The sequence below is a fragment of the Lethenteron reissneri genome, chromosome 7, assembly GCF_015708825.2.
Source record: "Lethenteron reissneri isolate LAM-NWPU_2019-01 chromosome 7, ASM1570882v1, whole genome shotgun sequence".
Taxonomy (NCBI): Eukaryota; Metazoa; Chordata; class Hyperoartia; order Petromyzontiformes; family Petromyzontidae; genus Lethenteron; species Lethenteron reissneri.
Window position 1 is genome coordinate 9,585,306 of NC_083785.1, and position 288,358 is coordinate 9,873,663.

Sequence of the window (288,358 nt, forward strand, 5' to 3'; positions counted from 1 at the left end):
ATATAAGCACACGTGTGCTTGCTCCTAAGGGGCGTGCTTATATCCAGCTTATTGTAGACCTTTCCTGTGTATTTATTTGTAAGGAAATAAACGCGCATTGGACGGTGTAACACTCGAGTCTTCTTTTGGCAGCCGTGTAAGACACGTGATGAATGAAAGGCAGAGCAAGAAAATCAAAACCCACCGATTCAATAAGAAACACAGCTCTCATAAATGATTCACCTAATGAGATATCAATATACGGCCGCACGAGACGCACGTCGAAGTTATAACTAAGGAAGGGTTGGCGTTCTTTTCTTGGCCCGTCCTCGACTTTAACGCACACGATGACTAGCGGAGAGCGGCGGTGCGGTGGTCAGACCCCGAGTTACGGTCGCCTGACCACGGGTACCATCGGTGGCGAGCGATAGCCAGGTCGTGAGCATTATGGTTACATTTTTTTTATTTAAAAAAATATAAATATGATCACACAGCTCCCGTGGCCGACAACAGAGTGGGCGGCCTTCAATTCAGCAGTGCATATTTATTTAATATATATAGAAACGAAATGTTAATATGATATATTCGAACACAAATTTGGTACGTGTAAGTAGAAACGTGCACGGGTGCATGGAGTGATACGGGGGGTGGTGGGGGGGGGCGGTACACGCGTGGACAGCCCACGTGGCTTGCCTGATTACAGCTCGCCAGAGGCTTTATATGGACACGCGGGCGAGTAAACACGTGAAATATTTAGGAACCCGCCCAAATCCAATACCCAACCGCAGAGAGCAAACGTGCACGCGTGTAATCTTATATGTTAAAAAAAAACATATCACTCAGCCATTTTCAATCCACTGCTGGATGAAGGACTCACCACTTCACGTCGGCCATGCGGCTGTTTCTTTTTAACCATCCATCACCTTGCATGTGTATAAGTTTCGTAGGGGGGTTTCATTTTTGCTTTGCGTGAATTCAGTGGCAAGTGATATCTGCGCCGGTCTCGAGAATCACCTTCGCCAACCAACACGCGCACACAAGTGTGGTCAAGCCAACGCACGTGACCATCTCACGGCGCGGGGAGGCGCCTTCATCCGGCAGAGGAATTACTTTATAAATCGGACGATTTAATATTCCGAATGTATGCGACTTACACCCCCTCTCGCATAGCAGCCACGTATTGCCTCGCGGCAGTTTCGTGGATGGGGGCGACAACGATAGCCTGAACAGAGAGACACATTAGCCGACACTGTGTTGGCCTACGATGAGCATATGCTACTTGCATAGTGTAAACAGACATGTCTGCACATCGCTCATTAATGCACAGTACACGGGGGTAGGGGCTGGTCCCTCTTGGGATTTATTGCGAAATAAACAAACTAGTAACACGGTAAGACGTGGTGATAAGCGCTGTTTCCCCCCTTCACCACCACCACCACCGTCCACCCCATCCCCTCCCCCTCCATCTCGCTCTCTCTCTCGCTCTCTGGGATAATTTCTCTTGTTGCGTCGTCAAGTGCGTGTCACCTGGCAGAACTCGCGCTGTGTGGCCGAGGGGTCCTTCCTCCTCGTGATGACGCCGCAATGCGACCTTTCAAAATAAACGGCTGCCCTCCGCCTAAAGGATCAGATTATTTATTTATTCTGGAGGAATCCGATGAGCTATGAAGCTCTTTTTTTTCTACAGATGTCCAGTAGGGGGCACGGGGTCAGAACGGTTACAACACACAGTACAAAGACACGAAAGGAGTGCAAAGGATAGGGAAGGTAAGCATATCACACAAAAAAAACAACTAAATATTAAAAATGTTTTACCAGGTAACGCCCAGAGCCATCGCCTTCTTTTTCAGAAGAGACCTGGCCACAAATCATAGCTCAACGAAGTGGCTTATCACGTGTGGAAATGTAAAGCGACCAAATAATGGAAATAATTAATCTAACACGGCACGGGCACACCTTATTTTGCAGGGTGACTGATTGCTTTGCGCGAGCTCAGAGGCGCTGCTGCTGCTGCTGCTGAGACTCAACATGGTCGAAATCGGTCCAGAGGTTTTTGCCGATTGATGATGTTGGTTTGGAAAGGCATAATGGTGATGGATGCAAATAATATATAAATATGGTTTGTCTGTATACACGGAGAGAGACAGATTAATTACATGCGGTGCTGCCTATATTTGCAGTTACCCGCATGGCTTCACGACCGCGCAGAACGAGTTTGTGTGCGGTGCTGCTTATCGCGTTAAATGTGTTTCCCGTGTGTTTTTTTTTTACGGGATGCTCTTTCCAGTAACATCTGTACATCCGTCAGCATATTTTTTTCTTAATAAACCTGCTGATGGGACCCAGAGGGTCAAAACCAGTCAACCCCGAGCTATAAATGCTCCGATACGTGCATAGTTCTTGTACCGTTTCGCCTTTTGGCTTTCTCTGGTCTGACACTGGTGAGACTGGGCCCTAAAGAAGGCTGTCACTGCCCATTCAGTTTTAAAGACAACGCAAATATCATCAGAGCATGTTTGTGTGCATTTTCACCACAGGTACGTGTGGCTAATGCAGAATTGATTCCTTGCAAAAGGTATCTCTATCTGGTGTTTGAACATCTTAACACCTGTTTTAGTGCCAGAAAGGGTACAATCTATTCTTATTTGTCATAAGTCCGGAGTTTGTTTGCTTAAACATATACTGCACGGTAACGTTTGGCCTGGAAATCCTATCGCTTGATCGACTAAAACACCCCGTGCTGTATTTAAACGTGGAGAGAAAGTACATAGTTCTGTTTTATATTTGCTTTGAGCTGTATAGATATTGATTGTTTATTTGTAAAAAAGAAAAAGCGTGTTTGCACATATGATTAGCACGGTTGGCTAGGTACGGTGCGAAAGAAGATCTATATATGTGTGTGTACATCTCATTTCATCAGTTCACTGCCAGCCTACGCGCTCTAGATTGTTTAATAAGCAGCAGGTCGGTGAGTCGGTGAGGGATAGTTCACCATACTTCACCCGGCTTGTCAGTGCGAGTTGGTTGAAGGTGGCCGGGGAGGAGGGGGGGGGGGGGTGCTGAAAAGGAAAGCCATGTTGCCAAGCTGCCCTCTGCTGCCCATAACCCCTACGGCGCCTGTGCTTTGTGCGCGATGCTGGTCACCCATCACAGCACTATATCCAGGCTTGGCCGTGGTCAGTTTATGAGATCTGACTGCCATCGTCAAATGTGATTTACTTTTATGTGTAACGCCTCTGACGACGATGTAATAACAGGCACTTTATTGGGACGCAGCCACAATAAAGGACCCTAGGCTTCGTGTCTTGTATTCCAGCTCGTAACTTCCTCCCGAAATTATTCTTTGGTTCTTTCGGTAAAGTCACGTTACCGAAAGAACCAAATAATAATTCCTGCAGTCACGAAAGCTCCAAAATTAAGATTCCTCCCGAAAGCATCCACTCCCCATGCTCTCTCCCCTTTTATATTCCTCGAGCCCCCTTTCTCGAACCTTCTTGTCCTTGTTTTTTTTTTCCTTCAGCCAATCTCTGTCCTTCCCCACTAACGGATACTCTCTCTGTTGTCCGATTTATTTCGTTCAAACCTTATGCCTCCAATCCCTTTAAAAGTCTGCCTCTCGACCAATCGCCGTGGAGGCTTCTTTCTACCAATCGGAGACCTTTATTTATTTTCAAATAGCCGTTCGGCTGCATATTAGCTTATGGTCATTTTCGTTAATTACACGTGTAATGTATTATTGGTAGTGTATAAAGCAAGAGAGACAAAGATCGCCCGTGCAGTATTAACAGACTGTTGGGAGCTGTCGAACTTGGGTCGCCAGGTTCGTAGGGCAACGCGCTAACCACGACACCACCACTGCCCCGAGGTGTATAGAACACACACACACACGTGTGTGGAGAGGTGGATCATTGCTACAGCGCATTACTCTACGAGCCCGGCGAGCTGAGTTCGATTCCCGGCCACGGCTGACATCAGTGGCGAGTGATGTCAGAACCGGTGCTGGTTCACAGTTCACCAACACTCACTGTCGAGCGTGGCGAGGCATCGTCAAACAAATCCCACACTGGACATTCCGTTGGAGGGAGACCTCCCCCATCCAGCACTTGATCGACAAAGTGGGGACAAATGATAGTGAAGGAATTCATTCCGAAAACATGCGTTACTTCTGTATTATTACAATTGCCCTGTCCTAAAATGTGCGCATTAAAATGTTCCATGAGCACAGCAGATGCCCAAATAGGTATGTGGGTGGATCCCGACCTTGGGGTTGTGCCTTTTAATTAAATGCCACATCCATAAATGGGGAGGAGAGGGGGCGGATGTGTCGGTCACATATGACAGACGTCAAGATTTGATTTTCACATGCACACACACCCACTGGAGCGAGTGGAAATTAGCATACGAGTGTAAACAAACGGCAGCCCACGGCCACTGCAGAAATGTAACCGAGGCAATCAGTCTGAAGCCTTCTTCAGATCAGCACGCGCATTACGCTCTCAAATCGCCGAGAAAGAAATCGGGACAAACAGTGGCACAATGCCACAACACGCAGGGATAAAAAAAAACGTAATACGTAAAATTATAACTATAATGGTAATTCTAATATAAAAAAAAATACACAATGCAAATCACCAACATCTGGCTACCCTCACACAATTCTCCCTGCGGAATTCTTATCCGTGACGAATTGCTGTCGAAATGGAAAAAAAAATGCTCCCCTGGCCATCCAGCGGAAACAAATAAATAAATAAACGTGCGTGTGTGCGACCAAGCCACGGGGAAATGGCTCGTAATAGATGCAGATGCTTACACGCTTACCCTGCATTGATGCGCATGTGACTGACAGACAGCCGCCTAATTCCAATGTTCACGCCTTCCCCTACGTTTTGACCGTAACGATGGGTTTTCATCGCATTTAGGCTGCGGCGCTTCCTTCAAACCATTGCGCGCAAAGGCTGCGTCGCAATGCCCAATAACGACCACGCGTCGCACGCTCATTATTGTTACCGATGCTCATCGCCGTCGTTTTCACGAGACGTGGTCAATCTGCTGCGGCGCGATGGGCTTCTTCGGCCGCCACACCGTCTCTCGCGATGAAATGCCCCCGAAGATGTCTCCGTCGCCCGCACCTGCGCGCGAGCTCACCACTCCAGAGAGCCCCATCTCATCGGGCGGAAGATCGCTCCAGGGGCACGTCCCAATTCCTGGCTGCCGCTGTCATTTATTTTGTTTTTGTACCTCCCATCGGCCATCAGTCACCATCGTCATCATCCCTTATAGCGACGTATCCTGCCAAAGCCCCCCCCCCCCCCATGTTTATTATTCTTTGCCGTCCGAATTGCGTCTTCAAACTACGCCTCTGAATCCGCGTGTTTCTGTCTGTCAACGTAATTCCAAGCGTGCGTCTCTCCCACGCTTCGTTGACGAGTCGTGCGTCTTAACCCTGCGATACTATGGGGGGAAGTGGGATCAGTGGTAGGGTGGATCGCACACTGCGCTTTAATTCCGGCCACCTGAATCATCTCGTTCCCTATCGCGGCTCGCATCAGTTGCAGCCCCCCACCACCCCCCCTCCAATTCACCAACCCGTAATGTCCATCGTGGTGGTGAGGTATAGTCACACAACACTCATGGCTGAAGAAGCCATATAGCAGTGGATTGCCAAACGGCCGTGACGAGTGATCAACAATGATAATTTATCACGTCCTATGCGCACAAAGGTCGTTCAGTGTGCGCGCACAATTTTAGAAGCTGCGTCTAATTTCTGGCACGAAAATCGGATTTCTGCATCATCGGCTGCGGGTTTCAACGCAAACAATTACTCATTTGAAGACTGGGGGGAAATGATCGGTGACGTAATTATTAGCGCACGAGGCTATGAACCCGGCGACCTGAGTTCCATTCCCGGCCACAATTAACATGAGTTGGCAATTGGTATCAGAACCGACCCACACCGACCAGAATGACGACTTTTGTTATTTTTCCTAAACGTCACCTATAAGATACGTTTCCCTTTTAGGACAGTTTTGTGCACTTTTGTATTTTGGCCAAGCAAGCCATACGACCAACACGACGTGGCGAGGCCATCGTTCCAGCAGTAGATTGACAACGTTCCGTAAATTATTATTATTATTTAACTGAGCACATGAGCGAGAAAACGCTCGGAGCTCTGGGTTTAACCACGGACAATGAGATGCATGCACACCCTTGAGTCGGCTATATCCATTTGAAAATCGAGGCGAATTGAACTAACGTGAACGTTGACAGCGATCGATTTGCCTTCAGTGGCCGGATTTCACGGGGTTGGCTCTGCCGAGAGGAGAGCACACATGCTGGGTGCACGGGGGGGGGGGGGGGGTTACACGCGTGGGAGAGTTCACCCTGAAAATGACATTGCGCTGAGCTCGGCAGGTTCGCTATAATAAGGGCGGTGGCTTTCAAAGGCAAACCCTGTGACCCGTTCTCCAAACATCAATGAGGTCAGCGTACAGAGTGGGCATGTGTAACCTGTGCATAAATATCATTTTCAAATCCAATGTGTCCTCACGCACCAACGGAGGGTAAACACGTAACCGCATTCCTCGCAGCCGGCCTTCGTACATCTTTTTAAAGGTTTACCAGCTGTAATGACGATGACGTCCAAGGCACTTTGTCAAGTTTCAAGTTTCAAGTTCATTCATTAGGTATAGCCCTGTGAGCCATTCGGCTCTTGAATCGGGTGCAACCGCAACAAACAAAAAAACATGAACAAGAAAACATCTTAAAGTGACTATGTGCAAACAGAAAATCCAAGAAAAGACAGCAAAAAATTGCAGAAAAAGCACCGTACACCAACACTGTGTGCAAAAATCCCAGTGGGATTCAAGTCAAACAACAACAACCACAAGACAACTTAGATTACGGCCATCAGTCTAACTCTGTACTACAACAAACAAACATGGCCAAACCAAAAACTTTTCGAAAATCACCAAAATAAAGCCATAAGCAATGAAACAGTGATCATAGGAACTGTGACCGAATTTTCACAATAAACGACGTAAACAACATGTATTAGGTATTACCAAACTCTGCATGCAGCCATAGCTGGCTGCATGAGTCACTCCACAACAGCAGTCTACTGATAGATCAAGGTATCCTCGTGCTTTGTCGGTCACGGGGGGGGGGGGGGGGGGGGGTTCTGTTTGACCATACTTCACCACCCTGGCCAAACGCCAGGATGTTGAATGTCGCAGCCCGGCACCGGCAGGGGAATCAAATTTCGTGGGCCACTCGTGGTGGCTGCGACTTGGCCGCACATCTCAGTTGATCCTCCCAGAAAACCGTGGCTTCATCTTCGCCCGCCACATCGCCAAGCAGGGAAGTCGCGCGGAAGCTTCAGGTCCGCTTGGCAGTGAGCTAAAAACCCCGGCGTTTGCCAGCCAACGAAAACTCGACGTAGCCTCCCCGGAGAACCGGTCTGGCTCTAGCCCAGCAGCACGAGTTGATGCACGAAACTTAGCCTATTGTTCTCCAATCATTTAATCAACTGCTCGCCTAATCCGCTTTAAGGAAACCCGCGGCGTTTGCTGCTGAGTCCACCGGCACAACATTTTTAAATCCTTTATATTAAGTTCACTTGCTTGCTTGCTTGCGCGCTTACGACCGTGCAAATCTTTCGGTCGTTTTTTAACCCACTTCCTGTGATCCAATCGAGCTGACATTTTGCACACAGACTCGTTGTGCGTGACAATTTATTTTCGTGAAATTTTTTTTTCCAAAATGTTACACTTTTTAGGAAAAAATAAATTATATTTAATTACCAATTGCTTAATGGTGGCAGGCAATCATCTGACCCATAGGTGGCAGTCATTTCAAGCCAGAGGACGAGAGGACTCTAGCCGCCACGCATATAAAGGATTTATAGTGAAAAACTTTGTTTTTACGGGTTAATTTTTTTAACGGACAGAGAAGAGTGTGTTGCGGGTGAGATGTGTGTGATGTATTTACTGCACTGATGATTCCTAATCTCGATGAAACCACGAAGAAGCTGTCCCATTGCCCTGCTGCTGCCTACAATATGGTCACAAAATGTAGTCTCGGTGATATAAATCCAAGGTTGTTGTGATGAATTACACATGCTCTCCGGTGATGTGTGACATGCAAGGCATGCTGAGAGGACCGATCCAATGGTCACACAAGCACGTTTGGGTTTTTCGTTTCATCCATTATAGTATATCGGTATTTCGTTTCCCTCATTATCGTCTAAAGGCATTTTGTTTAGCCCAATAAAGCCGACGGGCATTCCGTTTTCTCCAAAACCCTACAGACTGCGGACATTCTTTTTTCTGAGACATCCCCCCCACCTTCCCCCCCCCCACCTTCCCCCCGCCCCCCCACACCTTCCCCCGCCCCCCCCCCACCTTCCCCCCGCCCCCCCCCCACCTTCCCCCGCCCCCCCCCCACCTTCCCCCCCGCCCCCCCCTCCTTCCCCCGCCCCCCCCACCTTCCCCCGCCCCCCCACCTTCCCCCCGCCCCCCCACCTTCCCCCCCCCCCACCTTCCTTCCCCCCCCGCCCCCCCCCCACCTTCCCCCCCCGCCCCCCCCACCTTCTCCCCGCCCCCCCCTCCCCACCTCCACCTTCCCCCCTTCCCCCGCCCCACCCCCACCCCCCCCCCACCCCCCCCACCTTCCCCCCCCCCCCCCACCTTCCCCCCGCCCCCCCCCCTACCTTCTCCCCCCCCCCCACCTTCCCCCCGCCCGCCACCTTCCCCCCCCCCCCCCCCACCTTCCCCCCCCGCCCCCCCCCCCACCTTCCCCGCGCCCCCCCCCCCACCTTCCCCCCGCCCCCCCCCACCTTCCCCCGCCCCCCCCCCCCACCTTCCCCCCGCCCCCCCCCCCCCTTCCCCCCGCCCCCCCCCCACCTTCCCCCCCCCACCCCCCCACCTTCCCCCCGCCCCCCCCCCCTTCCCCCCGCCCCCCCCCACCTTCCCCCGCCCCCCCCACCTTCCCCCGCCCCCCCCACCTTCCCCCCGCCCCCCCCACCTTCCCCCCCGCCCCCCCCCCCTTCCCCCCGCCCCACCCCCACCCTCGCCCCGCACCCCCCCCCACCTTCCCCCCGCCCCCCCCCCACCTTCCCCCCCCCCCCCCCCTACCTTCTCCCCGCCCCCCCCACCTTCCCCCCGCCCGCCACCTTCCCCCCCGCCCCCCCCCCCCCTTCCCCCCCCGCCCCCCCCCACCTTCCCCGCGCCCCCCCCCCCACCTTCCCCCGCCCCCCCCACCTTCCCCCCGCCCCCCCCCCACCTTCCCCCCCCCCCCCCCACCTTCCCCCCGCCCCCCCCCCACTTCCCCCCCCCCCCCTTCCCCCCGCCCCCCCCCCACCTTCCCCCCGCCCCCCCCCCCACTTCCCCCCGCCCCCCCCCCACCTCCCCCCGCCCCCCCCACCTTCCCCCGCCCCCCCCACCTTCCCCCGCCCCCCCACCTTTCCCCCGCCCCCCCACCTTCCCCCCCGCCCCCCCACTTCCCCCCCCCCCCCCCCCCCCACCTTCCCCCCCCGCCCCCCCCCCCCTTCCCCCCCCCCGCCCCCCCCCCACCTTCCCCCCGCCCCCCCCCCACCTTCCCCCCCGCCCCCCCCCCCCTTCCCCCGCCACCCCCACCTTCCCCACCTTCCCCCCACCGCCCCCAACTTCCCCCCGCCCCCCACCGCCCCCACCTTCCCCCACCTTCCCCCCCGCCCCCACCTTCCCCGCCGCCCCCACCTTCCCCCCACCTTCCCTCCCGCCCCCCACCTTCCCACCGCCCCCCACCGCCCCCCATCTCCCCCCCACCGCCCCCCACCTTCCCCCCACCCCCCCACCTTCACCCCACCTTCCCCCGCCCCCCTTCAGCTATCTCGGGGCATTCATGTTCACCTCCCTGCTTGTATCTTTGCTTCGCTCGACAGAATCCTCGTTGGCATCGTGCGACAGAGGATTCTCCGAGATGGTCTCTCTCCCCGGGCACGCGTCCCCGATTCCGCATCGGTCTGAAGGGGTTGGGAGGGGGGTGTGGAGTAGGGGGGGGGGCAGGGGATTTTCATCGTAAAGACCCCCCCACCCCCACCCGCTTATTGTCTTCCGAGCGCGGCGCACATTAGCATAAGGAAGGGTGTATGTGCGCATCAGCGAGCACATTATGTCTGCCGTGTTGAGGGAATATGGGAGACATTCCGAGTGGAGCCATTTAAAGCCACGCAATTGGCCTAATCAGCGCTTGAACGAATACTGATTATTAAAAGCGTATTATTCCCATTGAGGAGTGATCAGCGGTCGTCCGATGTAGAGACTCGCCTCTCCTGCCACAGGGATGTGGAATTGCCTGCAAACCGGCTCAGGTATGTAGAGAGCAGATGGGCACCGTCTCAATGTTCAGTTGAGGAAAAAAACAATGTTTTGACTTCAAAACAATAATACTCACTTTTCGATTTAAAGCTTTCGTGACTGCAGGGATTCATCTTGTTGGTTTTTTCGGTAAAGTCACGTAGAAGGGAAGTAATAAAATAATTAAAACAAAACATAATAAAATAATTCTCACGACGTTTCGGCCACAACGCAAGCAGCCGTCCTCAGGTGAAGACCAGGTCTGTCGAGAAGACAGCGTCTGAAAAAAAAAAAGACCTGGTCTTCACCTGAGGACGGCTGCTTGCGTTGTGGCCGAAACGTCGTGAGAATTATTTTATGTTTTATTTTTATTATTTTATTACTTCCCTTCTACGTGACTTTACCGAAAGAACCAAGAAGAAGGCAACCATTCTTGAAGTGAAGCTTTCGTGACTGCAGGAATCCATACTCTTTGGTTCTTTCGGTAAAGTCACGTGGGTAGAAAATTAATGGATCACGACGTTTCGATCGCAACACAAGCAACCGTCATCAGGTGAAAGAAAGCATTTCTCCTGCTGTGTTTGTCTCACCTGATGACGGTTGCTTGTGTTGCGATCGAAACGTCGTGATCTATTAATTTTCTATCGACGTGACTTTACCGAAAGAACCAAGGAGTAAGGCACCCGTTGGTTGCCTTATTTGACATACATCATCAGCATTAGTTGCTGAAGCTTTTGTAAATGTAGTGACCCGTTTCGTGCGTTCTCCACCTCGTTAAATAACCTTAAACAGCTTGAAACGCGCGGGCAGAATTTTAGACAGATGTAATTCGCCCCCCCCCCCAGGCTGCCCCCCGAACCGTCGGACTTGGTTGGGAATCTAACTTGGATCTGCGGGGCTCTGACCGCTCGCCTCGTTGTTATCACTTCTCCAGCAGCACCTGGCAAGGCTTTCACTGTGTCTACCTGCCTCGTGGAGACATTTAGAAGTGTCCGTAAGCCGTAAGGGTGATGGGCAATGCAGTTCACAGGGGCCGTCCATAAATGACGTCACGCACCTGGGGGGGGGGGTCAGACATTTGTGACGATGTGTGACGAGGGGGGGGGTGAGAAATGTGACGTCACGAAAAAATGCGCAACTTTAAATAAATATAGACAACACGTTCTACTTAATTAAATATACTTTTTAATGTTTTCTCCTACAACATCAGAGTGCAGCGTCACATTAAATACGCACTACAATGACAATAGTTTAAAGCGATTTGAAGCATGGTTTTTTTTTTGGGGGGGGGCAGAGCTTTGTGACGTCATATTTGAGGGGGGGTCTGACTTTTTGTGACGCCGCGTGACGAAGGGGGGGAGGTCAAAAATCTTCAAAAAAATCGCGTGACGTCATTTATGGACGGCCCTACACAGACACACGGCGGGTTTGGGTAGCGAGCCGCGTACACAAACTCCATGCTTCTTCCAAACACAAACTAAGGCGCTACACGCGCCTGATGGTTGGTAAACACGTCGTACGTCACGTGGAGAGCGTCGATTACAATTTAGCAGGAATTTATTTTGAACCAGAGCTCTCTGCCACGTGTCACAACAATGAACTATTGGGACAAGTGCTGTTAGCACCTTTTAAAGCCCTGCAAGGCACACATACACAGCACCGCGCCCGGCCGCCTTTGTCTCCCCATTTATAATGCACACGCACTGCACCAGGTACTCATTTGAGGCTTAGTTGACCTAGGGGAGCGCCCAGGACCGGTCCAGGTATTCGTCATTCATAGTAACAGTAACACGTACACGCAATAGACCCCAAAACATTTTATCTTAATTATAATCAGTGCTTCCCCCAACGTCACGTGAGAGGCACAGATCTCTTATCTCAGTTTGATGCGGTGCTCTTGTAAGTAGCCTGTGACACACGCGCACACACAGACAACGATCTCTATCTTAATTTGAATCATCGTTCTCTCCCCTACGTCACTTGTGACACACATACAAAGACAACGATCCCACCTACACCCCCCCCCCCCCCCCGTGTAGCCTCAACAGACTGTTGGGTACAGGTGCTGTTTGCGAGCACCTATGAAGGCCGGCACGGCTTTCGCACGACGAGGAGGTAACACGTGTACGTCCATACACGTGTCCTGTGTTACGCAATTCGAATCAGCAAAACTCTCGCTCTCTACGCAGACGTGGGGGACATGTTTGCCAATCATCAGGCGCGTGTGTCGCGCGTAAGCACTTCATCTCTATTTGACACGAGACTGTTGACAATGCGTGGACAACAAGGTGGACATCGCGTGGTGTTGTTGTTGGGTCGCAAGGACGGCAGTTGGGGAAACGCTGCAATGAAGGTAGCTGTAGTCTTGGGATGGCTATGAAGGTAGCTGTAGTCGGGGGATGGCTATGAAGGTAGCTGTAGTCGGGGGATGGCTATGAAGGTAGCTGTAGTCGGGGGATGGCTATGAAGGTAGCTGTAGTCGGGGGATGGCTATGAAGGTAGCTGTAGTCGGGGGATGGCTATGAAGGTAGCTGTAGTCGGGGGATGGCTATGAAGGTAGCTGTAGTCTTGGGATGGCTATGAAGGTAGCTGTAGTCGGGGGATGGCTATGAAGGTAGCTGCAGTCGAGGGTTGGCTACGAAGGTAGCTGTAGTCGGGGGTTGGCTATGAAGGTAGCTGCAGTCGGGGGATGGCTATGAAGGTAGCTGCAGTCGGGGGATGGCTATGAAGGTAGCTGTAGTCGGGGGATGGCTATGAAGGTAGCTGCAGTCGAGGGTTGGCTATGAAGGTAGCTGCAGTCGGGGGATGGCTATGAAGGTAGCTGTAGTCGGGGGATGGCTATGAAGGTAGCTGCAGTCGGGGGATGGCTATGAAGGTAGCTGCAGTCGAGGGATGGCTATGAAGGTAGCTCTAATCGAGGGATGGCTATGAAGGTAGCTGCAGTCGGGGGATGGCTATGAAGGTAGCTGCAGTCGGGGGATGGCTATGAAGGTAGCTCTAATCGAGGGATGGCTATGAAGGTAGCTCTAATCGAGGGATGGCTTTGCCGCATGCCTCTGATGGAAGGAAGAGCTTGGGGACATGGAGGGTGGGAAGCGGCGTTTGGGGGGCAGGTGGGGGGCATTGTCAGCAGAGTATTGTGCTGACCCGCGCCCCTACACACACACAAAGACAAAGCCCCTCCGTGTAGCCTCAACAGACTGTTGGGACAAGTGCTGTTAGCGAGTAGCGGGGGGGGGGGGGGTGGATGGCCAGCACCACGCCCGATCGCCTTTGTCTCCCCCCAGTGGCGATGTTTACACAACGCAACCAGAAATTCATTTGAGGCCGAGTCCACCTAGGGGGAGGCCCAGGGCGGGTTCAGATAATTATAGTCGCTGGTGATGGCCGTGAGCGGGAATCGAACTCGGGTCGTTGACCGGCCCCCACACACAACAACCGCCATTCGACCCTAAGTGGCGGTGACGTCACAACGACGCTTGTGCCAGGCTAGGTGCACGTTGAGGCCACGTTAAGTGTCGAACGCCCGCTGGTAGGAGGTCACGGGGCAGACCCAGGTGGTGCCACGGGTCGACTGACTGAGATGACCGAGATGAGTGGCCGATGCACCACCTGTGCCCCCTACTATTCCAACTTGCTGTGCTTTAGCCACCCGGGGCTCCGCTCGTTGTTGTGAGCGTCGCTCCTCCGCCCTCCGTTGTTGTTGGAGGGCGACTGCCTCCAACTGCCCAGTAGCAGCGTCCTTCACGAGCCTCCTCCTCCACAGAGGTCGATCTTGACACCGCTGGTACCAGTCATCGGCAAGTCCACTCAGCTCCACGTCCTCATGTACCACATCACTCCATCTCTTCTCTAGCCCGTGCCGCACACACACACATCGCCTCCCACACACACCGCTTCTCACACTGCTTCTCACACACACACTGCTTCTCACACACACACCGCCTCTCACACACACACTGCTTCTCACACACACACCGCTTCTCACACACACACCACCTCTCACACACACACCACCTCTCACACACACACCGCCTCTCACACACACACTGCTTCTCCCACACACACCGCTTCTCACACACACACCACCTCTCACACACACACCACCTCTCACACACACACCGCCTCTCACACACACACTGCTTCTCCCATACACACCGCTTCTCACACACACACCGCCTCTCACACACACACTGCTTCTCCCACACACACCGCTTCTCACACACACACCGCTTCTCACACACACACTGCTTCTCACACACACCGCTGCTCACACTGCTTCTCACACACACACCGCCTCTCACACACACACCGCTTCTCACACACACACCGCTTTCTCACACACACACCGCCTCTCACACACACACTGCTTCTCACACACACCGCTTCTCACACACACACCGCTTCTCACACACACACCGCTTCTCACACACACACTGCTTCTCCCACACACACCACCTCTCACACACACACTGCTTCTCACACACACACCGCTTCTCACACACACACCGCTTCTCACACACACACTGCTTCTCCCACACACACCACCTCTCACACACACACTGCTTCTCACACACACACCGCTTCTCACACACACACCACCTCTCACACACACACCGCTTCTCACACTGCTTCTCACACACACACTGCCTCTCACACACACACCGCTTCTCACACACACACTGCTTCTCACACACACACTGCTTCTCACACACACACCGCTTCTCACACACACACCGCTTCTCACACACACACCGCTTCTCACACACACACCTGCTTCTCACACACACACCGCTGCTCACACTGCTTCTCACACACACACACGCAGGCTGCAACGCTGAGCTTCTCAGTAACCGCACGGCGCCAGTGTTCAATCACTGTAGCCGAGCCCGGTGCTGAACGGATTGAACCGTGTGGGCTGGGGCTCTGCTGTATGTAAGCGAGCAAGTCTCCACATTAACCCTTATCACCTGTCGGCTATTTTTAGTCCATTCAATGAATGCTGTTCAATACTCAAACGATTGCCATATTTGTGGCATGCGCATTTGTGCAATCAATTCGTCTCTTAAGTGATTTAGCCATTCAATTGCTTTGCAAGCTGGTGAATTGCAGATAGGCCTCCCTTTTTCAAAATCTATATTCGGGGGCAGTGTGAAGTTATATGGTCCATGGATCTCTAATAGTCGCTCTCCATTGACTATATGAGATCATAATCATTATTCAATCAATTCATTTTCAAATTACGCCACCTTTGTCAATCATTATCTGAATTAAGGCCTTCCCAGTGTCAGTCGCGGGGATTCTTTGACCAAACATCGCCGGCGAGTGTGGGTTGGTGAAAGATGGAGAGGGGGGGGGTGAAGTGAAGGCCAGGGCCGGTTTGGTAATCACTTAGCACTGATGACAGCCGTGGCTCACGATCAAACTCAGAGCGTGCAGTGAGCGAACTGCTGCTAACGCCCCCACCCCTCCACGCGCCATGCACGACGTTGTTGAGCTACGCCTGGAACTTCGTGCTGCGTCTTCTTTCGGATGGATTCATTGCAGCTGGTGGTTAAAGATGTAATTTTAGATTTGTTATCCACTCAATTGTCTTTTCAGAAGCAGAGTGGATCTCGGGATTCGAGGCCGCACCACTCCAAGGGCCGCTGAACCTTTGACGGTCGCATCGTCTACATGGTCGACCATTCACGCCTACTGCTGGGCAAACTTCATTTCAACAAAGACCCCCCCCTTCCACCCCAATGATCCCATCGAAATCCCCAATTTCGATCGGATCATTGGGGTTTATTAGTAATAAATCGGCATTTTGCGACACCCACTGCCACTGTGTAGCATATTATTACGTGCCAGGGACTCTATGAAATGATAGGACAGCATTCTGAGTCCATAATTGGCAATAAGTAACAGCAAAACAGTTCTAATTGACAGAATTGTGCGCAGTTGCGTGTACAGTCCACGACGTCCCTGAAGGCAAACACCTTCAGCGAGCGCGATGCCGATCACACAACGCGGTTCGAATTCGACTCTCGATCGACGGCTGCGCCATCGCCGCACACGCGTCGAATAAAAAGCAAGGCACAAGTCCTTACTTACTAACAACTCCTCTATCATTTTTCATTGCTGGAGGGGTTACCCCCCCCCCCTCCTACCTGAACATCCTGGCTCCGCCATTGCACCCACCCACTCCCTATTCCATATCTACCACGCACGCTCGTTATTGACGAAGAACGTATCAGAAAAGTAATGAGCAGCAAGAAAGAAGACTGCAATTGCCCGATAGTCAACTTAAAGACCGACGACGCAAATGTTTTCAACCGTTATGACTTTCACGCAATGTGTAAATATTGTTTTTTTTTTAAACCCAACTGATTGTTAAATACAGCTGAAGTCACCCTCGTTTAAATTTACCGTTTTAAGTGGCGGGACACGAATCCACATCACGCGTACGTCGAATGGCACATGAACACGCGAAATGTCACGGACGCGTGCCAAGAGTGGCTGAGGTGCATGGAGGACAAATTGTGCCCGGATTTATGCACGGTTGACACCACACGGAATCACTTCCTCCCACACGCCTGATTATTTTCAGCATGATTGTGTGGTGGGGTTCTGTGTTAAAATTTCAAACGCAGATTTAAAAAAAAATTAGGGGGGAGGTGTGACTTAATGAAAGTCTCAATGCGCAACGTGTTCCAAATGTATCCCTTATTCATAGGCTAGTTAACGTGTCGTCGGAAAAGCGGTTCGCGTTGACGACAATGAACGGTTGAACGGGGTTTGAACATGAATGAATGATACATTGGTAACTTAGCAAACGAGCATAAATTAAAGCCAGTTATTGTTATTTTGACAAGCTGGATGTATGGAGCATCTCATACGCAGTTGCGCCTGAAGACGTACAGAAAGTGGAAATGTGCAACGTGGAGAATCAAGAAAACATAAGATCATGACATGAATTTCTATATTAGAGGGGTCTTTCATCGGTCTGTAGTCCACATTAACACTGCTGACAGCTTCAATCAATCACTGGCAGAATTTCAGATATTTACGTGGCTACTCCTGATGCCATCCACTGGCTCACGCCACGAACATATTCATGTTGCTGATTAACCGCCCACCATATGAAATAACTCACGCGTACAAAAGTAGTCTTCGTTGAGCTTAGATTTGAATAAAAGGCAGGGAGTTGGTAGCGCAGATGTCTAAAGGTGCATTTTGTGTGGCCAAATTCAACTTTACCATTGTGTACCGAATTCTCTGGATTATTATAAGACGCTCCAGAAAGGAAGCCGCACCCGAAAATTGTATCCAGTGTCAATCTTTAAATCAGTCTGGTCACACACACAAATCTACCAGATTATAATACGCACCCTCATATGTTGCTTATAAAACAAACAAGGAGAAAATGTATTCATATTCTTGGTTCTTTCGGTAAAGTCACGTAGAAGGGAAATAATAAAAATATTAAACAATAAAAATTCTAACTTTTCGACTGCAACACAAGCAATCATTATCAAGTGTGAAATCCACAGCAAGAAAATTTGGAAAAAGTGGATTTCACACCTGATGATGATTGCTTGTGTTGCAGTCGAAAAGTCGTGAGAATTTTGATTGTTTAATATTTTTATTATTTTATTATTTCCCTTCTACGTGACTTTACCGAAAGAACCAAGAATATGAATACCTGCAGTCACGAAAGCTTTAAATACACATTTAAGGGGAAAAGGTGTTTAATAATCCGAAGATTGCGGTATTATTCTGTTGCTTAACGTACACCGTAATATTATCTGAATTCCAGTTTTGTATTCTTGTCAAAAGCACAGGACTGCATTCTGATCTCTATTCAAGTGCTGCTAAAATTGCACTACTCAGCATTTTGGCCCACTAACCCAGTTACAATAAACAATGGACGGTGGAAAAAAGCAGCAGACGAGGCACTATTTTAGAGAATCGCTGCACATAAAAACAAAGGTCTGCATACGCCAAGTGCAATTTGTTGTCGTGGCAGCAGGGAAATCACTTTGTGCTTTTGAAAAAATCTGGCGGCTGATTTTTTTTATTTGTAAGTTTCCTAATGAAATATAAAACCGGAGCAAAAATTATTCAGTTGATCACAGCTGATTGTTATTAAAAGGTCAACGCGCCGCAGGTATTCGCCATGTGTATTATTTTTTTACTGCAATGTCACAGATGGGTTTGCATTGATTACTAATTACTTACAAGTGTTTGGCAAAAGGTCTCAAGAGAAAGATAATAAACATTTAAGTCAATGTAAACTACCAAAATGTAAGATGACAAAATATGTATGGATACTAGATCACTTTCATTCAACAATAGTGTACCTGTGTATTGTAATGCATTTGATCGTCACATAAGACGATGAAAAACATTGGTTTTTTTTTCATTTTTATTCTTGGTTCTTTCGGTAAAGTCAAGTAGAAGGGAAATAAATGCTATTTTATTATTTCCCTTCTACGTGACTTTACCGAAAGAACCAAGAAGATGAATCATTGCAGTAACGAAAGCTTCAAATCGAAAAATTGGGTTGTGTTGTTCAAGACAGACCTTAGCATATCATACTCCTATATAATAAGAAAAAAAACTATCCCTCGAGTTTCCTGGCTCGCTGCTGGGTGGGGTCCTTTCTACCCCAACAATAACTCTGCGGTTCGTGACACATAAACACGGAAGTTAATTGAAACGGCTGAAGAAGTTCGGAAGAAATAACAGCTGGCGAGAGCAAAGAGATGGGAGTAACGAAAGCAGCAGATTGACACGGTTCATTAAACTTGTGTTCCTGTTAATGGCAGAGGTGTGGACTCGAGTCATGTGACTTGGACTCGAGTCAGACTCGAGTCATGAATTTGATGACTTCAGACTCGACTTGGACTTGCATAACAATGACTTTGTCCCACCTCTGAGGTGTGGACTCGAGTCATGTGACTTGGACTCGAGTCAGACTCGAGTCATGAATTTGATGACTTGCAACTCGACTTGGACTTGCATAACAATGACTTTGTCCCACCTCTGAGGTGTGGACTCGAGTCATGTGACTTGGACTCGAGTCAGACTCGAGTCATGAATTTGATGACTTCAGACTCGACTTGGACTTGCATAACAATGACTTTGTCCCACCTCTGAGGTGTGGACTCGAGTCATGTGACTTGGACTCGAGTCAGACTCGAGTCATGAATTTGATGACTTCAGACTCGACTTGGACTTGCATAACAATGACTTTGTCCCACCTCTGGTTAATGGACGTTGAACGTCTTTCGCACCGTGATAATCGGAGGTGCAATTCTTTAAGTATATTTTTGAAATCCCATCGCATAAAAAAACACATCACAATATACATTGTGTTGACATTTTATTATTACAAAATCTATTAGTTTGAGTGTTCCGAGTACAGGACGATTGCGAGAAGAGTATGAAAACAAAAAGCGGTCTCCGTTATTTTCCTTCGCAGAGACAACCGGGTTATAGGAGACCATCTAGAAGGTATTTATACTCTTAGCTTTTTCGGTAAAGTCACGCAGGTAAAACATTTAAATGAATTTGTATTATTTTTATTCATTTTCATTTCAATTTTTTACCTACGTGACTTTACCGAAAAAACTAAGAGTATGAATCCTTGCAGTCACAACAGCTTCAAATCTAGAACATCTAGAAGGTAACTTGGCCAGGCTGGGCAGACGTCTTGGGAAAATGTGGCATGACCCACACTTTACCCCATCACACGTGACCTGCTGGTGCATACTGCTGGGTGGGCACACGGCAGGAGAAATTAAACTGGCGGCTTCTGGCATTGCAATGCCAGCGTGCTAATCATTATAACCAGGGCGTCATCCACAAGTAGGGAAACACATTTGTCACGTTTTTACTTGAGTCACTTTTACATATGCTTCATATTTTTTTTATCTTAGGAAAGAACGCGGCAGCGTGCAACACACCGCAGCCAGGTCCATTGCTTGGCCTTTGGAAGTTCTGAGCAAACAAATAAATCACATTAACCCTTGATTTACTTATTGATAAAACATAAATGAGCAATCTATCCTAATAAGCCGGTATCCAATGTGGCAATTTTCGAGATAGCAAAGGCATGATTGACTACAAATGTAAATACCCAGTAGAATTCTCATTGTAAAACATTTTATCTTTGAGAGCCAGGTGCATTTCTAGTGTACAACAAAATGGTTTGCAGAACGTGTCCTGTACATAATGTGCTATTGACTATTTTTTATTCAGTTTCTTATTGTGGGTTTACACATCCAGATTCACATTAGCAATTAAACTCGGTGATAATGGAATTTCGTGCATGCACACAAGGTCTATATGCAATAGAGTGAATGGACGTACAGTAATGGTGATCATGTTAATGTGGATCTTCGATGGCAATACTCGAAGCCGCTTAATAAAAGGCCGACCTTTTTTCTGCAGCACGAGCCATCGGTGACCTTACGTGGACACAATCAATAATGATATTATAGAAAACCCACGTGTACTGGCTTTCATAGTCAATATAATAATATCGAACACCACACTCCATTGTATAATTAGCCATTGATGAACCGAGGCATTACTGCAGTGGACCAGCGGAATAAAATGCGGGTGCTGTGAGAATTGAATAATTACAGGAAATAATTTTTGTAATCAAGAGAGCAATGTACATTAACAATTTAACACGCAGAAAATGAATACCCCCCTACGCCATACTATGTCCGAGCAATGCATGTCAATTTTATGGACACATTATATTGCAGTCGAGGGAGCCATCAACACAGGCACAATAGCACAACGTCGTGACAGGATGAGTCTACGGAATTGACCCGAGGACTAGGGTGTCCAGATGGTTTCTGCGAATTATAAATCTTATTTGCATTTAGCTTTTCATCTCCACTCGTCTCTCAAAAGCTGTCAACACCTCACCAACTGACAACGAAATGTCGTGCGGGACATTGTGCACACAAAAGGTAATACAGAAGCATTCTCCATTGTACGCTGTGAACAAAAAAACACTTCCAGCACAAGGGTAAACGGGACGAAAGATTCAGCTGTTATATTGCTATCATTTTGTCATCGGTTTTGAATCGTATGGAAGAGGTAAAAAAAAAAAGGAGGCGAGGTGCATGTCAAGAGCGAAAAGGGTCAGTTTACAAGCTCAAGAGACGACGATCTTCAACTCGAACACCCACTCTCTTGGCAATTTCCCTCCAGCACGACCAGATTACCTCATTTGCTGTTATGCCGTATGGTCAGAAGGGTCCGTCGTGTCACGCGATAGTGATGTTGTTGCAAAGCAAGGACATGTTTAAGAATTATTTATTATGGTAACATGTGGAGAAGGGAGGGAGGGGGGGGGAAACACAGACGTCACAGGGTAATGTGAAAGAGTTAGGCCCGCAATCGGTACACGCCACCCCCCCCCCACCCCTTTTCACGAGGATATTCACAACAAATGTCAACCATCATCCCTAAAAACTTCCGAATGCATTCGGATATCAAAGAACATGACAAAATATTTTACATAAACATGTTATGTGATCACATTTTCAAGCATAACGATGTGACGGTATTACAAAGGCAAACAACTTTTCACAAAAATATTTAAGAATGTTTTCCTAACTGCGGCGATCGCGGTCGTGGGAACTGTCACGTTCTCGATTGCGGGGTCTGCCCTGGTGATCCCGCTCTCGTGACCTCTCTTGATCTCTTGCTTTCCTGCTCAAACGGCTGTCATCATTTTTGCTGCCTCCTTTTGCCTCACCCTTGTCTCTGGTTCTGTCTTGCGACCTCTCCGGGTGTCTCTCTGGAGATCTCTCCTTGCGTCTGTCTGGAGATCTATCCGTGCGTCTGTCTGGAGATTTCTCCCCGCGCCTGTCTGGAGATCTTTCCCTGCGTCTGTCTGGAGATTTCTCCCTGCGTCTGTCTGGAGATTTCTCCCTGCGTCTGTCTGGAGATTTATCCTTGCGTCTCTCTGGAGATCTTTCCCTGCGTCTGTCTGGCGATTTCTCCTTGCGTCTGTCTGGAGATTTCTCCTTGCGTCTCTCTGGAGATTTATCCCTGCGTCTGTCTGGCGATTTCTCCTTGCGTCTGTCTGGCGATTTCTCCTTGCGTCTGTCTGGCGATTTCTCCTTGCGTCTGTCTGGAGATCTCTCCCTGCGTCCGTCTGGAGATCTCTCCCTGCGTCCATCTGGAGATCTCTCCCTGCGTCCGTCTGGAGATTTCTCCCTACGTCTGTCTGCAGATTTATCCCTGCGTCTGTCTGAGGATCTCTCTTGATGTCTATCTGGAAATGTATTCTTATGTTTCTCTTGCGATCCGTCTACGTGTCTTTCTTCCGATTTGTCCCTACGTCGGTCTTGAAATCTGTCCTGGTGTCTGTCCTGAGATCCACTCCTATTTCCCACTGGAGCTCTCTCCCTATGCCTGTCTTGGGATCGGTCTTGAAAGGGTTCTGGGGACATGTTCCTGGCTGTCTCCTGCACCTTCATGTGATTATTTTCTCTGGAATTCTGTTTTTGTCTTCCCCTGTCCATTTCCATGTCACTGGAATGGTCATGCTCCTTTCGTTTGTCAGTTGTCTCTTCAGGTCTGCCAGATCTCTTCCCACTTCCATCTGCCTTGTGATTACTTTTCTTTCCTTCTTCATGCCTTCCACGATCATCATCATCATCATTCCTCTCCTTCTCATCACTAGCTTTCTTACGTCTTCTGCTTCTCTGCATGTCCTCATCCTCATCGCTTGTGTCGTGTCGGGCCCTTTTGCCGTCGCTTTGATTTGATTTCCGTCCGGGTTGTACGTCATCCTTTTCCCGATCATTCTTCTTCTTCCCATGTCTTTTGGACTTCCTTGGTTCTTCATGCTCCTCATCTGCACTCTGATTTGTCTTTCTCCGTCGATCCTTATCGTTGATTTGCGGGCTTGCACTGCTGCCATGTTCTCGACCTCTATGCTTCTGCCCGTCGTCGCTTTTACTCGGCCTGTTGCTGCCCCTATCCTTGCTTTGATCTTTCTTTCCTTTTCGATCGGCACCTTTGACTCGTCCACCATCCTTCCTCGCGACATCCCTCTCCTGGCTCGAGTCTCCGTGTCGTCGTTCATCAGGGCTGGCGCCTCTGCCGCCGCCGCCGCGCTTTGCTTTGGTGCCCGTCTCTCCGCTGTGATCCCTGCGTTTTTCCCGCTTCTCCTCCCTCTCTGCATCACCGCCCCTCTCTCCTCTTTCCAGATTTGTCTCGCTTCTTTGGGCCTCCCTTCGCCTACGATCCCCTCTTTGAGAAGTCTCTTCATCGCCCTCCCTACCTCGCCTACTCGTCTTCTTAGTTTGGCTCGCATCTTTCTTCCGAGCCTTCCCCTTTCCGGAGACTTGCTTGTCTTCCTTTCCGACTTTTCCTTTTCTCTTTTTCCTGGCACTCGCGGCATCTGTCGTGAAACGAAATGACAAGGATCAGAACAAATGAGTCGCAAATAAATCTAAGGTATTATAACATTTGCCATTACACATCCCGTCACACCTTGACAGAAGAGAGTGCGCGCGTATCATAGATTCTCCGACAAAAATATGTGTGTATTACATAGATGCATTAATAGAGACTTAAGAATATTCTGGAAATCTTCTTGGTTCTTTCGGTAAAGTCACGTAGAATGGAAATAATAAAATAATAAAAATAATAAACTAATTCTCACGACGTTTCGGTGACACTGCAAGCAGCCGTCCTCAGGTGGAGAACAGGTCTGTCGAGAAGACTCTGTCTGACTCTGTCTTCTCGACAGACCTGTTCTCCACCTGAGGACGGCTGCTTGCGTTGTGGCCGAAACGTCGTGAGAATTATAAAAAAATAAATTATTTTATTATTTCCACTCTATGTGACTTTACCGAAAGAACCAAGAAAATGAATCCCTGCAGTCACGAAAGCTTTAAATCGAAATTTATTCTGGAAATGTTTAATTTAGTCATGTTAATGACAAATACGCCCCGGGTTGATTAAAGCTAATTGCAGCCATAACTATGCAATTTCTAAATTTAGAAAGCCTCCTGCCGATTCTAATTATTATTGGCATGGGTTCATTTTAGTTGGGCAATCGATCACAACGCAGACTCGCTGTTAAAGGGTCCTGACTTGTGACGCATACCTTCCCTACCAACATCTGTGCGGAAAAGACAATGCCCAATGAACTGGCTTCAATGCCTGCATAATTCGGAGCTTATGATGCATGGCCTGAAAATGTCACCACGGCATATTAAAATAATTCTTAATGACAAAATATGTTCTAATGAGAAGAAATACCATAAAAGGTACCACACACACAGGGCAGTGACATTTAACTACTCAAGCATGGCAGTATGGGTGCAGTTGCATTTTGTCTCCCCTCATATAAGCCAAGACAGACTAAACAGCAGTGTTGCACACGTTCTAAAAATAAACATTCATGCACCATCTTCTTGGTTCTTTCGGTAAAGTCACGTAGAAGGAAAATAATAAAAAAATTAAAATAAAACATAATAAAATAATTCTCACGACGTTTCGGCCACAACACAAGCAGCCGTCTTCAGGTGGAGAACAGGTCTGTCAAGTAGACATATTATTAACATTCCTTCCCTTTATTAATTCTAACCTTCCTCCCTTTGATACTGCTAATCCTGCATAATGCACGGGCATAATGACTTTAAACCCCTCGCCAAACCTCCTACACATTTCACAAGTAGTACTAATCGCATATCTGCATTTCCCATAAATATGCTAAATTCCTCTTGATATGCAAATTATTTTGTCAAAGCGCTCTTTGCCCCTCCATCCCAGCATAAATAGTCGCTCCAAGCCTGGGGCTTGCCATTCAGACTGTCTACTTGACAGACCTGTTCTCCACCTGAAGACGGCTGCTTGCGTTGTGGCCAAAACGTCGTGAGAATTATTTTATAATGTTTTATTTTTATTATTTTCCTTCTACGTGACTTTACCGAAAGAACCAAGAAGATGAATCCCTGCAGTCACGAAAGCTTTAAATCGAAATTCATGCACCATTTGACTCAAAATAACTTAAATCTAACATATACACTTAATGCAAACAAAAAACCTATTCATGGATAGTTTAGTAAATTTCAAATCACCAAGTGAGAGCAACAATATAAATGGCATCCAGAATGGAAAGCTTTAATGTCCCCAAAATGTAATAGCCCCGGGCAAATGCTATATATTGGGCTAGTTGTCAATATAAACTCCGTGCTGCGAAATGATGAAACCGCCTGCTGAAGTATCATTAGGATGCAGTATTGATCCTCTGAAGCCCCAATACGTCAAAAGAGCGATTAGGAGTCCAATTTATGAAAACAAAAAAAATGGCACGGAAAGCAGAAACATAACTATAATATTAACAAGAGGCCAGCAGATATACCAGGTTAGATTTTTACGGCACAATATTTCAGTTTATGTTGACATTTTCTAAATGTACCGAGAAACTCCATAATCTTATTGTATTGCACTCTATATATATTTTTTTACATGAAGTTAAAACATTTTACGAAAATTTGATTTAACCCCAAAATGAAAACTTGCCATTGGCCATTCAGCAACTCTTGAGCCTCTGTCACCAAATTGTGGCAATGTTGAACCGGTTATTGGATTTTCCTGGAGCAGTGTTAAAGTGCCTCAGAAAATTCAGAGGCATTTCATAATGGTCTGCAGAAAAGTTAACTTGATCAATTCACGAACAATGTGTTGTCATGCCGTGGAGGAGGTTACTGCTTATCATGTGGCAATGGCAGAGTTCGTCAAGAAGGCACGTTAACTTCTGAGGCTCTCTCTCCTTTGGGCCATCAGTTGCTTTAGCAGCTGTACATTTTAGGCTTGTCATTAAAAGGAAAACATCAGCAGCAGCCTCAAATTTGACGGCAGCCACTGATTTGGTGCTGCGGTGGCGAGATAATAACTACCTTTGCCTGGCATGCAGGAGGTCGTGGATTCGATGCCGACTCTGACAATGCCTGTATATTTGGAGTTTGCATGTGCTCCCTGTGGTCACGTGGATTTTTTTTCCAGGTTCTCCGGTTTTTCGCTCCACATTTAGAAACATTCGTTTACAATATGTATGCCAAGCTCTTTTCGCACCGTACGTAGCCAACTGTGCTAATTGAAGGTGCGAACAAATATCACGTGCTAGAAATTTTCCACGTGATAAGTCGCTTCGTTGAGCTATCATTTGTGGCCAGGTCGTTTCTGAAAAAATAGATAAATAGCTCATGGGGCGGCTTGCCTGGTTAAAATAAAAAAAAAGTTTTGTTGAGTTTAGATTACAAAATGTATTATGAAAAACAAATGAACTTTGGCGGGACCACGCTGCTGGAGCAGGATGATAACCAATGAACAAAATTAACGGCAAGACAAAAGTCAAGCGGAAGCACGCATGAAAGGACAAACAGAACATGAAGTGAGGAAATTGAGGCACATAAGAGTTAAAGAGTAATTGAAAAAGGGGTGGGGAGCCATTAACACCGAGAGCTTAACATTGCTGCACGTAGGCGGCTGGTGGGGAATTTAAAAACTAAAGATAAGAATGTGCATTTGTAAAAAATCATATTATAATAAGCACACAACTTTATCTGTGATGAACGCTGCACTTTCCGTCGTTTTCATGCAGGGGGCGCTGCAAACCTACGCGCCCCCTGCATGAACAACGGAGGCGCAGGGACAGACGTTCGATCACGTTGGAATCGATCTGCAGACGGCGGTCTTCTCGCACAAACAGCTCTATGTCACCTTATCTCGATCCCGCAATACCAAACAGGTGATAGTCCGCATTGAACCGAACCCCTAGCAAGGCCATCTACTTAACGACGAGAGAAAATTCACACGAAATGTCGTTTTCAATTAAGCCTTTCATATGTAAAATGATATAAGCTTTTAATGAAGAAATACAATTATCTAATTTAAATCATAATACAATTCAAAGATGTTTCATTTTAAAACTTCAAAATAGAGCATCAGGTGCTTGCGTGAATGCGTCGTTCGTGTGCAATTTTTTTCGTGAATTTCCTGGCCGAAGGCCGAAGGCCATAAATGGTTGTTCGGGAGCGCCCCCGAACAACCCCTAGTAATATTATAATGGACTTATTAAAAGGAACAGTTTTTGCTATAAACCATCAAGGTACATTTGAGCTTCAAGAAAGGTTAATGTTTTTGTCGATTTCTTGTTTGGAAGGTCCAGGAATTATTTTCACAGTATGACAACGATATTGGCGCCGGTGGTGCATGCTACGTCAATATGCATGCGCGATTGAAAATACAGCCAACACAATGCAGGTGACACTCTTGGGCTGTTTAAAGGCCGATAATAAAGCAATAATAGTGCATTTCAAATTTGACACGACTAAATGGCCTTGTGAAAAATATATTTACGCTAAATTAAAACTTTGGCTGGCAACAACAAACAAATTTACCACGGAAAAACAACTTCATTTACACAGCCATCATGCTGTCCATTAAAGAAGTCGGTCAAAGCACGAGCAGAGAGGACAGTAAAACAAAATAATACGCATTGTGGGCTCATTAGCAGATGGCACTTAAAACGGCATTAACTGCTTTTTCTAAGTGAAATGGTAACGCAGGCTCTGCGCTTGTGCAAATTCAACGTTTGGGAGGCGGCGGCAGCTTAGAATCGGAATCTTTATCCTGGAGAAATCCGACGAGCAATGAAGCTCTTTTTCACAAATGTCCAAATGTCCTTTTTCACAGATGTCGGCGGAGGCCGAGTGAGTGAAGCGAGCTGCTCAATTTGTACAAGCCACACGCACGTGCGCACCGGGGGCAGTGCAAACCACCGCAGCCCATTAGGATCGGATAAAGGCTGCCGAAGGCCAAACACCTGGTGCTCATTAACTTTCACACATTTCTATGCCAAGGATTATCACAAGGTCAAAGGAAGACGGAAAGTACATTTTCTTAAACGCACCTATTTGTTGGCATTGCACACCACACGCACGGTCTTTATTTCCATTTGGATTAGAGAAATGTTGAATTTAGATTCCTTGTTTGTGGAATTCTATATGCATGACTAATGCAAAAAGCTACCCAACTCTTCGTGACTTATTGCAAAAATGACATCCACCCTGAACTGTTACGGAACTCATTGTTTGAGAAATGGCCCTGCCATTTGGCATTATAAATCCCAGCTGTTCAAAACCAAGGAAGACATTCACTCTGTGATCCTCTTATTTACAAACCGTCAAAGTGTCCCCTATAGTTATTTAACCATTGACACAGATAATACGTGAAATATCTTCAACTTTATTTGCACACCAATGTCGTTTTTCTTGAAGAAAAACGTGAATTCCCCCATTGAACTCACCAAATCACAGCCACTGTATGCATCCTGAAACATTTTGTATTAATGCATTGTGGTATAATTATAACAGGCCTGACAACTGCACATGGTTACATTGCTTAGTTTGTAAGCAAGTAGAATATCTAAATGCAATCCCTTCCAATTTTTATTTTGTATGATTGCATATTTTAGAAACGTATATGTATCAAATATAGTTCCAACATTAATTTGAACGCACAATGCTCAGAATGACGAAATATTAGGTGTATATAATTACTCGATAAATAAAAATCGAAAATGTCAAGGTAAATGTATCAAGCAATTTAAATGACAGCTTACAATCATTTTTGTACCTTCAAATTAAAAGGATGTAATACGAATAATGCAAAATTAATTACACTTTTTTAAAGTAGCAGCATATTCATCATAATGCAATTAGTGTTTTCACACATTCATTACTTAAATAAGCTCGTTAACATTTCGAGGTCAGCGGCTGACGATCAGGGGGGGGGGGACAACGACTCCTTAATATCTGGCCTCAGTATTTTATTAATCATTATCTTTTACGGGGGCTACATGTTTTCCTTGGAGCTGCAACAAGCTATAAAAAATATAATTCTATGCGCTTCAATGCCTTGGAGATGGAACAGTCATTCCATACATGCATTGCTGTAATCCGTGCTAAACCCAGTGAGATAAAATGGGTTGAAGTGTTGTTTTTTTTGTTGGTGAGATTTCGCACGGCTTAAGAGTTCTAAGACGAAGCTTGTGCCGGGCACAACGACGAGCGGAGTTGCTAACATGATAGATGGTTCTGTTCAGAGATCTTTAGTCACTGTCAGAATGCCGTTACAATTATATTCAATCAAGCTCACAGTGTGTGACCTCGCCGTGCAACCATTGGAGGCGATGCAGACAAGGACAACCCAGCAGTCAAAATAATTTGCTTGCCCGCTGGGTTACAAAATTAGGGCATGGGACATGGGACCAAGAATGTAATGGGACAAAGAGAGCCTCGTATTCACTCAGTGTTAGGCTTGCTACACCTCCTCAATTGTCGCGTGATGGGTACAAAATCAATTCCACAGCACCATGCCAGCTTTGTACAGGGACACAGCGTGTATGCTACGTTATTAATAACCAACAACCTTCATATATGGCACTTAAATCACTTAACAAGGAGTGCCTACAGAATGAAATCCAAGACATGAATATGCACGTGTAGGGCTCAGGGGTCTGTGGAGTGGCCAAGTGCCGTGTTTGTCACTGGCCCTCAGTGAGGGGAAAAGGGTCATTCGCTGCTCAATGACTTACGACAGAAAGAGTAAATCTGCTTTGAAGCACCCTGAGGGCAAACTCAGCATTTCCTTTACGAGGACGTAAATATTGTTTGTGCTGCCATTTGATAAACCTATACTGGCTTTTTTTTTTTTTTTAGCTTAGCTGAGCCGTGGCCAACGTTTTCCCCATTCGCACCACCGGAACATCGCCGCTCGCAAAAAAAAACCAGCAACAAGGCTGCAACGCTGTAGGTTTTTTGGCGGGTCGCCGTTCATCAACTGCTGCCGCACTGACAAGCAACGAATAACATTTAACTGTCTCCATCTAAGTTGCGGTCTTCAAACTGTTCTAAAATAAAAGCTTGCTGGCGAGTTCACCCACACTTGAGCGCAAAAGCATAGATATATATTTTTTTACGAAACTAGCCCACTTAAAATTCTATGTAACACATTATTAATATGGTTTTGTATTTGTTTTAATTCAGAATATTGATGTATTCCACATTGTTGAGAATTTGCTTAAAATATGCAGCCAGACTGAAGATTTCAGAAGGGCACACGTAATAAGAGCTTTTGATATAAAGAAGCCAGCACTTTCGATGACTGAATGTAAGGACGCACTGCTTGGCATATGGGACATAAGGAAAAAAAAAGGCTTACACAAAAGTTAGGAGTCATTATTGTCTGTGAAAGTGTTTCTTGCTGTTATTTTTTACGTACAAAACACACCACAACAGCTGCTCCCACTGTTAAAAAGAGCTGCACATCCTACTTAAATTCCATGCAATTTAAAACCCATTCATCATGTGCATTGCGTGTAACTGCTTCCATGTGCAACTAGTAATAGTAAATGGTAGCACCTCTTTCATGATGGCCTAATGCAATGCAACCAATCAAAATGAGTATAGCAAATACTATTAGCCAAGCATTTTTATAGCAATAACAAGAATGTATTCCCTCAAGTCTTTCCTAACGTGGAAATAATTACTAAAACATATTTGTTTTTAAATCTTGACTCAAAGCTTTCATGGCTGCAGGAATTCATATCCTTGGGTCTTTCGGTAAAGTCACGTAGATAGGTTGTAATTAATGCCCTTTTATTTAACACGACGAAAGGCTATTACCAATTTTACCTCGAGGTGGTTATAATCATACATTTTTATTTTTCTCGGTTGCACATTTCACATTTCACTTTCGACACGGATGCAAAAAAAGGCCCGCAATGTCACGCAATCCTCAACGTTTGCTGACGTGTGCTCTGGTAACTTACTGGTGTAGACCGCACTGGACCTATCCCAGCTGCCTTTCACAAATAATGTCCCACGAGAGAACCGCCAATGCGACACTTCACCAAAAACCTTCCCGTGGTGAGGGGGGGGGGGGGGGCACGTGCGGCAGTGAAAGCGCGATGTTTTAACCCTTTCGCGTTGGAACGATGTACGTGTACGTCATCAGTTTTTTTTCTTTCCGATTACGTTCTGATGACGGAACCGAATCCGAGCAGAAATCGGAAGTAAGAGGGCATGCGGGAGGGCGTGGTGGCACAGTTTTGGCGCCAGCCATCGTAGAGTACGGCAGTCGTGTCCGCTACGGTTCTTTGCGGCAAGCGACGTCATTTAACAACAACGGTGCTATCGCGCCTCTATAAATAACATTAACCCTGAACCGCTCGCGTGTTCAGAGATTCAGCTGCGAACGGGACCCACCCACACCCTGCAATTTGCACGACGTCTAGGAACGGGAAGGGGTTAAGCCGTGGCCGGTTCCGCTCTGCACCTGAGTCACTGCTGCTGCTTTCCTCTTCGCTGGAAGAGTCCGCCGAGCCGGTGCTCTCGCTGCTGCCGGAACTGCCCGAGCCGGAAGACGAATCGACGTCGTCATCAGAGGACGAGTCAGAATCGTCGTCCGTATCGTCCGTCTCGTCCGAGGATGAAGAGGACGAAGAGGACGAGGTATCGGACTCGACCTCCTGGCGCTGGGCCATGATCAGCTTGGGGGCGATCTTCAAATGGTCTCGCAGCTCGTCGCTGTAAGAAGAGAAGAAACACATCGAAATAAAACACGACTCGGTGTCTGCGCGGTGAATGAAACACTTCGAAGGCAACACCGATCAATATTCATCCCCAAGAAGAGCATCGCAGAAAATTCTCGCCGTTCTCAATTTTACTCGCCACGCCGAAGCAAACATTCCGCACATAGCGATGTGATCTATTAGGCCAATTTTCTGCCTCCCGACGTGCAGCGCAAGCCAGCTGGATGCACTATATTACTAAATGGGGCCGGGCGCGCGAGGCGGCTTGGCAAGCCTCGCAACCACGCGCGCATCTGGAGGTCAAAGCGGGAGGTGCGAAATTCAAAAGGACCTACGTGAGACCCCCGAGCCCAATGGAGGTGAAGAAATTGATGGCGAATCTGGTGTTGCGTGGGTTGTCCCGTGGAAAGAGCCCTTCAAAGAACGGCTGCAGTGTTCTGTGGGGAAATGAGAGGTCGCAATCCATTAACACAGTTCGGACGAAAGTACAACAAACCAATCCAACACGCGCGCCTAATCAATACGCGCCGATTGTAAAATGCTCCCCCACCCCTTTTGGTTTACCCAAGTGTTGCACCTAAATGAAAACACGTTTTTACATCTTACAGTTTTACATGATACTTGGGTTTTTTTCTTTAAGAGTGCTTGTGTTGTGGTTATTGCAAACATGATGCCTTGTATAAAGGTGTCAGTTTTTGTACCAGTTGAAAGGGTAAAAACCTATTACTACTAGTGTAAAAATTGCCACTGTTTATCGGTTGAATATTAACAAAAAAAATTACCCGTTATATTTATTATGAATATTGCTGTGCAATACAAGCAAGCTGTATATTAGTGTGTCAGATCTATGTTTGTCTTGTGGAGATTTATATATATCTCTAGTAGCTACAAAGAATCAATTAAGTGTACCATCACGCTCAATTTAAATCGACAAGCATCAACAGAAGCAAAGACCGAAATACCCCACGACTTTACAGCACAGATGTACTCACGACTGTAGCTTCGGTTAAATGCACACATTTACCGCGTTAGATTTTCAATCCCATTACAATTGAACACGTGGCAACACTAATTAATATACTGCACAGTATACAGCAAATTTTACAGTGTAAATCGATTGCACATGTGAAGCTGGGAAACCCAAGGCAAAGTACTTGTCACAGCCAAAGTGAACTACGCATCCACTCCATACTCTTTCGGTTCTTTCGGTAAAGTCACGTAGGTATAAAATAAAATAAATTAAATCACGACGTTTCGGGCGCAACACAAGCGTCCGTCATCAGGTGGGACAACCACAGCAAGAAACAATTGCTGAAGTGGGCAAAAGGGCTGCTGTGACAAGAGGCTATGTAGATTAGAGAGGGGGGAGGAGCCAGGGAGGAAAGATAGAGAGGGAGGTGTGGGGTAGGGAGAGTGGGGCGCTGCTAGAGGGATTAAAAAAACTTCAAATCTAGATTATGCATCCACTGTCTATGAACAGGATTTACTGGTCTAGTACTTTCATACTGCAGTTCATATATCTCGCAGTGATCACTCACTCGTCCTTTAAGCGCGTGTTGAGGCGTGGAAGTCCCATGTATTCGCAAAGCTCTTGAAAAAGGATCTTGACAAAAATACGGCTCGAGGATGTGGTGGTGTCTTCACTGAGAACCACAGACTCGAGCACCTGCAGAAAAAAACAGACGAAGAGAAATGGGTTGATAAGCCGCCATCAAAACAAAATGTTACTGGTTTTGTCAACTATCATTATCAACACCATTGGTCTATCCACTGCCGTTGACATTGCCAGCGGTCATTTGGACAGAGCACTTTTACAAGTGTAGGCACGGAGCCTTTACATTGAGGATCGTTTGGCCTACTCTTTACTCGCCAGATATGTTACGTTAGTTTGGATGATTAGCCGATAAAGTCAATGAATATACAAAATTTTTTGATTTTTTCAACTTTTTTTGTGGTCGATTGCCTAGGCGCTGCCAGACAACATCGTGCCTCCTATCAAAACAGCCATGCCCAGCGCGATACAGATGATACTGATAACATCAACAAGACTAGCTCATTACCTCTCATCCAGTGGCACCGTATAGGAACAGAAGTGAGACTTTTCCCCTCCAATTATTTTCCTGTTATCAGATTAGTCGAGTAATTGATAACTTAGGTAATCGGATTTCCCATTCCTAGTGAGAAAATATAATGGTACCAACACTTTTCCCCCCCGCCGCCGCACGCATGTATAATTGTTGAACTTCTTCCGCACCAGGGAAGTACAACAAACTTAACACAAAAGCGGTTATATTATATTATTGGTTCTTTCGGTGAAGTCACGTAGAAGGGAAACAATAACATAATACAAATATAAAACAATAAAATTCTCACGACGTTTCGACAGCAACACAAGCAATCATCATCAGGTGTGAAAAACACAGCAAGAAAATTTGAAAAAAGTGGCGGTTTTTTCTTAACGTTTAGCACCACGGACAGCGATTTTGGCAGTTGTTCAGACGGATAAAATAATTAGTTTTTAAATCTAGATTTAAAAGTGCATGGCGCAGAAAGGCATCTGAAGGCGCATCATATCCGTTTGCTGCTGGTGACAAAACCGAAGAGAGTCGCCCAAATAAACAAAGATCCCCCCAATGATTCAATAACATGGAGGAAAAAACCGGTGGAAAAATCCACGCGACCACAGGAAGAATATGCAAACTCCAAATATACAGGTGCTAAGGTCGGGATCGAACCCACAACCTCCTGTATACCAGGCGAGGGATATAACATCTTGTCACTGCAGTGCCCGAAGGTCACGGGGTCAGACACATTGCTTCTTTTATTCTGATATTTTTTAAAGCAGTTGCAAAGCTTACATCGGACCTCTGATAACTGCTTTTGTAGTATCTCACAATCTGGCTTCAGGTCTTCTTGATTGCAGAACTATGGGAGCCACACTCCAAAACAAGTCTCGGCAATGCACAAGTGATTCAAACTGCTCTTTATGATACCATCTCAATTCTTTTGTGCCATGTCTTATATTTAACTTTCCAGTTGCTTACCACGATTCTTGCCATGACATTTTAAGCATTCCCCCCCTTCATGCACTGTGCTCAAAGGATAAAAGCATTTCCCTCTTGTCGCTTGTTAAATTCACGCATCTCTCCCCCACACAAGAGGAAACCCATTACTCCAAACGCACACATCCATGTCTTATCACTCAAGCCGACATCTCTATTCTTTCAAAAGTTTATATACTACATCAATAACCTGCCCTACTAATATAATATGCCTGTTGATCTCTTTCCCACCACATGCTGTGTTAATGCACGTTACTACCTCAATACAGTCTTCTATTACCATCATATATTTCACTTTCTCCTGACACCTGTGAATAGCCCTGATATGCAATTTTCATATCAGGGCTCTCGGACACATTTGACCACTATTGAGTAGTGACACAGCCAATACGGTGGCATCTAGCAAAGTATCTGCAAGGCTCAATTAACGCAACTCACTACTCTACGGGACTTCTGGCAAAAACATTACCAAGCTGCAGCGTGTACGATATTCTCTGGCGCTTGTCGCGACGGGTACTGCAAGTTGCCAGATAGAAGGGTAAAAAACCAATTATCATTTATTTACTGGCAAATGAGGTTCCCATAGTGTAGATGCTTGCCCCCGAGCTCTCACACTCTGATGGTGCATTGTCTTTGAATTGTGCGCCTTTTGGCGTCATCTGGTCCACTACCATGTGAGACTAGGCTCTAAGGAAAGCTGTCTCGGGTGTGGACCAATCAACTTCAAGGACAGTGCATACATTATCAGAGTTATGTTCTTTTGTTTGTATTATGACTGCAGGTATTGCGGTCTATGCAAACATGCCTCCTTGTAAAAAGGTGTCAGTTTTGTTGCCAGAAAGAAGGGTAAAAAAACAATTATCATATTTTTACTGGCAAATGAGGTTCCCATAGGGTACTGCAAGATTCGACCATGTCCATCCAGTGCTCGCCAAGCTGCATTGGCTTCAAGTTGCCAAATGAATACGTTATAAGGTCGTACTCATGACACAAACAATTCTTGCCACAAATGAATCGCAATATCTTCTTGATCTCGTCAAGGAGCATTAACCATCTCATGAACTCCGGTCATATTCACAGCGGCTTTTGGCCGGCCACTGAACAAAGACGGTCACTGCATCGCGCGCTTTCAGACGCGCTTCTGCGTCCGTCTGGAACGCTCTTTCTTCCGATGTTAGGAAGCCACTGGAGCTATGCGCTTTTAAAATCTAATTTCAATTAGAGCTGTGTTTAGTTTGTTGTCTTTCCCCTGCACCTCCGATGAGCATGGTTGGCTATGTACGGTGCGAAAGAAGTTCAACATACGTACATATAAAGGTACATGAAATCCACCTCGAAACACTGACAACTTTGTTTATGTAAAGCTCACCCACTACATTGTTGAGCCTTAGTAGCTAAATGCCAAAATGTGCAACGCCCCAAAGTCAAGGTCCTAGCTAACAAACCTGTATCGTCTACCTACTCAATCTCTTAGGTGCTAATGATCAATTATGATCCCCGAGTGTTTTGCAACAGTTTCATTAAAAAATAATTGACAATGCTGTCTGCTTGAAAAATATATTACTTATGCTTTGCAGATTGAGGGATTTTATAAAATAAGGGACAAACCACACAACTAGTTCACCAATGATATATTACGTGTAAATTAGTCTCCTGAATAAAATGTTCTCTGTTTTAACAAGCATGTCATGTCTTTTAAGTAGTTCCTCACCGAATATGTTATTTTGCAAGTGACTGTAATGCTCAGCCGATAGCAGGCTGCAGTAATGCCTCGCGTAAAACACGTCAATCGTTTCCATAAACGTCGTGTTAATTGTGAATTGGAATGCCCATGTTCCAAGGCAAACTCATTAATCACCAGGACAAAGTATCAATACCTTTACAAGAGTACGTGAAACACCGCAATTGTTAATGAAAATATGCACCAAAATTGTATCAGCCCCTCTGTCAATCAACTGCTGGATGAAAGCCCCGTGCACATGTCAGGCACATGTCGCCACGTTGGTGAAAGGAGACTAGGAGGGCGAGGCCAGGATCGGTTCAGATATCACTTCGCCACTGATGTTAGCCATGGTCAGGAATCAATCTCAGGTGACCAGGCTATTGTAATTTGAAAGACGTCACTTTATATAAAAAAAAACAGATGACACTAAAAAGGTCCCTTTGGCTGAGACTGCCAACCTGAGCATGGAAAATGATGTCCACCTCTTATCGAACTGCAGATCTCAATCCCTTCTTGTTCTATTAGACCTCACAACTGCTTTTGACAGCACCCACGATAAGCGTTTTGACTACCTTTAAAAGTATGTACGAATTTTCAGAAAATTCCTCCTATTCAGTTCGCTTACACTGTACTTCCTATTCAGGTCCTACTATGTTTCCATGCAAGCCATAGAGTATTTTTTCGCTACAGCATTCCACAAAGTTCCATCCTAAGTCTGTTCCGCCTCTCAATTTACCACCTACAAAGAAAAAAATCACCTCCAACTTCAACGTTCACAAGCAATTTCTATGCTGACGACACTCTTACAACCATAGACCCCATTACAACGTCAACGCTCGCACTTCGGTTTGACATTGCCGAATCTCCCGATTATGGTCGAAACTTACTCTGGCTAAACATTGGCAATACCTAAAGGAGGAGTCCTGATAAGCAAGAGGTCCAAGCTCAATAACGATAAGAGCTGAAGTGTGTGGTTCTCTTAAACTTTGCCATGAAGCTGGCAAAGTCCCTCATCTGTTAGAGGCAAGGACCCCGAGCCATTATTCTCCAACCACATTTCTCCACTCTGCACAACATGTTTATTTTATTTCATTAATTTTATTTTCACCTACGTGACTTTACCAAAAGAACCAAAGAGTATGGATCCTTGCAGTCACAAAAACTTCAAATCTAGAACTACTCTCTTGCCTGCAAAGCACAATACACCTCCTGCATTAAACACTTTCTCGCACCATATTCTGCCGAAACCCATATCGACGCTTTCGTATCTCGACCGGACTAGTGTAATGCTGTGCTGCTTTACGGCCTCCCAAAAAATCCTTCACCTCCAAACTCCAATTGCCCCAGAATGCCTTTGCAAGACTCCTCACCTGCATCAGTAAACAAGGCCACATCCCCTTGATCCTAAGATCCCTTCATTCTAAGAATGCCCTCGCAATGTTCATGCTCCACTGATCCGCCCCCAAACCTACGTATCCCTTCTCATCTGACTCTCTATTAACCTCCACTTTCCTCTCTGCTCCAGCAATCTTCTGCCAAAAAAAAACCCAGTCAACCTTTGGTGATAGGGAGGGGGTCACTTCTTCTCTCATGTTGTCACTGCTGTCTGGAATTTCCTTCCTACTGGTTGTACAAACTGTTGAGATCCTTCACCTGTTCAAGTTAATAGTGAACATCTTCTCTTCATTGAAGAGTTTTCATTGCACCTTTACAATAGACGTGACAACGAATGGTAATAATGGATTGATTTAAATGATTTTTTTTAAGCTCACAACACATGCCATTGAATCGTGCACGAACACATCGATTTATTTTTAAATGTATGTATGTAATTGGTGGATGTAATCCAAGCAGGTGTGAGATATACGACATTTACCATAATGTACAAATATATTGTGGAATTGAACGGTCACCACAGATAATGAATTGTTATGTGCAACACCATCTCACCCAAAAAAAAACCCTATTATGGATGATATTGGTCGCGAAAGCCTACGTGTTAAACTGACCGTTTCCCTTTCCTCCCTTTCCAGTAACCCCTTCTACTCCTCATTCTCTCCCTGTCTAAAAAAAATAAATGGAATACATAAAGAAAAATAACAGCCATTTAAATTACCTCAATGCATATGTCCTCCCCATTTTGTACGGAATTGAAATGCGGCCACATTTATATTCATACAAATATTCAAACGGTCACTCGTATTTTTGAAAGGCGTCGATGATTGGTTTACTCTCGGTGCGCCGTTTGAAGTTCAAGAAAGTTAATGTGCACGGATGCTCACATAGTCGAATATATTTTATGGGGTTCTTTCATCCCTGATACGGTATCAATGTAACAATAACCTGTTTACGTATGCATTACCCTGTATGTAATAATGAAGAAAACTTGTTTTACTAGTAATACTGAATCAAGAAATGTATTTTTTATCTTATTACAAATACTATGAAATATATGGATCGTTTTCTTTTATAAATTTCAACAACTGTCCAATAAAGAAAGGTATATTTACTGCCTATGTATTTCATATATATGTGTCATCTGTAAATGTGTGCTGTGCATGTGTGCTGTGCACATGTGTTTTTCACGTCATCTGCATATATGCAGTTTGCGTGTAATCTGCATGTGTGCCGTTTATCTGTCATCTGCATGTATGATGTGCATGTGTCATGTGCATGTGTCATGTGCATGCGTGCTGTGCATGTCATCTGCATGTGTGCTGTGCATCTGTCATATGCATGTATGCTGTTCACGTGTCATGTGCGTCTGTGCTGTGCGTGTGCCATCTGCACGTGTGGTGTGCACGTGTGGTGTGCACGTTGACTGCACTGTGTTGCTTGCGGCAGCCATGTTGTGAGTGTGTGTGTGTGCGCACACATTGAGTAATGTGACTGTCCTCCGTGTGCTGCAACAAAACATATGATTTATGACCTGCTCATTAAAAGAAATCCCCTCTCAATATTGTTCTGCTTAATTTAACAGGTTAAATATGTAAAAAATCTAAAACTGTTGGATTTAGGTTCAATTGAGTCTCTAAGGAATACCGCAGTCTTTTATCTCAAAAGCAGCCAATGCTCCTAGGTTTATGGTCTCCATTTCACTTCTAATGTATGCCACCGTATTAAGAGCACCCTTTCATGTTTTCCAGCCGTAAATAAATATTTCAATTCGGGCCTTTACAGTAACCCTTTCAGTGAGATAAAAAACAAACCCGTACGTTTACTAACAAGCAATAAACCCCCACAAGTCTATTCGAGTGCCATCACTAATGGAAGGCTAAAATAAATCATCACATGCAACAGCACCTAATTGGAAGGCAGGGCCGTTAAATTAGCGCCGCCAGGAGTGACAAAAGAAGTCAGGGGGTAGCCAGTCACATTTTATGAATGTAAGTCGTAAATGTACCAAGATGCGTGATATTTCAAACGCTGAAAACTGTTCGACACTCATCATAGCTTTTAATATACTGCTATTATCCTTGATAGTAATCCACTTGTCAATAAAAATTAAATTTCATGAATTCTATGCCAGGCCATTTAAAGTTCAATACACGCAACGTATCAATTAGCTAACATGGAACAATTAGCACTTACATTCATAAAATGTTACTGAGTACATACAAAAAAATATCTTAGATTTCTTAAAATCAACATTGACCAAAAACACTCCTTAACACCTCTGCTCTTTAAAACCTGCTCCTCATGCTCAGCCATAGAATTATGGACATTTCAAAGGAGACATTAGGAGAGTAGATATAATAATTTAAATGTAATGGCGAGTAATATAGCAGACAATGAAGCTGTCTTATTTGACGGAAGAAGTTAAGACCCAGTAAATTTAAATAATTACTGAATAACTCTGGTAGAGTTTTGGTGTATTTATAGCCTTTTTTTAATATGGGTTTTACATTCGTAAAGATTGATTTTCTATGCCACCTAACATGATTTTAAAAGAAATAACATTGTTGAAACTTATTTAATTACTAAGCTTTGTCGTTCCTCATTAGGAATTAAATTAAGCAGCTATTTATATCACTGGCTCTTGATTTAGAGCAGTTTATATTGAGTAAATTATTACAGAAGTAAACTAAGCCTGTTATATTAATAAGATTCATCATCAGCGTACTCTGTTGAAATCTGTGAATAACATTAACTAGGATTTGTTTTACACGATGACACTTAAACAAATACTGAATGCAGGCCACATGACGCACTCAAAATGTTGTCCATCCCTAGCAGGCATATATGCATCTCTGTTAACCAGGCTGTTGCTTCCAATGCATTTGAAAATTGTGAAACCCCATACAGCAATAAAGCATTTGCTGATGTTCCAGCGACTGCACTGGCCAGATTGAGTAACAACCTACGCAACAAATCTCACTAAAAAAGTGCTTCTTTTCTTTAACACAATGCGACCTAATATGGGCTTAAGTGTCAGATCTGACTTTAGCCATTGGGACTTTCGTACTCTTGTTTTCAAGTTTTTTTTACTGTGCAACGTAGCCTTTTAAAGTGCAAACTCTATAATGTATAAGCTCGTGAACTCTCCGCCAAAACATTAAGTCTCGGCGCACAATAGCAGATGTTGGCTTGATTACGGAGCACATACCCAATCTGTGTGACAAATAACAAAGTGGCATGGCAATCGCTGCCTGTCCCCGGACTGCTAATAAGTGCGGCAAGGCACTTACGCTCCACGGTATGGAGTCGGTGAACAGCAGGTGGGCAAAGAGCTTGGCCACGTTGCGGAGTTTATTCGTCTCCAGCCGGTGGATCGCCTCGTACTGCTCCCTGAACAGAGCCTCGTAGCTCTCCATGTACTCCTTCTTCAGAAGGGAAAATCTCTGAAACCAAGAAATGCGTGACAATTATGCGAGGGGTAAAGCGCAATCAAAAGAAAAAAGGTAAAACGTCTTTTTTTGAACAAAATATTCGGATTGTATTGAGTTTCACAAAAAAACACAACGGAATTTTTTTTATAATTGTTATGAGGTCGTAAAAGGTTTAAAAATGTGCAGCCCTGCAATCGTTTGCTCATGCCACTGCTGGAAAAAGGGCCTCCACTTAAGGGAACTATGGATAGGCCCTCTAAAGGGTATTTTTGTCGACTCTTACTTGCTGGCCAAACCTCCTGGAAGGGGTGGGAGAGTTCCCACACTTTATCCCACCACACACAACCTGCCGATTGAATGAATGTGGTGTATCTATTTATATTGCTTCGTGGACAGAGGCAGAAAAATTTTAAATACCTGCCCATTGTTTCAACTGGCGTGCCGGGGAGATCAAACCGGTGACCTCTATATTTAAAGTCCAGCATGCTTCCAATTACACCAGCAATTTTTTTTTATTACGACAGATAAAACTCTGTAACTAAATGAGAGCCCATTAAGACAATAAAATAACAACATTTTGCAATGGAAACTGTGCTGTGTGCAATTAAGATAGAACAAAACGAGTGTAGATGTATCCCTTACACCTGCCAGAAGGCCAAAAAACTTTTCGTATGTCCTCTGTTGAGCGCAGCAGTCCAGAATCATGTTGCATAACTCCTTCTGCAGCCACAGATTAAAAGAGTAACAAAAACAACTTTCATCAGCATTCATAGACGTCAAATCGAATTGCCAGCGAATAACCATTTCGAACAGCGTTGTAAACACTGTGCCTTCACAGTGCCATGCTCACATGCACATACCATAGACACGCACCCATTCAAAATGTCAAGTGTAGCACACAAAGTTATTTTCTGCAACAAATTCCTCTTTTTTTTTAAACGCATTTCTCAGAACCACAAATTACATATCCTCCACATGCCCAGAATCAAATACCGTACAGTACAGATTTCTACAATGATATTTCAGAACAACAAAGAACATTTTGTGTGAAAGAAAAGCAACAATAAAAGAAAAATAGATGTTAAAAATAGATGTGCATGCCTCCTTTTATTGCCATTGCCACCTTTTACCGAGAATGGCACACAGCACTGGCCTTCTCATAGGATTAAAATCAACACGGGTAGATAAGCACTGCCTCGGGTGGCTGCCAACCGGATGCATTATCACATCGCCAGCGGATTGGAAATGCAAAAAGAAGCCTTCCTGATCAACTATGCTGGTCATGCCACACGAGTATGTGTATTTTGATATTGCCTGTAGGTCTCCAAGCATTAAAAAAGCATGCGTAAGTGCACAGACGGGAAGGTAAGAGAAATGTTGACTTTTCCAACATTACACAATTCAACATTTAATTTCAGGATTGGTTTAAGTGCTATGTATATCTCAGAAAAATCATACAAAGTGTACAAGAAAAGGATGAATGGCCGATGAGTAAAAAAATATATACAAATTGGTTGGAATTGTAATAAAAATTCGACGTAAATTGGTATGAGAAAGAGTGTCAACATTGCAAGGCCAAACCCTTTAACACTAAACTCATAAAAAACCACCAGTGCAGCACAATAAAGAACAATAATTCAGAGTAAATAACTCGGCACAAAAAGATGCATAACAAAAATGAGTCAATGCAATTATAATCAAAACCCACCACTGAATGAATGTGCACAATTTTAGTCAGTGGAAACAACACCTTAGAAATTACTAAGATTTACCTACGCTTTGAAAATTCTCAAGAAATCAAAAAATGGGCAGACTGCTCTAAAGGCACCATCGAAGGGTGAAAATTGTGGCTTCTAGGACGAAGCAAATCGACAGCATTTCCCAAATTGGACGATTTTAAACTTCATCCACTGAGCCGACTGCAAGTGTTGTTTCCATTTACTGCATTTTCTTTGTGTGGGACAGAAACCACATGTGGATACAGACTATTGAGAGAACAAAATAAGGACATGTGTTTTTGAAGGTCTCTCTAAATATCAGAATGTACAATGCTCTGGCATAGCTTCATTGGTTTTTTAAAAAAATTAGCCACAAGCAATACATAGAAACAACAGAATTATGCATTACCCATTTTCCTGTTAAAAATAACACTTTGAAATGGGGAAATAAAGAAATAATCATTGAGAACATTTTATGTTTTCATTGCTTTTTTTACGTGACATTATTTCCTTCTGTTTCTTTCTAAAACTAGGTTTGTTTTTGTTTGGTAACGAGAACATTTTTTTACAAATATGCATGTGTGAAGTGCTCTGTTATTCTGTTGCTGGATTAGGACCCATCAATAACCATGAGGGTCGAGTTATTTGACCACACTCCAACACGCTGTTAAGTGAAGGTTGAAGGCGGAAAGCATAAATATTAGAGCATAGAGTACAGTACATCAATGGAATTTGCTGCACTGTCCTTTGGTTCCCAACACTTAAGCCCACCAGCAGCCTATAACAACCTGTTGTGTTCACCCAACCAAGCATTATCCAGGCTCAATCCTGCTTCCAATATCTGACCAAGTGCATTGAGGGTGACTTGGTCAAAGGCTTCGGAACATGTAGGTGAATAACGAACAAACATCAAACAAAACCATGTACGACTTTACAAAAAAAATTTGTGTCAAAGCAATTCCCTCCCGTCGAAAAATTTTCCCAAAAAATGCGATAGGAAAAAAAGAATTGGCCGACCTACATCTGACGGACAGTTTTATCATGGCCCAAATGTGTGAAAATATAGGAACATTTTCTATCAAAAAGTAGTCAAACTTTAAGGCACAAAGTTGGGAATGGTTGGAACGAGGCCATCGAGTGCGGATATAGCGTTTCCTGTCCATCTCCTACAAGCCCTCCACATGCCACTGCCAAATGTGCCCGTGTCAGGGTCACTAGCTTTCTCCGTAGATCCATCTTATCTGAAACGGTCTAGCAAATAATGGTGACTACAGACACCCATCGAAATTGCCAACACTTCTATAAAAGTGTTTTTTTTTTTAATCAGTTATGACATTTGCGTTTGATTGCTCAAATTCTACCAAACATGTACATCCTTGCAGAGATTACTTGCGGTGAGAGCAAGTCACAAATTATCTTGCTCAGAAAAAGCTGTCGTGGCTTTGGACCTGACAGGATTTGGCATTTGTCGATGGGAAAGCCATGGGGGGGGCTTTGCTCACGGCTTCACAGTTCAATTGCGGTATATTCCAAGGCTCTGGCATGCCGTGCTTACTGCAAGCAAGACGGACCCCAATCGAATTCAGAGACACAACACGTTCAAGGAACAATTGTCAAAAATGTTTCTTGCCGAAATATTTTACCAAATAAAACCATACGTAGAAGGCACTTCGACACATACACGTCACACACATTAAGCCATAAAGCCAATTTAATTGTGTTCACGAGTTCAAGTAACAATCGCCAGACCGAGGTAAAACATGGGCCTCATATGTAGGAGATTTGTTGGTCATCTGCCAAAACCAATGCCTGTGCAAACGCCATTTTGCACTGAATTCTATCAAGCCTGGCTGAGCTTTTACAGTGGTATTCGGGAAAAAAAATATTTGCTGAGTTAGCCCCTCTCTCATCTTTGCTGCGGAGGACAGCACAGTCAAATAGTTATTTAAAATAGATATTTAAAGGATATCAGGCGAAACCCTGTGATGTCAGTTTCCAGACTATCCCAAATGTGGCCCTTGTACAAGCGCATGGTTAAGTTAATAATCATGTGTAGCAAGCCCAACTCACAAATAACACGTGAGAATAATTAAACATTATTTCAGCCCTATGTCATGAATCCACAGGGCAAGATCAAATATCACTCACCACTGATATTCACGGAAGGCTGGGAATTAAATTCCGGTTGGCAGGTTCAAAGTGAAATGTGCTAACCATCGTGCTACCACACCAGAATAATAACACACCTTAAATGGACATACCGAGTCCAGACATGAGTAGAAAAAAACGCAACAAATTGCAAAACTGCAATCAATAGAATGCGAAATTAATTCCAGATGTGAATATCACTGGATTCATTTTATATATATATATACAGCAGCTGCTTCTAAATGTAAGAGACAACATTTTAACTGGGGAGCGTGGTCAATTATGAAGCACACATTCTATTCAGCTTGCTCATGAATAATAATGAGAGGCTATTGCTAAGAAAGATTAATCCTCGTTTCACACAGCATATGGTATGTGCATGTTAAGTATAATGACTACAGGTGTGTTTTACTATTGACACAGATGGCCTTCTTTACATTTTTAAGTGCTGAGCTTTACAAGAATTCACCGCACAATGTATCTTCAGAGAAAAATAAGAGCATTAATGAAATTATAAACAACGCAGTGCTGGTTGTGCAACTAATGATTTTTCATTAAACCCCTCAGTTATAAAAACCATAATTCTTTATACGTTGCAAAATAATGCTGTATATAGTTTGCAATGTGGCCTGAACGTGAGTAACCATGCCCACTGAAAGTCTAACAATGCAATACCTATTATTAGCGTTCCAATGCACAGCCTGGCTCATATCGTGCACAATACAATTTCTCAACTAATCATGATAATTTCACGCCCCAAAATTGGCAGCCGGATAAAATTAGCTCCATTTATGTTTCGACAAAAGTAAGCGTTTCAAACTTTGGAAGAAGCAACAGTAAATGTGTCGATCGATTGTGGTGAACTAAAGTGTGGATCCTCGTGCCTATGATAAGTCACCTGGTCAGAGTGAAATAATATTCTATGTGGATGGATAGTGAACAGTATGCTGTAACAACTAACCAGACGTGTGAAACTACGCACGGTTTCAGATAGTAGCTGGGTCAAAATGCTATACTTTCTCCAACCAGAAATTCAAATGTATGCCTGTTGGAAACTGATATTCGGCTGATGCAATGGTATTATTTGCACAAGCATGGGAAACGATGAGTTCATTGTTTTTACGAATACAACATTTACCAAAAAATTTATCTGCACACGTGAGCTTGCAACAGCGACTCTGACGATAAAACAGCAACAGCGACGAATCACTGTGCAAAGATCATTATAAGGCAAACATGTTACACAATTTTGATGTAAAGTTTTCGTGACTGCAGGGATTCATATTCTTGGTTCTTGCTGTGGATTTCACACCTGATGATTGCTTGTGTTGCAGTCGAAACGTCGTGAGAATTTTATTGTTTTATATTTTTATAATTTCCCTTCTACGTGACTTTTACAGAAAGAACCAAGAATGTTACAAAATGTTACACGATTCATAATATTTTTTTTAATTTAAAGCCTTCGTGACTGCAGGGAATCATATTCTTGGTTCTTTCGGTAAAGTCACGTAGAAGGGAAATAATAAAAGAATTTTTAAAAAAACTTTATAAAAAAATATACCAATATAATATATATTTATTATTGTATTATTTCCCTTCTACGTGACTTTACCGAAAGAACCAAGCATATGATCCATTAATTGGCAAATATTGCCAATATTTGGCATCGTTGTCACTCCTTGTGGTGCTGCGATGCCACAATCCATGTCCCTCCTGCATATAAACCGATCTCATCAATTCCTCTCTGCGGCGGTCAACCTCTGGGGCATGATCCCTCCCCCCCGGTTGGCAACCTTGATTAACTGTCTTGTCCATCGTCCCATCAACCATTCAAGTGATCTGTCCTGCCCTAGCCCACTTACATTTCCTCACAGTCACTCCGATGTCTTGGATTTGTGTTTGTTCTCTGAACCATGTGTTTCTTTTTCTGTCTCTCGGTGTAATTACATGCACTCGCCTCCCATGCTTCTTCATGTAGTCGGCTACTCTTCTACTTACTATTTTAGTGTTCTCGTTTTTTCACTCCATTTTTCATAATGCATTATATCCATTGCTTTAATGACTTCCTCTTCAGCCACAATATTGTGTTTTTTTATTAGTATGTTACATTTTTCCAAAAGCACTCCAACCTGCACTCGCTTGCCTCTATTTCATCATTGATCTTGGAGTACCACCCCTTTGGTATTTTTCCTAGAAAGAGACATACATACTATGGGAACCTCATTTGCCAGTAAAAATATGATAATTGGTTTTTTACCCTTCTATCTGGCAACAAAATTGACACCTTTTTACAAGGAGTCATGTTTGTATAGACCGCAATACCTGCAGTCATAATACAAACAAAAGAACATAACTCTGATAATGTGCACTGTCCTTGAAGTTGATTGGTCCACACCCGAGACAGCTTTCCTTCGAGCCTAGTCTCACATGGGTTGGACCAGATGACGTCAAAAGGCGCACAACTCAAAGACAATGCACCATCAGAGTATGAGAGCTCGGGGCAAGCATCTACACTATGGGAACCTCATTTGCCAGTAAAAATATGATAATTGTTTTTTTTACCCTTCTATCTGGCAACAAAACTGACACAAAACTGACACCTGTCTCGGGTGTGGACCAATCAACTTCAAGGACAGTGCACATTATCAGAGTTATGTTCTTTTGTTTGTATTATGACTGCAGGTATTGCGGTCTATACAAACATGACTCCTTGTAAAAAGGTGTCAGTTTTGTTGCCAGATAGAAGGGTAAAAAACCAATTATGAGACATACATAGTTTGTGTTCCTCCTAGAACGATTTTTTTTTTACTCTGAAAAGTTATTGTAAACAAATTTCATTTTGCTCATATTTATCATTATCCCAACCAAAGAGAAAAAAATCGGAATACTGGAAATAAAAATCGATGGATTCGTTGCATAGTCAGCAGAGGAGTCGGGCAAGGAGATACGCTGTCATCCAGGATATTCACAGCAAATCCGATTATAGCACGGTTGACTACGCGCGATGCGAAAGAATTTCAATATGCATACATACACATATACACAATCTGATAATTATATTTCAGATTAGAAAGGTGAAATAAATGCATCAAATAAAGCCAAAATTGGCCATCTGATATTCGGTAATATTGGACATTACAAACAATTAACTAAGAAATATTGAATAAACACGATAATAAATTATGATACATTTAAGCATAGTTTATGAGGAGTTAAGTTGATGAAATATTTCTATCGTGGTTTCCTAAACGCAACATCATAGGCATATAGACAAATATATACATACATAAACAAACGTGTAAAAATGTATTCTTATGTTGGACAATGTAGTTTTGCATAATACAGCTTTAATGGATTAAATAGCGTAAATATGTCTCGATTTAAAGCTTTCGTAACTGCAGGGATTCATATTCTTGGTTATTTTGGTAAAGTCACATAGAAGGGAAATAATAAAATAAAACAATAAAAATAAAACAATAAAATTCTCACGTTTCGATTGCAACACAAGCAATCATCATCAGGTGTGAAAACGGCAATACATTTTTCTTGCCGTTGTTTTCACAGCAAGAACATTTTCTTGTTGTTGTTTTCACACCTGATGATGATTGCTTGTGTTTCCCTTCTACGTGACTTTACCGAAAGAACCAAGAATATAATAATGTTGTTATACCCGCCACCACCCGACACAGCCAATAAATAAGGCATGTTCTGTTAATGTGACAAACCTTACTAATTGGCTGTGTCGGGCCGTGGCGGGTTTAACGACACATTTATATTTACGCGATCGAACCCCAAAAAAATGTATTATGGATAATATTGGTCGCGAAAGCCTACGTGTTAAATATAGTTTCGCCACATATTTTATTGAATAATTGGAAATGAGTGGAGAGGAAGCTTGCTCCTTGAAAGAAGCGCATTCTTTACAAAAATAACAAAATTAGGATTCACATTCTCACGTTAAAATACTACTTTGACATTTAATTTTCAACTTCTTAATGATTGCATCAGAGCAAGCACATTTCTCATCACAACTGAGGACCGTCGTAACAAAGATTTGCTGATGCAACCATTTTTAATTCAGCATTGTTACAAAATGGGCTTTTAAAGGATGATTATAACTGATTAGCATACTGTCACAGATGGTGGGGCAGTGGCATTTAAATGTTAATGCTCATCGTGCCTCACACAAAACACCCCATATGTATTCTATGTCTGGTCGGGAAACCAAACATAATTTGCCTATCTTGCTTGTGGAGATATTTATATTGAGGATTTTTTTAGGAGGATCTGAAACGCAAGCAGTTATAATTTGTTAAACAACTCTTACGTTTTCTTTCTAACAAAGGACATTTATTTTGGCCATTAAAAGGGACATGTAACATGGTGTTTCTTTAAGGTGTTTTTTTTCATTTTTTTCATTCAGGCTATACCTTAGTATGAAACAATGTAAAATCTCCACGAAACACCAGGTCATATAATAGTTGGTTTGGTGTATTTGTGTGATGAAAATGATACTGTGTTATTCCATACATTACCACAGCTTTCTAGATATCTTTAGAAATGTTTTTGCAAGTAACATACTTTCCACAATCTAATATGATGCAATACATTACTGTTCACACCAAACTTGCAATGGAAAAACTCAGAAGGTAAATAACAAGTTGCTTTAAGAACGGGTTAACACGTGTTTTGGCGGAGCCCAGCTGCAACCAGACAGCTCAATCCAGAATCAAATTTTCACACTTGTAATGGATTCTGTCACTCACTGAGCGCCAATTTCCAGCTCTATAACGTACCCAAGAAAGCAGGCTGAGGCTTTTCCCCATGCAGATTAATTGCCGGGATGGAGCAGCACTATCCAAACTTAGTTTAGCAGGTCACACGTGATAGCCATACGGGCTGGCCACGTGGCTATTAGCCAACCCAAGATCAAAGCTCATATTAAATGATGGCTTAAAACTCTACAAAATGACAATTTTATTCATTAATGCATGGCACGACTTTTAAATAACTGCTATCCGTACATTTTCAGCTGTATTTCAATCTCTGAAGTCACCCACAAAGACTAATGTACAAAAATTATGATTGTTATATTTTCGTGCCATATTATAGCATCCGTGGCCTTATCAGTTGGATTGTCTGTTTGATATTTATTTTAAATACATTTCTACTTATATAACATTTTTATTAGATCACTTTTATTTGTATGCTTTTCTGTATATATGTATGTATGTACGTTCATCTTCTTTCGCACTGTACGTAGCCAACCGTGCTAATCGGGTGCAGGGGAAGAACAATAAATTACTTTTCAATCTAGATTTAAAAGTGCATAGCTCCAGTGGCTTCCTATTATCGGAAGGAAGAGCGTTCCAGGTGGCCGCAGAAGCGGATGTGGTGACCGTCTGAAAATTGCTGCAGGGTGATTCGACTTAATGGATATAGAGAAAGAACTGCAGGAAATTATTTCATAACTTAATAAAGGTGGAATATTGTGGTTCGAGAACTAAATGAAGTATAAATCGTTATGTATGTAGAACTTCTTTCACACCGTACGCAGACACCCATGCTAATCAGAGGTGCGAGGGAAGGACAACTAGACACGAAAATAAGTTCGTTAAAAGCAGTTCTAAAAGTAGTTTGCTAAGCAAGTGAAAATATAAACTCAAGGGATGCAATTAAAAAAACACATCAGAGTATGTATCGCTAGGGCAGTGGTGAAGGTGGTAGCATGAAGAGGTGCATGCTTAGAATCACACGTAATAAAATATTGGAAAAAAAAAACATTTAAACACCCTACTAATGAAATGTACTGTCCGAGCTGCCCTTCCCCCTGCCCCCTTCCCCCATCGCCCCTCCCCTCCTCCCACATCCCCCGCCCCTGGGCGTGGCTCCCCGAGGCTTGCCGTGACGTAAGGGACCACGTGGTGATTTACAGGCAACGTTAGTTGAGCGTGGACAATTACAGCCGTTAAAAATGATTGTTTAAAAATATAAATTTTTAATGATAGAATATAGTATTGTCATCAGTATGACACACCTATACGAAGTTTGCAGTCGATAAGACGTTGGGAATACGGTTGAAATTAAGTTACAAGATTTTTGGATACGACAAGACACACAGTAAGTTAAATAAAAGCGTGTAAAATTTATAAAAATATATGTTTTGGATTTTTTATGATAGAATATAGTGTTGTCATTAGTATGACATAGCTATTTCAAGTTTGCAGTCGATAGCGCATTGGGACGTGTGTACAAGATTTCTTTTTTGAGGATACAACAGACGAACTGAGTTAAATAAAATCGTGTAAAAAGAAAACACATGCGTCGGAGAACATAAGCAGATTAGAGACATCACCGTAAGAACAATAAGTGGGTTTGGGGCATGAAACTTGTTGGTAGATGAGTTGATGGCAGAGGTCGCAAACGGGTTTTGATTCCTTACCCGTACCCGGCCGCACCAGGGTGGCAAACGGGTACCCGTACCCGGCCGGGTACGGGTAGCCGGGTATTGGGTAGGGTATGGGTATCGGGTAGGATACGGGTATTGGGTACCCGATTGCGACCTCTGGTTGATGGCAGGTGGTGGAGGCTATTGATGGAGTTGCAAAGGAGGGATCATGCCCAAGAGTGTCTACCGTGGAGATGGAGTGATGGAACCCTGCGTGTGTACAGGAGCTAGACGGATTATTGCATCGTGCAATAGCTGAGGCAGGTGTTGAGGACTAATGATGATTTTGATGACGAATATCTTCACACATAAGCAGTCTCCAACTAAATAAGTGGTCACACAATATTAAGATAAATAATATATTAGTTTGATTAATTGGGTAGTACAACGCAGACTGCTGTAAAAAAACACAATCTTAAACTTTTAAAAAAGCTACATAAAAGCATATGTATTGCAGCACAGAATTAAGACCATACAACTAACCCTGCAATAGTTATTGTTTAGAAACAAATTAAACTGTAGATTAACACAGAATAGGACGTCTTTCTCATGAACTTTTAACAAATCAACTTGGTGCACAATTCAGACACTCTTAATTTGTGATAACATTGTGGTGAACATGTTACCCAAATAAGTTCGAGCTCTCTTTACTTTGTGAATCTGTGTATGAGTTGTGTATATGATGTGTATATGCTGTGTATACGTTGTGTATGCTTCGTGTATTTTTGTGTATATTTAATGTATGTTTTGTGGATGTTTTTTGGTATCTTTTCCCACTTTCAAGTGACCGTTTTTTTGTTTCAACTCACGCACTAATTGTGCACTTCTGCCACACGTTCTCCTGCTCGAGAAATATTTCATTGCACGGCAGTCAAGCCAATATTGCCTAATTGCGAACAAATGTGTATAGGCAGGTTAAGTTAAATTTCGATTTAAAGCTTTCGTGACTGCAGGGATTCATCTTCTTGATTCTTTCGGTAAAGTCATGTAGAATGGAAATAATAAAATAATAAAAATAAAACATAATAAAATAATTCTCACGACGTTTCGGCCACAACGCAAGCAGCCGTCCTCAGGTGGAGAACAGGTCTGTCGAGAAGACAGAGTCTGAATGATACACCCCAGGCTTGGAGCGTCTATTTAAGCTGGGATGGAGGTTAAGTTAATACCCAAGTTTAATCTCACGATGTTTTTGTATGCACTCATGTTGCCAACTGGGCTGAGGACCAATAATGATAATGCACTACACTTGCAAATTTGGCTTCATCGCAGGTGCCCATAAATCACAAGTTCCAACCCGGATCTCAGTGGTGCCAACTCGGGACATGTAAATGTTGACACGGGGCAGATCAAGACGACGTATCTCAATTGTACGTGGCGGGAAGAAAATAACCCATCAATATTGGGGTTATCTCTCGCACACAGAAACACGATGGCAATTTTATTGTGGCCTGGATTTAACAAACTAGCATTTTTATCACACGGATAATATCAACTTCATTACCAAAACCATACATACCTAATGCAAACTAATTTTAATGAGAAAATACAATTTTCGCCGCACTTGCCATCAATGTGCTACTTACACCGACGGTGTCAATGTGAAACGAAGGCTTGTTATTTTATCCAATATCAAATGTACACGGGCCAGCCAAAACTATGGGGTTTTTTTCCTCTCTTCCGGCAAACCGTTAATGGTTCTGTGCGTTAAGCAAGAGAAGCATCTCGGTATTGCCCTCCCACACTGACCTCCATTAACCCCAACCCACTCCTTGTCACCGAAACGGATCTAACCCGCACATATCATGGCCAGGCTGCGAGGGCTGCTCAATTAAAGGAGCCCAGAAGCCATTTGCCTCTGCAAATGTTGATGTTTCTTTCCGATACAACACCACTATACATGGATTGTTAGTGATGCGTTTTAATCAGCTTCTGATTGCATGTGCGGCTAAGCTCCTTGTTGCGGGAGTCCTTTGGGGAAGTGAACCAAGCTCTGAAACCCTACAAAATGGAATGCCCATCGAAATGTGTGCAAAATCTATAAGGCGAATTCAATGAGAAAGAATAGGTTTTACCCTTTCTGGCAACAAAACAGGTGTTAAGAATCATGTCTGCATTAACCACATATACTTGTGGTGAACATGCAAACAAAAACATCCTCTGGTAGTATATGCATTGTCTTTGAAACGGATTGGTTCACACCAGACATCTTAACACAACTGTTTTATTGCCAGAAAGGGTAAAACCTATTCTTATATTTTGATACTGGCGAGGGAGGTCCCAAATTCAATGAGTCTGGTGAAAGTATGGCCACACCATTTGCCTGAGTCCGTTTCACCTTGCAACGGCACTCTGCACGGAGACATTGCTTTTAATTGATATCACCCTTACCTTTCTTTATCGTATATTCCTATCTCCCAGAGACATTATTTGAAAAGACTCTCATCATCATCATCATCTGTCATAAACAATCCACGACTGGATGTGGCCCTCCCCAAATTGTTACCATCTCCCAGGGTTCAGCAGCGTAGCAATCCACCCAGCTCCTGCAACCCGAGCAAATTTCGTTGTTTCATCTCCGCAATTTCAATTAAATTATTTTTATTCGTCAAGCTCAACTTTTCAAAAGCAACAATTTAACATGTTCTCATCCACCTCTTTACTTCATAGTTTTGATCTTGGTGTGAGTTTTAGCAACTGTCCAAATGTATGCATATTCTACTCGTTTTCAGCTCTGTCCCTCTGACAGAAATTCTCAGTTGTCTAACTAACTCATACCATAGGGCACCCCGGTGCCTCGCCTGGTATACAGGAGGTCGAGGGTTCGATCCCAAACCTGACGCCCGTATATTTCGAGTTTGCATGTTCTCCCCGTGGTTGAGTCGATTTTTCTCCGAGTCCTCCGTTTTTTCCCTCCACATTTAGAAACGTGCGTTTATAGAGTATTTGGCTGCTATAAATGTGCACGCGATACGCCACTTCGTTGAGCTATCATTTGTGGCCAGATCACTTCTGAAAAAATGTCTATGAAGCTCAGTGGGCCTTACCTGATACACAAAAAAAACTTTAGTTTTAGTCATAGTTCCAATACTTGTTCATATTTATTTTGGGGCTAACTTTGCTGGCATCACAATCAAATTCTTCCTGCGCTTGCTGTAGTTAATTCCGTTGTATGTTGTCAAGGACCGTGCTTGTCAGCAAAATCTGATACGGCGAATGTTTTTCTACATTTATATTTGACGCCTTTTTTTTCTATCCAATTTTATGAAAACATCCTCCAATGTCATCGTAAATAATTTAAACAAATTTGGACACAGCTGGCACGCGTGAGGTGAAAACTTAAGGGGAAAAAACCTGACGGTGGATTTTGCACAAAAAGCTAACTTTATACATGAACATATTTATGGCATCACAAACAAATATGAACATTTTATACAAGTGATTTTTATTTTGCATAATCATAACCAGTGGCCTGAGGCTTGTAGGATGTTGAAAATCAACATGCACAAGTTGATGGTATGCTAATAAATTGCAATTAAAGAAAGATGTCGATAGACGTTTCGTTTTAAGTGGTAATGCAGCAAAGGTTTATATCAGTAAATTATAAAAGTATTGTATTTGGCAAAATTAATTTTTCCTAATTATGTTAGAGACTTAAAGTTGCATATCAGAAGCATGCCTTTGATGTTTTCAGAGCATGCCAAAGGGAAATGAAATTTTAAAACCAAATAGAATGCGCTATCTTACGCTTACAGTTGGCACGTGTGCTATGCGCGTGTGTGTCGGACTGACACAATTAATAAATTCCTCACCAAACAAAAAATCCACAGCAATTGTAACTGCTCTATAATAAAAGTGAAATTGCAGCAGGCAGCATCTCATTTACATCTAATTACATTGTAAGCTGATAATGATGCGATGTGCCAATGCACCCGAGGGGGAGAAGGCATCTGCACTTGCTTACATACATAATTTGAACAAACAAAATAGCTACCTTTGCAAAATGCAAATATTACATTCGTTGTTATCTTTGAATGAAGCACATTTTTTTGCTATTTAGAAAGTTGGTTACTTCTATTCCCAAACAACATGGCACTTTATAAAAGAACATTTTCCACGGATTACTAAATATTGCATGGTGTCGATGGCATGTTTATTTGTGCTATACAGGCTGAAATTCTATAAACGTTGTGCACTGTTAATAAATCAATACTGGCTCTTAAATACCAAATGGCATAACATAATCATTTACAGTTACTTCAAATTGCAAATCTGGAATACACTTTGTGAAAAACATGTCTTGCAGAATTATGTTATCAGCTGCCAAATGGAATAGAAGCAATACTTACGATCACAAGCTCAATCCTGAGCAGTGATTGACACCCTTTCTATGAGAATCAGAATACGTATTTACACTGGAGGAATCCGACAAGAGCTATGAGGCTCTTTTTCACAGATGTCCCGCAATTCGAGACCCACAATTCTAGGCCCCACGAACCATTGTCAACCCTTAATACATCTTGCAGACCACCCATGCACCACCCATGCACCATATATTCTTGGTTCTTTCGGTAAAGTCACGTACCGAAAGAACAAAGAATATGAATCCCTGCAGTCACAAAGCTTTAGATCACCCATGCACTATTAACATATTTTTCTAAATTCAGCACAAATTCAATGGCCCATTTCACGTGTCTTCACAAAACCACCAAAGGTGCCACATAGACCACAGGTTGGAAACTAAGCGAGGTCGAGAGTGCTAGGCATTCTCATCTCAATGCAACCCGCTGACCTCAAACACCTTTAGAAATCAAAATTGTAAGCTCGCGCACCTCAGGTCAATCTGGCCTGTAGAGAAGTCGCATTGCGGCCTGCTACAATATAGCAACAAAGCACGCTGATAAACTGAGAGCCAACTACAAATAAATAGGTTGTGGCCAGAGGCACAATGGCACTGTAGCACTGGCCTGTTTGACGTCAGATTGGAAACATTTTACCTTTCTTCCAGCGCCGTTCTTGGGAAAAGTTGCCTAATTGCTACACTGATTCAACGCAATTTATTTGGTCAATTGCAGTATTGTTTGAAATTGCTTTTGTTAAGCATGAGCGCTATTGGGGTTTAAATAATTATTTCCTCAACTAGTTTTTCCCCATGAATACAAGTCAACTGTAATTGTGTAGCAGCCATTAGGAAATGTGTAGGGTACGTGCAATGACATCTGACGAAACCAGTAAATTACGCGTTGTGAATGTCTTCTTCAGTTCACAATGCTAAGGGTATTATAATCGCCTGGAATAAGTATTATACAGCATGTGTAATGCATATGTAGTTGTTAATATGGAAAAAGTACGCTCTCTTTTTGGGTATACTATATTTGATATTTGTCTAGGGATTCACTATTTATTCCGAGTTAATTCGTTATTAGACAGTATGGCGGGGCACTACAGTTTGAAATAAAAGCCATATTTAAAACATACCTCTTTAAGGAGAAATTTGGCCAATATTTCGAGAGGTGATACATTACAGCAATCACACGCATATTTTCCGTCATTTGTGTTGTCACACAGCACGATGCGCTCAATATTTAAAAATGATTTTCACAGCTTGAGACAGTCTATAAAACTCGCACACATCTGTCTGCGGCGAACAACAGCAGGGCGGAAATAGCATAACAAGGTAGAAAAAAACTGCTTGCTACAAGATGGCCAGATTATTATATAGTCGGTAAAAAACAACACACACTCCTTTGGTTCTTTCGGTAAAGTCACGTAGGTATAAAATAAATCACGACGTTTCGGGCGCAACACAAGCGTCCATCATCGGGTGGAAAAGCATGGTCAGCTGCTGAAGCAGACTGTTTTAAAATGTTTGAAATGGGTGTAGCTCAAGGGTCATAAAGAAGTGGCCGGGACTAGTGATGTTAAATAACTACACAGCCAATACAAATTGTCTATTAGTTAATCAGGCCGGGGACAAATATCAAATTGCGCGTGCAAGCTACATTCCAATGTAACGTTGAGAATAATGGCGTGAACACACAAGTGTACAAACAAGACAAAACATGCAAAACAACACAAACGAAATGGTGAAAAGAGCCAAGCAAAATAATCATTCGTAAAAAAATCTCATTATGACCTCGCATCACACCAACTCATCCAATCACAAGGCAGTGTGGGTCTTCACACCAATGTTATCAGGCATCCTATACTGAAGCAAGGTATGGTTATAATTTTTATCACCTTAGCTGCTGTGGTCGCCTTAACGTATGTCACGCTTCTGAACAATGCCATTATATTTTGCTGCTGAGAATGCTTTTGGCTCGACGGACAGTTTCACACATGCCAATCGAGCATGCACGTCTCCCGGAGACTTCCTCATTGTGGAGAAGTGCGCACCGCATGGGCCAATTACCGCAAACGAGCGAGGGAATTTGTGAGCCGTCGACATCGTAACTCAATCAGCCTTGCTCTCCACGGACTAAAGCTACGGGGGCACGGCCGCAAAACATTGTAAACCCTTACAAGCCCGAGCCAGTAGAAATCAGCAGAAATGAAAAGCGAAAAAAAAAGTAAAATGTATTTCTTGATAAAAATGAGCATTGAAGCGGTGCACGCTCATCTCCCGTTTAAAACCCCGGATACGGAAATGAAAATGTTACATTCCAATGGCAGGGTTGTGTGTATCCATAGGACAACCGCTGTTCACTTCCCCACAAGGTGGTACCCTTTTTATCGGCCCGGGAGAGATGATGGGCTGAGTCAACTGCCGAGCAGGATTTGAACACTCTTGAGCTGTCGATTGCGAGCCGCTCGCTCTGCTGCCGAGCCATCTGGCCCGGTTATTCAATGCACAACGCCGACGCAAGACAGCTTCCTTATACATCGTTGCTCAGATTTTGCAGTAAAATGGTTCTAGTTGGCCCAGTTTGGTGGAGGGCAAAATGTATTTCCTTTTATGTTTAATGAAGTAGGCGCTTCAGTGCACATTATTTCTTATTCCCGACGAAAGTGAGCTTGGTCTACGCGGAGTCTGTACGGATTGACCAACCATGCATTCAATTTGCATTCACAATATAGATGAGAAATCAGAGTATACAAAGGGAGGAGATGTGAGACTTTGATTATAAGCTCCACACAGCACATCAAAGGATTAAGAGAAAAACATGTTTATTCTGATTGGTATGCAAGGAATAAAATCACGTCCAAATATAATGTATGATAAACTAGATGAGCAACAGAAAAAGTTACACACTGGTCCGTCAAAGGAATGACTTTTCTCCGCACAAAAGAGAGAATAGCATGTCGTCTAGAAATCTTGATTCTCACAGAAGTTTATATTTTAAGCATCGTTTGCATTTTCTGGCATTTCGGCAAAAGTACGTAAATCCATTAAGAGTAGAAATGCCTTTTAATAAAAGGAGACTAAACGATGTCGCGCATTTCGATTTAAAGCTTTCGTGACTGCAGGGATTCATCTTCTTGGTTCTTTCGGTAAAATCACGTAGAAGGGAAATAATAAAATAATAAAAATAACACAATTACATCAAATAAAACGATGTTGTATTTTTATTATTTTATTATTTCCCTTCTACGTGACTTTACCGAAAGAACCAAGAAGATGTCGCACATATTTGTTCACATGGATATTATTTGTCAAGTTGCTCGCTCAAGCTTCCACTCTGCCAAGAAAGGGACCGTCTCTTCTCTCTGTACGCTCAACTCCTTTCGTACCGTACGTAGCCAACTGTGCCAATCGGAGGTGCGGGGGCCACCATGCTAATCGGAGGGCATCTTCAACCATATAGTCTCTTAGACTGTCAGTGCCTTACAAAAAATAATATTTAATCCTGAATGTGCACATCCCCCCCCCACCATGTTTCATTTTTAAAATCAGTTGTGGAGAACAGCCACAAAAGGTTAATGTATCATCAACAATAATAAACATGATTTATACCATGCACATACTTCAAGAATTGGGAAATAATATTCAATCGGGCTGCAATGTTCAATTCAATCGAGCAAAGGAACTATTCAAGGTGTTATTGCGAATGTTTCTTAAACGGAGCAGGGTTATCAGAACTTAAAGAGGCAATGTTCTATCGTACAATGTCACAAGCAGCGCACCCCGAATCAAAACTGCAAAAGTAAAAAAAAATCCTGAACGCTTCTCAAGAAATGTGAACAGTTATTGTTGTTGCCGTTGTCAACCCAACAATAGCGTGTGATTGCAAGACGGCACCACATATAACAAGATGATCGTACACCACCCCGAATTGGACAAAGGGAGTGCCGCCAAGCACTGCGTCGATATTTGGCGCAGAGCAGCAGGGGACCCCCACGTGTGAGTGCACATTTAAAAAAAAGGAGCAGACATTACAATAGAACAAACTATGAAAATTCCCTTAAAGAACACTGTGGAAATGTCAAGAGCCTGTGGCGAAAAACTAACAAAAATAACTTTCTAGGCATAAAGTACATTGGTAATGTTCTGCTGGTTGGCAGAACGATCTTATTCTATTTCTACATTTCTTCGAGTTCAGTTTATTTGAATTACCCTGTGGGCCAATAAGTTCTTAAATCGGGTTTCATCAACAATAAAAAAACACAGCCGCTTCTGCGACATAAGCGAGAAGTCGTGGTAAAATAAATAAATAAATAATAAACCAGTAACAGACGAAGTAAATGATAGATAGCTAATCATAATCACAATGTAAACATTGCCTTTTGCTTTAAACATACAAATGTAGTTACATAGAGAATAGTTGGGAAATAGAACGCTTTATCTCGAAAGATAACCCACATGAAAGAAAACACTTATTGGAGATGTTGAAATTCAGCGCCACTAACCAAAGAATAATTGGAATAGTGCACATATTGAGATAGTACAAGCATATTTTTTTTTATGTACCCACAATGCAGTTTTAAATTTGAAATGGGTATTTAGGAACATGCCAACCGATTTACGTTCCTATACTGTGGACCTTGATATAATAAATGGGAAACCACATACACATTTTACGTAATTGAGGCCAAGTGACACACAACTTTATTTAAAATTGTTAAAATGGCCTGTTTATTTCTATTCGTGACAGCGTTTACATTATTTTCCATAACAATAAGTAGGCTTACTAAACAAATGCTCGATAAAATACACAGCAGTGCATGGAAGCTTCCAACATTATGTTGCCTTAAATAGAGATTCCTTAAAGAAAATTTCGATATGGATTACATTGCATATCCAAGTTCACGCCACAATAATTCATCAAAACCATATCAAAACATTACATAACGTACGCTTAGCATTAAATAGTTTAGACAGACACAATAGCGATAGTACTCTTGTTAGATAAAAAAAACAACAATAATAACTTAAAATTATGGTCTCCAAGAGCGGGCCATGTCAAGCGAAAATTAGAATCATAATGACACCTTTTAGAAGCACTTCAGGGGGAAGTGAACACTTGAAAATAATCTAGTGTGCTAATAATAAGGATTAAAAAAGAAAGACCTCCCTATTAGTATGACAACTAAACTGCAAGGCACAACCGCCTTTGAGCGACATACAAGCAGCCAGAGGGCTCGGCTGCAAGGATGCAGCCTTTTTCTACCACGAGGAAAGACAGTTTGATAATTGAGATATGCAGGAATAGAAATGAAAAGGAGCTGACAAGAACAAGATAATTGAGCTGCATGCCTTGCAGCCCGCTTGGATGAGAGGGGAATAAAACAATGTATATTTGGCTGGTAGGCAGCTGCGAAGTATATATCCGATCAGGGCATGGGCCCATTCACCATGTTTTGTGGCCGCGACCGGGCACATGCGTGTGCGCCAGTTCAGTATGCGGTGAGGATTTTAAGAGAGAATAACGTCTTTACTTTAGGAGAACTGGGCCCGATGGCGGAGGTGTTGCGGAGTAGTTGAAATTCATCTTTGGGCGCACTGTTCATTCACCAAAAGGCAGAAGCTCTTTTACACAAATTGGTACCTTCACACGGTCCTCTGTCCTAAGTGTGCTCTCCTAATTTGTCAACGATTGCTTTGAAGAACGAGTGCCACCTCTCTGGATAGCGCGTGTCGTTCATCGATCTCCGAGCCGGAAACGGCAAGCCTTTCATCGCCGACCTGTGCCTCTCGACGGGTGCAAATTGCAGGCCAACAGGGCTCAAAGCCACACGTTACCGTCCAACCAAAAAGCAATTGGCTTCATTTGTGAACGCAAGCAACAGATTATTGCAAGAAAGGACACGCCATTAAAAGTTTCTTGGGTTTCACAATGGAACAGCGTTATCTTCATGGTTAAACATGTAACTTTTCGGAGATTATTACTACTGTTCTCTGTGGTTTAATTGTATTTTCGTACTGGCAACTGAAACCACTGCTACATATAGTACACGGTTTAATAAGCACGTATACATATACCCTCTCCAAATAGTACAAAAATTACACTTAAAAAGCCCTGCTTGGCCCTGACAGTCTGCTTTAGTACATTTTTTATTATGTTTTGTTTTTATTATTTTATTACTTCCCTTCTACGTGACTTTACCGAAAGAACCAAGAAGATGAAGTCCCGTAAAATTGAAGTATGCAAATGTATCTTCCCGCACGACGTGAAAGTAAAAGTTTAGCAAATTGACGCAAGCGATGGGCGGAACGTTGCGTGGTTTATTTCTGGACCAACCGTTCACGTTGATGCGCAAATAACTCAATTTGGAGAATGAAAAGTTTTAGGCGAGTGTTACTCCCCCGTTTTGAGGTTCCTTATGTATAGCAAGACAGGAATGACTCGAAAAATACATCCAAATCTGTCTTCTAAAGCGCTAACAGAGCATCCCACAAGACACCACATGCTGTCTCCAGAGCCATTTTCACAAAGAATCATCGGTAACAACCTCATTACTGCGTTATCGTTAAGCATTTATTCTGCCACGCATTGCACATGGGAGATAAATCGCATCAGTGGCAACCACTAACTTTACACAAAATTAAATTACATTACAGTAAAATTCCATGACGCTGTTGTTTGATTTTGTATAATTTACATCACACCTTCAGGGTGTTACCATCCTGGTCCTCTAGATATAGGAATCTAAGTTGTTTATTATCAAATAAAAAATGTTATTTCCCCCCCCCCCCCCCCCCCCCCCCATAAATGATTGTTATTACATGCGTTCATGTGCATGTTTTGGTGCTTTATTGAAAATATGAAAATCAATATTCCGAGATTAAAATATTTATCCAAAAAAAAGAGGGCATTTAAATTAGCTTGCTGTGGATGTGAACGTGTAATCGCAACAGATTGCAGCCTTTTTTTAAAAGAGCCATGTTGTTTTGTGCATTCATCATTCATGGAATGTCGGTCGATGACAAGATGTTTTCTGTCTTCGGCTCTTGCTAGTATATATCTGACTTTGTTTTCTCAGTCCAAACCTGTAATCTTTTCCAGACCAAAGGTTATGTATTTCTTGTTCCAGACGCAATGTTCTTAATGCACGCAGGTTTCCCAAATGTCCCCAGTGATGTGATCAAGGTGCGAAAATGAAAATATTTGCTACGCTTCACTGAGGAATGTATCTTGGCATCCTGCAGTTAATTCAAACGTGCACGACGACGCACCCATTGCAACAATAAATAATTTGCAGGTCTTTATCCATCCACTGCTGGATGATGCATCGCATGCACGATAACTCATGGGAGTTTTTTTTTACCAGACTGACATTAGCCGTGGCCGGGAATTAAACGGAGGTTGCTGGGTTCTGATTGCATTTGCGCTAACTGCCATGTCATCCAGTCATTATGTTCCTTATGATTCTGTAAAAGTAGTTATTAAATAATGAAAAGTCAACAATTAGGAATTCTAAATAAAATTTTAGTCAGAAATAATTGGATACCAGCTTAAAATGCTGTCCTCGTAATTATAGCTTTTCCAAATTAATTAATCCAACAAATGCACAAGCCTGAAAATCTGTGATTGGAAAAAACAAAAAAAAAACTCTTCTTTAGGACAACATGTTCTTTTGGCCTACGAGCACCCAAGAATATATTAAACATTCCCACGGTAACGTTTAGAATGCAGAGTGCGTCACCGTTTTGTTCCTCTAAACGTATCATCGGCCTGAAGCTTGTATATCTGGAAATAGTTTGAAGAATGATATATACTTCACATTTGTTTGATGTGTCTTATTTTCGTTTGTCGTCATACATTTTTAAATTGCTTTCTCTGAATATTTTACGCTACACGCTTCAAGGTTAATTTCCATTCAAAAATCCCACATGAACAAGCATAACGTCTACAGCAAAGAAATAATGGTTTAACATAATTTACATTGTTATATTTTTTATTGCATAATTCAAGTGTAATGACATTTTTATTTTCTTAAAAACAGATAACGTTATATATTCTTGGTTCTTTCGGTAAAGTCACTTTACCGAAAGAACCAAGAATATTAATCCCTGCAGTCACGAAAGCTTTAAATCGAAAGACAACGTTATATTATTGAAGAGTTAATCGATGACGGAGGGATAAACCAGCCAGAAACGCGATTTGGATAAAAAAACTCTCACCAAAGCAGCGAGTGAAAGCATTAAAAGCAGCGTTTCAATTGCCCAATTACAGCACCCATAACGACACATGGCGACTACACATATACCCGTGTTGCGGTACGACAAGCATCTAAGTCACAGTGTAAAGGTAACAGGGGGAAAGGTGCAGCCCAGAAATGTCTTTCTCAAGCAACTGTTGGCCGAAGGGAGCGCTATAGAGAGCCCCCTCAAGAGGCTTGTTGACCTCCCCTTTCCCGCTGGTCAGACGCCGTGAATGAGACCGAAGTATCCACACTTTAACCACATCAGACGCGACCTGCTCATCGACTGACCGTGGTGTAATCGTTTATGCGGCTGAGTGGACAGGCATTATGGGGGGGGGCGGTTAAAAAACGTGGCCAGAATTTCAACTGCTGCACTGGGAGAACAAATCGAAGCAAGGACTTGAGGATTGCAAGTCTAGTGCGCTCATAGTATTCAGTTTTTTTTATTTTACCAGGTAAGGCCCACTGAGCTATTTCGCTCTTTTTCAGAAGCGGCCTGGCCAGAAATCATAGCCCAATCAAGTGGCTTATCACGTGGAACGTTATAGCAGCCAAATTACTCTAAAATGCATGTGATTCTAAATGTGGAGCGAAAAACCGGAGGACCTGGAGAAAAATACACGCGGCCACAGGGACAACATACAAACTTCAAATATAACAGGCGTCAGGGTTGGGATCGAACCCATGACCTCCTGTATACCAGGCGAGGTAATTAGCATCTCGCCACCTTGGCGCCCCACTTGGCAGTATCCCTAAACCGCAGTGTAGAAGTTTGTAAACGGAAACAATAATCTCACTGGGTCAGGATGCAAAAGGGAAATGTGCTGCGGACTCATTGCGCCGCTGGTAAATATTACAAAGACTATTTGTTTAAAAACATGCGCAGACACTAGCAAGGGACAAGTCTCGTGCGCTCAACGATTTACCAAATTGAACGTGCAGGCTTTTTACCTTCTGGAGAGAAGCAACTGCTGGAAAGCCTCTTAAAAATCAAACAACCCTGGGGGAATGGGAGATCGCACGAAATGGACAACCAAGCTGTGCGGAACTGCCGTAGTTGTAATTGCATTAACCCCTCTCTGTGATTGAAAGGCAGCCAAGGCCAGTTTGGCATTGCGGACTTTAATTCGGCAAAGCTAGAGGATGTAATTATCATCGCGGAGGCGTTGCAGGAAATTGGATACCCCAATACCCGAGCAGTTAAAGTTGTGGAGGGACGAGCAAAAGTCACCGTCTTAAGCAAGCCTTGAATTCTTAATCGGCATTATTTTACAAAAGCAGCTGCTTCTTGATATCCGAACGACTGGATATCCACAAGCTCAATAGCATACCATTACAGCACTTGGCCAAATGTGAGATACATATTTTCTTACGTTGTCAAACTTTTCCCTACAGATGGTATGATGGTTCCTCCTTTGAATCATAGCATATGTAGCATATGCGCAGGATCCTATGGGCAATCACACTTCATAAATATCTGAACACATACAATCTGCACTATTTTACTTGTTGCTGCAGACAAACAAATCAACTGCACTGAAGTGGCCGGTCGATTCGATGTGGCCCTTGAAAGCCTTTAGACAATCACACATGTCCCATGAGACCAACTCCTCTGCGTTTCGTTTCATCTTTTCAAATGGTAGAATGAATTCCCTTGTAGCTTGCCGCATTCTTGAGCCGATTTAAATCTGCTTTGAACAATGCCCTCAATGCTTTGTTCTTGAGCGCATATCAACGCTTGTTGACTTGAACAGCAACAGCCTCAACTCGTGTTAAAATTTACTTGTTCTCATTTTTTGCAGACTTCCTACCATTCAAATAACAAAAATATCCCTAAATTAAAATCATATCATATGAATAGATTTTTTTCTGTCACTTACTTTACAACTCGGTCCTTGACAACTTTCTTTAAAAAAAAAACCGTATCGTCTGTCATATCTCAGAGTAGAATCCTATGACTTGCCATACCCCAAAGTTGGAAGCGGCATCATTGGGTGAATCAATCGACTGATCAAACACTATCCACTTTGCAGCTGACGTTCGATCGCTGCACGAGAGGTCGTTTAGTTTGTTGTAGCTGCCAATGCAAACTAGCTGCGGACCACTCACTGGCTTATAAGCATGTACCTCAAACCCAAAGCCTGTCGAAGATGGACATGTAAGGTAATCCGCAAACTGATGCAACTTCAGAGCAAGATTTTCTCAAACGAATATGAACCTCTTTTTTGTGAAGTTCTATCAAGGGCAGTCCCCCCCCCCCCCGCCAACGTTTAATTGGGGTCACGCAAATAAAGAACGCTCTGCAACAAGTGCAGTCACACATTTATCAGCCGCCATAATAATAATTTCAACCTGTAATGCACCGCACAACAATGAATGACTCAAAAGGCACGAGCATGAACCGGAAAGAAGTGGGAGTAAGGCAGCCAGGTGGTGAGCCGTGCCAAATTTTCTCCCACACCTCCCCCGCGCACCTCCAAGCTCTGCAGTCCTCTATATATATAAATGCAATTTATAGCGCGCGCAAATTTGCGGACGTAACGGCCGCAACTCAGAGGCGCGGAGCCAAGCTCAGAGTCGCTCGAAAGCTCGTGGTTATAGAGGTGAGTTTTTAAGTCTCTCTTGAAGGAGGCGATTGAGGTGATGCTGCGAATGTGCAGAGGAATATCGTTCCAGACTGTTGGGGCTGCCACCGAGAAGCGGCGCATAGCCGTGACCATCCTGGATCTTGGTATCAAGAGGAGGTCGTGAGTCGCCCTGCGCAGGCATCTGCCGTGTGCTGAGCTGCAAGTTGTCTATAATGAAGAAAGGTACGGCGGGCAGGCAGATGTGAAGGGCATTGTGGCAGAGGCAGGCGATCTTGTATATGACGCTACTGGCGATGGGTAGCCAGTTGAGGGCACGGAGACAGGCTAGTGAGTCGAGACGGGGATGAGTGTGGCCAATTATGACGCGTGCCAGGTTGTTTTGTAGTCTTTGAAGTTTTTTTAGGTTGCCAGTAGAGGTCCGGACTAGGACGGAGTTGCAATAGGCAAGGCGTGACCCAACTATGCAGCATGCCAATGTGTTGGCAATTTCAGTGGAGATGAGAGGACGTAGGTGTCGGAGAGCCTTCAGGTGAAAGTTACATGAACCGATGATATGGTTGGTTTGACGGTCGAAGGATAAAGCTGAATCTATATACAAAAATACATTATTGTCAAATTCCCAAGTGTTTTACGTGGTCAATCCACTGCTGGATGGAGGCCCACGCCCTGAAGCCTCCAGCATGTCTCAGGATCCTGCCATGCGATGATCCACATAGCGCCATCGCACAGGAACTGATTTCGTCGCTACCGTTCCCTCGGTGGACTCGCTCTGGGATGCAATTTCACTCCTTGGCTGCGACGCCGTCATTAACTTTTACCATCTGCCACAATTCCCTGCCAGTGATGCATTCTGCCCAAGCCCACTTAATTTTCTCAAACAGTTTGAATTATCTTCTTGGTTCTTTCGGTAAAGTCACGTAGAAGGGAAGTAATAAAATAATACAAATAAAACATAATAAAAAAATTCTCACGACGTTTCGGCCACAACGCAAGCAGCCGTCCTCAGGTGAAGAATGAAAGACCACCAAGCTTGGAGCGTATATTTAAGCTGGGTTGGAGGGGGAAGAAGAGCACCTTGACAAAAAAACATTTATGGGAAATGCGTAGGAGGTGGGCGGGGGGGTTTCAAAGTCATATTATCAGCAGCATCAAAGGGAGGACGGCTGCTTGTATTGTGGCCGAAACGTCGTGAGAATGATTTTATTATGTTTTATTTTTATTATTCTATTACTTCCCTTCTACGTGACTTTACCGAAAGAACCAAGAAGATGAATCCCTGCAGTCACGAAAGCTTTAAATCGAAGTTTGAATTATGTCATGAGGCTGTCTATGTTATATAACACACGTGCGTTTTGTCTTCATGTCTCTCAATACGATTCCAAACGTGCATTTCTCCATGCTTGTGTGTTCTTTTTTAGATTGTTATTTTTTCGTGAATGACACACACATTGCATTGATGTGTTCCCTTTCCATTATCGAGTTCAACCATCCAAAAGCACTCCAACTTGCTCTTATCCATGACTAAAATGAAAAGTAAACTAAACAAGAACCTGGCAATACGGATTACAATGCATGCAAATGCATTCTGAAAGTCACCGACCGTGATAATCCCCAAAATATGAAGTAACACCTGTTATAGAGATTACAAGATACGCAAGGAAATTAACACACCTCAAACATGTGCACGATGTCTATTACAAAGTTATACAAATCTGGTCACGCGCACACACACACACACAAACCCATCAATTTAAAGACTCTGAACTCTTGCTTTATGATGCAGGACAAACAAGCGAGTGATATAATCTGAAGAACACAGTATTATTTACATTACGTTTACATTTGCTTTTACGGTAAAATAGAGGGTGACATATCGTAAAGTGTTTTTCTTTATTTTGCCCCATTAACATAAGCAAACACAAATTGATTCAGGCACGTACACAACTTTTGGCAAAAATTGAAAGACCAAAGTGGGAGAAACCCAGAGTTCAGACTGTGTTATTGACTTGGAAAGCAAGAATCGTACATGTTGATCCCTGACATGGGAAAATGTTAGATGTCATTAAGATAAAGCCCACCAAGCATGTCAAATAAAAGCATTTTTCATCGTATTGTTGGCAAAGCCAACAACACATTGATTCAGTGCTGTCAGTGTAATCACACCATTTGTCGGGCACATAAATGGCCCAGCAACTCAAAGCTCCTGACAACTCAGCTATACCACCAATGCCCGTGCAGTGACTAACTCAGAGACGATAAGACTTGGAGGCACTTCTTTATTAACTGGCACCATCGGGATTAACACACTTAATATTGAGTCCGTCTATTACACTGGTCAACACACTTTTTCTGGCCTAAGGTATTCCAACGGGTTTAAGGTAATAATTTCGGGGGTGCTGATTCCAAATCTGGCATCAGTTTTTGTCGATCACATCAGGTTTTTTTAGATATCAAATATTGCATTTTCAATAAAAACTTCAGAAGGAAAATATTAAATAAATGTGGATATTTACATAAAATTATATTATAAACACACTATCCTAAAAATACAGCACCATATTTTAACACTAAAGCAGTCACCGACTCGCAACAACTTGCAATCATAAGTGACAGAGTTAATTTCGGGTAAAATCAATGAAAATGGGGTACGCCGATAGCATAAAAATTACGTGATAGAGCAAATCTGAGATCAGATTTGGAATCAGCACCCTGAAATTAGTCTAAAACAGCTGCAAAAGTCCAGGCCAGAATTTTTTTTTTTTTGTTGACCAGTGTTACCGGCGACGCTACTCAGCCAGGACAGTTGGTTGGCTGTCTTGACTAGCGGCGCCCCGAGATGGTAGAGACAACGACGCGAAGAATGGTGAAGACGACGTGAAGAATGGCGACGATGGACTTGAGCAGCACGACAGGGTCCCCACTCCAACAACAGCCTCGAGGTCCCCCACAGGGGCCCCTCTTATACCGTCAGCGTGGCCTCGCTCCGTCCCCGGCCACAACCCCTTTCTGGAACCTACCAGCGGGTTCCTGGTGGGCCCCTTCTGTGATCTTTCCCCAAGATCCCCCTCTCGTGTATATCCTGGCCTGCTGACGTCAGGACTGCCACACGCCGCAGATCCCCTTTTCTGCCAGCAGCCAGCGCTATGCCACTACACCCGTATGATGGTTTTAGCTGACGGCAGGACGTGTGGCAAAATGTGTATGTAGCAGTGGCTTGCAAAATGAGTTGCCAGTAGGGCACGATGCTGCCATTGGTTTTCCAAATTATGTAATGAGTGACGAAAATACATCTGATCCGTGGAATGCAAAAGGAAAACATACCTCTTGGCCAGCTGGTAACTCCATCTTTAGTAGCTTGTGGGCACACTCCTCAAAATCCAAGCTGTAAAGATATAAAGGTAACAGCTGAAGACGAGTATTCAAACTTGAATTAGCACTATTATGTGTACATTCATTGTTCACTTTCTCCTTAGTGATACATGTTTTATGTAACCCATTCAAATGCAAAAAGAAAGAGATATACCCAAACTATGCAGGGAATTAGATTTTTGAGACCATAGTCACTTATGCATAGCAAAGACAAAATAATTACACACTTTAATTAGCTGAATGATAATTTTGGTAAGGATTTTTTTTTAAATATTCCTTAGCTTTTATATTTTCCCAACTTTCAAGACCGCTTTATTTCACTTTAATGCGTAATACAGTGGCCTATTTTCCACAAAGCATATTTCAGGCATTATTAAACCTCTGGAGTTACATTTTCTCTCAGCGAGTGCTGAAAAGTGGTTACACCGGGACCACCAAGCGGGTTTCTCTCCATGAAAAAATCATCAAAGCAGGCAGGGCACAAACAAAAGCAAAGATCCCCCGTATAGCCTTAATAGACTGTTGGAGCAAGCGCTGTTCGCGAGCACTTACGAAAGCCGACACCGCACACGAGGGGGTTGGGTTGTTTACACACCACACCAGGTACTCAATTGAGGCCGAGTCGACCTAGGGGAGGCCCAGGACCAGTTTAGGTAATCATCAATGGTGCTGGCCATGAGCGGGAATCGAACTCGGGTCGCCGGGTTCGTAGCACACTACCGCTCCCCACAAAGCAGGCAGGTACACACTCACACACAAACATATTGGGCTCAAACTACCGTTCACTAGGGCAAAGCCAACATCAAACTCTGCACCATATTTCGCCTGTATATTTGAATTAAAAAAACAATCCTAAATGTAACCGTTCACAAAGAGATAGAATTTGGCACAATGCTGCTGGTAATTTCAAAAGAAAACTATATAAATGCGCTACAAATTTAAATTGAACACTACTCAGAAAATTCTAATTTGTACAGAAAATTAAGAGCATTATATTTAATCGTTTAATTAACAGCATGTAGCAGATTGGTTAAAATGGTAAAAAATATTGATGCAGTCGAATTGGCTCACAATTAATACGATTTTACATTCAACCAGACTGTTAAAATACTTAAAACTCTACATTAATTTCTAAACGTAAGTTAACTATGGAAACACCACACAATTTTCAAATGAGCCGAAATGTACAGAGGGGATATTTATGAAGCTCTCTTCATTGAACTGTACAAAAATATTCCTTCGTATTTTTTTTTACTTAGAAACTTAAATCGGACTCGTATACCTGGCAAACGAAGAATGAATGTCATTACGGCACAAAACGATGGCTTTCTGACAAGTATGAACGATGACAAATGACAATATATATCCCATTGCCTTATGTAACAAAATGTTTCAAGCACGTATAGACGATACCAGAATCAAAGTGTTCTTCCCGCGAAGCTCCCCGTCCTTTCAATGCGTTTTACAAAAGTACTCGACACTTGCAAACTGTGCTTGTAGTTTACTGGGCACATCTGAAACAAAGCCAATCTGTGGCTCATGTGCAAAAATAAATGGACCGTTTTGCATGAAAATTGCTGATTTTATTGGGCTGCTTTGCTACGGAGCGAAAAAAAAATTCCCTGCGCAAAAATGTTTTTTTAATTAAAATTATTGCTTGGCTGTTCTTCAAACATCCATTAGGGTTCTATGCGTATCACAGACACCTAGCGTGGCATAAAGAGCATCGACCTGACCTTGAAATATGCAGTTCAGACTATTTTCCGGGTTTGTTCTGGGAAGGACGAAATGGCAGAGCACAAAATGTAAGTGCTGCACAATTAATCGTGGATCCCAGTGAGGGAATTAAAGTACACATTTTCCCATGAGCAATTGAAGTCTTCCATTAGGTCTAATGCACATTTCCATACAATTTAAATGACTGTAGCTCTACACAGTCCCGTTTAATAAAGCTGATTTTGTAACGTAAAAACAATCTTAGATTCAGCACTAATTGGACGGTACCTATTATACGAGGGGAAATTGTATAGGATAACTAGGTATGCCTCATTCAGACATTTGAACATATCTTCCACACAAACATCAGTGTATACTTTTGACTTAAAACGTTCGTGACTGCAGGAATTCATATTCTATGGTTCTTTCGGTAAAGTCAGGTAGAAATTTTTTCTTTATAATAAAATGATAAAAATGAAAATAAAGTGAATGAAAAATAATAAAAATATCACGTTTCGATCGCAACGCCATAGAATATCAGTGTATACCTTATTTGTGTAAAAACATTAGAAATGTTATACGAGTAAAACATCATCCGCACCTAGTTTACACAACAAAGGCTCATTCCTAACATCGTGCTTCAGCTGCACCGAACCTCACAAAAATAATATTCAGGACCTACCTTGGCTCCTCCCACCCTCAACCAGTATATATACAAATACTGTTTCTTGGAATTTCTCTCACTTGATACAGCTATCGTGCTGTGACGGTTCCACCTGAAGACGGAAGCTTGTGTTGCCTCCGAAACGTCGTGATTTTTTTTTGATTTTTATTTTCCTTTTATTAATTAAATTTTTTTACCTACGTGACTTTACCGAAAAAACCTAAGAATATGAATCCTTGCAGTCACGAAAGCTTCAAATCTAGAATATCGAACACCAACGCACTGTGTGTGTTCAACATTAACGAGTTCGATACAAAGATGGAAAATAGAATGTTCCCTTCATTATTCGCGAGGGATACATTCCGGAGATGCCTGTGAATAGTACATTTTGCTGAAAACGATATTGGCCTATGAAAACCTTTTTAATGAATACTCTTAGTTCTTTCGGTAAAGTCACGTAGGTAAAAAAATTTAATTTAAATTAATAAAAATAAAATAATAAAATCACGACGTTTCGGAGGCAACACAAGTCTCCGTCATCACCTGATTTTTTTACCTACGTGACTTTACCGAAAGAACTAAGAGTATGAATCCTTGCAGTCACGAAAGCTTCAAATCTAGAACTTTTTAATGAAATGCATTAAATAAGTAAATAAGCTATTAGATAAGTGAAAATTATCATAATAATATCTCTCATCACATCTCATCTCTTTCTAACATCAGATTCTCCCTCATCACTTTCTTTCTCTCACTCGATGGAGTCATGTAGAGTTCCAGATGCAATTCGTGGAAAGGCAAAGTCGCAGATAGCAAGTTCGTGAATAACGAGGGGCAAATGCATTAAATGGGTTGACCTTTACAAATAAGAATGTTTTTAAAAAAATAAAGCCTTAAAAAATGCTGTAGTCAATTTTTGGGAAATCTGATTTGCTGTTCAATGGCTTGTAAATGCCACAAACATACGAGATCCCTAAAGGCCAGAATAATGTCAAAATAAATGTCTCCATATTATTTTTACTGGTCCCACTGTAATGTCCAACGTTGCAAAAGGTTAAGGTTTCAAGGCTATTGTGTTACAAAATACAGAAAGGTTCAGAGCACTTCCCCAAGCACCAAACATTTGGAATCATTACAAAACCAAAATCTAATCCAGCAGGAAAATTTACTAAAACACAAGTAGCCTTTACGTATCAAGGAAAAGTTAAACTTTTTTTTATCGCAAATTGTGTACACACAATGATCAATGAAGTACAAACCACAGTAGTTTTTGACCTTTACATGTGTAGGTTATACTTTCATGCTTAGGTTTTTGCAATGATTTTACAAACTGCTAGAATATGTCAGGCCGTCAAAATGTAGACGTAATTAGATGAGGGGCACGCAATGAGCTGGATAATATTGGCCTGGTAAGCCGATATGTTGACGGACTATAACGCATTTTACTTTAAAGTGGAGAAGCGGAGATTGTAGACTCCAACATAATTTCCAATATACATTGGTAAAACATACACCAGTCATTCCTTGTGCTCTGCATCCATATGCCTTTAGTTAATTGTAGTTAATGCTTCTTTTCATGAACAATAACACCTTCATTGCATGCATAAACCCCATTATGTGTTGTTGAGCATTTCTACTAGTACCGTGCATAGATCTCCATTCATTTTGCACAAAAATAGAACATATCTGTGAGTCTGTCACACTCGAGGCTTTCCAGGCCAATATTATCCAGCAACATTTTGTATTTGTTTAACATGCCTTACTGTACTGATGAAATCCAAAGGATTAAAATAAGCCAGAGTGTGTTTGTTTAAACAAATACTGAGAGAAAAAAAACATTTTATTTATGTTGAGAAAACGACCATATCAATGTTAATTTCAATCAATTGACAGGATTCATTTCATTCTAGGAACAAAAAGTATATATTGCATGAATAAAAATAACAGCACAGGTTCATCAAACCTCATCAGAGTGCCACATAACCTTCTGAGACCAGATATTTTAAAGACTTCATTACAAAGTTGAGGGAGGGAATGGCACAATAATTTCTGGCCATGCAATTAGTACTTATAGACTTAAAACATGTTCGTGACTTCCTTAGTTTTCCAATACTTTGCACTCCTATCAGTCTTTATATTGTTTGTTATTGTTTTTGGGTATTTGGATGTGATACATTTTCACGTGATAAGCCACTTCGTTGAGCTATCATTTGTGGCCAGACCACTTCCGAGAAAAGAGCTACATAGCTCAGTGGGCCTTACCTGGTTACATAAAATTTCTAAGTAACTTTCTGACCCATCCTGACTGGACATCTGTGAAAAAGAGCTTCCTAGCTCATCGGATTCTTCCAGTCTAAATAAAGACTCTTGCTTCTAATAAAACACTATGCAGCAGAAGGACCAGTGGCCACAACCTGCACAAACCAAGTGACGGATGAGGCCAAACCAGGATGATGCATCCGAGTGAAAGTTGTAAACAGAATATAAGAGGACAAAGGTCAGCTACAGAAGCGATGTTTCCACCTTTGTCTGAAAAGAACACTGACTGTACCAAACGCCACTGCCAAGAGATGGCATTGACCCGACTCTTGATTAATGAGACCTCCAGCGCCACCCTTGGATCTTCAGACCGAGCACGATTAGCACGTGAGTTGTAAGTGGCTGCAAGATTTGTTTTGCTTAGAGCCGTGTGGTTAACTGTAAATGCTAGTCACGGGCCTGTGTGATTAATCGTTAATCTATGTAAAACACAACTTGTGGGTCATACAGGAGGTGAGTCTGCCTAATCTTTCCTGCCACAAAAGAATCCAAAGCTTGTTAATTATACATCACTCACTGTGCAACTGCCAATTTTTAGAATGTTCGATGTTTAGGGAAAATCCCCATGGGAATATACTCAAGAGAGTTTTTCAGAACCATCACAAGGAGATTTCGAGAGCATCATTATGGGTGACCTCACTAATGCTAATCACGTACCCTTTGCAACAGCCTACGCCTGCTGCTAGAGTTACCTTGCGTCTGCCTAAATAGTATTTGATTGCTGCAGCAATCATTGCAGCAGCAATCAAATCATTGCTTAAGTTAGGTATATTCTTTGGAATTCATCGCGACTGTGGAAGGATGGTGGAGTGGTGGCGCAGTGGATAGCGGCGCACTGCCCTATAACCGGAGCGACCAGAGTGTGACCACCGGCCAGGGACTAACATAATTGGCGAGGCGATATCTGAAATGGTTCGGAGCACCCCTCTCTCCTCTGAACCCGTGCTGACCATCCTGGTGAAAGTAAGGTTAATAAACCTCGTAAATTCATGGGGAAGCAGTGCACTTCGACCAGCAGTAGACAGGCAAGGGGCTGCACATTTGTACATTTATTGTGATGTATGAAGTCACGATGCGCAGCAAAGAAAGGGCTCAGTTCGGTGACTGCTGACTGAAATCAGTGATCCCACGTCGGAGAATAACCGTGGAAAATGACCCATCTTTCCTTTCCTCAAAAAACATGATCCAGTGCTTCTTCGTGCTGTGGAGGGTGGTTTGGCGTGGGAAAATATAGCGCGTATCCAAATATAGCTATTGCGGTTGGGCTCGAACGAATTTAGTATTCTGAATCATGCACATGATGTTCTTTTCGTGCAATCATTTGTGATCCAGATTGAGACCATGAACTCACTATACTATAAACTCTGGTTTAATCCCAGTGAAAATGTATGACTTTGCCAACACACACAAAAACTACATAGATGACAGATGTTCACTGCATCTCACACTGATTTGTTTTCTAGATATTGTCCACTTCATAACCCGCAATCACTGTTGCATGTAATGCACTGTTATATTAAGTTCAATTTGGAAATGTGCAATTATAATTTTAACAATTTAACTTATGCCATATTTACAATTAAGGATCCAACCTGGAGGAAAAAAGGCCCAATACATTATCACAGTAGTCTAATATTGATTATACCGAACAACTATCATTAAATTTGTGTTGCATGCAAAATGTATTATATTTGGGTTGGGGCGAAAGCTAAAAGAACATTGTATATATGCAATGAAAAATCACAATTTTACTGGCGAATGAGTGTTTTACAACCACAATTAATATAATAATTAACTACCTTGTAGTCTATGCAATAAATGTGCTTGCAAAGCCATTGTGTCATGATCGGGTCCCCCCCCCCCCAACTCCTAACCCCATACACACATACTCCTCCATCTTCATTCCCCTATATTTAGTTTAATTACAGATTACTTTAAATACTAATATCAATTGTGACCAACGCTGAAATAACTTAATGATGAGTGAAATGTTCCCAATGAGTAATGATCTGAATGAACATTACATTACCCGCGTCTACGGCTTCCTATCCTGCCAACTTTCACAGTTAGCCGAGCGAACAAGACAGCCCTTCATTTAACCTTCACGCCAGCGCTGTGGAAAGCGCAGCTCAACCAATGCGACCGCCGTGGACGACTGTAATGTACGAAACCATTTATAAAAAACCCTCAGAGGAGGGAAACAAGCAAAGCTAACGTACATCTTGTTGCGACGGCCGAAAAACCAGAGATTATTTCACAGTCCGAAGAGGCAATGACAAACTGGATTGTTAAAATACACTCATCTTCTTGGTTCTTTCGGTAAAGTCATTGTAGAAGGGAAGTAATAAAACAATAAAAATAAAACATAATAAAATAAAATATGTTTTATTTTTATTGTTTTATTACTTCCCTTCTACGTGACTTTACCAAAAGAACCAAATAGATGAATCCCTGCAGTCACGAAAGCTTTAAATCGAAAAATACACTCAATTCCTCGTCACCATACAAGGCCGCGCAGCTCCGATTGGCACGGTTGGCCACATGCGGTGCGAAAGAGGTTAAACAAACACGCACATACATAGGAGGCCAACATCTTGCGTGATCCAAGACTTTAGCTGTAAGGGAGTAAGTATAGAAGTGCCTACGACGCTATAAAATGGTCCACTTGTGCGGTGCTTAATGGTCTTGGCACTGAAGCTGATGACTGCACACAATATCCATTGAAAATTGTCGTCTGAACCTCCTTCAGTCATGTTCAACTCTTCGGAGGATGAGCAGCAACTGGTGATTGCTCACATGTTGAGTGCACATTAAGCTCTAGGGAGCCTGAATAAAAAAAAAATTGCCAATTGATCAGGCGGTAGCAAAAGCCTTGATCCATCTGTACTCTTAGACTGTAGCTGGCAAATTACATTAGCACATCTATAAAAAGAACAAAATATAAAAACCATTAATGCGTGGTTCCTGTAAAGCTTTCCAGTAGGCATTTATCCTTGCAAGTATTTATTAAAATAAAATGTCACGTTTCACACCACAAACGGACATGATGTCACATGTAGTGACATCACCGGCAGGGAAGAGGAGGTGCTTGCATGGCATGTGATGTCATAAGATGATGTCGCATGCAATGTCAAAGCAACTTTATGAGTGCTGAATTTTGTCCCTAAATATTGGACGATCTTTTAATCAATGTGGTGGGCTTTCTGTAAGCAAAGCCCCAAAAAGCAATACAAACTTTCTATAAAGTTGCGGTCACATTTGATAATATTTACAATAGTTAAATTTATAGTGCATTTCAGACAGACAAAAAAAGGCCATAGAGATAATATAATAACACTTTCAACCTCAGTTGGCAAGTGTTAAAAAGAAGGTAACAATTTGCTGCAGGTTAATACAACTTTTGGAGACCTGGAAACAGGCATTAACCGTATTTGTGACGTTAATTAAATCCTATATTAAATTAAAGTTCAGAGTACAAGATCTGCATAATAAGTGGAATAGCAATAATAACGGCTAAAATTGAGTCTCTTCAAGTACTCACTGGACGGTTAATGAAAATGAACTTTGGATTTCAAAGGGCATTCACTGCAGGGTACAAAGAAATCTGGTGAGACTTTGTAAAAAAAACAAGTTCCAACAAAAGCTCACCTTCAATACTCTTAGCTGCATAATAGGCAATATTTCACCGTTATACAAGGAAGAACACAATTACATAATCAATAGTATACTTCCGCAGCTATTCACAGTCAAAAAGAATGCCCTCTCAGCTGCCCGATTCATCCTGCACCACTGTATCACTTTAACTCTCCGATGTAATCTCACCGATACGGGCTATAGAAAGCAATGTGCATGGTCTGTGGGCACTATTCAGCCTTCCCGACACTCCTGGTATTGATTCCTAACTCCCCCCACCCCCGCATTAGATTAATATCATTCCGTGTAACCTGAAGACATCAAGCCAGCAAGAACAGAGGACACCTAGACTGGCTTTACACACAAAGTCAATCAAGGTGCAATTTGTTTTTATGAAAAATAAGGTGTGGCCGAGAAGACCAAACAACGTTAAGTAAAACAATTATATCTGCAAATCCATGACCAAGTCTAATTTTAAACCTGATTTTCTGCAACAATTCCATAATTTGCGACAAAAATCTACCGAATTTATTTCGGAATATTTTTTTCACAACAAAACGTTTCGTCTCTTATTCAAGGGCCCATTTAAAAACTGGTCATCGGAAAACATTTAAAACTGCAATTGTCATCAGGCCCCATGGTGTAAAGAGCAGTCTCCAATTCCTCTGTTCTGCAATCTCTTTGATATGGGGCCTTTGCCCAAAATGTCACCCATTATATTTCCTTTTAAGATAGTATTATTGACAAATGTGTTGAGTTTTATATTGGAATTGCAACGCTTATAAATGAAAGGAGCGGTGATAGAGTCGTTAGCACACAGAGCTATGAACCAAGCATCCTGGATGCGATTCCCGGCCACGGCTAATACCAGTGGCGAGTGATATCCAAACTGGCCCTGGGTAATCTTAACCAACCCACAGTAACCAGCTTGAAGTATGGTCAAACAAGCTTCACAACAGACACGGGCCTCGGTAGCCCTTCATCCAGTTGAGCATGTATCATTGTCTTCATTTGTTACATGCATTATAATTGCATACTGCACTTCCCACACCTTTTCCATTTGCAGATCTCCCACGAATTATGACGTATATAGTCTCCATGGGCTCTCACCTGAACATGATGAAGCTGACATTAAAAAGCAATCAAAGCAGCACAGGGTTAACAAGTACGATCATGTTACTACATCTTATGCAAGTTTCTCTCCACATTTCACACATGATTGCTCTTGAGAGCTGCTCACAGCCAGAACAGCAGGACACACTTTAATAGCCCACCACACATCACTGTGCTCACTACGTCTAATTTTCATCATTGTCTCCTTTTTGCAAAGTGCATCGCGGTGTAATATGGGTCCTGCTTAAAATACGTTTTTCAAAAATCCATCGCTCAAACGCACGGCCACGATGTGTGGTGCCAATAATTTTTTTTAAAATTCTATGGTAGAAGGTACGACTTTAAAACGATACACACATCGAACGCTTTTCAGAATCAAAAGTATGTGCTAATGAGACAATAATTTCAAGCTGAGAATGTGTTTATGCGTTTTCCAAAACCTCCCCCCCCAAACCAACCCTGTCCACGCATATAAACATTTTTGTCTCGAGTATTCACGATAAAATACGGACGTTGTTGGACTAACGGGCAGCAGCGGCAGCAGCCGCGTCCGAGTCCTTGCAAAAAAACAACAATGGCATTACACCCTGTGAGGAACGGCTGGGTTTCCACATAAAAATTCCGAATTCAAAGCAGTTTTAACAGTTTACCCTTTCAGTAGGAAATACAAACTCTGCACCAGTGGAATCACTTCGACTTTCTTTTTGTATTTCTGGCAAATACACACCGAAACTGTATCGAATTACATAACTTCACAAGGGGTTTAATGTTTCGTATTTTCGTTCCAAACTTAAGCATTAATATATGGAAGTTATAAAGACTGAATAACCGATGTATATCAATAATTTATGAATCTCAGATGAGATGCGCAGGAATAGTTATTATTATAGTTATTCAAAGTTGAGGGTCGACGGATATTTATGCTCATATTCAAGTATCTACAAAAAGTACTGCAGCATGAGGGTCAGTAGATGACATTTACAGGAGAGAAGTACGTTGTTTTTTTTATAACTCAATCCACATGTCGGTCAACAGCTTTGCATGGGATGGATGAAAGATCTTCAATGGCAAATATATAAGAGATGTAAATGTGCAAAACTGAAGGCAATTTATATATCTGCAGATATATTTAAAAGCAAACCTGAGCAATAACTAAAGTAGATTACATCAATAACACGTTCAAGTTCACACACTCGAAATCTGCTCCGTGCCAAAGAATCAGATATCGGTCACCACTTACGTTAGACCCGGCCGCTAATCAAACCCGGGTCAACGGGTGCATAGCAGTGTCCTAACTACCGCGCCACTGCTCCCCCTTGACTTGTATCCATTTCTGTCTTGATATCACGTTCTGTGAGATCTAAGGGCGTTTTTTTTTTCACGGCAAGGACCCTCAAACCACCATCTCAAGTCCTTGGCCGACCCCTCTGAAGCCATGAACCACATTTTCTTTCACCTTCCACCCCAGTGGGTTTGACTAAATGAGAAGGAAGCACTGGAGAGAGCTCAAACGCAGAGATGAGCAAACGTGACGATGTCCCCCGAGAGGTTGCCATGAGAGGTGGAAACACAGGGAATCACCTTCATCTCTTACTCCCAATGTCAAGGAGATGTCTAAAATGCCACGGGGTGGAACAGATTTCAAGAGTAAGGAGTGGAGTGTGCCAAAGGCTGTAAGGTAAGCCAGAGTTATGTGAACACATTCTTTGGGGTACAAGCGTTGAGGACTCTTTGGTTCTTTCGGTAAAGTCACGTAGATAAAAAATAAAAAAAAATAAAAGGAAAATAACTAAATTAAATCACCACGTTTCGGAGGCAACACAAGCTTCCGTCTTAAAGCTTTCGTGACTGCAGGGATTCATATTCTTGGCTGTCTTTCCAACAGCTCAAGTTTCTTCACCTGAGGACGGCTGCTTGCGTTGTGGCCGAAACGTCGTGAGAATTTTATCATTTTATGTTTTATGTTTATTATTTTATTATTTCCCTTCTACGTGACTTTACCGAAAGAACCAAGAATAAGCGTCCGTCATCAGGTGGAACAGCCACAGCAAAATTACTGTAACGAGTAGTCACTCACTACAGTAATAGTTATTTTAATTTTATTATTATTTTAATATTATTATTTTTCACCTACGTGACTTTACCGAAAGAACCAAAGAGTATGGATCCTTGCAGTCACGAAAACTTAAAATCTAGAATTGTTGACGAGTAGCGTGATGACGTCATGGGGTAGTGGGATGACGTCATGTCACGGGTATTGTAAGGGGGTACTTAAGGGGGAACCCCCCCCCCTCCCGTGACGTGAGCGGCGTCATTGTGGGAGCCCGGGAGTGTGGATCGGCTGTCGTGCTGTGACGGTTCCACCTGAAGACGGAAGCTTGTGTTGCCTCCGAAAACGTGGTGATTTTTATTTTATTTTTATTAATTTAAATTTTTTACCTACGTGACTTTACCGAAAAAACCTAAGAATATGGAAGAGGTCTCGAAGAGATAGCCGAGAGTAGAGCTCGAAGAAGCCTGTGAGAGCCGGCTGATAGTGAGTGAGGTTCTTCTCTCCTGTGAGTTGAGAGTGTTATTATACTGGTAGGAACTTCTGGTTACACCAGTCCACAGCGGATTATTGTGTCCGTCCATCGTGCAGGGAGGGGCTGGGTGGGGAGGGGAGGGTGGGGAAGGGCTGGGTGGCGAGGGTGGGGCTGGGTGGGGGGCCCGTGGTGCCCTTATAAAACTCAACGTTTAACCTACTCACGCCGGCTTGTGCCCACCCTCACAGTCGGGCATATTTGCGGAATACACCACGCCGCCGTTGACCCTGGCCATTGACCGAGCAACCCAACGTTCCTACCAGCTACCTCCGCAGGAATGTTTTAACAGTGTTTAATACAGGGATAAAGCCCTGACATGAAGTTCTGTCTCCGAGTGGTTCTACATCTCAAACACAAGCATAGATGCATGTATGGATTGGAGCAAGACAGTCACACCTGCACATGCATACACATGTGTAAAATACTCATTGGCATTGATGAGAAATGAACATGGCAACACACACAATTGGACTCAAGCATGCTATGCCAAGCTTGAACATTTACAGATGCTTGTGTACACAAAGGCACACGGCACCAATACAAATGTGCTTGACGCACATCAGCTCAGGCAGGGAGTGAACAATTTTTTTTTATCAACAGCATTGTTGGTTGTAGCTTCAGGTTGAAAATGTCCAAGGGGAAAAAACCAGCATTTCCAAAGCCTTTGGTGGTCCTCAAAGCTTTAGTCATGATGCTCTTCACGACAAACGTAATTCTTTATAGAGGTCTCGTCTCACGGTTGACTTACTGGGTACAACAGTAAATATCTTTTAACAACAAGCTGTCTCGGAGAAACATGGCCAGAGATAGTCAGGGGCCTATCTTCACTGACCTCCTGCGCCAGCTGAAGCAATGCCTGCCAAGCCATTGCTGATAAACTGCAAATTACAACAGGCAATTACATGCTGTCACTAGCTATGACCGTGGCCTACCCCCCTTTACTGTAACCAGGATGAATTACATCTCTGGAACCGCCCACTAATGCAGCGAGGCAATCGCTATTAATTACACGTGAGGTAATGTACATCCACAATGCACTGACAAAGAGAAACGCATGCAAAATCGTGAGTGGGTTATTTTAAAGCAACTACAGATACTCAATAGTTTACATCCTGTTGGAGGCTTCAGGGCTGAAGCTGCAACAATAAAAATCTCAGCTGATCAGAGATGTGTATTCCAGGTTTTGGCGATTTGTGTGTGTGTAGATGTATTTGTTTTCACCATTATTTAATTCATGAAGTGTTGACATTGTTTAATGCACAGCGCTCTGTGATCTTTCAATGAAAGGTGCTGTATAAAAGATGAATTATTATTATTAATTACAAGACATGTTTGTGATGAGGTTCAGGTTTAATTTTTTTAATTTTAGTTCTGCTTTCGCATATTTTTGGATTCGAATACATTATATGTTCATCGTCGTCACTGTTTTTTGCACAAACATTTCTTTGCAACATGAAGTACCATTGGTGAAGAAATCGTTTGAACGTAAAACGTTGTGTATAATAATAACTTAAGTAATGTCACATCTTCTTGGTTCTTTTGGTAAAGTCACGTAGAAGGGAAGTAATAAAATATGAAAATTAAAACATAATAAATGAATTCTCACGACGTTTCGGCCACAACGCAAGCAGCCTGAGGACGGCTGCTTGCGTTGTGGCCGAAACGTCGTGAGAATTATTTTATGTTTTATTTTTATTATTTTATTACTTCCCTTCTACGTGACTTTACCGAAAGAACCAAGAAGATGAATCCCTGCAGTCACGAAAGCTTTAAATCGAAATTTAATGTCACATCGTTGAAATGACATCACTTGTTTTGTGGACATAAGTGTAAGACACGACGCCATGGAGAATAATTTTAAATACAGCCAAAATTAATTGAATTTCCGGACCATCTAAAATGTTGCATCTTGGCCAAATAATCAAATGTCTCCTCGATTAAATATAAAAATTGGGAACACATCTCCCCCCCCCCCACCTCTCCTGTGTGTACGTGAAATGTTTCAAATGTTGAGTTAGGAAGCAGAATTTTAAAACAAGGATTAATCCAGTAAAATTCAAGTGGTGATGAAATCATGATTCTAGAGTATTTGGTTGGCAATAAAATCGGAGGGCTCGTTCATCACCCACTGATCAAAGTATAAACGTGTGTGGATGTCTTTGTTCACGTATAATGAACGCAAGTGAATCGCAACGCAAAAATAAGCACTCAGAAACACGTGTATCGTATAAAATAAAATGGCAGCGATAAATATTTTCCCGTACGCAATTAAATGTGGACCTTTTAACTTTCAATAGATTTTGGTTTGTAAAATTAAGCCAATGGTGTACAAACGGATGTATAAACAGCGGGTTACAAGATGCTTCGTGTACCTTTAAAAGAACAGAATGGCAATAACAGCGGCATATTTGTTTGGCGTGCTTTTGGTGTCCTATTGCGTGGGCATGCAACAATTGCTTTTTTAAACCTCAGAATATCATCTACAAAAGGCCAAAAAAAAACAAGGATTGAAATGTCAAACATGTAGGATGGATCAAAGAAAATCAACAGTCTTGTCTCCTTTAACCTTTGAACTGTGATATTGACATTATGATACTTTCCCCCTGAATGGAAAGAACTCAATACTGTGCCATCTTTACTGTTTAACCTGTGAAAATCTTCTTTCATGGCTTTTAAAATAATCAAATAAGTATCACGTTGGATCCCTTGACTTCAGCACAACAAACCTAATTTAACGCAACCATAAACCCCAATTGAGACTTAATGATGTTGTTTAATTCGGCCTTTTTTTCACCCCGATTGCAGCCTGGCGACGCCGTTTGAAGCCTTAAGATAATCTCGACCACATAATAAACGTAGCTAAAATCATATAAAGGACCGCTTTTTTTACCAGAAGCGTTGAGGTTTATTGCGCTATTGATGCGAGTTCTGACGCCGCAAGAGAAGGGTACAGCGCAGTTATTTCTTGCTCACGCCATTGCTGGCCACAAGGGGATTCAACCCACGAATAATTTTTGGCCTACTCTTCCACGCTGGCCAGACGCCCTCACAAGGGGTGGAAGTACCCCACACGATATCATCTGCCGACCTGTGGTGTTTCCCATTTAGCCTGCTGGGTGGACAGAGGCTGGGGGATTTCAGAAACTGTCCCACTTGTTCAACTGCCTGTGGACAGGGGGTTAAATCAATTGCGCTAACCATGAAAAGTAGAACTACAGTATATGTTCCAATCAAAGAATGTAGGCAACTTGGTTTAGGATTAATAATGAAAGAGGAGTGAGAAGTCGTTAGTTGGCTCTAAGGTCAGAGCACTAAGCCTCCACTGCTCAGTTCCTGGATTTGAATCCAGGCAGTCCCCCACAATTAAACTGGGTTGGGTTCTCTAGTGAGTCAAAAGTTGAAGGTTTTCACACCTGGCCATGAATGACTGCTTAAAAACAACCCATAATATTAAGTGTTTTTTTTATTACTGAATTGCACAAAAACTATTTCAAACAATTTCAAACAATCTCCTAGTATAGTGCTGGGTAAAGTGCAGTCCCGACTGTGAAATCAATAGAGGCAACGTGAATGATTCCTCACAAGTCAAGTAAAATCATTTCGACTGTGGACCCTTTTACACTTGCAACGCACCCGTCCTGTGAGCATTCCAAATGGAATTATGGATCTTATGACATGACACTGATCGCAAAATTGGAATAAATCGGGGGTAAACTTGCGAAAGAATGTTTTCAAAAATTAAGGACGGTTTAAACATTGTAAAAATCTGATACTTAAAAGTGCATCATGATAAAAAAAAGTGCTAAAAACGACCATTCAGTTTCTGATTGGTAAAAGTGGGATGAGACAATCACGATCTAAAACAAATATGAATCTTGCACTTGTGCTAAGACTCAAAGGTCAGACCTGGCATCGGAAAACAACAGAGATTAAAGCAGTACAAAAACCAGGTCCATTTTCACACACTTTAGTAAATATAACACTGAAGCCAGTTGTTTCATCTTCAGAAATCCCCCTTTGGTGACAGTGATTCAACAGAGAATGGAAGTAACTTTTTGTGGCACAGACATTCCTGGTCCCCACGCTCCCAAAGCAATTTGAAGCTACGCTTTGCCTTCCTGCAGCAACAAAACTCCCCGTGGAATACGCTCCAGCTGGAAAGAATTAGATTAAAACCTCTCGCAGTGATATATAGCCAACCGGCTTCCCAGCACTGGCTGAGCTTATGACGTCCAATAAAAGCAGAGTGTCTTTGCCGCAATTTCATATAAAGAGATGCAGTAGCAGAACCTCCCCTTAAAAGGAGTATATGTTGAGTTTATAATGGGACCGCCGTTTTAGAGATTTTTCTAGAAACTTGTCATTTTGGCCATGTTCATGAAAAAAGAAACATTTTACCTTAATCCTAAACTGATCAAATTTAGTAAACCTAAAAAAGGGGACATGAAAGCTCCTTTAGACAATTTCCAAATATGTCGATTATCATAAAAAAAGACTCAATCATTACCTTTACGAGTATTTGTGCTCATGCAAATTGTGACCACGTGATCTACACATTAACGACAATTTTCAGACCATTTTAAGGATTGCATTTTATGTTATTCTGTACTAAAAATGCTTTATGCAAATTACACAGCACATTAGTTTCATGTCAATGTTTAGCACCACACTACAGCACGCTATTTTAGCCCCCTTAAGTGGCTGACATGCTTTGCATCCACAGTGCTTCACGAGCATTAAAAGCTCATCACCTGCTTTAAAAACACATTCTGCAATCGCCTACCTGTTCCCACACAATTACGAGAATACAGTGTGCAAAAATGCACCTTCTTTCTCGAACATACCCACCGGGATAATAACCAAATTATAATTTATCTTTCTTTGTCTCCTTCCTCGGTTTTTATCCCGATGGTGCGAACGGATCCGTGTCATGAGATGCAGAATCCATTCCATCTCTCGCACGGCAGCGCAACCCTTCTTCATGTTAGAGAGCAGCTCACGGAAGCGGATATCAAAGAACTACCACTGAAAATTCCTTCAAGCGACCTCTGGTACACAGTAGAGATGAGCACTGTCGTACTCAATGTACCAGTCAAACCGATATGACAGTCAAACCGATATTTTAAATTATCAGAGGTGGAATAAGTCAAATCAAGTGTGCATCCAAATCTAATGTGATGGGGCTTTTTTGCGCAGCGATTGATGACTGGGGCTGAGACCATGAATTCACGAAACCCAAATTTGAACCCTGCATCTCAGCACGTGGATATCTGAGCCACCCAGCCACCATAATTAATATTTATTTTTAAATTACTTTTTCACAAGATTTGTATCACTTTAGAAAAAAAAAATTAGACAATAAGCAAATGTGCATTAACGCAGTTGAATGTAAAATAATCATCAATATTCGACACATTACGTATACTGTGGATTAGTAAAAACATGTTTGGCGCAAACAGGTACATCGGCTTAACCTCACCATGAGCAGCGATTCATTGGTGATGACAAATAAAAGGTGAGCGAACATATGCAAAACAAGAGCGGCAACTTCAGATGTGTTTGCATTTAGACTAAAATAACACAAACTGTATTGTATCCTATAAAGGTATTGGGTGGGGTGGAGTGGCAGTACGATGGCTTAGTGCACTGTGCTATCAGCATGGCTACCTGAGTTTGATACCCAGCCACGGTTTACCATCAGTGATGAGTGACATCTGAACTGGTCCTGGGCAATCCTCATCATCCCACAATGACCATCGTGGTGACCTGATACTAAACAACCACATGAACGCCAATGCAATGGCGAGGCCAACATCTATCAATGGATTGACAAAAGGTTCTAAATAATGATTAACAGAGAAGTTTTATCATGCACATATAATGAACCAGTGGTAAAAGACAATGGCTTCCCACTTATCCAATACTGGGGCAAAGCACCATTGTTAATCTTAATTTCAAATGCATTAAATGCCTTCTTCACTTTCAAGTTAGGGTAGAGCAGTGAACAGTTCAACATAAAATATTCAGGAACCTTTTAAAGTACAAATCTGTGCATCTGCGAGATGCATTCATTGGTTATTTTACTTATTTAAAACATGCAGGTTAGAGTTAAATGATTAATTGTGTGCTATGCATGTTCAAATACAATGCAATCAGAGCATTACTATTAGCACGCACCGTATGGTGCCAAAGAAAATGCCCAAATCTTTAATCCCGTCCGACTAGTTTGTCGGTTGCCCGAGTAGAATAGAATAAAAACGTGACTGCACCAAGAAAAAAAATAACCATTAAAAACAAAGATTTTCACTATAAATCCTTTATATGCGTGGCGGCTAGAGTCCTCTCGTCCTCTGGCTTGAGATGGCACCTATGGGTCAGATGATTGCCTGCCACCATTAAGCAATTGGTAATTAAATATAATTTTATTTTTCCTAAAAAGTGTAAAGTTATGGAAAAAAAATTTCACGAAAATAAATTGTCAAGCACAACGAGTCTGTGTGCAAAATGTCAGCTCGATTGGATCACAGAAAGTGGGTTAAAAAACGACCGAAAGATTTGCACGGTCGTAAGCGCGCAAGCAAGCAAGCAAGTGAACTTAATATAAAGGATTTAAAAAGACTGCACTTCCAAACAATGTAATGTAGTACGGTAATTTAAATTCTCATTGCTCCAAGAATACATGACAGAATGTGCCCTTAAATTATATTTCATATTTTCAAGTGTTCAAAGGTTATGTTAATTTCCAACACAATAACAATGACTGGAAAGCCTCCACATTATTATACTACGGTCTTCAATTATTCCAATATCCATTTATTTTTCACGAAATATTTAATAAAATGTTTAAGTACTGTATTTTATAGCTGTACGAGCACTCCGTCAGGAATCGCACCATTGCGAATTAATTCTACAACCTATCGTAAACTGAGAGACAAGATTTGTAAAATACGAAATCGGAAAGTTAAAGATGTTAGAACGTGTTAGCTATGTACAAAAAACACAAAGTGCTTATGGAGCTCACTGCCAACTCCCTAAAAAAAACACTAAACACAGGGAACAAATATTTTAATTTAAAGTGCTTTGTGCTAAGCTTTTGGGCTAGGTACTTATTATCACGATGTCACAGCAATCATAAAAAATGGCTCAACGTTTTCACAACTCGATGAAGGTACCACGCAAAAATATCTACCGTTTTTAGCTTCAAACACGCGCAATGGAACAGATTATACCAGAAAGGCATAGATGTCAGAAAATCACTACACGCCAAGAGGGAAAGCCAAAAATCAGCAAATGGCATGCTTGTCTAGTAATGCCATGTGTGTGCGCTGGAATTGAGAAACCAACTGTGTTTTACTGGCCGAGTGCTGCTTATTGAACCAACATAAGCAAATTATCGGTCAATGCAACCGAACAAATTAGGAGAACAAAGAGACGTAATGGATTAAAAACCTTTAAAAACGTACCCTAAATGTAGGCTTAAGCACGGGTTAAAGCTGTGCTTTAATGCGACTACAGAGAACAATCAGTATTGAACCAAGTGTGTAACATTTTCCAAGTTGCCAACAAAGTTTATCTTTTTTAAAGGTACTGATGTTTTGCTCAGCATCGATCAATAGATAAAAACGTTAGCGGTTAGAAAGGTCATCTTAATTGTTGCTGTTCTAAATGTTGAGGTCACTTTTATTAGCTTATTTTATTGCCGGTGGGAAAAAACACAAAGTCTTCAAGACTCGAGTGTCCAAATCTCTGAACTATCTTTCACAAGTGAAACAAAAATGTTTCATGAATCAAACTACTCTCTCGAGACTGGTCTCTATTCCCCACCCCCATGCCCAATTTAAAGTAGCACACGCCCAAATGTACTTGAAAATATATATAACGAGATGCAGATTAGTTTTCCATTTACGAAGCCGTTATAATAAAAAAAATGTAATTACACTGAGGGACGGCTGCTTGCCACAAAGCAAGAAGCCGTCCCTCAGGTGAAGAAACAGAGCTGTCGGAAAGACAGCTTTGTTTCTTCACCGGAGAACGGCTGCTTGCGTTGTGGCAGAAACGTCGTGAGAATTTTATTATATTATGTTTTATTTTGTATTATTTCCCTTCTACGTGACTTTACCGAAAGAACCAGGAATATGAATCCCCGCAGTCACGAAAGCTTTAAATCGAAATTCAAGTTTTAAAGTTACAAGTGAAATGTTTCCTGACAAATAAACGTGTACGTTGCCCGTACATTTTTTACCGCAGTAGGAAATAAGCACTGCCACTGCAAAGGGGAGATCACAGCTGAAATGCCATCCAATGAGCTGCACCAGCAACCATCGCAAGCCCTCATGCATATCCAGCGACGTTTCTTTTTTGCTTCCCATTGGGATCATCTTGCAGCGACTCCCATATATGGATGAAGATGCCCTCCGATAACACTGGTCAACACACTTTTTGTGGCATAAGGTATTCCAACGGTTTTAAGGTAATTTTTGGGTGCCGATTCCAAATCTGGCATCAGTTTTTGTCTATCACATCAGGTTTTTGAGATATCAAATATTGCATTTTCAATAAAAACTGCACAAGAAACATTAAATAAATGTGGATATCTACATAAAATGATATTATAAACACACTATCCTAAAAATACAGCACCATATTTTAACACTAAAGCAGTCACTGACTTGCAACAACTTGCAATCATAAGTGACAGAGTTAATTTCGGGTAAAATCAATGAAAATGGGGTATGCCGATAGCATAAAAATGAGATGTGATAGAGCAAATCTGAGATCAGATTTGGAATCAGCACCCTGAAATTAGTCTAAAACAGCTGCAAAAGTCCAGGCCAGAAAAAAATGGGTTTTTTTAAAAATCCTTTACATTAAGTTCACTTGCTTGCGCGCTTACGACCGTGCAAATCTTTCGGTCGTTTTTTAACCCACTTCCCGTGATCCAATCGAGCTGACGTTTTGCACACAGACTCGTTGTGTGTGACAATTTATTTTCATGAAATTTTTTTCCAAAAATTTTCCACTTTTTAGGAAAAAATAAATTTCATATTTAATTTAAAATACCAATGTGATAAAAATGAAACTCTTACTCAAGAAAAACAGAAATGAATAATAAAATAAAACTGATGCTACACATATAAAGGATTTATAGTGTAAAACTTTGTTTTTACGGGTTAATTTTTTGTTGACCAGTGTTAGCACGGTTGGTCCGCGCCTCCGATTCGCACGGTTGGCTACGTACAGCGCGGAAGAAGTTCCAACATACATGTTATACTGAAAAAAATTCCCACAATGCTCCGCAGAAGGTTATTTAATGTGAAAGTAATTATATAAAGGGCAATATTGATTTCAGGTGCAAAAACAAATGCATGTCACACTTTACGAAAAGGTCACGTGGCAAGGCAATTTGAAATTACAAACGGCAGAAAAATTGTATTGTGTAACCAATGCACCAGACCACCCCAATAAAATGGATGTTTTTATTCCTACCAGCCCACCCCCTTAGCATATTTATTATTTCAATTGCTGCTTATTTTCACAATATTATTTCAGCATTGATTGTTCACACGCCAACAAGAGCACCCGTGTTACCGTACCGGCACAGTGCTCCCCCACAATACATGGAGCTAAATATCCTCAATAAACTCAATATGCATGTCCATTCGCAAGATACAGTTCTTTCTCTCTGGCGGTGGTCAAATGCTTGACTGAATGGCCCATCTCTCTGAGAAAACTAATCACCCACCAACTCTGCTTAAAGTCTTAACCCAAAACCCATTATTCTTAGTTGACCTTCATGCTGACCTTTCCAGCACCAATTATCTGACGCATCAGTGAAAGCTTTGTAGTGCAGAAAGACTGAACATTTCCCCAAGCACTAACGCGTTAATGCAACTCAGCCTGGTAAACTGCAGGGTTGAAAGGAAATAAAATCTTGTCACAATAGTTTTGTCCGCACTTATCTATGAAAAACATCAATTCCCCAGGCTAACTAAGAAGTGTGCAGAACAAAATATGTAGGTGTTAATGCACACATGCAGACTCTCATCGAGTCAATATTAAATGCTTAGCAGTAATGGATTGCTTAGAGGTCTTATTTTCAATGCTGCTATAATATTGGCAATAACCAAGTTGGAAGCAAATGGTGCTCACAGCATGTGTTTCTGTGTAAACAAAGCATTGCACCCCGGATAAACAAAATGCTGCAAAAACATTTTTATTTTATAAAAAAAATCCTACCACTTTTGAGCCAAACGTACACGAAATAAATAGCACACACGAGAACACATTTGCAACCACGACGGGAGCTAAGGCATCTTCTGGGCTGAGAATGACGCTCGAAGAAGATTAAACAACTTGCTCTTCCTCTTGTAACATTGATCTATCGGGCTTCAATGGGCCTTTAAGCGCCACCAATAGCTCAGCGTGGAGAACATTTTAAAGACCTCCCCATGGAATACACAACACACATCGCCCGAGCATATTTTGCCTGTAGCATGTAAAAAAAAGTAAACACTAATATCAAAGGCTCAACAGATGCAGAAATACTGTACTCTGAATCTATGAGTAGTTTTTGCATCAATGATAGATTTTTCCCTTGGCTTTTTAATGCAAGGTACTGATACTATGGTGAGAGCTCCAAAGACAAACATTTGTGCAGTCTTTATCAAATTGTGATCGTCTACTCTGTACATTGTGCTTTCGTATCACAAATCTGTAACAATATAGTAAGTGATCAAAGTGACATGACAAAGTGTAAGTATAGCTCCGCATTCAACTTCCCCCCTCCCAAAAGCATTTACTCATGTAAGAAAAAATATATACTTGAAAGAGTAACAACCATGAACAACGTTACATGGCTAATTATGGCAAGACATCAGCATTAACAGCAAAAGTCAAGCTATCTATAATTAACACATCAGCAAAAAACCTTTGTGAAAGCTAATAAGTCATTTAAACCGTGTTTTAACGTCTCTTTTTTTATGACGAGCAAACCTGAACCTTGTATCCAGATATTTTTTGACCATATTCTGTGCAAAAGGCCATACATCTCGTTTTTTAGCACTCGATATCAGAGTAATGGGGACATTCAGCCATCGCATTAACTGTCTATTGTGTACGGTCTACGAGCATAATTCTAAAGCGTATAATATACGATGTACCCCCCTTCCCCCCCCCCACTAACTTTACAGCTTTTAATTTAACACCAAGAATGTAAATAATACAAGAGTTCTCAATATTCTGTTAACAAAAAAGAATGTGCCCGGAAAAATAAATACTTACATTCAATGTGGCATACACGTTTGTGACTGTGCAATTACATCACAGCAGCTCGCGGATCATTTTTAAAAGCCACACATTTTCATTTGCACAGTTCGTAATTTTGCGCACACGCAAAAAAAGGTCACGCTGGATTTTGCACGTCAGTGATATGCCTAACAATGGTCCCAACTACAAGGAATGGCCAATGTTAATGTCACAAGTTTAATGAGATGCTAAAACCTTTCCATGCTTAACATGCAACAAAAAAACAAGCTCATGGAAGAAGGGTGGAATTTAATTGCACTGGTATCTGCATACATTCTTTTGTTCAATGCCTTAAACGAGCGAGGCAGAACAGATGCTGATATGCATGCTGAAAACAGCGCTCTGTTAATTACCTGCAAGCATCAGCCAAAACAATAAGTTGGACCCCCACTGATTAAAAAAAACGCACTCCCATACTCCGCTTGCTTTGCTGAGCACTTTATTTTCATTAGCATAAGCAGCAGGGTTCCATGAGAATGCTGTAAAAAATATCTATGATTTCACAAGAGCCAATAAAGCTTTGCATGTCACCCTGCCACTTTAAGATGTCAATAACACAACCAATCTTGCTTTGGTGGTGTGAAAAATAATTTTACCGTTTCAGTCGCCTTTTTAGTCACCTCAAAGTGAGAACCCAAAAAATCCCGATTGCGAACCGCATTCGCTTTAATTGCATAGCCTTCACTATGTGAGGTTGGCTTGGAAACTACATAGACCCCCCCCTCCCATTCCTGCTGTTTTCTGATCATCGATAATGACCCCCTCCCCACACACAACCCCCACCCCACACACAACACGCCAAACATTCCTTGCTCATCACCCCCCCCCCAACTCTCAGCTGCTTACGAATATTTTACATAAAGACTGATGGATGTGCTTTTGCAGACCATACTTAACTTCATAAAAAAACATATACATATATAACTGAATTGATTACAGTAACTGTATATTCAAAACACATTGCATGCTGTGCTCGATGGTTTTCTCTTGAATTTTTTTTAAGTAGACCAATACACCCCTGCTTAAAGACGCCAGCTTCCAGGACGATTGAGCTACATTCAACAATAAAAAAATTCTTCCGAATAAAATGAAGCAACTTTTTATTATTTATCATTACACGTTCCTCTGAGGAGCTAATTTCCCTCCCAGAATGGCATCCGCGGTGCGAAACCTCTAAGTTATACCAGTGACGCGAAATTGCATATGCCACAATTAGCGTTCCATCAGAGAGACGGCAAGATTCGGCTCACGCAATTTAGTCCCCGCGATTGGAAGGAAGTCGGTGTCTGTTACGTACTAATGAGCAGTTTAGGAACCAATTTTGAATACAGAATGAGAGCAACAATAATTGTTTCACAAATCCTAAAGGTTTCCACCCCCCCCTCCCCTCTTGACAATTTAATTATTTTCCCAGGACACGAGAAATTTGTGAAATTAGAGTATCTTCTACTCTGTAGAATATGTTCACCACCTTTGAGGCATTTCTGCAAATAAGCATACTTAAAAGACATTTCAGCATTCTCGTTTGCGTGTTAACGAGCACAAACATGTGTAATAAAAGGACTCGAACACTTCTTTCTGTCTTCGTGTCTTTATTCAGGTTCACGTCTTTACCCACACGGCACTCTGTTATAACTCCTGTATTTGTAGCCCCCGGCTATTCACTGCTATTATAGCTTCCTCACCCCTCTGACTCTCTGCTTCATCTACTGTAATCTCCTCCCTGCAGACTCGCTGCTACCCCTATGTGCAGACCCTCTGGCTGTCACTGTATGCAGACCCGCTGCCCACTCTCTCTGTGCAGCCCCGCTGCTGACTGCAGCCTCCTTGCTGCTTCGGGTCGGTCACCGCTGGCCAACGGTGCCGATCCTCGCTTCCCCCGTGTTCGTGGCGATCTCGCCACACCCCGCTTCGCCCTACGTGGCCTTCCTCTGTTCCTGGCTCCCAGTCACTCCCCCTGCTCTTCCGGTTCCCCTCCTTCTATACTCAACCCCTCTCCCCCCCACGTGACCTAACTCCTCCCCCCCTGACGGCACCTCAGAAGGGCCGTTTACAACCGCATTACACATGCAAAGAAAAAAAAATCCAACCATTGCAACACGTCTGCCTTACAGATCACAGCTACGTAACCAAGAATGCGATTCAGAGAATAAACAATAGCCAAGCATCTCTACTAAAATAATTGAGACTATTCACAAGCAGAAGCTTTGATCGAGAAAATGACAAATCTCATGGAAACCGCTACAAGTAGGCTTTCGCGACCAATATCATCCATAATAAAGTTTTCTTTGTTAGATCGCTGAAGAGTTTTACACGACAAAAGCAACAAACTGAATGACACCTTGCGTCCACGAAAATGAATTTCAACGTAACCAAAGTAAACGCAAATTTAGTTAATAATAAAGCATGCTGAATACACGAGGCTTTAATCAAGCAATGGATTCACTAAGGATTGTGAATTATATTTTAAAAAGTTCAATTTGTAATGAGTATTTTGAATATTGAGCCATGATTTATCCACTGCTAGACGGAGGCTTGCCTAAGCCATCACCTATTTGTCTCGCAAAGCAAGAATCCATAGAGCTCCTATACCCAAGCTTCTGTTGTCAATCTACCCCCCCCACCCCCCCCGCAGTGGATGTGTTCCCTTCCGTTGGCTGCAAATCCATCATTAGTCTCGACCACCATTTATAGCGAATGCTCCTGCCCAAGCACACTTCTCGAGTATAAATTACATTAATTCTAGATTTGAAGCTTTCGTGACTGCAAGGATTCATATTCTTAGGTTTTTTCGGTAAAGTCACGTAGGTAAAACATTAAAATTAATAAAAGTAAAATAAAATAAAAATCACGACGTTTCGGAAGCTTATGTTGCTTCCGAAACGTCGTTTCGGAAGCTTATGTTGCTTCCGAAACGTCGTGATTTTTATTTTATTTTACTTTTATTAATTTTAATGTTTTACCTACGTGACTTTACCGAAAAAACCTAAGAATATAAATTACATTGTTTACCTGCATATGCTGTCTATCACATATATTGCCGTTTCTGTCTCTGTAATTCCCAAGCGTGCACCTTTGCACTCATCACGTTTTGTTTAATCACAATTGCTTTGTCAATTTCTTTGCACAGAGATAAGAAAAAACATTCCTTCCTCCGTGTAACCTATGCGATAAATCTATGAACTCAGTCTTAGCTAAAGACAATTCACATCACATCAACGTGAATTATGAGAATGATACAATTCATCTTTTGTCTCTGAAGTTATTTTATAGAATGCGATCTGGTTTCCTAATAAATGAAATGGCCTGAAAAACATCGTAAAAAGGATTAAGATTGAGTCACGGTAAAGCATTTTTTTTCTCAAGTCCAACGTTATCACACAGTTAGGCTGAAATACTACCTAGGTTTTGGCAACAAATCTTTACAAGGTAACACTGAGTAGCAGCAGCCTTTGCATAAAATGACCTTGGCTTCAGATGAAGTGCGAAAGCATCACTTGTCGAGTGCAGTGCAAAGCCACTGTGTAAAAATATAATGTGGGTTACCCACACCACAAAGACGACAAATCTCACGGGGAAAAAGGCAAACCTTCGGGCAATTGACCGAATCGCAAACGTTTGGTCCACCATTCCTTATAAGATTCCTCGCAGTCGAAAGCGAGACTATATTAAGCAATGTGCAATATTTTATACTTCGTACACAATGTGGCTCCTCAATGTTAAATAAATCAGTACGGTACAAGCAAAATATGAATCGCCAATTCATCAAACACACGTAGCGATAATCAGTAATTAACATCGATCGGCAGTGGCTAATGAACTGAAAAACATCGAGGAAAATAATTGAATTCAAATCGTGTTTGATATTGCAGAGGGACATCTTAAATGTGAGACACAATAGGGACACACACTCCCATAATAAATAATCTAAATACAAAATACCCAGATGCTGTACAGCCTTCAGGTTGGCTACATAGATGTGAATGCCTCGGATAAAAACTAAATAGTGTACCAATTCTACTTTGTATTCGTTATTTCTGACAAAAGCACCGCTATTTTGTAAGGAACCATTATTATAGTATAAAAAGAGACCGTTGAAATGGACTATCCTTTGTGTTTTATCCAGAAACCAAGAAAGTAATTAAATTTTGAAGTTGTATCACATTATCCATCCTACAATAAAATGTGTTGCGAGAAAATTGCTTTATTCAGGCGTTCTTCACAAACGCCAACAATTACTCTGACATTATTTGCAATGCCATTGCAACCCGAAACATAGCCGAGACAAAGCTTCCACGAATTTTCTGCAGGCAAATGTTTCCCCGGGTGACAAAACCATAAATTGTCAACATAAACTACTTTACCGTAATCTCTCATTGTGCATGCATGGGGCCTGTGCTTGTCACTCTTGGCTTGTGACGGGTTTTTTCCACTGTATTTAAGTTCAATAATTCGAGTTCAGAGTAATTATTAAACGTCAATGTCTATGACAGATGAGCGTTATCCTTTAAACGGAGAAATTGGATTTGATAATTAACACAAAATGTGCTTTCTTGACAGACAAAAAGGTGCTTCCGTGACCATAAACAATGGCGATCTAAAAAGAGGCATCGTGCGTGCAGCAACACCAGACTGCAGGGTCTGGAGAGGCCCACTTCCAGGAGTGGATTGGAAAAATAGGCCTTACATCGTGATGTCATGTGACATGCAAGGCATGATGGGAGGACTGAGCTTTGATCAAAATACATTAGTCAATAACACTGCCACACACATTCCTGCGGAGGGAGCTGGTAGGAACGTTTGGTTGCTCGGTCAATGGCCAGGGTCAACGGCGGCGTGGTGTATTCTGCAAATATGGCCGACTGTGAGGGCGAGCACAAGCCGGCGTGAGTAGGTTAAACGTTGAGTTTTATAAGGGCACCACGGGGTGACCAGCCCCTTCCCACCCAGCCCCACCACTCCCACCCTCCCCTCCCCACCCAGCCCCTCCCCACCCAGCCCCTCCCCTCCCTACCCAGCCCCTCCCCACCCTCCCCACCCAGCCCGACCACTCCCATTTTTAGATACACGACGGACGGACACAATAATCCCCTGTGGGCTGGTGGAACCAGGTGGTTCCTACCAGTAAAAGATATATTAAATAGGTGATGTTAGGGCAATTACCCTTTTTCATAGCACATGACTGTATGTGCTTGAAGGGCGATGGCCGGAATTATCAGCTTTTTTTTCTTCTTTTAAGGCCAAAGTGTTTTTTTATGAAAAAGTTGAACTGTTTTGTTAATTGTGCTTGTGCACCAATGCCAACACAGTGTCGCCAAATAATTTGCTTCATTGTCACAACAATTTCCCATTTGCCATGTCTGGAAATAATCGTGTGTGTGTGTTTTATTAGCATTACTGAGTTACTGGTCATTTACGGAAAGAGTCAAAATTGATTTGTTCACTCCAAGCAACTCTTCAACCAGCTGAATTCAACTGCATGCTTTTCATTTACACTCACTATTGTGCAATGTGTTCATATACGTATTTAACTTACATTAACACAGTATAAAATACATCAAAGTTGACATTCCTAATATATAATGGATATATACAGACAATGGAAAAAACTGTGCAAGGACGACTTTCTGATGAAAGATAAAGAGAACAAATCAAGTCCAAGCTTGCTGATGAAAAATATTGATCTTGAATACCAATCATCTGAAAATATTTCACACTAAAATTTCCAATTTCTTTTACATCTAAATCATGTAGAAATGCTGATATGGCACCACATGCTGTGTACATATGCAGGTTTGGATTATTAACAATTTTCAAAAACAAATAAAAGGTAATGGGTATAATGATAACCCATAAAATTATATACAGTACTACAAACTTAAGTCTCACTGGCAAAAAACTCTAAACACAATGGGTAATGTTTTCTGAGGTAAACTCTGACATCACCATGTGTGTGGAATGCAGCAATTAATTTAAATCATTTAACTAGGTTCGGGCCCGAAAAAATGTACACTTTTTTTCAAGGGAAGACCTTTATAATTGCATTTATATACGAGGGGATACATTAACTTATTCATGATGTAGGTGTATGGACATCGCGGACACCATTTGGATGTGGGTGAGCGCTGACTGACAGTGCTGGATGGCACCACGCTCTTCGTGCAGTGCCAGCCCCTACAGGATAGGGTGTGGGAGTGCCGGCCATGGGGTTACACTAAGGGCCATGGCACTCTGGTTGACCCGAGAGGACACGTGACCGGTAAAGTCTACACAGGGCCCCCCAAGTGGGGGCTTGGGGTGGTCACGTGTCCGGGTCGAGATGCTGCTCGAGGATTCTAGGTGGTCGTGGCTAAGGACGGAGCCAGCCACGCCACAGAGGATATAAGCCGGGTCCCACAGAGGGACCGGCTGCTGTTGCTCATCCTGAAGAAATCTATGTTCTACGTCCTACAGAGTCTCCAACACGTGGACCTGGACCCAACCTGTGGTCCGGTCCGTTGTAGCTCGTTACGGTGCAATTAGTGTAGTTAGCCTGGTGGTCACCACCATAGGTTGTTATCCTGTGGAGGGGAAGTTACCCCGTGTGTTGATGTTAATAAATGTGTTGCCTCCAAAGAGTACGTCTGCGACTCAGTTCAACTCGCTACATAGGTATGCGCTATTTTAAAATGTTGTCTGTGAAACCTGCACACACTGGCTTAGGTCTGGGGAATTCCCTGGCAGGATCGTTAATGTTTACTGACAGTAATCAAGGCATCTTGGTAATTCACCATCTAAATTCATCATCTAATGCATCATCTAAAGAATAACAGTTTGTATTTTGAAGCACAACACTACACAAATAGTTCTCAGAAATATTTTGTATTATGACCAACAGATAATGGTGTCAGTGATTTGGATTCAAATTGGCCATGTTGTAATAAATAGTTATACAGTATGCAGAATGTTTCAGTCCTTGGTCCATCTGCTATTAAATCAAGGCCTCCTCCATATTGTGTCGGTGATGGGTTTGTTTAACCATACTTCGCCGCACTGGTCAGGGAGGGTTGGTGAAAAGGGAATGACCCGTGAAATGGTTCAGAGATCACACACTATTAATGTTAGCTGCAGAGAAGAATCTAACTCAAGTCACTGGATTCATCATGCAGGGAAATTAACCGCTGAAACACTCATTTCAGAATCATAATAGAGTAAAACCGTGGATTGCGAGCATAATTCGTTCGGGAAACGTGTTTGTAATCCAAAGCACTCGTATATCAGTTGTGATCATGTGACGCTCGGCAGACAAAATGTATACGTACTACTCATATTGCAAGACCTCGCTCGTTTATCAAATCAATATTTATTTTTAAAATTTGCTCGTCTTGCAAAACACTCGCAGACCAAGTTACTCGCAATCCAAGGTATTACTGTATTAATTTATACTGGAGGAATCCGAAGAGCTATAAAGCTCTTTTTTTACAGATGTCCATTAGGGGTAAGTCAGAACGTGGCAACAAACAGTACAAAACACGAGCGGAGTGTACAGTATAGGAGAGGTAAGCACGTTACTTATAAAATATTAAAATTAAACGAAACTATGTTTATCTTACTGGGTAAAGCCCACTGAGTTATTAGATTGTTTTTCAGAATCCATCTGGCCACAAGTTATACAAGTGGCATATCATGTGGAAATTTATAGTAGCAAAATAATCTAAATATTCTCAAGGCATGTTTCTAAGTATGGAGAGAAAAACCGCAGTACCTGGAGAAAAATACACACTGTCCGTGTGGTAAGAAATACGATGAAACATGTTGTCAAATAGTTCCTGTTTGCCAAGCAGTCTGCATTTGAAATGCACGTGTTAAGAAATTGCATTTCACATTGGCAGAGTTCGTGATTTGTACACCACATTGGAGAGCGGTATACTTGGCAGAAGATAAAAATGGACAATAACGCAAGAGAGGACACTGTACACGAAGGGTTTGAAAAAAAAAAGAGACAAGAGCTGCACTCATTACACACAAAGTGCTTGCCACAAATGAGCCACAATACCTTGATGATCTCGTCAAGGAGCATAAACCATCATCACGTAAACTCTGGTCATCCCCGCAGAGGCTTTTGGCTGGCCATCGAAAAAAATAAACTATCACTGCACCGCACGCTTTCAGATGCGCTTCTGCGGCCAACTGGAATGCTCTTCCTTCCGATATTAAGAAGCCACTGGAGCTATGCACTGTTATATCTAGATTTAAAACTCATTTCTTTAGAAGTGCTTTTTGTGTTTAGTTTGTCGTTCAAGCACACCTCGATTAGCATGGTTAGCTACGTTACGGTACGAAAGAAGTTCAACATTCATACCTATATGCACAAAAAGGAGAGGTGCGAAGAGAATGTTCCCTTTTTCAAGTATGATCATAGCTTCTAAACAAAGCAGCTGTTTGAACATGTTTTTTAAATATAAAATTGGCGAGGGCTTTCAGCGAGTAAACTTTCGGCCCTCACCACATACCATTACCCCATGTTTGTGAAATCCACCTCCCCGACACATCGCGAACAACATTCTACACCGTACCGGTAATGCAAAGAGTACGAGCATTACTGAGCAACACACATTGGCATGCCGGATGGCTTGCAACACTGCCATTAAAAAAACTGACAAGCGAATATTGAGAAAATGTGCTGTGCTATTTATTTTGTAGCTGCAGTTTATCAACTGTGTTGAAGAAAATTCTCACGTGGTATGAAACATAACACATTTTCTGTGATGGAATATGAAATTTTAGAAGACATTCTAAAGGCAGCCACATGTACCTGCTCAAAAACAATGTCCAAAATGCCAAAATGTTGTCCAAATTTATTTTTTTGTGTAAATCACTTCTCCCATACAAGTATGCTCTTTACAACTTGCTGACAGGTTTGATTTTCAGCAATTATTTTACAATCTGCAGGTTCAAATACTCAAAACTATACAACTTATTTTTTTTTTACACTCGGGTAGCTGGATACAAGGATAGAATTCAAAGTCAAATATATTTTCAGGTACTTTCTCCAGTCGATATCCTATATTTCTCCCATTGGGCTAGGTACTCGGTGTTCTAAAAATATATTAGCATATAAACGTTACTTGAGAATTCATTTTTAATTCCCCCTGTATTGGAGGTACAAGAACACACTGTTTTATTGCTGAGCAATGAGCCAGTTTTTCACACTGGAGTGCATGTAAATGCTTTTTACCAACAATTCCCCAAGTACACCAATGAACCACACATAAAAAATATACATCATGCATTGATGATAAAAAAAACTAATTGCACTATAAAAAAAATACTCACATTCATCAATAATAATAATAATGTCTTAAAGGAACATACATATAATAGGTGATGTTACGGGCAACTGCCCTTGTTCACAGCAAATGTAAAAAAACAGGATGTCTACTGCCTTCGTATCCATGAAACGTACCTGGACTGTATGGCAAGGTAGATGGTGCGACGAAAAGAAACCAGGTTTGTTTCTGTTTGGTCCAAAATTGTCATCTTTTGTTTCTCTGCAAGCGGAAAGGCAAGGTTGGTATTTCACTTCAGGCATCATGGACACACAGTATAAACCAATTTTTTTTTTATCAACATTTGTTTATCATAAGACGTTTTTGGGTTAGAGCGTGTGAATATTAATGTGTCGTTAAACCTGCCACCACCCGGCACAGCTAAATTAGTAAGGTTTGTCAATTAAACAGAACGTGCCAATTCGTTACTAGTTCAGCACACCGGTGTGTTGGAGAGTAAACCCACAACATCTACAATTAGAGTAACGAATTGGCACGTTCTATTTACATGACAAACCTCACTAATTGGCTGTGTCGGGTGGTGGCGTGTTTAACGACACATTTATATTGACGCGATCTAACCCACAAACCTCTATCATGGATAATATTGGTCGCGAAAGCCTAAGTGTTAAACATTTGTTAAGAAAAGATACACGCTTCTTGCGATTTCAAAGACAGGTGCTCAAATCAAGTCGAAGTCCTTCTGTGCTCATATGAGCACCGAGGCAAAATTGCACATACCTATGGCAGGGATGAATATATCTATAACATATCCACTATTAACTTCCCCACAAAGTGGTACTCAACCCGCAATCAAGGTTTGAACTCGCAACCTTCCGAGCCACCTGGCCGGATTCCCAGGTTGCTCTCAGCAGCAGTGGTAATTTGCAAGGTCGGTTACAATCAAACAAGGCAACTGGCTGCTGTGAGTGCAGGTGTCTTGTTCACTCACCTGCTTCCTCTTCATCCTCTTCTTCATCGTCGCTGTCACTACCTTCCCCCTCCCCGCTCTCGCCTTCCCCGCTGCTGCCTTCATCCAATATTTCTGTGGAGTGATTAAATGAAGCGAGTACATTACAGTATGTGCACATCGTCTAAAGCAGTTGTTTCTCAAACTTGTTTGGGCCGCGGACCGCTCAGCCGATGCAAACATTTCCACGGACCACATGAACCAGAGCCACCCCTGGTGACAAAACGCATTCACTTCTCTCTCTAAACGCCAGTAATGCAAAATGATTAATATTACCGGAATATAACAAAAAAACGTAGAGTTTTTTTATGGTTGGCATTTAGATCATACTAGCGGGAAGTACCCGGCATTGCCCGGGGGAAAAATATATTTCAAAACTTCTCTTAAAAACATAACATATACATACACAAATACGAAGCTATTGTGAAAGCCTGGCGTGCCATTTTTCTGTCCATTTGTCCATCAACAAAATTAGAAGAGGCTTGCAGAAGTCCAAAAAGTTATAAAATGGGGGGTAAATAGTTGATCTAAAAAGGTTTTCGAAAAATGTCGACCCCCTCAAAACATATTTTTACCCCCGCATAGGCATATATACATACACACCCTATATACAAGAGAGTGAGTAGTATCTACTGACTCTATAGTAGTAACTAACTCTTTAGTAGTAACTTCTGACTCAATAGCAGTATCTGCTGACTCTATAATCATATCTACTGACTCTGCAGCAGTATAACGACTATAGTGGTATCTACAGACTGTAGCATTATATACCGACTCTAGCATTATATAGCGACTCTATAGTAGTATCTACTGACTATAGTCGTAACTACTAATTCTTTAGTATTTGCTGACTCTATAGCAGTATCTGCTTACTCTAAAGCAGTATATGCTTACTCTACAGTAGCAGCTACAGACTCTGCAGTAGCAGCTACCGACTCTGCAGTAGTATCTACCTACTCTGCAGTAGTATCTACCTACTCTACAGTAGTATCTACCTACTCTATAGCCGTATCTACCTACTCTATAGCCGTATCTACCGACTCTATAATAGTATCTATCGACTCTATAGCAGTTAAGTACTAACTTAACAGAGTGCCGTGGTGAGGCCTAGTCCCGTACAGAGCCCCCGGCCTCGCCTAGCTTGCCCAGCTGGCCGAGGTGGCGCCTTGGCCGGCTGGGGCTAGGTCGCTACCCCCCCCCCCCACCAAGATAGTTAAGGGTCGTTTAATCAGGGTAGTTTACCTAACTTCATTTTTTTTATGAAATACCATGATTAAAATATGAACTAATGTGCAAAACAAAAGGTATAAACGTCATGAATTTCAGATCAACCTGCATTTGCATCACACCCCCGCAGACCACCGGTAGTCCCGGGGGACAACACTTTGAGAACCACTGGGTTAAATTAGCCACACAGCAACAATTGTAGTGGTGACATGGCCCAACAGTCGTGTGGGTGTATTAGTCATGAAATAGAAACCATCGGCTTCACAGCAGGCGTTAAAGAACCCATGATGTTCTTCGCAAGAGTAGGCCCCATTCCAAATTTGGCAAATTAGAAAAATAGCCGGCAAAATAAAACAATGAGAATTATACAAAGCAATTATCGCCCTAAATTAGAAGACTGCAAAGCTTGGCCAATTGTTGGCGCCGGTTCTGGCTGCCAACAGGCCAAACTGTGGTTTACCGTGCGCAGCACTGTGGAATGCAATTTTTGTGCAGAACGCGAATTAAAATAACAATACGGAATCACCAAATCGCAAAAGGTGCAATTAACATCCACACTCAATGGAGAAAACCAATCTCTTAATAAAAAAAAGGTTCATGGGATTTAGAAAAAATAAACCGGTCAATTAAGGTGATTAAAAATAGAAAGTTAAAATATATATCAATAGAATTAATTCTGTATAAATAGCGAATTATACCAGTTTGTTTTTACGACAAAGACAATTATTTAGGAATGCTTTCAATCTTGTAATAATATCGAATATATGAAAACCCAAGTGCATTCAATAAACACTGGAGGTCGCATGTCTCCAAACACATGAAAGTAAATATGTAGGGCGAAAAGATGGAAAAACTTCAGAGGATTGCATTACCTTTCTTGATGGTTTTGTATTTTTCTTCATTGTTCAAAAAATCTGGATCCAGCTTGAAAATATCTGCAATGACACCAATATGCAAAAAAGCAAGTTAAGGTCAAAGTCATAATTATTCATCTGAAAACTCTCGGGTATATGTCATACAAGATTAATTGACTCACCTTCCAAACAAGCCTAAAATTAACCAAATAAGTGGCAAGTGATGACCAAACAAATTAGGAAGAATATTATAGTTGGGTGGAAACTAATTACATTTTAACTGGAAGAGAAAAATACTTTTTTTTTATTCAGTCATCTCCATACCAATTTTGTACCAAAACTCACACAAATAATACAAGATCACAAATAAGTGCCACAATGATCAAGGTCAGCATATTGCCACATACTGTATCAAAACACGATATTCCATAGCAAGTTGTTTTACATGCACACATCACTTCAGGCTAGAGCTCTGTGTACACCTGAAGCAAGGAATACCTTAAAAATCAGTTAATTGTACCTAATTTCCATAATTACCTTCTAAGGGACTCTCAAAAGCCATCATTTTCATAATTAGCCTTATTGGAATACAATTAAAGTCATTAAAACTGAAATTATTTCCCCGCTTGATGTTCTTATAATGAAATTCTGTGGTATGCAATCAACACTTTAAATCAGTCCAGCGAAAAATGTCTTTAAACTCAAGTTAAATTAAAATACTGCAACACGTGCAGTCAGAATACGTTAAGAAACAATCTTTATTTTAAACCAAGATAATGAATTTTTTTGTTACCTAATGACTATAGCAATTGGGCAATGCCAAATCTGCCTACAGCAGCAATAGTGAAAACACGTCTTGTTACTTTTGAGTGAATCGTGGCTTTCTTTGATTTTACACACTTTGTCTTTTTAAATCCTTTATATTAAGTTTGCTTGCTTGCGTGCTTGCTTGCTTAGGACCGTGCAAATCTTTCGGTCGTTTTTTAACCCACTTCCCGTGATCCAATCGAGCTGACATTTTCCACACAGACTCGTTGTGCCAGACAATTAATGTTCGTGAAAAAAAATTCCCAAAATTTTACACGTTTTAGGCAAAAAAAATATTTTACATATATTCAAATAGAACTCATTCTTGGCTTTGGCTGAACGTCACAGTATAAGAGCCCAGAGCGTAACCCCTCCACAGGCCGTGGCGGAGTAGCGCAGTTGGTAGCGCCCTCGCTTCCCAAGCCAAAGGTCGCGGGATCGATCCCCGCGTCCTCCACAGGCGAATATATTTTTAAATCCTTTATATTAAGTTCGCTGCCACGCATATAAAGGATTTATAGTGAAAAACTTTGTTTTTACGGGTTATACTTATTCTAAAGCCTGGTTTCGCTTTTCATGAACGATGATGTCGGTGTGCATAAAACAGATACACCCAAGTCAAACAAGCATCTCGCCTAGTTAAAACAAAGGAAGTTTCTGATCCCCGATTGTAAATATTCCTGATCAACCGTCTCCTTCCATAGGTCAAAAGGATGTGGGCGGCTTGACAAAGCTGTATCCAGGATGATTACTCCATGCAAGATCTAAGCTCTAGTGCTAAACATGGTTGGCCTTATGACGAAGAACACTTTAGGACCTACATACAACACTAGAGAATAAACCAAATCAGCATAAATGTACTTTATGTCATATCTTGCAAATTACGCAGAGTTGAGGCTGTTAATTGTTAGATGGAAGGACTGTGAATGAAAGATGAAAAAAACACCACTGAAACCACTGTCAATCACAAATCAATTGTGGAACACAATGCATTGCGAGAGCAGTTACCGTAGAGTAACTAAGCCTCCCTGACGTCTGCCATTTCTGTGCAGCGTGGAGATACCGATAACAACAAGGCAGCATTGCTTTGCATGCGGTTCAGTTTTTAATCTTTGGAACCACGATTTTAGATTTCCAAATAGCTTTTCATTTTTTTTAAGGGATCCTGAAAGAAAAAAAACTCGTTATACACGACACATGGGATATCTGCCCATATTACTCCGAGGGACAAGCTGCGACGCTTCCTGGCGCTTTTGCAAAAGGGGCCACCAAACCTCCCACCCACGGACAAGTGCTCACTTAAAAGGTCTTCGGAGTTGTAGTCATCCTCCAGCGGCAGCATGTGCGTGAACTGGTCATCCTCTTCCACAAGGTCCAGGCCTTCAGGGATCACTGGGTGGTCCTTGAAGCCATCCTTGCGGATGGCGAACATCACCTCAATCATGTACTGCACGCGCTTGTCGATCTGGGACTCGTGCAGAATGTTCCGCAGCCTCTCAAAGATTGCTGCAGAGCGAGAAGTACGACAGATATTATTAACAGGGGTCTGTGACGGCGATGTACGCGTGCAGGCTCCCATGATGCAACCATGCAATTTGTTAATACTGCAGGTAAAGGCATGGAAAAATAGTTCACATGTGTGGAGGTGTAGAGATGCCATATTTAAATGTAGTCTATTTTTTTCAGTGAATGATGGAAACAAAATGGTGTAGACACCCACGTATTTTCACATCCTAAACAAACAAGGAATTGTCTCAATTTACATCCATCTCTCAAGTCATGCTACAATTTGAAGAAAACATGCAGAAGCTTTGACAATGTAGAGATGTGTCCAGGGTGCGGCAAGGCAGAAACCATGGCAATTGCAGGACCATGCTATGTATGTTGTGGTTTGTCGTGTGCAGGGCATAGATGGCCTCGACATTGACCCTTGGGGTCAATATCAACGGACCTCGTGCCAATTGACTTGTTTCTGTGGGGCATACTACAGTGACTTTGGCTGTAACAGTTCCTCCTGAAGACGGAAGCTTGTGTTGCCTCCGAAACGTCGCGATTTAATTTAGTTGTTTTCATTTATTTTATTTTATTTTTTACCTACGTGACTTAACCGAAAAAAGCAAAAGGTATGAATCCTTGCAGTCACGAAGGCTTCAAATCTAGAATCATTTTAAGTAGGTCGTCCACACGACTACAAAACAAATAAATATTAATATACCAAGTTCGGTGCGTTAATACAATGCAATTCACATTCATATGACGTTTAAAATGCAACCGCATCTCCGGACAATTAATAGGAAAATAAATGAGTCTTAAAGCTTGACCTGCCTGTCCGAGGGCACCGTCTAATATCTAAGATCACTGTAATACACCATGAGGAATGTTCCAGCATCCTGTGTGAAACGGACTGAAACGTGTCCAAGCACATGGCGCACGGTTCAAGCATCTGCTCTAATTTACCGTACAGATGGCACCGCGACTATTGCCGCGCCCTGCACAATATACCGCAACATTAATTTAATGCATTTCAAAACAGGTTAATTGTACTGTGTTCCTTCACAATTAGTACGTGGAGAATTTTTTTACATACGAGCCATTCAAAAATAAAAGATGAAGAAGTACGCGCTAAGAGCTTATAAAATGTCCAATGACCATCAAAATGAAGGTACAATAGCACTCCCTAGTGGAGTATGTCTAAAACTGAAAGATTTAATTAAATGGTGTGTATTAAAGAGAATGTCAATTAAAGCAATTTGTCACATACAGGGGGCTTACTACATGCTTGTGTTGTGAGCTTTTACAAATTACCCCAAGCAGAAATGCGAAAAGGTAAAAGCATGCATACACGCATGACATTTGAAGAATTACCTTTTCACATGATTCTGCTGTTTAAAATATTAGAAATGCCAGGAGAGTGAGGGGTGTGCTTGGTGTTTGGCATTGTATATTGAATCATCCGATATTGGATCCGCAACATATGAAATTAGGCCCATTAATTCTTAATTTCACACAATACAAAAATCAATACATTGCAATAGTTAGTTGGCTTTGCACCGAATTTCAGCCGAGCGAGCCAAAAAATAAATTTCCTACAACGCTTTTGCGTAAAACAGTCGATGTACATCGTGAAATAAGTTCGTTACCAACTATTTAAATAAGTAATTAAAACTGAAGTACTGGCAAGGGGCATTTTTGTGGCGCCAGTATAATGAATCAACCCAATACAATTTCCCAACATTAATTAAATTTAGTTTATTCCTGGTACTCGAGCAGCACCGGATGGATGCCTTGTTGGTGCCACAGTGTGTGTGCGTACTGACCGTTGATTCCCCGTGGTGAGACCTCTGTGAGCTTGAGACCACACTCCTTGAGGAAGCCAACAGCCACCTCCACGCTGTCATCCGTCGGCCGCTCCAGCAGCAGAGTGAGAATCTCCAGGGACAGCACTTCGTGCGCCTGTGGAACGAGAGCACGCACGCATGCAGTCACTCATGGGCATCACGATGCCAATTAGCAGCAGAAACATGGGAATTAGTGTGACGTTAACAGAGAAGGGTACGAGTTAGCGCTGCGGACAATTTGTGCCTAATGCAGATCGCTTAGGTTCTTCTTGTATTTATTCTCACTGATTATTTTATTATGTTTTATTTGTATTATTTCCCTTCTACTGACTTTAGCGAAAGAACCAAGAATATGAATCCCTGCAGGCACGAAAGCTTTAAATCGAAAGTTTGAAAAATGTTTGCTTTTTTTGATGTGGTGATATTATAACTGGCAACTCCTAATAAATTTTAACGTTGACGAGCACTCCCTGTGCATTTGAGCTGGACACACGGCCAGAGTGGAGCTTGACGTCGGTGTGACGTGCAAAACGGCTCAACGCTGTGGGACGCGGGTGACGTCATCGCACAGATCGGAACACGGAGACTTGCCCGCCCATGCGCCAGCCAGCCAGCAATTCAGAAAGGTGGCAAAACTTTTTTTCTAGTATAGTATGAAATATGTAGCGGCAGTGTATACAGTTATCATTGTAATATTAGCAGCGGGTACAATACATATGTTGACATTTAATTATAGTTTCATATAAGTTTACATTTCAAAAGTCGGAATAAAAAAGTGAATGAGTACGCATGTGCATTAAATTAAATTTTTATTACTAAATGAACCTCCTGTTCAATTGTTATCTTATATTGTATTCATAACCATTCCATACCTTATTAAAAAATTGAAACAGAGAACTATTTATATCAAATATCTAAAATTCAGCTAGCCAAAGCGCTTATTTATTATGGGGGTGTTTTTATTAGATAATACAATTGCGCTTCATTGCCATTAAAACTACTACACCAGGTAATATTTCAACAGTGCAACTCATGCAAATGTTCAAACCTAAAACAATCGTTGTTTAAACATTGATGTGATGGTGTAATGTTTTTAAAGCATGCTGCTCTGAATCATGAGGTTCGCAATAAAATGCTCACCTTAAAATTAATTTTAACAATACCCATCCCTTATGCTCTCAATAACAGATTGGGTGCATCTAATGTAATAAGTCAATATTGAATTAAAAATAACAAAGTACATACCACATTCTGGTTCACAAGGTGAGCAATGTACTTGCTTGTGGACAGGCAGAGTGGCTGCAAAAATAAGCAGAAACAGCCAGTTAGTGGAGAATATATTTCATTTCACTCTCCATCATAAATTAGTATGACCTTCATACCCATGTATTATACAGCATTGGCAAAATTCATAGTGCTAGAAGATTCCAGTAAAACAATGTATTATTCAATACCGTACAAAACCATGATTCATTTACCATAGTGCACATTATACAAATGAAACGAACCACAGCAGAGGTTTATGTAAATATCACAATGGCTATTCTGCCAGACTAACAAAAATGATAAAAGTAAATGGTTAAGAGTGAAAACAACCTTGTTTACCAAGGTCAAGGAAAGATGACTACAGAAATTTGGACACGTTCCGAGACTGGGCTGAAAACCACACTTGGTGAAGTGGAAAGAAAGAATAGTGGGGGTTCAAATAGAGAAGAAAAAGGATTAAAATTGCATAAAGCAGAATTACTGGCTCAAGAGAACAATGGCAAAAAGTAGTTTTTATTCCCCATTGTAGCGAATTAACTGACAGAGTGAACTAATTAAGACAATGAAAATAACACAGCTATGAAGGACTTTGGCAGTTTTCAAATCTGCACAGATGATCATACCACACACGATCACGTGACCCTGCTTCTCAGGAATAATTTGTTTGCAGAGACTCTCAATTCCATGCAGAATTGACATGCAATGACCTAGGCTCAAGTCAACATTCACATCCGATGATCCCTGGCCTGGGGAACGGCTTGCCTTGTCGTTACGGCGGTATCCCTTGCGAAAGTTGAGTATGAGACGCCGAAGAATGAGCTCGCCAATCTGCGGGAACTTGGAGTTGATGATGGCGGTGAGCGCAGAGTAGACGTGTGTGAATGTTGGGGAGGCCATCTGTGCTTGGATCATGGAGCGTGACAGCAAACCACTGCAGGAGAGACAAAATAGGTGATCAAACCGTGTGCTCTCACCCACACAATCCCAAGTGTCGATTCATTTATCTCACAATAGGAGACAATCTACAATTACTGTGGTGGATGTACTGTACATTTAGTGGCACACGAACGTACATGTACCTTGGGTTTGTTCAAAAAATGCACCTGCTTTTCAAAATTACGTGGCAAAGGACAGTTTAGGCATCCAGAAGAAATGCATCACCTTAATATTACCCAAGCAAAAACAAAATCCGATTATAGAAACATTGAAATGAAACCAAACCTCTTAATTCACACTGGTCATAGCCCTAAATCAATCCAATTAGGATGAGAGCAGGCACATGTTCTATATACTTGTTTTATTAGTATTCTTGCGATGCTTGTTTTGGAACCTATCCACTGCACATCGTCATACTTCAAATGACGAATACATGTACCCCAATATGTACACACGAAAACTCGGCAGAATTACTTAAAGATGCAAGGATAACAAATAGTTGAGAACCATATCATGACTTTATGATTTATGGATACTGCACGCAAAAAAGTTAATGTACGTTAAGGGAACAAAAGTGTAAAAAGTTTTTTTTTATATACATATAAAACTTAATGATGTTTCAAAGACATGTTTGTAAAAAAAACTGAAAATTCAAGGCTAAAGGGCAAGAGTTCTTACCGTCCCCGAACAACGTTCTCTTGCAACAGCTCCTTGATGATGTTGAAGATGTTTGAAACGTTTACTTTGTTGATCAAGCCATTTATTGATTTCTTCAGAGCTTCCCAGCTCATTCGCTGATACGCCAAACTTGGATGGACATAAACGGGAACACCACGTTAGTAAAACGCAACACAAATTACATACTGCCATATCATCGGTGAATATAAATCACAAAACGTCTTACCAAAAATGCCTGCTTATTTTTGTGTTTTATTTTACTGGATTAAATGAAGAATTAAATGTGAAGCCAAGCATTTGTTTCGAGCAGCCATGGTTAGCTAAGGGAGGAGGGTAGGCATGGAATTGGAGCTGTGATGGCAAAAACAACCCCCACCACAAGCGCATGGTTAGTGAGAGACAAGAGAGATGAGACAGGCAGAGACGGAGGAAGAGATTGAGGGAGAGAGTGACAGAAATGCATATAAACAAGAAAGAGGGAGAAAGAAAGACACTCAGACAGTGGTAGACAGTAACAGACACACCGTGAGACAGAAAGAGACACAGAGGGACAAAGATAGGGAGACAGACGAAAGGGGATGGACAGGAAGATACTTTTCAGTTTAGAGAATACATTAAAACAATACGACTCAGCTTAGAATTCTGATTTGCCAAAGGAAAATAATCAATTGCTATTTGGTCCTCCTACAACTTACAATAGAAAACACAAATAGTGCACGCTGCATCAAAGCAGTATGCAGTGTCAAAACAAAATCATCAATCGTCATGTGATAGTGCGTACCTGCTCTTGTCTGCAATTTGCTCTTGCATCATGCGCAGCCTTGCAGGAGGAATGTATGCTCCCCCTGAGCGTGTCAGGATGGGATCCACTTCATCCTTCTTTTTCTTAGTTGGTGGTTCCTCTCCACCTGCTACCTCCCCGTCTGGCTCAATTCGTCCCCGCACTCTCTCCGCTTCGTTTGCATCTCCCAACTCACGCCCTCTCTCGGCCTCATCCTGGGTAGGGGATTTTACTCGCTTCCTCCGCTCAACATCACGGTCTCTTCCTCCTCTGTCCCTGTATCTGTCCCTGCCGCCATCTCTGTATCTGCCCTCGTCCTCAATCATATTCCTATTTCTGTCCCTATCTCTGTATCTGCCCTCGTCCTCATCCAAGTCTCTGTGTCTGTCCCGATCTCTGTCCTTGTTCCTGAATCCATCTTTTTCTCCATATCTGTCCTCATCGTCATGTCTATCTCTGTCTCTGTACCTTTCATCATCCCTCTCTCGGTCTCGATCTCGATTCCTGCCACGGTCCTTCTCTCTATCCCGGTCTCTACCTCCATCTCTATCCCTCTCCCTGTCCCTCACTCCATGTTCCCCATCTCTGTCTCTCTCCCCATCTCTCATCTCATTCTCATCCACACCACTATCCCCACCACTATCTCTGTACCTGTCCCGGTCTCTCTCTCGGTCCCCATCTTTTTCCTTACCCCCTCGTCTATGTCTTTTCCTGTCCTTGCCCTTATCTCTTTCTATGCTTCTGACATTGTCCCCTTCCTCATTCATGTCTCCATCCTCATTCCTATCCTTGTTTCTCTTCCCACTGCCATTTTTGTCACTGCTATTTTCTTTTCCCCGATCCACATCCATATCACTATCCTCGTCTTTATCATTGCTTCTCTCCCTGCGATGATCTCGGTCTCCTTTCCTGTTTCTGCCTCCTTCCCTCTTTCTGTACCTGTCTGCCACACCTTCCTGACCTCTGCTATTGCTGCCATTCTTATCTTGGTCACTGGTTCCATCCCCATCATTCGCCTTGTCTAAATGCGTATCCTTGCGTTTGTCCTTGGTGCCGTCCCTATCTTTGTGCTTGCTTCCATCATCATCAATGTCTCTTTCCCTACTCTTATCCAGCTCTCCATCCTCACTCGTACTACTGCTCTGGTCACTGTCACTGGATTCATCATGCTTCATATCTCTTTCCTTGCGTTTGTCCTTGGTCTTGTCATTGCTATTGTCATCCTTTGCTCTGCTGCTCCTCCTACCCTCTTCTCTGTCATCGCTCCTGTCCCCACTCCGGTCGTTTTCCTTTTCATGATCCTTGTCACGGTCACGACTTCGTTCTCTGTAAAAGATGCACATGGGCTTCGAATTAATGATCATACGATATGATTTACTTCCATACTAGTCTTACCAAAGACAATATATTTTATGTTTGGAATATTAAAGTGAGAATCTGTATGCATTTTATATTGCATTGCTTGTTAAATGCAAAACGTTTATGTGTAACTATGACAGTAACATGAACGAATATGTTATACTGTATCCCATTCAAAGGCTTTAACACCAATATACGGATACATTGATGTCATACATGTATCGGCAACAGGTTGGATTTCTAATAATGGGGTATACGTGGAGTAGAAAACAGAACGCACACTTAATGTTCTAGAGTTGAGGTGGTAGAAGGGTGTAAATAAATTAATGAATAGTACTTAATTCTCATATGCAAAACAAACATTTCCATACAGGGCGAACCATGAACAGATACCCCACTAAATAGGTAGTAATTAAACTTACTATTTAAAAGTATCGACATGTCTCCCACCAACATAAACACAAGCATTAAATATGCTAGCGCTATCTTCTGTGAGGAATGGAACCATCGCCTTCATGACATTCAAACATTTGTTTGAGAATAGAGTAAAATAGGGAAATCATGAACCATGAATAGATACCCCACTAAATAGGTAGTAATTAAACTTACAATTTAAAAGTATCGACATGTCTCCCACCAACATCAATACAAACATTAAATATGCTAGCGCTATCTTCTGTGAGGAATGGAACCATCGCCTTCATGACATTCAAACATTTGTTTGAGAATAAAGTAAAAGGGGTAATCATAAATCCGTGGAATATCTACAGATGGCTCACTCCGTACAACACATGTCAGGAGCGTCCACGCACGTGCGCATGAGCGCATTTTGATGCAAAGCCTTTAGTACGACACTTCAGTTTCCCGACAAGCCGGTGTTTACGTGTCCTTATAATTAGAAGAAGAAAAAAATCGTGCAATGGATATTAAGATAGTCACGATACACGCAACTGCACGGTTTGATAAAATGGGCGCAAAAGACAAACTTACACCACCACACTACTATACTTCGATATCGTAGCACTGGGCGATTTACAAACGGTTCACCAAGGGCTCTATCGTACTCTGAACGTGGCCGCGAACACCATAAACACACGAAGTGGGCTATTATAGTTGATTACATTACGTCAATCGCAACAACAAAGGGGAAATGTGAGGTTTTTTTTATATAAACCACACCCATCCTCGCCTAGTGCCCCCCCTGCGGGAAGTGAAGGGAAGCCGGTACGTAAGCTAGGCAAGGCAGGCTTTCCGTGGAGTGGGCCCAGTGCGCTCACAACACAACGATTTAAAACGAATAATTAAAGCAACCGATACTTACTTGGACGACATTACGGGCTGCGTCACAGTGAACTATCCCCCTCCAACAAGCTTTAAAAATTAAAAAGGAAACTCGCTAAAGCAACGGAGTTCTGTATTCAAAGAGCCACGTTCTGGCGCGATGTGGAGCCTAGGCCGTGCGTGGATGGGGCAGCGTCGAAGTTGGAGGAGGGGGCGGGGGGGGGTCCCCGCAAGGGACCGCGGCGAATTTTTTCGGAGATTGATCGAATTTTCTGAGCCCCGACACAGGCAAGTCCCCCGGATTACGGAAGGGTTAGGGGCCGTCCATAAATGACGTCACGCGATTTTGGCCGATTTTTGACGCTCCCCCTTCCCCCCCTCGTCACGCGGCGTCTCAAAAAGTCAGGCCCCCCCCCCCCGTGAAATATGACGTCACAAAGCTCTGAGCCCCCCCCCCCCCTAAAAAAACATTAACATTTTTAAATTAAATATGCTTCAAATCACTTTAAACTATTGTCATTGTAGTGCGTATTTAATGTGGCGCTGCACTCTGATGTTGTAGGAGAAAACACGTATTAAAAAGGTGGCTTTGGAACGCTGAAATTTAGCATAAAATGCACTTGAAATGTTTTAACGTCTAACTAAAACTGCAGATGTTCAGAATATTGTATTGAAATTCTCTTATAATTATAAAATATTAAAGTCATTCTATTAAAAATACTGTACTTGAAACTTTGTAGTAAAACGAAGCAAAATAAAGAGTACAATCACATATTCATTCCACAGAATGAAAAGCCCTGGTAGAATTATTAAAATAAAAATATTTAATAACAATCATTCAAAACATTTACAAAATGTATGCTTCTCCATTCTCCCATGGAAAAGCAAAATGCTCCTTCATGGAACAAAGTTTTTCACTATAAATCCTTTATATGCGTGGCGGCTAGAGTCCTCTCGTCCTCTGGCTTGAGATGGCTGCCACCTATGGATCAGATGATTGCCTGCCACCATTAAGCAATTGGTAATGAAATATCTTTTTTGTTTCCTAAAAAGTGTAAAGTTATGGAAAAAAAATTTCACGAAAATAAATTGTCACGCACAACGAGTCTGTGTGCAAAATGTCAGCTCGATTGGATCACGGGAAGTGGGTTAAAAAACGACCGAAAGATTTGCACGGTCGTAAGCGCGCAAGCAAGCAAGCAAGTGAACTTAATATAAAGGATTTAAAAAGAGAAGAAGTCTGATTTGTAAAAAAAAAAAAAAGGGAGAAGATTGTATATCTGCCAGGGCCTGGCAGGGATGGGTTAATAGCAAACTGAGATAACCCTGCTATTAACCTGCTCAGGTCAATATCAGTTTGCTGTGTAGAATATGAAATGTGCAGGTTGCAGTGGACTACAGATACTGCAGTTAACTGTGATCGCACCCAACCATCATTACAAAGCCACGAGATATGCATTGGCATTGCTCTTCTATAATGCAGACGTCAAAGTGGTTCGTTGATAAGATGTTGTCGGGATTGGCAAATTACACACTCGCTTGAGCACGCTTCATCGGTGGCAGCCGACATGCAAACTCGCACTAATCCTATGACCATCAAGTTATTCCAGTGGGGGGAGAACGGGGGGGGGGGGGTGCAAATTTGACACGATCAATAATTGTATGCCTGTCAAAGATAAACGAGGGCCACTGTAGAAAGACGTCACAAATGAACAGAGGCCCTTTAAACATTCACGTGATTGATCCACGCAGGCGTGAGATGAATTGTCCTCGCTGCTGCTGGTGGAAAGGCACGGTGGGTGACAGGCAGTTTGGGAGGCATTTTTTGCAATGTGATGGCTCCACCTCATCGACAAGGACACACTGCCTCGTTTGTAGTGGGTGCAACCAAGTGCCAGATTAAGCTAGTGTGGGGCCTGTGGCATGTATGTTATAAAGGGGCCCTAAATTAAAAAAAAACGCAAATATTAAAACACAATGTTTTTACTTGAATAGTAAAGTAGTTGTAGATTTGAAGCTTTCGTGACTGCAAGGATTCATACTCTTAGGTTTTTTCGGTAAAGTCACGTAGGTAAAAGTGTGCCGTTCCTGGCCCTTCCCCCCTCAACCATTATATATACGGGGTAGTATTTCTTGTGATCTCTCATTTACTTGATACAGCTGTCGTGGCTGTGACGGTTCCACCTGAAGACGGAGGCTTGTGTTGCTTCCGAAACGTCGTGAATTTTTTTAATTTGTTTTATTTTACTTTTATTAATTTAACATTTTTACCTACGTGACTTTACCGAAAAAACCTAAGAGTATAAAGTAATTGTATGTTTTCATTTGCTATACAGCCAGATAATACGAGAAATTGCTAACCTTAAACACCCAGTCGTTCATAAACGTTGAAGGCAGTATAGTACTATAGCAATAGAGCAAGTGCAGAATCACTGCACCGGAATTGATAGCTTGAAAGCATTTAGCGCGGGGCCCTTGAAAGTGCGGAGCCCGTAGCGACTGCACGTGTAGCTACTGCACGTGTAGCTACTGCACGTGTAGCTACTGCACGTGTAGCTACTGCACGTGTAGCTACTGCACGTGTAGCTACTGCACATGTAGCTACTGCACGTATTCCCCATCAGCATTCGCTGATTGATCAATTGTTCGCAAATTATAGTCCTCACACCTCTCCATGTGCTATGAAGATAATCCGACATTGGGTGCAACTGGGTCGAGCAACCGTGTTGACACAGTCACATTGGCAAATGTGATTTGTAACTTCGATCCTTACCTTATTATCTGCGAGTGTGCAACAAATCCTATTATCAATGCCCCTATTCTTCCTCTCATCTGCGGTTCATTGTACATTGTGCTTTAAATTTTTGTAACACTTCTGAGAATTTGCAACAATACCACGAGAAATGTGCCTCCGGGCTATGGAGACCAACTGGAGAAGATTCCAGGCACGCGTTGAAGCTATTAACATACAGTTTGTTATCATGTTACAGTGTATTATCCATTCTTTCGCCATTAAAAACAATACTTCCATATAAGTGTTAACATTTTACTGGTAGGAACCCACTGGTTCCACCAGCCCACAGGGGATTATTGTGTCCGTCCGTCCGTCGTGCAGGGAGGGGCTGGGTGGGGAGGGGAAGGGCTGGGTGGGGCTGGGTGGGGAGGGTGGGGAGGGGCTGGTCACCCCGTGGTGCCCTTATAAAACTCAACGTTTAACCTACTCACGCCGGCTTGTGCCCGCCCTCAGTCGGGCATATTTGCGGAATACACCACGCCGCCATTGACCCTGGCCATTGACCGAGCAACCCAACGTTCCTATCAGCTCCCTCCGCAGGAATGTGTTTTTAAGCATCCTGTATATGAAATACATTTGCAGATAATTACGTGGGCAGTCGGATCCACGACGCTCATCCAGCACATCGCCGCAGATAAGAGGAGTCATTTCGTATCGATGAAGAAAGGAAATATGTTGTGTACCACCATGTTGATGTCACCTAACATCAACATGGATGTGTTCCCTGGTCTATGTTGCTCATGTTGATGCCCCCAAGTGTAAATCCAAGCAAGCGTGTAATCCATTTTCCTCGTCAATGGCCATGCGTTCTGACCCATACTTCACAGGAGGTAATAACGTTTATAAAAAAAAATGTACTTCTGAGAACACACGTATGTTGGAAAGCGTTACAAGAATCCTCGCACGTACATGTTTTTCATGCTTGTTTTAAACAAAAAAACACATTTCCAAATGACCACATTTGACTCTTCAATGCAAATGTAGGGCACAGTCGTCTCGAACCAATCCCGGCTGGCAGAATGGAAATGCCAAACAAAACAAATAAATAAACGCTTCAACAATTGACCAACGAATGTGTATGACAACACAACACACATCCTTTATTAATGCAGCATTTACCTTATGTACAAGCAAATGGTAGTTATGGTACTGTTGTATAGAAGGCATAGGGATTTTTTTTGGTATAGATTTGAACTCCTGCCAGAAATACAGATATTCAGCGCTAAAGGCCTTTTGTTACTCTTTTTATTATTGTTTAATTTCAAACACAATTCCAATTCAACTAAATCGCAAGCCCGGCGAAATGACGGTCATATGACATTCCTAGAAGAGAAAAAAAATATGTATAGATTTCCGCACAGTTTCAAAAACAGCGTCAAAACATAAACACCCCTTTTGTTTGCCCAACAGTGTTCAGTATCCATGTTGGACGCGAGCCATATGAAATGCTTTCATACAGCAAACTAGGGCACGATACAAAGTGAAAACGGATGCTTACAAGATGAAGGTTTTCAGACATTTAACAATGTAATGCACTCTTCTTTAAAATCGCGCAAAACTTGTCACCAGGGTGCTGTTCAAGATTGCGACGTTCTCGTCAATTCCAGGTTTTAAAGCCCTCCACAACAGGTGGTGGGTATGTGCAGTTGCATTTGTGGTATTTCCAACATTGAAATCTGGGTTTCAAATCTTACGCTATCTCATTGATGAGAGTTGATGACACCCAAAAGGTTGAAATCCTATCCAGAATTTGCTTGCTTAAACAAATGCTACAATAGGTTGTTGATACTAAAACATGTTACATATATGTGGAGACAGAAATGAGTTCTGCTTATATTTGAGTTTAATGTCTTTAAATATCATATATAATAGTTCCTAAATTATGCAACGTCAATCAAATTAGAAAAATGGCCTGTATGCTCCGAAAGCAATTTTTTGAGAAAAACATCACACATCAAAGAGCAAAAAGACACAATTGTTATTTGTAATGCTCACAATTATACCTTTGATTGGACCTATTTTTGTGCAGGGTCCTCCAGCCTGGATTATTATTATTTTGTAATGAATTCAGCAAGCAAGCTGTTCCAATGTTAGGCTCATGAACACTTTATAATTGTGAATACAAATGTGTTGGCTTATTTTTTTGCTGCATTCTCTGACGCCGTAAAGCAAGACTGCAAGAACGACCTTCCAATACAACGTAAGTCTTGTTGACAGTTCGGGTCACGTGACCTCTCATCATTATTTCCCCTTCCAGCTACCCCACCCGAAATGAATTTTGGGAAAAGGCATAGCCGAGCAACATCTCATTACACAAAGAACATCCAAGTGTGCACGTATAATGCATGTCAAGCGAGACATGTTATTTTTCTGTAAGTTAAACTATTAGCATGCTGCAGGGATATGCGGAATCAAAATCAACAGTAACGAACAGCGATGCAATGCTATGCAGTGTATATATGTTTATATAAGTGGAGTTATCAAACGTAGCTCTTAAAAAAACACGACAATGTTTCCCCAGCATGTGCCTTGCGATCTGTAATTCATGCTACCATTCAATAACTGCCCTTGAAGTCTGAATTTACGCGTTTATCATGACAGACAAATATTCCTTTTTTTTCTCTTATAGAAGCACAAACCTAGCTGGCTGTAGCCCTCCCCCCACCTTCTCATGTTTATTACTTACACATGTCTTACATTTAAAGTACCTAAAGTTAAACCACTTTTCTCAAGCAAGGCAAGCGCGAGTAAGATTTGACTAAATCTATACAGGTCTCTTAAACACATCCCAAACCGTGCGAGTCTTTACAATGACGTAGAGTACGTATGAAACGTGGCGGGTCAATTATTACCACGATGGAACACACACACAAGGGAAATCTTAATTTTTTCTTCACACAACCGCCTGCTCAGAATATACTTGCAACTGGGCTTACAGGTCAGCACGTATTAACAAGATACCGCTTTTCCATTGGCACATCCGTGCCGAGCCAATGCAGGATCCTCACCGTGCTGGTGATTTCCCACTGGCGATTCTTCAATGCGGAGATGGAACCCAACCCTCGGTTCCCTCTGAATCCAGCTTGGTGCCAAGCAGGCCCAGCCAGGGGCGGGTGGGCGGGTGAGAAGCGGAAGGGGGCTAGTGACATGTGCATGGAGTGGAGAAAAACGTGAGTCGGAACGATTTGAGAACTCAAAATCACCGCGCCATCTGCGTGTGTCGTGACTCGTTCAACGCGTGTGACGTCAGCGGCGCGGCTCGGCTTGTGCAATGGAAACGCAACCTGGCTGAGCCGTGCCGGGCTGGCTCAGTGTGTGGCCCTGGCGCGGCTCGGTCCCCAGGGTTCGGCAACAGAAATAACAAGAGACATTTGTTTTAGTAATTGGCAAAAAACAAAACGATATTTCTAGAGCCGCAATCAATGCACGTGCGGCTTCGGAACTGCAATTTGCCAACCTCTGGGCTAGGCTGTTCAGTAGAATAGTCAAATGGTTGCTATTTAAAGTTTCGCTTTCAAAAAGTATACTTGCTATACAATATTACCAGGCATGTAACCAGTCATCCCACGGCGATTCTTTGAGTGGTCACGAATCATGGTCACAATTCAATTCAAGAATAAATTACATTTCGGTGAGATTTTATCAACTCATTTGCATTGTTTCTTGATAAAAAAAAATGTTTACAGTTTTCGCCACACCATGAGGCTAAATGCGAAATTAGCAAATAATTTGCGTACATTGTAAATAATCCATTCTCATGCACATTATTTGATGCAAGTATCATGAATCGCATCGATGATTTTTACCGATAACTCGATCCGTTGTTACATGCCTAGGTAATTCATCCTGGGGATCACTTGGTTAATGTGGGGCGGAGAGCAGAAGAAAATAGCAAATGTAGCTCCTCTTTATCCACGGAATGACGGGGAACGAATTCGCAAATCCTATTGTCCACGGAGTTGTTCATGAATTGACTCCACTATGGGGCAAAGGTTAGTGGTTCAAATCTGGCGGGCTGCCCTGGTTAATATCGCCGATGCAATAACCGTAAAATGTGTGCACCGTCTGCTTCGCAGTGGACGTTAATCATCCCGTGGCGTCGCTCAAAAAGAGATATTTAAAATTACACCGAAAATTACTCAATTAGGATTGCACATAGCAACATAGCGGCTCTGCAGTGAAACGACTGCACACGATGTCTGTAAAAGTGCCATCCTTCGTGATAGCCTTGCGCTATAAGAATGGCATGGATACTAATTGTACTAACTTATGACGCATTTTTATTAGTATTCTCTCGTTATTCACGAGGGATACATTCTGGAGATGCTCTTGAATAGCAAATGAATAAAGCTATTAAATACGTGAAAATAATCTCATTATTTTATCTCTCATCACTTAAATCTCTCATCGCTTTATCTCTCATCACTTTATCTCTCATCGCTTTATCACTCATCGCTTTATCTCCCATCGCTTTATCTCTCATCGCTTTATCTCTCATCGCTTTATCTCTCATCACTTTATCTCCCATCGCTTTATCTCTCATCGCTTTATCTCTCATCACTTTGTCTTTCATCACTTTCCCCCATCACATTCTCTCTCTGTCGATGCAGTCGTGTTGAGTGCCAGACGCGATTCGTGGATATACAAAACCACAGATTGTGAATGAGGGAATATTTTACTTATCCAAGGAAGAAAAACTTGTCGGGATAATCATAAATAAGAATTGGGTCACGGATAATTGTAGACATCGCAGACCCGACAGCTCCTGCGGATGATAGGATTCTTGGTTAACATGGTCGTGGATTCTCGTGTATTGCATTTTCAAATATCGCCAACTGAACTCGAAAGCTCTTTGGTTTTTTCGGTAAAGCCACGTAATTTTGCTGTGACGGTTCCACCTGAAGACGGAAGCTTGTGTTGCCTCCGAAACGTCGTGATTTAATTTGTTTTCTTTTTTTGACTTACGTGACTTTACCGAAAAAACCAAAGAGTATGGATCCTTGCAGTCACGAAAACTTCAAATCTAGAATTAACTCGAAAGGTTGCATCCGTCAGCCTGATACACAATGGCAGCAAGGTCCTTTCATCAGTTCCGTGATGCCAGTATTATTTAAGCAGCAGTAAAGAGCAGCATTTTTTTTTACACCAATAAGTGACCACCACCGTGTTTGTGGCCAAATTAAAAATCCCTTTCCACGCAGCAGTGAGAGCGAGTTTTTATTTTTAGACAGCGTTGTCTGCTTTGTATTACATTAATCTGAGCCATAACAGCGGCTTCGAGTTCCCACGTTGAATCTCAAGTTACGTTGCACGTCACATCCGTAACTAGCGACGAAGTTTAATTAAACACAAGGCAGACAGCACTGTATCATCCATCGCCAATATTTTCACATGACCGCGACACAACAAAAGATTTATTTTGCGAGCATGCAGCAATCGGCACCGCGTGTCACTGCGATAATGTTTCGTACGGAATTTTAGAATCTATTAAACCAACTTCAAACATTACACACGAGCACTGGACGTTATTCGATTGCTTCGCGAACAGCGTCAAAGGCAATCGCACAGTTGGAATCAATTCGACAATGAAGAGTACTTTGAAGTGTTTTATTTCCATACTTAAAGGTTCAGAAGGTGGCAGCCAAGGCATGGGAACGCATCCACCGGGAAAGATGGGGAGATGAAATCAGTTCGGAGCGCGCGAGCTGGGTGGGAATTTTTTTGTTTGTTACCACATCGCAGGATTGTACGAAGAGACGCTGACCGTGGCATGGGGGAAGGCCTTCATCCAACAGTGGATTGAGCGTGGCTGATGACGATAACGATGAACACAACAAATATTTATAGGCGTTTAACACAACACATCTATGTGCAAAACAAATACTGCACTAACCTTAATTTGTTTTGGGGAGGGGGAAAAACTCACAGGAAACGGTGTGCGATATATGTCATATCTAGGTTAAAAAGTACTACATATCACAAGCTGCCCTTATATGGTATTAAAATCTTTCATTGCGTAGTATAAGACACCACATGACAAGCGGGTTGATTAACTTAACAAACGCAGGTGATTGAAGCAAGTCGTTAACTGTGTTCTATAGATCAACCAACCCTAGGCGCTAGGCTATAGTGCTTATGTTATGCAGTAGAAAATTGTAGCTGTCCACCATGAAGTTGAATCTGTTGGTGCATACATTGTACGTGTCTTTCTTTAAATCATGCATTGTTAATATACCGGTTCAAGTTTAACTTAACACTTAAACCGCTACTTTATTTTCCAGAGTACAAATCCTGAAACGCATATTCACAAATGTCTCGGTAAGCATTTTTCCTTTATTGTAATTTGTAATCTGAACAATTTTCCTGGACACTGTAAAAAAGAAAAAGATCCAGAAGAGACCGTTTAGAAACATGTATACTTGAGATCGTTCGAGTGTGAACGGTAGTGTTGTAATTTACCAAACCCACTGCCTTTTGGCTAAATTATATGCACGGACAGCATCTGTGTAGTTTTAAATTGGACAAAATTCCCCAAATAATTAAACAAATTCAAAACCAACGAAGGTTTGGTTGTACATATGCAAAACATGCAGGGCGATCCATCTACAGACACCCCACTCATTTCTAATGACGCCCTTGCTGTCAACTAAAGAGGTGATTAAATATTGTGCAGGCTCGGTTTTAAAAATAAAAGTCTATTGGGTCAGTTTTAAAAGATGTAATGTTTATTGACAGTGGTGGCAGACATGTAGAGGCTTGAAATAAAATGTAATTTCCTCTGTAATTTCTCCCCGTTATTTTAGTGGAGTGCCTATAAACAGATCGACTTGTACAAAGGGTAATAAAGAGACACAATTCAACATACCAAAACACACGTTAATGTGTGGATATTTTGTTGCAGTAGAACAAGGGATGTTCCATAAAGGTCCCTTTGTACCACAAGAGTGCGGATATGCCAAGTCTGTTTGACAAAAGGTGAGCCTTGAAAGAAAAACTGTTGCTGGAACTTCCCAAAAGCAGTTTTATAATATGAGCAGCATAAAAGCATTCACATTTGCAAACCAAACAAGCAGAAAGTCAAACTGCTGCTACTCGGAAACGTGCCAAATGGCAATTTTCTTGTTTTCCTAACTCGTGTTACGGCTAACTTGCGTAATTTTAATTTCAACCAGAGCTCTGTGTTGGAGTCTTGAACTTATCTCACGAGGGGTCGGGTGCCTAAGTAATGTATTTTAAACTATTTAACAAACATTGGCAAATTGTGCCACCCTTTAAGTCAAGTCTTCAGCAGCGTCTATACTCTTATTTCTATTCCACTGATATCGCAGCTACAAATTCAAGAGAAGCCACAAACTGAGCAGCTTTGTACGGCTATATCATCATACGAATGACTGCTTACGCAACATGACGGAGCACCCTTTACGCGCAGTGCGAAGATTTTAAAGCATCACCTCCGTGTGTCCAAAAATGAGCAAAATAAGCCGATGCGTGACTCATCAGAAGGTTACCCAATTTGCTTTTCTGCAATAACAGAAAGGTGACACAATGTTCATTACAATCTTACCACACCAAGCCTCAACAAAATAAACCAACACGTCCGTGAAATGGCAAGCGATTGTAAAAAAAAAACAAAGTTACTTTCTGACCGGCAGTTCAAACGCAACCCCAAGAATCGTACAGGCAAACGGATGGACAGATGGTAGAGTGGAACGATCCACCCCTCTCCCCCAGCCTCTGGAGATTCAATGAATTGTCACGATTCCATTTAAGAATTTAAGTGATTCTAACATTGCGGGGAGAAAGGTAGTTGCTTCCTAGTGTGACAGCAGGGCTGATGTGAACCAATCACATACAACGTTAGATGAATTGAAAAAAAAATCCCTTGCAACTTATGTGATTTCATGCATGTATCGCGAGCTCAAGAATTAATCGACGAACAGATGCATCGTTCCACTTGTGTATGAAGACTATTACCAGGCGGAAACCCATGGATACATGCATATCTTCTGCAAAGCAGTGAATATCTTGCAGCAAAACAAAACGAAGCGATCATAAAATCACTTTCTCACTAAAATCGTAAATTTCACGTAATCATTTGTTCCTTTTCCCATTCCCCCTCCACGTATTGCTGCAAAAATGACCAAATAATGAGACCGATGACAACAACGCGTGGGTGAAAATTTACTCTATGATATTGGGTTCGTTTGCCATCTGAACCAATCAGCAAGAGTAGGTGGTGGGGGGGGAGTGGAGAAGGTGGGGTGGGTAGCGTAAGAGGCGGGCGTTTGTCGTGCTGCGTGACCTGGGGCTCGGCTCGGTCACGGGGCAGGGAGGGGGGGGGAGAAGTGAGGGTTGGGGGGGGGGGCAGCATCACGAGGGGACAGCGTCGTGCTTCGCCCGTTTACGTGGCGTAGCGCTTGGTCCACTGGCGCGCCGTCCGGTCGTGCTCGCTTCTGTTCGTCAGGTACTGCGTGGCGATGCTCCCCACGAGCGGGTCCGCTGTGACGAACGAAAACGGTAGCAGAGAAACGCGCTCAATCACGCACACTCTGATGCGGCAAACATGGCGGGGGGGGGGGGGCCCTTCCTGGCAAAGGGAGCTCGAGAGAACACCTCCAGAGGTGATTTGGCCTACTCTTCCACACTGGCTAGATGTCTTGGAAGAGGCGGGAGTAGACACACATTACTCCCCACCACATACGACCCAGCCGACAATTGACTAATTTTGCATAAAACATGTGTTTTTGGTTGAATCGCGTAAATATAAATGTGTCGTTAAACCCGCCACAGCCAATTAGTAAGGTTTGTCACGAAAACAGAACATGCCAATTCATTACTGAGTACAGCATGCCGGTGTGTTGGAGAGCAAATCAACTACATTTACAATCAGAGTACGACGTTTCGCCAGTAATTACAACCAGCTTCATCAGGCGACAGCCAGATTTGTGGAGAAATCCTCCTGTTTTGTTCCTTAAATAGAGGGATATAAGTGATGACGTCACTTGTGAGCCCTTCACGTGTGAAAGGGGGGGCGGGATTAATGAACGCATATAAATTACAATGGGTATCCATTACCGGTTGGGTTATATTTATGCGATCTAACTCAAAAAAACCTATATTACGTATGATATTGGTCACAAAAGCCTACATGTTAAACCGACTAACTGTGGTGTGCCTATTCGTACTGCTGGCAAGGCAGGGCTAGCATGTGTGGGGCACATCTAAGGCTGGGGCTGCGATGAAGATGCTTCTGCAATGGAAACTTGAAGAGAGGAGGAGGAGGAAGAGGGAGGAAACAGATTACGGTGGGAAACAATATGATTGGTTGGACAGGACTTCTCCTTGAGAGATGCTGAAGGTCACAGGAGATGGAAAGTACCCGCTATGAACATCAGCTATCAATTATAAGGATGACATTGGAAAGAAAGGGAAACTGCATTTCACTGGTGCCACTTAATAGCTTGCTTGGCTTGAAGTGGCCCGCTCACACGCCTGTACACAGCACACCTTGTTTACAACTGGCATTTAGCTTGCTGTTAGATACTGGCTGTCACAATAACTTCAGTAATTTCTACAACCCGCTGGAAAGAGACAACATAAGATAAAACTGCTCTACAGGTGTTGTTAGTCTAACTCAGAATGCACAAAACAGGGCAACGTGCGTTGAATAAAAAATAATCTACTACTTCTTACGGTGCGGAGAATTGATCTGCAAAGATCTTAAATTTGGAGCTTTCGTGACTGCAGGAATTACTCTTTGGTTCTTTCGGTAAAGTCACGTATAAAGATAAAATAATAAATTAAATAAAGTTTTCTTATTTAATTTATTATTTTATCTTTATACGTGACTTTACCGAAAGAACCAAAGAGTGATCTGCAAAGGTTTATACATTTGTGTCGAGGTGGGCTGGTGAGCCAGCGGACGGCTTCAGGAGCACCCTGGTGAATATTCAAAGCGCTGCTGGCGAATGATTAAAGAGGGCAAGTGGTGTTAATGTGCGCTCCGTGGTTTGAGGTTAGTAGCCACAGTCTCACCGTAGGGATAGGTTCTCAATTGGCCATTGGTTTAGGGAGATACTTGCAACTGTCGTGCGACCTGGCCAGAAATGATAGCTGAACGAAGTGGCTTTCACCGCATTGAAATATATTGCATCCAAATAAAACAACTAGAATTTCGGCGGCTCATCGGATTCCTCCATGAAAATAAAATTCAGATTCTGATTATCTATGCATTCATCTTGAACATCGCACCGTACACAGCTAGCCGAGCACATCTTCTCTCGGGCTTTCTCCAAGCACGACTACGGGCATCTTCAGTGGTTGAAGAATCGCCCAACAGCGGCAGCCCAAACCCGGGAAAGACCACACTCAGGATTCCACGCAGCTTTGAGAACCCACGTGGAAAATTACGCATTTATGTAACGTGCAAACTCAGCGAAGGCTCCACTCACCAGGGTTGCAATCGGTGAGGAGGGAACAGATGGAAAGGAGCACTTTGGAGATGGTGAGTGCCGGGCTCCAGTTATCCTTGAGAATGTCCAGGCAGATGACTCCCTGGCTGTTGATGTTGCAGTGGTAAATGCGAGTGCGGAAGGTCACCTAAGGGAAAATTGTTTGGCACCATCAGCAGAATCCTGGCTTATAAGGCATGTGAATATGTGTCGATTCAGCCATAAAATATGTGTATTCTCGTGCTCACAATACACACGGTAAAACTCCTGTTGTCTACAGCAAGGTGAACATTGTGGCTCCTATTACCTGCAATGTCAACCACGAGTTTTCTCCACTCATCCTTACTCGGGTCGCATGATTCATAGCATAGTGTGTGAACCACTGTGCCACCGCTCTAGCTCAATTAGCATTTAGTTTTCACAAATTATCGATTCTTCCATGCAGTTTAACGGATGAATCCAGAGCTTAGGAATCAATTTCAATTGATGAATCAGTGCATTATTACATGCCTACTCACCTGTTCAGAAATGTCACTGTGTAATTTGCTGGCAAAATGCCCTCTCTGATTACACCACTATCACAGCGAATTTGTTCCCACCATCACAACAACAAAAAAACACATTCATGAACAAAGCATCTTAGCAATATTGATGTATTCATCATCACTTAGCCATGGTCAATCCCCTGGCAGATGAAGGCCTCCCTAAAGCCACCGCCACTTCTAATGATCCTGTAGTCACAATCTGTCAAGCACTTGCCCATTAATTTATTGTCATCGCTCCATCTCCTGGGTGGACGTTACATTCCTGATGTGTTGCAATGTCAACTATTCCGGGAAAACTCTGACCTCTGCTCACCGAGTCTCAATTCGGTAAAATGTTGAATACCATGCAGTCTTACTGTATTAGTTGGAAGGCTGGCGGATATTTTTTTTTTAAATGATGAAAGAGAAACCAAAACATCCTCATCCCCACCCTGCCTTACGTACAATGCGTAAACACTTGTGTGCCTGCCCGCAGGGCTGCACTCGCCTTTAACAGAATGTCACACAATGTGAATCTAACATCGCCAGACCGCGCAGTCTGGAGTAATGATGACAAGGCCCCTTTAGTTTTGGATACGTCACAATGCGCAGCAATCGACACTGGTATTATACATCCGAATAATACAGAGGCAACGATTACCCACTTAGCCTTAACAGATTGTGCGGGCAAGTGCCGTCAGCAAACACTTATTTAGGTCGGCGTGGTGCGCCTGGGAGTTGTGTGGCCAGCCACATTTTCCTCCCAAGTTCTGATGTGGTACACGCCACACCACGTATTCATTTGAGGACGAGTCCATCTCTGACAGGTCTGGGACTGGTGCAGATGTTATCCACTACTGTCAGCTGTGGCTGGGAGTCGAACCCAGGTTGTTGGATCCCAAGCACCATGTGCTAATCCACTACTCCACCCTTGTAAGTAAAAGCCTAAACCACAGGCACTTACTCAAACAAGCATGGCACAGTATTAAACACACAAGGGTATAAATATATGTAAGAACCATGTAAGCAAACACATTCCCGAAATTTAAAATAGCTTGGTAAAATTATCAGGAGCTTTGCAAAAACAAACAAGAAGTATATAGCACTGTACTTTTTAATGTTTTTTTATTTATAAAAACACACACCCAGTATTATGCCATTACTGGTGAATGCCGTTCTTATGGGCGCACCCCCACCTCAGCAATCTGTTGCACAACACAGTTGCACGCAACCGAGTCGCTTATGTGTGGACGTCTTTGTTGCAAGTTAAAAGCAGCTGCACCAGCCCCCTTGCTTAAAAGCAGAAGCAGACTCCACTTTCGAGTATCGATCTGCTCAGATATGATTTCTACCGACTTAGTCCATCACGTTGACATTTGCAGACGCATAATTGGTCGTAAAGGTGGGTGGGGGGGTGGAGCTAAGCGGGAAAAGGGAGGGTGGGGGCTCTGCATTTAAGGGGTGCGGCCAGACACTTTGAGCCTCACCCAGACGTGACCACGGCAGAGGTCGCAACCGGGTACCCGATACCCGTACCCTACCCGATACCCGGTGCGGCCGGGTACGGGTAGGCCGTGAGTCACTGGTGAGTAACCGTTTGTCACTCATTTCGGGTAGGGTACGGGTAGGGAACGGGTACCTATACCCGGCCGGGTACGGGTACCCATTTGCGACCCTGGTGCGGCCGGGTACGGGTACGGGTAAGGAATCAAAACCCGTTTGCGACCTCTGGACCACGGTGCTGCAAATACTCACTCAGTAGCGGTCAAAGCCGTCGCAGGCGACGACGACGATAGAGTTTCACGGCAGACTCCAGGAGCGATTTGTTCACACAACGGATGGGCTCAGGTGTGGATGCGCCCAATGAACACAACGCCCATAAAACGAGAGCTCACCTTGGGTGGTTTGAAGGGGTATTCTGGAGTGAAGGTTATGTCCAGGAAAAACACTCCGCCCTCATACACAGAGCCAGGAGGGCCCAAGATGGTTGACCTCCATTCGTATATGTTGTCACCCTTGGGGCCAGCACTGCAAGAAAGGAAAGTTCCATTTGAGGCTTGCGTGCTATGTTCTGCCACAAGATCACTATACACGTAGAGTCGCAAGGCAACAAAGCTTCGTTCACATAAGTTGACAGTTGTTAACTCCATTGACGGTATGTATATTATCGACCCTGGTAGGATGATGGGCTGAATCAACCCTCAAACACGATTTGAACTCACAACAGTCAGATTGTGGGCCACCCAGGTTGGGTATCGGAATCAGAGTATTTATTTATCCTGGAGAAATCCACTGATCTATGAAGCTCTTTTTCACAGATGTGCAGTAGGGGCAGGTCATAAAGTTATAACAACAACACAAAATAAACTATAGGAGTGTAGAGTATCGGACAGTTAAGCTATTAACTATGAATAAATAAACTACAACCAGCTATTAGTTCATTTTCAGAAGCGACCTGGCCACAAATTATAGCTCAACGAAGTGGCTTATGTAGAAATGTATACTAGACACGTTTCTAAATGTGGAGGACAGGTTACACTATAGTATGTATAGCATGTGTTTTATTATGTGCATATGTACGTTCCTGTGTGAGTGTATTTGGGGAGCGGTAGTGTAGCGGTTAGCGCGCTGCGCTACGAACCCGGCGACCCGAGTTCGATTCCCGCTCACGGCCAACACCAGTGACGATTATCTAAACCGGTCCTGGGCCTCCCATAGGTCGACTCAGCCTCAAATGAGTACCCGGTGTGATGTGTAAACATCGCCACTGGGGAGACAAAGGCGGTCGGGCGTGGTGCTGGCCACCCACCCCCTCATGTACCGTTCCGGCCTTCATAGTTGCTCGCTAACAGCACTTGCCCCTACAGTCTGTTATAGGCTATACGGGGGAACTTTGTATGTGCGGATAAACGCCGTATTGTTTGGCAGGGCACCTGTGACCACTTGCTTAAGTCTGAGGACAGCTTGATTTAGGGCGGCAAGTGTGAATGTTGGCGCACACGTTGTGCATTTGTACCCCAAACACAAGGGCCATGTGAAAATGTACGAGGCAAACTGAAGCGCCACGTCACAGCGGCGGGGGCGGCACCTTCTGAGACCTCTTATCCATTTGTGTGCATCGAGCCATGAGGTCACGACGCACAGCGGTGGTCCACCCACTCCAACAACCGCTTTCTCCAAAACAGAATCATCTTTCATCTTTATTTAGACTGCAGGAGGAATCCGATGAGCCATGAAGCTCTTTCCACAGATATTCATTAGGGGCGGGGTCAGCAAGTTACAGCAGCACGGTTCTTAATAATAGAGATTTTTGGGTTAGATCACGTAAATATGAATGTGTCGGCAAACCCGCCACCACCCGACACAGCCAATTAGTAAGGTTTGTCACGTAAACAAAACGTGCCAAATCGTTACGAGTACAGCACACCGGTGGGTTGGAGAGTAAACCCACAACATTTACAATTTGAGTACGACGTTTCGCCAGTAATTACAATAAGCATCATCAGGCGATAGCGAAAAACGATAGGAGTGCAAAGTAGAGAAAATGGTAAGCGAGTCAGAATATGAAGAAATAATTAATACATTATTCAATCATACAATTCCGATTCATCAAGATTTGCCAAGGCAGCAAAAACAACAACAAAACAGTCCCAGACCACACCAAGATATCACACAGCAGTAGTCACTCAATAAAACTGGACTTTTAACGTTGAACTATCGATACACCGGTAATGATCAAAGTCGCAAATCACATCTGCAAACGACAAAGAGCGATTCGCACGGACGTGCCGATCTACGTTGGCCCACGTGCCCGCGATAAGTGGGGCACAGCTTGCGCCATTCATACGGCGGCAGTTATGTGCTGGCAATGCCATAACTCTGGCGTACAACGACGGGGACATGGCACCTGCTGCTATACGGTCATGTGTAATATAACACCCACATCATCTGCTCCATAGCCAGAGGGTCAAGAACACCCAAGTACACACAGGGGAACTATTATGCATTGATGTCAAGGCCATTTTGACACCCAACACAGCCACCGCAAGCTGGAGGAAAGCCACGCGCATCCGACTGTGTATATATCTATTCAATGAAAAGCTAACAAAGCGGTTCGCAGGGTCTACCATTTTTAAGCGACGTCTCATTTTAATTGCCGGGCACATTCTTGTTGTTTTGTTATTCGCTTCAACTCATCGTCTCTGCTGATCATTTCCGAAAAAAGAAAGAAATAAACGCGCTGGCGACACCTTGCCAATAAATCTACCCGTGCAGTGCCTTTTAAAACCCGGTTATTAACTTCCAACGGGTGTGATTTCTCCGCAAAATATGACAAAACCACACGGCTGAGTGAACGCAACGTGCTTCAGCGTGTCCAGTCGATTTTTTTGCTTCATTATTTTTTATTATTCAAAGCAAACAGACGCCCAAGTCCCACGCCAACCACCGCCTCTCGCATGTGCTACGCTAGACCCCAGTAACTGTAGACTCTGCGACACCAATACGGTGAGGGTAGACATCTAAGCTCATCACGCACAGCACTGGAATACAGTGCTGCCATGCTCAAGGGACCAATGCACACGCACGCACGCACCATGGACACACGCACACGAGCACGCATCTGCGCAACCTCATTACGAACGAGTAACAGCCACGCCGGACACTATTTTCCTTGGCACCTGAATGATGTCCTACTTAATTGCGACTTCAAACCAACGTCGCCCAAGCATCAATCATATCAAACGCGTCTGCATTTCAGATGTTCTTCGGAGCTTTCCCATCTGAAGCTTCGTCGACATCCTTGGACGCACTGGCCCACCGCTGCGAAGCGTAAAAATAATCTTTGTTATTTTTAGTCCGTCCACCCCGCCTCAGACAGGGGGCCGTTAAAATGTGCGCCCCATCCACAGAGCGGCCCCGCAGTCGTGTTTTGGACGTAAAGGAGCTGGGCGGGAAACAGGAAACATATGGGCAACACACGTGAACCGCAGACATCCCCAAGCGAGCTCGCCCACACACAACAACGCACATCCCTATGAAGCACTCCTGGCCAGGTGCAGCGATGTGTGCACTTCTTCCTCTCTCTCTCTCTGCACGAGGAGGTCCATTGTCCAGTTGCTGATTGAGGGGATTGGGCGTCGAGTCAAGAGCCCACAGAGGTACCCGCCGGGTGCCGTGCTCGCTCCGTGGCAGCGTTGGCAGGGCCCGGTTTATTTTCCGTGCAGGTTCTGCACATTTCTGCCCGTTATTTTAAGAAGCCGTCATCCTTTTCGGTGTCTTGTGATATTACTGCCAGGGTTATGCTTGGGTTCAAGAAAGGGACTTAAGGGTGTAAGGCCTTCAAAGCTTTGCGTTTAAGATGAGGATTTCACTTACGGCGGTTTTGATTTCCTAATGAAATGAGTTTGGCTTGGGAATTCATATTAAAAAAAAAAAACATGGATTGCATAAAGAAGATATGGTGATGAACTCTGAACCTAGTAGCCTGTGTTTGAGTCCCGACCAACACTGGTGATGAGTGATATGTGAACTGATCCTCGCTTACCAGCAAGGTGAATTGTGTTCAAACAACCTCTTATTGTCATCAGTGTATGGTAATATGACCCATATAGCATAAATAACAATGAGCACATTGATATCTTGGTGGCAGAGAAACCCAGGACGAGTCTGAAAATGTCACAAACTCAGCAAATTATTGTTTTTCTTAGCAAGAATACTTCCCAAAGGGTGAAAGCCTCTTTGTGCAGATATCAGTTCAATGCTGTAATCTCCACTCATATGATGAAAGATGCTTGCGAGATGAATGGGCGTCTAATCGTACTAGCCGATTGAACAGCCAAGCTCAGCAATCCTTGACCTCTGCTGTCCATTACACTCCGCTCAAGTAAAAAAAAAAATGTGACATATCGACCGTGGTAACAATTGCTAGACTAGTGATAATCATTAACAGCCGTGCTTTATCCACTGCTGGGGGGGGAGGCCTCCCCCACAAGCTGTTGATACCCCACACGGCCTTTGCGATGCAACAATCAATCGAGCGCCTGCACACCAGTCGATTTCCCACTCTACGTCCCCACGGATGTGTTCCCACCATTGGCTGCCAATCCACCATCAGGTCTCATCCACTGGCAAATCATCCTTCCCAAACCCACGGACTCTTCTGAACAAAGAACGCTGTCATCTCTCCAATCTCTTCTTTGGCTGCCATTCCGTCACCTGCCATGGCGGCGAGATGTTAACAACCTTGCCTGGTATACAGGGAGGCCGTGGGGATTTGAGCCCGACCCTGATGCCTGTATACTTAGAGTTTGCATGTTCTCTCTCCACGTCGTCACGTGGATTTTTTCTCCGGGTCCTCCGGTTTTTCCCTCCACATTAAGAATCAACGTCACCCGTTTTAGAGTATTTGGCTGCTATAAATGTCCACAACACGAGCCACTTCGTTGGGCTATCATTGCGACAGTCAGGTCGCTTCTGAAAAAGAGCTACATGGCTCAGTGGGGTCTTACCTGGTAAAATATAATTTAGTTTTAGTTTAACCCCAGCCATCGTCATCCTTTTTACTGGTGTGTGCCGTCTCATCCGCCGGCCATCATCAACGGGAAGAATGTTTCCCATTTGCGTTTGTCCTCCGATCCGTGTGTTCCTTCTCGCGTCTTCCATTGTAATTCTAAGCATGGCCCTCTCGATGCATACATTTCATCTTTTGTCTAATTCGCTTCCTCACTGACAATGTATTAAAGCCATGTGTCATCGCAGGAAATATGCACTCGTTGAATACTTTCGCTTGAGGTACACGCTGGGACGCCGCTTCTCATTATCAAACTCAGTTTATAAAAAGCACCCCAACCAGTTTTTCGCCCTCTTAACTTCATCATTTTGATCCTAGACTCCCTTCAATAACTGACAGTGGTATATTTACTTAGCTGTCTTTTCCAGTTATTTTTCTCCAAAACATAGCTTCATTTGTCGAGCGAAATCATTTCCCAAGCAAAACTCTTGATTATTTTAACACGTAGGCTTTCGCGACCAATATTATTCATAATCAACGTTTTTGGGTTTAGATCGCGTTATTTATAAATGTGTCGTAACCCTCCACCACCCGACACGGCCAATCAGTAAAAAAGTGTCACGTTGACAAAAGACAATTAGTTCACTGCTTTAGCCCACGGGTGTGTTGAAGCGTGAAACCACAACAATTGACAATTTGAGTACGACGTTTCGCTGGCAATTGCATCCAGCATCATCGGGCAATTCGCCAGAATGGCGAGGCTCTGCTGTGTCTCCCGTTTTTATATAGAGCAGCACTCTTGATTATGTTTGACCATACTTCACCACACTTGTCAGTGTTGGGAAGTGAATGAATGGTGGGGGTGCCCAGGACTGATTCAGCAGATATCATGTGCTACTGTTAGCCACGGCCAGGAATCAAACTTAGTTACCCGGGTTTATATCCCAGCAGTGCAACAGCCTAGGTAACACTGCTCCCCAGGAGTAATATATTTCCTTACAAACTATTGTACGATACCGAGAGCCAAACACACACGAATCTAACAACTTAGTAATTTCCTCCATTCATCATGTGCCATATTCATAATGCTGCACATAACCGGTTAAACAGCCTGTCCAATGAGACCGAATATGCAAATACAACCTCACACTTGCTAAAGAGGCTGCAGCCCCGAAACTGCTTGCTCATGCAACTGGTGGTGCAAGGGTCTCCACTCGAAGGGGGCTCTCGACACCCCCTGCTTAAAGGGTATTTATTTGGCCTCATACTCTTAGTTCTTTCGGTAAAGTCACGTAGGTAAAAAACTGAAATTAAAATTAATAAAAAATAAAACAATAAAATCACGACGTTTCGGAGGCAACACAAGTCTCCGTCATCAGGTGGGACCGTCACAGCCAGATTTGCTGCATCAAGTGAGGGAGGGATTCAAGATGCAAGCTTTGGTATTTGGCCTACTCCTCCATGCCGACCAGACGCCCGAGAAGAGGTGGAAGTACCCACACTTTACCCCACCACACGTGACCTGCCAATCGATTGATTAACTGTGTACCCATTTATTGCACGCTGCTGGGTGGACAGAGGCTCGTGGGTTATTCAAGGAACTTGCTCCACTGATTCTAGATTTGAAGCTTTCGTGATTGCAAGGATTCATATTCTTAGGTTTTTTCGGTAAAGTCACGTAGGTAAAACATTAAAATTAATAAAAATATTTTTTTTTAAATCACGACGTTTCGGAGGCAACACAAGCTTCCGTCTTCACCTGAAGACGGAAGCTTGTGTTGCCTCTGAAACGTCGTGATTTTAAATGTTTTATTTTTATTAATTTTAATGTTTTACCTACGTGACTTTACCGAAAAAACCTAAGAATATTGCTCCACTGAACCCGACGGCTTATAGACTGCAAGTGCAGTGTGCCAAGCATTACACCACGGCAGCAACCCAAAGCTTGGTATTTAATTGTTATAATTGAGCCAAAATGCTACATTTGGCTTCAGGTTAATGAATCGATGTGCATGACGAAAATATGCTTTACGCATTCTAAGCATGTGTAGATTCTTGGTGCTCAACTGCCTGCCACTTTTGTGACCATAATTTGTGCTGCGGGAAGCAAGGGACAGAGTTCACCCATTCAAGGCCAGTTTTGGCAGACGAGGATAAGCAGAGCCTGTAAACATCCACACAAGCGCCAACTTCGCTTTTTTTAAACCAAGAAAAAAAAAAGAAAATTCCTTAAAATTTAGAGCAACAGGCTGCTCATCGTTTGCCGAGTACATTTTCACAGAAGCAATCCAACTCTTACATTTTTTCCCCCCTGTTTGTAGCATTCTTGCAAGGATGCGTTTCGTTTTTTCGTCGTCTTAGAAAATTAATTCAAGAGCTGCCGCAGATTTCTTTCTTGGCTCTCGGGATAATGCGGCCAAGCGCTGTGGCCCGCGGGAATCATATGAGCACATTAATGGAGGATGGCAACGGCTCGTACGGCAGGTCGGATGAAAGCACCCCCCCCCCTCGCCGCTCCCTTCCTTCCCCCCCAGAGGCCACGATCTCCACGCACGCGTGACACCCGAATCCACCACGCACGAGAACGTCCAAACGAGCGCGTTTCCACGACGCTCGCCGAGTATTCCTGACGCGTCACGTTCACAGCCGCTTGACGCTGATGTAAAAAGTCGAGATATTTTCTCTTCTTGGTTCTTTCGGTAAAGTCACGTAGAAGGGAAATATTAAAATAAGGAAAAATAAAACATAATAAAATAATTCTTAGATGGTCCAGAAATTAAATTAATTTTGGCTGTATTTGAATTTTATTCTCCATGGCGTCATGTCTTGCACTTTTGTCCACAAAACAAGTGATGTCATTTCAACTGATGTGACATTCAATTTCGATTTAAAGCTTTCGTGACTGCAGGGATTAATCTTCTTTGTTCTTTCGGTAAAGTCACGTCGAAGGGAAATGATAAAATAATAAAACATAATCAAATAATTCTCACGACGTTTCGGCCACAACACAAGCAGCCGTCCTCAGGTGAAGAACAGGTCTGTCGGAAAGACAGTGTCTGAATTATGTTTTATTATTTATTATTTTATTACTTCCCTTCTACGTGACTTTACCGAAAGAACCAAGAAGATGAATCCCTGCAGTCACGAAAGCTTTAAATCCAAATTCAAGATATTTTTCTCACAACCTATTTTTTTTCTCTCTCTCTCTGAAAGAGAACGGTAAGGAATTGCAGAAGAAACATAATTTACGTGTTACTTTTTACTTAGATGTTTGTTTGTTGTCATATTTTAAACACAACAGTCCGTTAAAGCTGTAATTCTTCAATGCTAATAATTGTGTTTGCTACTGCAATGTTTTTGTACTCTGCGCTCATGCGACAAGAAATCGTGACTTCCCAAAGAAGTGGTACAAAGGTTTGCTCCCCCTGGAGTGATGATGATTGAGCGAGTTATCACTCAACTGGGCATTGAACCTTAACACAAAAATAACTGTCCACCTGTTTCGCACCTCCGATTAGCATTGTTGGCTACGTACTGTGCAAAAGAAGTTCAATATACATACAGATAGTACTGAGCGAAGACAGACCATGACCAAAATAATTAAATTGAGGCAACTGAATAAAGGTTGAAAACCTCAGAAGGGAAACATTTATCCAAAGCGGGGTCCTAAATGCTTTCAATTACAGGCGAAAAGTACTGTGATGCCATTCACTTGGAGGATATAATATGAATGACGAGTGCAATCTTTTAGTCTGTTGTCGATCCAAAATGCAATGTGTATACCACGACTATCATGGTGTGCGGAGGCCTTAATCCAGTGGAGGTATTGACAGAGGGCTGTAAATGATAGATTTTCTATCAGGAAACCACACCTTTCCTTGAGTAAAGTCCACCACATTATTTGAATTTTGCTCCAAATAATTCGAATTAAGTTAATTTATTGCTTGATGTAACTTCCTATGAGGCCAATAATTCATCCTGAATCTCTTGTTATTTAAGACCAAATCACCCTGAATGTGCTCGATCCCAAGCCGGGTTGAGCCTGGCTAGTGCTTTGATAGAAGACTGCCTGAGAATACCAGATGTTGTAGACTTGAGCTGTGAGCTAGTCAGGAAGTGGCTGTAGAACACTGGAGTCTTGCACCTATCTGTGCAGCGCCTTAAGTAACTCTCTGATTTACACCATTGGAACCTCATTTGCCAGTAAAAAAATATGATAATTGTTTTTTTACCCTTCTATCTGGCAACAAAACTGACACCTTTTTTTTTTACAAGGAGTCATGTTTGCATAGACCACAATACCTGCAGCCATAATGCAAACAAAAAACATAACTCTGATAAAAAAAAAACATAACTCTGATAATAGTGCATATATTATCAGAGTTATGTTTTTTGTTTGCATTATGGCTGCAGGTATTGTGGTCTATGCAAACATGACTCTTTGTAAAAAAGGTGTCAGTTTTGTTGCCAGATAGTAGGGTAAAAAAACAATTATGTTTCACTCCCAGTTCATGAAGAAGCTCCCAATACTTAGAGTGAAATGTCAGACATCATACCGAAAAAACACGCGATACAACCCGAAAACAGATCAGAACTACACAGCACAACTAGAAAAACCTCGGGAGTTGAGCTTTGAGTGCTATCCCCTCGTGTGGAAGTATTTTCTCAGGGTAGTCAGGCTTCTGTTAAATACTCACAAATAGAATTGTTTACGTATGTATTTTACACTTCTTTCGCACCGTACGTAGCCAACCATGCTAATTGGAGGTGTGAATTGGCCAGAAGTCCCAACACAGGACCACACCTGTCAACCCACCTTACTACAGACCAATTCAGACCTTATTGGCCACCCCGTGCCCTTATAAATCTCGACGTTAATCTTATAAAGTCTCATCAGAAAGGAGAAACACAAACCAATATGAGTGTATTTATTTATTATTTGCCCGTATTGAAACGGCTGTATGCGATATGGACCTGAAAACTGAATTTCCCTGCACAACAATACGAGTAAATCGTATGGGTTGACAGGTATGCAGGACTATCCAGATAAATAGTTTTAAGACTTAGTGTGGTGTTCCTGAGTGAAGAGAAATTATTTTTTCTCTCCCTCCCTCTCTTGCCTCTCTCTATACGTTTGCTATGAAGAAAGGCAACTGCCATAAACGTCGCCTATTATATTACTCATCCGTTTAAGGCAAACCTGTCATCAACAAAAGTGTTGGGCGTTTTCGTTTTTTTGTTTAATTCTCATCATAATGTCATCATTAGGAGGAGGAGCAGGAGGAGGAGGACAGAAGCAGCGCTAATTTTTACGTTGTTTTCAATGTCGCGGGTGTTCACACTCCGCCCAGGTACAGCTGCTCAAGAGTCAGAGCCACGACGTTTTGGATGAGAATCACCGTTTGCATCCCTTCCAACAAGGTGACATAAATTGATCGATTGTGCTGACCGCAGACAATTTCAGTACACAGCAGTGCACGGAAACGTGGCTCAGCAGCACCGAGCCGGTAGCCAGTCATTGTGTAGATTCGATACAATTACAACGCAACACATTCGTCAATAACGCTGCCCTCTGATAGGGGGAAATATATGACAGGCAACGTTTCAGGCAATTGCCCTTCTTCTTCAAGGACAGTGTTGTAAAATGTCACCTATTATATATATCTCTTTCCCTTCCCCACCCCATTCAGGGTGGCGTTATGACAAATGTGTTGAGATTTTTCTTATGTACGCTCGTGCACCACTGCCAATGCAGCATCGCGCCACCTCTGTTTTTTGTTCCAACACGATCATTGTACAATAAACCTCCACATAGCCATGACGCAGTTGGGCGCAACTCCATGGATCCTAAATGCAATCTCGCCAAATAAACCACCGGGAACCATTCAGCAGTACGACACTGCCCCACCCCCCCCATAACGTTTCACGGTGTGGCTGCGTCCATTGCCGTGCGCCGGCTGACGATGAAATCTAGCGAGACGCGAGGGGTCGGGGGGCCCCTTCAACTCACCTGCAGTTGGGCGGAGGGTCAAGCGTTATCTCGGCGAGCTCCTTCTGGATCCTGCACGCATTCGCCCATGAAAACAAACTGGGTGAGTTATCAGAATCAGAACATTTATTTATACTGGAGGAATCCGACGAGCTGGATATATACAGATGTTCCAGTTGAGGCGGGTCAGAACGTTACAACAACAAACGGTACAAAAACACGACAGGAGTGCAAAGTATAGCAAAGGTAAGCAAAAACATTTAAATACTAAATTATTTTTATATTACACGGTGAAGCCCACCGAGCTATTAGCTTATTTTTACAAGCGACCTGGCCACAAATGATCGCTCAATGAAGTGGGTTATCATGTGAATGTATAATGTTGCGAATTTTTATTTAAAAAATAAAGGAAATATACTTGTCACCCTGTGAATGACACTGCTTGATATATATTTAGTGGCAGGTAACAAAAAGCTAAATTAGTGGATATATTTGATTACCATGTCAATCGCAAAATGCACGGCATGAACGTAATCAACAAATGCAGCTCTCAGCGTGTAACTGAGCGACAAACGCTCGGGCAGTTAAATACGCGCCATGATTATTACCGTGCATTACGTGTTACGTCAAGTAAACAAGAGCAACACAAGATATGCTACGATCTTTTAAACATGAAAATACCAGGAACCCACTGAAAAACTACAATATTTTTTTCATACTTAGAAGGCGTTAACTCAACATGCCCAAAGGAAAACAGATTAGCAGTGACAGCCAAGCACCAAGAGAAATCTGATCCTTAGCGAATGCGCCTTTGCATTTGGCAAGATTCCAAACAGACCACCCACATCTATTTAAACTACAGACCCTTCTCAATGTTATAGCCTTTTTTCTTGCAGGATTAAATTATTCTTCAATTTAAAAGCCACTTTTGTGCCTACGAGTGTCCACGCTTTAACACACCAGTCCGACGACCAAAACGAAGAGACAATTCCTCAGCAATTTGGCTCTGCATCCATGGCCAACTGGTAGCGACACGGGGGGCGAGCACGGTATCCATTTCAAAATGCACGGCGTGAGCAACTGAAAGCGGACGATGTTACTCGGCCGTTGGGGACACGATTAAATAATCAGTGGTCACCTGTGGCAGTCGAACAACTCTGTCTAGATTTACACAGCGCGGTAATCTAATTCACGCACGACAATTACGGAATTCGTGCCACAATATCTGCATTGACCTTCGGGAGCACCGTCGAATGTGGCGTCACCATATAAAATACGACTCTCTTATATATCACCGTCATTTTAATATGATGACTCTTAACAATTCCTTCTCATGCTGGGGACTGCATAAGCAGTTACACACGTCACGGCACACAATAAATCACTTTCCTTATTTCACTTCAGAGCATTATCCCCTATCCTCGCCTCTAGTCCTGCATAAAAACCTCATCAGCCTCAACCCTTACAATTTGCATTTCTCCTTTCCGCAGCGTAAATTCAAGTGCAATAAATATGATTGTTTAATTAATAATAAAATGCATATTATTCCAAAGTAGGGAGTGTTGGGACAACCCATAAACAAAAAGGAGATGAATCGATTGGTTGTTCAGGCCTTGTAAGGGTAGTACTCTTAGCTTTAGTATCAATGCCCTGCTGTGTAACCTTCATGGACTGCTTATTTTGGACTCAAATGTAATAAATAGGGTGCGAGGAGACGAAAAAAATAAACCTCACTATGTAATGTCCTGTGAGCATGCTGGTAGAAACGTACTGAAAATCAATAGTAGTAAACAAAAAATGATCCCAACCATTTTCAATCCACCGATGAATGAACACACTTTCCCATGCCATGTTGGTCATGTGTTTGTTTTTTATAATCATACTTTACCACACTGGTGGGTTGGTGAAAGGGGCAGGAAGGGGTTAGCTATCGCTCGCCAATGATGTTAGCCGTGGCCGGGGAATTAAAATTCGGGTAGCTAAGTTCATTGCGCAGCGCTCTAACCGCTGCACCACCGCTCCACCCTGGTACCAATGTAAAGACACATGATGGAGGTGAAGAACATCTTGGAAAATTGATGATCAACCATTGGTGTATGAGCTATTAAGAAGCTAACTGATAGATTTGAATGGCTGCCACGAGTGAAATCAGACTTGCGGTGATAACGACATTTAAAGTACAGACGAACTTAATCAGACATTACTTTTGGTCTAAGATGTGTATTTTAGCATTGACAGACATGGAGAAAATTACAAGAACGTTGTCAAATTATGATGCCTGGTACACTGCGAGTGCGTACATCCATAAGTCGGGACGTGCGCAAATCAACACTCGAGTTTTACTTTTGTTGATATTAAAAAAATACCTACCACCACTTTGTATGTTGGCAGCCCAGTGTCCATTCTTATACCAAAACTGTGGAATTTACTCCATAGCAAATGACACAATCTAATGCCTCATCAGCCTTTACGTTTTACATAACATGTAAAGTTGTATGAACACATCCATGATAAGTACTTCCTGTCCTTCCCCCACACCTCTAATTAGCACGGCTGAATACGTACTACGCACAAAAAAAGTTCCAACACACATACAATGACGATAATGTTTTCTTGTTTTTCTTTTCATCATTTCCCGCGATTTTATTCCGATTATGCTTTTGCCGTCATCTCATGAGATAAAGCATTCATTCACATCTCTCGTAAGGTAATGCAACCCTACGATTTAGCGAACGGCCTATGGAAGCAGAAACCACATATCTACTTTTGAGATTCCTTCAAGTGACCTCCGATGTATTAGGTGACATCATTTTTACCCATCCCACCAAGAGACATGTTCATCGCATGACAGTCAACCCTATATATTCGTTTCCTGGAGCTGAAATTTTGGGCAAAATTAAGTGCAGAACCAAATTGAACGTAATATTTTTTGCGCGCTCATTCATGACGAAGATGAAACTACACTTGAGAATCCGGTTTATTTGTAACAAACTCTACGCAATTCTATAGGTCTCTGTGTGAGTCGATGGGTCTTTATGTCAGTCAATGTTAAACCGGGCTGAGACAATCAACTCACTCCACTTGAGAACCCATTTGAATCATGAGCAGTAGCATGAAACCAGGATCCAAACAACCTGGGATGTCAACGGTGCTAACTCAGCACTCCGACCAGTTTTCCACCCAGCCACCTTGACGATGATGACAACTTTCGATTTAAAGCTTTCGTGACTGCAGGGATTCATCTTCTTGGTTCTTTCGGTAAAGTCACGTAGAAGGGAAATAATAAAATAATAAAAATAAAACGTAATAAAATAATTCTCACGACGTTTCGGCCACAACGCTACCTGAGGACGGCTGCTTGCGTTTGTCGTGAGAATAATTTTATTATTTTATTATTTCCCTTCTACGTGACTTTACCGAAAGAACCTTGACGATGATGACAACGACGATCAAAAAGCCACAATCACTCGCCTTTTTGCGCTGGTCGACAGCTTGGCGGCAGTTTTGCCCGGAATCTTGGCCTCCTTCCTCCGCGGCTGGGCAGGCTCGCGCTCCGGCTGGTCAGCGTCCGAGCCTGTGCCGCTTGTGCCAGGGCTGTCTCCGGATCGTTGCTCCCTCTCAGCCGCACTCGACATGGCCTCGTGTCAACGCTGCCGGTGCAACACAACTCGCAAATCAACCCCGCGTCACCCATCCCCCACATTGCTCCACCTCCCCGAAACACACGTCTGGTTTATATTGTTAGGTTTTTTTCGGTAAAGTCACGTAGGTAATTTTTTTTTAATTAAATTAATAAAAGTAAAATAAAAATAAAATAAAAATCACGACGTTTCGGAGGCAACACAAGCTTCCGTCTTCAGGTGGAACCGTCACAGCACGATTGCTTGATACAGCAATTGCTTGATACAGCAATCGTGCTGTGACGGTTCCACCTGAAGACGGAGGCTTGTGTTGCCTCCGAAACGTCGTGATTTTTATTTAATTTTTATTTTACTTTTATTAATTTAAATTTTTTACCTACGTGACTTTACCGAAAAAAACTAAGAATATGAATCCTTGCAGTCACGAAAGCTTCAAATCTAGAATTAACACACGTCTGGGTTTGATCGCCGCCCGCGTAAGGTAAAGCACATGACCGATGAGTGCTACTAGTCCCGATGACCCAATATATGGCCCACAGATGTATGCAGAATGTAAATCGTCATCATCACCAGCCATGATCCACTGCTGGATGAAGGCCTCCCCAAGTCATCGCTATCTCTCACAACCCTGCGGGTTTGATAAATCCAACTAGCACCTCTACATGAGCTGATTTGTATACGTACAGCCCCTCTGCCAGTCCACTGCTGGATGAGGGCCTCCCTCCACCATGCGGGGCCATTGGCGTTATTTCACACTTCTTCACCAGGCTGGCCAATGCGGGTTGGTGAAGGTGGGGAGAATAGACGGTCGATCATAGTACAGTACAACAATGGATTTTGCTGAACTGCTATATGCTGACAATGCAGCCCCACGACAGCCTAAAACACCGGTTTCATGCATGGTGGTCACCCATTCAGGCACTCGCCATTCTCAGCCCTGCTTAGCATAATACAAAATGTGTGGCGAGCATGCAAGGATGAATAACAAAAAGCGATGCAGTTATATTAAGACATAATTCAATAACTAACGCAAAGTAAAGGTTTATACGCTTGTATTCGTGAACCCAGTGTTCTATCCACATACGACACTTCAGTCATTAAACATCATCGCAGGAACAATAATAATTTTCGCAAAATCCCCACCACCAACGTCACACAGATGTTATTTCCCACACTTTCATATTCTCATTAACAGAAAATAAGCAAATCAGAGTACAAAGACACGATTGCCAAGTCCATTAGACATACAGTGTGGGTATTTAGGCAGACGGTAGGCGAAAAAAATAGACTAATCTTCCATATTTCCCATCGGGATGTAAACATGGTTAGCGTGCATCATCCTCACTATAAACGGAGAACTGCTGAGCAGTACAGAGCGACACAAAGGAGCAGTATTCACAGGTCACAGTAACTCCATTGGCATAACATGAAGCGCAGGAACTTTGGAAAAAACTAACAGGCTTTTTGATCCTCGCCAGCAATACTGCAGCCAGTCTGCCATAAATCCTCTCTTTCTTTTGCAAATCCTGCCATCACGCACTCTCAACAGCACCCTCACAACGGAGCGGTTGACCTTCAGTGTTAAATATCAAGGTCTGTGATGATGCGGGTGTGTTAAGTTAATGTCCTTTGGAGTAAACAGACCTTTGGAAGTCACGTTGCATTAAAAAGCATCGTACTGTATACACTATATATGTAGTGTTAAATCTCTGTGGAATCAATCAATGCTCGCCGTGTGGAAAGGCCCAATTTGACCTCTTGCTGAAGATCCCGCGTCGTGTGCCGGATACTTTCCACATTTTACGGTAAAAAGTTGAAGGTGCACCCCTGAAAAATTTGGTGGAAAGGCCTCCACTCCAGGAAGGTGTATTCGGCATACTCTTCCACATTGTCCAGACGTCTTGTTTGGTATGTACGTTGAACTTCTATCGCACCGTACGTAGCCAACCAGTGCTAATCAGAGGTCTTGGAAGAAGAGGTAGGAGTAAACCACACTTTACCCCACCACACGCAAACCTGCCCCGGTCGACTGTGGTGTGCCCATTTATACTGATGGATGTACAAGCAGGATGGAGGGGATTTGATAAATTGTCCAAAGCTGCGAATGCCGTGCAGGAAGATGGAGTCGAACCAGTGACCTCTGGATTGCAAGTCCATGCGGGCTCAGTATTACGCAGCGGCGGCTCCCTGCTCATCATACTTGAGAGATAGAACCGATACAATAGCTGTATGTGATTTCATAATAACAGTAATGCCTTTGTCAATCCATTGCTGGATGAAGGCCTACTCACGCCGTGTCAATCAAAGGGTGTAGTTGACCATATTTCATGACAAGTTCAGATATCATTTGCCTCCGATGTTGCGTTTCTCACTGTGCCACCAACTCTTCCCACCCCATATGATTGATCAGGCTTGGATTATTTAAACGAGGTAAGGAGCCAATTCAGATAACACAGGGAACCAGCAGGACATGCGCACACATGCAAAGCTTATTCAGCATGTTTTGATAGAATGCTTGTCAGAGCATGAGTGCACAGATTATAAATCTGGCTTTAGTAAATTACTTGCCAAAAAGAGAAAAGATGAGTTGCCAACTGTGAAACGAATGCTTATGCCAGCAATGTCAGGTAGAGATCTCTGATACTGCAAAGTTGCTTTTGCATTTTGTCCTCAATCTCTTTCCTCCGTCATGAAAATACAATTGAGATCTCCTTAAACACGTGTAAACATCGCCAGTTTTCAGATAATACAGTCCCATGTTTGTGAGCGTCATGTGAGGCTTGTTGCGGAGATATCAATGACACATATTTGCCTGTAATAGGTCTGGAAATAATATGAAAATAACCAAATCTCACAGCCAGTTCAATTTCATGGTGTGGTGACGGATTTTAGTCGGCAAGGTTGTGTATGCGTCAGCAAATCCTCCTATGATTGTCGTTTGGGAAATTGCATAGAACATGAACGCATCTTAATCCGATTCGGTCATATAAGCCTGTGTATGATTAGCACATTGCAAACAAATGAGCACGTACGGGCAATGCATGATGACCAAATTGCGGTGCACGAAACCACAATGGTTGTGGGTTTATTGGTGTCACCATTAATCTGAGCAGCACACTTTGACAAAATCTGTGGTGTGCACGTCTAAGAGTAAACGATATTTGCTTCACATTTTACAACATTAAAGGTCCTGTCTTGGCGAAGACAGCTGACAAAATAAGCAAGAAGGGCCAAGACACACGGTAGATAATAAACACGTCCAAAGCCTACTGAACAATCCCCTCCTGTGTGCTTCGTGCTCGGTAGAAGAGAACCCATCCCGTGAAGTCTCGCCATGGCCAATGTAATACGTTACACGTAGATCGATAACGTCAAATGCAACCAGGACAGATATTATTTGTTGTTGTTGTTGTTGTTATGTTGTGTTTTAAACCAATGAACTACACTGTGGTTATCCTTCTGTATATCACGAACAGCTGTCGTGGCGAGAAGACCTCGACTAATGGCATTTAGCTGCTGGACATGTTGTTGTTGTTAGCAAGAACATAACGTGAAGCCCTCCTGTGAAATGTGTAATCCGTATGCGTATTTATGCATTTCACGATGGGAAAAGAGAGAGACAGAGAGAGAGATATAGACCACGGATAATCGTGCAAAACACGTAAACGAACCTCGTTCGCAAGCCTCTTTATGAAGAAAAGAAATCCATGCCAACAGAGTATCCATTTCATTTGTTGTTTATGCGTTCAGCTCAAGGACCCTACTACCGAAAGGGCCAATGTTCTGAACCATAAGCGGTGGTGGTCCTTCAGGACAACCCACAACATGTTTGTCCCGAGAAGAATAATAACAATATCAGCAACAACAACACAATAATAACAAACGAGCGAAGCCGAATGGAAGGTGTGACCGACGATGCAAGGGTTAAACTCGCGTTGGTTTTTTAAAGGTTTGGGTCAGCGAGCGAACAAAAGAAACGCACACGGCTGATGCCACCAACACCACCACTAACTAACCACATCCAGCAACTCATCCCTATTCTCTTCGTGATCCAGCAACCCCTTTCCCTATCTCATTCCATGTCGGTTGTCATTTCCCAACACGAATTCACTCACCCAACCCACACTGCATTAAGAAGCACAAGCCCGGCGAGTTCTATCACACACACACTACACACCACACACACACCCCACCCCACACACACACCCCACACACACACCATACACACACCACACACCACCCCACACCACACACACACACACACCACACACACCCACCACACACACACCACACACACACACCCCACACACCACACCACACACCCAACACATACACCCCACACACACACACCACACACACCCCACACACACACCACACACACACACCACACACACACACCACACACACACACCCCACACACCACACCACACACCCAACACATACACCCCACACACACACACCACACACACCCCACACACACACACCACACACACACACCACACACACACACCACACACACCACACACACACACCACAAACACACCCAACACATACACCCCACACACCACACACACCCCACACACACACCACCCCACACCACCCACACACCACACCACACACACCACACCACACACCCACACACCACACCACACACCCACACACAAACCCCACACACACACCCCACACACTACACACACACTACACACACACTACACACACCACAAACCACCCCACACCACACACACACACCACCCCACACACACTCCACACACCACACACCACCGCACACACACTCCACACACCACACACACCACCCCACACCACACACACCACCCCACACACACACCACACACACCTCACACCACCCACACCTACACCCCCCACGCCACACTGCACCCACCACCACACACACACCACACACACATACACACCACACACACACCACCCCACACACACCACACACACAGCCACCACACACACCACACACACCCCCCACCACACACCACCACACACACACCACACCACCCTGCACCACCCCACACACCACCACACACACACCACCCTACACACCACCCCACACACACACACCACCCCACACTACACCCACCACACACACCCCCCACACCACCCACACACACACACACCACCCACACATACACACTACACCACACACCCCACCCCACACCACACACACTACACACACACCACCCCACACCACCCCACACCACCCCACACACACCACACACACCCACCCCACACACACACACCCCACACTACACCACACACCCCACACACACCACCCCACACACTACACCCACCCCACACACACCACCCCATACACACCACCCCACACACACACCCCACACACCACACCCAACGCATACACCCCACACAAACCACACACAAACCCCACACACACACCACACACACACACTACACACCACCCAACACACCACAAACCACCCCACACCACACACACTACACACACACACCACCCCACACACACACACCAAACCACCCCACATACACCACCCACCACACCACACACCACCCCCCACTACACCCACCACCCCACACACACCACCCCACACCACACACACACACACCACCCACACCACCACATACCCACCACACACACCACCCACACATACACACACCACCCCCCAGAGGCACTTACTTGGCGACTCCCTTTTGTTCTCCAAGTCGTCTTCTTGTTCCCCGTAATAACCTTGCTCGTTATTTCTTTTTGATGTTACTAGTTGCAAGAAGAGGAGGATTGACGATAAGGATGGCGAGTGTGGGTTGATGGGGGAGGGGAAGACAACGCAGCCACCAAACCACGCTGCTGTCGAAATGTTGTTGTCTGCCCCACCACCACCAACACCACAACCACCACCACCAACAACAACAACAACCAAACACCCTAGTCTACACAAGGTCTCGTCAAAAGCCAAGCAGCACAGCCTGCCTTGCTTGCTTGCTTGGAACCTGACCTCAACGTCTCTCCCAAGTGGCTTCGCTTTCGCTCTGCGTATTGCTTCTCTCCGTGTCAGCGGTGTGTGTGGTGTGTGTGTGGGGGGGTAAGGCTATGAAGCTGTCCCCATCAGCTGTCCCCCAACACCAACAACAACACCACCAACAACACCACCACTACCACCAACCTCTTTGAGAAGCCCCCAAATAAAATAACGAAACGCGAACTCCGTCTCTCATAACCTCGCCCCCCCCTCCTCCTCGTGTCCCTTCGCTGTTCCACGAACGTCTTGACGCGGCGTGTGTGTCTCTGTGTGTGTGTCTGTGTGTGTGTCTCTGTGTGTGTGTCTGTGTGTGTGTGTGTCTGTCTGTGTGTGTGTCTGTGTGTGTGTCTGTGTGTGTGTCTGTGTCTCTGTGTGTGTGTCTGTGTGTGTGTCTGTCTGTGTGTGTCTGTGTGTGTGTGTGTCTCTGTGTGTGTGTGTCTGTCTGTGTGTGTGTCTGTGTGTGTCTCTGTGTGTGTGTCTGTGTGTGTGTCTGTGTCTCTGTGTGTGTGTCTGTGTGTGTGTCTGTCTGTGTGTGTCTGTGTCTCTGTGTGTGTGTGTGTGTCTCTGTGTGTTTGTGTGTCTGTGTGTGTGTCTGTTTGTCTCTGTGTGTGTTTGTCTCTGTGTGTGTCTGTGTGTGTGTCTCTGTGTGTGTGTGTCTGTGTGTGTCTCTGTGTGTTTGTGTGTCTGTGTGTTTGTGTGTTTGTGTGTCTCTGTGTGTGTGTCTCTGTGTGTTTGTGTGTCTGTGTGTGTGTCTGTTTGTCTCTGTGTGTGTTTGTCTCTGTGTGTGTCTGTGTGTGTGTCTCTGTGTGTGTGTGCCCTGCTTGGTGTGTCTGTGTCTCTGTGTGTGTCTTTGTGTGTGTTTCTGTGTGTGTGTCTCTGTGTGTCTGTCTGTGTGTATCTCTGTGTGTTTGTGTGTCTGTGTCTCTGTATGTCTCTGTGTGTCTGTGTGTCTCTGTGTGTGTATCTCTGTGTGTGTTTGGGTGTGTGTCTCTGTGTGTTTGTGTGTGTGCCCTGCTTGGGGTGTCTGTGTGTGTGTCTGCGTGTGTCTGTGTGTGTGCCCTGCTTAGTGTGTGTCTCTGTGTGTCTCTCTGTGTGTGTCTATGTGTGTGTGTCTCTGTGTGTGCCCTGCTTAGTGTGTGTCTCTGTGTGTGTGTGTGTCTATGTGTGTGTGTCTCTGTGTGTGTGCCCTGCTTAGTGTGTGTCTCTGTGTGTGTGTCTCTGTGTATCTCTCTATGTGTCTCTGTGTGTGTGTCTCTGTGTGTGCCCTGCTTAGTGTGTGTGTCTGTGTGTGTATCTCTCTCTGTGTGTGTGCCCTGCTTAGTGTGTGTCTCTGTGTGTGTATCTCTGTGTGTGTCTATGTGTGTGTGTCTCTGTGTGTGCCCTGCTTAGTGTGTGTGTCTGTGTGTGTATCTCTCTCTGTGTGTGTGCCCTGCTTAGTGTGTGTCTCTGTGTGTGTATCTCTGTGTGTGTCTATGTGTGTGTGTCTCTGTGTGTGCCCTGCTTAGTGTGTGTCTCTGTGTGTGTGCCCTGCTTGGGGTGTCTGTGTGTGTCTCTGTCTGTGTGTGTCTCTCTGTGTGTGTGTCTCTGTGCCCTGCTTAGTGTGTGTCTCTCTCTCTGGCTGCCTTCCCCTCCTCCCTCCTGGCTGCCTGCGGCTCCGTCTCCCCTCTCTCTCTTCTCTCTGCGCCCGTCCCCTCCCCTCCCCACGTGGAGCGCGTTCACGCCTCCGCCGTGATGACGTCTCTCCACGCCTGGGTCAGCTCAGACGGAACGACGCTGCCTCGGTGGTGGTGGTGGCGGAGGAGGAGGAAGAGGAGGCGAGAGGGTGGGTGACTGTGTCAGTGAGAGCAGAGAGGGTGGGTGGGTGACTGTGTGAGTGAGTGGGAGCAGAGAGGGGTGGGTGACTGTGTGGGTGAGTGGGAGCAGAGAGGGTGGGTGGGTGACTGTGTGAGTGAGTGGGAGCAGAGAGAGAGAGAGGGGGAGATGGGGGTGACTGTGTGAGTGAGTGGGAGCAGAGAGGGGTGGGTGGGTGACTGTGTGAGTGAGTGGGAGCAGAGAGGGTGGGTGGGTGACTGTGTGAGTGGGAGCAGAGAAGGGTGGGTGGGTGACTGTGTGAGTGAGTGGGAGCAGAGAGAGAGAGAGGGGGAGATGGGGGTGACTGTGTGAGTGAGTGGGAGCAGAGAGGGGTGGGTGGGTGACTGTGTGAGTGAGTGGGAGCAGAGAGGGTGGGTGGGTGACTGTGTGAGTGGGAGCAGAGAAGGGTGGGTGGGTGACTGTGTGGGTGAGTGGGAGCAGAGGAAGATGGGGGGGGGGGGGTGACTGTGTGAGTGAGTGGGAGCAGAGAGGGTGGGTGGGTGACTGTGTGAGTGGGAGCAGAGAGGGGTGGGTGGGTGACTGTGTGAGTGAGTGGGAGCAGAGAGAGAGGGGGAGATGGGGGTGACTGTGTGAGTGAGTAGGAGCAGAGGGAGAAGGATGGGTGGGTGACTATGTGAGTGAGTGGGAGCAGAGGGAGACGGGGGTGACTGTGTGAGTGAGTGGGAGCAGAGGGAGACGGGGGTGACTGTGTGAGTGAGTGGGAGCAGAGGGAGAAGGATGGGTGGGTGACTGTGTGAGTGAGTGGGAGCAGAGGGAGACGGGGGTGACTGTGTGAGTGAGTGGGAGCAGAGGGAGAAGGATGGGTGGGTGACTATGTGAGTGAGTGGGAGCAGAGGGAGACGGGGGTGACTGTGTGAGTGAGTGGGAGCAGAGGGAGAGAAGGGTGGGTGACTGTGTGAGTGAGAGCAGAGAGAGAGAAGGGTGGGTGACTGTGTGAGTGAGTGAGAGCAGAGGGAGAGGGGTGGGTGGGTGACTGTGTGAGTGAGTGGGAGCAGAGGGAGAGAAGGGTGGGTGACTGTGTGAGTGAGTGAGAGCAGAGAGAGAGAGAAGGGTGGGTGACTGTGTGAGTGAGTGGGAGCAGAGGGAGAGGGGTGGGTGACTGTGTGAGTGAGTGGGAGCAGAGAGGGAGAAGGGAGGGTGGGTGACTGTGTGAGTGAGTGAGTGGGAGCAGAGGGAGAGGGGTGGGTGGGTGACTGTGTGAGTGAGTGAGTGAGTGGGAGCAGAGGGAGAGGGGTGGGTGGGTGACTGTGTGAGTGAGTGGGAGCAGAGAGGGAGAAGGGAGGGTGGGTGACTGTGTGAGTGAGTGAGTGGGAGCAGAGGGAGAGGGGTGGGTGGGTGACTGTGTGAGTGAGTGAGTGGGAGCAGAGGGAGAGGGGTGGGTGACTGTGTGAGTGAGTGGGAGCAGAGGGAGAAGGGAGGGTGGGTGACTGTGTGAGTGAGTGGGAGCAGAGGGAGAGGGGTGGGTGGGTGACTGTGTGAGTGAGTGGGAGCAGAGAGGGAGAAGGGAGGGTGGGTGACTGTGTGAGTGAGTGAGTGGGAGCAGAGGGAGAGGGGTGGGTGGGTGACTGTGTGAGTGAGTGAGTGGGAGCAGAGGGAGAGGGGTGGGTGGGTGACTGTGTGAGTGAGTGGGAGCAGAGAGGGAGAAGGGAGGGTGGGTGACTGTGTGAGTGAGTGAGTGGGAGCAGAGGGAGAGGGGTGGGTGGGTGACTGTGTGAGTGAGTGAGTGGGAGCAGAGGGAGAGGGGTGGGTGACTGTGTGAGTGAGTGGGAGCAGAGGGAGAAGGGAGGGTCGGTGACTGTGTGAGTGAGTGAGTGGGAGCAGAGGGAGAGGGGTGGGTGGGTGACTGTGTGAGTGAGTGAGTGGGAGCAGAGGGAGAGGGGTGGGTGGGTGACTGAGTGAGTGAGTGTGAGCAGAGGGAGAGGGGTGGGTGACTGTGTGAGTGAGTGAGAGCAGAGGGAGAGGGGTGGGTGGGTGACTGTGTGAGTGAGTGGGAGCAGAGGGAGAGGGGTGGGTGACTGTGTGAGTGAGTGGAAGCAGAGAGAGAGAAGGGTGGGTGACTGTGTGAGTGAGTGGGAGCAGAGGAAGATGGGTGGGTGGGTGACTGAGTGAGTGAGTGTGAGCAGAGGGAGAGGGGTGGGTGACTGTGTGAGTGAGTGAGAGCAGAGGGAGAGGGGTGGGTGGGTGACTGTGTGAGTGAGTGAGAGCAGAGGGAGAAGGGAGGGTGGGTGACTGTGTGAGTGAGTGGGAGCAGAGGGAGAGGGGTGGGTGACTGTGTGAGTGAGTGGGAGCAGAGAGAGAGAAGGGTGGGTGACTGTGTGAGTGAGTGGGAGCAGAGGGAGAAGGATGGGTGGGTGACTATGTGAGTGAGTGGGAGCAGAGGGAGACGGGGGTGACTGTGTGAGTGAGTGGGAGCAGAGGGAGAGAAGGGTGGGTGACTGTGTGAGTGAGAGCAGAGAGAGAGAAGGGTGGGTGACTGTGTGAGTGAGTGAGAGCAGAGGGAGAGGGGTGGGTGGGTGACTGTGTGAGTGAGTGGGAGCAGAGGGAGAGAAGGGTGGGTGACTGTGTGAGTGAGTGAGAGCAGAGAGAGAGAGAAGGGTGGGTGACTGTGTGAGTGAGTGGGAGCAGAGGGAGAGGGGTGGGTGACTGTGTGAGTGAGTGGGAGCAGAGAGGGAGAAGGGAGGGTGGGTGACTGTGTGAGTGAGTGAGTGGGAGCAGAGGGAGAGGGGTGGGTGGGTGACTGTGTGAGTGAGTGAGTGAGTGGGAGCAGAGGGAGAGGGGTGGGTGGGTGACTGTGTGAGTGAGTGGGAGCAGAGAGGGAGAAGGGAGGGTGGGTGACTGTGTGAGTGAGTGAGTGGGAGCAGAGGGAGAGGGGTGGGTGGGTGACTGTGTGAGTGAGTGAGTGGGAGCAGAGGGAGAGGGGTGGGTGACTGTGTGAGTGAGTGGGAGCAGAGGGAGAAGGGAGGGTGGGTGACTGTGTGAGTGAGTGGGAGCAGAGGGAGAGGGGTGGGTGGGTGACTGTGTGAGTGAGTGGGAGCAGAGAGGGAGAAGGGAGGGTGGGTGACTGTGTGAGTGAGTGAGAGGGAGCAGAGGGAGAGGGGTGGGTGGGTGACTGTGTGAGTGAGTGAGTGGGAGCAGAGGGAGAGGGGTGGGTGGGTGACTGTGTGAGTGAGTGGGAGCAGAGAGGGAGAAGGGAGGGTGGGTGACTGTGTGAGTGAGTGAGTGGGAGCAGAGGGAGAGGGGTGGGTGGGTGACTGTGTGAGTGAGTGAGTGGGAGCAGAGGGAGAGGGGTGGGTGACTGTGTGAGTGAGTGGGAGCAGAGGGAGAAGGGAGGGTCGGTGACTGTGTGAGTGAGTGAGTGGGAGCAGAGGGAGAGGGGTGGGTGGGTGACTGTGTGAGTGAGTGAGTGGGAGCAGAGGGAGAGGGGTGGGTGGGTGACTGAGTGAGTGAGTGTGAGCAGAGGGAGAGGGGTGGGTGACTGTGTGAGTGAGTGAGAGCAGAGGGAGAGGGGTGGGTGGGTGACTGTGTGAGTGAGTGGGAGCAGAGGGAGAGGGGTGGGTGACTGTGTGAGTGAGTGGAAGCAGAGAGAGAGAAGGGTGGGTGACTGTGTGAGTGAGTGGGAGCAGAGGAAGATGGGTGGGTGGGTGACTGAGTGAGTGAGTGTGAGCAGAGGGAGAGGGGTGGGTGACTGTGTGAGTGAGTGAGAGCAGAGGGAGAGGGGTGGGTGGGTGACTGTGTGAGTGAGTGAGAGCAGAGGGAGAAGGGAGGGTGGGTGACTGTGTGAGTGAGTGGGAGCAGAGGGAGAGGGGTGGGTGACTGTGTGAGTGAGTGGGAGCAGAGAGAGAGAAGGGTGGGTGACTGTGTGAGTGAGTGGGAGCAGAGGAAGATGGGTGGGTGGGTGACTGAGTGAGTGAGTGGGAGCAGAGGGAGAGGGGTGGGTGACTGTGTGAGTGAGTGAGAGCAGAGGGAGAGGGGTGGGTGGGTGACTGTGTGAGTGAGTGAGAGCAGAGGGAGAGAGAAGGGGGAGGGGAGAGAGAGGGGAGAGAGAGGGTGGGTTGACTATGTGAGTGAGTGAGAGCAGAGAGGGTGGGTGACTGACTGTGTGAGTGAGTGGGAGCAGAGGGAGAGAAGGGTGGAGATGGGGGTGACTGTGTGAGTGAGTGAGAGCAGAGGGAGAGAGAAGGGGGAGGGGGTTGAGAGGGGAGAGAGAGCGTGGGTAGACTTGGTGAGTGAGAGCAAGGAGAGAGTGAGAGAGATAAATGGAAGAGAGTGAGTGAGAATGAGTTGGTGATTGTGAGTGGTGGTGGGTTCTGGGTGGAAACGCCGTTTCCTGTGTGCGGATTTGTAACATCCAGGCGGCCACAGACGTCGTCGTGGCGGCTACGAAACGACTCGATCAAGGCGGTGAGATACATTAAACACACCATCTTGTTGGGGGTTGGAGAATCTCACTCTTGCTGTGCAAACACAACAACAACAAACAACAACAAACACAACAACAGCAGCAGCGATTCGAATGCGGAAACGCCGCTGCTGCTCGCATTGGCGAGCTGCCGCTTGCGGACGACATCGCCGTCGGTTTAACACGGAGACTTTCGCGATAATATCAATATTATTATACACAATATTATCGATAATATTGGTATTAACACGTTACGCGATCTAACACCCCACCCCAGTCTCCTTTAAAAGACGTCTGGGATGACATCTTCATGGTGAGTTGTTACACAGACGACCCGTGTAGACGGCTATGATGGGCAAGTGTGGTGGTGGTGTTGTTGTTTGTTGTTGTTGTTTGTGTGTGTACACTTGATACACACACACCAGAGTATCTGAGGTACACACACCAGAGTATCTGAGGTACACACTCGTGTAAACGTATGTATTCTTCACCTGATGACGGCTGCTTGCGTTGTGGCCGAAACGTCGTGAGAATTATTTTATTATGTTTTATTGTTATTATTTTATTACTTCCCTTCTACGTGAATTTATCGAAAGAACCAAGAAGATGAATCCCTGCAAGTCACGAAAGCTTTAAATCGAAATTTACGTCTGCAGAGTTGTGTGCTTGCTGTTGTAAATGTAGGCGATGCCGTGTCAACACACACGGCTCTAGCCTCGTGTTCTTGTACGGGGGACGTTTGAGTTTTCAGGTCCATGCGGTCACAGTTTTCGTCTATTTGTTTGTGAATTTGTTTGTTTATTTTTTCGTCTATTTGTGCATTTGTGAATTTGTTTGTTGAATTTTTTCGTCTATTTGTTTGTGAATTTGTTTGTTGAATTTTTTCGTCTATTTGTTTGTGAATTTGTTTGTTTATTTTTTAGTCTATTTGTTTGTTTATTTTTTCGTATATTTCTTTGAGAATTTGTTTGTGAATTTGCTTGTCTATTTGTTTATTTTTTCGTCTTTGTTTGTGCATTTGTTCGTCTATTTGTTTGTGAATTTGTTCGTCTATTTGTTTGTGAATTTGTTTGTCTATTTATTTGTGAATTTGCTTGTCTATTTGTTTGTGAATTAGTTTGTGAATTTGTCTATTTGTTTGTTTATTTTTTCGTCTATTTGTTTGTTTATTTTTTCGTCTATTTATTTGTTTATTTTTTCGTCTATTTGTTTCTTTATTTGCTTACGTTTCTCCCATTGTTATGTGCGATTTTATAGTATAAACGTCGAGATTTACAAGGCCACGGGGGTGATGAATGAATAAGGTCTGAATTGATCTGTTGTAATAAGTGAGGGGCACTGATAATGGGTTGACAGGTACTGTATATGTGTGTGTGCTTGACAACGTATCCTTTGACAGGCAGTAGTGTGTGTGTTGACTGCATGGGGTGGTTTGTGTGTCTGTAGGTCAATGAGACTCAACAACCCCGCCAGAGCTGAGTTATTGTGTACTTGCCAATGCCAATGTGTACTCAGTAATGTCATTGTTATACAGCACTTACATGGTGTGTATACTTCCTACAGGATATGGACCCACTGCTGGTGTCTCTGTGACCTGCAAACACGCCACCTAATGTGAGTACACACGTGTAATTGTGTGTTTTTGTGTCATTGTACACGGTACTTAGCATTGTGTATACTTCCTACAGGATATGTACTCGGTGTTTGTGTCTCTGTCTCTTTGAACTGCTTATACACACCACCTAATGTGAGTACACACGTGTAATTGTGTGTGTTTTTGGTATTGTAGTTGTATACAGTACTTAGCATTGTGTATACTTTCTTTAAGGATATGTACTCGGTGTTTGGGTTTTTGTCTCCTTCAACTGCATACACACCTTTTATAGATTTGAAGCTTTCGTGACTGTAAGGATCCATACTCGTTGGGTCTTTTGGTAAAGTCACGCAGGTGAAAAGTAAATAAATAAACAATAAGAATATTTAGTTATTTCTATTTTTATTCTTATTTATTATAAATTTTTCACCAACGTGACTTTACCGAAAGAACCAAAGAGTATGCATACACACCACCTAATGTGAGTAGATACGTGTAATTGTGTGTTTTGGTACTGTAATTGTATACAGTTGTTACCGATGGCTGTACGTACTGCAAGTAGTGTGTGTGTGTTGTATATGTTATGGTGGTTTGTGTGTCTGTCGAAAGAATTGTTTACACACTCGTGTAATTGTGTACTTTGCTGTGCATATTATGAACGGACAGTATGCACATTCGCCTGCAGTTATGGTGGTGGGAATTTCTTGTTGACTTACACATACCACCAGTACTACCTTGATAATGCTATACAATGTAATTGTGTATTGCACTTTCTAACCTGTGCTATATTGCTGTGGTAACGTGCTGAACCGCCCACACTGGACATCTGTGAAAAATAGCTTAATAGCTCATCGGATTTCTCCAGTCTGAATACAGATTCTGATAACACTATGTAACACAATTTTTGTTCCTGGGTAGTAAGTGTTATTTCATAATTGCTTATGCCTAAAAAGTATACAAAATGGCTATTATTCCCCACAAACTTTGCTTTTGTGACCAGGACAGTGATATTTTGAAATTTACCTATTTTCACTGAGAAAACGGGCCAATTTGTGTCTTTTCGTTCACGTAAAGTCAGAAAAAACAACATGTGAATCAAAATTAACATGTTTTCTAAAGTAATACAAAAATGACTACAAAAGATTTAGAAGTGAGTAGTTTTTCAAGATTTACGATTATACTGTAAATCACTTTCACGTTTCAGCCCCCAAATGTAGTCTCCCATCATGTTCTCGTTATACTGTCCTTGGTAGCGGCGTTCAAAGTCAAGTATATCCTGGTGGAAGCGCTCGCCTTGTTCCTCCGAGTACGCTCCCTTGTTCTTTCATTTATCAAATGAGCATCAAGGATATGGATTTTGAGGGACATCCTACAGCCCATTGTGTCGTAGTTCTTCACCAGTCTCAACCAGCTCCACGTAGTTTTCGACCTTGTGATTGCCCAGGAAGCCACGAACCACTGCGACAAAGCTGTTCCAAGCCGCTTTCTCCTTACCAGTGAGCTTCTTGGGGAATTCATTACACTCCAGGATCTTCTTTATCTGTGGTCCGACGAAGACACCGGCTTTGACCTTTGCCTCAGACAGCTTAGGGAAGAAGTCTTGAAGGTACTTGAAGGCTGCCGACTCCATATCTACAGCTCTGACAAATTGTTTCATAAGGCCCAATTTGATGTGCAGTGGTGGCATCAGCACCTTCCGGGGGTCCACCAGTGGCTCCCACTGACGTTGTTCCTCCCCACAGAGAACTCGGTCCGCTGTGGCCAGTCCCACCTGTGGTAGTGCGCCTTGGTGTCTAAATCTTTTGTAGTAAATTTTGTATTACTTCAGTATAAATACATGTACATTTTAATTCATATGTTGTTTTATTCTGACTTTATGTGAACGAAAAGACACAAATTTGCACGTTTTCGCATTGAAAATAGGTACATTTCAAAATATCACTGTCCTGGTCACAAAAGCCAAGTGTGTGGGGAATAATAGTCAATTAGGAAATAACACTTACTACCCAGAAAAAAAAATTGTCACAGTGTAATAGTTCTGGTGGACAGTTAAACGCGTATAGATGTGTGGTTTAACCCGCCACCACCCGACACAGACAATTAGTAGTGTCACGTAAACAAAACCCTCTATAATAGTTCTGGTGGCGTTTCCCTCATCTACGGGCACATACCACCACCACAACTGTGTACACATGTAAAGGGTACACTCACCAATGTACATAACTGATACATACTGGCTGGTGTACACCGTTGCGGTGAGGTTGTGTGTCTCGACCTACAGACACACCACCACCTTACTATGTACATACTTAATGTAATTGTATACTAAGTGCCTACTAAAGTACCTTACTAATACTGTCTGTACACAGAGCACACAGCAAATGTTGGGTCGAGTGTCGGTACCATAACTGTGTACACACTCATGTATACATCACTAGTTGAACACAGTTGTGATGTTGGTGTGTGTTGCGTGAAGGGGGGGAGCGGTGGTGAAGCGGTTAGCGAGTTCGATTCCCGCTCACGGCCACCAACACCGATGACGCATGATCTGAACCGGTCCTGGGCCTCCCCTAGGTCGACTCAGCCTCAACTGAGTACCTGGTGTGATGTGTAAACATCAGCACCGAGGAGACAAAGGCGGCCGGGCGTAGTGCTGGCCACCCACCCCCTTGTATCCTGTGCTAGCCTTCATAGGTGCTTGCGAAGAGCACTTACCCCAACAGTCTTTTCAGGCTATACAGGGGGGGAGATCTTTGTATTGCTCTGCCTAAGCTCCCAGCTGTCTGCCCCTGCTTGTCATAGACTGTACTGTGAAGCTGTGTATTTCCATACACAGTGGTGTGTGTATGTGCTGTGACCACGTGTAACCAGTATCCCCCAGTCGACATGTGCTTTTAGCTGTACTCATTCCTGATAATCATCAGCAGCTGTGTTCCACTGCTGGATGAATGTCTGCCACAAGCTGTTGGTAGACCTCACGCGGCCTTGCTATGCGACGATCCATTGGACTCCTGCACAGGAGCCGGTTCACCGCTCCGATGTCACCTCGGATGTGTTCCCTCCGTTGGCTGTCATTCTACCATCGGGTCTCATCTACCGGCCAATCGTCATCCTTCCCAAGCCCACTCACTTTTGTGAACAAGAATGTTGCCATCTTACTGCTGGTTACAATGTCGCAGAGGCGTGCGTGCTCCTTTTGGCTGCCATTCCTTCAGCCTTGGCTATTGTCATCCTGTTTCACTGGTGTGTGCCGTATGCAAGGCATCATGATTGTTATTGATTTGACCGCTGCTCGATGAAGGCCTTCCCTTCCTGCCGGCATATTCTATCCCATCCTATGGTTGCCATTCCATCGTCGCCAGCCTCTTCCGTCTGCCATCATCCTTTCCAGCGATGTGCTTTGTCCAAAAACCGAACTTAACTGTTCAAGTCTCAAATTTGAGTTTGTAATCTGATCCACGTGTTCCTCTTCCTGTTTCCCAGTGTAATGCCAAACATCTACCTCTTTATTCTTTGCACACACACACTTAAACTTTTGTAAAAAAAATTGTTATGTCAGCATCCATGTTTCCTATCCATGTCATCGCACGCCGTATCCACCGATTGAAACGTTCTTCTGTGATATTTGATGAAGGGCCATTGACTATAACGTCGCTGATTATATGTTTCCTTTTAAGGCGGCGTTGTTGGCGAATGTGAGTTTTCTCTTGACATTTGTATGTTGCTTTCATTGTCGACTTCAATTTCCTAAAAGCACTCCAACTTACTCTTGCTAGCCTCTTAATTACATAATTTGTAGGCCAAGCTGCCTTCAGTAATTGCCAAAGGTATACATGTCACTCTGTTGTGCTTTCCAGTCAAGGACTGAATCGGTTTAACTCATACTCGACTTTTCTTTTGTTCAAGTTTATCTTGAGCCCAACTTTGCAGTGTCCTTTTAAAGATCCATCATATCTTCCTGCAGTTTCATTGGTTGATATTAATGACTGTTATAAGAAAATCAGAGATGGTTAATAATTTTTCTCTGTTTATGTTTCAAGCCTTTTACCCAATACAATTTCCCTAAATACTGGATCTCAGAATGTTGCTGTGATTGTTGTGTGTTGAGCTTCTGCCGCACCATACGTAACTTTGGTGAGAGCATACCTTTGGTGAGACCATATCTCATGGACTCACTCGAGTTATTTACTTTGCTACTTTCTTGATTCCATCTCAGTATTTTTAAATCCTTTATATTAAGTTCACTTGCTTGCTTGCTTGCTTACGACCGTGCAAATCTTTCGGTCGTTTTTTAACCCACTTCCCGTGATCCAATCGAGCTGACATTTTGCACACAGACTCGTTGTGCGTGACAATTCAAATTATATTTAATTACCAATTGCTTAATGGTGGCAGGCATTCATCTGACCCATAGGTGGCAGCCATCTCAAGCCAGAGGACGAGAGGACTCTAGCTGCCACGCATATAAAGGATTTATAGTGAAAAACTTTGTTTTTACGGGTTAATTTTTGTTGTTCCATCATACACTCCACAGTTTCCATATATTTTAATGTAAGCCTCTATTTTTGAGAGCTTGGATGATCATACATTTCCACTGAGTCAAATAGCATGTTTTAGACGGAATGTCTTTCGTGAGGGGAAAACACGTGACCATACTTCGCCATGCTGCGTCAGTGCCGATTAGTGGAGATATCCACTTCACAATGTGGTGCATACCACCCCCATGAAAGCCACCGCCGAACTATTAATATCTTAACACCACATATGACAAATTCACCTGGAATGCACCCAATCTCGTCAGATTTTGGTAAGTTTAGCCTGGAAGGTGGTCGAATGCACAACGAGGTTGTTGCAGGCTTGTGCGTCGTAGCAGCAGAGGGCGGTGAAATCAAATCCATTGCCCTTGCCGTGTATACTTCATTGCTCCCGCACTCATGCGGCCGCACCAGGGTCGCAAATGGGTACCCGTACCCGTACCCGGCCGGGTACGGCTTCCCGTTCCCTACCCATACCCGTACCCTACCCGAAATGAGTGACAAACGGTTACTCACGAGTGACTCACGGCCTACCCGTACCCGTACCCGGCCGCACCAGGGTCGCAAACGGTTACCCGTACCCGTACCCGGCCGGGTACTGGTAGCCGGGTATCGGGTAGGGTACGGGTATCGGTTACCCGGTTGCGACCTCTGTGACGTATGCTTAAATTACCCCCACGATCAGCATAGCATGAAGACAACCTCATCTAGCAGTGGAATTCCAACAAGGGCTGTAACATGTACTTCTATACCAGTAACATTACTACTGTACTGATGACTAGTAAGTATTAAGTGGCTTTTGCTTTCTATTGACTTAAGCGTCAATTGGAGTGATTGTGTATAATGCATTACTTGGAATATATTCGAGCAATTTAGAGCTTTAGGCTGACCCTGCCCTATGAGTGAACCCAATCAACCACCATATGACACATTTTTAGCACCAACATTTTTAAATGTTCTGTTTCAGATTCTTCTAGTCATAAACATAGACTTGACTACCGGTATATCAAATGTAACCTTTCTAGCTCTTCCAGAACTTAAATGGAATCAAAGACAAAGATCTCTGTATAGCCTTAAAATACATTTGGGGGTGTGGGTGGCCAGCACCATGCCTGGCGATGTTTAAGACACCGCACCAGGTACTCATTTGAGGCTGAGTCGCCATAGGGGATGCCCAAGACCGATTCAGATAATCGTTACTGTTGTTGGGCATGAGCGAGAATCAAACTCGGGTCGCCAGGTTCGTAGCACAGCGCTCTAATTGCCGCACGAACGCTTCCCACCATTTACCTAATTCACTTGTGTCAGATTCTCTAGGTATGAATCACACATTACCGCTTTATAGTTGTCAGTTTTACAGTGTGAGGTGTGGCCACATAGGATGGGATGACACTCGGTCTCTGCCGTCCGTCAGTATTCTCCGGGTACTCCAGTTTCCACCCACATGCAACTCAAGAATGGTATTGGCTAAAGATGCCAAAGTAGGACCCTCCGGTAAAAATGGTGTCTTGGGGACTCACTGAGAGCTTCCTGGGTAAATAATTAGCAATACAGTAATGTACTCATGTTAACAACAGCTCAACCTTTGCATATGAAGTACAGACAATCAATATTGAGCAATTCATAGCCAAGTAGGATATGAGAGGGCAAAACCTCCAAATATTGGATTTTAATTTGTTGCATTGAGTGTGCTCTTATATTGAGGATAAGGCAGCCAAGGGATGGAATGTGTCTGAGAGGACGTTTTCCCCCCCGAGCTGACGGGGTGATGAAATTTCTTCGTGTGCAAGTGCTGGTTGGATCGTTGCATTGCAGGCTTGTGGGAGATGGCGACAGCTTGGGGCGACCTTCGTCCAACAGTGGATTGATCGTGGCTGATGATGATGATGATGATGAAGAAGGTCATAGAAAAATATGATCTCTGGCAATATACAGAATGTGTGTGTGTATTAAAGAAGAAATACTGTGTTTGCAAAACTTAATGTATGCATGATGCATGGGCCAGATGAGTTAAATAAGCTTTGGGTCAGCCACATGTGTGTTTGGGCTGTGTTGCGTGAGACTGCGGTTAAGCAGGAAACCCATGCATTTGGATCAGCCTCAATTGTAGCAATTGAATAACGTGTTTGTTTGCTCAGCCTGCTGCAACAATTCCGCATCAATTGCCAGGAAACACACGCGTGTCAGAGGATTTTAATGATGCCCGAGATGCACTCCGCAGTGCATCGGGGGTTTGTAAGCTTACGTAATCACACCTACTGACAAGCCACTCATCATGTCATTCCCAAGGATGGATGTTGTTGAGAAAGCAATACATCTCATAGTCTACCCACCAACACCCGAACTCGGTTATCTAATGATGATTACTGATCATAATTGGAAATACTGTAATCCTGACTCCATTTGTACTTCATACTCTGGCTCTTAGTATAATTAATTGCACTCGGTCATCTTGTAAATCGATACAGGATGAATCACAAATAGTTTTAAACTCTGTGTGTGCGCACAAAAACTATACGCAGCAAGCGATGGGTTTCATTTATTAGTAAACATAATTTGTAATGTTTGCTTGCAAAACAAACACTATGACAATACAAGAGAGGCCTGTCCTCCGGTTAATACCACAGATAAATGGGCAATCTCTCATCCGTATCAATATTTTATTGCGACAAAAAGATAATGGTGCAGCCCTGCAATTAGTTATGCTACAGTTCGTAGAAGGGCCTCCACGAGTGGGAGCTCTACAAAACCCCTCTAGAGGTGATTTGCCCTTACCTTCCATGCTGGCTAGCAATCTTGGAAGAGGTGAAAGTACCCACACTTTACCCCACTACATATGACCTGCCGTCACGACTGTCACGTACCCATTTGTACTGTTGGGTGGACCGAGGCGGGCAGGGAGTGTTTAAGAAACTTCCACCTCCACCTTGGTTGCAACAACCATGTCGGGAAATTGAATCAAAACGGCGACCTCTAGATTTCAAGTCCAGTGTGCTGACAGTTACACCACGGCAGCATTCCCCGCGAGAGCACCGCAGAACAAAAGGGTAATCAGTCATTGCTATCAATATTGCATCGTGATAATTGCCGCATTAAAAAAAAATGGTTCTCGTTTCTCCATCCCGGTGTTTTCTGCAGGTGACGCGCGGGTTTGCCAAATCCCCAGCTGTGTGGTAGCTCCGTCACGGAGTAAATAATAGGATCTCTGCTGGGGAAAGATGCCGCGCGAGGGGGTCCAAAGAGGAAGGGAAGAGCTTGGAGACGATGGCGTGATGGAGGGCACGGGCGATCATGGCACATTCACTGCTGCAGCAGATTACAAAGCCGCTGACTTGACGCAGGTTAGTGTCGGCTGCTTTGACTGCACAATTGCAACACGAATGACCATCAGTAGCTCTAAAAGTGGTAAAAAAATTTCTGAGAATGGGATTTAAATGATTAATTTTTTTCTTTCCCACCTGATGACGGACGTTTGTGTTGCACCCGAAACGTCGTGATTTATTTTATTTTATACCTACGTGACTTTACCGAAAGAACCAAAGAGTATGGATTCCTGCAGTCACGAAAGCTTCAAATCTAGATCAAATTATTTAGCTTTCAGCCATCTGTCAAACCACCCCTGCACGCAGACCTTCCTGCGCCGTGGTGATGATTCTATGACCATACTTCTCCAACTTAGTGCGGATGGGTGAATGCGCAACGGCAGGGCAGTTTTTAAAATATCACTCGTCACCGATGTTAGCCTTGGTATCTCGGTCCAGAGGGCATGGTTTAATCTAATAATTGTACTTAAATCGTCGTGATACTCACGTTACCCAATGACATCAGTGCATTATATTACGTGATTAATCCAAAGATACGGATTATAATTGGGGCTGATATTAAGTGGTATAAGTGCAGTATAATTTTTTTGCATCTCATTCTGATAATGATGAAAAGTAATTTTGTTCACGTTTTGTACATTTTAATGTAACCATAGGTTGTGCAGTCATATAGCACTTCCTTATCATCGCAGTATGGCTCTACCAAGCCCTACTCCCTTCATTTGTTCTGTCCATCTTCCTCCAGCTGAGCTTCAGGCGTGGCGACCGGATAGTCGTCCACCAGCAGATGTCCAACGAGTGGTGGTGGGCTGAACTGAGCGGCTGCTTTGGCTACGTCCCGGCAAGATATTTCACGGAAAGGGACCCGCTCCAGGACCTGGGCGAGGAAGACACTTGGCAGGACGATGAGTACTTCAACAGCTACTCCAAACTCGTATGTCCCAGTGCCCGAGTCACTCGCGACATAGGTTACATGCGGCTCTGTTTTTACCTCCACACGCTCGCCAGTGGGAGAGGTAATACTGGTCGTAATTCCCTTGTATTGTCATAGCAATCATAATACTAATTCGTAGCCAACCAGGTGGCTGAACGGATGAGTGAATGCTTTCGCAAACCCAGACATATCATTGGAAGAATAATATCTCACGATACCGGAAGAGGGGTGAACTACATGTAAACACATTGTCTTAAGTGGGTGCGTTATTGCACAACTGGCAAAAACGTGGACTATTAATTTTCTGGAAAGAATTACAGATTCTCCAGGACAGCTATCTTAAAAAAAGAGATCCTGGGAAAAGCAGGACAGGTGGCAACACTAGTCACCTGCCAGGCCAGTGGACTGGGAAATTCATACCATTCAAAACACGAGATTACAGGCAACTACACGACTGATGTGAGCAGAGGTTAGGTCAAAGCCAACGTGAAAGTGCAATTGTCTTGCAATGACGTTGCTAAAAACAATGCGGTTGTGTGTTTTGCTTTGTTTAATGTAGATTGCAACGCTGAGTAAAGTGAACAAAAACACGCATCACTGCGTTGGCATTGTTGCACTAGCACAATTAAAAACCCAACGCATTAGTCAATAAAACTGCCCGAAAGAGGAAAAAATGTACAATAGGTGACGTTTTTGAAAATGGCATTACTTTATTGGAGAGATGTCGAAGAGCCATTGTTCTTAACGAATTTGTTCAGTTATTTGGGAAATACTGTAAAGTTTAATTCGCGTCACGAACACGCAACTTTGTTCAACAAAGCTGCTGAACTATGTTGCTCTTCAACTCTAGCAATGCGTGCTCTAATTATATGGATGGGATCACGTGGTTAACATGGCTGATTTTATTTTTACGTGTATGATGGCTAGATGTTTGATAAGAAAACTGGACTAATCTGTCTTTCTAAAGGTAAACAACACATTCACCTGTTACTTTTCTTATTATTTTATCATGTTTTTTTCTTATTTCACTAAAGTTCCTGGATAGTTTTTTAAAAGTGAAATTTGTATGCTCAGGAGGCACCTTGGCTTACCTAGACCCCTGCCGGTTTTCCTGGGCCAGGTTGTCCAGGCGAGAGGTGAGGGCGGAGGTAGGGCCTCCTAGGCTCTACTATATTGCACACAGATATTGGCCATCGTTGAGTTTGTCAACTCGGTAATGTATAACTGTGTCGTAAAACAAAAACGACACTTTCAATGTGTAACATAGCATGTTGCGCAACATTAGAGGATTGTAACAAATATTAATGGTAAAGGTGCAGGCCCACAATTACTTGCTTACATCACCGCTGTTGGAAGAGCCTTTACTAGGTGGTGCTCTAGATACCCACACCTGACACAACCACACACGACCTGCCTGCCGATCGACTGCGGTGTACCCATTTATACCGCTGGATGGACAGAGGAGATGGGATGATTTGACAAACTTGTCCATTAAATTTCGATTTAAAGCTTTCGTGACTGCAGGGATTCATCTTCTTGGTTCTTTCGGTAAAGTCACGTTGAAGGGAAGTAATATTATTATTTTATTATGTTTTATTTTTATTATTTTATTACTTCCCTTCTACGTGACTTTACCGAAAACGCCAAGAAGATGAAACTTGTCCATTGTTTCAGCTGCCATGCCTGGAGATCCAAGCCGACGACCTCAGTCAGTCCAGTTCAGTGTGATAACCATGGGTGGCCCTGAGCCAGATGGAGATGTCTCGTTAGATCTGCGTATCTCATTTTGGTCATGGCTCGGCATGGCAATTAACCGCGAGAGCCCCCCCGCATGCCAGCTCGGCTCAAATGAGGACAAAGGGTAAAAGATTCCAACAAGCAAATTAACTTTAATCTCAAAACAATTACCACCCCCCCCCCCGCCTTTTAACCGCTGCGTTACCGTGTGCAGAAGCTGCAGCAGGAGATGCTGGCCGACCGAGTGCGCACCGAGACTTACGGTGCTGTCATGAAGAGGAGCCGCGAGTGGCTACGGGGCAAGGCGGTGCTGGATGTCGGCTGTGGCTCTGGTATCATCAGCATGCTCTGTGCCAAGCACGCCCAGCCATCACGGGTACTGTTGCCCTCGACTCGGCACACTGTGCACCGCTCAGAGAGATGCACCTCGGGGCCCTTTTAAAGAGTCGTGTCAAGGCAGCCGGCACAGGCAGATTTGTACCAGCACAAGCCAGCTGATAGACATGATTGTTATATATTTATTAAGCCGCATTACTTTAACCATTTAGCTGCGCTTTTTTCAATTGGTGTACAATATCTGGATTTTTCCAGATTCGAACCCAAAACAACTCGGTGACAGCTGTACGACAGCTTACGTCAGCTTGTTTACATTTATATGCAGATCTGGCCTTTAGGATGAGCGATAGTGTGAGTAGTTCGCAATCGGAAGGTTGCGAGTTCAAATGCTGGTTTGATGGTTGACTCGGCCCATCATTCCTTGGGAGCTGGATAAAATGAGTACCACTGGGAATAATAAATTGACCAAGGTACCACTGTGGGAAAGGTAATCGTAGTTGTGCGATTGCTACAATTGCTCTCACCTTAGGAATGTGGAATTTCCACCACTGGTTCAGGGCTGTAAACATAAGATGAGCACAAATTCCTCAATGCTCATTTGGGGCAACATATCCCGTTTTACTTTTTTTTTGGATAACATGGAGCAGTACTGGGGTGAATTCTCCGCAGCTCTAATTAAATTGTCTTTGCTGATACCATGGAAGAGTGGCTTGGTTTTGGAGATAATTCTTGGTTTCAGTTTGCAGGCTCTATAATACACGCGCATCACACACACACCATCGTCATCTCCAGTTATTGTTTGTCTAATGCTGCATATGTAGTGACATAGAACGGTCACTACTGTGTCGGCCCGTACGAGGGCTGGGGGCCCCAAGCGGGTGCCTGGGGGGTCACGTGGTGGAGGGATCCGGACCTTCCCAGAGGTGGGGGAAGGGAGGCGTGGCCTGGGAAGGGAGGCGTGGCCTGGACAGAGCCAGCCACGCCTGGGCGGAGCCGGCCACGCCAAAGCAGATATAAGCGTGGTGTGAACGCAGAGCGAGGCTGTTGTACTGTACTCCAAAGTGAAGACATCATCGGTCGTCAAGTCCCGAGTCGTCGTCCTGGGCCAGGCAGGCCGTTGCCTGCCTGGTCCAGTCTGTGTCGCGTTCCAGAGTGTTAGTGAGTTGAGGAAGGTGGTCACCACCTCATGTACAGCGTTATGTTACTTACCGTTTAATAAATAGTGTTGCCTCCAAGCTGCGTGTGTGTGCACCTAATTCGAACCCACTACACATACACAATATTAAAACTACGCTTTGCATTTGTTGATTGAAACTTTAAGCTGTAAAAGTCTAAATATTTAAGCAGTGGCTGCGAGGGTGAGCAACTCGCGGAGGAGATTGTGACCTGCCATAGAGCAAAAAAAAAATACGCGAGACTCGCAGGGAACACAATGTTCCTTCGGTGCGGAACAATCCTACAAGTGGACATATGCAGTGATGGAAAGCGGTGTATAGCTTACATTAATCATCATCTAGTTGCTTCCATCATCTCATTAGCGACGTTGAGGCCAAACAAATGTCTGCCATGGTTCTCTTTCTGTAGCCAGTCTCGCTGTTTCATTCAGTATTCATCTGTATTCTTCTCTATCGTTCAGCCCTGCATCTGTCTGCCTGCTTTTATGTATTATACTACTCATATTTATTTTCTTGTTCGCCATTGTTATTGCTTCATTCAATTTCTATCCCCTTCTAGATATTTTACCACTGCTTCAATGCATCTGGTTTTCTGTCTTCCCTGGCTCCTAATTTCCCGTACTTCTTCTATGCATCACCAGCTGCGGCATCCTGTCCAGGATCATTCTCGTAAAGTGTTCGAACCACGGTAGCTTTTACAAAGCAACCGTAAGCAACAGCCACATTGAATTAACCCATCCATTGCATATTTATCATTATAATATTAGTAAATTGACACCATTTTCTATTATGACTGATGATGCATCTAGGATATTTAGAACTATTAGTATATGCTTAAAATAGCTTAAGAGGTTCAGTGATTAACTTTAAGCATATCAACAAAATTCAAGGGAACCTTTTATATTCATGCAAGTGCACTTAATTGGCTGACTACAGTCCCAGCTAAGAAGGTCATTGTAACACACAGGTTTGGCATGAATCCTGCAACCAAATCGTGACCGGTAATTTCAGATCTGGTAAGCTAAGTAGGTTTTTGCTTGTTAGTATTCGGATAGGAAACGACTTGGAAGGCCAGGTTTTGTGGATTGAGTTGCGAGGTGGCCAGAAGATGGCAGCATAGCAATGGATTCTTGAAGCCATCTATGCTGAGTTTTGATTGTTACCCCCTCATATGTGTGGGCTTTCTTCCTCCCACAAATTAAACACTCATCAATGGAACTTGTAAAATTATTGCAATGCAGGACCCTCCTGCAACATAGTTTTTTTTTCTCATTAAATCGGTCTTGGGTAAATAAAGGCTGATATATAATACGTAGGCTTTTGCGACCAATATTATCGAAAAGAGGTTTTTCTGGCTTAGATCACGTAAATATTTTAAGGACACATTGATATTTACGCGACATAACCCAAAAAAAACCTCTTATGGAAAGGCTAATATTTTTCATAGACGCCTTTTGACCAAACCACCTGAAAAAGCACCCCATCTCTTGAGACCACAAAAGCTAAGCAGGCTTGATCCTGCAAAGCGCTTCAATGGGTGACCACCATGCACAGGGTTTGCGGGGTTACATCATAGACAGCGGAGGGCAGTGCAGCATAATCCCTCGCTGTACCGTGCGTCTCTACGCTACTATGTCTGTGCTCCCTGCCTGGCCCACGTGTGCACCGATCGAACATCGCGAAGCATGATCGGATAAGCGCCGTGACCCGCGCGGCGTGGGAAGACCTTCATGCAGCAGTCGGTTAACAAAAAGAGGGTGGCGCACGCACGTGCGCATTGTTGTGACCTTCTTGGTTCTTTCGGTAAAGTCACGTAGAAGGGAAGTAATAAAATAATAAAAATAAAACATAATAAGATAATTATTTTAATATGTTTTCTTTTATTATGTTTTATTTTTATTATTTTAGTCACGTAGAAAGGAAGTAATAAAATAATGAAAAAATAAAACATAATAAACGAATTATTTTATTATGTTTTATTTTTATTACTTCCCTTCTACGTGACTTTACCGAAAGAACCAAGAAGATGAATCCTTGCAGTCACGAAAGCTTTAAATCGAAATTGTTGTGACCGTCAAGGTGTACGCGGTGGAGGCGAGCGAGCTGGCGCGGCTCACGGAGCAAGTGGTGCGGTGTAACGGGATGGAGGACACAGTACGCGTACTGCAGGGCCGCGTCGAGGACGTCGAGCTACCCGGCAGCGTCGACTGCCTCGTCTCCGAGTGGATGGGCACCTGTCTGCTGGTGCGTGTTTGTGCCGCCTCCCTTCCCACCTCCCCTAAATAACCAGCGCTTTCATTATTTACTTATTCATCATCATCATCATCACCACTTAATATTTATACCGCACCTCCCATGCAGTAGATCTCGAGAGCGCGCTGCCGCAGCAGGGGACCCCCCCGGTGGCAGCTGCCCCTGTGACGAGAAAGGTGAACGCAGCACCGGCCAGCAAGTGGGCATTAGTCTGCCTGTCAGGGGGTGATCTTACTACGTAGCTTTGTGAGTAATTTGTGAGGCCTGTTTACAGAAGCGGTAACGCAAAAACCTGAGTTTGATTCCTGGTCATAGCTAATATCAGTGACAAGTGAGATTTGAACCACGGCTGGCCCCACCTCCTCAATGTCTTTCACCAACCACATTTACCAGCGTGATATAAGTATACAATGTGGATTTATATAGCATTGAAAGTGACTGCGTCTTATAAAAGCTGAATATAAATTGGGGGCATATTTACTTGATACGGAGAGGCGGTCGGTCTTATGCAGAGGAGGAAAGTCTGGTCAAACAACCCCCATGCCTGACACAGCGTGGGAGGCCTTTCATCCAGCAGTGGATTGATTTTCAGCATTGCCAGAACCAATATTATTTCAGTTGGTGGAACACAAGACGACACTATTCACATTATTCAAGAATAATTATACTATTACGACTGCCAGCTCAAGAGATAAAATGTAATAACATATTTAAGTCTTTTCAATTTGCGATTTTATAGCACTATAATAGACGCTTGGAAGTTGTGCAGTTATTTCTATAAGTAATTTAACTGACTGCAGATCGTTGGCTACTTGACGAGCTATTAGTAACTGCATGTGTGGCCACCCTAGGTATGAGCCATCCTTACATTTTCTAGTGAAGTGGATAAAACGAATTGATTAGGAAACTCAAATTAATGTAAAAAAAATACTCACTTTATCTCATTAATGTTGCCTCCTGGCAGTCCAGCAACATCTAAAATGTGAGCTTTGCTGTCCATGGTGTCATTGCCTTTGCGGTAAAATATAAAGGTGCAGACCTGCAATTGCTCGTGGCTGCCACTGTTGTCCGAAGCTCAAGAGAGGAAGCTCTAAAGGGCCTCCTCTCCTTACATCCTAGTCAGACATTTTGTAAGCGGAAGTTACCCACACTTAACAACACCAAGCGTGACTTGCCAATTGACTAACTGTCGTGTATGCATTTATACTGCTGCTGTGTGGACAGGGGCAAAAGTGGCATTCAAGAAAATTGAACTCGTTTCAGCTGCCACGCTGGGAGATCAAATAGAACTGGTGACCTCTAGATTGCCAGTCTATTGTGGTCGCCCATTACACCATGGCAGCATCCAGTTGAATGGTTTAATATCAAGTAAAACCTTGAGCTCACAATAATAATAATGACAAAACGCGCCAGATTTTGCAGCAATAACTCAGAGGCGCAGAGCCAAGCTCAGGGCTGCTAGAAAGCCTGACCAAACAGATAGGCCTTTAGATGTTTCTTGAAAGCCAGAGTGTATTTGATGTTGCGGATGTGCAAAGGGATGGAGTTCCACACAGAGGGGGCGATAGCAGAGAACCGACGTGAGGCTTTTGTCAGTTCGAGACCTTGGTGTCCAAAGCAGATTTTGAGTGACGCTGCTGTTCATTTTATTGCCCAGTTTGAGTTCATGATCGAGTCGGTGCTGCAAGCCCGTGACCGCTGGCTGCGAGATGGAGGAGTCATGTGGCCCTCAACAGCTGCCCTGTACTTGACGCCCTGCTCTGCTCAGCGTGAATACGCGGACAAGATTGGCTTCTGGGACTGGCAGTATGAACTGGACTTCAGCCAGCTCAGGTGTGGTATGGAGAAGCACCCTGGCCAAAGGCAGCAGTCATAGCCTTCATATAAAGAAGGATAACTGGGTTTGTAATGATTCGGCGCACGCAGCGATTCTATGAATTGGCATGATTCGGACATGTTTTTTTGCTGCACGAAAATATATATTTTCGGCCACATTTTCACCATGTTTCTATTGTTTCTCATTAATTCAAACTCATTGTTATGGAACCTGACTCGATTTCATGTATCATGAGCATTATAATGTATTTTTTAAGAGATGGGTTAGGAGTCGGAGCAATGAGCTGGCACTGCTAAGAGATCTTATCCAGGCAGCCAGCTATGATCAAGTGGATTTGGTTGTTCTCAGCCTGGTCATCAATGACTTCACAAAAAAACATCACATTACATTTGATAATTTCCAGCTCTTAGAATAAACAAAAGACTGCTTTCCAAGATTCCTCTCAGCAGCATAGCGGGTGGGAAAATGCTGCCGCCTTGATGGGGATTTCAGAGGTAAGTTCCCGAACACGAATGGTCATGCTGCTCTGCGTACTTAATTGCTCACAAATGGGATACAATTGGGGGGAAAGGCAAAAGATTTTTAAGAATGTAATCTTTTAGTGAATTGATCGATGCATTGTTGCATGCTTAGCCACAAATGACTGCTGGAATATTGAGTCAAACACTGAATGATCCCAGATGCTATTTTAGTAAACATTACAAGAATTACAGAAAAATGTCAGAGAAACACATGCAAATGAAAAATTTCTGGCTGAAAAACTTTGAATACAACTCAAGTGTTTTTATTTTTTTAAAGATAAACAATCAACGGAGCAATTTAATGTAATTATTCAACCTATGGGGCTTTAAAATAGGGCCAAACCAAGTGATCACATTTTAATTTCAGTGGTTTCAACAGCCCAGGTTGTTTCACTGCGTGCAATGAAGCTTCACAATTCGTGTCATCTACCGCTGGCCGCAGGACTGAGGCGGCAAAGGAATTTTTCTCCAAGCCCAAGCACGACCACCAGATGGACCCAGACGACTGCCTGGCAGAGCCATGCTGCATCCTGCAGTTGGACATGAGCAAAGTGCAAACTTCCGATTTGGAGGTACGCTCATTGATTGGTCCTCATGCCGTTACCCCAGAAATGGTTTATTGGTACCACTCCAGGTGGCAAATGCTAATAATAATGCTAGTGAAACATTTTATCTCTGGATAACAAATATGCAAGATAGCAAGGTCAACCTGGTTGCTTTTTGTGAGAACAATTACATAAAAGAAGGGTACCTTAGTATGTTTGGCAGAGAATATAACTTTCAAAAGTATTTACGTGACGTTAAACATACATGAAATATTAAAATAGGAAGTGTGGATATAAGACAGTGTTTGTGTGCAGATTTCTGCCCAATGTGGACACGGGCAGTATTTGCCACCCCAGGTGAAACCAACCACAACTCCCTTGGCCCATCAGCTGCACGTGATCACCTTGTTTCTGCGCAGAAAGATATCTGCAAAGTGTTGCTTTATGACCAATATTTGTGTTTACTCCATTGCATAGTAACTCAAATGAAGTGGTGAAATAAGAGAGTAGCCTCAAGCGCAGTTGAGCTTTTCATTGAGATCTTTATTCTTGTTTGTGTATATTGTCTATACTACATTGTTTTTTCCTACATTGCATTTCATCTGCAATCATATATTTACTGTGTTTTATTTTGTTATTAATCTCAAACACCCCTTCTGGCGTTTCAAAAATGTATTGCATGCGAGACGCAGCATAAATAATACATGATGAATAACCAAAGTGATGCAGAGGAATTATTTAATTGCTATTTTTGTTGTTGTTGTTTTTTACAGGAGATTACTTACGAATTTATATTCGAGGTCAAGAAAGCAGGACCTATGCACGGGTTTGCGGCGTGGTTCAGCACAGAATTTAAGTGCCCCGACTCCAACCCTTCCATAATTTTGGACACAGGACCCATGACCACGTAAGCCTGCCTGACATTTCTGCCTTGTTCCCATCATCATTAGCCACTGATAAATCCACTGCTGGATGAAGGCCTTTCCAATCCGACCCACCGCATGATCCTTCGATGGCATTATCCATTTGCAATATACACTTATGCCTGCAAACATTAATACAATGTAAACCTATTGTGGTAACTTGGAACTCAATAACATAATTTTCCGTGTAATGTTTAAAAAAAAAAGTTTCAAGCTATGCTTTCTATTTAATTCCAACATCATGATCCATTATCTATCCACTGCCTGATGACAGCCATTGAACAACTTCGCCATCCCTGCTGGTCCTGCAATCCCGTATTTCATCTCATTCCCTGTGGAAACGTTTACCATGGCGCACTGTGTATTTATTTTAGAGCGAGTCGACTTGTTTTCGGCCTCTGGTGTTGTGGGCTGCGACCGAGAAGTGAACTTGTGTGTAGCCTACATATCAGCTTCTCTGCACTAAACACGAAACCCACCACCGCGTGCACATGAACGGCAGTAATTTAATTCTAGATTTGAAGTTTTCGTGACTGCAAAGATCCATACTCTTTGGTTCCTTCGGTAAAGTCACGTAGGTGAGAAAATAAATAAATTAAATCACGACGTTTCGGAAGCAACACAAGCCTCCGTCATCAGGTAGGACAGCCGCAGCAAGAAATAATTTGCTGGAGTGGACAAGAGCGCCAGTAATTGAACTAATTCCAGGGTATAGGAAGTCGTAAATAATAAAGGTAGTTTCTTTTGTACGATGCGATGGACCAGACATAAAGCAACAATGAGCCCATGTGCCTGAATGGCATTAAGGTGTAATCATTATTATCATAATGACACACAACGAGACGCACAATGTCATTCGTTTGAGTCTTTTAAAATAAATGATGAAAATTCGTTTTTAAATATGTAATAGCACTGTAGTTGCTGGGAAAAATATTTTAATAACTGGTCATGGTTTCAATATATCATTGTCATTTAAGAGGTGACCAGGAATAAGGATTTGTATTCAGGCGCTCACGCCAAATAACACGTTCCTTCGGAGTGGGCAGGTAGGAACTTGGTTGGACAGGGCATTCGTGCACAACAGACAAATAATCCCTGGTCGGCAGTGTGGAAGCTGTTGTTCCTACCTGTATAAGTGTAGTGTATCGTGTCGTGTATAGTGTAGTGTGTAGGTTAAACGTTGAGTTTTATAAGGGCACCACGGAGTGACCAGCCCCACCCCTCACCCGGGTACAGCACAGGCGATCGGCAAGCCACACACGATGGGGATTAAGTGTGGGTTCTCCCACCTCGTCAGCATAATGCATTTTATTTATATATCGCTTTTTCTCACGCTCAAAGCACTAAACAGTAAAACGTATTCAAATATTATGCATACTAAAAAAATCTTATTACATGAAAAAAAACACTGGCATGTGTATAAAACATCATAGCAGCATAGAGCATTCAAGGGACGGAATATACTAGGTGGGAGAGTTGAGGGAATTGAAGATAGATTGTAAGAAAAGCTAGATTGCAAGACCTTTTTAACAGATGAGTTTTTTAAATTGAGATTTGAAGGTGGAAATTGACTCAGCAGATCTTATCTCAATGGGCAGTGTGTTCCATAGCCTAGAAGAAATTGAGAGGGCCCTATCACCAATTAAGTGGAGTTTGGTGGGAGGCACGAGTTTATGGGTGTCAGAGTATCGTAGGGCGCGGGCCGGGGTGTAATGGTGAAGACGAAGACCAAAAAAAACCCTCAGAGGGCTCTCTAAAGCTTCCTCAAGTGGAGGAATTTTCACCAGCAGTGGCATAAACAAGCACTTTCAAGACAGTACCCTTTACCTTCACGTGTTTTTAAATCCTTTATATTAAGTTCGCTTGCTTGCTTGCATGCATGCTTGCTTGCGTGCTTGCTTGCTTACGACCGTGCAAATCTTTCGGTCGTTTTTTAACCCACTTCCCGTGATCCAATCGAGCTGACATTTTCCACACAGACTCGTTGTGCGTGACAATTAATGTTCGTTAAAAAAAAATTCCAAAATTTTACACTGTTTAGGGAAAACAAAATAAATATTTAATTACCAATTGCTTAATACTGGCAATCATCTGAACCCATAGGTGGCAGCCATCTCAAGCCAGAGGACGAAAAGACTCTAGCCGCCACGCATATAAAGGATTTATAGTGAAAAACTTTGTTTTTACGGGTTTACTTGTTGTTGTTGCCTTCCCCACTCTGCGTGTGTGAATTCTCCGGTAGCGCCACACACTGGAAGCAAACTCTCTTCATGTTGGACTCCCCCGTGGCAGGTGACTCCTGGAGACGTCGTGGCGGGCAGTGTCGCGCTGCGGAGGAACCCAGTCTGGAGACGGCACATGAGCGTGGCTTTCCGGTGGCGAGTCGCCCCGTCCGCGGATGCCCCCGATGCCATCGGCGTACGTTAACAATATTGAAGATAGTCGTCAACTTAAATTTGTAACCGACGCAGTTTCTGTTCACTATCGAATGAAAGAGAGAATGAATGAGAGGCGTGGGAAACCACAGGCAAGCTGGAAGACAGCCAGAACCCAGCTCCAAACAATTTGTCAAAGCCGTGGTCCTATATGTGGGAGAAAACTAGAGTACCCAGAGATAACGCACGTGTGCAAGGGAGCAGGTTTCTCATCAATGGGGAGGGGGGGGTGATAAGCGACTGGTTAGTGGAGGTGTGTAATGATTCTCAATTAATTGGGGTAAGTCAGTGGAGAGTGCAAAGGCCCACATTAAAAAATTGTCCACAAATAGGAAAAATAATAAAAGGGCCTTAAAAATTGTGGTATATTTATTGAAATAAATACTTTAAACCCTTTACTAAATATTATTTGAAATACAAACTTTTTATGGACTTTGAAATCAACTAAACTAAATATTTTTTATTTTATTTTACCAGATAAAACCTACCGAGCTATTGTCAGAAGCAACCTGGCCACATGATAGCTCAACTGAAGTGGCTCATCACGTGGATATTTATAGCAGCCAAATACTCTCAGCACCAAAAATGAAATGCTGTTCAAGGTGGACTATCTGTACAACTTACTGCTGTATAGGTTTTCGCAATTGTTTATACTGCTCTCTCGTGTGTCCGTTGAGTTGTACCATGTGTATTGTTCTGCACGATGTCCAATGTTTTGCTTAAGCTCCTAGCCCCGTGCAGCGAAACGTCAAAACATAATGCCATAACAAGATGCGGCACAACCTGAAAACAAACCGGATAGCTATCAAAACAAGTTGTCGGCTATGTTGATGTTTAATGGTCCTTTGTATTAGAAAATATGTCATTTACAGGATTGCTTGGCTTTATGCTTAACTGACTACATCTCATAATATAGGTTTTTGGGTCAGATCGCGTTATTTACAATGTGTCGTAACCCTCCACCACCCGACACGGCCAAACAGTAAAAAATGTGTCACGTTTTTCAAAGGACAAAATAATTCACTTCTTTAGCCCACCGGTGTGCTGTAGAGGGAATCAACAGCATTTTAAAATTTGAGTAGCACGACGTTTCGCTGACAATTACAATCAGCTTCATCGGGCAAGAATGGTGAAGCTCTCCTGTTGCTTCCGGTCTTAAATAGAGCAGCATCAGGGTGACGTCATTTAATTTAATCCAATCTGGTGCAGTGATTCGAGGCAAAGAGGGGGGGGAGGGTATTGTGATTATACATGGGTAATCATTCAATTGTTATTCTTTTCAGGAGGGCGAGAAGACCTTTCCTCTGTGGCGCTGAAGAGCACGGTATTCAACGAAAAATTCCAGTTGCACAGTTCACCCCACACATTCACCTTGTTGCTCTTGAATAATAATCTGCACAATTTTTACACCTCTCCGTCGTTTTGTTTATTACAAATCTGAAGAATGTGACTGCTCATTGTGTTTATGTATTTTATTATGAGATCAGCCGTGTGTTTTGTCAATTTATATTTTAAATTATTATCGTGTAATTCGCAACCTCCATAATATAGCACAACTTATTTCGGAAGGATGAAACGAAGATGATCTGTTGTGTTTTCATTGCTCTAGAAAGTTGTGCGTTGTGTTGACGAACGTAAATATGCATTAGTTTGATATATGTCACTAATCGACTTGTATGTCAATCTCGTCATTTAGTTTACAGGTGCTATTTGTGTAACACGCAACTAAAATACAATGCCCACAATAAAGTTTTTTTAAAATCTGCTACGGTTGTATTTTCCACTTATCTTTGAAGCTCATAATTCTGCAAGTTGTTGACAGCAGTAAAATTATGTATCATTTGCAATGCAAGAAATGTGATCCAAGGTAAATTTGCAGTTGCTTGCGTAGGCAACTGCATGCAGAAGGGCCTCCGACAAGAGAACACTCTTAAGCCCACGCTCTGGAGGGTACATGGCCTACTCTTCCACGCTTGTCAGATGTGTTGGAAGAGGTACCCACACTTGACCCCACCACCACACACAGCACGTGCTTGGTGCTTAAGATTTAACGCAAATTTTAGTTTTACACGTGTATATAAATGTAGGTGTTGACTGTCATCCATTATGCTAAATTACAAAATAGCCGCATGCAAAGTATGACAAGTGTAAACGAAGCTACCTTATTCAATGCTTTAAATAGATACTTTGCTGATAATACAAAGATATACATAATTCCTGTAACAGTGATTATATTCACACTGGCATTCTTTTTCAGTACAAAAAGAGCATATCCGAACAATTTACACAAACATTGTCAACAAATGACTGTCTCCTTGGGATGCGTTCCTAATTTTTGGATTAATCTAACAAAATCCAAAAATTTAGCTGAAAACTTTCAGATGATCTGGAAAAAAATTGTAGGACTACGGTAATCCGATCAAATGACGTTACAAGTAACAATGACATCACATCCATGCTGTTCCCACCAAAAGTGGCGTCACATTGCATCAGGTAACAATGACATCACATCCACGCTGTTCCCACCAAAAGTGGTGTCACATTGCATCAGGTGATGTCACTTTGTTCGCCCAAAAATACATTAAATTAACATCCCAATGATTTTCAACCGAAACTCATCCACTACCCTCTACTCACCCAAGCATACATCCATCATAAACCAATATACATGATAAACTTAGACATTCATAATAGTTTAAATCCTATGCACCGCAACAAACCCATTTCGTACCATCCACACAGCCACAAAGCGTCACTGCACGGGGCTCGACAGGCTGTCGAACGGAGTCTGCTGCGACTCTTGCTGCGGCTCTTGCTGCGACTCTTGCTGCTGCTGCTGCTGGGACTCCTGCAACTGCTGCTCATGCCTGCTGGCTCATCCAGCAGAAGACCAGGCTGGCCACGAGCGTCGCCAGCATAAGCCCCGCACATATGGTGAAGACGTCGCGGGGGCCCGTGCGCACGTCTGCGTCGTGCAGCGCGAGCAGCCCGAGGCACGTGAACGTGTTCAGCGGCACACGCAGCCATCCCAGTACCCCCGCCTGGCTCTTCTCCGGTATGACCTGTGGGTAGCGTCGGGACACTTGTCATCGTCGTCACGACTTAATATATAAATACAGCGCCTCTTGTACAGGACTTCTTGAAGCGCCCCGCGGCAGGGGACAACTGGCGGCAGGTTGGCAGCTGTCCCTGTGACGCACAGGGATGGATGCAAAAGTGGGCCTGCAAGTGAGCATTCGTCTGCCAGTAGGGGGCCATGTTATGTCGCTTCCCAATTACTCTAAGTAATTTATGAGTCGTTTATTTGGACGATGACGGCCACACACACATGGTCTATTTTTCTAATAACTCCACGGGATCTTTAACAACCACCGTGAAACTTATGGCAGTGAAGTAATCAAGCTGATAATAAGAGTATTCAATTGCTTAAATAATTGGATATCCTAACTTTTAAAATGAGTAAATGTATTATTTCCTTAAAAGTCTCCCCAAGTATTGCTGGTCTAGCATTGGGGTGTTTTGTTAATGCCATTAATAAATATTTGACATGGGGAATAAAACCCATGAACACAAAAGGGTACCACTTAAATCTCTAAATTGATTCAAAACCCTCGTTGCTCAAGCCTACAACACGTATTCCCATTCAGTCTCCAATCAATGTACTTACTAGACTCAACCCTGCTTTGCTTCGGAGATCTCAAGATTGGGTGCATTCAGAGAAGGGCATTATGCCTGTCAAAAATATATTCAAAGACTAACCGTTACTGACCAGATTCCTCTTTTGACAAGAAAAATAAATAAATGGAGTCATGTCAATTGGACCTTATCTGACGGAAGGACGTGAGCTGTATATTTAACAGGTATGATTGACAGCTATGATGCTTTTAATATGAAATGCTATCAATCATTTATCACTGTTACCATCCATTTTATATAGTGCCTCTCCAGTATACTGTGCCCGCCAGCACAATGCTCACCCTGCAATTCAAATGCAGTAACTATTGGACAAATCCTAGCATGGGCGCTTTGGCAAACCTAGGCAGATCGATATAAACTCCATATTGCCAATTGGACATTTAACCCTGCGATGGCAGAGGCATATTACTACAGACTTTGAATTAACAGCATGAATACGAAAGGTTCCTTGCATGGAAACGGAAATGCTGTGGTTACATAAATGGTGACAACAAAAACATGCGGTGGAGTGGTGGTACAGTGGTTAGCGTGCTGCGCTATCAGCCTGGTGACTCGAGGTCAATTCCCAGGCACAGCTAACATAAGTGCCGAGCGATAACAAAACCGGGCCTGCTCTCCCCCATGCTTCTCCCACACTGACCAGCATGGTGAAGTACGGTCAAATATTCCCCATGACTGACAGAGTGTGGGGGAAGGATTCATTCAATGGTTAAGAATGTCTGTAAATTGATGTAATAATTATAATAAAAACAAATAAGACGAGCATAGATGATTAGAGGGGTGGGAGCGAGGAGGAATGGGTCAGACAGTAGTAGGGTTTAGACAGTTCGCCTATGCATACGTGGTTGATCGTGTACAGTCGAATTGTGAAATAAAACCAAATCATGAGTATATTTTGTATTCACGCCATTCGTATAGCACAAAGCTATAAAATCTTTCACGAAAGGGCTGCAGTAGTTTAGCGGTAGGGGGCGATGATTGCTAGGCATCATTCCAATCAATTGCGAGTAGACTGCTGAACGAATACATTATAAGGTTGCACTCATTTCACCCCAAGTGCTTGCCACAAATAAACCACAATACCTTGCTGATCTTGTCAATGAGCATAAACCATCATGCAAACTCTGGTCATCTTTGCAGCAGGTTTTGCTTAACCATCAAACAAAGATGGACACTACATCGTTCACTTTCAGATGCGCTTCTGTGGCCGTCTGGAACGTTCTTCCTTGCAATGTTAGAAAGCCAATGAGCTATGCACTTAAAAAAATCTCGACTGAAAACTAATTTCTTTTCAAATGCTTTTTGTGTTTAGTTTGTTATCCTTTCTCCGCACCTCCGATTAGCACAGTTGGCAACTGCACGGTGTGAAAGAAGTTCAGCACAGACACGTACATAACGTGTACAAACCTTGCTACGCAGGAAAGCAACGGCTGGGAAGTAGACGCCGACCGCGAACTCGAAAGCCAGGAAAGCCAGTAAGGAGCGGTAGGGACTAGCGTTGGGGGGAGCCGTGCTCCACACCAGCTGCACGAATGCGCCGAGCGCAAGTGCCACGGAGAGCAGCAGCGCGTGCGTGGGCTGCACGAGCGGGCGAGAGGGCGATGTGGCGAGGCGGTAGAGCGACGAGCCGGCGAGGCTGGCCAGCATGAAGGAGGAGAAGGCTATGCCGAGGGGCGCGTTCCAAGGGTCCAGCACGGGAGTCCACAGGAACACGAACATATAGACGGTACTCTCGAACAGGGCCTGTGGGTAGTGTTTCAAGCGACTGGATGTAAGCATTTATACTACGTAACGTATTCTAGTTCTTCTTATATTACATGATACAATTACATATATAAATTGGCATTGTTGCCATGTTGTAATGGCACCCTGAACTTGCAATCCAATGGTCCGCCGGTCCATCTCACTTTGCTGCAGTTGAAAATTTGGGAAGTTGCCTACACCCCCCCACCCACATCTGTCTATCCAGTAATATAAACGGGTGAGCCACGGTTATTTGATCGGGAAGTTGTGCGTGGTGGGGGTACTTTAACCTCTTCCAAGACGTCTGTCCAGCATAAAAGAATAATAGCCCGATTCTCCTCCAGAGGGGACCCTTTAGAACTTTCTCTAGTGGAGGCCCTTATACCAGCAGCAGCACGAGCAAGCAATTGCAAGGGCTACACCTTAACCTTTGACTCCGATGAATGTCGCCACAATACCTGTATAGCCGCAAGCAGCAGCACTTTGCGGTCGGACAGCAGGCATTGCAGTCCCTCAATGCAGCTCCTCTTCAGCCCAACCTTGGTCGTGCTGCGATTTTCATCCCAGCGCCAGATGATCAGCGCCCCCGAGACAGCCAGGAAGGGGACAGCAAGCACGAACGGGGCCACCGGCCCAAAGTCCAGCGTCTCCGCGGCCAAGTTGGCTACGACGCCCGCCACGGCCGCAATGGCCCCGTTCCACAGGGCCACCTCGGCCAGAGTTCCATCCACCCACTCTGCTGGGAAGTCGTGAATCTGCCTGTGCTCGTGCTGATACCAGGTCTGCGCTTGGGGAAAACGAGAGAGGCAAGGGAGGCAAAATGAATGTGTTAGCTGCAAGCGGGGTTATACGAGTGGGCAGTTTCAAGGTGATTAAATGTCTTTTGGACGGGGTGTAAGACGTGGAGTGCAGAGGTGGCACAGTATTGTTATCGCACACTTTGCTCTCAAATTCTGCAACTTAAGATCATTCCCAGCCAGGGCAAAACGTCAGTTGCGAGCGATTTCCATACCAGTCCTGGACCCCCCCCCCACCCCCTTCAAAATCCGCACGAATCTAAAGTGTAGTCAAAACAACCCCATAACTGACATGGTGTGGAGAAGCCTTCATCAATTGTCAGATTGAGAATGGCTGGGAGTAACTATACATCCCATTCATAGGTATGCCCTGCTCCTCACTGTGTAAAGTTTTGGTGGATCTTACGAACTGGCCAATGGCGGGTTATGCTGGGCCAGGCTGGAGACTTTATTGACCTGTAGTAGGATTGTTATGTGCAAATACAAAATGTGTTATCAACTATTGTCTACCTAACGATTAAGGCTTCCCCACAGAGTTGCAATACCTCAAGGTCCTGTGATGCCACAATCCATCGAGCCCCTGCATACGGATTGATCTCATGGTTCCATATCCACAGTGACTTTTGCTATCATTCCATCACCGGACTCAACCACGCGCCATCACACCTAGCAAGATCTGCCCCGCTCAAGCCCACTTACTTTCACTTACTTTCAACATGATGCACCCGCTGTGCGTTGGGAGTGCATTTATTTGCTTACATAAACTGGATGCAAATTGTGCATTCATTTTAAATCAATCCATCAATTATTTGAAGCAAGAATCGAAGGTATTCGTCAAGATTCTAACATGGCATTTTGATCCACATTTGTCTGCGTAAAAGCAATCACTCTTTTGTGGGTTTCACCAACAAAAGTTACAGCGCACGTGGTAGGTAGGCAGTCGGAATGTTGCACCTCATGGGCTGTGAAGAGGAGGGCGGTGGAGATCCCACCCAGGATTCGGGCCACGAGCAGTACAAAGTAGCCGCGCGACAGCTTCAGGAGGCAGCTGGCGGCGCAGAGCAGCGAGAAGAGGACGCACGACGTGCGCCGGCCGCCCAATCGCTCGGCGAGCGTGCCGACAAACGGCGCCAGCAGCAGGCCCGCCGCGAAGCCGCACACGTACAGCACGGCGATCTGCGGCTCCAGGAAGCCATAGTGGCTGTAGAGCTTGTACAGGTAGGGCCCTGTCCGACGACACACAATGCTCAGTGTGGCCGACATGTATGATTGTGTCATGACAATGGAGCCTCAATGCGGTGTGAGAGGACGAGTGGCCACAGGAGGTAATGACAGGGAAGTCAGCCTACAGTACAAATGCACTAGTGGCCACGGGAGGTGATGACAGGGGTATCGGTTGTGAGTGCGAAGGGACTGGTGGCTACGGGAATGTTCGAGAAGGGAGCGTGGTCAGGTGACGGAAGAGGACGGTGGAGTCTGCCGGTCGTGTCTGCCGATAGAGCGAGCGTCCAGGGTCAGCGAGAATGATCGAGAAGGGGGGGCGTGGCCTCATTTTATACATAAGGGAGATGCGCGGGAGACTCGGGGCCATTGCAGTCGGGTCTCTGCCTGATGTCAAGTGAACGTGTCTTTAATAAAGTGCCATCTCAACAGAAGTGTGTCGAGTCATCATGACAATTGTATGAGGAGATTCTTTTGCGTCGTATGTAGCCAACCGTGCAAATCGGAGGTGCGGGGAAGGACAACAAATTAAACGCAAAATTCGGTTTTAAAGAAGTGAGTTTTCAAACTAGATTTAAAAGTACCAACTGTACACAAGGCTGGAGGGAATTTGTGAAGCTACAAAATAAGGTTGCCACAACGTTTTTCACGACACAAGTTTCACAAAACGACAATTACATACAACGTACATGAGTAGAAAATATAACATTTACACAATTTTTGAGTAACAATACATCTTAACATGCCTAACTCTTAAGCGGTTAATTGTCAAAACAATGTCATATACAGTTCGTATAACATTATGTAGTATCGCAATATCGCGGCAACCCTACTACAGAGGTTTTGTACAAACAAGTGGATAAAGATTCCTATTATTGGCTTGCACCGTCATGTAAGCCAAATGCACTTCATAATTGCAACAGGCAGCTTCCTCGAGTTAATCCGATGAAAGAAAATGTATTAAGCACTCTCCTGGAACGTTGTCAGTTATATATATAAAAAAATTAACAATGTTCCGTTACACCGTACAAAAATAAATAAAATGTCATAACCATTTGCAAATGGACTTTCTGAACCAATGTTCAACAGGCCTCAGTTTCGTGCTGGGTTTTTGCCTATAAAATCCAGTAAACCAGCAGTTTGACAGTCCACAAACATCTGACAATACTCTAAAAGGGTAATATGGTCCAGAGTTTGCCTCCTTGAACAAAATTGCACTTGAAAACCTTGCTTCAGCAAGGTTAATTTGCTGACAGACTTAAATATTTAGTTTATGGTGGTGAATCGGACCCATTTCTTTTTACTTACTGTTACTTGACACATAAAATGTCTTTATTGTGCCTATTATAGCAGCCTCATGAATGTTTTAATATTTCCAATAACCACAGTCCCCTGAAAGTAATCAAATTAAATCAGAAAATCGACATGGCTAACAAACAAATAAATCACGGCGGCTGTTTAGTTCCCTGGTCTGTTTTCAGGCTGTGCTCGTGTTGTTCAGCACGACGTCTGACGTTAAGCTTTGCATGTCGCGGAGCTTCTTCATTAACTGAGCTCAGAAAAAAGCTCCCAGCGCAATATCGGACATCATGCCGCACAACACAAGGCGCAACCGTAAAACACATCTTTTACTCAGTTCCTGAAGAGGCTCCCAGCACGTGAAGCGAAACATCAGACATATTTCAAAAATATAATCGGCGCTCAAACCTGAAAAGACATCAAACGACCGTCACAACCTGCAAGGGGGCTTTACCTTGCAGCCAGTCGGCGGCGAGAGCCAGAAAGTAAGGGGCATAGAAGTGCAGTTGGAAGCTCCTGTACGTTGGGTTTCGCACGGCATCTGTTCCCAGCCGGGCTCGGGATGCCAGCCATGCCAGGGCCAAGGAGGCGGCGCACAGAAGAACGAAGGCAGCGTAGGTGGCCCCAAGCATCTTTACTCTGCTGTGGATGTGCTTGGCAGCTGATCGCTCATTCCGTCACCTGTTGGGAAGAAGATGGGAGGCAAACTGATGTCATTACTCATGCAACAGATAAGCAATGTCTTCTTCATATGTCTGTCTCTCCGTGTAAAGAATAAAAGTATTTAGACGCTGTCTCCTCGACAGACCTGTTCTCCACCTGAGGACGGCTGCTTGCGTTGTGGCCGTAACGTCGTGAGAATTATTTTATGTTTTATTATTTTATTATTTCCATTCTACGTGACTTTACCGAAAGAACCAAGAAGATGAATAAAAGTATTTTTCACACAATGGTGTAAGTGGTTAAATTGCATTGTTATAAGATGACTTTCGTAGTGGTTACTGGTAGTAACAATAACTATTTGTCACTACTGAAACTATTAGTATAGGACAGTTACTAATGATATCTGAACCAGTCCTGGGTTGCTTGCTCCCTTCACCAACCCACACTGACCACTATGGTGAAGTATGGTCAAACAACCCCCATCCTGGGGTGACTGATATCGATAGGACTGTCAATTATATTACACCAACAGGTGAACGTCATTACAGTAACATTAACCTTGATTTGACCCAATTGTTAAATCCTCTTGAGACATGCATCTATTGCTAAAAACCAACACAACGGCAAAAAATTTCAACGGTAACGTAATCACAGAACCAATGTTAATTATGCATGGCCACATTCTCCGGTTTATAAGATGCTCCGGAAAGTAAGAGGCACATCCCGATCTTGCGCCCCGTGTCAATACAGTCACGCAAATCTGGTGACACGTGCAAGAGAGAGACAAAGACCCCCCGTATAGCCTCAACTGACTGTTGGGGCAAGTGCTGTTAGCGAGCAGCACCTATGAAGGCCGGCACAACACACGAGGGGGTGGGTGGCCAGCACCACGCCCGGACGCCTTTGTCTCCCCAGTTGGCGAGGTTTTTACACACCGCACCAAGGTATTAATTTGAGACTGAGTCGACCTAGGGGAGGCCCAGGACCGGTTCTGATAATCGTGGCTGGTGTTGGTGGCCGTCAGTGGGAATCGAACCCCGGTACGTAGCGCGGTGCGCTCACCGCTGTGCCACCGCTCTCCACAACATCAACATCCGCTATTCGCCACTATGTGGCGCTGCCGTCACCGCCGAGCTTGTGCCAGGCTACGTGCACGTTAAGGTCACTATACACGTACACACACCGGATTATAAGACGCATCTTAAATTTAGCTTTAAATACTTGGCGGGGGGTGGGGTAGCGTCTTATAATCCTTAAACTGCATCACCAGAATTATAACAAACAAAATAACCACTGCCCTTGTATGGCAAAAAAAATAAGAATTGGGTTTTTACCCTTTCTGGCAATAAAACAGGAGTTGTGATAAGATGTTCCAACACCAAAATAGATTAAACCTTTGGCAAGGAATCAGGTTCATATTCTAGATTTAAAAAAAAATATTGCTGTGGTTGTCACACCTGATGATGATTGCTTGTGTAACAATCGAAACGGCGTAATTTAAGTTATTTATTACTTAATTTATTTTCACCTACGTGACTTTACCGAAAGAACCAAAGAGTAAGGAATCAGTTACTGCTGCATTAACCGCACGTGGTACTTGCGGTGAACATGCAAATAAAACATGATCTGATCATATCTGGGCATTGTCTTTGATACTGGTAAAAAAAATAAGCAACATTAAAAAAAACTTTTTTTTAAACACGCTTTTACTGAAATGTACCCTACTAGTAATGGAAGAACTCCACACGACTCCAGGAAGTGGCCCCGAAGCTTGCCATAACGTAAGGGAACAGAGTTAATAGAAAGCGTGTAAAAATGTTTTAAAAAATATATATTTTAATTATTTTGATAGAATATGGTATTGTCATCAGTATGGCATAAGTATACCAAGTTTGCAGTCGATACCACATTGGGAAGTGGGTTAAATTGAGTTACAATATTTGAAGATATGCAAACAACAGACAGAGTGAGTTAATAGAAAGCGTGTAAAAAGATTGTTTAAAAATATATATTTTAATTATTTTTATAGAATATAGTATTGTCATCAGTATGACATAAGTATACGAAGTTTGCAGTCGATACCACATTGGGAACTGGGTTAAAATTGAGTTACAATATTTGAGGATACAACAGAGTGAGTTAATAGAAAGCGTGTAAAAAAATTGTTTAAAAAAAATTTGATAGAATATGGCATTGTCATCAGTATGACATAAGTATGCGAAGTTTACAGTCGATACCACATTGGGAAGTGGGTTATAATTGAGTTGCAAGATTTGAAGATACGACAACAACAAAGTGAGTTAAATAAAAGCGTGTAAAAAATATAAAAAGGTCCCGTTTTGTATCCACTGCCCTTGACATATTTCCAAGCACAAAGAACCATACCATGCACAATGAAAGCACACTGCAGTGCTGCGACATGGCATACAATAAGGCTGTATTGTATTATTGAGGCAAGTCAAATATAGAGGCTGTGTGATGTACATTAGGAAAAGTAAACGCTGGATATAGGCACACATTATTCGAGCACTTTTCTGATATAAGCAACGCATTCTTTGATTCGACTTGTCGTTGTTGGGTAATGCAACATGTACTTCTGATAACAAGCACGATATTTACAGTAGTTACAGTACTTCGATATAAGCACATGTGCGCGTCTCCCAAGGTGGGTGTGCTTATAACCGGCTAAAGCTTCGCACACGGGAAGTACAGGCCACGGACACCAATAAGCACAAGCGAATTGGGAGTCAAATTTCACGCCGCAATGCAGTCAACGAGACGATAACATACATCCTCGATGTGAAACGCATCAACAGGACACGCGTGCAATATGACGAGGCGACGTTCCAGGCAATGGCCCTCGTTCATTGCCACTACAAAAAAAATGATGCTTTCGTCGACATGGCATTGTTATTGCCACGATCGGGGTTATTTTGAAATCCTTTATATTAAGTTCGCTTGCTTGCGTGCTTGCGTGCTTGCATGCTTGCTTGCTTACGACCGTGCAAATCTTTCGGTCGTTTTTAACCCACTTCCCGTGATCCAATCGAGCTGACATTTTGCACACAGACTCGTTGTGCGAGACAATTAATGTTCGTGAAAATTTTTTTTCCGAAATTTTACACTGTTTAGGGAAAACAAATTAAATATTTAATTACCAATTGCTTAATACTGGCAGACAATCATCTGACCCATAGGTGGCAGCCATCTCAAGCCAGAGGACGAGAGGACTCTAGCCGCCACGCATATAAAGGATTTAGAGTGAAAAACTTTGTTTTTACGGGTTATACTTATTGTTCCGTGAGCAACAACGATTTATCGAACTCGCCATCACACATGGAAGCGCTTTAACATTGGGCGGTCTGTCCCCACATCGTAAACGCACCTTACTGCAGCCGTGTAACGCCACTCTGTAAACGTGTCGTTAAGCGTCCGTGTCAGCCTTCAACTGGCCTTTGCAGGACCAAACATCATTAATATGATCACTACTACTACCACCCGACACGACCCGGCGGCATTCGTTTTCAGACGGTGACACTGAACCACGTTGACTCTTCACGAAGCCCCCTTCACTCTTCACGAAGCCCCCTTCACTTGCAGGGACTACCAAAGCCAAAGGGCCCCCCCCCCCCCCTTATAGACTGCAACAGAACGTTGTGGCAAGTGCCGCTAGAGAACAGCGTCTTTGAAGGGTCGACACGGCACACGAGGGTAGGCCAACACGATTCCCGGCCGCCTTTGTCTTCCCAGTGGCGATGTTAGCCGCACAGCGCAACCGGGTCACTCACCTCGGATCCAACTCTGACCCCACCAGCACCAGCTGCAGCAGCATCAGCAGGAGCTACTTCCTGCTTCCGTGCGCTCGTCCAATCAGGAGACCACACGGGCAGAGGCAGTGACCAATCACAGGGCTCTCTGTGTGCGTGCGTGCGTGTGTTGACATTGGGGAGCGGTGGCGCATCGGTTAGCGCCCTGCGCTGCCTGCCACTTGCGAGTTCGATTCCCACTGACGGAGAACAACCGGCGACGATTGTGTGAACCGGGCTCGGGCCTCCCCTAGGTCGACTCGGTCTTGAGCGAGTAGAGGAGTTGGTGCGATGTGGAAATGTCGTCGCTTTCCTCCTCCACAACCCTATCTATGTATGTGCAAAATGGTACCTGTCAACCCCTGAAATAGTGCCTATCTTATTACAGACCAATTCAGACAGAATTGGTTACCCTGTGCCCTTATAAATCTCCACGGTTATCCTACAAAGTCCCATCATGAAGGAGAAACAAACGAATAGACAAAACAATATTTTTTTGCCCGTATTGAAACAGCTTTACGCCGTATGGACCTGAAAACTATATTTCCCTGTACAAGAATACTAGTATGAAAAATGCACATTACTATCCGATGGGCACATCCCCTACGTAAAATAGACGTGCAACCCAAAGTGCGGACCATTTAGTAAAACCGTAACAACTGCAATGTCACATTCAGGCGGTGAAGCCAGATCATCGCTGTGATGTCTCCTCGTATTTGTGGATCTGGAATTGCGTCGATATATGTTGCACGCTCTGTTCTGGGTGGTCACAGTCGCACAATGGAGAGTTTTCAATGTTCCATTTATGCATCAGGTATCCGCATCTACTGTTATGGTTTGTGCGGATTCGGTCTAGGATGGATACCAAAAGAACCAAAGAAGATGTAAGATCAAATTTCAGGAATCCTTTAGAGACTAATTGAGATACATAGATATTCAGTACGTTAAAGGCAAGCCACAGTAACTATATATTTTTTATTTTACCAGGTAATTGCCCACTGAGCTATACAGCTTTTTTCAGAAGCAACCTGGCCACAAATGATAAACCAACAAAGTGGCACGTGGAAATTCATAGGAGGCAAATACCCTAAACACATGTTTCGAAATGTGGAAAGGAAAAACCTGAGGACTCGGAGAAAAATCCACTCGACCACGAGTCTGGATCGAACTTATATGCTCCTGCGTACCAGACAAGGTGAGATAACGTCTCGCCACCGTGGCGCACAGGAGTGCAATTGTGGCCATGTAACCCAAACGATGGATGTCCGTAATCAACGTTTTTGGGTTAGATCGCGTTATTTATAAATGTGTCGTAACCCTCCACCACCCGACACGGCCAATCAGTAAAAAAGTGTCACGTTGACAAAAGACAAATAGTTCACTGTTTTAGCCCACCGGTGTGTTGAAGCGTGAAACCACAACACTTACAATTTTTGAGTACGACGTTTCGCTGGTAATTGCATCCAGTATCATGGCGAATTGCCCCATGTGCAAGAATATAATGACTATCTTCACGCTTGTTTTCTCAAGAAAAGGAGAGTCCTCCCAAGTTTTCGCTGCTGTGTATTATCCTAATTAAGTAATTGTTTTGTCCAATGCCAGTTATGGGTTTTTGTTCGTTATTTATGGGAGGAAACCAGATAAGCCGGAGGAAACCCATGCAAAACAGGGCGAGAACATACAAACTTCACACACAAGTTGGGAATCGAACCCAGGTATATGGCCCGTTTGTGAATTTACTGCTGGATGGAGGCCTCCTTCCCCACGCCGTGCCGGTCAAGGGGATTATTTGACTATACTTCACCACTCTAATCAGTGCGTATTGGAAGGCCTAACCATAACCAATACATACGCATAACGTCGACTGTAATAGCGTGTATTACTACTAAAAGTGTATAAACAAAATATTGTGTACAGCAGTGGGGATAAGATTGGTGCCAAAAATATACACTAGGTGGCGACTTTGCGCTAATAGACTGCTGTATTCGCTAATAGACAATTACATTAATAACTTCTTATCATTTAAGAACAACTTAAAAAACACCTTCAACTTTTAAAGTTCAAGTTGATCATCGTTAAAGCTTAAATTAAAAAAATACTGACTCTAAGTGGGGTTAAATTTCGATTTAAAGCGTTCGTGACTGCAGGGATTCTTCTTCTTGGTTCTTTCGGTAAAGTCACGTAGAAGGAAAATAATAAGCAGCCGTCTTCAGGTGGAGAGCAGGTCAACTTGACAGACCTGTTCTCCACCTGAAGACGGCTGCTTGCGTTGTGGCCGAAACGTCGTGAGAATTATTTTATTATGTTTTATTTTTATTATTTTATTATTTTACGTGACTTTACCGAAAGAACCAAGAAGATCTAAGTGGGGTGTTTGACAAGGCCATATCTGACTAAAAGGCTCTTAAATATATATTTAATAAATTAAAATATTCTGCGCTCCAGTGATTACATGAAATGTCTTACATTTTCTCTAAATCACTGTGAGCAACAGCACTAACATTGAGTGTACGTGACCGTTTTTTTTACTTAACTTAAAATTTCTGATGAGGATTCTGCAAAGAGGCTCCATCCGTTTCACCTTCATTCAATGGACTTGTATATTTTCTTTGCACGTTTGCTATCACATGTGTCACTCTAACACGCTGCTACTCATGCGCGGACATTCTGTACATTCTGTACAGCTTGCACCACACTTCAGCAGAATCCCTACATTTCACACGGTGGTAGTTCTATTCTGCTTTGCATAATGGAAAAATGTTCAGAAGTTAGATGTCCACGTCGAGCCTAGCCACGGACGACGAGAGGTCTTCTGGAGAGAGAGAGAGTTCGTGTGTAGTTTTTGATACTGCTCCGTTGAAAGAGCGCATATTACAGTGGTTTACGATACTGAATGGCTCATAGTATGGGTTTCATGGCCACAATTCGCACTGCTGTGGCTTGTCTTAATTTTTTTTATTTATAAAGGAGATGTGCGCATCGACCCGTTGATGTTCTGATATGGTTGATGGTCACACCAGCAAGCGTCTGCGAGGAATGTCAAAGCCAGGATATGTGAGTTTTGGGTTTCAAATGAGGCGTTTATTCTGGACTTCTATGTTTTTTCCACTCCGTCCGTCAGCGTTCTTTCGGATCTGGGTGAAATTCTAGGATGGTGATAATGCGATCTCAGAAGGGACATCAGGACTTGAGTCAACGGTGAGGTGCATTGCAACTCTCGAGATGAAATCAACGGTGTATATGTATATATGTATTTGCTTATTTATTTCAAAAGCACACAAACTTGATTGACCTCATTCCTACACCTGCACTTTGTAGATTAATTGTGATTCCACGGAGGGCTCTCGCCTACCATGTGACTCGAACGTGATTGGGTTTTTGTGTGTGTTCGTTCACGGGCCCGTAAAAATTGCGTTTTTTTTTTTTATTAAGCACAATGGTTAATGCCGCGCCTGGACGAATACGATAGGATTGGCTCTGCTTTTAAGAGAAAGGATGCGGACAGGCAGACAGGCAGGCAGGCAGCCAGACAGCCCGCACACCAAAAGCCCAGCAGGAGGTCTGCCCCACGGCCCCACGGCCCAGGCAACTGGCAAAGATAATCACGGCGCAAAACCAGGGTGGGTCAGGAGGGCCCACCACCACCCCACATTCTCTCTCTCCCCATCAAGGACGCGCGCGCGCGCGCAAGAGGCGAAGAAGAAGCAGCAGCCAGATTGCTGCAAGCGCCGGTCCTCTCGCGATTTGAGGCTCGTTCTAATTTGCTGCCTAATTAAGATACCACAGCCTGCGTCGCCACACCGCGCCGCTGCAATGTTTACCGGAATAGGCGAGCGTATATTTGTTGGGCTTGTGTGTTTGGCAATTGCTGTATTGAAAATTGTTGGGGGGGTGGGGGGGGTTTAAAAATATATAAATGTGGTGGACGCATACAGATTGACAAATGCTGTACATGGAAATTATGCTGTTTGGAACAAATCATTTTGAGTTTTTTTTTAATCCAGTATTTATTTATATAGTGATGTTGTTATTACGATGTTGTAAATTGTGCTCACAAAACACACCACACATACACATAATGTGCAATATGTTTATTGTATGCTGACATACATCATTAAATGGCGTGTATGGAATTGTAATCACGGCTAAGGTGGAGACAGATTAATTATGTAAGACCCCTCTTCAATACGCATACAATCGTCATTCAGCCAGTTGTGCCGTCTAATATTGTACATTCATTGTTTTTTTGCAAATGCAACGTGAGCCTATTTAGACAACAGTGGCACAGTTGCAGTGTGTGTGTGCGCGCGCATGCAGAAAGGTGCATTTTATTTATTTATTTGCTGAGCAGAATGTGTTTCAGATTGAATCCGAATTTCAAATTGCAAATCGCTAGGGGACCTCCACATGAAAACGAGCCCAGAGGTTATTTCTGACAGATTAGGAATAATCTCCTACACTATTCTGCCCTACCAATTAAGCACGCCGCGCAGCAAATGCGCTTATCGAAGGGACTGCGCGTGTCACTTTGGTTACTTTAAATTATGGCAGTTTGTGTCTTTTGGCTTCTCTTTGGCTAAAGCTGTCTGTAGCTGAATGCCCAGACATGCCGAGTGAGAGCTCATAATACAGCTCAGTCTGTCCGAAGAAGATTCTTCGCTAAATCCGTACCGAATTCAAGCAGCTACTCTGGGCCCAAGGTGATGTACCCTAATTAAAAGTCAAGTGCAAAAGCATTATGTTTGCTTTACGTTTCATGTAGGACTGACATTTTTCAGATTATTTCCTAGAGGCTGTGTGTATATATATCGCACTGCTGAACTATATATGTATGTATTAAGGATGAGTTTTGTATCTATTTTTTTTAAAATAGGAATTCGAATTTTTGTGTTTTTAAGGACATTTACAAATACAAATAATGCATTTCCGTGCTATTATTCTTTGGTTCTTTCGGTAAAGTCACGTATAAAGATAAAATAAGAAATTAAATGAAATACTAGCATACGACGTTTCGATTGCAACACAAGCAATCATCATCAGGTATAAATTAAATAGAAACACAAATCTAGTATACTTAGAAATGTAATGTAATACAACAGAGAATCGGATAACATAACAGTCAACACCCTACCTGGTTGATTACGTTCTTCCTGAGAATGCTAAATTTGAGAGAGAGATTATCTTTATACGTGACTTTACCGAAAGAACCAAATAATAATTCCTGCAGTCACGAAAGCTCCAAATTAAGTTTATCTTCGTGCTATCAAAATTTACTTCAGCTGGGTCGACACCATGGCACTGTTGGGATAAAAAGCATGGGTGTGATGTCATGGAAGTGATGTCACTTCCTTTCGGATTAACGATAACAAACACATGTTTCTGATAATACAACATTCAGAAAATTGGGAATGCATCCCTTGTAATGTACATATGTGTGCGTGTGAATTTGTTGCTATTCAATGTTGGGAACAAAATCTTCTGATATTGATGTCTTTCAGATGTGCTTAAAGAGAGATCCAGGATCACCCGTCATTAGAAACTTGTGGTATTTAACACTGATGATAAGAATTTCTTGATAGAATATACATTGGGATAACAATAAAAGTACTGAATGAAGAACACTTGCCCATCGGTCAAAAAATGTAGTTCAATAATTACTGTCTCAACTACTCAAAATGCAATGCATCAATATCATAATGCACTAACATCTTATTTCAGTAGGAAAAGACAATGACACTGAAAGGGGAGTGTTATACTTCTCTCCTGGTCCCACTCTTACCTCTGAAACTACTCTTTCTATGCAAGGACTGTCTTACTTGATGGAACCTTGTCCCACGAAGCTCCATCCTCATCCTCAGCCCCCTGCTCTATAAAATATATCTACTCTTGGAAAAATCATCGACAGTTTTAATGTCTACAATAACGTATGTGCTGATAACACCGAACTCTGTATTGCCATTTATTCCATAAACCCAACCTCGCTTTCCCTTCTCCCATCCTGTCTTAAAGTTATTTCATCGTGGATTGGTTGTAACCTCTTCCAACGAAATGTTAAGTGCACGCTCAGTAAAGACTCCAGTTTGAGCGTGCACCTTCTAAACTCTGACACCATTCTGCAAAAGAGTGTGCGACAAATAGGAGCTGTAATTGATACCGAGCTCCCATTCTTTTCCCACGTCAACTGTCTTTGACCTCATTCCTCCATCTGCACAACGTCTGCCGCATCTGCCTTTTCCTTACCCCAGCTGATGATAAGACGCTCATCCATGCCTGCATCAAATCCCGACTCGACGACTGCAAGCCTCTCCTCTATAGCCTCCCCAAACTCTCATCTCGAAACTCCAGAAGATGCAGCCACAGTCTGACGTCTCACCTGCACCTGTAAATGAGACCAAATCACAAAAAATACTCCATTCCCTCTCCTGGCTCTCAATCCAATTCCGGATAAATATGAAGATCACACTCACCATCTTCAATATCAGCCATTGACTCACCCCTGGCTACTTTTCCCCTCTCATCTCACTCTACTCCCCTCCTGCATTCTCTATCACAGAAACCAAGGTTTAATTCTAACACGTAGGCTTGAGCGACCAATATCCATAATACAGTTTTTTTGGCTTAGATCGCGTAATATAAATGTGTCGTTAAACCCGCCACGATCCAACACAGCCAATTAGTAAGGTTTGTCACGTACAATCGATTGTAAATGGTGTGGATTTACTCTCCAACACACCGGTGTGCTGTACTAGTAACGAATTGGCATGTTCTGTTTACGTGACAAATCTTACTAATTGGCTGTGTCGGGTGGTGGCGATTTTAACGATACATTTATATTTATGCAATTTAACCCCAAAAAACTGTATTATGGACCAAGGTTTCATGTCAGAGTCTCCAGTCAACCTTTGCTGAGTGGGAGGTTGCTCCTCTCTCTCTCTCTTATGCTGCTCCAATGGTCTGGAACTACGTTCCCGCAGCAATGTGTCAAGTTGACGCCATGCTCGTGTTCAAGTCGAGGCTATAGGCCTTTTTTCCCCTGTCTGTGACTGACTGCCTCTCTATAATATATTTTTTTAAATGCCCACTATTTCTGCACAGTGTCTTGCGATGCAGTTGAATTTTAAATAAATATTGTATATTGTGTTGTACATTGGTACGCATGGCCCAAACCATGTCCGATTTTATTGAGAATTGAGTCTTGAAATTCAGAATACCTTTTTAGAAAACGTGTTTTGTAAATATTGGGAAAGAAGATACTCTTTCAGCAGGGTCCTGCATTGAGATGTTTGGCTAATTCCATGAATAAGTGTTTAACATTTGGAAGAAAACTAGAGTAACCAGATAAAATCCACAGAGATATTATTATTTCGCCTGTTTACTTAGACAAGCCTCATTACTCTTCTAAAGAGGCTCCTGCCAAGTTTAGCAGTAGGTTGTGATGATGGCTATATTTATATTCCTTTTCAGTAATTTCATATTGCATTCAAGTTCTATAATACTGTAACATCCGATATTCAATTGCTACACGGCTATCTCTTAACCACCTCTCAGGCCGAGCCTACAGCACCTGCTATTCCCAGGTAATTTCCCATTCGAGTGCTAACCAGGCTCAAAACCTCCTGAGCTTTTAAAATCTGACAAGCTTGGCCGCATTCAGCGCGACTTGGTCATAGGCAAACGGGTAGGTCCAGTACTATTGCCGTGCCAAAAGAATGCGAGGCATGAGAGTGAAGAAGAATGCATACAATGCACAGACATGCTTATTGTTTTGAGTCTTCAAAAATACCCAGCATCGTTCCTTCAGGTAATGCAACTTTGAAGGCTGCCACCCACCATGTGAGTCAGAGGTGCAGGAAAGAGCTTGACCCTCAAAATATTTTACTTCACTCACCCACAAGTGCCATATTTCATGCACATTCGTCGCAAAGGAATGAACTCTTGGCAGTGGCTATAAGCGAGGATTCCAATAACAGTGCAGATCAGCATGAGACGGGACCTCCTGCGATAATATTTCATGGGGCTCATATCCAAGAAGTCGGTGCGTTATGCAAACATGCCTTTTTTTGTAATTACATTCCTTCAACGCATGGTCCGTGCGTTGGAGGAATTAAGAATAAATCAGTCCACACTTGAAAGGATATTTAATGTTGAGCATAAAACTACGTTAATCCACCAGATTAAAAAAAACAACTATGTAATCCTCTGCGTGCGGAGTGAGGGCTCTACGTCCATGCAATGTCAACTGATCGTGTTCTCATGTAACTCACAAAAGCCCCTAAGGTCAGAAAGCACACATGTTCTTGCACAATGGGCATAGAAGCAATTGCTTTCAGCATGAGCAACAATAACTGTCTACTCACTTATACCATCAGCTATATAAAATGCAATTCTTGAAAAATACGTAGTATGTATGTGTAGGGATGTTAGAGAGAGGGCCGTTATGTATGGCAGTCTATGGGAAAGAAACACAGTGGGCGGGGCTACGTGTGTGCACAGGGAGATGCCCTCTGCGACGTCCGAGCCAGACACCCTGGGGGGGGCTGGTTTGGCGTTATGATCCCCCGGGGCCCCACCCCTCAAGGAGGGTTGGGTATAAAAGGGGACGTTATATGGGCTCGGGAGCAGTTATGTTATAGTTAACTAAGAAGACTGAAGACGTCTTAGATAGAGCCCTGGACTCCCCTCGTTCGATGTCCTTGTCAGGGCCGAACAGGACCGAGCCAGCGGCGTGGTCCCGAAAGCCAGAGCCGGTGCTCTTCTAAGAGCTGGTCTGGGACTCCGGGTACCGGCCCGACTTACCAGTGTCGGGCCAAGTAGCCTCCCCTAGCCCAGTAGTGGAGGACCGTGAGGCAGGCTAGGACTTAGCTAGGAAGAGTATCCTTAGCTAGTCGGGTGAGGGGGCCGATACCCCCTCAAGTGCTGTATGTCACATACGAGCTGTGTTGAATAAATATCCGTGTGCCTCCACCTCGGCGTCAAGTGTCTTCACCGGTACTTCATATGTATTAGTATTGCTACAGTAATACTATTCGTCTTTGGAACCACTGCAGTGGGGAAAAAAACCTGTAGCACTCGCCTCAATGCTTTCGAGAAGACTGATTGGAAGACTTTCACTGTTACTGATATTTCAATATCCCTGTTGAGGAATTACTCTGAAATATAAAGACTATTCAAACGTGTGCACTGTACATTGGTAATTGGGATGCTCCAGAATTTTATTTTACGCCACTTGTATGCCCCGACAACTCAAACGCATATTAGATATCTGCTCACGTCAACAATTCCAAGGCCTTGCTGAATTCTAGCCAAGGGGACCCCCCCTCCCCTCCCCCCCCATATGGCAACTGTCCGTGTGTGGCACAAGGTGAACTCGAACCTGGCTTGGACATGGGAAAGAGTCTGCCAATACAATAATACCAAGGTTCACGTCGGGGATGCATTCCTGAAAGGTGCCACGACGAATACCGAAACGGCTTAAATCAAAGCGATTCACAGGGTAGGGGGTGGCGGAGGTGAGGGCTGAAAAAATTAACCCGTAAAAACAAAGTTTTTCACTATAAATCCTTTATATGCGTGGCGGCTAGAGTCCTCTCGTCCTCTGGCTTGAGATGGCTGCCACCTAAGGATCAGATGATTGCCTGCCACCATTAAGAAATTGGTAATTAAATATAATATTTTTTTTCCTAAAAAGTGTAAAAATTTGGAGAAAAAAATTTCACGAAAATTAATTGTCACGCACAACGAGTCTGTGTGCACAATGTCAGCTCGATTGGATCACGGGAAGTGGGTTAAAAAACGACCGAAAGATTTGCACGGTCGTAAGCGCGCAAGCAAGCAAACAAGTGAACTTAATATAAAGGATTTAAAAAGAACGGACGTTGCTTTGTCAGCGACGCGAGTGGTTGGTTGAGGCGACGCACATCAGGTCGTGATGAAGATGTGTTTGCGAAAGGACGTAAAATGGGGAGACGTAAATCGGAATATTGCTATATCTCTGAATTCCAACCGAGCTTTGTCCAAGGAAGAATTTGCAAATCTTCTAAATAAACGAGTTTATTGTTGTATGACACAGACTGACATGTAAGTAGGAGACGTAAACGCACACAATAATTACTTCTGTGTTATGAAATAATCAAATGTCAAAAGCTGTGACTCTGGAAATCCTGACCTTTATAAAAATAAGTCTCGTGGCTGGTTGAGAGCTTAATAAAAGTATTCAGAACATAATTAAAATGTTGGCTATACATTTGCATTACAATTAATAATTAATCCCCGTTGAAACGTTTGACAGAGGAAAATGCAAATGTTTTCGCCCGCGAGTTATAGTGGAAATGCTAAATGTAATTGAAACCTCTCGAGCATCAAATATCAAGAGGAATTTTCTGAAAATGCCAGTGATAATGAATTTTAGATATTTTCTGAAATTAACCAATTCATATTCAAAATATTTCTTATTTTAGTTTGAATATTAATGAGTTGTTAGATACTCGGGATGCTACCATGGCATAATGGTTACCACGGTTAGTTGATTGGAAGGTCACGTGTAAAGTGTGGGTACTTCAACCTCTGTCACGATGTCTGGCTCATGTGGAAGAGGAGGCCAAATACCATTTCTCGAGGGGCTTTCTACTCCTTCCAGTGAAGGCCCTTCTGCCAGCGGTGGTGTGAGCAAGAAATGGCAGGGAAGGCTTTCCCGACCAGTCTTATCCATAATAGAGGTGTTTCTGGGTTCGATCACGGAGATATAAATGCGTCGTTAAACCCACCACCACCGGACAAAGCCAAATTAGTAATGTTTGTCACGTAAACAAACATGGCAATTCGTTACTAGTTCAGCACACCGGTGTGTTGGAGAGTAAACCCACAACATTTACAATTCGAATACGACGTTTTTGCCGGTAAATTACAACCAGCCTAATCAGGCGACAGCCCAAAAAACTATTATGAAGTAAATGCTTGGTTCTTTTGGTAAAGTCACGTAGAAGGGAAACAATAAAAAAATAAAACAATAAAATTCTCACGACGTTTCGACTGCAACACAAGCAATCATCATCAGGTGTGAAATCCACAGACACCTGATGATGATTGCTTGTGTTGCAGTCGAAACGTCGTGAGAGTTTTATTGTTTAATATTTTTATTATTTTATTGTTTCCCTTCTACGTGACTTTACCGAAAGAACCAAGAATATGAATCCCTGCAGTCACGAAAGCTTGAAATCAAAATATTATGAAGTACTTTTACCTTTATCTTTATTATGTTTTTAGTGGAGCCAAGTGTGATAATGCACGCTTGTCATCCACTGGGTGTGGATACAAGGGTTGGTGATTCACACAGAGAATCTTGACACTTAGCAGCACAATAGTTGTTGGAGGTGACCAAGACGCTTCCGATTTGCATGTTTGGCTACGTACGGTGCAAAATAAGTTCAACATATATACATGGCAGCATAGCAAGTTGGTTGAATCCACCAGGGAAAACTTCAGGGGTGGTTTCTTCATTAGGGCGATTGGGCGACGCACCACCAATGTCATTAAACCACAGAGTTACGCTAGCCGTCACTGTGCCTCTGGATATAGTCCAATCAGCGTCATGTCACGTTCTGTGGAGTACCGCCTCTTTTTGGGCGATTTCACTCCGGCTGAGAATCGCCCCGAGTGGCCCATAGACTTACATTCAAAGATGTTTTTTTTCGAACGGGGGCGCTGCAATGCATTCTCTATGGCTTCCGGGAGGGCTCGCCCTAACGTGCTTACGTCATCATACGTAAGCACGTTTCATCCAACAATATAATTTGTCGCCACCTAGTGGAATCTTTAATTAAAGAAACTTGAGTGGATTTAATTAATAGTGAGTATAGAAACAAACAAGATGTATTGTAAGAATCACTTTATTTTTCATTAATATTAAAGAAGTGAAGTTGCCTTTACATGCATAAGCTGTTAATTTATCCATTGCATGGGTGGACCTTATCCTTATCAATCATCCAGACATTTGCCACCCCTGAGAGATTTTGCAGGAGCCGCCACTGGAAAACTTTGAATGTTATCTGAAATGTGTGGCATTTCCCAGTGCATGTGTGCTCCAGTTTCTTTCCAAATGACAAACACGATTAATGGAAGTGGTCAAACATCCCAATGCAGGATTCTCCTTAAAAAGTAATAATATGCGGTGATTAGTTCCTCATTATAAAAAAGCATTATTGTTATATAAATTTTAATACCATGCTGTGAGACTTCCTTTCCAAGTGGAGTTCTGCTTAAAACAGAAGCTGACTCGAGTAGATGGAGTGGGGCCAGTGAGGGAGTGTGAAGCACACAGAATAAGATTCAGAATATTTATACTGGTAGGAACCTCCTGGTTACACCAGCCCACAGGGGATTATTGTGTCCGTCGTGCAGGGAGGGGCTGGCTGGGGAGGGTGGGGCTGGGTGGGGAGGGGCTGGGTGGGGAGGGTGGGGCTGGGTGGGGAGGGGCTGGGTGGGGAGGGTGGGCTGGGTGAGGAGGGGCTGGGTGGGGTGGTTGGGGAGGGGCTGGGTGGGGAGGGTGGGGCTGGGTTGGGGCTGGGAGGGGTGGGGCTGGGTGGGGAGGGGCTGGTCACCCCGTGGTGCCCTTATAAAACTCAACGTTTAACCTACTCACGCCGGCTTGTGCCCGCCCTCAGTCGGGCATATTTGTGGAATACACCACGCCGCCGTTGACCCTGGCCATTGACCGAGCAACCCAACGTTCCTCCCAGCTCCCTCCGCAGGAATGTGTTACTGGACGAATCTGATGCGCTACAAAGCTCTTTTTCACAGATGTTCAGTAGGGGCGGGAAAGAATGTTACAACAACAAACAGTACAAACGTATGAAAATAGTTAAAAGTACAAGAAAGGTAAACAAATCACCCAAACACATCCAATTAAAACTAAACCATCCCCATCCTACCAGGCAAATCCCACCTAGCTATTAAATTATTTTTCAGAAGAGACTTGACCACAAATGATAGCTCAACAAAGTGGCCCATCATTTGGACAATGTGGAGGGAAAAACCGGAGGACCCGGAGAAAAATCCACGCGACCACGGGGAGAACATGCAGACTGCAAAAATACAGGTGTCAGGGTCGGGATCGAACCCCCTTACCGCCTGCATACCAGGCAAGGAAGAAAACATCTAACCACCGTGGCGTCCCTTTAATAAATAAATACATTTCATGTGATCACTCGCCGTGGCTCATATCAGCGTTGAGTGATGTTTGAAGCAGTCTAGGGCCCCACCACTTCCTTCATCAAACCACACTAACCAGCGTGGGGTAGTATGGTCAAACAACCACCAAGACTTAAATTTCGATTTAAAGCTTTCGTGACTGCAGGGATTCGTCTTCTTGGTTCTTTCGGTAAAGTCACGTAGAAGGGAAGTAATAAAATAATTAAAATAAAACATAATAAAATAATTCTCACGACGTTTCGGCCACAACGCAAGCAGCCGCCCTCAGGTGAAGAACAGGTCTGTCGGACAGACAGCGTCTGAATGAAACACCACCAGGCTTGGCAGAGTATATTTAATCGAAAAAAAACTAAATAAACACCTTCTTGGTTCTTTCGGTAAAGTCACGTAGAAGGGAAGTAATACAATAATAAAAATAAAACATAATAAAATAATTCTCACGACGTTTCGGCCACAACGCAAGCAGCCGTCCTCAGGTGAAGAACAGGTCTGTCGGAAAGACAGCGTCTTCACCTGAGGACGGCTGCTTGCGTTGTGGCCGAAACGCCGTTAGAATTATTTTATTATGTTTTATTTTTCTTATTTTATTATTTCCCTTCTACGTGACTTTACCAAAAGGACCAAGAAGAACCACCAAGACTGTTATGGCATGGCGAGGCTTTGATCCCACAGCGGAGTAACAACACAGTTCAATATATCATTGCTCAAGTAGATAGCTTGCGTGTGTCCCTGAATGTAAGCAAACTTAGCATCATTGGACATACTTTTATTGCAATCTATATTTCCAGGGCTTGCCTATGAGGTTCTTTATATAAAGTGGGTTGAATGAGATTATGCTCAGCCACTTACAATGTATGCGAGCGATCGCCATGGTTGCAAAAACATTTCACAGGGCAAAAAGTGTTTGTTGTTGCAGTATTTGCAAGCTGAACTCACTCGCTGTGTCAATCAAGCTCGGTTGGCTTTTACTGCAATGGGCAGCAGAGCATTACCTGACCAGAACGTACATTATCGCCAAGATTATATTTCCATGGTATAACTTCGGTGTAGATGCTGTCGAATCTAATGTCGTTTAACATCAAGGCAGCGTGTATCATGAAAACAAAGATCCCTACAAAAAGATACGATGCGCCACAGTACGCTTGACTGGTAAGTAAATCCAAAAGCCACTGATTTATTTTTAATTGTGTCTCGTCTATCGTACGACTGTGTAGTGTTAATATACGCAGCCCCACTCGTTAAAAATCGATAACCCACCCGATGAATTCCACAGGGGGGGGTGGGGGGGCCTTGCACTAAAACCCTCTCCCGCTCCACAACGCCCCCTCTCCCCCAGTAATCCCAACCTTTGTGAGCGGCAGAATCCCAGACTCCTGCCCCCCACAGTCTTTCCTTCCATCCTCCGCCGTGGCCGTCATTGAGACGGGGGAATTTGAGAGACAACAAAAACAAGAACAACAACAACACACAACCCACACGGCTCCCACGGCATGGCCATGTAGCTGCCAGAGAAGTTGATAAATTAATAACAACACGGTGGAAATGCTCCCTCTATAAATGCACACCATTGTGGCTCTTGCAGTGTAATATTTAGGTAGAGATTACAAGCATGTGGAACTCGGTTTTGGGGGACTTGGGTGAGGGTTTTTTTTAATTTCCATATCAGCAGTGGGGTAATGTTACACCTGCACGCAAGTCGTTCAGCACAGAGGCATTCTAAAAGTGGTGCGGCAGCCAAATCATGAGCAATGTTGTCGCAGGAAGGAACAATAAATAGGTAATCCCTTTCTTTGGGCTGTCAAGTGATGCAATAACTGAATGTACACAAAGCGTTCTTCATTGACTGAATCACAAGCAATACAATGTAGATGTCAGAATCTGTCTTATTTAAGAATGAATCACAATTCCACCATGAAGCATGCTCGTGTACACATATACGTTCCCAATGAGGGACTACGTGGTTGGCAACAGTGCAGCCGAAATCAATTGCCATGCTGTACTTCTATGGCTCCCACATTTATCCTTCCCACCGTCATAAAACAGCGGTGATCAGCGAGGGTAAGTGTATATACCAATAAAGACCTTAATCTGTATGTCTCAAAACCCTCTAGGGTACTTCCCGACAAGGTAGAAAGCTGAAATTTGGTGCATACGTAGCTTTTAAGATATAAACAACAGGAACATTTTGAAAAAATTCGACATTTTTCATTTTAAGGCCCCCAAATCTATATTTAAGTGCCCTATAAACATGTTTGTGCGTGTCAGTCAGAAACCGTTCAAAATATAAGATTGCGGTTCATTTCCTTTGATAGAGCGTTAAACAGAAAATACATTTAAAGCGAGAACCACTGTTCTATATTTTATTGTTTTAAGATTATCAGGATTAAAGCGGTTTTGAATGAAAAAAACAGGCATTTTATGATCTTGAAATTTGAATAATTCGAAAACAGTAAAAGATAGGAGCATCCCCTCATGCAGTATTAAGTTAATTTATTTTTGTTCTATCTAATAAAAAAAAAGAACAATCTTTATATTGAGACGTTTCCAATGGGTACGTCTTTAAATATAAAAAGTTCACTCAAGTCATCAACAAATATATTTTTTTGTGGAAATACTTTTTTTTGAGTAGTTGTTAGTGTCTGAACGTTCTTAAAAATTGTAAAAAAAAAAATCACATCTGGTTCATTATTATATTTATCGAATACTTTCGCCCGGCAGAGACAACCCTTTATGAACTAGTGGTTGAATAAACTCCCATGTTCCCGCACGGGTTTTCGGAGGCACCTCATCCAGCAGAGAATGGGCAATTTAATCTGTCGATATACATAAACCGAGCATAGCCACCATCCTGGGTCCTTGGGTAAGTAATCGCTGTTGTTTCAGATTGGAGAAATATGCAGCATTACAACAAAAATGTCAATCGCAATATGAAAAACACAGGGAAGTAATTTCTAGATTTGAAGCTTTCGTGACTGCAAGGATTCATATTCTTAGGTTTTTTCAGTAAAGTCACGTAGGTAAAAAATGTAAATTAATAAAAGTAAAATGAAAATAAAAATCACGACGTTTCGGAGGCAAAACACAGGGAAGCTCAATGCAAAGTGAAATCGATTGCCGAGTGATTTCATTGAGTTGCTCGCGAGGCGGAAATGTGTGGCAGCCACTAGTCACGCCGTTCTCCTGCCACAGGCCCTTGATGTTACGGGTTATTTTGGGAATTAGCTTGTTGCTACAAGCCCGAGATATGTTGAGCCACTGCTGGAAGCCGTGCTAAGTATGTAGTGAGAGTATGAAATAAAGTTGTGCGTTTTGGGGGGGGGGGGGGGGGAGTACTGCTAAATGTAGTTGAATTCATAACCAGGTGCTTAAAGCTATCAAATATTTTCAGTCTATTGCTCATAGAATGGCTAGAGTTAAGTAAACGTTCAAATGGATGTGAAACAATATATTGACTGCAAGTGTATTTTTTTATTTTATCCGCAACAAACTTTAAAGCTGTAATTTAAAAAAATGACGATCAATAAGGTAATGAATATAGTATACAACCGTGTAATCATTACATTCGTATGCATGTGTATGGTAATGTAAATAAATGTTATATGGATGGTGGGAGTGTGCATAGTTCACAATCGGAAGATTATGATTTCAGATCCAATGTAAGGTGTTGACTCAGCCCATAATCTCACTTGGGTCTGTAATGCGAGCAAGGAATGAGGGGGCGGAGTCTGGGTCACGTGAGGAGAAGGAGGAGTCTGGGTCACGTGAGAGAGAGGATTTAGGGGGAGAACCGGAAGGGATCTGGGAGTTGAGAAGGAGTGGAAACAGGAGGAGGCCACGCTGGGCAGTGGCGAGAGGGTGGCGCGATTTTCACGTGGTGGAAGGCCACGGCACCGTTGGCCAGCGGTGTACGTGGGGCACAGCAGAGTTAGTGGAGTAGAGCTAGCGGAGGAGAGCTAGTGGAGTGTGGGAAGCTAGCCGGGCGTGAAGAGCTAGCAGAGTGTGCGGGGCACACAGAGCAGCGGTGTGGCTGCAGTCGGAGCAGCGGTGTGTCTGCAGGGTGCACGGTGGAGGAGGTGCGGGTCTGAGCGAGGACGCCGTAGGGGCGAGAGAGACAAGAACCCGAATAAAGGACAACGGAGATCTACACTGTTGAAGAGTCTTCTTGGTTCTTTCGGTAAAGTCACGTAGAAGGGAAGTAATAAAAATAAAACATAATAATATTTTATAATTTTATTATGTTTTATTATTTTATTACTTCCCTTCTACGTGACTTTACCGAAAGAACCAAGAAGATGAATCCCTGCAGTCACGAAAGTTTTAAATCGAAATGTTGAAGAGTCTTTTATTACAGGTCAATACAAACAGCTTCACTTTGTGAGGAAGTCAACAGGCGTTAAAAGCGATTCGTAATTAGTTTATTTGGGTGATATTGTGTAGTTTATAATGTAATTTGTTAACTATAACCCTCCACCACCTGATAAAGGCAATCAAATAAAGTTGTCATATAATGGGCAAATCTGCGAATTGATTTGGTTTTTCAGCAAACCGGAGGAATGTTGAAAACAAGCAACATTTTGACAAATTTACATTCGATGTTTTACTGGAATCACATCTAAATCGTCAGGTGGTAATAACAGCTCAGATTTCATGTTGAAAGTCTCACCCTTATACATTTAAGATGTGAAATTTCCACCACTTGAACAGGAGATTATCACCGCCCTATGCTGAAGTGAGCAGATTAACCACGTTTTTTTTCAACTATTATCTGCATGTTCTGTTCATATGAAATTCATGCCACGCTTCACGAAACTTCCACACAATGTGGCATACAAAGTTAAGAGACCGTATTGGCATATGTACATGTGGACAGGCTCAAAATCCATTAACACCGTTATGATCAAGACTTTCTTGTAAAATAATTGCTTCTCTTTTACAAGGCAATTTTACCGACGACAGCAGTAGAGCTTTTTCAGATGGAATATATCTAAAAAATATTTCCAAAAATACATCCCACATTTCAATGTCTTAAATAGTGAAGGGAGGGGAGGGCGGGGTAACACACCCAAAGTGTTAAAATATTATCTTATAAGTAATGCACCATGACTATGCCATTGTCAGCAATTTGAGTTCATATGGATTGGTATTTTTGGCAAGTCAAGTAGGTCTGCTAAGTCCCATTGTTATCGACATGTTGCTTGACAGCGAGAGCCTCTTACGATAGAGAACCCAAGAGCATGGCAGCCCATCTGATGGTCATGAATTTTACATCCTCCTGCAACGATGATTCACACAACCTCAGTGTTAACCCAGTTCTGATAAGCCCCCCCTTGCAAACGGATGTGAAACAAAATATTCACTGGAAAGTTCTTTTTTCTTCTTGGTTCTTTCAGTAAAGTCACGTAGAAGGGAAGTAATAAAATAATAAAAATATAACACAATAAAATAATTCTCACGACGTTTCGGCCACAACGCAAGCAGCCGTCCTCAGGTGAAAACCAGGTCCGTCGAGGCGACAGAGTCTGAATGAAACAGCACACGAGCTTGGAGCTGTTTCATTCAGACTCTGTCGCCTCGACGGACCTGGTTTTCACCTGAGGACGGCTGCTTGCGTTGTGGCCGAAACGTCGTGAGAATTATTTTATTGTGTTATATTTTTTATTATTTTATTACTTCCCTTCTACGTGACTTTACCGAAAGAACCAAGAAGATGAATCCCTGTAGTCACGAAAGCTTTAAATCGAAAAGTTCTTTTTTTTTACTTTCGCGACAACTTTTACGGATGCGACTGTGATCCACCACGTGCACGAATGTTTATCCACGGTCGTTTGTGTTTGGTTGCATCGTAGTCGCTGGACACGGACCTTGCAAGGTTCACCTCGCTCAACGTTGACGTGATGCAAAGGTCCCCCCACCGCACCTGCGTTTTTACTCGTTATTTTCTGATATTAACGGTGTACGAAACGTTTTGCTGTCACGGTAATGATTTCCGTTGGAATCCTCCGCAAGTGTTCATTTTCGAAAATTAACATCATTTCTCGAAGAGAAAAGTAAAATCACACAATACAGTGGGAAGGCATCGATATGGAAAACAATCAAACAACGCCGATGGCTTAGGGCAGGGGTCGGCAACCTACGGCTCCGGAGCCGCATGCGGCTCTTTACGGGCTGCTTCTTGACGATGAGTACGTATGTACTCAGATGCATTGCGGCTCTTGAAATACTGAATTTTGTACCGAATTGGAAAGAAATGGCTCTTCTTGTTATTTTGGTTGCCGACCCCTGGCTTAGGGGTTAAGAAGCGGAGGTTGGGGAATGGGCGAGTGTTGGTGGCTGCGTTGCGTAGTTGGCGTCTCACAGGGTGGGTATATCATGTCCGCAGGCAGAAGGTTTATTCGTTAGACTGCCAAACCATAGAATCATCATGGCATACTGTGTTTACTACGGATGCTGCTGAGCTGCAAGCATCGGTAAACCATAATGCGATATTTATTAGCTCCGCTACGCTTGCATTAAATATTCATAGTCTCATAGTCTTCTGGGATTATCTGTGCCGAAGGCTATAATTTAAAACGTAGACCAAGTGAATTCCAAGGTTTTGACATGATGGGGTTGGTGGCTATCTTATAAACGTATCCAATGTTTTAATGAGCGGGGGGGGGGGGGGGAAACGTAATCGCTTTGGATAAAATTACATTTGTGGTAACTCTACCTTCTTTACCTACCGCAGCCTACTTTCTTTCACTAAAAACGCAGAAGCATATTGAGCTCTTGAATGCTCTCCCCATCCACAAGATTGATCCCCTTTCAATTTTTACATATTGATTTCATTCATCACATGGGATTCGTGCCAATGACATGAAATGACCTTATCTCATGCCCTCTAAAGCCCTGTCAGCTTCTCTTATGACCTCTTGCCACACCAACAGGACATTTTCCATTCTTGAAGGTGACGGTGCGTTAAAAGGGGGGCAGCTATGGTCGATCAGACAATCATATATTTCAAAAAGCGACCCCATCAACGTAATTTTCGGATGGACGTTTGTGACGATTTGTTTCCAAAAAGGAGGTCTGCCAGAGCAAGCAATGGTGTTTGTTACTCGATCAAGCAACGTCTCACGCAATTTACAACACAATGCGATTCGGATTGATAAAGCGGCTACATTCTACTGCATCTCAAGATCCTGTCTGCTCAGTTCTTCATTTAAATAAGGTGGCAGGGGGGGGTTATTTTTTATGTCTAATTCCGTATTGTGGATGCTGGCGCTTCACTGAGTTTGCCAATGGGGGCCTTGTTACAGAACACGACTTTTTGTGACTGCAGCCTCAAGCGATAATGGTTCTGCTGGTGACCGGGTGTACACACAAAGACAAAGATCCCCCGTATAGCCTCAACAGACTGTTGAGGCAAGTGCTGTTAGTGAGCACCTATGAAGGCCGGCACGGCACACGAGGGGGTGGGTGGCCAGCTCCACGCCCGACCACCTTTGTCTCCCCAGGGGCGATGTTTACACACTGCACCAGGTACTCATTTGAGGCTGAGTCGACCTAGAAGAGGAGGCGCAGGACCAGGTTCAGATAATCGTCACTGGTAGTGTTGGTGGCCTTGAGCGAGAATTGCCAGGTTCGGAGCTCAGCATAGCCGGCAGAGATCGCAAACGGGTTTTGATTCCTTACCCGTACCCGGCCGCACCAGGGTCGCAAACGGGTACCCGTACCCGGCCGGGTACGGGTATCGGGTAGGGTACGGGTATCGGGTACCCGGTTTGCTACCTCTGGCATAGCGCTAAGCGGCCACACCACCGCTCCCCTTCACGCACTCGCACGCGCGCGGGGGGAGCTACTGCAGACGTGGGTGGCATTAAAGCAGGCGACACGTCTGCCTGCGCGAATGCGTGGAGCTTAGAACCATAATCCCACCCTGCCCCTCAAGCCGTCTCGCCCTGGCTGTTCCCACCAGCAATTCTTACCCCCCTCCAGCCGATCAGCCTATTTGCATTCATCCATCCCGTGTTGTTCGTTGAGCACCACACAGACATATATTCTAGGGGTGCAGTAGTAGTGGGGGGGGGGGGGGGGGGTAGACGAGAGGAGGGCACCCTGTCTGTCAGGGCCCTGGAGAGCTGGGTGACAAGAAAGCCAGGCTTAACATGCAGTCACGTGAGATAAGGGGGCAACTACATGATGAGGAGAGCCGGTCAGCCCAATGCAAGAACTCGCCGATAATCTCCACGGTGCCAAACAGAAAGGATGTCTTGGTAGAATGGTGTCTTAAGTGGCCGTGAGATCGGTATCGAGGGAAAATCTAACCCTTGACCTTCCGAAATCGGATTCCTAAAGCATTCGCCAACCCCCGAGACAGCACAAGATGAGATTATTGAGTAGCTATAGCTGTCTTTTGCAAACTGCCATTCCCTTAAGGAATCCTATTTTTGCCTTTCTTGAAGTGGGCGGCGTTCTCAATAAAATACACCATTTTATTTACTTGCAAGAATTGTTCGCATCATCTGTGGCAGTTGGCTACAACAACTGCTCATTTTGCAATAGTCGTTGCTGCAAGGCGAAATTGGTTTTTGGGTTAAGAAAAACTAAAGCGGATTTTTAGCAGATGACTGGTGGAAAAGGTTCTAATTAATTGTGTGAACCATACTGGACTAAACGATGTAACCTTTGAACAAAATGAAAATAATTAACAATGCATTAATTCATAATATTTGCTGTGAGAGATTTATGTATATTTGTTTAAGCTATGCAACATTGTTATACAAGCTGGAATGTTTGTACTACTTAGCTGTTCATAATACAGGTTGTTTTGGGTTAGATCGCGTATATATAAACGTGTGAATAAACCCGCTACCACCCGGCATAGCCAATTAGTGAGGTTTGTCACGTAAACAGAGCATGCCACTTTGTTACTAGTGTGTTGAAGAGCAAATCAACAACATTTACAATCTGAGTACGACGTTTCGCCAGACTTTATCCTCGGTATCATCAGGCAGCACCCAGATTTGTGGAAAAATCGTGTTGCCTGATGATGCCGGTTGTAATTACTGCCAAAAACGTCGTACTCAGATTGTTAAAAATTAACCCGTAAAAACTAAGGTTTTCACTATAAATCCTTTATATGCGTGGCATCGGTTTTATTTTATTATTAATTTCTGTTTTTCTTGAGTAAGAGTTTCAATTTTTATTACATTCGTATTTTAAATTAAATATAATATTTTTTTTCCTAAAAAGTGGAAAATTTGGGAATTTTTTTTCACGAAAATAAATTGTCACTGCACAACGAGTCTGTGTGCAAAATGTCACCTCGATTGGATCACGGGAAGTGGGTTAAAAAACGACCGAAAGATTTGCACGGTCGTAAGCGCGCAAGCAAGCAAGCAAGTGAACTTAATATAAAGAATTTAAAAAATGTTCTTGTTACCTTACCCCAGGGCACATATGCCCCACCCAGTTCGTTCTGACACCAGGACGTTTAGTTGGCACTGCACGTTCCATGCTTCCACCGCCTGAGTTCTTTTGTCACGCCCACTTTTTTGAAACCTTTAAAAATGGTTGCCTTCGGTGACCTCCCCCTCTTTCCTCCTGAAGACGATCGCTTGTGTTGTGATCGAAACGTCGTGGTTTTTTATTTAGACTTTTCTGTTTTTATTTTATTTTTATTATTTTACCGAAAGAAGCAAAGAATAGGTCTACAGTATAGACTGTCAGTACACTCACTCAGGTTAAGAACCAGGCTACAGTCTACATTATACACTGCCAGTACGCTCACTCAATTTAATAACCATTGCTATAGTCTACATTATACACTGCTAATACGCTCACCAAGCTTAAAAGCCAGGCTACAGTCTACATTATATACTGCCAGTACGCTCACCGAGGTTAAGAACCAGGCTACAGTCTACATTATAGACTGCCAGTACACTAAGATTAAGAAAGTCTACATTAGTGTTTTTTTATTTTTTTATTAACTTTAATTTTATTATTATTTTTCTATCTACGTGACTTTACCAAAAGAACCACAGAATATTAATTCCTGCAGTCACGAAAGTTTTAAGTCAAAATTATAAATGTTGTAGAGTTGCTCTCCAATACAGTTGTGCTGTGCTCGCGTAGTGACATGGAATGAGTCACTGTATCGCGTGCCGCTGGGAGATTGGTAGACAATAGAATTAGGGGTAACCGCCTGTTCTACCAGTTGCACCTGTGGGCAAGACACGGAGCCCTCTGGGGGATCTAGAGGGGTGCGGGGCTGAGGGCGGAGCCTGGCAACGTTGGGGAGGATAAAAGGCAAGCTCCGACTCACAGTCGGGGCTGCTGTAATCTGGAATGGAACTTGTTGTGCCGTTACCCTCTTCAAGCTGTGGGTTTGGCAGCATGTTGGCTGTCCCGACCCGGTGTGTGGTTATCCCCCTAAGGCTGTGAAGGCCGGAATAAAACAGTACCTCCTACTAGTGTCTGTGAATTAGCACACTACATTAGTAACGAATTGGCATGTTTTGTTTAAGTGACAAACCTTACTAATAGGCTGTGTCGGATGGTAGCGGGTTGACCGACACATTTATCTCTACGTGATCTAACCCAAAAAAACTGTTATGGATAATATTAATCACGAAAGCCGACGTCTTAAACTTAGCTGTTACTTTCAGTATAATTTTACTGCAATTTAGCAGCTGGATACATTTTTTTATTTTAACTCCATTCCCAGTATGCTTTAACCATGTAGTCACACATTTCAACCAATTCTCATTCCACCACAACACTTTCTTGAAGTGTTCCATCCACTTGCAAACTTCGAATCAACAGTAGCAATTTACATAGTAAAACAGCGCCACCAAATCTCCACTCTGCCAAACCGAACGTGGGTGAAAGTGAAACAACCAAAGTGGCCACCGAAGACCCAGGAGTCGTGGCATTGGTGGCAGCGCGACTTCTCCGCCGTGATGTTGAGAGGGAAATTTAAATAACATTAAGCACGGCGATAGGAGCCTCGCTGACAGGCTCCCAGCAGGCCACTTCTTGCAAAATTCGGGTAATTTGTTACGAGCGGCAGGGAGCGAAGGCGAAGAAGCACAGCTCGAGTTGTAAATCGGTTTGGCAGAGGCTTCCTACGTGTGCTATGGGCACCGGAGGCGAAGACAGCCGTCTCTGATTGTACCCAGAGCACCACGATACATTCAAAATTAAAGCAAAGATGAAAAAATGCGTTTCTTTTGTGTGTGTGTGTGAGATTGTGCACAATTTAATTATTCCAATAGTGTCTTATAACCTGCGATTTGCAATGTTTCATATTCACATTAATCATACTCAATGTGTTTGCCTAAATACCCCCCCCCCTGCCTCCCACAAAGCACTGAATGTGCAGTATTCCCTGGTTATTAGCGATTTTGGCTATCTGCGAATCGCATTTGGAACTCTACACGACGACATGGAGAGAGAGAATGTGATCCGAGAAAGTGATGAGATGAGGTGAGATAAAGTGATGAGACAGAATGTGATGTGATAAAGTGATGACATGAAGTGATTCTACTGTGCAGCATCCACATTATTTAAGGTATGTTCATTTATAAACTAGTCTTTGATACTTTAATATGTATTTGTATTTCCTTTATGGTTATTATTACCAGTTTGTAGGTTTTTGCTTTATGATAATGTTCATGTATTTCATAGATTATGTATTTATTTATGTTAATGAATTTTAGAAATCTAGATTCGCGAGCATTTTGGGAATGTATCCCTCGCGAATAACGAGGGGAATGCTGTCCACACGTTTGGGGGAGCTGTGAAGATTAGTTTTTGAAAGTGTAAAAAAAAAAACTCTTCTGTGATTGCCGAGAAAAAATAGGTGCAATTTTACATTTACACCTTGACCAAAAAAGAATAACATGGGAAAATAATAAAATAACTTTAATTCTTATATAAATATAATCACGTATTCACGAGACTCGGGTTGCTGTCAGCCAACGAGTTAAGCGTACAGCTGACGAATCTGTGCAGCCACGACAGTGCTTTATATTAATAGTGATTTTCATTTGGTGGAGTCGGGGGGGCAGGTATATGCTACATCTCCCATTGCAGGCAATGGCACGAACTCCACTTGTGTACTGATGGAGCAAGCGTCTTGTGCTCAGAGGGGCCGCACAAATCTGCAATTAATGAGCCTTGGCTCGCGTTCAGGAAGTGTGTTAATGATGTCTCAGCAGAACCTGGTGCCATGAAATAATGATACCCTATGCTCCGCACTGCTTTCACGCAGCAGTCACACCAAACTGGAGAACTGATAATTGTCCTGAATTAATATTTAAAGCGACACAAGAAATACAGATAACTTTCAAATGGAATACCAACTGTGCATTTGAAATTAGCAATTTCCAACTCAATTTCATTTCATGCATCGGAAATTGGTGGTTTTAGTTGAGCTGGTTCATATTTAGGTTACTCACGATGTGAAAAAGAACATGGCCTATTGATGTGAATATTTCATACGTATATTGTGCAGTCCTTTATCGAACCACTGCTATTTGACCATACTTCACCACGCTGGTCAATGGGGGTTGTGAAAGCGGGTCGCATAGACTTTGGAACGTAGTGCAGTACAACGTTTGGATTTTGGCAAGTTGCCCTTTTTATAACAACGTAGCTCCACAACAGTCTCTGCGACCCTTTTTGTGCGTGGTGGTCACCCCATCCAAGTACTAGCCAGGCTAATACCCGCTTAACTTAAAATTATTTTTAAAATCAAATTTAGCGCACTGAGCGTGAATTCGTCATCGGCTTATGCGTGTGTCAGACACCTTTATTTGTAAGTATTATTGAATTCACATTGTGCGTGTCTGTGTTTTTTTTATACAACTATATCTGACAGTGATGTTCGGAATGTCTTTGAGAATGCACGGCCGAATTGATTGGTTTGGTGCAGTTGGTTTGCACTTGAAAGAAGACATTCTTAACAATATCTCAGGCAATTTTTCTTTTTTTACACTGATACGTAAAAAAAATACATTCCTATAAACACTGTATGCGCATTCACATGAAATGCTCCGTATCACTCTTTATCACATCTCTCAAAAGTATATTATACACATATGTAGGAATGTATTTGAACAGGAAATTGCACGTTCTCCAATATGAAAATGCACTTGCTCGATCCGTATTTAATATACCGGTTTGTCAAGCCTCTCTGTTTTAATTGGGGCCATGATCTTTCCACTTGCTGTGGCCCAGAGTCGTTTACATCCGAGTGGTAATGCACTGGGCTCCACTGACAAGATATAAATGAAATTAGACTGTAAATATGCTTGTAAAAATACGGACATAAAATGACAATGTATTTGTTAACACCAGTAATTATTTTTAAACAAAACGTGCAAATGATAATTCTAGATTTGAAGCTTTCGTGACTGCAATGATTCATACTCTTAGTTCTTTCGGTAAAGTCACGTAGATAAAAAATGAAATAAAAATTAATAAAAATAAAATAATAAAAATCACGACGTTTCGGAAGCTTGTGTTGCCTCCGAAACGGCGTGATTTTTATTGTTTTATTTTTATTATTTTTATTTCATTTTTACCTACGTGACTTTACCGAAAGAACTAAGAGTGTGCAAATGATAGTTGTTTTTGTTATTGCTAATGATGTGTTTTAACTGCAGCAAGCAAAGCTCTTGATAAGCCGTTTCAATTGGAGAACGATCGCTATTTGCAGTCCTTCGCGTGTCCACTTTCAGCCCTTTTGTCAATCCACTGCTGGACCAGGGCGAGTCGTCATGGTCGTTTGCCCATATTTCACCACACTGGGTCAGTGTGCTTTGTGAAGTTGTAAAAGTGGGGGGGGGGGGGGGTACTTTGTGGTAGAACATCCAAGTACTATCCGGGCTAAAAATAATTCCTGCTTAGCTCCCAAAGTCTGACTGGGGTCGCTCGCATTATTCTGAGTGAGTTGGCCACAGAGTACGCGATTACAATTCCACCACAATTCACTCTCTACAATGTAGACAGAACAAACTATTTCCACCACATATGAATAAAACATTTAAATACAACTGTGTTGGATATAACCAGATGATGCCCACGATTCCTGGCGAGAAAGCACGATCATTTAATTGGCATGTAATACGACTCTTAAATGGGATTGTGGGATCGGCAGAATCGCAGAATCATAGGGGCTGCACAGGGCTTGGCCAGCCTAATGGAATCAACATTGAAATGTATTGGCCAATGAAATGCCTATGACTTTTTTTCACTGGCGATACTGGTCGATACTAGCCAGCTAGTACGTAGGACCATAAGAGCTTTGAAGTTGAAAAAAATATAGAACAGATTTGAATTAATGTATAAATGGCGTTTCCATGAACAGATATTGAACACATATCAATTTCTCAGCCAAAGTTACACGTTATTTACTGCAACATGAGCAAGACCGCCCCTTTACCAAGATGCATTTCCGCAGAACGAATTCAGTGCGTGTATTCGTGGTATTTTATGCACTCTAGGCAACAATTGTGAACGTGAAGTTATCTTAGTCTAAGTGAACATAAAGTGTACGTCAATAGGAGGTATATACATCAACGGCGGTGGCGCAGAAGTTAGGGTTATGTACTCGGCTAAGTTATATTCCCTTGTCACAGCGAATGAATATCAGTGGCGGGTTTTTATCTGAACCAATCCTCCAGCACCCTACCGGCCCCGTTTTCCACCAGCACACACTGGCCAGCACAGTGAAGTATTACCGAAGATAAAGATCGCCCGTATGGCCTCAACAGACGATTGGGACAAATGTTGTTGGCGAGCACCTATCACGAGGTTGGTTGGTGACCAGCACCACGCGCAGCCGCCTTTGTCTCCCCATTAGCGATGTTTACGCACTGCACCGGGTATTCATTTGAGGCCGAGTCGACCTACTGGAGGCCCAGGACCGGTTTCAGACAACCGCCGTGACTAGGGGATGGCAACAAAAATAACCTGCAAGAGCCATTTTTAAAAAAATCGAAATGGTATAAAAAATATGTTTTTTTTAAACCCCTCTCAATATTTCAAGAGCCGCAATGCAGTTGGTGAATAACGGTCACGAAGCAGTCCGAAGCCATAGGTTTGCCCATGACCAACATGACTTTTGGAGACCTTTAATCCAGGATTAACAAACGGCAGTTATTTTATATAGTGATACACCATGAATCCGTTGTCAGTCATTAACACTGGCAGTTTTGTATAATGAGACTACCTGTGCAGGCTATGGGTCTCCTAATTACCCAATTTAATGGTGTAATTGCCCCAAGACAGTGACCATTATGCTGGCCGCTGTCTCGCCACTCTCTTGGCGATTCTCTCCATCTCTCTCTGATAATAAAGATACATTAATGATATAACACGTCGCTATAGGGTTATATTAGTTCGGTATGAAGTAAACACGGCTACCGCTTCGTATCACCGTACTATTATGCGTGTCATCGTATCGCCACCCAACTAATATTTTCCATTCATTTTCATGAAAGTTCTGCATTTGTATTTAAGATGTGTATTTTACGAGGGCAGCAGCAGCAGTAGGAGCATTAGCATTGTTCCCATGAAACCTGGTCAAGTGTGAATGTTCAAGCACTCCGAGTTGTAATTCCACCGGGGCACACTCAGCCTCTCAATTGTGCGTTCAGGCTGTTACCGGGCTGTGTGTTCAGCGTGATATTCCACGTTTTCAATCCAAGGCCTTCTGTGAGCTTCGTCGGGTGAGTTTTATGCTACGTGAAGCATCTTCGACCGCTGTTGGTGGCCAAGGTGCTTGAAATTAGCCACCAGGCAATGCTTTGTGATCGAGGGAGACTGCGAGCTGCTCACTTCATTTGCTGCTGTGGCAGCTGGCGGCACGGGCAGCGAAACGTCGGCCATCATGCCGAACAATACGCGGGCACGACCGGTAAGACGCATCGGAGAGAGCCTTGCAGCGCAACCGCGAAAGAAGAAAAAAGGCTACGCAGTAACATAGTCTTTAATTGGCAGGGATTCGTAGAAATTGTTTCTCAATGGAGAGAGTGAAGCGTGGAGAATGATTAAAATAACTGCAGCATCGATGATGGTCTGGGGGTTTTAACGTCGCCTCACATTGTAAGGAGCAAAACAACAAAAAAAGAAGCACACGAAGGTTTTTTGTTATTGTATTTCCAACGACATTCATCATCCTTAAGTAATGAGAAAACGCAATACTGCGGTTAACAATTGGGTCTCGGAGCTTTGAGTGGTAATTATTGATTTAAAGGTGACTCTGGGGAGCTGTGGGGACTGACACACATTCAAACAAATGCGTCCGCACGCACCAAGCACAAGCATTTGGCATCGCTCCTTCAGACTTAACTTAATTACTCGATATGTGACCAAATTAGTGCATATGCCATTTATAGTATGCTAAGAATGTGTATAGTTTGCAAAAGTCTCCCAATTCATTGAAGCAAAAACGGTTTGCAATCCTTATACCCAACTGACATAGTTGTGGGGCCTATGTATCATGAATATTTCCCAATTGGTCACTACAGTATATAGGTAGGATTGAAGATGGTTGTGTATTTTTATATTTTAAACAACAGCTCCGCTTGCTAAGTATATACTGATCCACCTCTCAAAAGATTCGATTAATTGTCATGATTCGTGGGTTGGAAATTGCTTAGAAACATTTTTTTAAATCTCTGTAACTCTTCTTGGTTCTTTCGGTAAAGTCACATAGAAGGGAAATAATAAAATAATACAAATAAAACATAATAAAATAATTCTCACGACGTTTCGGAGGCAACACAAGCTTCCTGTATCAAGTAAGTAATACTTGATACAGCTATCGTGCTGTGACGGTTCCACCTGAAGACGGAAGCTTGTGTTGCCTCCGAAACGTCGTGAGAATTATTTTATTATGTTTTATTTGTATTATTTTATTATTTCCCTTCTACGTGACTTTACCGAAAGAACCAAGAAGATGAATCCCTGCAGTCACGAAAGCTTTAAATCGAAATCTCTGTAACTGTTTGACAGCTCTTAAGGTACTGTCAATTGTAAAGGTACAGCCCTGCAATTACTTCCTCATGCCACTGCTGGTGCAAGGGCTTCCACTAGAGCAGTGGTTCTTCACCTTTCCTTTTCTGAAAGGCCATCTCTCACCCCCCCCCCCCCCCCTGGGGGTGCGTGCATCAAAGGTTAAGAACCACTGCACCAGAGGAAGCTCTAGACAGTCCCTCTAGTGGACTGTATTTGGCCTTCTCTTCTATGCTGGCCAAACGTCTTGTAAGAGCGGTGGTGAGTTCCTTACCCCACCAAACGCGACATGCCACTCAATTAGCTGTCGTGTACTCATTTATAACGAGCTCGGTGGAGACGTGGTGAGATTCAAAATAAACCATCGCTTTTTCTGTCAATGCTGTCGCAGGAGGTCAAGCCATAGACGCAACGCTCCTTCGGCTGACTGCGTGATGAGTGATTCATTGATTGTTTTTGACTGCCCCTGGAAGTTTAAATTGAACCGGACGACCTCTGGATGGCAAGCACAGTGCGCTTACCATCCTTTCATCGGCCCATATTTAGCCCTGAACAGTACTGTGAGCATATGATTTGTATAAATTGTGCAATCAATTGATTTACGTGCAAAAATTTCAAAGGATTGATTTCCGTACGCACTATTTGATGCGTGTATAGCGAGCATGCGGATTGATTTCGGGCAATCATTCGATGCATCGTTGCTTGCACTTCCGATCCCACGCGCAGCACCCTCGCAACTGTGCAACCTACGAGGGCATTCAAACAAAGTTTTGAGGTTTACGGCGCTCGTACATTTTGACTGCGTTTCGCTTTTTTAAAATACCGTATACCGTTGGCAACCCCCTGACATGAATGCCCTCATTGCTGTATGATTATACAAAGTGCTTTTGAAAGGAAGCCTGGCTCGAGGTTTGTGTGACTGGCTCTTTAATGTAAACCAGCTGCGAGGCTGTTTGACTTTTAATGAGTCCCCACAATTAGAAATGCCACTGAGCAGCTGAAAGCAACTTCATGTTTGTAATTATTTAGTATTATTACCATGGGCGAAGTTTGGAGTGGGGAGGCACGGAAGAGGGGGGGGGGGGGTAACGCCCCTCCCAAACTGGACACCTTTATTAATTTATTTTCAGTAGTTTACAATTAAGATAAAAATGAGTTAATTATATGCACCCGTGATTCCTAATGTGAGGGACAAAGCGAACCTCTGCCCCCCCCCCACCCCCCAAATATGATTATTATGCTTGTTTACTCAGGAAACCCTCACTGAGTCTCAAGATTATTTTTCAAGTCTTCGGATTTATGTTTTTTTCCAATTAAGTAATTTGCGAGTTTTTTTTTTACTTACACCATGACACCGGCAAACAACAATGGCCTACTCTTCTTTGAAGGATGTCACGGGATCTTTGGCATCAACTGTGAAGCAGACGACACCTATATTTTTATGATTAACACACCCTCAGTATTAAGCAGGACGGCCTTCCAGATTCGAAGCACGCACCCCTGCAACAAGCGGCGAAAGTGCTACTGCTGGGCAATAGATGACAGGGATTAGACCAAATAGATTAAAACGAAGAAATTCGAATGTCAAAAGGCTCATTGGTACAGGACACATTATTAATGTGCAGCGCTTAATATAAGAGCGTACCACCGGTAGCAGCCTGAGGTCACGTGAAATGTATTTTGCATTCAGTGCAATGTGCAGTGCGATGGGTGCATGAATTTGAATGCGATCGTTAATACTCCCGGGATAAATGAACGCAGGTAAATCCAGGTGGGAAATTCAATTCGTCTTTGCACAACAACAACAACAATGTCGCGCAAATTTTTCTTTTTAAATCTCACTTTGGGATATTTTATGTCCACGAGCGGACAACCAGCACAGCAGCATTCAAAGGACATACGCGTCTCTTTTTGTTTTTGTCCATGCCCGCAGCGAACTATTAGAAGTGAGGTGGGGGGAACGGCAACCTTGCGATCCTCGCGCGCAGAGATGAACGCTGCTGCCGAACTCGCCCGGCCAATGCCACGCGTCGAAGGTGCCATCACGATGATTGTGAACACAGAGCGAGCGAGCGAACGAGAGCGCGTGCGGACATCCCATCGTGTTGAGCAACTAAATAAATAACTAAATAGAGCGATTTTTTTTTTTTTGGCGGGGGGAAATTGAGATGCCGTAAACGGGAAGCATTTCAAGTCGTCGCAGCAATGCCATTGAAGTTTGACACGTTAAATCACGAGTGGTGTATCCAATCAGCCCCTGGGCCTGGGCCATCACTTTGAGCTTCGTGATGCAGCAATTGACGCCCAGCTGTGTTTTCATTTTTGCTTATGCACTCCGTGAGAGGTATTAGGCAACACAGGACGCGTTCGAGCAGGCCGAGAGAGCGAAAAGTTTCTTCGCAAATGCAAAATCGTTAGCGAAGACACGCCACACAAGGAAAACTTGCAGCTACGTGGTCACCGATCAGCCGTAGGTCAATCCACTGCTGGATGAAGACCATCCGCCTTGTGTCACGGTCCCGCTGCGCCCTGTCGCTGCTTGTGGTAAACAAAATGATGGCATTGCTCAAGGGGAACATTTTTCACAGATATAATGAGATGAGCCTCAACATTGCAATCTTGCAATGCACACATGCATTCACGACGCGGAGCACACCGAGAATATATTTACAGCGGGGGTTATAAGCGGCTAACCTATTTTAATATATGCCTATGACCTTCACAGCATCGGGCATGCACGTAGGCAATTCTTGACTGCTGCCTGGCGGTCTTACATCTGAAAGCCTCCGCGTTTTTGTAACCCAGCGTGTCCGCTGGGACCCCTTGCAAATGTGCAGCAACGAGCATGGGTCATAATTACCGTAATACCAACACACGCCGAGCATTAAACACACTAAATACATGTTCACGTTGCTGGTGTAAATGCAGGTAATGCACTCGAGGCTTTTTAAGTGCTGTTTTTGGCCCCCGTCTCTAATCATCTACTCAATTTGGCTGGACATTAATAGTCAATTTAGTTATTTTTATTGCAAGCATTCCAAGGAGCATGCCCAAACAGCCAGTATTCATTGCTAATTAATTCATATAAGAACACATTGCAGGGAAAAAAAATATATTGCAGTGGTTTAGACTTGTCAGTTCCATGAAAGCAAATCGTACAGAAACATTGCCGTTGTTTTTTTTTTAACGCTTCGCCCATCTATATTCATGCGTACGCCGCTCCCTTAAATCAACCTGGGATTATTATTTGTCTTCTTCTTCTTCCTGTTCCTTCTTCTCTTATCCAGTTTAGCCATTAGCTGGCAGCACCTGTATAAATTGGCAATGTCAGTCCCCTTATTTACCCAAAAAGGGTTCCGGGGGATCACGTGGAATAGCAACGATGTGCCCGGTCCAATTTGCTCGTTGTCACGGGGCCCAGAGGCCCCGGCTCCTCACAACAAGCAACAAACGCTCGCTCGCGTCACACAACCAAGGGCTGTAACAATTTGGGGGAGGTGGGGGTGGTGGTGGGGGGGGGGGAGGAAAAAAACAGAATGCCCCCTTCACTTCCTCCTTAAGCCGTCACTCGGTTTGGGGGGGGGGGATTGGCTACAAGCTGCCCATTATTGGAGGAGCATTGCGGGGAAACTGGGACGCTTCATTATTGATGCCTCTGTGGTGAGAGGTGGAGGGGTGGGGTGGTCACAGCGAGGCCAGATAATTGAAATTGGTTGATGCTGCCAATATACGTCGAACGGACGGCGGTCAATTTGATGGACAGGTGACTAGCGACGGATGCGGCTGTTTACCTCGATTTGTTTTAAATATTTTACCGTGAACGCGCAAGTTAGAGACACATCGCCTCATTAACGGTGGGGTATTTTTTTTTTTACCCCGTGTTGCTATAGAAACGATAGCAACCGATGGAGTACGGACACCCACAACATTTCTCAGATTGCCACGGATGAGACCAGCGCGCATGATTGCTATGTAACGTGTATTACCTCGACCGGACATATATCCTCTCACGTAAGATATATTACATCCATATTTTCTTCACTGTTGCAAATTACTGTATGCAAAAAAACAAGCGATTATAGGGAACACTAGGCCAACAAATACATGTTTGGCCGCACCGCGCTTTAAAATGCTTGCTACGAGAAAAAGAAAGAGAGAAAAAAAAAACTGTTTTGACTCTTCTCTGTGTTCAGGAAAAGTTTGCAAAAAAAATTTTTAATGTTGGCAGCCTCAGCGGTGGGTGGTTCATCTCAGCAGGCGGACGATTTGCATAGCCCTTCCAACAACCGAGGTCACTTTTGCACGACCGTTCTATCCGCGCGCGCGCGCAACCCCCCACGGAACTGCGGGTACAGCTCGTCCGATCCATTTTAGCATTCCGCAGAGCCCCTTATAATTGCCGACGCAGCGAGCAGTCTGAGCTCGCGCTGATTCACCCCCCCGACGTTACAGGCACTTTTCCAACAAAATGTATGCTAACGGGGCTGTGGGAACACATTCGTGGATAATGTATATATTTTTGACACCATTGGAACCTCATTTGCCAGTAAATAATATGATAATTGTTTTTTTACCCTATCTGGCAACAAAACTGACACCTTTATTTTACAAGGAGTCATGTTTGCATAGACCACAATACCTGCAGTCATAATGCAAACAAAAAACATAACTCTGATAATGTATGCACATTATCAGAGTTATGTTTTTTGTTTGCAAACATGACTCATTGTAAAAAAGGTGTAAGTTTTGTTGCCAGATAGAAGGGTAAAAAAACTATTATTATATATATTTTTAACACCTAATACTGGCAAGAAAAAAAAAATACATGATCGCCATTGTTTGGAAGCAGCAAATGAATGTTTATGAAGACACAGGCTGCAGGCTTTCGGTAATGAACCACAGGGACACGAGTTTAAGTCTGCACGCGATCCTTCAGGGACCCTCCCCCACCCCCAGGTTTTCATTTGAGAGATAAACTGCTTTTGCAGAGGAATAACAAACAGTCTCACGTGACCCTGCCAATCATCCCTTCATCCAGACCCACAGACCTTCCACAACACTCCCCCTGTGACCATGAACTATTCAAAATGACCCATTCCAACTTTTGCAAATAAATAAATCCGATTAACCTCAGCGCCTCCTAAACTCCTTGTCATGACCTCCTGACGTGGGCGCACACCTGTCTCCAAGTTCCGTGTGAAGTCAATTATTTTAGAATGTTTTATGCATGTGTGGTGACTGACTCGGAGACACTAAGAGTTGGAGGCGCTCTGTTAATTAACACGGCCTAACGAGTTAACACTTCCAGTAATTCGTCTAGAACGGACTACGGTTCCCTGTCAGGTCTGCCTGACTGGCGACGCCGAGATGGTGAAGATGGAGACGGCGAGAGAAGAACGGCGAAGACTCCAGCAGCAGCAGCAGCAGCAGCACAAAGGGGATCCCACTCCACACGACAGCCCCGAGGTCCCCTGCAGGAGCCCCTTTTATACTGTCACGTGGCCTGGCTCCGCCCTCGGCCACGCCCCCCTTCTGGAACCTACCCGAATCCCCCTCTGGTCTATCACGTGACCTGCTGTCGGCCAGGGCTGCTGTAAGCTGCAGATCCCCTTCCCCGCCAGCAGACAGCGCTATGCCGCTACATGACCAAGTTTATGTCACTGCACATGTGTGAGTGTGGTCCTAAACAGCCATATTAGAGGTTTTATTGGGTTAGATTGAGTAAATAGAAATGTGTCCTTAAACCCCCCACCAACCGACACAGCCAATTAGTAAGGTTTGTCACGTAAACAAAACGTGCCAATTCGTTACTAGTTCAGCACACGGGTGTGTTGGAGAGTAAATACACAACATTTACAATTGCAACGTGATAAATTAATAAGGTTTGTCACATTTACGTGACGAACCTTACTAATTGGCTGTGTCGGGTGGTGGCAGGTTTAACGACATATTTATATTTACGAAATCTAACCATAAAAACCTCTCATGGTTAATATTGTTCGTGAAGGCCTACCTGTTAAACTAACCCTAAACAATGGCTAACATTGTCTGTGACGAGCGGGCACGTAAAGACGCATTGATCCTCATGCTCACGACAAATGTATAAGAATCGATTTTAATTTGTTATTACGCTCATGATAAATGCACCGCGCTGCGTGTGTGAGAATGGTTTACCCTGGGTTTATACAAATTGCGTGCTACTGCAACGCTTAGGTTAACGCATTGGACGCAAGAGTACAAAAAAGGTGGAAGAGACAATAACGGCGGCGATTCTTGAATCTAATTGCGACCCCGAACATTGATGACAATTTGTTGAATCGCTGGGGGATTGGGGGTGATGGTGATCTCCTATTCGTCGAAAAATACTGCAAATTGTGGGTGCCTCCATAGACGCCACATGTCCAGGGTGTCAGATACCCCTTGGAATGACTCTTTGTTCCGAATGAAATCCAGGCATTTGAGATTGACTCGCCAAATACATTTAACAATGACTAGCCAAATACAATTTATCGTCAAGATTTTTAGAATGGAATCATATTTTACAGGAACCCATTCAACATTCCTTGAAGATTCTGTTCGAAAACAAAAACGTGAAATGATTATTCGTGTCAATATCGTGATACCTTAACCAGTCCCGGGCACCAAAACGTGCAGTGACTCGTGTGCTAAAGTGTGGTGACGAGTCATTCATCCAGAAGTTGCTTGCAAAGGGCTAAACGTAAGATGACAATAATGAGTATTACGTATAACGGTGTGTTTATTGCAATCACAGCTATCACCTTCATTGCATAGAACATGTGTTTGTGTTAAGCGCATCTGTGCACCATTGCATTATTATTGTTACGGGCGTGGTGGGGGGAGGATTTGTTGTGTATTTATAAACATTCACTCAAGTCTATAAGGCCTTCAGTCTTGCACATCAGCTAGCGCAATGGTTTGTTGGTCCTAATTATGTCCCCATGCTCATTAAAAGCAATGGGATGAAAGCTCAGCTTTTTTTGCAGCTGCCATGGTGAACACAAAGTCCTCCCCTTCCTCCCTCCCTCCCTCTCTCGCCTCTCGGCCCGCGTATGTCTCGGCTCATTAAATCGGTGATCAGATTTGCACTAACGAGCGTTGTTCACTGACATACTGGGTCGGCTTCTCAGAGGCCGTGGTATGACACTGGGACGGTTGGCATTTAGCCATGCCTCGCAAAATAACAAGGGTACTTTTCGCTCGCCCTTACCGTAATACAGAGAATGGGCAGGTCAGTTATATTTATCTTGTATGAGTGGGGCGATCAGTTGTGCGATTTCTTTTTTATTGTGTCAAATGCCGAGCGTGAAATGACGGATGACAAATTTGACACGTTTGCATTGTGCTTGTGCAGACCTCCGATTTATAGCAGCTCAAGCACAAGAACCTAACATCCACGTGTGTATATACACTCGCACGCTGGCCGTACATTTTTTGATGGCGCGTGCGCGCGCTAATATTGCGTGCCATAAATCGCTATCCTGCATTTTAAAGAAATAATACGGAATTAAGGAAGATCGTTTGTGATAGTTGTCAGTGGAATTGTTTTCACGCGCGTAATTTTGTCCTCTAATCAGAAAGAGACGCGCTATTGAAATTATTTGGAAAAATCGATCAATTAATTACTTCCATCCAAATACCTTGAAAGCAAGAGTCATCTCTGGCTGCGATTATGGCCGGTGGTTTGCTTGAGAATTGTAAATAAAACGCATCACAAACACAAAACAAGCCAGGTGCGCTGAACAGCATCGATGCATATATTCCACGTTACTCTATGGCTGCCAAAGCGTAAATAATAAATCAATTTGGAGGATTGTCTCTATGCATGGCAGTCGTGGCATTGCAGTGCGTCGCATTTTCCACTTGCCGATGCAAAGGAATAACTGACAATACTTCGCGAGATAATTAGGACCCGTAATTATGCCTTCCGCGTACTGGCACCTCTTCAGGAGATGTCCCAGTCAATGTAGGACGCCACGGTGGCTAGGAGATGTTAACTACCTCGCCTGGTATACAGGAGGTCGTGGGTTCGATCCCCACCATGACACCTGTATATTTGAATTCAGACGCTGTCGCTTCGACAGACCTGGTTTTCACCTGAGGACGGCTGCTTGCGTTGTGGCCGAAACGTCGTGAGAATTGTTTTGTTATGTTTTATTTTTATTATTTTATTACTTCCCTTCTACGTGACTTTACCGAAAGAACCAAGAAGATGAATCCCTGCAGTCACGAAAGCTTTAAATCGAAAAATGTATATTTGGAGTTTGCATATTCTGCCCGTGGTCGCGTGGATTTTGCTCTGGGTGCTCCGGTTTTTCCCTCCACATTTATAAACATGCGTTTCGAGTTTTTTGGCTGGTATAAATGTCCACGTGATGATAAGCCACTTCGTTGAGCTATCATTTTTGATAGCCAGGTTGCTTCTGAAAAAGAACTATAGAGCTATGTGGGCCTTACCTGGTTAAAAGAAAAGTTTTTAAAATGGTAATAATGGGTCAATGTAACACACTCTGGAACATAATCAACGTTTTTGGGTTTAGATCGCGTTATTTATAAATGTGCCGTAACCCTCCACCACCCGACACGGCCAATCAGTAAAAAAGTGTCACGTTGACAAAAGACAATTAGTCAACGTGACACTTTTTTACTGATTGGCCGTGTCGGGTGGTGGAGGGTTACGACACATTTATAAATAACGCGATCTAAACCCAAAAACGTTGATTATGAATAATATTGGTCGCGAAAGCCTACGTGTTAAACTAACACTCTGGAACAATCTTGACTTGCTTGGACCTCCACCCGTTGCCTATATGAATATGCTGGTTTGGAAACGCATATACAATACTTACATGAGATTTGTCCGCGAAAGATTGGCTTGGTTGTGCAATTCCCATCGAGGTGCGATGCGAGTTATGGGACTTTGAGGTGAGAATGGAATCGATCAGATTCAACAACAACATTTTTTGTTGTTGTTGCAAAATACAGAGCATTCCTTTTCCACTCAGCAGGTCTTCATAGCCACATGGACAGAGGCGTTAAATTAACTTATGGCACCAGCACGCATCATCATCTTTCCTGAAGCATCGTCTGTTAACTATTGAGGAAGCTGCTTTCCTCTTCATGAGTCAAGCTTAATTTGTATGTGAGCTCCGGCTAAGTTTATCCTTTTATTTTAAAGAAATAAAATAAGTATGTGTAAATAAATGTGCATACTATTACACATTGCATTGTTCAATAGCATTTATATCAGCATCGTTATCATAAAGCAGGGGTCGGGAACCTTTTTGACTGGGAGAGCCATAAAAGCCAAATATTTCTAAATATATTTCATTGAGAGCCATATAGTATTTTAACGTATAATAAATTAAATATGTCTTACTTTTAATGCGACTTCTGGTCACGGAACCCGTGACCCGTGAAATTTATCTTCAAAACTAATTTCTGTTTACTTTAAAATGACACAGTATTATTAAGCAATATTCCAAGTTTTTTAAAATCAGTTCCAAACGGATTTATTTTTTATTTTTTTCAACTCAAAATTGTCTGGGAGCCATATGCCGTCACCGGAAGAGCCATATATGGCTCGCGAGCCATAGGTTCCCGACCGCTGTCATAAAGCATGACCAACCCGCTGCTGGATGGAGGCCTCCCCAACCCCTCACCCATGTTGACGATCCCGTGATGTAATAAGTATCCAGTACCTGAGAGTGAGCTGATTGCGTTGCTCAGCCCCTCAGAAGATGTCCTCTCAGGCGTATTCCCTCCCTTGGCTGCCAACATTTAATTCTAATTGAGATGTAAGGGCGTGGTGGATTTAGTTGATTCTTTCAAATCATATTTACGGAACGTTCAACACTGAACACAAACACAGACGAATTAAAGGTGTCGTGCGTTAGTGGTACACAAGAAGAGGTGGCGCAGTGGATGTGTGCGCGCTGTGCTCCGAACCCAGTAACCTGAGTTTGATTCTCGTACCGGAGCTAATTACCAGTGGCGAATCCGAGGATCCCCTTCGTCGACTTGCACTGAGCAGTGTGGTGAATTATGGTCCAGCAGCTCCCATGACCTAAAAACTTGGTGCTGAGCACCCTCCCCCCTCTCCAGCAGTGGACCGACAAACAGCGGCGGTGATAATTATCATCGCAGGACTGCGTTCCGTGCACACTGTTCACCAAACACCGCCGTGAAATGTGGCCAATTGTTTGAGTTAAAAACACAATTATCATTCCATGCCAGTCACGTTTCGGAGAACAAAATGTTTATGCCAAAACACTAAAAATATAACACCTTCACTGCAGTTAAATCTTTTAACAAAATGTAGTCTCCCTTGTCCCCATACCTTCAACCATCTGCTGACAGCTTTTGTATTCACACTTAAGTCAGCTAAATCCCCTGGAAGTTGGTGGAATAATTTATGAGGAACGGGGGGCCTCTGGCTGCCGGAAACCAAACAGAAAGCCTGCGGCGTCGGCCGGCTACGGGCCGTGCCACTTAAAACCCAAACTGCGGGTCTCACCAACAGCAGCAGGGCAGTAATGTGTTGCCGTTGTGCCAGCACCACACTATTTAGGGAGGGGGGCAGGGGGGGGGGCCCAGTGTCCCGTGTCACTGGCAGCCCCCTTTCAAGCCACGCTCACGGCATAAACATTTTTTCGGGACGCAGATGGAATTGGAATTTGAACTTGTAGAGAGTGTGCACATCCCTCGCACGAGGACACAGGCTTTTATAGGGCGGATTGTAATTCTTGTTTTTGCACGTGACTGCCGTTTTAGAAACGTCGCGAAGAAAAGGAAAGAAGTTAAAAGGCGCAGGCCTGCAGCTGCTTTGCTTATGCCACTGCTGGTGGAATGGCCTCCGTTCGAGGTTCATTTAGACAGCTCTTCTAGAAGGTGCTTCGCCTCCCCTTCCATGCTGGTCAGACATCTTGGAGGAGGTGGAATAACCCACACTTTTCCCCACTACGCGTGAGCTGCCTATCCTATTATTTTGTTTGATGGGTAAGGCAGACAAGGGTATCTCTAGTTTCCCCAGCACCTCCGATTAGCGCGGTTGGCTACGTACGGTGCGAAGGAAGTTCAACATGCGTACGTGCATAGTTTAGCGATTAACGCAATGCCTTCCTGAGATGCCAGGTGGGGAAATGAAGCACCTCGCGCAACAGATCTCAGTGGGCAGGTGGATGCGATACGTGTCCCACGATCTGGGACTCATGTCCACAGTCGCACTTGGGGGTCACACAGCCCTCGTCGTCGACTCGTGGAGTGGGTGGCCAGCCACGTCATCACTCCCTCGTGTCCGGTTGTGCACACTCGGTTGAAGCCAGGGACCTCTGCCGTTGGGTCAGTGCTGATGAGGTGACCGACTAATTGTGGTGTCACAACTTCTGCTGCTTGGTCGACAGAGGTGGGGGAATTTGAGAAACTCGTTGCATAGCTTCAAGTGCCGCGCTGGAAGATGAGATCGAACCGGCGACCTCTAGGTTTCAAACGCAGTGGGCGAACCATAGCACCACTGTGGTAGCATACACAAATGTAAACATTACGAAGTCACTGCTGTCATCAACGGGTTATAAAAACTAGTTAAGATACCATATGTGAGAGTATATGCATATTTATACACCATCATTTTGGTTATATACTATCAATTATATTTTGTGAATAATAAGGGTGATGTTCTGAGTTTCATGGAGTAGTTAGAGACAGGAGGTCCGGCTGTTTGTCAAATTAGGCTGGGTGTTGTTTGTTCTACTGGCTTCCCTGCGGCAAAAAAAAAAATCCCAGCGAATCGCAACGTGTTCAATGCTGCGGTACCGTGAAATGTTCTTCCATTATAAAGTATGGGCATGCTGCTGTGCGGTAATGGTTAGCAAACTGGACCTGCGGTAATGGTTAGCACACTGGCCTTCCAATACAGAGGTTCTCTGGTTCGACCAGTTTCAAATGACGGTGCGACCTCACTAAAATCGACGCATACTCTGTCCACCCAGCAAACGCAATGGCGCACTATGCTGCAGTTAATCGATAGGCGGGTCCCGCGTCCTCCAGGATTTCTGACGAGCGTGGAAGAGTAGGCCTCTAGAGACAGACTTAATTTGGAGCTTTCGTGACTGCAGGAATTATTCTTTGGTTCTTTCGGTAAAGTCACGTATTAAGATAAAAGAATAAATTAAATTAAATACTAGCATACGACGTTTCGATTGCAACACAAGCAATCATCATCAGGTATAAATTAAATAGAAACACAAATCTAGTATACTTAAAAATGTAGTGTAATGCAACAGAGAGTCGGATAACATAACAGTCAACACCCTACCTGGTTGATTACGTTCTTCCTAACTCTAGAGACAGCTCTCTTTACAGCTTCCTTCTTTTTCGATTTAAAGCTTTCGTGACTGCAGGGATTCATCTTCTTGGTTCTTTCGGTAAAGTCACGTAGAAGGGAAGTAATAAAATAATAAAAATAAAACATAATAAAATAATTCTCACAACCTTTCGGCTGCTTGCGTTGTGGCCGAAACGTCGTGAGAATTATTTTATTATGTTTTATTTTTATTATTTTATTACTTACCTTCTACGTTACTTTACCGAAAGAACCAAGAAGAAGCTTCCTTCTTGTACGGAAGTACTTCCGCCAGCAGTGCTGCGAGAAATCAATTGCAGGGCTGCACCTTTACCCCTTCCAAAATGCTCCCACGGCGTAATAACAACTGCAGTGGTAAAACCTTCATCGGCATCATGTTTGGCACCATCACCGCAGCACTGTATACCAAGAATGATCAATAATTTAATTTAACTTCCACACCATCGTAATAGTATCCAGAACTACACCACGAAGCAACACCAAAATCGTGCCTTTTCATCATTACCGCTTTGGACATTGGCAACGTCACTCTCGCACGCTTCAGCAGAAACACACAGCGCTCGCTCGAATCACTCTTTCCCACAGCATTGGACTCGAGTCCCGCAGGTGAAGTTGAAGAACCAAAATCTTCTACAGACAAAGGCTCATTAAATCCTTTATATTAAGTTCACTTGCTTGCTTGCTTGCGCGCTTACGACCGTGCAAATCTTTCGGTCGTTTTTTAACCCACTTTCCGTGATCCAATCGAGCTGACATTTTGCACACAGACTCGTTGTGCGTGACAATTTATTTTCGTGAAAACAATTTCCAAAATTTTACACTTTTTAGGATTTTTTTATATATTTAATTACCAATTGCTTAATGGTGGCAGGCAATCATCTGACCCATAGGTGGCAGCCATCTCAAGCCAGAGGACGAGAGGACTCTAGCCGCCACGCATATAAATGATTTATAGTGAAAAACTTTGTTTTTACGGGTTAATTTTTTTATCATCCCGGTCACAACAATTACACAGCAGATATCCACCCTGCGGTGTTGACTCATTAAAAAAAAAATATTTTCATCGCACAAAATTTCACAACCATCAGTACCGACAATGGTGAACATTTATTCGTAGAATTCCAAACAAGACACTATTATGCACTTCTAAATGGCACGTTAATTGTAGGTTTTCCTACCCACTGCCTGTGTGTGTGGAAAGCACGCCACGCTCTGCATCACATCGCAACCGACCAATTAAAATGGGCGGAAGGGTGTGAATTGACTCGGCTTCGCTTTCCGGATAATTATTGCTCCATTTAAATTGGCACTCTTTTTTTGGTCCGAGCTACGAGGAAGGCGACGGCGGCGGCGGCGATGATGATAACAATAATGTGTGGGAGGAGGGTGGGTGGTAAGACACGGGCCGTCACAGGGTGCCGTGACATACGACGCGCATAATTTTTGATGCTTCTTCCTGCGTCGCCCCCCTCTCACTCATTACCACCAGGCTGGGTTCTGCTCAGCAGGGGGGGGGGGCAGGTGTCTTCGAAGCGTAAAGTAATTTAAAGTCGGCATTCTCGCGAACGTGCGAAGCGAGGCGTTAAAACATACAGCGCCGGCTTGACACGAAACCGACGCACGCGTCTGTGCCTCCCTCCTAAGAAGCCGGGGCACGCAAAACCCAAAAAAATACAATTCAATGTATAATTCACGCACGTAGAAAATGTGTGTATGGTATTCATAAGTGAGTTAATCTTTTATAATATATTGTATGGCGCTAAGTCCAGCTGAAAAGGATGATAAATTATAAAATTGACGTCGCTGTACGTTTGCTTTTCACCTGGGCTGCAACCACATTGTCCGAGCATGCCAATATTTAGTGTGTAGCATGCACACGGAGGAACGCATAACGTATGTATGTTTTGCATGCACTTGCATGCTGCCCCGAGTATTTTCTAAACTGATCGGTATGCTGTTAATTGATAGAAGCGCGCGTTGTTTTTATCGTTTTAATGGGTGAATAAATACGTTTGTAATGTTTTTTAGGTTTTTTAGGTAAAGTCACGTAGTTAAAACATTAAAATTAATAATTTAAAATTAATAAAAGTAAAATAAAATAAAAATCACGACGTTTCGGAGGCAACACAAGCTTCCGTCTTCAGGTGGAACCGTCACAGCCACGACACCTGAAGACGGAAGCTTGTGTTGCCTCCGAAACGTCGTGATTTTTATTTTATTTTACTTTTATTAATTTTAATGTTTTACCTACGTGACTTTACCGAAAAAAACTAAGAATATGAATCCTTGCAGTCACGAAAGCTTCAAATCTAGAACGTTTGTAATGTATTATTCTTCGGTGGAGGAGGGGGGGGGGGGTCGTACCTTTCTGCGTCACTGTAGTCGATTGCATATTGAACTCGTCGGCCCCTTCTCTCTCTCGAGACAAACGCCGCCACCAGGGCGAGATGCATTTTCAAACAGAGTGATGCCATCTTTTTCATTGTAAATGTGCTTCAGGCACGCACGCACACGAATATTATTTAATGTTTGCATCGGGCTCTACGTAATTCTAACTGTTGTGGTTAAGCGGGCGTGGGCAGGACGTGTCACGGCTAGAAGGGAGTGGCAACAAAGGAAATGGAGCGTGCCTGAGAAACTAAAACTAAACAATTTTTGATAATTGTTTTTTTACCCTTCTATCTGGCAACAAAACTGACACCTTTTTTTACAAAGAGTCATGTTTGCATAGACCACAATACCTGCAGCCATAATGCAAACAAAAAACATAACTCTGATAATGATATGCACTGTCCTTGAAGTTGATTGGTCCACACCCGAGACAGCCTTCCTTATAGCCTAGTCTCACATGGGTTGGACCCGATGACCCATGTGAAACTAGGCTCTAAGGAAAGCTGTCTCGGGTGTGGACCAATCAACTTCAAGGACAGTGCATACATTATCAGAGTTTTTTTTGTTTGCATTATGGCTGCAGGTATTGTGGTCTATGCAAACATGACTCCTTGTAAAAAAAGGTGTCAGTTTTGTTGCCAGATAGAAGGGTAAAAAACCAATTATCATATTTTTTACTGGCAAATGAGGTTCCAATGGTGTAAACAATTTTTATTTGTATCCTATCAGGTAATGCCCACTGAGCTAAATAGCTCTTTGTTCAGAAGCGACCTGTTCATAAATGATAGGCAAACGAAGTGGCTTATCACATGTAAAATGTATAGCAGCCAATTGCTCTAAACGCATGTCGATTCTAAATGTGCAGGGAAAAACTGGAGGGCCCGGAAAAAAAATCCACGCGACCACGGGGGAGAGCACACAAACTCCACGACCTCCTGCATGCCAGGCGAGGTAGTTAACATCTCGCCATCACGACAAGAGAGAGAGAGCATGCCAACCGAGGAGATGGGGCCAGGAGATGAGCTCGTACGAAGGTGCTGGGTGGATTGTGACATCGTAGGATGTGAGAGAGGGTGGCGGCACTGAGAGGCCCTCATCCAGCAGTTAATCGACCAAGGCCGATGATAATAAATTCATTATGCTTCAGGTGATATGCCCCCTTTCAGCAGCACTACAGTAATTGGATACTGAGCTTTTACTCGATCTAACACACTCCTATCTCCCCAAACAGCCTGCCACCAGCGTGCAATACTTTTCAAAAACACATACAACTCGTCTTTTTAATTGTAAATTTGCTTTTGGCGTGTGCAAATATAATTAAAATGTTTAATAGCTGCTCCGTGTTGACATCACCGCTGGTCATGCTAAATCATAAAAAAAACACACACCAGTCAACAGAGGAAAATAATCAATGGCAGCGAATAAAATGTAAAATCACCCGTCATGAAAAAAATCCTTAAATGAGTCTGTAGCGATGCCACCCAATGAGCATATCATGTCGGGCGTTTGGCTCTACACATGATGGGAGCTTCTTTCAGCTCCTGAAGAAAAAGCTTTCAGCGTGTGGAGCGAAACGTCGGACATTGGAAAAGGTAAAGGTGCAGCCCTGTAACAGCCAGGAAATAAACATCAGTGAGTTAAATAGGGACAACCAGGAAAATATAGAGCAAATAAACATCCTATTCGCAACAACATTTTTTCAAGGACTGCTAATGGCATCATGCCTCAAATATGCTACCACCAGGTTGCAGTTTTTGTCGATACCGAAATTAATGACACTGAAAATGCACCCAGAGCCATCTCGTATTGTTCACTGGAAACAACCCCAGAGGGCAAAGTTGAAGACACAGAAAAGGTCACGTGGGCCATGGGAAGGAGCACGGGGTCATGGGGTTCCCTCCGTTTATCTTATGGTTGTGAGTGCCAAATTAGAGAAGTGTGTTGGAGAGAATAAAAATCAAGTGAAGTTCACATCCTAATGAGCGGCAACCATATATTGTATAACCAATTAATCTTTGTAAAAAAAAGGGAGAAAAGATTTTTATTTTTTCAAAGGTAGAATTGCAATGATTAACATGAAAAATACAGTAATCGTTGAAATGATCTCGTACACCAGACTCCATCAAAAGTTGTAATCAACCACTCAATATAAGGCACTTGATTTCACTTCTATAATGCAACAAATCATTACATCACAGATCATTAAAAGTGGTGTATACTTAAATCTTGACTTGAAGCTTTCGTGACTGCAGGAATATGTTGTATACTTGGTAGATAGCACACTGGCCTTGCATTACAGAGGTCGCCGGTTTGATCTCCCGGCATAGCAGTTGGAATATTCTGGAAAGTTGCTTGAAATCCAGCCGCCTCTGTCCAGGCAGCTGCATAAATGGGTACACAGACTGCAGTTAGTCGATCGGCAGGTCGCGTGCGGTGGGATGAAGTGTGGGTACTCCTATCTCTTCCGAGATGTCTCAGAAGAGGTGGGAGTAGGCCAAAAACATACCCTCTAGAGGAGGCTGTCTGGAGCTCCCTCTGGTGGAGGCCCTTCTGCCAGCGATGGTTGTGAGAAATTAAATACAGCACAGGGCTGCTCCTCCAACTTCAGGTTTTTTTATATTTCAGAATCAGTCTTTATTTAGAGTGCACGAGGAATCCAATGAGCTATGAAGGTATGGGGGAGTTAGCAAGTTTACAACAACAAACAATACAAAAATAAACACGATAAGAGTGCAAAATAGAGAAAATGGCAAGTCGCCAAATATAAATCATAAATAATTCATACTTTTATTATATTAGTCCGATTTATCACGCTTGGGGCAATGCAGAAAAATCAACACCACAATAGTCACAGGCCACACCAAGATAACACCAGACAGTCCCCAATAGAATAGCACATTAACATTGAAGTAAAATAAATGCGCGTATAAAATGTGGGGCAGTTCTCTGTTACTTGCCAAAAGTGAACTTGCAAAGGGAGTGTGCATGGACACACACATATATTTCAAATGAAACGAAGAATGGTACGTTTCTTTCATGTGAAACCATTTAATTATACAAGCAGCATCTGATGCGATTAAATCTGTCAAAAAGTGTTATTGTTAATCAAGGGTGTGAGCATCCATTTCTCAAGGTGGTACCCATTTTTGTCAATGTGTTAAAGTCGGACATGAAACATTCATACGATAATCCAAATATCAAATGATATTCATGAATCCCTGAAAATAGAGTGGAAGTGTGATTAAACCTGCTCGCACAAATTTCCTTTGGACAGAACGTGTCATGTAAAATATATCATGTGACCAAAACTAAAAATCAGTATTCTCTCCTATTGCCGCTGTTCCATTAATTCAATATAGAGTTCTGTCAACGGCTTCAATGCAAGTTACTGGAAACTCATCTTCTGCTGTACATGATATACTTTAGTTAATTGTTATCTCTTTATTCAGCAGTTCGTTAATGAACTGCCAGGGAGGGTATGGATCTGTGAACCCCTTAGGTGCCTATAGTTTCGGTTTCGTCCACGCAGACTAATACTGTGTTCTCATGAATGTGTCCATGAAATAAAATAAATAGAGGATTTAAAAAGTTTCCGCTAATATTGTGGTTGAAATGAACCCACGTCAGCCGGCGGGAAATTTGATGTTCTTCCATTTCAAATGAAACATAAGAACATTGTATTGAACACATACATTAGTTAATTAATGTGTTCAATACAAAAAATATCGTTCAAAGTCCATGAATATCTATTGTCGTGTTACAGGCACGCAGATTAAAACATTGAAATTCAAATTGGCATCAATGCCACCACCCAGTGTTTAGAACATCTGCAGAGTTTTGAAAATTTCTGGGTTTGATCCTATTGACTGCTGTTCACGAAAGCGTTTAAAATAATTGGGCACCAACTGCACTGCGGATTTCTGCTCGGCATATAGAAGTGAAACCTGGGTGCAAATTCCTGCAGAAGGCTGCCTCTGTGCTCGCCAAACATAGCCTTGAACACCAAGCTGCGTACACCCGTGCAGCGATGCCAGCAAATGCGGCTCCTAAAAAGAGTGGCAGCATTTCGATTTAAAGCTTTCGTGACTGCAGGGATTCATCTTCTTGGTTCTTTCGGTAAAGTCACGTAGAATGGAAATAATAAAATAATAAAAATAAAACATAATAAAATAATTCTCACGACGTTTCGGTCACAACGCAAGCAGCCGTCCTCAGGTGAAGAACAGGTCTGTCGAGAAGACAGAGTCTGTCAAAAAGTGTTATTGTTAATCAAGGGTGTGAGTATCCATTTCAGACTCTGTCTTCTCGACAGACCTGTTCTTCACCTGAGGACGGCTGCTTGCGTTGTGGCCGAAACGTCGTGAGAATTATTTTATTATGTTTTATTTTTATTATTTTATTATTTCCATTCTACGTGACTTTACCGAAAGAACCAAGAAGAAGAGTGGCAGCACTTGGCATAAGCACACCGGAGTAAGAGCGTAGGCCCCGGATGCAGCTCAAGGTGCCCCAAAATCATGACAAAAATAGGGGTGCGTCAAATGTAAATACTAATCTTATTCAACAAAACAAGGTCATTAACATAGCACATCAATTCATTTATCACATCTCCACCTTGTTAACATCTATCTGCTCTCATTTCACTGCATCTTGACTTTTGACTGCATCTCTTTTATCTCTTTACATCTATTTATAGCGGAGATATTTTATACATGCAATGCACGTGTGTGTTGTTGAACCGACACGCACTGTATATCTCTTGCCTCCGTCTCTTCGATCATCTCACGAGGATTGTATTATTTGAAATTGGGGCCCTCAAAAATTGTTCTACTTCGGGCTCCCAATGGGCAAGCACCCTTATTGCTACTAGAATATTTATTTACCTAAAATATACTTATGTAAGATGCAATTGTGTGCAATTTTATACTCACAGTTTACCAAAAATGTGCAAAAGGCTTTCTCACTGTTGTCTCACGAAAATAAAAATCACAAAGCAATTTCCTGGATGGAATGTGTTAACCTCTGACCTACGTACTCCATATTGTCTTGCAGTTGACCTCGAGTTTCTGGAAAAGCAAGAATCCCATCTAGCTGACCTCTGCCATCCACCTCTCGGCTTTCATTCCAGACTCTTTTCAGTAGCTTCCAGACTATTCACAAAGGATTTTCATTTCAGTTTTTTTGGTCTCTCCCAACTGCCAATTTAATTTCAATTGTGCCGTCAGTGTCAGGTCATGTGACCAAGTAGTCATTCAAAAAATCTCGCATAGAAGTTGCATCACCCTTTGTTAAGAGTATGGCCCACGGAAGGTGATTTCACAGAACTGCTTCTAAGAACTCTTCAAGTGACCTCTGGCCCAGAGTAAGAGGCACTTTCCCACACGCTCTGTGTACGAGAGTAATGCTCGTCGCATTTCAAATCCACATTTTTATTCTCAGAAATGGAACTTGGCCAAATTGAGTGCAGAAACAAATGTAATGTGACGTGTGATTTTTTTTTTGCGTATTAATTAAACCCAGGATCTCAGCGGTATAATTTATCATTCTACATTCGCACCCAGATATCTCGGGCATTGGCAAATTTTTCCCCCCCCCCCAATTAACATCACTCATGAGTTTTCTCGGGATTTATTGGTTTGTATTGTTTAGGCATTTTGTCATATGCTGGTATCCAGCCTTGCATGTCAATACGAGCACCTTGCCATCCTATCTCATCAGGGGTACCTTGCTTTGGATTTTCAGAGCCTTAGGCATTTCCGCTGAATCTTAGAAATATTAAGTCACGGGCTCAGGGCCAGATGCAAGCTCTGTAACAGATGTTTCCCTGGTTAAAGCCACTTAACTCACCCTCCAGATTATACCTAACAATTAAGCAATGAACGACCGAAGTGAAAACGGTCATAATATACACTATCCAGCGAGGTATACAATAAATGGTAGTGGGGACATTGCTATGATCTGTTCAGTTTGCGTGGTGTTAATTGGGCCTTTGTTTCACTATGTGGGCTTCCCTTCCCCTGACCATCTGCGTTGGCTGAGACCATTGGCCCAAGACCTCCCTCTCCTCTCTTGACTACAACCGATTCTGTCTTTCGAAGAGTCCTCGTTATAATAATGCATGGCTCTCCGTCAGTCCAAATGCGGATGTAGGTGTCCTCATGCACACTGTTGAACGGGAGTCACTTGACTATACTTCACCATGCTGGTTAATGCGTACGAGTGAAGGAGCTACCCACCAGGACCAGATTTGATAAGCGGCCGGGAATCAGATGGTGCAATGCGCCAACCACTGTGCCACTACCCGCTTCACTCCATCTCCATTCTTCTATCCTAACATATCAATGCACTCGCTGCCCTTCAGACCTTCACCCCTGTGCTTGCTAAACAAAAAAACCCCTTCAACACCAAATGCCCCCGCCACCTTCTCCATACTTTTTCCATCCATCCTGTAATTTTGGTCATAAAGGTCACTCTTCCATAATATAGGTTTTTGGGTTAGATCGTGTAAATATAAATGTGTCGTTAAACCCGCCACCACCCGACACAGCCATTCAGTAAGGTTTGTCGCGTAAACAGAACATGGCAATTTGTCACTTGTACAGCACACCGGTGTGTTGGAGAGTAAACCCACAACATTTACTATTCGAGTACTGTGAGATTTCGCCAGAAATTACAACCAGCATCATCAGGCGACAGCCAGAGTTATGGTGAGTAAAACGAAACGTTTATATTGACGCAATCTCACCCAAAAACCTCAATTATGGATGATACCGGTGGCAAAAGCCTCTTACGTGTTAAAAATGTCACTCTTGTAGTACAAAACCATCACAGCATCTCTTTAATGCTCACCTGGTTAAATAAACTAAACTATTTTACATGGCCCTGACCAGTGGTTACATTCACATTGATACATCCAAATTGCATTGCGACGAGATTGTGACGAATTAACGAGTAAAAGAGGTTGTTTATGCTATGATAGTTGGGGCAGGGAGAGGGTTCTTTCTGAATCAGATTAAAAACATACCGACTGAACCAAAATGATTGGATGTAAACTCACAACATGGTGCTGAGACATCAGCAACGGTAGCATATGCTTGAAGCCAAACATAATAAGGGGATATCATTTTATTTCCAGATAATAGCTCAGCGAAGAGCTACAATGCATTTAGGAAAATTAGAACGAATCATGTTTTTTTTTTTTTACAAGAACGTGACTCATGCGGCTATCATAGCCAGCAGGCATGTAACAATGTATACTTGCATAGATTACAATTTATCGTAATAATAATAATTAAAATTAATAATTCGCATTCCATCCCAGGATTCCAATGCGCGTGGATTGACACGTGATTGTGAGATGTGATATATACAAAGACTGTAACATGTTAACCTTACATTTAGGCTCAAGGAGCGAACGAGAGACCACCAACACAACAGAGAAAGCAAGCAACGCTACAACAACAACAGGATGGAAAAAATAAAGGTGCAGCCCGGCCTCCATTCGAGGGAGCTATTTTGGCCTGAAAGAGGTTTGTTTTGGGTTAGATCACGTAAATATATAAATGTGTTGTTAAACCCTTCACCACCCGACACAGCCAACTGGTAACGTTTGGTTACGTAAACAAAACGTGACAATTCGTTACCAGTAGAGCACACGGGTGTATTGGAAAGTAAACCCACAACATTTACTATTTTAAATGATGTGCTACCCAATACATCTTAGTGGCATCTTATTGCAGCTTAGAATGTTTAAATACACGCTATTCATGAAAAAATTATGCATCTTTTTTTTGTACAAAGTTACCACTTACAGAGGCGACTTTTTTTTGGTCTGGTAAGAGTTGTTTAAACACACCACGCTCAACAAAAAAATAAGTTTGAACCTGCGTGTAAACAAAAACATGCCGGTAGGTATCAGATGCAATGAGTCTGTTCAATTCTAGATTTGAAGCTTTCGTGACTGCAAGGATTCATACTCTTAGTTCTTTCGGTAAAGTCACGTAGGTAAAAAATGAAATCTGTATCAAGTGATACAGATTTTTTGCTGTGACAGTTTCACCTGAAGACGGAAGCTTGTGTTGCCTCCGAAACGTCGTGATTTTTTTTCATTTTTTACCTACGTGACTTCATCGAAAGAACTAAGAGTATGAGTCTGTTCAAATTGACGACCATGCAATGAGCGACAGTGCGCGCGCGGGATTAGGTATGCAGACGTTGTGTGGACCAAAAATGTATTATGTGCATTATGTTAACAGAGTTGTTTGCGTTAAAAAAAAGCGGTGGCGAGGCAACGGCGTAAAATGCGAAAGAAAAAAGCCCTTTGATTTCTCAGCCGCAACTAAACTGCATAATTCCAAACCTCAGAATAAATGGAATGTGAATTAGCATCCACACTGATGGTTGACCAGACTGCGATGAGACTTGGATGCCGTTTTTTTGTTAATTCCTTTGCATATTTTTTTGAACGGGTTCCAATGATGGCAGTTTTTTTTTCTTTATTTCTTTACATTTTAATAAGACTCGGAGTAGAATGCGGTATTGTTATTGAAAGAGAGGACACGATAAGCTGCAGGAAATTAGATTTTATTGTATTGCAGGGGTGCATTTTATGCTTCATTTAAGTTCGCAGCACAGAATGATGAGGTTGGGGTTATCCCCCCCCCCCCCCCCACCGTTTAAGTAATATTTCTGGCACACGCACGAAGACAAAGATCCCCCCGTATAGCCTGGGTTCGTAGTGCAGCGAGCTAACCGCTACACGAACGCTCACAGCACACATGCAGACACACACGTGCACAATCTAGCCAGCCGTGATGCCTCTGTAAAAATCCAAGCCTATTCATGGTATAAAAAAGAAAAAGGTGCAGCCCTCTGCCTTTTGCTGGTGGAAGGGCTTCCACTAGAGGGAGCTCTAGAGAGCCCCATCTAAAGGGGATTAGGCCAAGATTTGAAGCTTTCGTGACTGTAAGGATTCATATTCTTAGGTTTTTTCGGTAAAGTCACGTAGGTAAAAAATTATAATTAATAAAAGTAAAATAAAAATAATTTTTATTTTATTTTACTTTTATAAATAATTTTACTTTTATAAATAAAAGTAAAATAAAAAACCTAAGAATAGGGATTAGGCCAAACCAAACGTCCTCGAAGAGGTGGGAATACCCACTCTTTACCTCGTTACACACGCGACCTGCCGATCGACTAACTGTGGCGTGACCATTCATACTGCTGGCAGAGACCGCGGCGAAAGGGGGCGCCACGATGGCGAGATGTTAACTACCTCGCCTGGTATACAGGAGGTTGTGGGTTCCATCCTGACCCTGACTCTTGTATATTTAGAGTTTGCATGTTCTGCCTGTGGTAGTGTGGATTTTTCTCCGGATCTTCCGGGTTTCCCCTCCATATTTAGAATGAACATGCGTTTAGAGTATTTCGCTGCAATACATTTCCACATGAGCCACTTCGTTGAGCTATCATTTGTGGCCAGGTCGCTTCTACCTGGTAAAATAAAATAAAGATTGGTTTGGATAAACCTGCCCCATTGTTTCAACTGCTGCACCAGGACATCAAATGGAACTTGCGACCTCTGGATGGCAAGTCCAGTGTGCTTACCATCACATCACGGCAGCATCCTATTCGTGGAGATAGACAATTTCACATTTTTAACAGCATCCCAAACCAACTGCAACGTTCTAAACAGTGAAAACACAGCCCGACACAGGCCCAAATCAGCATACTTAATTTCTCAAATATTCCTAAATGGAGCATCTTTACTTAGCAATCTAAACTTACTCTCAATCTCCAATGCTCAGCATTTCAGAAAGCCCAAAGACACTTCAGCAAAGCATTTCTATATATATAATGCATGAGTGTATAAATGTTTTGAGAATGAGCTCCTGAAATATATCCACGGGCTTACTTTTAGCATATTGAAGGCCTCACTTTGAATGTATTACTGAGTGGCATTTTTTCTCAAGTGCTTTGCCACAACCAGACGACAGTGAGTTCAGTATCCAGCTGCAGATCGACTCAGGCCATTATCCCCTCGGGATTAATAAAAATTAACCCGTAAAAACAAAGTTTTTCACTATAAATCCTTTATATGCGTGGCGGCTAGAGTCCTCTCGTCCTCTGGCTTGAGATGGCTGCGACCTATGGGTCAGATGATTGCCTGCCACCATTAAGCAATTGGTAATTAAATATAAAAAAATCCTAAAAAGTGTAAAGTTATGGAAAAAAAATTTCACGAAAATAAATTGTCACGCACAACGAGTCTGTGTGCAAAATGTCAACTCGATTGGATCACGGGAAGTGGGTTAAAAAACGACCGAAAGATTTGCACGGTCGTAAGCGCGCAAGCAAGCAAGCAAGTGAACTAATATAAAGGATTTAAAAATAAGTACCCCTTTGTGTGAAATCAAAAGTGGCCACGTACGGGACACTTTAACTTGACTTGAATGTTAGTGCAATGCTGCCTTTGAATTATCCAGGAAAGCCTCATTGAGTGTCAAGAATGTTTTCAGGAGAGTCCTGCATTATTGGAATGTTTGGCCGAATCCATAAATGAGTGTCCGACTTTTTGGGGAAGAAACTGAAGAACTTGGAGAAAACCCAGACACGCAAGGAGAGTGGACACTCAAAGCTCTGCACAGATAGACTGAAGAATCCACTGCCATCTGCGAGCCATCTTTCAACTCTCAAGCTGTAATGCTGGGATAATTCACTCCCAGACAGTTTCTCATCCAATTGCAAAGCATGTTCAACCCTCGTACAACAGGCACTTTCAATATGACTTGGTTGAAGGCAATTTTAAAATAAAACCTTACCGATTTTAGCCTGCAAAAACACAATGCACGTTTGTATGTTGAACTTATTTCGCACCGTACGTAGCCAACCGTCCTGTACTTGTGTAAGGTTACATCCACAACGAAAAGTGAATTAATAACCGCGAGTACGTGCGCATTTTGTAAGTGCCATTTATAAGAAGCTTTGTGTACCCTTTGTGCGTGCACTCCATCCGGACAGAGTGGGTTTTGGAACCACATTGGCAGATCACTCTGTCGGGTATTCATGGTGTCTGGGACAAGCCGCGCCACCTGAGCGGAGCTGTTGTGAGTGTTCAATCCCATTGACCTGAAAATGCAGTCACTGTCCAGACTGACTCCCATTAGGAATTTGCACATCCGAGACGTAAGCGTCTGTGGCAGGCATAAATTGCCCTATTGAAGCTGCCAGTGCAGAAGCGTGTCACGGAATGAGGAATTTTGTGTTTATATAAAGCCCTAGGCTCAAAGTCCATCGTGCCGTGAAGCTGCCAAGCCGCGAGGGCAGACACGAGGATTGCGATGGCTTCGGGGACGTATATTTTAAAATAAAATTGCAAATTGTAGCGAGTGCAGTGTGTATTTACACATCTGGTTATGCGAGCTAAATATTTCGAGCGCAAATGCTGCGCTCGAGGAATACAATGAAAAGGAAAAGTTGCATTTGTAGATCATCATCCGTGGTCGATCCACTGCTGAACGTAGGCCTCCCTACGTCGTCACCATCCTTGACGGTCCCACGATGCCACAATCCACGCCACTCCGGCGTCTGAACCGATATGATCGCTCCATCTCTGTGGTAGTGGTGGTCGTCTTCCTCCTGTGCACGCTCCCTCTTTCGGTTGCCACGCCGTCACCAATCTCGTCGATCGGGGGTCATCGCCCATCCCAGCGACGAGTGCTGCCCCGAGTGCACTTCGCCTCGTTGAACTGAACTTCAACAGAATTGCGCGTGCTGTACACAACACGCGCATTACATTGTCGCACAAATGTCGGCGGCGATATTTGTTTTTTGTGCATAAACGCTCGATCTGCGGGAACAGCCGGTTGAGAAATGTGCGTGCGCACGCGTTGGCAAGACGCACCGCCGGAAGGGGCGATGGTGACCGGATGACCGCCACGGAAGAGAATGCGCCAGAGAGGATAAAAACCGTGGAGATGGTGCGACAAAGGTAGGCTCACCTGCAGTCAAAAAGCAGCGTCTTTTGGCTGCTAGCCATCGAACAAAGACGGGCACTGCATCGCGCGCTTTCAGATGCGCTTCTGCGGCCGTCTGGAACGTTCTTCCTTCCGATATTGGGAAGCCACTGGACTTTTAAATCGTCTAGTTTGTAAATTAATTTATTTAGAACTGATCTGTGTGTTTAGTTTGTTGTCCTTCCCGCTGCACCTACGATTGGCAAAATAAGTTCAATATACAGTAGATACAAGTCACGGTGATGACTAGTGTCTGCGTACAAAGGCCTTTATCCATCAGTGGGTAGATCATGGCCGATGCTGATGATGATTCCAATAACAACGCAACTATACATGTAATTATATTTGTTTGTACTACCAAGGTAGATGCTGAATTGCAAATTAGCCATACAATTAAATGAAAAATGATAATATCATCATTCGGATACCTGCTCTTGAAATAAAATGTATAATAATGCCACAAAGAGCTTTCATTTGCAGATACGTATTCTGCGGGCACAATACCCGAAGGCTGCCGTTGGGTGTTAAAGTTACCTTTATAAAGGCACTTAAAGGGATTAATGATTACATGAATTGATTATGTCATTACAATTGGATGCAGCTGTCATTCAATCTATCGCAGATCCATGTGATTGCCAAAAGTGCATGTTGCATTGATTGGAAAAATGGGTTCCGTGCGTGACTTGCTCCACGGAATGTCGTGTTCGGAATTTACTTTGCCCAATACGAAAAGGATGCGTGAGATCTTAATTTTGGAGCTTTCGTGACTGCAGGAATTATTCTTTGGTTCTTTCGGTTAAGTCACGTCTAAAGATAAAATAATAAATTAAATAAAAGCATATTACGACGTTTCGATTGCAACACAAGCAATCATCATCAGGCATAAAAGAAATAGCAACAAAAATCTAACTAGAAAACTATAGACAGACATACAAGCAGACAGACATCACAATGACACACAGAGAGAGGACACATATCGGCAGTGAAATGCACTGCGAACGTGAGCGGTACAGCTCTTAACTTTCAGAATCTGAAGGGCCGGGCTTCGTGTATTATTATCAATGCGTCGAGGAGATTCCTTGGCTAATGCGCCCAGCCCGGCAGGCTTTATACTCCTAACCGCGGCGAGTCGCTCAATCGGAATGTCAATGATCGCAGATTAACCGGTTAACGATCCACCTCTCTCATTGGGTTAAAAGCACGCATGCGATGGGGGAAGGAATTACAACAACGAAAAAAAACCCTGCAACTTACAGGAGAATAAAAGTCGGGGAGACACATGGACAGCCCCCCCCCCAAAAAAATATCCATGTTAATCGTGTAGTGGATGGGCGAGCGAACGAGGAAAATTATTGTTCTTTTCGCATGTGCGGCTGGCTATCCCTTCGGATACGCAATGCCCTGGCGTGTTCCTTGCCAAGCACGGAAAACCTTGAAATTCTGGTAATTAGCTCTCGCTTTTAGCAAACAAAGCCGCATGCTGCGCTTTGAAAGTTGCTTGTTGAATTTTGAATCATTGTGTACACTGCAGATAGCGCAGAACATCGTTTGTTGCGCACAAGAGCTCATTAGGAGCGGGAGGCTGCAGGGAACGCGCGCGCGTGATAATTAGCACGAGGCGCGAGTTCTCGCCTAATTGTTGGGGTGCGTATAAAAACAAATGGAAGAAAAAAAATCTCCGACATTGTCACTTCGTCAGTAAATAAATAAGCAATGTAACAAACTCGTTACGTTTGTTTTCGGTGACAGCCGTGTTCGAGGATTTATCAAATTAAATCATTCGAAGGGGTCAATCCCTTAGCTCTGTGCTAATCTGTTTTTTTGCCCCATGTATCTGTCCAGCTTTCTTCCTTTCGACTGCGAGATGCTAACCCAGTCCACCTCTGTCATATTGCACCGATTGTCGCAACCGCGTCGATATCTTCGGACCGAGCTGCATTGTCTTCCAGTTGCCGAACGGATATATTGTGAGGTCGCGCTCATCTCACACGAAGCGCTTTGCCACAAATGAACCACGATACCTCGTTGATTTCGTCAAGGAGCATAAACCATCACGCGAACTCGGGTCATTCTCGCGGCTGCTTTTGGCTGCTGGCCATCGAACAAAGACGGCCACTGCACCGTGCGCTTTCAGATGCGCTCCTGCGGCCGTCTGGAACGCTCTTCCTTCCGATATAATTTGAAAGTATCTTCTTGGTTCTTTCGGTAAAGTCACGTAGAATGGAAATAATAAAATAATAAAATAAAAACGTTAAATCATTCTCACGACGTTTCGGCCACAACGCAAACAGCCGTCCTCAGGTGGAGAACAGGTCTGTCGAGAAGACAGAACAGGTCTGTCGAGAAGACAGTCTTCTCGACAGACCTGTTCTTCACCTGAGGACGGCTGCTTGCGTTTTGGCCGAAACGTCGTGAGAATTATTTAACGTTTTATTTTTATTTTATTATTTTATTATTTCCATTGTACGTGACTTTACCGAAAGAACCAAGAAGATGAATCCCTGCAGTCACGACAGCTTTAAATCGAAATTTAATTTGAAAGTAGCCATGTACTTTAAAATTATCTAGATTGAAAACTCGTTTAGATTTAGAACTGCGTTTTGTGTTTATGATGTTGTCCTTCCTCCGCACCTCCGATTAGCACGGTTGGCTACATACGGTGCGAAAGAAGTTCAACAAACATAGATCTTAATGTTATCCATAAAAAAAACTAATTTTACTCTCATCAAAATGGTTAATATTTGCCTTGCAGTTCTCTGCACCCTGGTGATAACTGACATAACATGGAGGTGGAGTAATGGTCATCGCCTCCCACTGAAACACATCCAAAGCAACATTTGTTGGGGCGTGGTACGAGATTATCTGGTGTTCCTATGCATTACGAGTGGAAGAAACGTATTCTGTATGGGTTGTCAGATGTACAAATCTACGTGCAAATGATTCTTCAACGGTGCTCATGTCCGTATTTTCAACATCAGTTATCTTATAACGTTGTGTAATAATTGTACGCAAACTCATTGTGTGCTGTTGTGGAGCGTCCTGGGTAATAATACACTTAAGAATCCACCTCCGTTCTGTATATTCATTCGCTTCTAAAGTAATGTATTTTAACGTGGAGATACAGAATAGCAAGTTAATGTGTTTACTGTGGGATCAATGTATGTCGTTTTAACTACACTGCTGTGTTGATATGTAAACTCCTTTGTCAAGGCGCTCTCCTCTTCCCACCCAGCTTAAAATACGCTGCCAAGCTTAGCAGTGTTCATTAGGACGCTGTCTTTCCGACAGCTCTGTTCTTCGCCTTGAGGACGGCTGCTTGCGTTGTGGCCGAAACGTCGCGATAATTTTATGATGTTGTATTTTTATTATTTCCCTTCTACGTGACTTTACCGAAAGAACCAAGAATATAATTAAATCTCATTATATATACCTGGTATATTTGAGTTGGGGGACACGAAAAAGTACTGTAACTGCTTTAATGTAAACTGATGTTGAAAACGTCACCATGTCGAATTGAAGTTAGGTGGATTGTGCATGTCAAACTTGCCAGTTTCATTCCTACAGCTTGACAAACGGATCACGTGAGTGAGGTCAATCACTAAAAAAACACATTTCACGAGAGCACTTATCAAAATCCCATGTACGACCAATTCAGTTGCTTCAATTACAGCAGCCAACACGGTACTGGTTGCATTCCAACTCAAGTTCAAGTTCATTTATTAGGTATAGCCCTGTGAGCCATTCGGCTCTTGAATCGGGTGCAACCGCAACAAACAAAAAACAAAAACATGAACAAAAAACAGCTTAAAGTGAAAATGTGACTAAGTGCAAACAGAAAATCCAAGAAAAGACAGCAAATTATTGCAGAAAAAAAAACTCGCCAGCATGACGCGTGAAAATCAACTCACGGGTGCGAGTTTAAATAAATAAGCGACTGGGAGAAAGAGAAAACACATCTATATATACACACACACCGAAATCTTCTTCTTGGTTCTTTCGGTAAAGTCACGTAGAAGGGAAGTAATAAAATAATAAAAATAAAACATAATAAAACAATTCTCACGACGTTTCGGCCACAACGCAAGCAGCCGTCCTCAGGTGAAGAATGAGACAATGCCAAGCTAGGAGCTTATATATAAGCTGCGTTGGAGGTGGAAGAAAGAGCGCCTTAACAAATGAATGTGCATATGAAGAGGAATTTAGCATATACATGGAAAATGCGTAGGAGGTGGGCGGGGGGGTTTCAAAGTCATATTATGCCCATGCATTATGCAGGATCAACAGCACCAAGGGGGGGTGCAGGGATTAGCAGTAACAAAGGAAAGGAATGTTAATGATATGTAGCTGCAGTTACTCAACAACTACGTAGAAAACTAAAGTATAAACTACATAAAAAACTAAAGTATAAATTGCATAGCACCATCAGTATACTTACTATACTCTACACTAAGCTGAGTTACTAACAGCAAGTAATACATTACAATTCTACGTCGTAGAAATTATATAATATGCTTCCATCTAAACTTTATTCTATTGTATCACACGAGCATATACCGTACTATATACTGCCAACATTAAATTATATACTGTATTGCTGTAAACCAACCTATACCTTATACATTTAATATAACACTATGTATTATTCTACCCACCCTAATGTGTGTCGAAATGGTTTATTACGTCCTTCCAATGATTGCTAAGCCAGAATCCATCTTCTCGGTTAAAATTGTCTCTGTGTTTGTATATGTGGATCGCCTCATGAACGAATCTCTCATGATAGCCAGATGGCTTGCAGAGAACCTCTGTCTTGGAGAAGTCAATATCATGTGAGCCCACTGAGTTGTAACAGTGATCTGCCACGGCTGAGGTGTTTGTCCTACCGTGTTTGAGGTGTTTGTCCTACCGTGTTTCAGGTAGGACAAACACCTCAGCCGTGGCAGATCACTGTTACAACTCAGTGGGCTCACATGATATTGACTTCTCCAAGACAGAGGTTCTCTGCAAGCCATCTGGCTATCATGAGAGATTCGTTCATGAGGCGATCCACATATACAAACACAGAGACAATTTTAACCGAGAAGATGGATTCTGGCTTAGCAATCATTGGAAGGACGTAATAAACCATTTCGACACACATTAGGGTGGGTAGAATAATACATAGTGTTATATTAAATGTATAAGGTATAGGTTGGTTTACAGCAATACAGTATATAATTTAATGTTGGCAGTATATAGTACGGTATATGCTCGTGTGATACAATAGAATAAAGTTTAGATGGAAGCATATTATATAATTTCTACGACGTAGAATTGTAATGTATTACTTACTGTTAGTAACTCAGCTTAGTGTAGAGTATAGTAAGTATACTGATGGTGCTATGCAATTTATACTTTAGTTTTTTATGTAGTTTATACTTTAGTTTTCTACGTAGTTGTTGAGTAACTGCAGCTACATATCATTAACATTCCTTTCCTTTGTTACTGCTAATCCCTGCACCCCCCCTTGGTGCTGTTGATCCTGCATAATGCATGGGCATAATATGACTTTGAAACCCCCCCGCCCACCTCCTACGCATTTTCCATGTATATGCTAAATTCCTCTTCATATGCACATTCATTTGTTAAGTCGCTCTTTCTTCCACCTCCAACGCAGCTTATATATAAGCTCCTAGCTTGGCATTGTCTCATTCTTCACCTGAGGACGGCTGCTTGCGTTGTGGCCGAAACGTCGTGAGAATTGTTTTATTATGTTTTATTTTTATTATTTTATTACTTCCCTTCTACGTGACTTTACCGAAAGAACCAAGAAGATGAATCCCTGCAGTCACGAAAGCTTTAAATCGAAATTACACCGAAATCTCTTTTGTCAGCGTACCAAAAAAAAAAAGCTGATGAAGAATCTCCGGCTATAATTATTATCCCGCTCACTATCGAGCGGATGTGCTCAGGCATCACCCAAAACCCAGTTGCTTGTTATGATTCGGCGAGCCATCTCTCCCCCCCCCCCATCACCTCCTTCCCCGGCGTGCGGTACAGCCTCGGCTAATGAGGGCACACATTAAATATTAATAACGGCTTGCCGTCCTGAAGGGCTTCGTGCCATTCAGCGGGCCGCCTTCTCTCTTCGCCGAGCAGCCCCTCGCTAAAGCCCCTCCAGCTCGAGCCGCCAAATAAATTAACCCCGGGGGGGGGGGGGTGGTGGGGTGGGGGATAGAGCTGTCACTTTCTGGTAAACAAGACCTGGTGAAAGTTTTTTTGTCTCTCTCTCTTTCTTACTCTGTATTTTTCCTGGACCCAGTTTTTTTTACGTGAATTTTTTTTACAAAAAATGTAAAAAATATTATTTTAATATTATCTCAGTTTAACACATAGGCTTTCGCGACCAATATCATCCATAAGAGGTTTTTTGGTTAGATCGCGTAAATATATCTTCCCCACCACCCCCCACCCACCTCAACTCACCCCCCTCTGACAATGAGTGCTGGTAAAACACAGCAAAAACATGTTTTAAATTCAATGTCTGCAAGCAATTTCAAAACATATTTTCGCTTCTAAAAATAAAGCCGAATGCATCTGAAAACTTTTCTGCACTCTCGTTATTAAAATTCGTGCAACAATATCAATAACAAACAAAACAAAACACTGCATTGTACCTGGCTTTTATTAAAGCTGGAACTAGTAGTTATAATCCAGAAATGTCTGGTTCAGAATTTGTATTGTAAATTACTGAAAATTCATTAATAAAGGTATCTAGTTGCGGCAGGGGGGGGGGTCATTGGCCCTCCACGCCCCCCCCCCCAGCCTTTTGTCAATGCAATGCTGGATGGAGAGGCCTTCCCATGCTGTGTCAGTCATGGGGGTTGTTTGGCCATACTTCACCAAGCTGGCCAGTGGAAGTTGGTGAAGGGCAAACCTCTTCAGATATAATTTGACACTCACGTGAGGTGTGGCCAGGAATCTAAAACTAAACTATTTTTCTTCTTGGTTATTTCGGTAAAGTCACGTAGAAGGGAAGTAATAAAATAAAATAAAACATAATAAAATAATTCTCACGACGTTTTGGCCACAACGCAAGCAGCCGTCCTCAGGTGAAGACCAGGTCTGTCGGGGAGACAGCATCATTCAGACGCATCATTCAGACGCATCATTCAGACGCTGTCTCCCCGACAGACCTGGTCTTCACCTGAGGACGGCTGCTTGCGTTGTGGCCAAAACGTCGTGAGAATTATTTTATTATGTTTTTTTTATTTTATTACTTCCCTTCTACGTGACTTTACCGAAAGAACCAAGAAGATGAATACCTGCAGTCACGAAAGCTTTAAATCGAAACTGAAACATTTTTTTTATTTTAACAGGTCAGGCCCACTGCGCAATATGGCTCTTTTTTCAAAAGCGACCTTGCTATCACATATGACGGCACAATGAAGTGGCTCATCATCTAAATGTAGAGGGAAAAAACGGAGGTCCCCAATAAAAATCCACGCGACCACGGGGGAGAACTTGCAAACGGGCGCCAGGCTCAGGAGAGAACCCACGACCTCCTGTACACCAGGCGAGTGAGTTAACATCTCCTAGCCACCGGTTGCCGGTTTCATAGCAGAGCAGGGGCACAGCTGTCCACGCAATACCAACCTTGTGACTGCCCTACATATACAACATGACATGCTGTACTTTAATTAACCCAGCCATGGCTAACATCGGGAAGCAAGTAATATCTGAACCGGTCTTGGGCAGCGTAGTGAAGTATCGTCAAACAACTACGTGACCAAAACAGCATGAGGTTTTTTTTTTAATCCAGCAGTGGACTGACAAAGGGCTGTAAATGGTTATTATTATTATATACTGAAATTATGAACGTGTAAAATGCACTTAGCTAGTAATTTACAATCAACTACTGAAATAATTAATGTGTGGTCATGCCCTTGAGGTTTTTAGTAGAAGTTTTTGTTTAAATCAACAAGGTCAGAAACAGAGCATTGATGAATAGCAAAGTGGTTCAGCAAAATAAAGTCCATCATGCTAAGTTCATAATAGAAAAGGTAAATACAAGATGTCGCATTGCACAGCTGGGGTTTATGAAATGTATTTTTCTCCATCTACTTAACATATTAAAGGGATGAAGCAGCAATCCAATTAAGCGTGCTTTAAATTCACAATTTGCAGATTTATTTTTGGAAATGTGACCTTTATAAAATAAATTAGCCTCACTAAACCACATTACATTTAACATTCTAACATGTGAAAAGCATCAGCTTATTACAAGATGACAAAAGGAGAGAAAGGGAAGAAAAAAACACAGTTAATAAATAAATAAGCCAGACAAAATAAATTAATATATATACATAGACTACCGGGGGAGGGATAAGGCGTGGCTATGTATGTATTGTGTTAGTCTTTGGGTGGCTTTTTCCCTGTTTAGGAGATTACAGGAGTCACCGCTCGCTCATCCACTTATTCTATCGAATGCTGCCGACCGTCCTCAGCAGCAGCTGCACAATCACATTACCCCTCCACTACGGCCACTCCGAGGTCAAACGCTGGGTCGGGTGTTTTTCGGTCCATTCCATAAAAAGCTTACATAGCGACGCGGTGGCCGAATGCGGCGAATCGCTGAGTACGAGCCTAATGAAATGGCTCTTTTGTCCGCAGGGACCGCTGGAAGTTATATTTACTGAAAGCGCAGGCAAACTAATCATCTAATGGAGTCTCGCATGAAGCCGCTGGCGGCCAGCCTCATCAATCTATTGGGAGCAATGGTAAAGAATTTAATCTTGCAGATGAATATAAAGCAATGGCCTGCAGCCTCGAGATTACTTTTGCTCTGTGCGCATGTCTTAAGTGTTCACAATGGCACACCCTAGCCTCAATTTTATGAAACTCCCAAATGCCACTTTCAATTAGTCTGCTCGTGTAAACGACAACAGTGCGGCTTTATGTTGCATCGGTGGCTGATAAAACCAAAACGCTGCCGAAGCCCAGAGGTCTCCGACTGTTGTAACGCAATAAAAATATAATGGAGGGAGAAAAAAATACAACACAAAGCACACCGGCGTGATGTAGTGATACATATGGTTCGCAAAATATATGCCACGAGTCATACATGTATATACTAAGTATAATATGTAATAATTTTAAGTTTTGCCAAGATTTGTAAAGTGTCATCAGAGTGAATGACACCATGTCTGTATCTGTCTGCATGCATGTGTAATTGTGTGTGGGTGGGTCAGTCTATGTGTGTGTGTTTGTGTATATGTTTGTTGCTGTATGCGTATTGTGCGAGTGTGTATGAGTCTGTACGTGTGTATGTGGCAAGCGTGTGTTTGTGGGTGGTCTTGTGCGTGTATATTTTTTGCACAGCGTCTGGAGATGAGCTTGTATTCAGATACGCTGTAAATCTAAACTGTGAACGCGTCATTATCATCATTAGTATTGTCATACTTTACAGAGCATTACATCCTACGTGACTTTACCGAAAGAACCGAAGAGCATGGATTCCTGCAGTCACGAAAGCTTCAAATCAAGATTGAAGCTATCCTGCTCAAAAAAATAAAAACTCCGCTTCGTTCGCTAACAGCCCATTGCGGCCGCACCGCCGACCGAAACCAAGTTGATTGACATCTTCTGACCTGCTCACAGTCAATTGGGGATATGATACAAACAACAAATTCCCCCGGCTTGCAGGACAGATGCCCTCTTGTCAAAGTGCCCAGGGGGGCAAAGCAGGCCCGACCGTGAGAAGCCGCGTGTGCGTGTGCTGCCTTCGCTATCGACCGACGGTCGTCTCTGTGTGCAGCACATCGCAGGCCGGCATAGTCCATCTCTTCTCATCATCTTGCTCTCACCTCCCCTCCCCCTCACCCCAGCTGAGCGTCAACTGCATGAACAAAGCTAGAGAGATTTAAAGCTTTCGTGACTGCAGGGATTCATCTTCTTGGTTCTTTCGGTAAAGTCATCACGTAGAAGGGAAATAATAAAATAATAAAAATAAAACATAATAAAATAATTCTCACGATGTTTTCGGCCACAACGCAAACAACCGTCCTTAGGTGAAGAACAGGTCTGTCGGGAAGACAGTGTCGGAATGTGTCGTTCAATGTATCATTCAGACATTGTCTTTCCGACAGACCTGTTCTTCACCTGAGGACGGCTGCTTGCGTTGTGGCCGAAACGTCGTGAGAATTATTTTATTATGTTTTATTTTATTATTTTATTATTTCCCTCTTACGTGACTTTACGTGACTTTACCGAAAGAACCAAGAACAAGGCTAGAGGGGACACGAGATGCAACCGTTGAGGGCAATCTTTTTTTTCGTACGGCTGATGTGGATGGCAGAGCCACAACTACAATTTCACGTTCAGCTGGTCAAGCGCAGGTAACCGCTTCAGGAGCAGCGCGCTGAATGGTATCGCTGTGATGTCTCCTTCGCATTTGTGGATCGGGGCATTGCGTCGTTACGCGTTGCACGGTCTGAACTCGATGACCACAGTCGCACGCTGACCGAGAGGTTTACATTTTCCACTTATGCAGCAGATATCCGCGTCTGCCATGGTTTGTGCATATGCGGCTAAGGGTGGACCACGAGCTTCGTGGAAGATCACAACCAACGGATCTTCTGCGTTGGGTCTCTAACACTGTGTTTGTTTACGAGTTATTTAGAAGTTGAGGGCGATTATGGGCAACTTCCCCCAAGGCTTCGTCACTGAAAATCTCACCACAGGCCATTGAGGCCTCCAGCGTGTACCAAAAACTTTACCCGCAATTGGCCGATTATAAAATCTGCTAAACGCGAACCCAATGGAGGGACTGGACACCCCAGTTAATGGGATATAGGCATCTCAGTACAGCCATTCATAATCCAACAATGGATGAAGGCGTCTCCCCACCCTTTGTCGGTTATGGTGTGTGTGTGTGTTTGTGAACCCATGCTGAACCACGTTGGTCAGTATGGGTTGGGTGACTGACTGGGGAGAGGGCAGGGCTGGTTCTGATATCATTCGCCAACACTGTGGGGGGGTGGCATGTGCCCCCCCCAATGATCCGATCGAAATCCCTAATTTCGATCGGATCACTGTGTAGCATATTATTACGTGCCAGGGACTCTATGAGATGATAGGACAATAGTCTGAGTCCATAACTGGAAATAAGTAACGGCAAAGCGGTTATAAGTGACACACAGAATTGTGCGCAGTTGCGTATACAGTCCACGACTTCCCTGAAGGCATTCACCTTCAGCGAGCGCGATGCCGATCACACAACGCGGTTCGAATTCGACCCTCGATCGATGGCTGCGCCATCCCCGCACACGCGTCGAGTAAAAAGCAAGGGACAAGTCCTTACTTCATGGGACCTCCTTTGCCAGTACCAAAATATACTAATAGGGTTTTTCCCCTTTTTTCTGGCAACAAAACTGACACTTTTTTTTTGCATTTGACTGCAAGTATTGTGGTTAATGTAACCATGATTCCTTGCAAAAGGTGTCAGTTTTGTTGCCAGAAAAAATGGGGAAAACCCTATCAGTATAAGTCCTTACTTACTAACAACTCCTCTATCATTTTTCATTGCTGGAAGGGTTGCCCCCCTACCTGAAAATCCTGGCTCCGCCATTGCTCGCCAATGATATGAGCCTCAGCTGGGAAGTAGACTCCAGTCGCTGAGCACAGAGTGACGCATGTTAACCACTGTTGCACTGTTCCATCTGAAGTTAACATTTACATTTTCAATTTCATGGCATTATCGTAACGTGTGTGTGCCCTGTGACCAAATCGTCCAGAAAATGTGCCCGATCTCAACATATTTCGGAAGCCAAGCAGGTTTGAGCCGAGATAATAAATTCAAAACAAATTTCTTGACAACTACGTTTTGTGGTCCCCCCCCCCCCGCACCTCCAATTAGCACAGTTAGCTGCATAATGTGCAACATACGTACTTACATACGGATGGGCTACCATCGTACATATCAGGAGCACGAATATGCTTGGTATTAATAGATATGTTGGCAAATAAGGTTATGGCAATTTTCAGGCTCGCAAGGAAGCTACACACGTGGGATGGCTCGGCCTGCGGTAGCCGCCGGCAGCGGGTGATGTGACAGGGCATAGCCGCATGGGTGCTACCAATGCGGGCACCCAACCTTTTTACACTTGAGAGTGGCCTATGGCAAGGGTTTCTGAACTCCATTCCTCAAGGCCCTCGGAGCCCAATGAAACTTAAAAGCCACAAGGCATGGGCTCAGAGCTGTCAGGAAACATAATGCCGTGAAGTGTTGGAAGCTGTGCATTGTTGAGTAAAATTGCCAAAATACACGAGGCTTTACCAGTCCAGAAAGATGAACTCCATAGTTTGGCCAAGACGCAGGGAGGCATGCCTGTGCGTGTTAGCACGTCTCATTCGGCTGTGCAAAACCACCCCAGCCACGGCAAATTTTCCATAATTACCGACCATCCGGTGCATGCAGTTTGTAGTGGATGCGTTGGCATACGATAATAATATGTACATTTTGGTATTTGCACCATTCTTATAGCGCAAAGACGTTCACGAAGGAGCTATGTGTGTACTCTGTAAGCTTTACCGAACATTTAACGGACAGTGACCGGCAGTGCAGATGGGCCAGAAGCATCGAAATAGTGTGCGAGTGTGTGAGTGGATGATTGAGTGAGCCGGTGAGTACGTGAGTAGGCGAGTGAATGAGTGAGTCGGTGGGTGAGTGAGTCGGCAAGTGAATGAGTGAAGGGGTGGGTGTGTGAGTGAGCGGATAATTGAATGAGCGGGTGGGTGAGTGAGTGAGTGGGTGAGTGAGTGGGTGGGTGAGTGAGTAGGCGAGTGAACGAGTGAGTGGGTGGGTGAGTGAGTGAGTGAGTAGGCGAGTGAAACTGCAGGTGGCATATCTCGATGTCTGGGTGCGTCGATCAATTGGATGACCGTTGGTGCTGCCGATTGGAGTTGATGGTGACCAGCGTCGGCTGAAACTGGCACCGAGCACATATCAGCCAAATAGGATGTTGCAGCTTTGTATGCAAGCTTTGTATGAATAGAGGAGATTGCTGATCACAACTCTGCGTGCCGTGGTGGGTCACAAGGGCCGAGGATTTTTTTAAATGCTGACTGAGGGGAACTCCTTGAACGTTGTATTTTTAAGCTGGTTAATAACAATAATAACGATAATAAAAAGGACATTAATATGATGTTCAGAAGTTTTAGGTGTGTTTTAATTTTAATCCCAGTTACAGTTGTTGTCGTATTAGGAGACTAAGAAATGTATGCCTGGAACTCTCACAGTGAGCAGTGCACCACCATGTGTCAGAGTCCGATTATAGAAAATTACGTGAAAAAACTTCATCTAAAATAACTGTATAAGATCAGCAAAGAGTGTTCATTACATTACAATCAAGTCAACCTTTTTAAATCCTTTATATTAAGTTCGCATGCTTGCTTGCGTGCTTGCTTGCTTGCTTACGACCGTGCAAATCTTTCGGTCGTTTTTTAACCCACTTCCCGTGATCCAATCGAGCTGACATTTTCCACACGGACTCGTTGTGCCAGACAATTAATATTCGTGAAAAAAATTCCCAAAATTTTACACTTTTTAGGCAAAAAAAATATATTTTACATATATTAAAATAGAACTCATTCATCGCTTTGGCTGAACGTCACAGTATAAGAGCCCAGAGCGTAACCCCTCCACAGGCCGTGGCGGAGTAGCGCAGTTGGTAGCACCCTCGCTTCCCATGCCAAATGGTCGCGGGATCGATCCCCGCGTCCTCCACAGGCGAATATATTTTTAAATCTTTTATATTAAGTTCGTTGCCACGCATATAAAGGATTTATAGTGAAAAACTTTGTTTTTACGGGTTATACTTGTTAATTCTCAAGTTGAAATTTGCCGAATTAAGAGATAATCCAAATTGCATGTGATTGGCTTTTTTTTGTGCAGTCATTGGTGAGCAGGTTGATAGGCACTCCCAGAAGGCCATGCGGCTGATGTTATTTTTACGTCGAGAGACAAATATGTGTGTGAAGAAGACTTATCGTCTCCGTATTTATCTTGGGAATCCATAAAAGCTTTGACTATTTTATGAAACTATTGGTTCCTGCACATGCAGCGAAACATCGGACATAATTCCAGACAGCACGTGGTACAACCAGATAGCAAATCGGAAATCTATATATCTCGGCTGAAAATATTTTTTGGAATGTACTGCAGAGGTGGGACAAAGTCATTGTTATGCAAGTCCAAGTCGAGTCTGAAGTCATCAAATTCATGACTCGAGTCTGACTCGAGTCCAAGTCACATGACTCGAGTCCACACCTCAGAGGTGGGACAAAGTCATTGTTATGCAAGTCCAAGTCGAGTCTGAAGTCATCAAATTCATGACTCGAGTCTGACTCGAGTCCAAGTCACATGACTCGAGTCCACACCTCAGAGGTGGGACAAAGTCATTGTTATGCAAGTCCAAGTCGAGTCTGAAGTCATCAAATTCATGACTCGAGTCTGACTCGAGTCCAAGTCACATGACTCGAGTCCACACCTCAGAGGTGGGACAAAGTCATTGTTATGCAAGTCCAAGTCGAGTCTGAAGTCATCAAATTCATGACTCGAGTCTGACTCGAGTCCAAGTCACATGACTCGAGTCCACACCTCAGAGGTGGGACAAAGTCATTGTTATGCAAGTCCAAGTCGAGTCTGAAGTCATCAAATTCATGACTCGAGTCTGACTCGAGTCCAAGTCACATGACTCGAGTCCACACCTCAGAGGTGGGACAAAGTCATTGTTATGCAAGTCCAAGTCGAGTCTGAAGTCATCAAATTCATGACTCGAGTCTGACTCGAGTCCAAGTCACATGACTCGAGTCCACACCTCAGAGGTGGGACAAAGTCATTGTTATGCAAGTCCAAGTCGAGTCTGAAGTCATCAAATTCATGACTCGAGTCTGACTCGAGTCCAAGTCACATGACTCGAGTCCACACCTCTGATGTACTGTATTCATGGTGTGGGAGAAACTTGAATTTGAACACCAAGACCTCAGCTGCGCCGGCTCCGTGTCTCTGAGAAACCGAGCGAACCTCATATTCCCCATCTTCTCGGCGCAAAAATAAGACTCACATTTGTGCACATTCAGCATTTGTCTTCTTTGTCATCAAGTTGTTGTTGCATATGTTTATTGCGAAGTACTTTGAAGGTAATTTTGCCTTCCGTACCGTAAACAAAATATATCAAATACGTGAACGTTTCGATTTAAAGCTTTCGTGACTGCAGGGATTCATCTTCTTGGTTCTTTCGGTAAAGTCACGTAGAAGGGAAGTAATAAAATAATAAAAATAAAACATAATAAAACAATTCTCACGACGTTTCGGCCACAACGCAAGCAGCCGTCCTCAGGTGAAAACCAGGTCCGTCGAGGCTCGTGTGCTGTTTCATTCAGACTCTGTCGCCTCGACGGACCTGGTTTTCACCTGAGGACGGCTGCTTGCGTTGTGGCCGAAACGTCGTGAGAATTATTTTATTATGTTTTATTTTTATTATTTTATTACTTCCCTTCTACGTGACTTTACCGAAAGAACCAAGAAGATACGTGAACGTTGTTCGCAATGAGGGTTAAGGGGGTGATGATTAGCGTGCATAATTGTGTAGTATGACAATTTGGATCCAGCCCCACGTGCTCCCCCGCCTCCCCACAATCCACACATAACTCCTGGCCATGACCTTGGAAGGCATGAAAATGTGGAGCGACTGGTTACACTAATTGGCGGTCTGCTGGCTGCTGTGTGGTGTGGGGTGTGGGTGGAGGAGCACGTGGCAGTCCACTGCATGCATTGTTTATCAACCCCATCTTTTCTCCCCACTCCCTTGGGCTTCCAACCCTTGCTTCTTACCCCCCCACCCAGCCCTGTAACCCCTGAGACCCCCCTCTTTGTCCCCCCCCCCCCCCCCACCTCTCCTACCTCAACCCCCAACAGAATGCATTTACGCGACCGTGCGTAACTCACAGTCCCACGTTGTGCGCGAACTCCAGACGCGTCTCCGTTTAGAGCCCTCGTATTGCTGCGCGCCACCGTAATTATCGTTAAGTGTTCTTGGCCGCTGAGACCGTCCCGAGGCACACATCTCTCCTCGACGTCGCTCTGTCTTTTGCTGCTGTAAACCTAAGCTATTATTTTTATTATAGTTTAACCCACTGAGCTGTATAGCTTTTTTTTCAGAAGCCACCTGGTCATAAATTATGGCTTAACGAGGTGGTTTTTCCATAATATAGTTTTTTTGGGGGGGTTAGATCGCGTAAATATAAATGTGTCCTTAAACCCGCCACCACCCAACACAGCCACTCAGTAAGGTTTATCACTTAAACATAACATGACAATTCGTTACTGCATGTTTACGTGATACACCTTACACTGATTGGCAGTCTGCTTGCTGTGCGATCTCATCCAAAAAAACTATATTATGACAGATGCTATTGGTCGCGAAAGGCTCACGTGTTAGACTGAGGTGGCTTATGTGGTAATGTATGGCATCCAAATACTCTAAAATACATGATGTTTTAAAATGTGGAGGGAAAACCCCGAGGACCCGGAGAAAAATCTACGCAACCACGGGGGAGAGGAGACACGGAAACTCCAAATATACAGCAGCAGGCGTCAGGGATCGAACCCACGACCAGGCGAGAGAGTTAACATCTCGCCACCGGCCATGCGTCATTCATTGTTGACCATCGACTGGTATTAATCGTCATTCTTTCACTTCCTCTTGGTCTTTTCCCAAATATTTTTCCCTCCATCACCTAATTCGGCAAGCGGTTCCCTCTCACCAGATGCATGCATAGAACCCAGACGCACCTTTCAGATGAGCATTGACGGTTACAGCTGCTTATGAATGGTGTGCTTTTTTAAATAGAAATGTGTTATATCTAAAGGTGGAAAGAGGCATCAATTAAAATCGATTATTCAGCTCGCGCCACCCTTCGCATCACGCGAGCGAGAATCGATGAGTTTAGATCTGCGTGTAACTGGATCGCGTGACCCCTGCAGCCAGCCACTCGAGGTGCGACCCGTTCAAGGCGATGTTGAACGAAAGCATCGAGCCTCGAATAGAAACACGGCCCCCTAAATCGTGACAATTCATCGATTCGCCAGGTAGGGTTGGGTGTTTGGGTGGGGAGCGGGGAATAATGTCCCTTTTGTGTGTTTTTGAGCTATATCACATACTACGATGTAAATGTGTGCAGTTTGGTGAGCGGTGGTGTAGCGGTTTGCACGCTGCGCTACGAACCTGGCGACCCGAGTTCGATTCCCGCTCACGGCCAACACCCAGTGACGATTATCTGAACCGGTCCTCGTCATCTCCCTAGGTCGACTCAGCCTCAAATGAGTACCTGGTGCGGTGTGTAAACATCGACACTGGGGAGACAAAGGCGGTCGGGCGTGGTGCTGGCCACACCCACTCCCTCGTGTGCCGTTCTGGCCTTCATAGGTGCTCGCTAACAGCACTTGCCCCTACAGTCTGTTAAGGCTGTACGGGTGATCTTTATCTTTGTCATCACTCTAAAAGCCGTCTCTTTGTCATCGCTAACCATTGAAACGGTGTGGGAAGGCGGGGGGAGGCCGCCACGATTGAATGATTAACACACAAAATCCAGAGGTTGCTGGGTTCCATCTCCTGGCAAAGACAATTGAAACAATCGGGCAAAGTTTCTCGAACTGCCACCACCACCCCGTCCTCTGTCCATACACCCAGCGACATAAGTGGGGTTAACCACAGTTGGTCGATCGAGCAGGTCGCTTGTCATTTGGGTAAAGCGCGTGAAGTCCCGCAGTCGTCCAAGACGTACGCACGCATGTATGCTTGAAATTTATTTCGCAGCCATACGCGGCTAGCCAGCCGTGCTTATCGGAGGTGCAGGGGCTTACACTAATAAGATGTGCGACCAGCGTGTAAGACGAGGCTCTGCATAGAGCAACAACATGTCGTGGAAATAGAGGGTGCTTCAGAAAAGTGTTAACACTTCTGAGAATTTGCAACAATACCACGAGAAATTGTGCCTCCGGGCTCTGGAGACCACTTGGAGAAGATTCCAGGCACGTGTTGACAATGATGGCGATCAATGTGGAAGACTGTTGACTTTTTGAAGCTATTAATATACATTTGTTATCATGTTACAGTGTATTATCCGTTCTTTTGCCATTAAAAACGATATAGTCCCATATAAGTGTTAACATTTTTTTCAAGCACCCTGTATATTCTGCCAGCAGTGGCACTATCAGGACATTGCAGGGCTGCACCTGTAGCTCACATTACACTTGAGCAGAATGGAATATTAAACTTCCTGCAGCCAACTACGTACGTCATGGGAGCGGCGATCACTCTGCAACGTCTCTCACTTTTGGTGGAGTGCTCAATAATTAGCCAGCAGTTAAATACTTACATTGATAATAGGGTTTTCCCTTTTTTTTCTGGCAACAAAACAGGTGTTAAGATTTCGATTTAAAGCTTTCGTGACTGCAGGGATTCATCTTCTTAGGTTTTTTCGGTAAAGTCACGTAGAAGGAAAATAATAAAGTAATACAAATAAAACATAATAAAATAATTCTCACGACGTTTCGGCCACAACGCAAGCAGTCGTCCTCAGGTGAAGAGCAGGTCTGTCGGAAAGACAGCGTCTGAATGACGCTGTCTTTCCGTCAGACCTGAATGGACGCTGTCTTTCCGACAGACCTGTTCTTCACCTGAGGACGGCTGCTTGCGTTGTGGCCGAAACGTCGTGAGAATTATTTTATCATGTTTTATTTTTATTATTTTATTATTTACCTTCTACGTGACTTTACCGAAAGAACCAAGAAGATGTGTTAAGATGTTAAAAGACCAAACTGAAACCTTTTACAAGGAATCATGTCTGCATTAACCACAATGCTTGTGGTCAGAATGCAAGCAAAAACACACTGATAATATATGCATTGTCCTTGAAACTGATTGTGGTTAATGCAGACATGATTCCTTGTAAAAGGTTTCAGTTTGGTGTTTTAACATCTTAACACCTGTTTTGTTGTCAGAAAGAAGGGAAAAACCTATTATTATATTTTGGTACTGGAAAAGAAGGTCCAATGATGTAGATGCTCACCCCGAGCTTTCATTACTTGTCTTTGTGCTGTACGCCTTTTGGCGTCCTCTGGTCTAACACCGTTTGAGACGAGGCTCAAAAGAAAGCTGTCTCTGGTGTGGACCAATACGTTTCAAGGACAATGCATATATTATCAGAGTATGTTTTTTGTTTGCATTCTGACCACAAGCATTGTGGTTAATGCAGACACGATTTCTTATAAAAGGTTTCAGTTTGGTGTTTTGTTGCCAGAAAAAAGAGGGAAAAAACCTATTATCATATTTTGGTACTGACAAAGGAGGTGCCATGATGTAAATACTCTGACAATTTCGTCACGGAGCACAGAGTCCGTATTGCACATTTACGGGGAAAGAGGCCAAAGAGCCACCGTTCTCATTTTAAACTCCTCGGGGCACAACGTGGACCAGCTTTCCCTGTCAGGAAGAAGAAAAAAACGTCTCCACATTCATATGCTAATAAGGCACCCATTCAAATGCAAAACGTCGTTGCATATGAAATGCATCCATCAGTTGGGAGACACAAAACACTGGGGCCCTTCACTGCTCTCTTGACAATGCCGACTTTCTCCTCTCTAGCAAACTCTATGGAAGCAGCTGTGGAGGAATGACCCCCCCCCCTCCCCCCCCAAAAAATAAAATCTACCAGAAATGTCATAATTTACGAGATTGCCATCGATCAAATGTTCGTGCCAATGGGAAATGAGATGTGGTGTTTTGAATACTCGTGTCCGTACGTTTTTAGGATGTTTACTTGTTGCTGTGAGTTAACATCAGCGGTTGTTCTAGATTTGAAGCTTTCGTGACTGCAATGATTCATATTCTTAGGTTTTTTCGGTAAAGTCACGTAGGTAAATAATTTAAATTTAAATTCATAAAAGTAAAATAAAAATAAAATAAAAATCACGACGTTTCGGAGGCAACACAAGCTTCCGTCTTGTGTTATCAGCTATCGTGCTGTGACGGTTCCAACTGAAGACGGAAACTTGTGTTGCCTCCGAAACGTCGTGATTTTTATTTTATTTATATTAACTTTTTTATTTTTTATTTACGTGACTTTACCGAAAAAACCTAAGAATATCAGTAGTTGTGTCGCGATTACTTCCACTGATTTTAGTAGTTTGTGTTTTTTCTCGCGGGGATATCTTCCACACTTTTCGCAGGTGTCAAGATGTGCCAGACTCCTCCCTTCAAGTGTTGGCAGCAACATTTTTGACGAGACAAACATTGCTCATTATAAATATTCATAACAATAATAATCCCATATAACATGGTGAAGTGATACAAGCACCTCAAAGAAATCTGCAGAGCGGGGCTACAGATAAATATAGGAGCCAAACGAAAGGCATGGACAACAAATTCGATAAATTATTCAAGGTGTCTGTTGGAGGTACAACACTGGAATAAAAAAACACATATGTGTGTATCTAGGGCAGTTATTGAAGAAGAGCCAGCATCAAATGATTCAATAAAGAGGTGGACGAAAGCCGGTTGGAATGCCTTTTGCAAAAGAGGGGCAAACTAAGTCTAAACAATGTAACGATTTTCAAATTCACGGTGGGAGTTACGGGTCTTGCTGGTGCATATATTGCTTTAAATGCGGACCATATTTGATGAAGAAACTCGCCCGAGGATTCATCTATTTACTTTTTTGAGTGACCAGGCTGAAAGCCTGTATCGAGAGGTTCACGTGATCGTAACAATGTTTATTTTTAGTCCACCCTGAGGCACGGTGCAGAAACGTGCATTTGGATTATTTAGCTTATTTTGCTGATAAAAATTCTCACATATTAAGTCACTTCGTTGAGCTATCATTTGTGGCCAGGTCGCTTCTGAAAAAGAAGATAATAGGCTTTACCTGTTAAAATAAAAAAATATTTTATTTGTTTGTGATTTTCTTACCTTCACCTATACTTTACATTCCTATCGGTTTTTTTTATTATTGTTGTAACGTTCTGACCCGCACCTGCTGAACATCTCTGAAAAATAGCTTTGAAGCTCATCGTATTCTGCCAGTATAAATAAATATTATAATTATAATTCTCAATGCGGTATTGCCACTTTATAGGTCTACATCTTACATGGACAATAACTTCCATGAAGGCCTCGTCACCCTTGTTCATAGGAAATTGTTTCGCACCCATTATCCGCTGATCCGAGGACCTATTATCCATTATTCCTGTTGTCCAGACACAATAAACAGTTCCACTTCCTATTGCAATCCCAAGTGAGTGGGATATGTGCCGGTATACTATCTATACCTGGTCGTGTAGGTCTTAGCCCCTTCCTCCTCTCCTTTCGTGTGTCTTCTCACCTTTCGTACGGCTGATGTAGATGGCAGAGCAACAATTAGAACAGCGGAGTGGATCACCGCTGTGGCCGCGGTAATGGGATTGCACTAACGCCACCAGCCGCCAAAACTTGTCAATTCGATGGTTCGCTGTAGATGACGGTCGGATAAACCCTAACAACACAATCTCAGTGCTAGGTGCAGTTGCGACCCAAAAAGGGTGGATTTTGGGAAGGAAAATAATAACGTTATAAGTAGGCAAGTAGCAGACTCTGAGCGTCTACGGCATGGCAAGGGCACCAGTCATCATAATCACAGCCTCTCAAATGGTAATTTCATGCCTCGGCAAGCGGGTTAATTAAACCCAATGGGAAAACTTGCACATCAGTCGGACAGAAGCTCCAAGCCCTGTGAGCGGCAGGCTGGGCGGTCTTATTATAAGGTCCATCATCTGCCTGCAGCCTGCAAAGGATTATACTGTGCTCACTTTCCTGTCTCTGCCAATGGTCGGCCCTCACGGTTGCCTTTAACCATTTTGAAAGACGGCGAGAGGCAGGTAAAAACAAGTTTACTTGCCAAAAAGCGCGCATTTTCGCCACTAGCAAAATTAGTTTTAATTGCTACAACGCCGGTAATCTGACTTCCAGACATTTATCGCGTCCCGTGTTGACGATTATGCTGTAGCTGCAAATTGTAAATACCACGGACAGAGTTCCGCCACGAAAATACAACATTAACGTTTCATTGGCCCAGGCAAAACATTAAACGGGGATTACAAATCGACATTTGATACGATAAACAATTTAAAGCACGCAGGATCAGACTTTATTTTAGACTGCCTTTTAGATGTTCACGCTCGCTAATTTTATACAAGCCCGTTGCTAAATTTGGAAAGAATGCAATGCTCTACTTGGCTATTTGTCTACCTTGCTCTGACTATAAGGGTGTGTGCAAGTATAGGGGCCGTCCATAAATGACGTCACGCGATTTTGTAAGATTTTTTACCCCCCCTCCCTCGTCACATGACGTCACAAAAAGTCAGACCCCACCTCAAATATGACGTCGCAAAGCTCTGCACCCCCCCCCCCCCAATAAAACATGCTTCAAATCGCTTTAAACTATTGTCATTGTAGTCCGTATTTAAGGTGGCGCTGCACTCTGATGTTGTAGGAGAAAACATTTATTAAAAAGTCTATTTAATGAAGTAGAACGTGTTGTGTATATTTATTTAAAGTTGCGCATTTTGATGTGACGTCACATTTCTCAACCCCCCCCCCCCCTCGTCACACATCGTCACAAATGTCTGACCCCCCCCCCCAGGTGTGTGACGTCATTTATGGACGGCCCCATACCTGTATCTGTATGTGGGTGTCAACTGTAAATAACTCTTCAGGGGTATGTAAAATATGTATTCGATGCCAAACGTAAATATTTGATACAGATACTGGATGTACCCATGGCATAAAATTCCACTATCACCTCAGAAAAAGCAATGGAAACACCTGAAAAACAATGCGAAGAGATCAAATTGAAAGAATATAAACATATAGAGAGAGTAAACATCCATTTTTGGCCCAATTAGCCTACATCAACATCAAATCACGATTGATATTTCAAGATGAATTCAGAGGCAAAACTAAATATTTTATTCACTGGTCGAAAACATGCATTTTTTTTGTACCTGTGTGCCTTTGCTATTCATAACGATTACATTGACAATATATATTGGTTGAGTGGTGGCGCAATGGTTAACGCAGTGCACTATGAAACGCAACCATCATTAAATTCGGGCACGGTTAATATCAGTGGCGAGCTACATCTGAACCCATCTCAGCCACCCACACCAACCAGCGTTGTGAACTATGGCTAAACACCCCCATGGCCGACCTGCTGTGGAGAGAGAAAGTGCCCTTCATTCAGCAAGCGGACTGAGATAGGGCTGCAAATTATAATTACATTTTCATATGGGGGGGTGGAAAAAAAACCCCATTTCAATCATGGAAAATAAAAAGATAAATTATGGCAAGGTAAACATTACTGTCCCCCCGTTTGGCCTCTGCCAGGTTACGGTAAAGCCATCGAGGTCGTGCGTAGCCTCTTACGGTGTGTTTAGTCACGTCTGACTCACTCCGTCTTCTGCATTTTGTCACGCTTCTAAGTTTAGGCTCCCACTCTCAGCGAGAGCCACTTGCAGGGGCCGCTTGTGCTTAATGCATCTGTCAGTGGCTGGCAGTGCCGGAGAGCCGCCACGCTTCCAACAGGACCGTCTGCTTTGCTCGTGTGTCGCCGGCAAGATTTGTTTTGCTTTTTCTCGCCCGCAGGGAATTACTGCCCCCCTGCCTGCCACCCGTGCCTGTCTCGAGCTAACAAGGCTCATTATCCATAACGAGCTACCAGCAAGACTCCAGACGCCCATAGCCACCCACACCATAGCCCTGCTCCCCCCCCCACCCCCATCTACAACCGAACCACTTCACCAAGTCGACCAGAAAATTGCTTAATGATAAACCCAATTACACTGTATTCTACGGTCTCTCTCCGCTTACTTTTCTGTGCTGCTGCCGCACAGCGTGAGCGGAGTTGCTTTGTTTGCGGCTAAAGGGATCGCGACAATGCGCGGAACGGAATGAAATGCAAATATTGTTCATTCGGAGCTGAAAGCGGAATTGAGGGCCAGCGGGTGTGATGGCGTAGATGGTAGCAATGTTGTCTGAAAATGTTCCCGTTGACGAAAACTTCTTTGGACGTACGAATGTCTGCTGGCTGCGTATTCGCTAAGTCTACTCAAATGCCGGAGGGATGTTTGCCCAGGCGCAATGGTTAACACACCGAGGCAGTTCAATCAATTGGGGGCCTCTCGCTGTGTGGGGCGCTAAGGTGGCGAGATGTTAACTACCTCGCCTGGTATGCAGGAGGTCGTGGGTTCTGATCCCGACCCTATCGCCTGTATATTTGGAGTTTGCATGTTCTCCCCGTGGTTGGTGTGGATCGTCCTCAGGTTTTTTTCCCCTCCACATTTAGAGATATGCGTTTAGAGGATTCGGCCGCTTTAAATGTCCTCGTGATAAGCCATTTCGTCGAGCTATTATTTGTGGCCGGGTCGCTTTTGAAAAACAGCTATAATAGCTCAGTGGGACTTACCTAGTAAAATAAAATGAAAATAGTTTCGTTTATAGTTTAGTTTCTTGAATCCCACCTCTCCTCCGCTGTCCACCCAGCACGGTCAGTGGGTGAACGCCAGTCGATCGGCAAAGTTTCACGTCATGGGGTAAAGTGCCGGTACTCCCACCTGTTCTAAGGCGTCTGGCCATCGTGGAAGAGTAGGCCAAAGGTACTCTCGGGAGAGGCTCTCTAGAGCTCACTCGAGTGGAGGCACTGCCACCAGCAGTTGTGCGTACTAACTGCTGTGGCAAGAGATTTCAATAAATAATCGTTGTTGCGTCAAAAACTATCCTGATGATTGCGACTCATGTACATATACACACGCAACATACTGTGTTTTTGAAGGTTATTTTGAATTAAAATATATTCCAACAATATTATGTTAGGTGGTGAAAGTGTGAGTGTGTAGGGAGTGGTGGTGTAACGGTAAGCGCGCTGAGCTACGAAAACGGTCATCAGTAGTACCTGGCGTGGTGTGTACCATCACCACTGGAGAGACAAAGGCATCCGGGCGTGGCCCTGGTCACACACCCCCTCGTGTGCCGTACCGGCGTTCATAGGTGCTGCTCGCGAACAGCACTTGCCCCAACAGCCTGTTAAGGCTATACGGGGGGTATTTGTAGTGTGTGTGCAATTGTGGTGACTCATTGTCCTCTTTCCCGATTACAAGCTAGCATCAGGATGCAAGGTAAATGAAATAAAAAGTTCTTTCTATTAATGTTACTGTATCCATAAGAGTGTTTTTTGGGTTATATCGCATAAATATATAAATGTGTCGTTAAAACCCGCCACCACCCGACACAGACAACTAGTAAGGTTTGTCACATAAACAGAACGTGGCCAATTCGTCACTAGTACAGCACACCGGTGTGTTGGAGAGCCAAGCCACAACATTAACAATTTGTTACTTTATTTTATATTTTATTTACTGTACAGTATTTGTTTACAGTGTTGCATGCAAATGTACAATATTTTTTCTTAATTATGAGTTTAACAACGCTTCCCTTTTTTGTTGAACCGTAACGCATTTCAGAACACCGACCGTACGGGCATTTAAATGAAGTGCATATTTTTTTCCGACTTACGAACGGGTCTCAGGAACGAATTGTGTTCGTAACCCGATGACTGTTCGTATATACATGTCGTGAGATGAGATAAAGATATAGAGATGTAGACAAGATATAGATGTAATTGGAACTGTATGTTAAGTAGCTTGTTGCGTCAGGTTAAACACGTAGGCTTTCGCGACCAATATCATTCATAATACAGATTTTTTTTGGGGGGGGGTTAGATCGCGTAAATATTTACGCGAAATATTTACGCGAAATATTTAAGCGATCTAACCTCAAACAAAACTATATTAAGCTTGCTGTGTATTCATATTTCTCCACTTACGTTTATTGGGATTTTGAGCTCATTATTTTGATACGTCCCTGTTGACATTTTTTTAAATCGTCAAATTGTTGGGGCCCAAACCCCCCCTTTCAGCTGCTTGGAGTCCGAATGCTTTTCTGCTCGGTTTGTTCATGCCTACCGCCACTACCGTTCTGGACGTACACGTCTGTGCGCACGATATGCGGTGCAAAAATGTAGCAAACATTAATGGTCAAACGTAGAAAACAAATATAGTGCCATATACGGTCGACGTAGCCTCTCTTCTCTCCTCGTTTGCCCGCTCGCTCGCTCGCTGCAGCAGGCAGACGCCTACACGTGACCCCGAGGAAAGAGGTCATTCGCCGGATCGCAGCACTAATTATCCAGCTGGGCATAGAAGACACCGCCCGTCAGCACGTGCTGTAGGCAGGTGGAATAATAAGCCCATTATGTAATCACCCCTGACATTATCATCCCTAACCCCCACCCATTAGCCGTGCTCCCCATTAGTACCGAACCAGTCTTTCATCTGAATATATATGATTTTTTTTTAAATGTCCCAGCCATTCTCAATACGCTAATGGTCGAAGGCCTCCCCATTGCTGTTGGTCATGGGAGGGTTTTTTGACCACACATCAACACGCGTGTCAGTAGTGAGGGTTGGTGAAACAGGGGTGGGAGGGAGGGAGGGCAATTCTGGTTCTGATATCACTTATCAATGGTGTTAGTCGTGGTCTGGAATCGAACTAAGATTGTCCACTGCACCAATGTTCCACCACTGAATATAGATATACTGCTCATATCACCGGTATGTGAATGGAATATATGTTGAAGTATTGAATGTTAGTATGTAGTTGCATTATGGCAATACACCAGCATGATGTTTTTATTTTCATTACTGTGATGAAAAGGGATTTGTATGTGCCTCAAATGAGTACCTGGTGCGGTGTGTAAATATCGCAACTAGGGAGACAAAGGCGGTCGGGCGTAGTGTTGTCCACCCACCCCCTCGTGTGCCGTGCCGGCCTTCGCATGTGTGCTCGCTAACATCAGTTGCCCCAAAAAGTTTGTTAAGGCTACACGAGGGATTTGTGTCTTTATACAATACTGGATGTATGGGGTTTGCAGTGGGGGTGCAGTGGTTGGTGCACTGTGCAATGAACTCGGCGATCCCGGCTAACATCGGTGCCAAATTATATCTCAACCAGTCCTGAATATCCATACTTTACCAAACCACAATGACCAGCGTGGTGAGGATTGTTCAAAGAAGCCCCATGACTGGTAATGCATGGAGAGGCCTTCATGAAGAGTTGGACTGACAAAAGGGCAGTATATTCTATGGGAACCTCATTTGCCAGTAAAAATATGATAATTGTTTTTTTTACCCTTCTATCTGGCAACAAAACTGACACCTTTTTACAAGGAGTCATGTTTGCATAGACCGCAATACCTGCAGTCATAATACAAACAAAAGACATAACTCTGATAATGTGCACTGTCCTTGAAGTTGATTGGTCCACACCCGAGACAGCTTTCCTTAGAGCCTAGTCTCACATGGGTTGGACCAGATGACGCCATGTGAGACTAGGCTCTAAGGAAAGCCGTCTCGGGTGTGGACCAATAAACTTCAAGGACAGTGCACATTATCAGAGTTATGTCTTTTGTTTGTATTATGACTGCAGGTATTGCGGTCTATGCAAACATGACTCCTTGTAAAAAGGTGTCAGTTTTGTTTCCAGATAGAAGGGTAAAAAAAACAATTATCGGGCAGTATATTGTTATCATTCCTACCTTAATGACATTGCATTGACTGTATGCATGGAGGAGTGTTCGCAGGTATTCGAGAGACCGAAAAGTAAGCACAGGCCCATACTTATTTGTATTCCAATAAAGTAACACCTTCAATCAGTGCACCGATTCTATTAAGTGATTAGCACGTGAGAGATATCGGCTTTGAAATAAGATCAACATTAGGTTACAACTTTGTATTATGATTATCTTGGTCTAAAAACTTTGTGGACTCGCTGCTATCATACATTATGTATAACATATAGCATGGCGCTGTACATAAACACGAATGTGGTACGTATTATTGGACATTATATATTTCAATAAACGTGGAATGTGTGTAGGTACACGGCCACAGAACAAAAAAAAATATGCACGCTTCGATTACACACTTTCCATCTTAATTCCGTAAACCCGAGGTTATTAAAATTGTAATCTAATCTCGTGCGGCGTGCAATCAATTAAAATGCATCCTACAACGTTGCATACAATTCACGCGACGAACCTGTTGGCGAAAATAAATGGAAATTATAAAAAAAATCCTTTGCACATTCATATCTTTCGTCATCTTCCGTATCCAAATCGGGTCGTGTTTGTGAAAATCAGAACTGCAGCGTTCTCCCCCCCCTCCCCCCGCCCTGAATGTATTACGTTGCAGGAATGTCTGTCCAATTTTGCATCATTTGAGCTGGAGGTGGACATGAAAGTCCGTGGACCTGCGGGTAATTGAGAGCGGGGTTTTCCTGTTCAACGGGGCATGTGTTTCATTCAGTTCGTGGAAGCTGGTGGTTTTTAGTGGCTGGGAGAGAGGTACGTTAGTCGGAAAGCTGGCCGCTTGCTACAAGCTGTGTGCTTTTAAAAGTTATCATCGTCATTATCGGCGTCGACATCAGGCCATCGTCAATCCACTGCTCGATAAAGGCCTCCCCCAAATGTCCGCCACTATCTCTCTCACGAACCCACTTAGCACTTTGACTGGTCAGTTATCACAGCAAGAGATATACAGGTAGTCCCCGAGTTACGATGGTACCGACTTACGATATTTCGATCTTACGATGGCGATAACGATACGACAAAATTGTAAAATATTTTACATTTCGCGCGGCAGGCAAACGCAGCAGCATTACGAGGTACGATACTGTTACGTTGGGACGCTGCCGGGATGTGCGCATCTCCCACCTTGTGTGGATGCAGATAGGATTGTTTCCTGAAAAATTTTTCTATTAAATTGCAGTTCATATAGGTAGGCTAAGAATTTACCTTGTTTTTTTTTTACTTTACATTTTACTGTTCAATACAGTATTGTAATTAATAAATACATACAGTCTATAGTTTATACAGTACGGAACTATAAATTGCTCTGTTTTGCTCAATTATCACCATTCTTTATAAACTCCTGGGTAGGCTAGGCCATCTTCGACTTACGATATTTTCGACTTACGATGGGGTCGTCGTAACGCATCACCATCGTAATTAGAGGACTACCTGTATAAGCAACATCGCCAAATATGTCATTTGAACCTTCCACTTTAAGCAAACAACTATGCAACACATGTCAGTAAATTAAATGTCAAGGCAATTTTTTTCCATGAAGATTTAAATACATTATATTTGCCTGTGTCTTCAAAGAGAAGGGTATGGTCATTAGTACTTGTGGTTTTCCGTGGCATTTTCAAGTGAGATTAACGGAGGGCCGATTCAATCGTTCAAATTGTATTTGAAATCGATGTACATACTTGACTCACTTGCATTAGGTTATCAATATTTCTAGCTTAAGCTGCGATTGATCAGATTTTGGCACACTGGTCTGAGCCGAAATTAGATCATTAAGGATTTTTATGCTGAATTTATTGCCAATAATCATGAATCAGCGAGGGTCCCTTAAGCGCAAAGCCTGTGGTAACTAAAGCTAACATTAACACAATGCGACCCATTTCAATCAATATCAGCTGTTGGATAAATGGTTGGCAATTCATCCTCGTGAGTAACGCTAATAGTTTCAGACGGGACAGCGGTAGCAGAAACAGTGTGATTAAAGACATGAAGATTAATGGCGTTTGTATGACTGCGGTTACGGGTTAAAGCTGACGTGATCTATCACGGAATTATGGCAGGCTTCTGGGATTGGCGCCATGCGCAAAATGCCCAAACCCCACCGGCCGGATCGTTCCACGTGACGCGAGGCGCACAGAGAATGATTGACAGGACCGATGGGTGAGCGGCCATACATACCCTTGGTAATGCACTGAAATCAAGACCTTTATTCACATATGAGCTCAGTAAAATGTGTCGGTAACTGGCGGGCACATTCGGTGTTATACTGTACTTGTTTATGCATGGGCATGTGAGGAGTGGTTTTTTTGTTGTTGTTAAAAATGTGTAATGTGAAAAGCAAATATGATTATAATTGATTTGATTTCCAATTAAACACACTATTGATACTATTAATGTTATTATATGTAAAATCCCGCACAACCTATTATCACTTACACATTCAATTCACCCCAATTACGAGTTATCACTGATAGTTTGTCAATTAAAAGTTTCTCTCACGTTTATTTTTTACAGAGTTTTTTTAAAAACCAATCACTGTTATAAATATTCGTACAGTGCGGTAAATACGCGGCCATATATTTGGGAAGGGGGGTGTACATTTGAAATTATTTAAACGCAAAACTTGTATGCCAAACAGATGTATTCGCAGTGTGACAATGAAATCGACTCCTTGGCAAGCTCCTGAGTGGAGAACAGTTTAGGATGTTGGTGGAGTGCAAGGTTAAGTGTGCGATTAATCCCTACACTGCGTTGTCGCTGTTTGTTTTCTCTCTCTCGGCCCGAAGCTGAAATACTTTTCCTCTCCCAACTGGACTATCCTTGCTCATAAAGCCAGCGGATTAATATATATAAGGATCACTGCTTAGCATTCTGAACACAGCGCACAAGGGCCAGAACGATGTCTTCCATTGACAGGGCAGGCAGCGTGGAATGCCAAACAATCCGAAGAGCCACGTGGCTTCTGGATGCCCCCTTTGCTGCACATGCGGGTCGCCCCTCATCCGCTAACAGATGCGCGTCTCCCTTGACAATAATTGTGCATACTGCCAGTCCATCTCCTTCAGGGTCGTGAGATGCTGACGAGTTCCAACTGTTGTACTTTTAAAGTGCAGCGGCAACCACTCTCCGGGTGTATTTTCATTCATCATCATCATAATCACAATCAGCCGCTAGTGAATTCATTGCTGGATGAACGCATGTCAATGTATGTGTGGTAGTCCTGAGTGGGGAGCGGTGGTGTAGCGGTTAGCGCACTGCGCTACGAACCTGGCGACTCGAATTCGATTCCGGCTCACGGCCAACGCCAGTGACGATTATCTGAACCGGTCCCTGGGCCTCCCCTAGGTCGACTCAGACTCAAATGAGTACCCGGTGCGCTGTGTAAACATCGACCACTAGGCAGACAAAGGCGGCCGGGCGTGGTGTTGGCCACCCACCCCCCTCGTGAGTTGTGCCGGCCTTCATAGGTGCTACTCGCTAACAGCACTTGCCCCAACAGTCTGTCAAGGCTATACGGAGAATCGTTGTCTTTGTTGTGGCTGTCTTTGTGGTGGTTATCCTTAACATCTCCAATTGCTCGCTTAGCGACGCATGTTTAAATCATTGCGTTGTGTTATTTCACGCAATAAAAAGACCCTTTTTTATTGCCCACAATAGCTTCGACATCGACCACAACCACACCGACGACTAAAACATGGGTTTCTTGAGAAAATAGATATGCGCAGTGAACAAAATAAAGCAACGGAAATCAAGAGTTCCCCCACACAGCTTACAGACTTTAAAAATTATCCCGAAGCGTGCAACAAATAAAAGAACACTTCGGATTACTACAGCGCGCCCTTAACGAACAAATGTTTGAAATCCTCATTATCCACTGTTGACCTAACACACCATCACCATCACTCTTCGCTGGACCACGAGAGGTCTAATGAGACTGGCCACCTGCCGCTGGCCGAGGCCAAATGGTCTCCTACCCTTTGGTTGACCTAAAATAACTTCCGGAGCACTTCATGCTCATTTAGGGCATTCAGACGGATGGGTCCAAAGGCACGCCGCAGATCCACACGATATCGCCCATTACAACGGTTAGAGGGAAATGGGCCAGTGTAGCTCTGACTGGGGCATGTCAAGAAACTGACGTTTCTCCCATTATACGGATGAAAAGCAAGTCTGCTGGCCAGGTTGTTTGCAAGACCCCCCCCTCCATCCAGTCTGCGATCCCCACTCCCTACATTAGCATTATCACAACCCCATTGCCGTACCCCTGTCCCTTAGCAACAGACCATCGATATACCCCGCCAAGCATCTTTGAACAGCTCGGGCGTGTTACCAGTTAACAGTCAAGGCAGCGGGCACCGGATGATGATGCTTAGTGAAGCGAAAAGTGAAAAAATTTGCTTTTTTTGTGTGTGTCTCGATAGGGCCCCCTCTCCTCCCAACCGGTTTTGCGAGGTGTCTATCCGTAGCAAAGTCACTCCGTGCCATTGCAACACACTGCTCACTCGCACAAACAAAGATCGTCACCCGCGTAGGCATTAAGAGGTTGCTGGGGAAAGGTTCTGTTAGCGAGCACATTGAATGTCTTGCACGGCACACTCGAGCGGGGGGCGCGAAACAGAATCAGAATATGTATTTCTATTGGAGGAATCCGAAGAGCTATAAAGCTCTTTTTCACAGATGTCCAGTTACAACAACAAACTGTGCGAAAACACGACAGCAGTGTAAAGTACAAGAAAGGTAAACTAATCACCCAAACACAAATAAAAACTAAACCATCCCCAACCTACCAGCGCTGATTATTTTACACACCAGGTACTACTCATTTAATGCCGAGTTGACCTTGCGGGGGATGTTGGCTGAGAAAACAAGACGTCCTCTCGTCCCTGTACATAACGTGGAGAACAGCAAACCCACCCCCACACACTCACCCAGCGAGGCCATCAGGCAGCGCTGTCGTTTAGCCCCCACCCCACCCCTCTCCAAGCCTGCACACAAACCAAACACTGCAGTATCTGTAAAAGCACAGCTGTCCCTTCGTCGTGCCTCCTCTCTCTCTCTCTGTGTGTCCTCAACAGCTGCCCTCGCTGCTGCCGATGTTTCGTCTGGCAATCGCAGAGGCGGTAGGAGCCAATCGTTGTGCAAACATTACCGAGCGAGGGTGCCACGTGCTTTTACGTTCGCCCTTTAAATAACATCGTTGGTGAATGGCTTAGTTATTTCCATCCAATTACACACAAGTTCCACACCCGCGTACACCGAACCATTCAGTCCACTCGGTTTTCCCCAGAGCTCTGCTTTTGTTAAGGTTTTTTTTTATATTCCCATCCCCTTCTTTGTGTGCTTAAAATTAGCATGAGCAATGCCCATCGACGTTGAAAATGGGTTCGATGCTCGCGGTTCATTGTATGTGTTAGGAAAATTGTTACAGCGATGCTGGCTGCATTGACAGTGGCTTCACAAGCACAAAGTAAATACGAACGGAAACAAATTAGTCACGTTGGGGAATGGGCCCCCTTCTGCCTCTCGTATATGTTTTCCCTATTTCAGGCAGTCTTATTATTGATGAAGATGGTGAGTTTTTGGTTGATTGGGGTACTCGACGTCTTTTGGGCGACGATGATGTGTAGACATTGTGTGTGTTGCATCCTCTGGTTTCCCGATACAAACTTGTGATATTAAAAAATAACTGTTGCCATCGGCGATAATAATTTCGTCATGGAATTTATCGATGAAAATAATTGTCACCGAGGCGCCTTTCAATTTTTGTCAACCGTGACTATGAGTGGATGAAAATCATCAGCATGCCAATGACTACCAAACAAAATCTGACCGACTATGAAGAAAGTAAATAAATGAGTCTGCATGAACACACAGACTAAGATCGTTTGGTGACGTTATTTAGAGTCAGCAGTGCATCGAGGAAGATCAAAAACACCAATTAGCTAGACAGTAAACATATATACATTTTTTTACCGAGTTCCGATTAACACGGTTGGCTATGTACGGTGTGAAAGAAGTTCAACATACATTGGCTAATATGGGGAGGGGGGATTGCAAGTCCCTCACACCAACGTTGAATAACTATGAGCCGACTACATTTTGAACTGCTTCAGTCGATTAGACTAAGAGAATAGCTAAATGAAATCCACAGGCTAAGGCTTAACTAACATTCCATAGGTTGTCCTCGACAAGACTATGGTTGTGATAGAAAATGATGACTAAATTAACATTGGTGTCCATCAAACTTTTGGAATCGCTGAAAGGTGTGCGCAGAGAGTACCCGTGCTGATCTGTATTTGTTTCTTATCTTGAATTCAGTTTCAATTGCTGGTGCATATCCATCCTTGATAAACGGGCTCTACAAAAAAGTATTGAGTAAAAAAAATGAATCGAATGGGATGAAGCGATTGCACAATGGTCAGCTCACTGCGCTATGCATGCATAGAGTGACCTGAGTTTGATTCCTGGCAATGGCTTGGAAATTAAATTGACTTTGATGTACTGACCAGCATGGTGAAGTATGGTTATATGAACCCCATGGCCAACACGGTGTTGGAATATGTTCATTAAGCAGTGTATTGACAAAGGGATGATAATTATTTCAACTAAGCTTGTCAAAAGCAAGATTAATGCATTTTCAAACATCGCATTGATAATTATCGCAAAACAAGACATTGTGAATAACAGCCTTAGTTCGTAAGGACTGGAAATAGTTCACGATGAAAATTTGTATTTGCAATTTCAAACATTGTCACGTGGCTATTTACCTGCTTCCCCTGCTGATGGAAATTACATTAATCCAATATGAAGTGTTACGATTTATACATAAAGCTACATTCACAAAAAAGTAAGAAGAGAGAAGCCATCCAGCCAGTCAAACCAGGCTAGTAAAAAATTGTGACAATTCTTTATATTTATTTTTTAAACAATGCCACATTAGGGGACTTACAATTCCAGTCCTAGCAGGTATAGACAAATAATGGATATTCATGGATTCTCTAATGCTTTCCAAGATTCGTTGTGCTCAGAATAATTAGACAACATATGCAGGTTATTTCCGCACCTCTGATTAGCACGGTCGGTTATGTACGGCGCGAAAGAAATTCAACATACATACGTACATTGGCATGAAAAAAACTAAGTTTGGCTTGGGCAGGAGACTTCTTCGATGAGCAGAGATGATGGCCGATGGTCGGAAGAATAATGGAACGGCATCCAAGGAATGAATGGACCACGTTCGAGAGGGCACCCACCGAGGAGATGGAGCGATGCGATGAGTTTGCGTGCAGGTACTGGGTGGATTATTACATCGCACGATCGTAAGAGGTGGCGGTGCTTTGTATTGTCTGCTGTTGTTAGTTGCTGACCCGCCCAGTCTGTGACAGAGAGCTTCACAGCTCATCGGATTCCTCCTACAGTCTAAATAACGATCCTGATTGAGAAGCATTCATCATATTCCTCCTACAGTCTAAATAACGATTCTGATTGAGAAGCATTCATCCAGCAACGGATTGAAATTGACTGACGGTGGCAGTACAGTACTGTAATGTTGTGCAATAGTGTGTAAAGTGCTATACCCAATATATATAGATTACAATGATTCAGATGGCATACCCGTTCAAACAAACATACAGGCACAAATTAAGCAAAATGGGTAAGGAGAAGGGGGTCAGGCTAGCATGACAGTGACACATTAGGCCAGGGCTGGGGAACCTTTCTTTCTGCCAAGGGCCATTTGGATATGTATAACATCATACGCGGGCCATACAAAATTATCAACTTAAAAATTAGCCTGTAATATTTGGTCAAACATTTAATTAACTCACCTCTAATGTGATGGCTGGAACCGCTTCTCTTTGGTGAGGCGTGTGACGTTAGCTGGTATTGATGATGTTGCTACTCGCAACTGCTTTTCCAGGTTTGCTCCTAGATTTATTGAATTTCGAGTCCCGCCTGCGGTTGCCTTGGCAGGGCCAGACCAAATGATTTCGCGGGCCTTATACGGCCCGCGGGCCGGACGTTCCCCACCCCTGCATTAGAAAAACAAGAATGCATATTATAAATGTGAAATCAGATGAGACAAACGCAAGCATTTAATGCTGACAATGCACTTCCACTAAAAAAAAAGTATCATGCCGATAGGCTTTTACCCATGTCCTCAAAATTAAAGCCTTAACGTTAACAGAAACTTTACAATCAACACCGAAAAATACCAAGTTAGTTGTAGAATGATTAAACTTAACGTTTAATTATTTTTTGTTTGTTAATTTTCCTTCATACGTAAATAAAACATTTTAATCGACGAGGAGAGGTGAGCCCCATGAGATACTGTAATCCAGTTTCTTTTTGTAAAGAATACCTGATAAAACATTTTCTTGAATATGTCACAAATTCATATAGATGTACATCCCTGTTTCATCATTAAACTGCTGGATGAGGGCCTCCCCACCATGCCTTGCAGGCCCTTATGGTTATTTGACCATACTTCACCACCCTGGTCAGTCTGTGTTGAAGGATCGGGGGGGGGGGGGAAGAGTAGAACAAGAATGTATATTGTAGTAGGTTTTTACCCTTTAAACTGGTACAAAACTGACAGCTTTCCTTAGAGCCTAGTCTCCATTGGTGTTGGACCAGATGACACCAAAAGGCGTACAACTCAAAAACAGCGCACTATCAGAGTATTGAGAGCTCGGGGTAAGCATTTACACTATGAGACCTCCTTTACCAGTGGCAAAATATAGTAGTAGCTGTCTCGGGTGTGGACCAATCAACTTCAATGACAGTGCATATCATTACCATTATCAGAGTTGTTTCTTTTTGTTTGCATTTTGACTGCTTGTGTTGTGGTTATTGCAAACATGATGCCTTGTATAAAGGTGTCAGTTTTGTACCAGTTTAAAGGGTAAAAACCTACTACTATATTTTGCCACTGGTAAAGGAGATGTCTCAGAGTGTAAAGAATGTATATATGTTTTCTTTCTGCATTGCCATCTGCTGCCTGTGACACCTACATCACCTGTCTTTCGAGCGTGGTGGTGGCTCATGAAAGCACGATCCAGGCTCACCGCTGCTTAGCTTCCAATGTCTGAAGAAGCCAGGCTCATTACAGGTTATTTTATATACAAGTGGCAAATTTGTACTGTACTGCTTCCAAATCTGCTGCTGGATAAAGACCACGTTGCTCTTCCTGAATGTGTCCGCTTTCCATGGAGACAATGGGATAACAAAAGCCACAGTTTACACTGGGATATGTACGTGCAAATATGCAAATGTAACCTCTTTTTAAATCCTTTATATTAAGTTCACTAGCTTGCGCGCTTACGACCGTGCAAATCTTTCGGTCGTTTTTTAACCCACTTCCCGTGATCCAATCGAGCTGACATTTTGCACACAGACTCGTTGTGCGTGACAATTTATTTTCGTGAAATTTTTTTTCTAAAATGTTACACTTTTTAGGAAAAAT

General features: G+C 43.5%; 4 protein-coding genes across 7 annotated transcripts; 1 reads left to right on the forward strand and 3 right to left on the reverse strand.

Moving 5' to 3' along the window:
* Positions 1–19,670: 19,670 nt before the first annotated feature.
* CWC22 (CWC22 spliceosome associated protein homolog) lies at positions 19,671–116,792 on the reverse strand. 2 transcript variants are annotated; one of them, XM_061575279.1, is made up of 17 exons: positions 116,591–116,791; positions 113,911–115,236; positions 113,130–113,258; positions 112,278–112,446; positions 111,495–111,548; positions 110,229–110,364; positions 108,211–108,417; positions 106,123–106,185; positions 104,006–104,098; positions 103,191–103,275; positions 70,367–70,427; positions 42,201–42,278; positions 41,418–41,570; positions 33,483–33,610; positions 32,280–32,381; positions 31,689–31,939; positions 19,671–23,736 (listed from the first exon to the last, which is right to left on the reverse strand). In XM_061575279.1, the coding sequence occupies exons 1-17, from the start codon at positions 116,599–116,601 to the stop codon at positions 21,935–21,937; spliced, it is 4,848 nt and encodes a 1,615-aa protein (XP_061431263.1). In that variant the 5' UTR covers positions 116,602–116,791; the 3' UTR covers positions 19,671–21,934. The 2 variants fall into 2 exon arrangements, with proteins under 2 accessions (XP_061431263.1, XP_061431273.1); XM_061575289.1 differs by lacking the exons at positions 19,671–23,736; positions 31,689–31,939; positions 32,280–32,381 and having other exon boundaries at positions 33,479–33,610; positions 116,591–116,792.
* Positions 116,793–124,548: 7,756 nt separating this feature from the next.
* Positions 124,549–152,760, reverse strand: LOC133357408 (ubiquitin-conjugating enzyme E2 E2-like). Of its 2 annotated transcripts, XM_061575333.1 has the most exons (7): positions 152,622–152,760; positions 152,138–152,215; positions 146,291–146,469; positions 142,841–142,891; positions 132,215–132,347; positions 129,796–129,943; positions 124,549–127,843 (listed from the first exon to the last, which is right to left on the reverse strand). In XM_061575333.1, exons 3-7 carry the CDS (start codon positions 146,452–146,454, stop codon positions 127,746–127,748), a joined length of 594 nt encoding a protein of 197 aa, XP_061431317.1. In that variant the 5' UTR covers positions 146,455–146,469; positions 152,138–152,215; positions 152,622–152,760; the 3' UTR covers positions 124,549–127,745. The 2 variants fall into 2 exon arrangements, with proteins under 2 accessions (XP_061431317.1, XP_061431324.1); XM_061575340.1 differs by lacking the exon at positions 152,138–152,215 and having other exon boundaries at positions 152,622–152,753.
* A 5,785-nt stretch (positions 152,761–158,545) lies between these two features.
* LOC133357402 (protein arginine N-methyltransferase 2-like) lies at positions 158,546–182,662 on the forward strand. The gene is given in 12 exon segments (XM_061575322.1): positions 158,546–158,750; positions 160,312–160,362; positions 168,016–168,218; positions 168,946–169,134; positions 171,086–171,247; positions 174,462–174,626; positions 176,293–176,468; positions 177,436–177,565; positions 178,312–178,445; positions 180,704–180,752; positions 180,754–180,879; positions 182,180–182,662. Coding segments are annotated over 10 exon segments (1,287 nt in total). The 5' UTR covers positions 158,546–158,750; positions 160,312–160,362; positions 168,016–168,095; the 3' UTR covers positions 182,213–182,662.
* Positions 182,663–182,816: 154 nt separating this feature from the next.
* On the reverse strand, positions 182,817–194,176 carry MFSD5 (major facilitator superfamily domain containing 5). Of its 2 annotated transcripts, none has more exons than XM_061575309.1 (6): positions 194,104–194,176; positions 190,107–190,333; positions 188,087–188,358; positions 186,794–187,117; positions 186,000–186,335; positions 182,817–183,958 (listed from the first exon to the last, which is right to left on the reverse strand). In XM_061575309.1, exons 2-6 carry the CDS (start codon positions 190,282–190,284, stop codon positions 183,758–183,760), a joined length of 1,311 nt encoding a protein of 436 aa, XP_061431293.1. In that variant the 5' UTR covers positions 190,285–190,333; positions 194,104–194,176; the 3' UTR covers positions 182,817–183,757. The 2 variants fall into 2 exon arrangements, with proteins under 2 accessions (XP_061431293.1, XP_061431283.1); XM_061575299.1 differs by lacking the exon at positions 194,104–194,176 and adding an exon at positions 193,701–193,883.
* Between the last annotated feature and the right edge of the window lie 94,182 nt (positions 194,177–288,358).

What these genes read in the sequence shown, in the direction of transcription:
- CWC22 (XM_061575279.1), bottom strand. An exon ending in ACCTTGTGAACCAGAATGTG is followed by an intron (nt 110,365 to 111,494) that starts GTATGTACTTTG and finishes CTCGTTCCACAG; the next exon opens with GCGCACGAAGTGCTGTCCCT. An exon ending in AGTTACCAGCTGGCCAAGAG is followed by an intron (nt 42,279 to 70,366) that starts GTATGTTTTCCT and finishes CTGTGGCTGCAG; the next exon opens with AAGGAGTTATGCAACATGAT.
- LOC133357408 (XM_061575333.1), bottom strand. Translation starts at nt 146,454, where the DNA reads ATGTCGAGTGCGGCTGAGAGGGAGCAACGATCCGGAGACAGCCCTGGC. An exon ending in CTGTCGACCAGCGCAAAAAG is followed by an intron (nt 142,892 to 146,290) that starts GCGAGTGATTGT and finishes GAATGCGTGCAG; the next exon opens with GATCCAGAAGGAGCTCGCCG. An exon ending in GACCCTCCGCCCAACTGCAG is followed by an intron (nt 132,348 to 142,840) that starts GTGAGTTGAAGG and finishes CCTTTCTTGCAG; the next exon opens with TGCTGGCCCCAAGGGTGACA.
- MFSD5 (XM_061575309.1), bottom strand. Translation starts at nt 190,284, where the DNA reads ATGCTTGGGGCCACCTACGCTGCCTTCGTTCTTCTGTGCGCCGCCTCC. An exon ending in TCCTCTTCACAGCCCATGAG is followed by an intron (nt 187,118 to 188,086) that starts GTGCAACATTCC and finishes CCCCAAGCGCAG; the next exon opens with ACCTGGTATCAGCACGAGCA. An exon ending in TTGCTTTCCTGCGTAGCAAG is followed by an intron (nt 183,959 to 185,999) that starts GTTTGTACACGT and finishes CGCTACCCACAG; the next exon opens with GTCATACCGGAGAAGAGCCA.